The following is a 246,864-nucleotide window of genomic DNA, read 5'->3' as shown; positions in this document are numbered from 1 at the left end:
AACTTCTCTCAGTTGATCATATTAATGTACAGTTTTCTTATTAAGATGACTTGTAAAACTTTTGTTTTGTCTTTTTATTATTAGCATTTTGTGCTTTAAATTTATTAATTAAATATCATGTTCTTCGCACTTGCGCCACATAAAATTCAGTTGAAGAGCAAAATCACAAAAGATTAAAAAACAACATATCTTAAAATTCCCGTGGTACAGTCTCGCTCGCTTGAGATAACTATGTTTTAATCCGTAAAGTGTTGCCACTGCTCGCTTTCAAAGCTTTGAATTTGTTACAGATTCGTTAAAATTTTACAAAATATAAAATTTGAAATTCAAAATTCGGGCTACCGGGTGGAGGACAACGTTATTCAGAATTGGATGGATTTTGGTACCATGGTTTTTCACAATGCTAGAGACATGCATATGTTAGTGCAGGTGCATCATTATTTAATTTATTTTAAAATAATACAATGCGATAATATTTGGTGACAACAATCTAAAAAGTAACTCCCCGTTTAATAGGGGACGACGGGGTAAAATCCCGTTTTGAGACTAATAGCCCATTGAGGTGAATTCTCTTTTCGGCTAAGAATATGGTTGGGTTGTATTGGTTTTTTGTATGTGATTAAATAAATTTAAATTTTTAACAAAAATTTAAAAAAAAAAAAAAAGTAGAGTTCATCAGGATCTACTTCTTATCCCGAGCTTTTAAAGGAAAATGAGACGATCCTGGTTTAAAATATTTAAGTTCATTTTTAAAAAACATAATAACATATGAAATGATGAAACAGCCCGAAGCCATAGTTATTAAAATTGAGGCAAGCATTATCAGTTTCAATGTAACTGCGTTTATAAGTAGCTGAATTAAAGTGTAATTTCAATTGCAATTATATTTGAAATTCTCATGCTTGTAATTACAGTGGAATTGCGGCTGCATTTTTTTTTTTTTTTTTAATTGAAAATTTTAAATCCTTGTGCACCACATAGTATTTATTACACAAGGCTTAAAGAGGTAAGTAAAAAAAAAAAACAAATACAGCAACACAAAAGTAAAATAAACTTACAAATCCACAGATGATACGTAAGAGATAAATTTACAGAAGAAAGAGAAAGCCATTTTATGTTGGAAAAATACGTGAAGAGGGGGAGGAAATGTAATATTCACAGAGTTTAACCTAGAAGTGAGTTCCTTTCGTCCTTTTTTGAGCTTTGAACAATAGAACAACAAATGTTCGACATTTTGCACTCCCCCGAAACTGCATGAACACAAGTCTGTACTAGATAATCTAAATCTCTTCAGATATGAATTGAATTTACCATGTCCTGTTAGAAATTGAATAATTTCAAAATTGCAGGAAAAGTGTTTATTATTCAGTCTGTGAAGAATGGAAAGAAAATATAGTTTAGTCAAAGAGGCAGTAGTAGAATTCCTGTATAGTTCATTCCACTCGAGTATTGTATCATCCCTACTTTTGTTCTTGTAAAATGACTTGGGAAATATCATTGGAGTAATTACTTGAAGATGTGTAGCTTGTTTTGCCAACCAATCAACCCTTTCATTTCCTAGATTGCCAGTGTGGCCACGTACATGAGAAAAAATAACATCAACACCTTTATTATTAAGGTCTTTAAGAAGAGCATGGGAAGTGACAATTAATTTATTATATGAGAAGATATTCCTAAGAGAATATAAGGATGAAAGAGAATCAGTGCGAATAAGAAATTTAGCACTTAGCGAACAGTTATTAGATATCCACTTAATTGACTAATGCACAGTAATTCGGCTTGGAAAACACTGCATTCAATGGGAATTCTAAAGAGTTTGTATTCCAGTTCAGAACCACGATGGAAAACGACATAAGCTAATCCAACTCGATTATTAATTTTACTGCCATCTGTATAACACACAACAGGGAAATTATCATCAACAGAATTGTCATAAATGATAGTTTGAATTGGCAAACGATTGGCAGGATGAGGAAGATCTTCAAACAGCACCTTGGTATCGAACATAAATTTGCTGATGGTATCTTTAAACTTTTTGTCATTCAAAACATGAAGATCAATCGGAGGAAATCCTGAAATTGCGAAACAGGCTTCATAGCTAATTGTTCTGTAGCCACGCACAACTCTTAGTAAAATTCTTCTTTGAATTCTGCGAAGTATACGGGAATTAATTTTCTTTTCTAAAGCTGTTCCCCACATTCTAGAAGCATAGCAAACAAAGGGGACAATACCCTGCTTATAAATCATATCAATAACATTAGACATTGCAAGAGACACGATTAAGTCCTCTAAGTATATTTTCACACTTATTGGACAGTGTTATTTTAATAGAAATATATTTCTAACTAGAAATTCTTTAGTTGCGATGCAATTGTAAATTTTGCAATGAAATTATAATTACACCTACAATTAATTAGTGTTTTCATGATTAAAATTTCAATTTGCACAATGAGAAGCTGTTCATTTGCTTCTGTTTGAAAGCATCATATTTTCATCCTTATTAACTTAACTTAAAAAGAGAAATTACTAGAGAAAATCTACAAAAAAATCTGAAAAAGTTTCAGATTTTAAATAACGTCCAAAGAGGCGTTATTTTAACTTTTTGTGTGTTACTTTTATTTATTAAGTATCATGTTCTACGTACTAAAACCATAAAATTCAGTTCAACGGCAATATCGCAAAATAATTTTAAAATGAACATATCTTTAGAATTTTCGATACACAGTCTCGCGCGCTGGAGATAAAAAAAGTTTTTTTTTTTTTTTTTTTTTTTTTTTTTTTTTTTTTTTTTTCCCGGTACACTGATGCCATTGCTCGCTTTGAAATTGTTTAGATTTTTTAATCAAAAATTCGTTGAAGTGTTACAGAATATGAAATCGATAATAAAACAAATTTCAAATTCAAATTAGCGCTTCCACCTGCCCAATATTCTATGGAAGATTACGTTATTCAAATTTGGATGGCTGTAGGTACCGTTGTTTCATCACAATGCGAGAAACATGCATACATTTATGCAAATTCTTCCTTATTTAATTTCTTTAAATATAATTCAGGGCTCTAATATTTGGTGGCAACAATTTGAAAAGTGATTCGCCGTTTATAGTTTTCAACCCAAAATGCCAAAACGAAATTAGTAGTCCTTCAGGACAAATTGTCCCCTTTGGACTACACTGCGATAACTTAATAAAATATTTCACTTATTTTTAATTTAGAAAGTCATCTGCACCTAAGGAAAACCCCAAACAGCATAACATGATCATAAACATTCACCGCATCAAATAAACAGTAGCCCTTGTATATCAGGTCGGAAAGGGGGGTATTAAAGAGGGGTATGGAGAAATCTGTGTGTTTTTTGTGTCAGTCTTTTCACATGAGGTAATCCGAACCGAGTCCCCAAGTTTCGATTCTTTCTTCTTTCAACAAAAGTTCGAAAGCTTCCCTCCCCCTCTACTACTCTCATCTTTCTCCTGCACTGATCCTATTGAAAAGTATTCTAACTATATAGCATTTCTTCTCCCCTCCCCCCCCAAGCCAGACGATTGTGCCCCGCCTTTGACCTCCACGATGTCAGCTGTTTCTCTTATAGACATTGAGATTTTGCCTTTTATTTTTATCCTGTTCTGGCAAAATCAGAGAACTTCAAAAATTAAAAATAAAATTTGGGAGGACGGCAGTTGGCAACAGTAACGACACCTTAGCTTAGTACGAGTATGAATTCGAAAGTGATTGCAGATACATGAGTTCTTTTTTTTTTTTTTTTTTTTTTCCCTAATCTTTATTAAAAAAAAAAAATTAACAGTTTCTAAACATACATAAAAGATGTTTGCAAATTATTAATCTATGTAATAAAACCTTGCCGTCAAAAAATTTGATAAATTTTTGTATGCTTTGTTGAATATGTCAAAATATAAATGAAAGAATAATTGAAAGAATTCAAAAAATAAAACAGTGCTTATGACATCATAACGTTACAACATTACAGCTCATAACATCTCTTCGAGAGATTGGTATCTCGAGGTAATGTTACAAGACAATCAAGTTTTTTAATTGCGGCATAAAGGAAGCATTGAAGTCAAAAATTAAATTAAAAACGTCACATTATTATAATTATGCACACAAAATAGCTCTTTCTTTAGTTGTCAAATCCCTGCAGGGCTAAAATTCCCTACATAGTTAAAAATCCCTGCGAAAATCCCTACACGCCTGAAAGTCAAACACGTTAGTATCACGTTCTTGTTTTTTAATTATCTACAGATTGGGCTACATTAATGAACAATCATCTAATTTATATGTAAAATTACAGTAATTTGTCCTTTTGAATTATCAAACGCAAGTCTGAAAATAATCGCTTAAAGCTTAAAAACTGTTATTTACACCATCGTGGAAGATGGTGGAAATTTTGGCCATATAATCAAATTTTCGCTAAATTCGAAGCAAAAAAAAGAGCAGAAAAGTTACGAATCTTTTTGATTATTCAGAAATTTATGCGATTTTAAATTGCATTTATTTATTACCTATCTTAATTCTAGGTAGAATTCTATGACGAAATTCAGAATGTCAGAATTCTATGATGATGACTATTTTATCTAAATCCTAGGTAAAATTCTAATATGCCTACTTAAATTGATTGCGACAAATAACACGAAGGTTGTCTCCCTAAGAAAGGGATGCCTTCGTGGAGGTCTTTTCAAGGAATATTACCTCGTATTCAAAAAACAAAACAAAACAAAAAAAAAAAAAAAAAAAAAAAAAAAAAAATCTTCCCTTCATGTAGCACATCAGCCATGATTTGACTCAGTTAAACTACCCGTGTTCATCCACTTTACCACATGGCTATAGGGTGGGCAATATCTCACTAAACGAGAGAAACAAAAACAAAATGTCATTCACAATATAAAGTTATTGAAACAGTGGAAACAAGAAGATACATTAAAACAAAACAAACAAAAAATATTTTGTTTGAAGTTAAAACCGATGAAAAAATAGCAATGATTACATTGAAGAAGTCCAAACTTCACAATGTTTTACAAAAAAGCGATTGTGGCACTAAAGCAGCAGAAGAGCGGTAAAACCGCATAGCACTGGTAGTTCGACGCGGGTTCGAATACTGGCGATCCTGAACACATAGGAATTTTCGTGGTTTTCTCTACATTTAACGTGAATACGAGCCATTTTCCTTGGAGAGTTCTCTGCGAATGCATTCCACCTCTTAGGCAGATAACCACCTCGGGTTTTGCCACAAGCCAAATAACCGTAAATGTGCAAAGATAATTAACATGACACGTTTCCAAGAATTTCAATAGTTTTAAAAATTTATTACTACCAGTATCAAAGTCTTCAGAATTTTCTCACACTTGAAATATCTAAAAAATATTAACTACGTTCGATCATAAACCAAAAATTTTTTAACCAATTCCTGTACAGTAAATACTACGGCATTTAGCAATATTATGGGTTGTAAAGTAATTCAAGAATGTGGCGTCGAAAGCCGCTTCGTTAGTCCTAGCAGCCACTTTTAAAATTTTGATAATTCTATAGCTATTGCATGCAGATTAATTAAAGGCGTAAAAACTGTAAGTAGAAGATAATAATTCAACCACTTTTAAAGCAAAAAATGCACAATTTACCAACATATAAGAATAAAAACTGAGCTCACCGAGCCAGGTAATAACGAAAAAGGTGAGGTGCATAACTACAACGTCCTACGGCTATTCGATTTTGAATTATGTGAGATGCATACGTACATACAGACGTAATGAAAAAAGTCTCTTTTGGATTCATTTTAAATCCCTTTTACAATCCATTATTGGGGGGGGGAAGAGTCTTTTATTCTGCTCGTACGTACAAATGGCACGCAGTTTAGAGAACGGTCAAAATGGCTATATATGATATCCGAAATTTTTCGGTATTTTCTTACAATACTTCGTACAAGGAAGTTAAAAAAATGGTTGAAAACATGCACTTCAAAACAAACTGCTAGTTTCTGTAGAATGACATTAGTTTAATTCACTCATTCCCTCTAACGCTAACCATTTTCGATAATTATATTTATATTATTAACTGGATCTTTAATGGCACGGCTAGGTTCAGCAGTCATTTATAAAGGTTCATTTAAAGCAGCACTAGGGAACTTATAATAGCTGACTTTTGAATAGGGGATGGTTGTAAAAGCGTCAAAACCATTCACTTCTTTCTTTGATACCACCTACTCAGCCATTATCGAAAGAGGTTACGAAAATTATGCGGCAGACGATCTTTCTAACCTCAACATTATTCTATATTGTAACATCACACAATAGGTATTACTCACGTAAAAATAGGAAGGCTGGTGGTTCCTTTTGGGGGATCACGAGAAAAACTGTAACAGGGCCTGTTGTGAAAGATTACTTCGGCGTATTGAGCAGCTGAAGCAGAAAAGAAAAACGCTGTAAGAAAAGAACGCTCGTAAAAAATGGAAGTTCTCATGCTCTTCTTTGTCGTCAAAAAATTCACAGTGTCGCGGCTTTCCCGACAGGGATCAAAAATCGGGAACGGAAATCGGAATCGATTCTAATCGAAATCATCACAATGTCTAAAATACTGTTGAAATAATCTTATTTATTTACTTAGCTGAAATGTAATTCGATGTAATTGTCATTTTCAGATTTCTGGTTGCCAATTTTTGTTTATCAAGCAGTCAGTCTCGTTTAATATCGTTTTACAATACACTTTTCATTTTTCTTTACTTTTAGTTTTATGATAAAATGGTAGATGAGTAAAACAAAGTCCAACAGCTTTGCAAGTAAAAGTATAGTCCTATATATATGTAATTCATCATAAAATAGTAGAATGAACAATTCTTGTAAATAATTATTGAGTAAATAAAAACTTCTTTAATTTGGATTTTAATTTGGTGCTCTCTTTTCTTTTTTAAATTCCTACTATTAGTTAAGCACTCTTCCTATATCTTATTCAAATTTTCAGTCGTTAATAAAAGACTTTTTATTCATCCACTCAAGTTCAAATACATTTTTTTTAACTTGTAGTGGATGACACTTGATGTTAATACAGATTTTTCACATATTAAAGTCAATTTCTACTTATTGATTCCTGTTATCGAAACTAAAGATATGCTGCTTTTATTAAATATAAGACTCACAAATAATGGCCGTTTATTAGGAATTCTAACGGGCTGTAAAAATTAATTTTATAACAACTTTAAATAATAGTATAACGACTGTGATCAATGGGATTGTAATATTTAACAAAAATGAGTGGCAACAGTAAGACAAAGTCTAACGATTTTTAAAGTGTATGGAATTGTAATTTTACAGAGTTGGACAAAGCGGATGTAATGTCCCATTATGTAGCGAATATTCTCCCTATATTTCTGCGTTAACGTGATAATAAAATATGTTTAAAATATAATCCTTTAAAATGTCCCTTGTTTCACAAACGGAGACTGCGAAAAGAAACTACAACACAAAGCAAGCAGCAATTAGAGAAAGAAAAACGAAAGTGCCGAGAAAAGTTTGTAAATGAAACAAAAGAAGAAAAGCGCCAACGCTTAGATAAACGAAATCAAAGATTACAGGATGCATCTCAAGAGCAGCGCGAAACTGGATTATTAGCTGATCGTCTTAGACAGTGGTGGCGAAGCTTTTTGAGATTGCGTGCCCAAAATGGAATGGCCGCGTGCCATTGCGTTTAAGATATTAAATTAGAAATATTCAAAATTACCTCAAAATGCTTAGATCTGAAAACTGGAATCCATTTAGATAAGAAGGTATTAAAACTCACTCGCAGTCTGCAATAAATTTGAATTCGTAGAGCAAACGTCAGCTGCTTCAACTTTAGCGTATTCTTTGCCATGTAACAACTAATATGATTGGCACAAACAATTGAAACGCCATAAGTTGGGTCAATAAATACGTATACAGTTTCTATGGCGATATATGAAAATCGTATATCTAGGCTTAGGCCCTATGCCAGTGGCATTATTCGATAACTAAGTAAGTGAAACGTTCAAGAAGAGACTAAAACAGGCTCAAATTCCATAAGCGGGGTAAGTTGGCGCCAAACTATTTTGGCCTTCAAAATTTGGCGAATTTTTTAGGCGCACTAAATGAAAGTACTAAAATGTGACTTTTAAACGTAAACAGTATAGTAACTTTTAAGTTTTTCAGTAGTGAAACGCCGTTATTTTACGTAAACAGAAAAGTAAAATGAGATGATAAAATGGTAGATGAGTAAAACAAAGTGCAACAGCTTTGCAAGTAAAAGTATAGTCCTATATACAGTGTCTCACATAAGTGATGGTACACTTGTGCTTTACAAAAGGTGTGGTGTGTATTTAATTATGGCAAAGCACACTAGGGCTATCTGCCTAAGGGGAGGGATGCCTTCGTGAAGGACTTTCTAAGGGAAACTGGCTCGTATACACGTTACACATGGGGAAAACCACGAAAACACCCATGCAGCCAGCCCGTTCGCGGGATTCGAACCTCGGACCGAACTACCAGTGTTCAGCGACATTACCGCTCGGCCGCTGGTGGGCCCGCTTTACAAAAGGAAACTGTTGTAAAATAAATTTAAAAAACATGTAAAAATTTTTTGTGGGTGTGTTTCATATTTAAATTTAGTAACAATTATTGCATAACATACATTTTCTCAAAATATTAAAATATTAATTTAATAAAAATGCAATTGTTTAGAACGGAGCAAAAAATGGCTCACATAAGTGATGGGACACTTACTTTTCCATCAAATATTTATCCAAAAATTTTATTTTTTAAAAGATTTTAATATTTTGTTGGATTTCCTTTTACTTTTAAAACATGATTTAATCTTCTTCGGATGGATTCGACTAATTTTTTTGTTATTTCTGGAGTAATTTTACCCCTTTCTTCTGGAAGCACCGATTTTAATTGTTACTAGCGGGCAAGCCCGCCAGCCGAGCGGGCTGAAGCCCGCTATTCATTGTTCATGTGTATAAGAGTTTCTAATGTAATTTCGCCGGTATTCGAAAGTTGGAACGAACTACCAGTGTCCAGCGGTTTCGCGCTGTCTGCGCCCGCTTTATTAAAGTTTGCATCCAGAATATACTGCATACACAATACACATGCGTAAAATCACGAAAACACCCATGCAGCCAGCCCGCAAATTTTCGGGATTCGAAGGTTGGAACGAACTAACGGTGTCCAGCGGTTTTGAGCGGGCAGCGCCCGCTTTATTAAATTATGCATCCAGAATATACTGCATACACGATACACATGCGGAAAATCACGAAAACACCCATAGAGCCAGGCCGTTGGCCTTTATTCGAAAGTTGGACCGAACTACCTGTATTCAGCGATTTTACCTGGCTGCGCCCGCTTTACTCGCGTATGCATCTAAAAGATACTGCAAACACGTTACACATGCGTAAAATCATGAAAACTTCCATGGAGGCAGCCCGTTCGCCGGAATTTGAAAGTTGGACCGAACTACCAGTGTTCAGCGGATTTGCGCGGTCTTCGCCGGCTCTATTCCTGTATGTATCCAGAAGATACTGCATACACGATACACATGCGTAAAATCGCGAAAACAGCCATGCAGGACAACCCTTTCACGGGTATTCGAAACTTTGACTGAACTACCAGTATTCACCTATTTTGCACGGGCTGTGCCCACTTTAATCACATATGCATCCAGAAGATACTGAATTCATGATACACATGCGTAAAATCACGAAAGTACCCATGTAGCCAGTCCTTTCGCCGTTATTCGAAAGCTGGTCCGAACTACCAGTGTTCAGCGGGTTTGCGCAGGCTGCGCCTGCTTTATTTACGTATGCGTTCAGAAGATACTGCATACACGATACACATGTGGAAAATCACGAAAACACCCATGAAGCCAGCCCATTCGCTGGGATTCGAAGGTTGGACCGAACTACCAGTGTTCAGCGACTTTACCACTCAGCCGCTAATGAGCCGTTGTAAAAAAATATAATCACGAACATTTTCGGGTTAATTATTCCAACAGTAGATTCGTTATTAAAATTCCTTTAAACTTCAACAGAATTCGCACAAATTTACAACAAAATTGATTCACAAGAATATGGGTAAATTAAATTTAAATAATTCTCTTGCGCCATTGCTGCAAGGAATGAAATTTGAGTTTAACAAATATTCTCTGTTCGTATAAAGGTTACCGAAATAAAGCTCTAGGTTTGCCACAAGAACACATACAGCCGGAAACCACAACCAAATTAAAATCGCGCCAAATAAAAAACTCTCGCCAAGTTTGGCGCTCACCCCGATTATGGAATTTTAACCCTAAAACACTTATTTAAATTGGCGTGTGAGGTTCTGCATGCCAGCTGTGGCACGTGTGCCATAGGTCCGCCATTACTGGTCTGAGACATGCGCTATCAATAAAAAATGAAACTCAGGAACAACGAGAAGCTCGCCAAGACATCAGCAATCACAAGCACTGAGAAGAGCAAATGCACAAATCGCTACATTCGAAAGAGCCAATAAATCAGAAACGACACAGTATTAATAATGTTAATAAAATGTAACTAAAATAAAATTTTTCATTGTTGACCTAAGTAAATTGACTTTAAGTTTTTTTTTTTTTTTTTTTTTTTTAGTCCAAAGGGATTTGAATCCCGAAGGACTATTAGTTTCGTTTTGGCATTTTGCGTCGGACGGATAAATGTCGGTTCACTTTTCAAACTGTTGCCACAAAATGTTAGAGTCCTGCATTATATTTGAAGAAATTAAATAATGAAAAATCTGCATAAATGTATGTATATTTCTCGTATTGTGATAAAACAACGGTACATAGAGTCATCGAATTTTGAATAACGTAATCCTCCAACGAATACGAGCATGTGGAAGACCAAATTTGAAATTTGTTTTATGATCGATTTCCTATTTTTTCAAACTTTGACGAATTTTTGATTAACAAACTCAAGGATTTCAAAGCGAGCAATGGCAACGTTGTGCAGAAAAAACATTTTTATCTCCAGCGCGTGAGTCTCTGTATCGGAAATTCTAAAGATATGCTCGTTTTAAAACTATTTTGCGATATTGCTGTTGCACTGGATCTTATGGTTTAAGTGCGAGGAACATGATATTTAATAAAGAAAGGTAACACACAAAATGTTAAAAAACGCCTCTTTGGACGTAATTTAAAATCTGAAACATTTCAGATTTTTTTTTTTTTTTTTTTTTTTTTTTTTTTTTTTTTAAGCCAACGTGCGCTAAATATTAGCAGTTGTGCCTCTAAGCTCCATTTTTCCTCTCCAGTGGTTGAATGCTTTGATGATATTGAGTTTTCCTAACTAAGCAATGTAAAATTAGGTTATTCGAATACAGCAAAGCACATGAAGGTAGAACTCTCGCGCAGTATTCAGAGGTCTTAAACACTCTTAGCAGTATGAATATGAGCTATTTTACTTTATTTGAATACACACGATGACATGTGCTCTAAGGCGTCATACAGTCTGTCAGTTCTGTGCTATGTTAATATTATTATAAAATGCATGCTTAATTGGAATGTGGAAAAAAGGAATTGCATTATATTCAGTTCTAGCAAACTGTTGAAACGTATTCAGTTTTAAACGCGAATTATTGGTTGGTTAATTTGTATAGAACTATCAATCTGCGCCTTCATGGAGGACCTTTCAACAGAGAAAATGGCTCGTATTAATTCTATGCGGCAGAGGGATAGTCATTTTTTCATTTCTCAAAAATAAATCACCAAAACTCATCCCAGTCGCCAACTGATTACGTACGGCGGCTTATTTATTTATTTGAATGGGAGAAAGCACACAAGAGCTATCGAAGAGATGCCTTCGTGGAGGACTTTTAAGGGAAAGCTGCTGGTACTCACATTACTTATGAGTATAAACAAGAAAACACCCATGCAGGGACTGTAACGTAAATCGACCTCGCAACATTTAGATATGACGCTGCATATGTCAAATGTTTATAATTCTTTATTAAGATAAGCTAAAAGTTTATAACTTTTTATTAGGATTCTTACTAGCTAATTAAACAGGGATGTAGGCAAAGTACGTAATGCTTTTCGTGAGGAATGTTGTATTAATTACACGAATGCTTTGTATATTATTGTAAAAAAATTATCGATTCGGCGCAATGTGTAATATTATAAACCGTATTTTTAAATGTTTTATTATTGATTGTTAGTGTATTATCAAGAAACGTACTGTTTTTTACTTCCTTGTACGAAGTAAAAAGGAAGTATTGTAATCGCGAAAAGTTTCAGGCAGCATATTTCAACGAAAATATCCATTTTGACCGCTATCAAATGCAATTTAACGATGTTTTTGCGTGATATGTGTACGTAAGGACAGAATAAAATACTCTCTTTTTCTTTAAAAAAATTATAAAACTGCTTGAAAATTAATTCTGAAGCGAATTTTTCGTGGCGTCTGTACGAATTTATGGACGTACGTGCGTACGTACGTACGTATCTCGCTTAACTCCAAAACGAGTAGCCTCAGAACGTTAAAATTTTGTATATAGGACTGCTATAACATGTAGATGTGCACTTCGTATTTTGGTTGCAATCGGCCACACCAAACTTATATAAATATATTTATATATATATCCACTCTGTTACCCGGCTCAGTGATCTCAGTTTCTTTACTCTTATATGTTTGTAAATTGTACATTTTTTGCTTTAAAAAAATGATTGAATTATGTTGTTTTTATCTTCCGGTTAAGGTTTTTATGTCTTTAGTAAATCTGTGTGCAATATTTTTAGAATTATCAACAATTTTAAAGTTGTTTAAGTGCCGCTAAGCCTTTTATTTGACGGCGGCCATTGATTGTTTACATTTAAAACAGCAGACTAGTGGATTTGTTGCCAATCTAGAGAAACTTAGCTTCGCAACAACAAAGATAACGCCTTCATTTATTATTGCCAATTAAATCATGTTTAATCCTTTCTGTAATTTTTTCGAGGAAATAAGTGTTTAAGATTTACTTCGTAATTTTTAATATGGATATTTTGAGTTTTTATGTATTTTTGCCTTCTTGCGAAGTGAGAACTGAATTAATTGAATGAGAAATACTCAATCGTCTGTGAAAAACTGTTTCTTTTTGTTTTGTTTGCTTAATTTCTTTTATACATCGTTCTAGCTTTATTATAGTATTTGAATAGAACATGTGGCAACGATTAGATAATTCTATTCTTTAAATGATATAAATTTTGTGCATTATGAGTTATAATATGAACGAAATATATAAGTTAACTGCTATATAATTATTGGATTATATAACAGTTAACTTAGTTTCCGCTATATAATTATTATGTAAGTTAACTGTTATATAATTAGTAATACTGTTAAGTGAATCTAGCGTCAGAGTGTCTCTATGGTAAACAAATACTAGAGTGAATTTTAAAGAATGCATTTATTCTATTGTGGTTTATGCGCTGTCGGCGAAGTAGATTTAATTCAATCCAATAAGTTTAAATGAAATGCAAGAAAAAATGCGTATAATTTAATATTCCGTACGAGGAAGTCATGTAGTGTACACATTAGATTTTTTATTAATAAGTAAAGATTTACAGTTTTTTGTAGCACTTCTAAATACTAATAAGCTACTATAAGCTGAAAGGGAAATTAAAGCTTAGTAGCTCTCAGAATCTGCATTGACTGCTGTTAACTGTGGTGATATTAATACATATTTTATTACTGATTATTACATGATTATCAGCAAGCATATTTTTTTATTAATAGGTAACAGTAAGTAACAGACTCTTCCATAAAAAACACAATAAATCATCTGTTACAAACTAAAAGAAAACTCAAAGTCAGGTTACGTTAAGCCGCAACGACTATCTGCCTAAGAGGGGTTCCTTGATGGAGGGCTTTTTGACGAAAACTGGCTCATATTCATGTTACACATGAGTAAAATCATGAAAACCAACAATGCAGCCTGCCCACTCTTGTGGGTTCGAAACCAAACTAGGTCGAACTGTCAGTATTCAGTGGTCTTAATCACTCGGTCACTAATGGGGAAAAGGAAAGAAAATATCAAAGTATGTAAAAATAGCTGTCAGAATTGGCAATTTGCCAGACTTTGCAGTTATGTATAGCATAGCGTAATGTAACATAACTCAAATTTCTTCCATGTGGATAGCCCTCGTGTGCTTTACTTTAAACTTTATTTCTAAATAATGAAGGATCTTCATGTTTTTTCTGTTACGTACACTGTAAAAAAATGACGGTATGTAGACCCACCATAGTTTGAATAGACATAGTGCACGAACATGTACATCCCGGAATTTGAATTTCAAGTTGTTTTTTATAGATTTCGAATTTTATACCATTGTATAAAATTTGAAATACATTAAATTCGAATTTAATGCATTTTCATTAACAAACTCGATCGCTTAAAAGCGAGAAGTGGCAACACTGATCGAAATAAAACATTTTTCGGTTAATCTTTGGATTATGGTAACTTGGCGATTTTTTGGCGACCAACGCTGCTACAGCAACCTGCTAGTTTTGTTTTGGACGCCATTTTGTTTTCGCGAAGTAAAGGCATTTTTTTTTTTTTTTACTTAACATTTTTTCCAACAATCTGCTAGCCGAATTACGCTTATAGTAGAACTTTTATGGAACAAAAATGCTTAAACATGACGAAGATTAGGTGCGAAATTGGAAGAAAGTGCAGAATTGCCCACTGCTTGCCGCGTTTTTAAGAATTGCACATACACGGTATCATCCATGTACACGTCGACCTCTTTTCACTTAAAAAAACATCCCAGAATTGTACAAAAATGGCATTGCGCACACTTTATCCATGTACACTGCTACAGTCCTAGCTAGTAACCTTTATCCTAGCTAGTAAACTTACCAAAATGTCGCCAAACTACCTGTTACCATATTCCAAAGATTAGCCCATTTTTCTCTTCGTCCATCAAATCTGTTGTCATTGGCCAAAATGTAAAATATTTAGCTTACAGATTTCATTCGTGTGTTATTGATTAACAAACTAAGTTATTTAAAAGCAATAAATCCACTTCTATAAGAATACTATTAGCCCAAAAGAGGCTATAGTCACGAAATGAGATTTTGCGCCGGTTCACTACAAACGGCGTATCACTTTTCAGATTGTTGCCACCAAAGATTATTTGTTTTATATTCATAATTAAATAATGGAAATCTGCATGGATGTATGTATGTTTCTCGCATTGTGAAAAACAACGCTACTTAGAGCCCTTCCATTTTGATTGATTTAGTCATCCACCCGAACATGGGAACATGAAAAGCCCGAATTTTGAATTTCGAATTTGTTTTATTATCTATTTCATATTTTGTAAAGCTTTATTGAATTTTTCATAAACAAACTCAAATATCAGAAAGCGAACAGTTGCAACACACTCTTCGAAATAAAATATTTTTATCTCAGCGTGCAAGACTGTTGCTATTCAATATGTTGCCGCTGCCGAAAATAAAATTCCTTTATATTCCACATGCCAGCGTGTTGCCATTCAGTAAACGTTAATTCGACATTAAACTGAATCTGGTCAGTGAGTAATAAACTAAGTGACTTAAAAGCAATAAACGCACTTCTTAAGAATACTTTTTCGACTTTTTAATGTGATTGATTTCAATAAACATGTGTTAAAATAATATAATGTGAAATTAGAAATATTCAACATTTTTAAGACAGACACTGGACTTATTAAAATCATGATATACTTTTTCTTCACAATTATTAAAGGCGGCTGGCATTAAATAATTAAGCTTAGTTTTTAAGGAAATAATATAGCGGATATAAAGATACGTATGGTAATCTCTAACACGAATTCTAAAGGTATGCTGTTTTTTAATATTTTGTGATTTTGCTGAGTTAAACTTTATGGCGCGTAATTGCGAAGAACGTGATGTTAATACTCAAAATTATTAATAGTGGCCCACCAGCGGCCGAGCGGTAAAGTCGCTGAACACTGGTAGTTCGGTCCGAGGTTCGAATCCCGCGAACGGGCTGGCTGCATGGGCGTTTTCGTGGTTTTCCCCATGTGTAACGTGTATACGAGCCAGTTTCCCTTAGAAAGTCCTCCACGAAGGCATCCCTCCCCGTAGTCAGATAGCCCTCGAGGCTTTGCCATAATCACACACACAAAATTATTAATAAAAAGACAAAGTTTTCAAATATTTTTTGCTAGTCATATTTCTAAGAAAATCTGATATTAATATGATAAACGGAGAATAGATTGAAAAATTTATAAAAGTATATAGCAACATTTATCGCTGCATCGGGAATTCTGAACATACGCTGCTATGCAGGTTTTGTAATTTTGCTGTTGAGCTGTATGAGACATAAGGGCGAAGAAATGTTACTAAAAAATTCGTTAAAGTTTTACAAAATATGAAATAGGCAATAACGCAAATTTGAAATTCAAAATTGTGGCCCACGTTCGGGTGGAGGACAACGTTATTCAAATTTTAATGCCTCTAAGTACCGTTGTTTACATACGTACATTCATTGTGATTCTTCATTATTTAATTTCTTTAAATATAATACAGGTCGATAATATTTGGTGGCAACAATTTGAAAAGTGATACAGTGCATTTAAGTGTTTCGACGCAAAATGCCATTCCGAGACTAATTGGGCTAATAGCTAATAATATTAATAATAGGTAAGAAGAATTAAATTAGGAGACTAATTTTGTGTTTTTGAAGCAATCTTCATTTTGGGAAGGGTCGCGAAAAACTAAACGGAGTACCTACTTATAACTATATACATTACGTAACAATAATTTCAAATGATTTAAACATAGCTTTTATAAAAAGTACGGAGTCAGTACAAAAATGTTCAAAATTTATATGACCTTTCAATTTTATAAATAATTGTCATTATAATTAACAATTTATAAAAAATCTTATATCTTATGCGTTATACCTTTATGTAGTAGAAACTCGTATAATCTATTCTCTTCCCTTCCTGACAGAAATGTAATTAATTTTCTGGCATTGTGACAAAAGAGTGTAATGAATTTTTATGGCTTTCTATTGATACTTTGGTCGATATACTGACTGACAGTAGTTTCTTTTCAAGGGAAAATTAAAATATTTGTAATTAAATATTTGCATATTTAATTATAAAAATATTTGCAGTCAACAGATCGGACATTTTAAATTTGAGTGAGCTTATTTCATTATCAATCAATTATCTTATCAATCTTATTTCATTATGCGCGTTATGAATTTTATTTCATTATGTGCCGTTTTTCTTACTTTATTTGGCTCCCTTTCTGCCCTTTCCCATCAACGTCCAACAAAAATCCCTAAAGGGAAACTGTTTTCCCCAAGTAAGTGACACGAAATGATTGGTAGAAAGTTAGACGAAGCTCTGCCCCTCTCGATGCAGGTAGCCAATAGGGAGGGACTACTGCGGTTGACAAAGCTAAGATCAGTTGCAAGCTGTTACAAGATTCAGTTGCGCTCTTAACAAGAAACGTGTTGCACGCTTATTTCAATTAAGTTTGAAACTTGTTATTTGAAGAACACCTGATTTTTCTCTCTAAGCCTTACTTCAAATCATTTTGCTTTATTGGAAAACTACACCATGATACCATTAAGAATTAGTTTGTTATTGGACTAAATATTCACTAAAAAAGGTCATTTTTTTTGTGTGGAGACTTTCACCGACTGTTCTGCGTGGTGGGCTCAAATCTGTGTTGAGCTTTTTATCTTAATTTTAACCTCGTGTATTTTATTCTACACTATTAAAAAGATGCAGTCGACCAATATGCTTAATCTGATGGGGAATAATCTTCAGCATTCTCACAATGCAGCATTCTCCAGCAATGCAGCTTCGAACAAAAATCAATCAACGCACATCCGGAGGCCAATGAATGCATTTATGGTTTGGTCTCGTGCTCAGAGGAAAAAGATTGCTGTGGAGCATCCCAAGATGCATAATTCGGAAATTAGCAAGCGTCTCGGAGCCGAATGGAAACAGCTTACTGCAGATGAAAAAAGGCCTTTCATTGATGAAGCCAAGAGATTGAGGGAGCAGCATATGCGGGATCACCCAGACTACAAATATCGCCCTCGTCGAAAGCCGAAGCCAGCTGTGAAACCCAGTGAAACGGTGATGCCTTACAGTCTTCCTTATTTACATCCTCAACCTATGGATCCAAGATGGTCATCACAAGTTGCAGCGTACGATTCGGAAAACAGACCTGTAATTACTTCTTTGCCCCAGTATGGAATGCACTTTTCGCCGTATAATACGACAAGTACCTACACATCTGATCAATCAGATGTTCTCCATGGATCAATGGTTCAGGCCCAACAGCAAAATATGAGCAATATGCAAGCGTACAAGTTCTTCCCGTACAGCAATCAAAGTGCCTTCTCGCAGGATATGTTGAATCGAGTTGAAACAAATAGCAATGCAAGCAGTCCAAGCTTGCTAGCAGTCCAACAGAGTATACAATCCCGAGCCAGTCCGAGTATTAGTAGCCCGGAACAAAATCATTTAGCGACACCTTCGCCTGCACCATCGGAAAGGGTTCCTGTGCCTCATGCGTCAAGTATGAACTATCCGATGAACTTGAGACCTGAAATGATTTCATCGCATCCAAATGCCATGCCTCAGTTTATGTCACCTTACCAGTACCCTTCTTCCTCTTATCCAGCTGCCAATTCGACTGCTACATCCTCTGATGCATCATCACACGGTAGTGCTCAAGTGGAAGACATCAGCAACGCTTCCCTAAAATCGGAAATTACTGAAAACTCTCCTAGTACTAGTGCAGGCTATCAGCCGTCGTCCGCCGGATATGGCTTTCCGCCAGTCTACGGAATGTCAATGGACAGCATAACAGGTACCGTAAATACATATCCTTTTTTTATGCCAAACAGTGCTTTGTGTAGTCGAGGGATCTTGCCATCCCAACAACAAGGAAGACCTGTTATTAATTATTGTAGCTAATGTATTCATTTTATCATTAGCTGAGTTTCAGTGTATAGTGAACTTTAATTTCAGAGCTTTCTCAAATACGACTCATCCAATATGACTGTTAAATTATTGCATTTACGATATAAGTAATTTCCAATGGTTTAATAATCCTCCTATTTTATGCCATATTTAAGAAGTAACTTAGTGTAATTTTCATGCAAGTGTTTTCGCATTTGCTTAAATTGATTCAATAAATTGGTGAACTGCACGATTTTTGTCAAAAAACTTTAATTCATCAAAGATACCTACTTTTTATTCTGAAAATTAACTAACAGAACAATTATTTTACTAAGGACTTTTTTTAGCGTATAATTTCTTTAATGTTTTAAGTGAAAGAACTTTCATTTAGATATTCTCTCAAAATATTAAGCATTAATTTGTCACCGTTTTAGGTGTAACGATCATCTGAGTGCTCTAATATTTAAAAATTTTATTAATTTTGAACTTTATACAGAGCTTTAATACAATGTACAAAAAATGTGCATTTTTATGCACCCTGCAAATGACATTGAAAATTAATACTTTGTTTCATTCATGAATGTAAATTTTAATCAAGGTGCATTTTTATGTATTAACAAGTAGAGCTAATGTAATTTCTTTGATTTATTGTTTTAATTTTAATAAGTTTTTGACTATGATTATTTTTGTGCAAATGTCTAATAAGAGAAAATTTCCTTTTCAACCTTTAAATTGATTCGACGTCCGGAATAATTTCATGAGTTAGGAATTCATTTTAGTAATCATAAGATTCATTTTAGTCATTAAGAATGTTAAAAGAATTTTCTTGTATCAAGATATATATTCTTTCATTTTTATATGAATTAGTGGAAATATTTCTTGTATCAAGATATATATTCTTTCATTTTTATATGAATTAGTGGAAATATAATTCTATCAGGAAAGAGAAAGTATTCGGTCTGAAAAAAAATGGAAATTTTTTTTCATGAGTTAGGAATTCATTTTAGTAATCATAAGATTCATTTTAGTCATTAAGAATGTTAAAAGAATTTTAGTAATCATAAGATTCATTTTAGTCATTAAGAATGTTAAAAGAATTTTAGTAATCATAAGATTCATTTTAGTAATCATAAGATTCATTTTACTCATTAAGAATGTTAAAAGAATTTTCTTGTATCAAGATATATATTCTTTCATTTTTATATGAATTAGTGGAAATATAATTCTTTCAGGAAAGAGAAAGTATTCAGTCTGAAAAAAAATGGAAAGTGCATGAAAAATCATAAAATGATCATTTTAGTAATCATAAGATTCATTTTAGTCATTAAGAATGTTAAAAGAATTTTCTTGTATCAAGATATATATTCTTTCATTTTTATATGAATTAGTGGAAATATAATTCTATCAGGAAAGAGAAAGTATTCGGTCTGAAAAAAAATGGAAATTTTTTTTCATGAGTTAGGAATTCATTTTAGTAATCATAAGATTCATTTTAGTCATTAAAAAGAATTTTCTTGTATCAAGATATATATTCTTTCATTTTTATATGAATTAGTGGAAATATAATTCTTTCAGGAAAGAGAAAGTATTCGGTCTGAAAAAAAATGGAAAGTGCATGAAAAATCATAAAATGAGTTTTTTTCTAATTTCTTCGGCAAGTTATTTAATTAATAATTTCATGAGTTAGGAATTCATTTTAGTAATCATAAGATTCATTTTAGTCATTAAGAATGTTAAAAGAATTTTCTTGTATCAAGATATATATTCTTTCATTTTTATATGAATTAGTGGAAATATTTCATGAAGACTAGAACGAATGTCTGAGCTATGTATAAAATTTTTTAAGTTACTTTGTGAAGCTTACTATTGAAAAATGTAGAAGAAATATTTTGCAGCAAGGTTTATTATTCTTTGACCTGCATACAAATTTGTGAAAACATTTTACTGAGCATTAAAATAGTGTGATTTATAGTTAAAATGTTAAAAAACTTAACCCTCTGAGGTAAATTCCAAAGATGTAACGGTCCGTTTTTTTTATTATTGTATTTGCTACGGATTTAAAACTGGTTAATTGATGAAATATCTTCCATATAATTCTTTCAGGAAAGAGAAAGTATTCGGTCTGAAAAAAAAAAAAAAAAAAAAAAAAAAAAAAAATGCATGAAAAATCTTCTAATTTCTTCGGCAAGTTATTTAATTTACATTAAACATTTTTAATTTTACAAACATCTGTTATTTTTCCCCTCTATTTTTCTTCAATTTAACATATGGTATTTTATTTGTCCTAATTTAAATATTTTAGCAATTATTTTTATGCTTCGAATTTTTTCCCAGATCGTCAGCTTTTGGTGATATTTGAATACAGTCTCGATAACAGAACAGTATCTAAATTTGTTATGCATGAAGGCATTTTTAAATCTTATTAAGGGTAAAATATATTTTTATAGCTTATATGAGAAATAAATTCACATTCCTGTTTAAGAAGTATGTTTAACACCTAAATGCATTATGCTGAAATTTTATGTTCTTTTCTAATTTGACTACAGATTATTTTACCCTTTTTTAATAACAATTTAAAAACTAATTACTGTTAACTGTAATACCATATTAGTGAAAAAATGAAAGTAATTTAAAGAAAAAATAGCCAAATTAAAGATTCAAGGCGAAACTAGCAGCACTACTATAGTTTTTGTGAGTAGCAGTATAGTCTTTAACAACTTTCAGTAACTAGTATCCTTGTGCCTTCTGTAAGAAAGACCATATTATGTAGACATGTTTTATAATGCTGTAAATAATTTAATGTTATGAATTATTCTAGCCATTTAAAGTAAAATTGGGTTTTTGTAACTATCAGTTTTACGGAGTTACAAATTATCTGTTATAACATAATTACAAGACTAGAAGTGCATGTTAAGACTTGTATATCAGATGTGAAAAAATGAAAGCTGCGACTTTGGGCGTACTATATTTTGCATTCCAAAGTCCGATTTTGTAAATCTTGCCGATTTTGTAAATCCGATTTTGTTGTCCTTGCCGATTTTGTAAATCTTGTGATAAACATTTTGTCTCATATTGTAAATAATCTGTGCCTTCAATAAAAGTCGAGTTTTTAGAAATTTCCTTGTTATTTATTGTGCTCACATAAATGTTTTTATGTCTACATCCCTAGGATTAGTAACACTCGAAATTCTTGTACAAACAATGGTAAGTTTTGTGTATTATTTACATTGGTTATTTTGTTCATTAACAACACAGATTTATCACATGGAACTTTTATTTCAAATATTATTATATATTTATAAATGATTTGTCAGCTGTTTTTAGGCCAAAAAAGGGCATTAATACAGAATGTGATATTTGTCTCTTAGTTGCATTGAAAATCTTAAATGCGTTTTTTCACTTTTCAAATTGCTGCCACTAAATATACATTGCCTTGCAGTATATTTACAGAAGTTAAATAATGAAGAATCTGCATGTATGTATCTTTCTCGCGCCGTAAAAAAATAACGGTACCTAGAGCCATCCAATTTTGAATAACTTTGTCCTTTACCCAAACATGGGCATCTGGCAGCCCAAATTTTTATTTTGTATTATTATCCATTTCATAATTTCTAAAACTTTAAACTCTTTTTTATGAACAAACTGTGCTTTCAAAGTGAGCAGTGGATTTAAACATTTTTATCTCCAGCGCGAGACTGTCTATCGAAAATTCTAAAGATAGGCTGTTTTTAAATATTTTGTGATTTTGTCGTTGAATAAAATTTGATGTGGCGTAAGCGCCATGAACGTGATATTTAATAAATAAAATAAACACGCAAAACATTAATCATGAAAAGGCAGAAAAAAGTTTTATATATACATGTGTGTAGTTATTTTTTAAAAATGTGATTTAATTCGTCACGCATACGTATGGGTATCATTAGATAGGCACAAATAAATAGGAAAATTTCTAGTTATAAAATTCATTTATGCAATCCTGGGAGGTGTTTTTGAACCAAAGAAAGTAACATAACATGTAATTAAGGTTTGATGTGTTCATGAAATCAAAATAGAATTCGAAATTTCTTAAAAATATGTTTTCAGGTTTTATGTTAGTGCTGTATTGTCAAATGGTTTCAGTGAGATATTGCTTAGATGTTAAAAGATGAGTTTCACTTAAAAGAAATACTGGCAGAGTATTCAGAAAGGTTTGCTGAAGTATTTTAATTCCTGAACTGTTCTTATAACAATGAAGCTAGTTTGCAGGATAATGTTATATTTTGTAGGAGTGAATTTTCAGATAATTTACATGCATTGCATCTACTTAATCATTTTATTAAAAATTATACAAAACGGAAAAAGTCTCATTTCGACGAGCTTCATATGATGTTTGTGATTTGAACTCAAGTACCCATAAAGGCTAGTTTATAACGGTGTTCTTTTGTACGTCGTTGAAGCAGTACTTCTCTACGTGTAGAAATGTACGGTAGATGGAATACTTTATTTTCATATTATTTGTAATAACAGAATCATCTTTAATATCAACAATTTTCTCCATTCACATTTAAAACGACGTTGGAAAAAAAATCAAGTAAAAAAGAAATGTTTTTTAGGTACTATTCCGTTTTGAGGACCGTAAAATGTATTCGCAAAAGCGCCAAATCTACAGTATGCGCTGATTTCAGATTGCCTCTAAGTTTATATAGTTATATATTTCTTAAGACGTCATTGAAATACTAGTTTAACTTTTAAATCCTTTTTTGATATTCTATGGATTTGACAATTTGGGGCACAGCTTTAGTATTAGTCCTTTTTGGAGAGAAATTTGTTTGGCGACATTTTGGAGCGATAAATGAAAAATTATGATAACCCTAAATACTGAGCTTCAGACATGCCGCCATTTCTGTCCACATAACTTTAACGAATTTGATAGGTATCAGAGCTTTGATGGCAGGAGAGATAAATCGTGTGTTTTTCTTAAAGTTACTTTTGTGTTAGGAAAGCACAACATTTAAAATATTTTTTAAAAAGCCAAATTTTTGATAGTTGAAACTGGTGATTTTAATATTACATCACATGAGTCTTGACATTTTTTCATATGTCAACTCTGCATATTATTATAAACTCCACCACCCCCCAAGGAAAAAAAGAACACATTTTCAGTAGCATGAGGTAAACTCTTGGTGTTTCCTTTGCTAAGGAGATCAAAATTACCATGGTGTAAAAATACTTATTTACCTCATATTAGAACTAAAGGGATGTGTAATTGCATGAATTCAAAGGTTCAAATCAAGACCAAAATCAGGTTTCATTATTGCTTTTATAACATTTTCATAATTTGTCTGACTATAAAAAATATAATGTTGCTTAGATTATGGAATATATTGCTTATAATTTAGAGTTCTCAAATTTTGTCTTACAACCTAACAGCTGTATATGAATAACCTTCACTGAGTATTATTACTTTTATTAATAGTATGTTGACATAACAGTCGACTTTTTATTTAAAATTTTATGCAAATTTTCTACATTACTTAAACATTTTATCTAACAGAAATCTGAAATTTTTGTAATAAAAACTCTATAATAAAAGTAAGTACAATTTATATATAAAAATTTTTACTACATGGCAAGTACTTAGATACTGATTTCAATATCTTTAAATGTTATTATCGTAAAGTTTAGATATATTCTTACTAAGTTAAGATATACTTTTATTCTATTATAAAGTTTAGATGTACAGAACAAAAGGCACACTTTGTGCTTACGACTCAGTCAACCACTTGTGGCAAGATAACTTATGATAACAATTAAGTTCAAATGTAAAATTTAAATTCAAATAAATTTGTAGCCCAAAGGCTGCACAAATCAATTTAACGCAAAGTTGGTTAAAAACTTAACTGGCATGGAATTCAACTATCAGCAATTATAATGCAAGGCTGAAGACTACAAATCTTTTCTTATCTAGCAACCTATTAATGTGGCCTCAAAAGGCAAAACACGGTTTGTTTTACAAAATAAAAACTTCATTTGGATTCTGGTGAGAAAACGGATGGAGGAAATTGACAGTAAAGATCCAAAGCATAAAATAACTCTGGTAACAAAATAAAGGAACGTTAAAATATACTTTGTTCCCTGATTAATTATTCAGTACATGAAATAGTGTAATGCATTTTTATATTTAGTTTATTTAAATGCTTTCCAAAACTGACAGGATTTTGCAAACATATTGACCATATTTTTCGACCTATAGATGCAACACTTCTTCTCTTCAGAAGTAAGATTTAGAATTAAGAAATAAGGAAATAAGAGAGAATTATGAATAGAAAATAAATACATATGCTGACTAGCAGAAGAAGGATGCCTTCATAAAGCACTTTTTAAGAGAAACTGGCTCAGATTCACATTACATCTACGGAAAACTACTAAAACTCCCATATAGCCAGCCTGAACTACCACTGTTCAGTGGCTATCACTCCACCACTAGTGGATTTCAATGACTGTTTGAATTTTTCGCGGAAATCATCATTTACGATGATTGTTGTATTATTACCATTGGTACAAAATTTACTCATTATGATAATTTAATTTTAGCTTTTAAATTATAATCATAAATTACTTGTAATAAATTCAGGGATTAGAAAATACACACTTCTTAATATTTTTACCATTTACAATATTTAATCATAAAAAATATTTCTAACACTGGTACAAAACTTGCCCATTATAATTGAATTTGATTTCCTTCACTTTGAAATATTTTTTTTATTTTCTTTTAATAACAGAATCTAAGAAACTAAAGTTTTAATTTAAGTTAAGAAACTAAAGTACTAGTTTGAAATGCATTTATTAACCTTTTGTAAATTTCATTATTCATAAACATAAAAATTAACCTTTTGTAAATTTAAAATATTAGCTAAGTACTAATATAGTAAAATATAAATATGAACTAACTACTTAAAATATTAATGTTTAATACATTATATTTTGTAATTAAAAATATTAAGATTTTGTAAATTTCATTACTCATAACATAATAATTGTCATAAATTCATTTACAGGAGTGTTTCAAGAATTTATTATAGCAGTACTAGAAATATTGAAAATTAGAGAAAGACTGTTTATTCTGATTAAGAGCTTATTTTTTAGGATTGTTATTTAGTCTGGATCGGGTTTTGTTGACAATCCGCCATTTTTTTCCGATCTTCAAAACCGGGTCTACCTTGGCGACCGAAGTTTGTCGCCAAAAGGACCAATACTAAAGCTGTTCCCAATTTGGGAATTGCCCATGACGAAAAGTCTGCAATAGAATTTTGGGTAAAATGCAGAATCACCCACTGCTTGACGTGTTTTTAAGAATGGCACATACTCGGTATCCATGTACACATCGACTTTAAAAAAAAACTTTAAAAAAATTACCTCACTTAAAAAAAATTCCCAGAATTGCACAAAAATGGCACTGCGCACACCCTTGACTTTATCTATGGACCTATTTTCACTTAAAAAGTAAAAGAAAATTGATAAAAATCCAATCGTTTTTACCCTTGTAAAAAGCGGCAAACAAATAATGGGCGATTCTGCACTTTACCGAGAATTTTTTCAAAGAAAAAGCATCATTCATTATAGAAAATTATGTTTGAACAACCAACGAGATGAAATCATGCTTTAGCGAGGCAGGCATCCATTCAGTTATGTTTAGCAATTTTTATATACTAAATTATAATAATGATTTGAATAGCTATTTACTCTTATGCTTCCGTTCAGTCATGTTTAGCCTTTTATATATAAATTACAATAATAAAAAGTATTATAGGAACTTGACCTTTCAACTAAATTAAAACAGCAATCTTAGTTATTTACTATTATACTTCCTTTCTTGCATTAGGGTTGCAGCAATTATTTTTGGCATCAACAATAGTTTGGCGATTTTTTACGGCCCTCAAAACCAAATAGTACAGGTTTGAGAGGGATCAAATTTTTGTAAATGCAAACAGAAATGGCTTAGCAAGAGTGAGTTTAACAGAAGATTGCGAGCTCAGCAAGGACGTGAAAAACCTACACTTGCCCTTTCGGACAACAGTTAAAATCTCAAAGTCTTCATATATATATATTTTTAAATTCTATAAAGTTCTACAATATTTGATGAAAGAGGCCATTATCGTATTTTGGCAAGTATGTTATCCTTTATTACAGTACTTCCAACTTTGGTACGCTCACAGAAATTCGAAATTACATTTTATACCATGCTCAGATGCGTTAGATATGATGGCTAAATTTTAGTAACAGATAAACAGGAATATAATTGCAGCCATATTAGATAGAATGGTCTAATACAACTTTTAATGTATCTTTATAAAAAAAGAAACTCTGAGTACATGATTTTTCAGTTTCAGATGTCAGGAACTACCATCGTCATTTTTAGTGGCTATATAAAACGTTTGGTGTGGTAGAATTATTTGGTAATGTGGTTTTTAGATTGGAGCCACTAAAATTGGTCGTTGCTAAAATGATCTCTTTTTCCTACCAGTTTGTAGTGCATTCAAATATAAAACCACTGGAACGTTTTATTTTATGATGCTATTGAAATTTAAACTTCATGGAATTGCAAATTTAATAGGCTATTAAATTACTGAATGAAAATATTTTCATTTACGTATTCCTAATTATTTGAGCTCATTTTCACAATGTATATGGTTGAAAGATTCATAAAAATGGCCCTTTAAGGACCACTCTTGTATTTGTTTTGTAACTTCGGAAGGATTTTAAATTTGATAGAATTAAAAATGTAATTGCTTATTAAATTAATGGATTCATTTTCATTTGCGAATTTTTTAGTATTTGTATTTATTTTTAAATTTAAAAATAACGATTAATATTGACGTCTAAAAAAAAATAACTAACTAAAACCGATATATCGCACACTACATCATTACTAAATATTTTTCACAACAAATGATAATATTCATACAGTTGGAAATTTAGGACGTATGTCATTACTCTTTGGAGGCTAATGGCCCACCAGCGGCTGAGCTGTCATGTCGCTGAACACTGGTAGTTCGGTCCGAGGTTCGAATCCCTGCGAACGGGCTGGCTGCATGGGCGTTTTCGTGGTTTTCTCCATGTGTAACGTGTATACGAGCCAGTTCCCCTTAGACAGTCCTCCACGAAGCCATCCCTTCCCTTAGGCAGATAGCCATAGTGTGCCTTGCCATAATCTCAATAAACCAAACTTTGGAGGCTAATGTAAACTCGCCTACGGCTGAGCGGTAAAGTCGCTAAACACTGGTGGTTCGAATCCCGCCAAGGCAGTGGCTGCATGGGCATTTTCATTTTTTCACATGTGTAACGTGCATACAAGCCAGTTTCCTTAGAAAGCCCTCCACGAAGGCATCCCTCCCCTTAGGTAGGTAGCCCTCGAGTGTTTTGCCACAATCAAATACACCAAATAGTATTGAAGTAGAAACGAAATACTAACACCACAGGTGTATTTGTTTCTAAGTACTTCTTTCTCTGAGGCAAATTTGTGCCTCCATAAAAATCAAATCAATTATATCTGTATATTGTTTCTCTGTTAAATAACTGTTTTAGGAAACCGTAATTTTTATAATAATTTTAATCGCAGTTTCTTTTATCTAATAATAATAATGCAGATATATTTTTTTCAAAATTAAAGGTTGGAAAATATTTTTTTAATCAATAATTCAGCCAAAGTAAGTAACTTTAAACTAAAAAAATAAAACTAAAATGTTTCTTAAATTATCTTTGAAAGATAAGATATCTCGTAACTGCTTTAGTGTCTGGGATTATAATAGCCAAATGGTTTTTAAAATTGATTTTCTGCAGCACTTATCATTCGAATATGTAAGCTACAGGGTGAGGCAAATAAAAGTGGCCCGGGCTACTTTTTATTTGCCTCACCCTATATAAGCTTCCTCATTTTTTTATACTCGGGCGCCTTATTTAATAGCTAGTTACAAGGGCCAAAAGTGGGGGGCCATTTCACTATGGAAGCTCCTAATAGATGACCACCTTTGCCTCCAGAATATTCAGACACAATTGGAAATTTAGGACATATGTCGCTAATGGTCCACCAGCGGCCGAGCGGTAAAGTCGCTGAACACTGGTAGTTCGTTCCGAGGTTCGAATCCCCACGAACGGGCTGGCTGCATGGGCGTTTTTGTGGTTTTCTCCATGCGTAACGTGTATACGAGCGAATTTCCCTTAGAAAGTCCTCCACGAAGGCATCCCTTCCCTTAGGCAGATAGCCCTAGTGTGCTTTGCCCGGAGAAGGCATGGTTGTAACTGTCCGTCCTATGAAAGGACGGACAGTTACAACCATGCCTTCTCCGGGATTCGAACTCGAGTCCATAGATACAAGTCAGAGACATTAACTACTATGCCAGCTGGGTGGCTAATAAGTTTATTCTTGAGTATCTAAATACGATATCATTAATTTTACATTCAGAAACAGAGAATCGGTTTGGTTTTGGTTTATTGATCGAGGCAAAGCATACGATAGCTATCTGCCTAAGGGGAGGGAGGACTTTCTAAGGGTTGGCTCGTATATACGTTACACATGGGAAAATCAACGAAAATGACCATGCAGCCAGCCCGTTCGCGGGATTCGAACCTTGGACCGAAATACCAGTGTTCAGCGATTTTACTGCTCAGAACTCGGGCGAAAATAAGTAATCAGAATTTTATAATAATATATAGCTACCCTGCTAAAAATGCCCCGTAGAAACCCATAAAATTTTTTTACTGGGAATTGGCCTACGGCTACCCGCAGAGCGGGTACCCGTAGGCCAAATCCCCGTAAAAACCCACAGAATGAAACCCGTAGGCCAAATATCCATAAAATCCCATAAAAAGAAACCTGTACGTTTGTACAGGTACCCATAGGCCAAATACCCATAAAAACCCATAAAAAGAAACCCGTACGATTGTACGGATACCCATAGGCTAAATACCCGTAAAAACCCATAGAAAGAAACCTGCACGGCTGTACGGGTACCTGTAGGCCAAATACACGTAAAAAACCTGTAAACAGAAACCCGTACGACAATACGGATACGAGTAGGCCAAATCTCTGTAGAAACCTGTAGAACTAGGCACTATAAACAAAATCCCAGTAAAAACCAATAGCCAAAAATCAGAACTTTATATGCATATCCATTGGCCAAATTTCCATTAAAAAAATGGATATTCCGTAGGTCTATGCCTTGTAAAAACCAGTAAACAAAAATCCACAGACCAATAAAGGTACCTCTTGGAAAAATCACTGAACAAAACAGTAAACAAAAACCCATAAACAGAACCAATAGCATTATAACATAGTGGAGTATCCATACATAGAATCGTACATAGAACGGGTATCCATATACAGAATCCCTATAAAAAAAACAATACACAAAAATAGAACTGTAAATCAAATTTCCATAAAAACATAAACCAGCAGAAGTACATAATTAGCACTGATGAAATGTACAGAACTAAATGGTGGAGAAAGCATGTAAAGTAATTTTAAATAAAACTCAATGCGAATAAATAAAAATTTTAAAATATCTAGAAACCTACTAGCCCTTGTCCTTAATGCACGTCAATATCTATAAACATTACAAAATATTTGTATAAATTCTCTTTACAAAAATTTAAACTACCTTTATATAATTCTGAAAATAAAATGAATAGAAAGATAATAACCAAAGTCATGATTCACAACCATCAAAAATATATGTACATATATATATATGTAAGAAAAATAAGGAATATGCAAAAGATTAAATTAGCAGCTTAAAATTAGTTTTCCTTCTCTATTCTAAAAACAGTAATCTTTCTGCACTGCATCATTTCGAGATTAATTCATGTCATATGAGCCTTACGTAATTTGATGTTGTAAAGGAAACTAAAACTCAAACAGCCAATAGTAATTTTACAGCAGTATTAACTATCAAATACACGTAAAAATGCATCGAGAACCAAAATTAACTCGGTCTGAATTAAGATTTCAACCTTAACATAACGCATTTGCTTTTTACGCTTTGGCCTAGCTGGATTGCAGTCTGTCTGCTCCTTGTTTCTTACTACACATTTATAAAAAATGTTAATTTTTGGAATAGGCATAAATAATGTGCCAACTTGTTTGTGGCTGCAACATATTTGCTGAAAGAAAAGTTGAATTATATCTACCTTGACTGCCAAATTTCTTATTCATTGTGGATTGGAGTTTCAACATCTCTAAGCCATCAAAATTCTTGCTGTTCATTACGGATTCAGCTGCTTGTATTCGACTACAGAATCTATTACATATATATATAATATCATTTCATTTGATGGTTGTGAATCATTACTTTGACTGTACTATATATATTATTGATTTCATTATAAATGTATACATATAGTACTGTATCTCACTGCATATATTTGTATTTCAGTTGCTTAATTGGGAAATTAAACAATTGTATTTAATCACATCAGCTTATTTAACAATTTGATACCTAATGAGAAATGTATTGCCAAAGGATGGTACTTTCTAGCATCTGCTTAAATTTGAAGTTATCTACAATGCACTAAACCAAATTAAAAAACAAAACTAGAAGAAACCCAAATTTTTAGGAAGAGAAACATCATTAACAAGCAAGCAAAATGAATATGGGACTTGCAAATTAGAAACTTAACATAGAGTTCAAATTTAGCATACTTGCTATCCCCTTAAAGCTCTCTTACCACTGCTAGTAACACCCTGCAGCTTATTATGACACGCATACACATAGATGTTTTGCGTGGAAGAAAGGATGAATCCTAGAATATAATGTAGTGAAGAAATAATAATACACAAACACTGTGTCGACCCCTTATTACAATACTTTGAATGTTACCTGTATCTCTCAAAAGATAAATGAAACATGAAGATAACATATAATAAACTTAATAATACCCAAAATACAATAAATTATATTGTAACAAAACGAATTAAAAAAAATTACAAGTCTCAGCAAATACCAATTCTCAACGCACAGTTCGGGAATTAAGAAAATATCTCATAGCGTATAATGTTTTATTCCGTATCTCACTTTTAGTGCTAAATAAGCTTCCACAGATTTTATATAAATAAAAATCTATAACATAAGGGGTATTTATACTATATGTAGTTCTTGATGTAAAAAAGATCAACTTTCGTACTGTAAAAATTCCATCTATGTGAATAAGTATGAATATACTCATATACACAATTTAATGAAACTAAATTCCTATAGAAAAATGGGGAAAGTGTAGAATCGCCCACTGCTTGACATGTTTTTAAGAATTGCACATACTCGGTATCCACGTACACATCGACCTATTTTCACTTAAAAAAAACATCTCAGAATCGCACAAAAATGCCATTGTGCACTCCTTTGACTTTATTCATTTACACATCGACCTATTCTCACTTAAAAAGGCAAAAGAAAATTGAGAAAAATCCAATTCCTTTTACTTTTGTAAAAAGTGCCAAATAAATAAGTGGTCGATTCTGCACTTTACCCTAAAAAATATATAAAAATACCATTTACCTATATATATTAATTTATTATTACACAACGTTTTTCATATATCATCTCAAAGGAACATAAATTTAATTAAAGCTATGCATTATTGGAATAAATTTGAGTCAGTGTTTTAGGTGCAAGTTATTTAGATTTCTATTGTAGAAAGAATACTTTAGAAAATGTACAGAAATATTATTTTCAACCATAAAAATTCTAAATAGTAAAATTTAAAGTACTGAAAACGTAGCTATTGTTTTTGACAATAGATTATATAATATAAAAATACCTCATGCTGAGCATTTTCTGAAATTACAATGCCAAATGAAATTTATATAGTGCAGTATTTAGCAATAATAACTTTTAGTAAACAAATGTAGCTATATTCGCTTAATTGTAATGACAGTAATTTTAACTGCATTTGTATAAGGCTGTATATTATATTTATTTATATGGGTTTTCATCCGCAGAACAACCAGATTCTCTGTGGAAGTGCTTCCGAAAATAATGTTTAAATATTACTCTAACTATATTTGAAAGCAATGCTATAACAGTGCCCTTATAAGACTCATGATCCGAAAAGCTTTGGTTTTAATTGTCTCGTAAAAACTTTCAATTACTTCTGCAAAATTAATACCCACGTAAAAATTACTACACCGAAGTCAATTGATTATATGGCACAACGTTCCTAAAACAATCAACTGCACAATTCCAGATAATGCCAGTTTCTTGTAGCCTGACAAAACTAAGTCTATTATTTAATTATGTTCTTGACAAATGTGTTACTGTCAGAGATGGTAATTTAAGAAAATAACCACTATATGAGGTTTCACTTATTGTAATTTTTTTTTCAAGTAAATAATTCACTTTTTATACACCCAAAAAAAGACTAGTACATTTAATATAAGATAAACTATTAATTACTCACAAATCTATTTCTTTTAAAAAGCAATTTATGAAAAAAAGCATTTGAAATTTTCTTCATCAAACTAATAATAACGAAAATTAAAGTATGCATAAAAATAATTATATGTGTTTTAACAAAATAGCACAAAATATTTAATGTAAAAATGTGGTTCTAGTCTCATACTTGTAAAGAAAAATATATCAAAAAGAAAAAAAAACGGTACTGTTCCGTTTTGAGGACCGTAAAAAATTGCAGCGAAAATGTATGCGCAAAAGCGCCAAATCTAGCAAACGCGCCCGTTTAACAGCGCGCCAAATCTAGCGTACTCGCTGATTTCAGATTGCGTAAGTTTATATAGTTCTATATTTCTTAAGACGCCATTGAAATACTAGTTTAATTTTTAAATCCTTTTTTCATTTTAAATATTCTTTTAATATCCTGTTGATTTAACAATTTGAGAATTGCCCATGACGAAAAGTCGGCAATAGAATTTTGTGTAAAGTGCAGAATCACCCACTGCTTGACGCGTTTTTAAGAATTGCACATACTCGACATCCATGTGCACATCGACCTATTTTCACTTTAAAAAAAAAAATCCCAGAATTGCACAAAAATGGCACTGCGCACACCCTTGGCTTTATCTATGTACACATCGACCTATTTTCACTTAAAAAGTAAAAGAAAATTGACAAAAATCCATTTGTTTTTACCCTTGTAAAAAGCGGCAAACAAATAAGTGAGCGATTTTGCACTTTACCGAGAATATTTTCAAAGAAAATTCATTATAGAAAATTACATTTGAACAACCAACGAAATGAAATTATGCTGTAGCGATAAGTCGGTAGCGAAATAGCGATGCAGGCATCCATTCAGTTATGTTTAGCAATTTTTATATAAATTTTAATAATTATCTGAAATAGTTATTTACTCTTATGCTTCCATTCAGTCATGTTTAGTCTTTTTCATATAAATTATAATAATAAAAAAGTATTATATGAAATTAACCTTTCATCTAGATTAAAATATTCAATGTTACATAGTTATTTACTATTATACTTCGTTTCTTGCGTTAGGGTTGCCGCAATTATTTTTGGCAGCACTGGCATCAACAATAGTTTGGCGATTTTTTACGGCCCTCGAAACCGAATAGTACCGAAAAAACAATGTAAGCTACTATGATCATCTAAATTTTCACATAATTTTAGTAGTGGAAAAAAGATTCCTTAAGCTTGTATGTCTTGTCTACCCCATTTATTAAGTAATAAACACATTAAATATTTCAGTGTTTATTTCATTAATAAAACTTACCTTTTTTGCTCGCGAAATATAATTAGTACATTTTTTAAAACATAAAAAAACATTCTTTTTGCTCGCCCACATCAGATTAGTCGGAAAATTGAATCATGCAAGATCATTTTTAAGTAAGGTATGCTCAAATTTATTAGTACATAATATTCAAATGATAAAGCATCTACATAAACAAGCTTTAAAAAAGTATTTCTAAACTATAATAAAAAAAATTTTCAAAATACAGTTTCAGTAGAATGCAATAACTGTATTTCTGCATCTGATCTAAACACACTGAACCAAATTATCAAGTCTGAAATTATTACTTTTCAGTTTTTAAGCACATTGTTTTTCAGGATAAAAGTAAAGATGGAAACTCCATTTCAGAACTAGTCAATTTTCAGCAACGTTCTCTCAAACATTAGACACGATTACACGTGCATGGCTTTAGTTGTATATTCATAGTCAGTGCTGGTATTTTATTATTTATTACTAATTTCTGAACAGTAAAACATAGTAAAATTTGTAATACAGTAATTCCTAGTAAATAATATATTGCATTACTACAACCACGAAGAAAATAACACCACCATCGCACAACAATAACTAGAGCGGCGCCATATTGCTTGTTTGGGAAACTTCTGAGAGTGGGGGAGGGAGGGGAATTTTTTTCCTCACGTCAGCGTTAATAGGGAGAAAAGGTTTGCGATTGTGAATGAACTTGTTCGCGTTAAAGAGATGTTGGTTGATACCGGTGTTTATTTGTAATATCAGAAATGTAAGTGCTTATGTGTGTGTATTCAGAGAACCAACTCGTAGCAAAAACGACCTCCCAAAGACGACCGCCTCTGAAAGAGACCAGTATTTCTGAAAACATAAGTATACTTTGGTATTGAATATTCCCTCTGTAAGGCGACCATTCACAAAGAAAATTCTGCAAGTGTGTCTGGTCGCCTTAGAGAGATTCATTCCGTAGATGCAATCTCCCTAAGGCGATCACCTCTAAAAGATAAATGTATCTCTGAGAACATGAGTATATATTGGTATTGAGCATCACCTCTCTAAGGCGGCCACTTGCAAAGAAGAATTTTTATTTGCGGCTGGTCGCCTTAGAGAGACCTCGCTGTGTGTGGTGTATATGATTACTGTTATTGTTTCCGAAAAAAAAATTTAATCAAATAAATAAGCATATTTAGTAAAAACCCTCTCTAAAACGACCACCTGCGTTTCCAGGTTACTCTGATGGTCTTAAAGAGATCATATTCTCATTCTGTTAATTTTATTGTTTACAAGATGTCTATTAACGTCAGATAAAAAAATACCATAAACCCATATACACCAACAGAAGATTTATTATTATTTTGATACCAGTAAGAAAACCAGTAAAAGTCAATATAAACCTATACAAACCAGTACAAAGTTCTGCCATTGAAATGTTGGTTGTATGGGTGTCAATTGATACCAGTAAGCAAAACCCACAGAGATCAATAGAAACCAGTAAAAGTCAGTAGAGATTATCAAAAATTCTATAGGTACCAGTAGAAAGTTTTATTGGTTTCTATGGGTCATTTTGAAACCAGTAAAAAAAAAACCCACAGAGACCAACAGAAACCAGTAAAAGTCAATAGAAACCCATAAAATCTTTTGGGTACCCATAAAGAGTTTTACTGGTTTCTATGGGGCATTTTTAGCAGGGTATGCATAAGTGATCGCAACAAAAATAAATGCTTTACGGAAATATTAAACATTTTAAATTATAATACAGCAAAACAAACAAATGAAAAACAAAATCTGAAAATTTCAAATGTTAGCGATTGTCCAAAAGGTTTAAGATTTTTTTAAGCTTTTCCTGAGCCTGCAGTATACTAGTCTGCTGCTGCAGTCACACCTGCTGAATTTATCATTAAGCATCATTTACTTCGCACTTACGGCATACATGATTCAACGGCAAAATAACACAAATTTTAAAAGCAGCATAAAATTATTTAGAATTTCCGGTGGAGCGTTAAGTGTTGGCATACATTTTTGTCTTTTTTAGTCCAAAGGGGCTTTGTTCCTGAAGGACTATTGTTTTCGTTTTGCGATTTTGCGTCGATTGACTACAAATGGCGAATCACTTTTCAAACTGTTGTCACAAAGTATTATCGCTCTGTGTTATATTTAAAGAAATTAAATAATGAAAAATCTGCAAAAATGTATGTATATTTCTCGCATTGTGATAAAACAACGAATTTTGATTGACGTATTCCTCCTACGAATATGGGCATGTGGAAGACCAAATTTGGAATTTGTTTCATTATTAGTCCAAAGGGATTTGAATCCCGAAGGACTATTAGTTTCGTTTTGGCATTTTGCGTCGGACGGATAAATGTCGGTTCACTTTTCAAACTGTTGCCATAAAATGTTAGAGTCCTGCATTATATTTTAAGAAATTAAATAATGAAAATCTGCGTAAATGTATGTATATTTCTCAGATTGTCATAAAATAACGGTACATAGAGTCATCGAATTTTGAATAACGTAATCCTCCAACGAATATGAGCATGTGGAAGACCAAATTTAAAATTTGAAATTTGTTTTATGATCGATTTCCTATTTTTTCAAACTTTGACGAATTTTTGATTAACAAACTCAAGGATTTCAAAGCGAGCAATGGCAACGTTGTGCAGAAAAAACATTTTTATCTCCAGCGCGTGAGTCTCTGTATCGGAAATTCTAAAGATATGCTCGTTTTAAAACTATTTTGCGATATTGCTGTTGCACTGGATCTTATGGTTTAAGTGCGAGGAACATGATATTTAATAAAGAAAGGTAACACACAAAATGTTAAAAAACGCCCCTTTGGACGTAATTTAAAATCTGAAACATTTCAGATTTTTTTTTTTTTTTTTTGATTTCCTAATTTGTAAAACTTTAAGGAATTTTTGATTAACAAACTCAAGGATTTCAAAGCGAGCCATGGCAACGTTGTACAGAAAAAACATTTTTATCTCCAGCGCAGCATCAGAGAAAGTCTCTGTATCAGAAATTCTAAAGATATGCTCATTTTAAAACTATTTTGCAATATTTCTGTTGAACTAAATTTTACGGTTTATGTGCGAAGAACATCATAATAAATAAATAAATGTAACACACAAAATGTTAAAAGAACTCCCCTTTGGACGTAATTTAAAATCTGTTTAAATCTCTTTCAGTTTTTTTTTTTTTCTTCTTCATTTACATATTTGGGAAGCAATTCTTCCTTCCCAAATATGGGCGATATTTGTCTTTCGTAAATTTGTAATGCGAGCTGTATTCATTTGGATCCACTGGTGCGTAATTGGAATGTGAGCTGAGCTCGTTAATGATCATCAAAAAGTTAAAACTCTTCGTATAGCCGACACATTTTACTGAGACAGCTGACAAAACTTGTTCTTATCCAAGAAAGAATTTCCACTCTACGAAATTCGTTTGTAAATATTAAAAGTATACTTACTAATTTAGCCTCATTTTTAATACCACAGAAAATCACAGCGCGGTAGTGTTCTTAACTTGTGAACTCATTTCCCTTTATTTCAATATTTATTCTACGATAAATAAATTATAGTTGTTGCCACAAATTATCGTCTGCGGACATAACAGTTAAAATTTACACATCTAAGTGAATTTCTGAATCCTTAAGCTGAAACTAAGAGATAAAGATCCTATAATTTATATATTTTAAACGTAATTTTTTCTTTTAACTTTTTAAAAATTATACTTTTCAAGTAGATTGCCAATTTGATGTTTCTAGAACGCAAATTTCTTTATTGTTTGTTTGTTTAAGTTTAATATGGCTTACTTTTCGTATTAATATATTAATAAATCAATTAAAAGCTCTTAGGTACAGCTGTTCCTGCATTTTATTAACAATTTAATAACCTTCAACAATAATGCAGTCTAACTGTTCTTTCGTTTTTGTGGGTCACAGTGAAAGTTAAACCAATCTGAATACACCTGAACGTAATAGATGACATCTGTTTCGTATAGAGGGTGTACGGCAGCGTGAAATAAGTGGCAACCATCATATTTAAACGCGTTATTATACAATAGCGCATACTTTCACTCAAATAAAAAGGAAACATGTACCCTAAAAAGTATCGTGCGAACTTTTGCATTCATGAAAATAAATAAAAGAATGTATATAAAAACAGAGGAAACAGTCAACTTCCACTATAGGAAAACGCGTGCGAAAAACATGTGTATAATATCCGACAGGCTTTGCGGTTCGTTGATAAAGTGTTTCAGGATTCAAGGATTTTTTTTTTTTTAAATCGGATTTTTCTCGCGCATTGTGGACAAAAGGACTGCATAAAAACCGGAAATGCGAAACGACGTGCTTACTCAGCAGCCATCAGTTGGTGGACAGGTGGCACTCGTTAAGGTTATTAATTGCTTTTGAGCTTTTAACTTTTATAGTATTATTAGTGTGTTCGTTTCAATTACAAAATTTAATGAAGTAAAAATGTCACTTTTTAGATTCTAAAACCGATGTTCAATCGACAATAATGGCGCAACTTATCTCACAAAGTTTTAAGATAAATCTAAATTTCCATATGTATGTTTCAGCGGTATTTTTATCTAAATCAGTATTCAGTCTAGTTTAAAAGGGAATTGATTAGAATAATGAAACAAATTTATTTAATTCAAAACCTATTTAACATCTCATTAGCAGCATTCGAGCTGCATCGAGCAAAGTTCACACAGTTGCCACTTAGCGTTCTCTAAATCAATGCACTTCTACCGATTTTCGTGTTGCCATTCAGAAACGCAGAAAAGAGTGTATTTAAACCTAAACAACTGATATTTGAAATTATCTTAATAAATTGCAGCAATTTTCAACTGTCATTAAAATGGCAGACTCGCATTAAATTCGAATATCAAAAAATTAATTCTATCATTTTATATATCGTAAAAAATTTTTCCTGTATCACTCACTCAACTCCCGATTTGTTACGGGAGTGGGAGAAATTGATTTATTGCAGAACGATGGAAAAATTAATGTTAAACCTGAAACACAAGTGTACGAAAAATACAGAAAGGACTGGAAAATCAAACGGAATAACAGCAGTACTAAAGACGATATCACAATATTTGGAAGTTGTTTTCATCTGTAATAATACGTAATTTAATTGCACCGACTTTAATTATCGTCTTTTATGCGAATTGAAACTCATGACATTATTCAAGTTCCCTTGTAAACATTGCTTTTTTAATGCTAATTGCAGCTTAATTCATTTCTAATGATGCTTCTTTATAGTGTATTCATTTTTTAATTCTTTGTACCAAGTATTGTAATGGCGAAAAATTTCGGGTGTCGCATCTGAACGGAAATATCAATTTCAACCGTTCTCGAATCTATTTTGACTCTTTTTTTTTAGTGACGTCTGTTCATACTCACAGAATAAAGTACATTTTCTCCTTTAACATTGTTACCTAAGTTCCCATTCCAGGCGAATATGCTGGTTGCATGGTTGGTTTTTGTGGTTGCATATCTAATGTGAACCACGAGTCGGTTTAATTTAGAAGCCCTCTACGAGGGCTTCCGTCACCTTAGGCTCCTTGCGTGCTTTGCGATATTAAAATAACCTAATTTGTAATGACAGAAGAAAGTCACCGCATGTTTGTCTGGACACTGATAGGTTAAGGTAAGTAAAAAAGCAAGAAATGTAAGAAAAAATGTATACAAAGGAGTCACGAAAGAAAAGAAAATATTATATGATTTTATGTAGCCAAAGCTGTAAATGGAAAGAGATAAAATGTAATTTAAAAAATCTGATGTGGACACCCTATGACTTCCTTGTACGGCCTATTAAATTATACACATTTTTTGCTGCGGTTAATTTAAATTTATTCATTAAAGGCGTATTCCTCTGTCAATCAATTCAATTCAAGGTATCAAGGTAAAACACATAAAAATTCAAAACAACTTCATTAAAAATTGTAAAATACGGAAAAGCCTAAAACATAAAATACAGTTTTTTTTTTTTTTTTTTTTTTTTTTTTTTTTTTTTACAATTAAAATCAGAAATTGGTGGTGACTCTGACTGCTGTATCGAAGGGCCAGGGTTCCAATGCCGGAGAAGGCATGGATGTTTGTAAATGTATAGTGTATGTGCGGCATAGGGACACTGTAAATATGCGGCGAGCCGAAAGTTCTCTCCAGAGGCTGGTGGTAGGGAAAGAGGGGGATGGGAGACCTTCGGAGCTGTCTGAAGCATATCTGAACTTTGTCAGATAAGTGAGATCGGTAACAACAACAATTTATCAATCAAATTATTTGTTGCCTTTATTTCAGTCATTCTATCTGGAATTTTATTAACAATGTAATTACAGTAAGACCCCGCTTAACGCTGTTTCGTTTAGCGCTGTTTCGGTTTAGCGCTCTTTTATTTCAACCCGGGGATTCTCCGAAATTGTGCGCAGCGCTAGGTTTCCAAATAACATATCCGAAACAGTGTAGTTGTGTTTCTTGCTTGGTGGACGCATTTTTATCATTTGAAACATTTGTTGACATTATTGTAAGTTTAAATTTGTATAATACTATAACGATTAATACAGTGATAAATATTATGATCTTTAGTTTTTATCATGGGTAATAATAAAAAACAAGAAAAGAAAGCAACCAGAAAAAGCATTTCACTGGAAACTCAAATGCAAGTGATTAGAAGATTAGATTCTGGTGAACGTCAATCTCAAATTAGTGCTGCATTGATTTTGGCAACTTCAACAATAAGGACAATTCTTAAGAATAAAGAAAAAATACCGTCATCGGCAATTGCAACTACGTCGAGCTCTGCAACTAGAATTACCCGTTCTAGAAATAACATTATAGAGGAAATGGAAAAACGACTGTCTATATGGATTGACGACGAAATTGAACGCAATATGCCATTAAGCCAATCTATCATAATGCCTTCTTAACAAAAAGGCAGAAAATTGGAAACCCAGAATAGACTGAATGATCTGACTGAGAATTTTATTTGTTTTTAAAAGTATATGCGTTTATATTGTTTTTTTTTTTTTTTTTTTTTTTTTGTAAGAAATAAATGTTTGATTTTATTTTTATTAAAAAACATTATTAAATTTAATGCCTAACCATTTTTTATCCGTCTTCCCCTAACCCCATTATTTACATGTTAAGATAGCCTCGCTTAGCGCTGTTTCGCATTACGCTCTACTTCAATGGAACGTATCCCCCGCGTTAAGCGGGGTCTTACTGTATATGAATATTCCCTTGGGCATTTTACTAAATTTCTTGAACACTGCGAAAATATCTTTACAAGAAATTTCCTATAATAATGAGTTCTTAATTGAACTATCTTTAGTTCTTCATGTATTACGAAGTATTAGTTATGTATAACGAAGTATTAGTTAGTTTTTACGAGCATACCATTCGGAATTAGTAATCTGGCGTAGGACACAATTTTGAGGCGTTTTTGGTTCGATTTACAGGCATATGCTCAAACTGGACCAATGACCCTACAAGGTTAATGACACTAAAGGAATGTTACATTCGAAACCCGGATACTGTTTATTTAGTTTTGGCGGGTAACGTCTCTGCTCATCTGTTTTACTTTCATCATAGTTCAGATAGTGAGGACTAACCCTATGAGATGTTTAATCGATGACAAAGAGCTGTCACTCACCAGTAACACGTGATCCTTTCATTAGTTAGTTGGTCTCCAGGGTCTCAAAGGACCCTCAAGTGCTTGCCATTCATACCTTTCAACCCCTACCACTAACACCTGACAAAGAAGAAACAAAGGTACTTTTCCGTTTCGCCGGCGCAAATCTCGCCAAGCAGACTTTATTGGCGACAACATACAGTATACACATAAAAAATATTAAAAAAAATTTTAGTTCTAAGAATTCTTTTTAAAAAAGAAGGCATAAACATTTTAATATCGCTTAAAATTTTATAAAAAGCCAATAAATAAAGACAACAAATTTGTAAAAAGACATTAAGAATTTACTATGCTTTCATTGTTCAACATCCTGATGCGCCGGTTCATATCACGTGACCCCAAGCGATCTCATCTCACGTAAACTACTCTACAAAAATCTAATGCTCTTAGTAATTATCCACATTAATTTCAAGTTAAATCTTAATTTGGAACACAAGTTTAAATGCAAGAAATATTTCAATTCGTACGAATAGCTTACTCAGAAATTATGTAAAACTGCAGTGCTTTACTTCGCTAATGCATTCTCATTAGAAGTGATGAATTTAACCCTTGACTTTACCTTTTCTATATTTTTCGGCTTCGGGTAAGTGCTGTGATTGCATCCTAATTAACTTAATTACCGAAAATTGCTTTAAACATAAAACTGAACTATCTGATAAAAATTCTATGTAATGATATGCCAGTATTGAAAGAAACAATCAATCTGATAAGGAAAAGCTGCGACTTGTTTTGAAAATGAGGCGTAAAAGGTTACCAGCGAGAATATTTCATTTGGCATGGGTTGTACCATTATTGGCGACTTTATCGCTTGCGCCGGCAAAACGGAAAAGTACCGAAACAAAAGATATCTGCATTATTTCAACTAAAAGGAATAATGCAGAAATATCTGTTTCTTCTTTGTCAGGTGTTCTATGCACTTGTTTAGGCATTCTCCAACAAAAGGATTGTAGGAAAGATCGTTTCCTCACTCTCCTGCGCAAGAAGGTGGGAGAAGGAAACCCTTGGAAATGGCCAGAGAGACACCAATACACAGACAGCTGTTGGACTTCACAGCGGGAAGAGAATTGCATTCAAATGAGCGTCAACTAAAAAATTTCTCTTTGAGGATAGATTCGAACATTCCATTACCACCTGGCAAGAACATTCCTTTACCATCTGGCAAGAAACTTTATTTTTTGTTCTGGCAAGAAACTTGTTTAGGCATTCTCCAACAAAAGGATTGTAGGAAAGATCGTTTCCTCACTCATCTGGCAAGAAACTTGTTTAGGCATTCTCCAACAAAAGGATTGTAGGAAAGATCGTTTCCTCACTCTCCTGCGCAAGAAGGTGGGAGAAGGAAACCCTTGGAAATGGCCAGAGAGACACCAATACACAGACAGCTGTTGGACTTCACAGCGGGAAGAGAATTGCATTCAAATGAGCGTCAACTAAAAAATTTCTCTTTGAGGATAGATTCGAACATTCCATTACCACCTGGCAAGAACATTCCTTTACCATCTGGCAAGAAACTTTATTTTTTGTAGTTAACACTGATTTCAACTACTGGCATTTCACAAAGTGTACCACGAGTCTTACGCAAGTAAGTTATAGCACTAAAGAAATTTTAATAATACTGATCTCAGAATATAAAATTATGATTTTAAAGACATTCACAACAAAAGAAGGCCTACTTTTAATTATGTTCCAAAAAGCCATGGAATGTGGAATAGATCAGCTTATTTCTGTTCTTCGAATTTTCTCAACTATATTTACGTCACTTTTAGTATACTGTTTCATTTATCGGTTTAAATTGGCAGAACTGATATATTAGTTCTAATATCAGCTGTTTTATTTTATTTTTCTCTTCTTTTCATTGAAAAATTTGACAAGGAATACCACGATCGTTCTATAGCAATCATCATATATGTTATTTCTGCAGTAATATTCCTTTTTTTTTTTTCTTTCTGCATATACAATGAAGCCTGGCGTATCTTTCTCAGAAAACGACCAAAACAAATCAAGCAAACCCCTTAACTCTTTGGCATCGAGAGACGACCAAATCTGTTTTCAACAAACATCGAAAACGCCCGTGTTTACGAATTTGTCTTGGAATAGTTTTCCTTTCCTCCTTTTGCGGTTTCATCCATTCATCCATTGTGCGCAGTTTCACCTTAGGGCCGGATTGCACCTGCGAACGTCAATAGCTTTCCGTATTTCTCCTTTATTTGCTTCAAAAGAATGATTGACATGTCTTTTAACAACTCGCGAAACCAATGAGCCATACACTAACGTGGAGGGGAAAGAACTAGGTAGAAAATAAAGGAGGCGTTCGGGCGGTTTGCCGTTGCCTGAATGAACGGGCGCTACGGGCGATTTCGATGCGAAAGAGTTAAAAGTGATATTATCACTAGATGTAGGATTGATTGAAAGGAATAAACATAATGAATACTGAAGAATTTCTATAAGAATCATTAGAACGAGTCCAGCCAGACAAAACAATTGTGTCTAAATTACAATATACTTCTGACCAATAAGGGCCCAGATATGCATTTTTAAATTTTCGGAAAATTTTAAAAAAATTTCAAAATTTATTTTTTAACTTATATTTTAAACGTTTGTCTTCATTAAAAGTGCTAGAAAAAAATATTTTTTTACGGCTACTACAATGGATTTTGGCTAATCTTTGGAATTATGGTAACAGGTAGTTTGGCGATATTTTGGTAAGGCGATAAAGGTTACTAGCTAGGACTTTAGCAATCATCTGAGAAGTACACAGTTCGAATCACAGATTATTTTGTCTCAGAGACATGAGAGATCATGAGACATGTAATGTAACATTTTCCGAAAAATTGCAATCGTGATTTTAGCTAATAAGCACTTAGAAACAATTTCGCTGCTGAAGTGCAGAATCGCCCACTTATTTGTTTGGCGCTTTTTATAAGAGTAAGAAGAATTGGATTTGTGTCAATTTTCTTTGACTTTTTAAGTGAAAATTGGTCGATGTGTCGATAAAGTCAAGAGTGTGCGCAATGCCATTTTTGTGCTCTGCGATGTTTTTTTTAAAGTGAAAATAGGTCGAGATGTACATGGATACCGCGTATGTGCAATTCTTAAAAACGCGGGAAGCAGTGGACGATTCTGCACTTTCTCCCAATTTCGCACCTAATCTTCGTCATTAAGCACTTTTGTTCCATAAAAGTTTCTAGCATAAGCGTAATTCGGTAGCAGATTGTTGGAAGAATTGTTGGGGGGGGGAAAGGTCTTTACTTCGTGAAGACAAAATGGCGTCCCCCACAAAAAAAATAGCAGGTTGCTGTAGCAGGGTTGGTCGCCAAAAAATCGCCAAGTTACCATAATCCGAAGATTCACCTGGATTTTTACTACAATGAAAAGAACGGTTAAAAAAAAAAAAAAAAAAAAAGACCCATGAACATAAAATCTACCAAATTAGAGCTGGGCCATTCTTGCTGCAAGCCCTTCAATTATTAATTATATATAACAGATAGGTTTGATTTATTTGATTATGGCAAAGTACTCGAGGGCTGCCTGCCTAAATGTAGGGATATCTTCGTAGAGAGTTTTCTAAGGTAAGCTGGCTCGTACGCACATTACAAATGGGGAAAGCATCCATTCCATCCGCGCCCGTTCGCCGGGATTCGAGTGTGGCCTTTTTCGAAAGTCACGGTTCGAGCCTCGGACTCAACTACCAGCGTTCAAGGAATTTACTACTCAGCCACTGGTGGACCCCATGTATAACAGGAATTAAATACCTTTTATTTAAAGCGATGAGATTTAAAAATATCAAGAACTGCGTTTCTTGCTCTTAAACCGCTTAATCTGTTAATCAGTAATAGACAGACTGAATTAGAAAGTTAAATATCTTATGCTTTGCGAAATGGCAACGCACTTTGCCGAATCACTTTGAAATTATTTTCTTTACATTTCTTTCTCAAAGATCGAAATCAAATATTATTCCCATGAGGCGGAAGTCTGGTGTCTTTTGTGAAATTTTGAAATGCGAGATAATTTGGACTTGCATAAGTAATGACGCGCTTTCATTCCTCTGTACTAAAAAATGCACTTGGCGATATCTGATGTGAACAACCACATTACTTCCTTGTACGACCTTTTAAATTGTGCACATTATCTGTAGCACCTCGTTATTTCCTTAAATTTCTTTATCGCTGTACTATTTCTAACTCAATCAATTCACGGCAAGGCAAAAGTACGTAAAAACACCTTCATTAAAAATTGTCAACTACAGAAAAACTTAAAATACGAAACACAGATTAAAAACAGTTAAAAAATCATTTTTCAGAATTAAAATTTGAGTTTCTACTCGAAAACAAGCAATTCGGCCAACGGGCGGGAAGATCAAATTTTCGGTGTGCAAAACTGAAAGTTAACTTTTTTCCCACTGATGGAAAAAAATACACTGTCGCACCAAGCGACAAGGTTCTACCCCTTGTAGAACAGTTTAAGAATTGCGAATGGTATGATGAAATAACCTAAAAGATATTTACGATAATTTGCTTTTTGTGATAAAGTTTTAAAAGTGAATAATTAATAATTTAGAATTCATATTTAAGCCAGGAGTATTGGTGTGCTAATTAAAGTATTAAGCTATGTCAAATGAATACAGGCCAGAAGTCTTCGAGCCGCTGAGCGTGTGGATAACGGGAAGGCGAAACTGGTAATTTGAATCCGATAAGTAAGACATAAATATTATGAACGTAAGACTAAAAAGAATGCCGTTCGTTTTACAATCCGTTTTGGGAAAAGAGTCATTTATTCTGTCCATACGTGCAGATGTCATGCAAAAACATCGTTCAGGAGGGTTCGAGAGCGGTCAAAATGGGTATTTACGTTGAAATAGCATGCCCGACATTTTTCGCAATTACAATACTTCCTTTGCGTCGTACAAACATGAAAAATAAATCAAATTACATACATTTAAGTATGTGTTTGCAGCATAGTATTGTACGTAGTACAAGTATGGAAGTATAGTGTAAAATAAAATGTAATAAATTGAAGTAAGGTAATTCGGTACTTTTCCGTTTTGCCGGCGCAAACGATAAAGTCGCCAATAATGGTACAACTGACGCCAAACGGAATATCTTCGATGGTAACCTTTTAGGCCTCATTTTCAAAAGAAGTGGCAACCATTTCTAATCACATTTATTGTTTCTTTCAATACTGGCATACAATTACATAGAATTTTTACAAGACTAGCTACATTTTATGCCCTAAGACTATTCCGGTAATTAAGTCAATTAGAATTAAATCATACCGCCCACCCGAACGCAAAAATATACGAGTAGAAAAGGCAAAATCAAGAGTTAAATTTATCCATTCTAATGAGAATGCACTAGCGAAGTGCACTACGGTTTTACATAATTTCTGAGTAAGCTAGTCGTACGAATTGAAATAATTCTTGCATTTAAATTTGTATTCCAAATTAAAATTTAACTGGAAATTAATGTAGATAATTACTGAGAGAATTAGATTTTTCTAACGTAGTTTACGTGAGATGAGATAGATCACTTGGGGTTACGTGATACGAACCGGCGAATCAGGATGTTAAACCATGAAAGTATACTAAATTCTTAAATTAATGTCTTTTTACAAATTTATTGTCGTTATTTATTAGCATTTTACAAAATTTTTAACCATATTAAAATGTTTATGTCTTCAAAATAAAAAATTCTTAGACCTAACATTCGTTAACATTTTGTATGTGTATACTGTATGTTGTCGCCAACTAAGTCTGCTTGGCGAGATTTGCGCCGGCGAAACGGAAAAGTACCGGTAATTCTTTCTGTCATTTTTAAAGTTCTGCATAAAATTATTATATGTGTTATTACTTAGGATTTAGTGAAAATATTCTATAACTTTTCAGATTTTATGGAAAATTTTTTATTTTTGAAATAAAGTGATTAAACTATGTAATAGTTTGAACATGCTGTAGAAACTACAATTGTGCATTTGTGCAAGTAACGTTAGCTTTGCAAAGAAGCGTTATTTGTCTGCTGACTTCGAATGGTAGTATCTTCAGGTAAATTGCATATTAATATTTCAAGGCTGCAGTGTCTAAAGTAGAAATCTTGTATTATTTCAGTCTGATGTGCAAAGTAGATGAGGCAAAGGTTTTACAACATCCTTACCGTGTTCCTAGTGTTAACTTCGCAATTCTTTTCATTTAATGGTTTATTAAATTACGGCAAAGCACTCGAGGGCTATCTGCCTTAAGGGAGGGATGCCTTCGTGGAGGACTTTTTAAAAGAAACTGGCTCGTATACACGTTACACATGGGGAAAACCACGAAAACGCCCTTGCAGCCAGCCCGTTTGCGGGATTCGAACCTCGGACCGAACTACCAGTGTTCAGCGACGTTATCGCTTGGCCGCTTTTCATTTAAAAAGGTCTTTTTACGAATATTTCCTACCCTTCAATTCTGACTGGCAGAGCATTGGAAAATTTTCCTGAGTTTTTAGTTATGTTTTGAAGCATTTGTTCCTCAATCTGGGTAGTTTGTTCATTATCTGAGGCGTCATTAGTTTGATGGGATGGGTTATTAGTTTGGGATAATTTCCTATAGCAGTTGTTGGAATAATTGCGGGTACTTACGTATTATCGCAACCAGGTTGACGCGATTTGTAAGTTTGAGTAAAAAAGTATGAATAGAAAGAAAATGTAGATTTATTAATTACAGATAATTTTTAATACAGTTTTTTATATTATTTTGTTTTAAAATATAAAATAGCAATTAAACCCTTCCGGTTTCGAATTTGAATAAGTTGCAGAATTATTTCTTCGGCGGAAATCTTTTGGCTATTGCTTTTAGCACTGATTGAAAACCGTATTCGCCATAACCATGTACACGTCGACTTATTTTTACTTAAAAAAACATCCCAGAATTGCACAAAAATGGCATTGCGCACACTCTTGACTTTATCCATGTACACTGCTTTTTCTCATAAATTACAAAAATTTGCACGAAAATGCAGGAAAATTTTGTGAATCTCCACATGCTCTGTTTACAAAACTACGTATAACACGTAGGGTTGCCGTAAGTAGGGTCGCCAAATTTGGCAATTTATGCGAATTTTGGCCTGGTTGCGTTAATACGTAAGTACCTAATTGCGTTTTAATTAAAAATTTGTTTTGATCGCTTATTCCTAGTTCGGACTCAAATAGATGAAACTATTCAGTTCCCCACTAAAGGCCGCACGCGATTGTCTTTGCTGCAGATGGACGCGAGGACAGAAATTTATTAGATGAATGACTGACTATCTTCTAAAGAATTTAGAACTACTTTGACTAATAGCAGTTAACTAGTTAAGCTTCGAGTTAACTAGTTAACTTCGAGCTTCGAGTTAACTAGTTAAGTTAGCCAATAAATTTCTATCAGTACAAGGCTACAACCATGAGCAGGTGATGAAGCAGTAAGCAGTCAGAGATATATAGTACTCGCGTCTGGCTAAAGTTCGTTGGTAACGGGAAATAGCTCCGGAAATACTTGTAGTTGCTAAATAAAGCGAAATAGAGCCAAAAAATTTCTGTGGCCTTTCGTAAATTTTTTCTGTGTGTCCTTCAATGATCAAGGAAAAAAGAAGAAAAATCAGATTCAGATTCAACTACTACCTTACTTCTTTCTGTCTTTTTTTATTATTAAGCATCATTTTCTTCGCACTTACGCCATATACAATTCAACAGCAAAATTATAAAAATTTTAAAAGCATACAAAATCGTCTGCAGTAAATAAAAAACGAAATTTTATGGAATTAGTTTGGATAAAGAAACTGAGCAAAAATTTAAAAATCGTTTGATTTTATAATTCGAATTTTCTTTTTAGATGATACTCGTTATCTTAATTTTTTTCCGGCAATGCTAGGTCACGAAAAGAAACATCGTTAGAAACCCGCATATTAATTATTGATTTGCATAGAAAAACTGATGAACCACATCACTTCCTTGTACGGAATATTAAATTATACGCATTTTTTCTTGCATTTCATTTAAACTTATTGGATTGAATTAAACCTACTTCGTCGTTAGCGCATAAACCACAATAGAATAAATGCAATCTATAAAATGTACTCTATTTGTTTACCATAGCGACACTCCTGGCGCTAGGTTTACTTAACGGCGTTAGGGCCGAGCCTAGCCCTAACGGCCAGCGGCCGAGGCGTAAAGTCGCTGAACACTGGTAGTTCGGTCCGAGGTTCGAATCCCGCGAACGGACTGGCTGCATGGGTGTTTTCGTGGTGTATACAAGCCAGTTTCTCTTAGAAAATCCTCCACGAGGCATCCCTCCCCTTAGGCAGATAGCCCTAGTGTGCTTTGCCATAATTAAATACACCACACCACTTAACAGCGTTACATTTCGTTCATATTATAACTATGTCTATGTCGTAAGGTAATTAAAGAGACAATCAGCTTAGTGCGGTATTTACCAATATATTATAAACAGGGTATCTTTAATGATGAGTTGAATCCAGTAAGATGCAACGTACTTTTTGCAAACTAGTGCAGTCTCTAGAAGAGAAGTAAACGTGGCGCCATCTTTTGGCAAAATTTGTAGTGAGCGTGAGCGGGGCTGAGAATCATATTATAGCTCAGAATGCACAAACTTTATATCATTTGAAGAATTATCTAATCGTTGCTACATGTTCTATTCAAATACTATAATAAATCTAGAACGATGTATAAAAGAAATTAAGCAAACAAAACAAAAAAGAAAGTTTTTCACAGACGATTCAGTATTTCTCATTCAATTAATTCAGTTCTCACTTCGCGATAAGGCAAAATTATATAAAATATCAAAATATTTATATTAAAATTACGAAGTAAATCTTAAACACTTATTTACTCGAAAAAATTCCAGAAAGGATTAAGCATCATTTAATTCACAATAATAAATGAAGGCGTTATTTTTGTTGTTGCGAAGCTTAGTCTCTCTAGGTTGGCAATAAATCTATTATTCTGCTGTTTCAAATGTAAACAAATATGTCCGTCATGTTATTTAAAGATTAGGCTTAACCGCACTTAAACAGCTTTTAAATTGTTGATTTAATTGTACAAATATTGCTTCCAGATTTACGAAAAGTATAAAAACCTTAACCGGAAGATAAGAACAACATAATTCAATCATTTCTAAAGCAAATATGTACAATTTACAAACACATAAGAGTAAAGAAACTGAGATCACTGAGTTGGGTAACAGAGGGGATATATATATAAATATATTTATATACGTTTGGTGCGGCCGATTGCAACCAAAATACGAGGTACACGTCTACATGTTATAGCAGTCCTATACACAAAATTTCAACGTTCTGAAGCTACTCGTTTTTGAGTTATGCGAGATATGTACGTTCGTACAGACGCCACGAAAAATTCTCTTGAGAATTTATTTTAAAACAGTTTTATATATATATATATTTTGGGGGGGGGGGAGGAAAAGTCTTTTATTCTGTCCTTACGTACAGATGTCACGCAAAAACATCGTTAAATTGCATTCAATAGCGGTCAAAATGCGTATTTTCGTTGAAATATGATGTCTGGAAAATTTCGCGATTACAATAATTTCCTTTTTACTTCGTACAAGGAAGTAAAAAGAGAAACCTACTGGAAAAATGACCTATTTACTTAATTTAAGTAATTCTACAGTTTTTGATATCATTAAGCGTTATAAGAAAGAATCGTATTCAAAACAAAAGAAGACTTGAAAGACCATTTAAGTTATCTGATGGAATTAAACGCTTTATTCTATGCAATAATATTAAAAATAATTCAAGATTGAGTGGTCTTAAATTTGTTGTGAAACTTCGTTAATTATATGGAATATATGTAAATCCAGAAGTAAGAAGAGTAATGTGATGTGCAGAATATCTTGGGCGAGTAGCAAGAAGAAAATTTTATGTCAGTTGAAAAGGAAAAAAAAAAAAAAAAAAACTTCGCTTTCGCGAAGTCGATGAAGCAAAAAACAGCCGATTGCTAAAACGTGTTGCTTGCTGATGAAGAAAAATTTAACATCTTCGGCTCAGATGGATGACTGCTGATGTAGAGAAAACCCAAAGAAAAATTTCGGAAGCAAAACCTAGTACCAAGTTTTAAACACGACGGAGGAGGAGTTATTGTATGGAGATCTATGGCACATCTTGAAGCGACATTTGGTATCATCAGCACAAAAACTTAGTATACCAGGACAATGATACAAAGCATACTGCGAACAATGTTAGACTCTGGCTGTTATATGTCCTGAAGTAATTAAGGCATCACCCCAATCGCCAGATCTTAATCCTATCGAACATAATTTCGTTGGAACTAGAATCGAAAATTCGAAGCAGAGACTATCTTCGCAGTAGCAAGCAGTGATTCAAGAGGAGTGGCATAAAATAAGTCCAAAAATAACAAAAAACTTGTGGAGTCAATGCCCAAAAGATTAAACGAAGTGATCAAGTGAAAAGGTAGTCAGTCCCACAAGATATTAAGAAGCAAAAATAATGCAAGTTTTTGATATTTTTGGCTGTTACTAAAAGTGTCCTATTACTTTTGTGAGAATATTTTTCCTCATCAAACAAATAAAATTGATGTTTGAATTTAATTTTAATCTTTTCGAAAATGTATTAACTATAAAAAATTTTGAATTTATATATGATCAAAATAAAAGTCCTTCTATTTGTTTTAATTTATTTTACATTGTAAATTACATTAAATAATACAAAAATTTAAAGTGTCCCATCATTTTTGTGAACCACAATACATTATTCTAATTTTTTCCGTCTTTTCTCACTTAATCACATCAATGTTCAGTTTTTCTTAGTTAGACGGCTTGCAATTTTTTTTCTTACTATTATTAACGTTTTGTGTGTTTGTAAGGTTTCCCTTAGTTATTTAACTAATTATTCGAATTTTTGTTATCTTTCCTGAACTTTTAAACTTCCCCTCACCAGAATATAAATTTAAGTTAAGTGAAGTGAGTAATTAAACGGGCGAATCTCGGAGTTTAATTCAGAGCGTGTTTTCGCTAGCCAGCGGACGTTTCGTTTCTGACCTTGCTGTTACACTGATACACCTTTTTGGCCATGTGAATAATTATCACGCCTGTAAGGCTTGTTGAGTCAACCTAGATTAGCCATAACTTAAGGTGGTAGACCAGCACCACTATTTTTTAGATTTGGATTTATTGTATTTACATATTCTTATTTTCCACCGCAAGTTGTCGGTGTTATTGTAAAGTATTAGTACTTGTCTTTCTGTTCATAGTTGGAATGTTAACTTTATTCATTAAACTTTGTGCTATTCGTACTTAAGCCACATAAAATTTGATTCAACAATAAAATCACAAAATATTTAGAAACAGCGTACCTGTAGCTTTAGAATTTCCGATAGACAGTTTCGCGCACTGAAGACAAAAATATTTCATTCCGTAAATTGTTGCCACGGCTTTCAAATCATTGAGCTTATTAATCAAGAAATTGTTAAAATCTTACAAAATATGAGATGTGAAATTCAAAATTCGATAGCCCTAGGTACCATTTTTTTTTTTTTTTCACAATGCGAAGAACATACGTACATGCAGATTTTTCATTATTTAATTTCTTTAAAAATAATAAAAGATAACATTTGGTGGCAACAATAGTAGTTGAAGCTGGAAAATTCCGTTTCAGGAAAAGTGATGAAAGATTTCCTCTCGTAATTCTTTAGGCAACATTGGTACATTTGATCTTTTCCTTATTTGTGGGGTTAGAAGAAATAATAGCAATGTTTCTGGAAACATTCTGTAAATTGTTGCCACGGCTCGCTTTCAAATCATTGAGCTTATTAATCAAGAAATTGTTAAAATCTTACAAAATATGAGATGTGAAATTCAAAATTCGATGGCCCTAGGTACCATTTTTTTTTTTCACAATGCGAAGAACATACGTACATGCAGATTTTTCATTATTTAATTTCTTTAAAAATAATAAAAGATAACATTTGATGGCAACAATAGTAGTGGAAGCTGGAAAATTCCGTTTCAGGAAAAGTAATGAAAGATTTCCCTCTCGTAATTCTTTAGGCAACATTGGTACATTTGATCTTTTCCTTATTTGTGGGTTTAGAAGAAATAATAGCAATGTTTCTGGAAACATTCGTCGATTCATTATGCTCCCTTCCTTGTTTAAATTTTTAACTTTTCACTTTTGTTCCCAAGTTCATTTATTCTGATTACTTTAAATGTTTGTTCTTTTTTTATTATTTATCATTGTTCTTGTGTGATACTTGAGCTGTTTTATATGTTTGGTTTGATCTCCGCCAATAAAGCAATTTGTAACAACAACAACAACATTTACTACGAATAGAAAATAGTACTAAATGTTAAATTATAAAAATAGAATGAAAACACTGCTGTTGTAACTTCTCAAGAAAAGGATCACATAGACGTAAACTAAATATTTTATTTCTTACTAAGACACTTTTTACTAACAAGTTACAAAAAAATTTTTTCTAGATTATAGAACTTCTCGTTTTCATGGTTACATAAAAATAAAAACTGAATTCTAAAACCGATAACAATGAATATGACATGCAACAACCGCTTTAAACAGCTAGCACAAAAATTGTTGGAAATAATGCATTAATCCTTTTGTATAAAAAATGAAATATACATATATAAAATGATCGAAAAATATGTGCTTAATGTAAGAACCACCATTAAAAAAAATCAGAATCATAATTTAGATTTCAATGAAAACAAATTCCTAAGTCCTGTTGTAACGAAGATACAAGGAAGAGGAACTCTTAATGGCAGTAATATCACCGTCCTCAGTAGGCTTAAGAAATTGTTGTGGCTTGAACTTATACAGAAACTTTAAATACTGATTAATATCGTTTTATTTGTTTTTTGTTGTTCTTGGAATGGCAACAAAATATTACTAATGATATTGTTCTAAAGAGTTGCTTACATTTGCTAAAAACGAAATAAAGATTATTTTTGATTTAAAACGTGGATTGACGTTATTTAATGAAACGGAGTTGTAAAAATAAAGGCAAAAGTTTACAATTGGGTGCCCCTTGTTTTTTGGCGATTCTTTTTTGACGCTAAGATAAGCGCCAGGAAGGCACAATTTCAAGATGATTGCTACACAAAAACAAAGTAAAAAGTCAAAGAATCGCACAAACTTTGTGTTCATGTACACATCGATCTGTTTTCACTTAAAAAAAATCCCAGAATTGCACAAACTAGGCATTGCACACTGCCTTAAATTTGTCCATGTACGAGTCCATCTATGTACGAGTATTTTCATTAAAAAAAAAATCAGCAAGCTAAAACAAAGTTAAAACTATCATGGCAACCAAAAATGAGGTTTTATTGCCAAAATAAAAAAAAAAAAAAAAAAAAAAAAAAAAAAAAAGAAAGAAAGAAAGAAAGAAAGAAAAGAAATTATCGCTAATCGAAGAGGCACCCAATTCTACCACTAGAGCCAAAATAAAGATTAATTTGGAGTCAGAGCCAATAACTGGTGACTTAGAGTTTTGATTTTAAAGTGAATATGTTTGAAGACGATAAAACTGTCACGAATCCTGCACACGAACTGTGTAAGGTAAGTGTCAAAATTCCTCCATTTTGGTTGGATCACCCAGAAATTCCCCCCCCCCCTCCAAGTTGAGGCTCAGTTTAAGATAAATGGAATTGTTTCGGAAGAAATGGAAATTTAACTATTTAGTATCACAGACAGAACCCAAATATGTTGAGAACATCTGGGATATCGTAACAAGTAATTCCGCTACTAAATATACAGAATCCAAAACAAGGCTTCTGGATTTAAAGAAAGCGAAAGTACTAGAATTAAAAACCTGCTTACAGGAATCGATTTACGCAACTTGAAACCCAGTCAGTTATTACAAAAATTAAAATATGTTGCAACATCGGATGTATCCGAAAATGTAATTAAAACGTTATGGTTAGAGAAATTGCCGCATTCTATGTGTAATATAATACTTGTTAGTGACGAAGAATTACCCAAGTTGGCGATCATGGCTGATAAAATTTCAGATATGACACCTTCTAAAGAGATTTGTGGTGTATCAACAGCTGGTAATTACTCGAATACAGAACTGTTAATGAAAATTCAATCCCTTGAACAGCGGATTGCCGAAATGACTGTTCATCATATATCGAGGCTACGATGTAGAAACAACTCTCTATCGCGCAGTACTTCTAGGAAAAGATTTAATCCTAAAGGAAAATATTGTTTTTATCATTTCCGTTTCGGTAACAAATGTCATCAGGATAAATGTACTCAACCGTGCAGTTGGTCAAGTGATAAGTCATACAATCTGGGAAACGACAATGCGCAGTAAAGGAGACGGCAAGCTCTACTGTTTATAATGTTAAAGAATGTCACCAATTTCGCCTATTTATCAGAGATAAAAAATCGAAAGTGCGTTTCTTAGTGGACAGTTGGATCCTCGAAAACTTGCAGTAGTTAAGCAAGATTTTCAATTAATTCATGTTGGACAATAACATAATAAGACCCTCGAGTTCTCAATGGGCAAGTCCTCCGCATGTGGTGCTAAAAAAAGATGGCACTGTTCACCCATGTGGAGATTATAGACAGCTAAGATATCCTATTCCTAGGATAGGGTACTTCCATCATATTTTAAAAGGTACGAATATTTATTCCAAAATAAATTTACTTAAATCTACTATTAAGTGCCTACTGCCGAAGAAGACAGATGCCAAACTGCTATTATTACTCCTTTTGGATTATATGAATTTAATGTTATGAGTTTTGGTTTGAAGAATGCACCAGCAACGTTTCAAAGATTTATAAATACAGTTCTTTCTCGTCTAAATTTCGCTTTTCCATACTTAGATGACATTCTGATAGCATTTACTAGTGAAGAACAACACAGAATCCATTTGAAGCTAGTGTTTGAGAGACTAAATGCCTATGGACTCTGCATTAATGTTTCCAAATCCATCTTTGGCACACAAGAAATAGAATTCTTGGGTTATTTAATTACTCCTATAGGATCACGACCTTTACCTGACAAACCATTCACGAACTCAGAACATTTTTAGGTCTTATTAATTTTTATCGGCGATATTTAAAAAATACATAAAAAAAAATCTTTTACACGACTACCTTAAAAGAGCCCGGAAAATTCAGTGGACAGATGAAGTTAAGGAACAATTTCAGCGATGCAAAGATGATTTAATCAATACAAAACTCTTAGCATTCCTGAATCATGAACTACCTCTGTCATTATATACAGACACTTCAGACTCGGCGACTGTAGCGGTACTTCAACAATTTGAAGATAACGCATGAACACCTGTTGCATTTTATTCCCAAAAAAACTAAACGAAGTACAAAAGCATTACAGTACTTACGATAGAGAGTTACTAGGAATTTATCTCTCCATCAAACACTTATATTCATTTCTTTTCGTAACGAATGAATAGCTCAATAAAGCTTTTCTGCTGCTTTTTCTGAAATTTTTACTGGAAGGAAGAACTTTTAAAATATTCACAGACCATAAACCCATAAACAGCTAGCACAGAAATTGTTGGAAATAATGCATTAATCTTTTGTATAAAAAATGAAATATAGATATATAAAATGATCGAAAAATATGTACTTAATGTAAGAACCACCATTAAAAAAAATTAGAATCATAATTTAGATTTCAATGAAAACAAATTCCTAAGTCCTGTTGTAACGAAGATACAAGGAAGAGGAACTCTTAATGGCAGTAATATCACCGTCCTCAGTAGGCTTAAGAACTTGTTGTGGCTTGAACTTATACAGAAACTTTAAATACTGATTAATATTGTTTTATTTGTTTTTTGTTGTTCTTGGAATGGCAACAAAATATTACTAATGATATTGTTCTAAAGAGTTGACATTTGCTAAAAACAAAATTAAGATTATTTTTGATTTAAAACAGGATTGACGTTGTTTGATGAAACGGAGTTGTAAAAATAAAAATTAATTTGGAGTCAGAGCCAATAAAATTCCTTAAATCTGCTACCTCCATTAGTAGATTTGGGTAAAGTTCCATACTTAGTGAATTTACCATCCTTTGAGCATTAGTCTTTATTTTCAGCAGAACCCTTAGCACTTTCAATATGAGCACCTGGGAACAGGGCTTTCACATTATTATAGCACGTCCGGTTTTCCAAATAACACTGGAAATGTTCGCTACCCGTAGATGGATAATTCTCATAACCGATAATAAGATACTCATCCGTTTTTGGTACAAACATAATTTTTAATATCAAACAAAGTAAAACACCAGCATTTACTTTTAAAACTTTTTGGAGCAACCATCTTTTCCGACAATATAATGACATCAAATGCAAAATAATTCACAATCGAACATAAAGGAAAAAAAAATCTAAAAATAGCATGTTATTCTATAACGAATCAGCGAGCCAATACATAAACAGCATTATAATTACTTAAATAATGAAATCTGTTTTTCAAACAAAATTAAATGGATTTTCAATATTTAACAGCCATAAATAATATTTTAAACACAGAATATATGCATATTAAAACCATTCATGGCGTTGGAATGATACACGTATAATGAAAATATTGGTTTAAAACATTTGCAAGCTCAGTGACAACACAAGAGAGTGCAGGGAAAAATTTGTAATTAGAATCACAAGTTTTCAACATGCACAAAGTTTTAAGATAGAAATCATCTCCCGTAACTTCGTAGCCATCGTGATTCCTTGACCTAACTCCGATTCCTAGGGTGATCTGAAATTTAAGGTGTACACTTCAAATCTACCAGATTTGTCAGAAGTTTCATTCGTCATTGTTTATTATCAATCTCCCGCATACAATGCGTGATTGTCTGCGAAGGTGGGCACGTTGAAAATTTGTTATACCAATAAAAGTTTTTCCCTCTTGCATTGTCACTGGATCTTTAGAATGCTCCTTGCAAATATTTTGTCATACTTGTATCGTTCCATCACCACTTTTGGTTTTTCAATGCAACGATTAATTTGCGCAGGAAAGAAAGTGGATATTGCCCATTTGAAAGTTCCGAAATTTTTTTTTTTTTTTTTTTTTTTACATCATATATTGAAGGGTTTTTTTTTTTTTTTTTTTCTTCTTTAAATGACCCCCCCCCCCCGGGGTCGACGTAGAGTATTCTGAGCAGTACTGGCTAGGGTTTGTACCTAGGCAGTCTCGGCCATGGGGGTATAAAATTTATGAACTTGGCGGTTCCTGATGGTCCATGGGGTAAGTCTATATTTGCTCTTCATGGGCCGGGAGGTGTAAGTCCTTTCCACCAGGGTATTGGTAGCCAAATAGCAAAAATATATAATATTTTTGCTATTTGGCTACCAATACCAATAAAATATAAAATAGCAAACTGGACCATTGAGAGTCTGGTCACTGCTGTCCTTGGAATTCCATGTAAAGCCTAAGGAGAGGGGCATCCCGTGTAATGCTGGCAGGTAGCCCAAATTAATGGCCGGTCATCGACCGTAAGTTGTCATCGCCTACCCCACCATGGTCTCGGCCCAGCCGGGACGGTGGTCTTGACTGGTTCGTGTTTAGCGGTGGGCTCGCTGTTCGCTAAGCGTTCTAGCAGAGGGTCTTTCAAAATTGTTGGTGTCTCGGGGATGTGGGACTCCAGGCCTAGCAGGTGTGTTCAAAGTCATCTTCGGGTGACTCTTCTGGCTATTCTTTGCCAGACCCTGAATGTCCTTTCATTGGAATGAGAGTGGTATTAGTTTAGTTAGTTATGACCACCCTGTACTTTTCACAAAATTACTCTTATGTTTACAAGGAGCACTTCGTGAAGTAATTGTACTGAGAGTTTGAGATTTTTATGAAAGGCATACTTCTATTTTATTCATAGCAGATACTTTTTGCATATTTTTAACAATCTGGCCACAGATTTGTTTAGTATATACTGAGCCTATTGTATATACATATGCACCAACTCATGCTTAATTAGAATTAGTTTAAATGAAATAGGTTAAGAATTCTGCAATGCATTATTTGCTATTAATTGGCACATAAAAATATAATACTCAGGATCACCTCTTTTACTGCATACAAAATATCTGCTGCAGTCTTTTTTTCTCCTACTGTAGATGTGCAGTGGAAAAGATTCATGCCTGTAAAGAAAATATATGCTTCTATTTTCAACTTCCAGGGAAAACAGAGCATCTGTCATCACTGTTCCCATGCTTTCAATCACATTTGTTTTGCTTTTTTTATTACAAGGAGAATTTTTAAGTAGGAATTTGGAAGTTTTGTCTCATCTTCAGGACCTTTATCAATTAATTCCTCCTAAATATTAAGAGTTTTATTAAAAATCTATGATTTATTCTAATAATTTAAAATTTTATACTAATATGCTTTTCTTCCAGTTAGATCAAGCGTTAGTCCCCCACCCTTGCTTCATATAAAAAGATTTATAATTTATTAAACGTAACTATGAAGTGTTATAATATGCAGTTCTTAGATTATGCTCCTTTTTCATTTGTGCATTATTTCATTTAAATTCAATCTATTGAATATATATATATATATATAATTTACTAAGCAGATGACTTATTCTAACATTTCCATATGCCGTAAATAGCATTTTTGAAGATAACTGAGTTTATTATTAATAAATTAACATATTTTTGCTTCTCTATTTATTTAAAGAGGTTTAACTTAAGGGACAAGCAACTGAGAAAAAGTATGCCAGAATTACACAAACATATAATGAAAGCAATTTTTTTTTTACAAAAAATGTGTTATAAATCTGATTACAAGCTTATTTAAAAAAATGTTTTCTCTTTTTGCTAGAGCTAACAATATTTTATTAATCATGCCCTGTGAGGAAATATATATATATATATATATGGTTGAAGGAGGTGAATGCATTAAAATCACCAAAATAGCATATAAGAAGGGAATCACTGCATATTTTTGATTGTATTACAAGTAAAATTACAGTACAGAATACATGCTTCAAATGTGTGAAATGAATAATGAACTTAAAGCTAATAAAATGCTATCTGATACATTAAAACCAAAATTTTAGACAGAGAAACAATCAAAAGAAATTTCAAAAAGTATTTCACATGTTTTATAATAAATCTACTTAACGTTTGATAAAACTGAAATTTATAGACAGTCTAAATTCTTACGAAATACAAGCAACAAGTGAAGTGCAATTTGTTTGCATTTAATTCTGAATAAGTTTGTTCCAATTCATTGTCACTAACAAGAAATACAGAAATTCACTTTGAAGCATTTTTTCTCAAATAATACTCAGTTGTATCAATTAAAGATATACCAATTAAATCCTTCACTTAAATTATGGAAATTAATTTTCTATATGCAAAGCACAGTAGAAAGCAGAGAAATTAATATTGGAATGTAATTTTAAATTGATTACTCCACAAATTATATTCTAAGAATCTGTTATTCACAATATTTTATTTCATATGTATGTATCTGAAATATTTTATATAAATTTTGAACTAATCAGCAACGAATTTAGCAACAATTCATAAGTAATGGATTTGATAAAACTAAAACTTTAAATGATACACAGAAATTCACAATACAAATACCTCTAAAAAATTCAATACACTAAATCAGAAGACCAAGTTCAATTATTCAAATTCAAAAAGCTATGATAAGAACAAATGGAATTAGAGACTAATAAAAAAATGCATAAAAAATCCTTGAAAATGAACTTTAACTCCATTTGATATCATTGTTCCCATTTCAAGCTTAATTAACATACATAAATATGGGCTTACTACGACCATAAGAATTCTCAGATGTGAATTTATGTATTTGACTGCATTTTATTAAGTTATTTCTTATGTGGAATGCTCATATATTTTAAACTATTTATTTATAACAAATGAAAGACATTTTTAATTGCATTTAAACAACAAATTCATAACATACTATAAGTATATATATATCATAAAATAATAAATAATTATAAATCTCACAATATATATGTCAAACATAAAGGAAGGATATATTAAGATGAAAACCTATTGAAAAAATATTAAATACAATCTGCATAGCATAATGAAGATCTACATAGCATGACAAAAAGTAGTGTCCATTTGGTAATAAAAAAGAGAGTGAAAGAAATTATATAAACAATTTTTGTTTCAAGCTTTGAAAGTACACATTTAAAGCTTATTCTACTTAGATAACCATGGCACTGTTTCTTTTACTCTATTTAGATAACTGTGGCACTGAGGATTTCAGGTACTATGAAAGGACAAATATTTGTTATCCTGATCATAAACTTCTGCAGTCAGTCTATCACGAAAAGCAGTTACCATTTTCTGGAGATTTTTGCTGTTAACAAAGAACTTTCCACAAAGCTAGTAATCACTGGAGAACAAGTTTGGGGTTTGTTAGTTTCCCAAACCTTCTACAATAAGTTCTGAAGAAACTGCTGTGTGGATGCAGAAGCATGTGGCTGGGTATTGACCTTGGAGGATGATCATGTTTTTTTTTTTTTTATGCCATTTGCTTTCATTGAATGGAAGTCATTTGGTGGAAGTATCTGAGAAGAGTTTACTGAAATATGTCTCCCAATAAGTGTCTCAGTGCCAGTAATTATATGCAAAATAATATCCCAAAGTATTTTCAAAATAAAAAAATTTTCTTCAACCAACTGCTTTCATTATTTTTAACTACAAAATGTGTACTATTTTCTAGACATGACTTGTATGAGAAAAGAAATAATAAAAATATCTAGCCTTTGTATTGCTAATTAGAACTATGAACAAACATGCTTAATATGCCAAAACGGAATAATAGTAAAGATATTTAACTTTAATATTATTGATAATTAAAATGAAGACTACTTTCTTTCCATAATTAGATAGGTATACTACCATGTAAAGCATTTAAATAAAATTATATAAAAATATTAGAACAATTTAGGCTGAAATTTGAAAAATTAATCACATTAGCTATTTATAAAATATTATGAATAAAGATCTGCATAATACATGACAATGCATTTCAAAATAAATTTATGCTAAATAGTTAATTAAATAAAATTAACTAGTTTTATATGCAGTTTTTAAATTAAACAGACTTAAAACTTTTACAATAAATGTGCACAATAAAACAACAATATGAAATAAAAATTATGATGGGAACTTCCATCGAATTATAGAACCATCTTTGCCAACACTTATAATATATTTTCTATTTGGAGATATTCGAAGGGCGGTAATTTCATCACTGTGGCCTTCCCCAATGTGTGTTACTATTCCTTCCACATATTTCCAAACCTATAAGAAATAAATTTTCAAATGAGTAAATATTATTATTAAAATGCCATGACTATTACTGGAAACAATTTTTAGTTTTTGTTTGTAAAGAACATTAAATCTCTAGCCATGACCATGTTAATATAACATTGTGCTTAGTAATAAAAATAATAATAAGCAAGTTATTTTGAACTATATTTAAGGTGCTATCAGGCATTTATATTTATCAGCATTACTAAGTGGTGCTTATTATTAAACCAACTAGAAGAAAAAAATTATTTGGGATAGATATAAAAGGGATAAACAATGAAAAGCAATTTGTCATTATAAGGCAAATTTTGTTCTACTGTTCATTATTTATTTTCATTGTTATTATCATTAAACAAAAGAGAAATTTATAGCAAAGTCAGAACTTAATGTACTGTAAAGCGAAAAAATTTTGCAAAGATAAATAAGATATTTCTATATAAATGCATGTATAAGTCATTATGACTCAATGAAAAGTCATTATTTTCTAAATAAATAAATAACAGTAAAACATTGCAGAATAGGGAATTTATCTGCGAGTTATAGTGTATTTTTTTCCAGGTTCCTTCATTCTGTGATCTTATTATGTTTCAATTCTCGCATAGATGAAAAACCATTTTACAGTTCCACTTGAAGCAAAAAGCATACAAAACAAATGAGAGAAATAAATTATTTAGTTATTTCTATGCATAAAATGTTTAAGAATTATTTGAAAAAAATCAATAAGACTATATGTTTAAATAGAACGAAAAGAGATTTATAATTTTATAACTTAATCCATATATTTGTTTGGATAATTTAGATTATGAGGGTAACACTTATTTTTACAACATGAGGGATATCTTCATGAAAACCTTCCTATGGAAATTGGCTGCTATTCTCATTGCACATAGGAGAAAACCACAAAAAAATCCCAGCTCATTCACTTTGATTAGAATTTAGGTTGAGCTATCAGTGTTTGGAACTTTTACTATTCAGTCATGGGTCACCCTATCCATTAAATTACAGAGTTTTACACTAAAATAATTCTGAGAACTGTAGATATTCTAATGTCTGTAGGCCTGACTAAACAGCATATAACTCCTTTTATGGTGGCAATTTGAATTTTTAATATTGAGTAAAAATTAAATTGTTATAAATTAACAAAAAATTAAATTATTCAATAAAATTTAAAATAAAGATATTTTAGATAAACAGTTTTAATATATAAATATTAATGCATTTTAAATAATTAATGCAAAGTGCACAATTTTTAAATATTATTTATAAAATAAATAAATGCAAAAAAACTATGCAAATTGATGAACCTTGATAAATTTGTCAGCACCACCAGTTACAAAAATTTTGCAGTCATCTGTTATATCCAAGGCATTTATAGAACCAGATAATGAAGCTTCTAAGGCTCTGATAAGAGTACCATCAAGAACTTCGTAGTATGTGACTTTTCGATCAGTTCCACAGCTGATAATTTGTTGTTCTCTTGGACCATAGCAAACAGCTTGAAACAGAGTATTTGCAAATACAACTTGTATTCTGATAAAATTTCTGTGAAAGAGATTGAATATACATGAAAATGAAATTAAATACAAAAATATACATAGCATACTTTTTCAGAAATATCATTAAAATGGAGGAACATGTTATGGATGTTGTTATCAATCAGTTATGCCTAAAAATTCATTAAGTAGTTATTTAAAAAAGAAAATAACTTTTACAGAAATATTTTAATATTTTCTCAGTTTGAAACAAATGAAGCACAAGATTAATTCATTATGAAAGATATCTTAATTACTAAATTAGTTGAAGATCCTGTTCTTTTCATTTTATTCCTTTTTATTCTTTTCACATGTAGTCATCATTTTAATTATTGTTTTAGAAAAGATACTGTGAAACTAATAATAAGCTTTTAAAAAATATTATTACTAACACAGTATTTGCTAAGATAAATGTATATGCAAGATAAAAGGCATAAAATAAAACTATAACTATAAAATATCAGTTAAATACCTTAAGTAGAATACTTATGAGATGAAATTATAATGGAAAGGATTGAAAGCTAAGAAATTTACAACTAAATATTTGTGTTATATATTACAAAATATGGAAGAAATATTCATTCTGACATTCAGTATACTTATTTCTATTTATAATAATTTAGGAATCTACATATAATAGAAATAGTGTTTGAGTTTCTGATAGAATTTTAAGTGTGAAAAATAAAAATGCTACTAAGAAGAATGATAACTATAGATTGTTATTTCAAACAGCTCCTTTTCAAATGTTATAGCATTTGATAATATGTAGCAATAGTCAATAGTTCTTCATAAATAAAAGGAGTGGTTTACTGATTAAAGCGAAAGGTCTCAAGGAAGGAAAAATATTTATGGTTAAATAATATGTCTTTATGGAGCATTTTCCTAATTGAAAGGCATGGCCAACAGTAAGAACACTAGCATGGACTATACATTTCCAGTTTTGAGGTTTATAACTATATTCTAATAATATGTTTGATATTTCCATCTCCTTATTAAGGTAGTACTCTGAAATATAATAGTATGGTTGAAAATTCTGTCCACTAACTCCTTAACTATTTAATCTTAGATATATACTGCTAGTTAAAAAATTTCTCAAAATAAATGGTGAAGAATTTTATAAAACTTGTCATAGCACTGAGGATGGAAGGGTTCTATAAATATTAAAACTAATTTTAACATGGGCCCACGGAATAAAAATGCCATTTACTAAAACATTCATTAAAGTTTTACAAGTTAAATATAAAATCTCCCACACTTTTATATGCAAAATTTGCTTCTTTAAATTCACAATCTCAACTTTTTTCCTGACAGAAAGATTTGACTGCCAGTCTCTAATTGCACTTTTTTATTATTTTACACTTGACAGTAATTATACAATTAAATGTTCAAACTAATCATGAATTATATACTTCGGATAAGTTCTTCCAGGAATGAGACATTTCTTTAGGCTCCATATTATTTAACCATACATATTTTTTACCTTTTTAATATTATAGGGTATTAAAAACTCTTGAATAGTGAGTTACGAACTGACAAACTTTTTTTTTTGCATCATAGAAAATAATATCCAATTTCCTGCATGACTGAATGTAGCACAATACAATCTAATATACAACTATATACAGAACAACTACCTGGTGACCACTTGGCAGCATGACCATATTTTACACTAACCTATACAAGAAAAATGTTCCAGTTCTGAATAAAGTATACTAAATTTATGTTTGTTCATGTTTTCTCATGTTAGAGCATTTCAATATTATTAATAATAAACATTTAATGTTGGAGCAGTTAAATAATAGATGAACTAAATATAAAACTTCAGTATTTGCACACTGATACTTTTTACTTAACTTTACTTAGTTAGTTTGAACTTTAGTTATTTAATTTTTCTATTAACATATAGACATTTTAGTTATTTTATATGCTATTTAGACATAGGTATTTTATATGCTATTTAGACATAGGTATTTCATATACTTAATATACTAATTACATATATTCTTATACACACCAAAAAGGACTGGAAGTGTTTGTTCATTATTTTAGTATATCTTGCTGCATTAATTTACCCTTAAGCTTTAACAAAATCTATTGCTAATGGGTATTTCAACTCCCCCTCCTGTTAAAAAAAAAATCATTCTTCAAGGAGTTTTATAGTTGATTTTTATTTTATTCCTATCCATTCCATTGGCACTGCTGGAAATACTTCTTCTATTACTGCTAATGAATAAGGAATTACACTGTTTTAACTAATAATGGTAATTTGAGAAACATTTCTTCTACAGCATTTTTCATTTCAAATTTTTACTTCTAAAATTTATGAATTCTGATCTTTTCTTAGTGTTTCTAAAATCTTCAATATATATCATTCCCTCTCAAGATCAAAACAGTTATTCTTTCAAACGATTAGGAAAATCCAAAATATTTGCATTGTAATGTAAAAACAGTCTGATTTTCACCATTTCACCATTTCAGTATCAGTATCACTGAATATTTTAATACAATCACTTGGGAATATTATTAAGAAATTGGAATTATTAGTTGGAAAAATATTTCTCCCCAAATTATCTTAATACCTCTTCCAAGAACTTGATTCTCATGTAAACTCATTTTAGAACAGCTTCTACTCTTACTCCTAAATATACATTTTCTATGCTAAAAAATGGCTTTATTTTTTTAGATGATGTTACTTGCAACAAGTTAATAATTTTTAATACTTAGAGAAATATTTCATGGTAATTTTCAACAGATGAAATTAGAAGACAAAGGTAATATGCATTGCATTAGTAATTTAAATTTGAATTTTACTGCTTTTGGATAGAGGGTAAATTAAGAAGAGAAAGTTTGGCTTAAATAAGGGATTTTGTAGTGCAATTAAAATCGATTTATTGTTATGTTTATTGCTTAAAAGGAACATAACACTAGATCTAATATCAAGCTACCTTAAGAAAAAGAAAAAAATACTAGATCTAATATGAAAGTATTACTGGTGGTTTACCTGGATACGTCTACATTTTATGAATTAAAAGAAAACACACATCAACTGCATTTATAAAATATAAGACAGAAAACTGAAATAATATTTTAAATCAGTACACACTCTAAGTCCCATATAATGCAAGAACCATCTCCAGCAGATGTCACACATTCTCTATCATTGCTTTTCATTCGTATACATGTAATGGCACCTTTATGCTCCTTCATTGTTCTAACAAGAACCTGAAACAATTTATAAATATTTTATAATATAGATAAAAAATAATTTTTATTAGTCCAAAGGGGCATTAGCCCAGATGGGCTATTAGTCAGCTATTTGAAAAAACATTTTGTGTTGGTTCACTACATATGTTCGTTTCGCTTTTCAAATTGTTGCCACCAAATATATTATCATATTGCATTATATTTAAAGAAATCAAATAATGAAGAATCTGTATGAATGTATGCATGCTATTTGTGAAAAAACAATGGTACCTAGAGGCATGCAGTTCTGAATAGCATAGTCCTCTACCCAAATATGGGCATGTGAAAGCCAGAATTTGGAATTTCAAATTTGTTTTATTGTCTATTTCATAGTTTGTAAAACTTTTAATGAATTTTTGATTAACAAACTCAACAATTTCAAAGCAAGTGATGGCAACACTGTAAAAAAAAAAAAAAAAAAAAAAAAAAAAAAAAAAAAAAAAAAAACTTTCCATAAGGCTCTGGTACTTCTACTTTTAAGTATTAAATCCAGTTTCCTATCATCACAAAAAGAAAAGAATCATACACATAGTCAAGACCAAAGAAATTTGACAATTTTTTGAATCATGAGAAATAAATGATCCATCAGAATACCAGCAAAATAAAAGCATATAGTTTATCACAACTTCTTCTCTGTTTGATGACAGCAAATATATTGCAAAATTAAGTTTATCAGGTTTAAAGAAAGTTTAATAAGAGAGGTTTAATTAATTACTTTTAATATACGTTAAATGCAATTTAGACAGAATTCCATTTAATATGTACCAAAATAACAGAATAATCGTTTTTGAAATTTAGCATTTTTGACAGATATATGCAAATGTAGAATACTTAAGACCTTTTTTATAGATGTAATGAAAGGTACAGGATTTAAGATATGATAGTCCTAAATTCTTTCTGAAATATTTAAGAAATAATGATTTAATGCAAAAGAGACCATGACTGAATTATGAGAAGATATATTGAGTTTGCAGATTAATACAAAGGAATATTTATAGTAGCAATGTATAACGTATATAACTGACAAGAAGTTGTTCGTTGTTCTTAAGCTACATACAACAAAATGAAACTCTGAGATGGAGGAGTACCTATGTTTAGTGGAGCCCTGGGGGGTTCTGCAAGTCAAAATTTGAAAAGTATTCTCAATACCATGTGGACTACAAAATTAAGTACCTAATACAAACAACTAAATCATAAAATTAGCAAAGCAACAACCTTGTGTTTGGTGTAGACTTTAGTCAAGACTATTTGATTTGAGGGTAAATAGGTACAGGTCCCTCTTCATCAGGAGTAAAGTAAACTGCAACGAAGGGAAAGCCACAGTTGTACAGTACCCAATTGCAGTAAAGCGAACAAGGTGGTAGCACCATCTATCAGCAGAGATAGTAAAGAAAATTGAAAAAAAATTAAAATTATAGAATTTTAAAAGCATTCGGAAGGACTGGATTAGAATTAAAGTCGTTAACTAAACAAGATAAATCTTTGTTAATATGAAAATCTTCAAGAAAATCTAATTCACCAATGGAAGAAGCTTTTGGAATAATTTTTGCAGACGAAAAGTCAAAACTGTGATCAAATTTCATTTCCAATAATGATTAATTAGCAATGACTTATCAATTTCTCCTTTTTGAACGTAAAATTCATGTTCCTTGATGTGAAACTTTAATGCTGTTTATTCGCATTGGAACACAAATCTTATGCCCATTATCTTATGCATTTTGCATAGCACAGTTTTATGAATAGGTGTATTGTTTTTAAGCAATATTGTCACGAAAAGGCAATTATGCTGGCATAATTCAAATTAATTTTGCATATTGAAAACTATATAGCAATAATATACATTTCTATTTGTGTCACTTAAAAATATATAAATATTTTGTCTTAAATTTATATATATATTTTGGTGGGGCTAAACTATTTGTATTTTAAATTACATTGAAAATTGCATGCAATAATAAAAAAATGCATCTATTGAAATATTATCATTGATTTCTTGTGGCTGTAAATTGAAATTTTCATGCTACATAATGCAATATCAAATTACTTTATTAGAAAATGCAGTTGTTTTGTAGTTTTAAAATTATTTACTTGTATGCTAGAAGTGATGTCCCACACTCTAACATGACCTTCTCCGCCACCACTGACAACTCTTAAGCAGTTTGAGGAGGCAGTTAGAGCAGTAACTCCACGCTGGTGAGCATTTTCTATGATATATAAGGATTGCCCTGTTTCAGGAGTATGAGCCCTTATCTTTCCATCGTCCCATCCTATGTATGATATTACACATGAGTTGAAGACAAACTAAATAACAAAAATCTTAATCGCATTATACAGTACAAAGTCTTTAATCCGGAATGATCTATAATCCTGACCTTAAAGCTACAAACTTTCTGCGCATGCGTAGCATGTATGCATACGCATAATACGTTTACGCATGCGCGTTTTATGTATAATGGACAGTATAAGCTAGGCTAAAATTATCTAATTATCTATTTCAGTTAATGTTGCAGATTATGTTGTTTCTTAATCTTCTAATTGGATTCGGCTTATTATTTTTTGCAGACTGTTAGAGCAATTTTGTAGAAAGTAAGCTTGAACTTTTGATTATGTCAAAAAAAGTTTCTGATTCTGGAGCTGCAATGCGAAAGCATGTTTCGATGTCCATCAAACAAAAAGTGGAACTGCTGCAAAAAATGGATGTTATATGTTAAAAGTTGTTGCCATTTTACATGTAGAAAGTGACAGAGAGATTAGTGAAAACGAAAAAATTTCGATTGACAAATTAGTCGGTATTCTCGGCACAAGCAATACAGGACTTGAACAGTGGAACTTTGTAACTGAACAAGAAATTCTGTCTGTTTATAGAATTAAAGAGAATGTATTATCACATAAAAAACGAAACAACTTACATTGAAAGAAATGTTTAATAAAGTAAACAAATAAATATTAAGCTTTTTTTTTTGTAAATTTTGATACCCTTTAGATCATAATTGCTCTTTATTTCATAAATTATGGTTTCATATTTTTAATTTTATAGTTTCTGCATGCTATCTTACCAGATTTAAATTGATGATCTATAATACAGAAAAACAACTAATCCGGAATCGCCAAAGTCCCGATGAGTCCAGATTAAAGACTTTGTACTGTATATCAATTAAAATATTAAAAAGCTCATCATGAACCCACCATTTTAAATTTTTTCATATTTTAAAGCATATGAATTAATGGAAATTACATTTCATTGCTGTAGCTTGGGTAATTAAGGATTATAAAATAACACTGAATTTTTTTCTTGTTAATTTACAGTACAGTTTCTTTGGTTTATGTTTTAGGATACATTTGTAAACTTCATACACATATCATACTCAAATCTTAACTTCAAACATAAAAAATCCCACAAATTTAACAGATGGCAGATAAGAATGTTAGTTAATAATAATAAAAATATATTAAATGCATAAAATATAAAAAAGTAAGAATTTTAATCAATCAGTCTTCAACCCTTGTTTAAATATTTCTTAGAACATTATTTCACAGTACTTTAATGTAGCAGACTTTTGATTTTACAAACGTGTATGGAAAGCTATAAATTTCATGCAATCAAAAGTTCTTAAACAACCATTAAAAAAACAATAAGCATTCAATGGCAAGGCAATAGTTTGTAACAATACATAATTAATAAATTAGAGAAGAATCATAAAAAAGGGTCTAAAATAAAACTTAACATAGAAGAAAATACAATAACTTAAAATAAATGGATTTCTATACCATGCTAATAAAATTATATTTTAGAAATGTCCAACATTGGAAAAGGTTAAAAGTTGTTGCCATTTGATAAAACTTAAGAAATTTAATTTGTCATCCCTGTTATAAAACTGTGTTGTGTTCCCCCCCCCTATGATTATCTCATTTTTCCTCACTATGGTGAAAGGACAGGAAAATTCTGTTTTAATACATACAAAAGTAATAGCTTAATTTAGATTTTACATTACGATTATTTTTTTTTTGTATTTGATTATTTTTTGATAACTTTGATCCTTAAACTAAGCATATAACCTTAGTTTTATTGTCAGTTAGAAAATAATCTCTTTAACAATGTACTATTTTAAGAATCTACATGGAACATTAAATATCACTTAATGATTACTTTAAAATGGTCAGAGAATTATGCTGGATCTACTCAGTTTCATTTAATATTCTGAAATTAATAAAATTTGAGATTAATGAAAACTCATTTTCTGTTCTAGCTCAAAGCCTGAATCAATGTCTTAGTTTTAAAAGTTATAGTATTATTTATTACTAAATGTCCAGATATGTTGGTAATGAGAGGTAAAGAACTGTTGCCAAATTTGCTGTATGAAATGATGTCTCATATTTTTGTATCAGAATAATTATCAAGGCAAAAATTACATTAATTAATAGAAACACCAAACAGAACATTGGAATTCAAGAAAAAACTGAAAGAAGGAATTGTTTTCAACTCATCTGAGGACTGGTCACTTGAGACACATTCTTCAGGACTTAAAGGAGCTTTCACCAACTTGCAATATAAGCATGAAACTCAGTTATCTTAAATTAATGTTCTGACTTTACTGCTTTTCATTTCAGATATTGTAGTAGTGACTGCTTTACACTTCAGATATATCACATTTGATTTGGAAACAGCCCATTCTTACATTTTAAAGTTTTTGCTTGCATTTATATTTACAATTTAATTAATTTTTTTCCTTGTGTTACTTTTAATGCAAAAGAAATATATTAAATATTTATTTGCATTAACATTTTCACTTTATCATCTATAATTTTGAATTTACTGATGTAAGATATAGAGGATATCTCTACTACATATAAATGTACATATGTAATTTTACTTTTTAATTATCATTCTTCTAATAATCACATCTTCTTTGTAACTTCATTCATTCTTATTTTCCCAATTTATTATATGGACCTTGCATTCACGAGTTTTATAATTTACTGTTAGCTGAATTATTATCAAACATTATCTGAATTAAATTTTTTTTTTGCATGCATATGTGTGAAATTTATTTTTAATTTAGCTCAGTATAACACTATGATTAATCAATATCATTTCACGTATATATTAAGTTTTTCTACCTTTTCCATATTTTAGGTGCATTACCTATATTTTACATAATGCAACCAAAGTATGCTTTTAAATACATATCTTATTTTCAATATCAGAAAATATAAATGATGCATCATGATCTTTTAAATAATGCATGATAAAATTTAGTGATCAACCAATCATTAAAATTGTCTCATAAAATAAATCTTAAGCCTTTATTTCTTTGAATTATAACAGCCTCCTTTAATCTTAATTTACTGATTTTGTGTAAATTTATATATTTATTTAACTATTTACATAAAGATTCATGATAAGGTGGTGTGGCAGAAAAACAATTTAGAAAATTCTGTGGTTAGAAACATGGGTAAAAAGTAAAAAACAACAACAACAAAGAATGAATTATTTTCGCTAAATTGGATAAACTAAATTGAAATAAATAAAAACAGTCACCTACAATGAGTTATTAATGTAAAACAAGATGTATCACATTAAGTGGAAAATTTTTCATTAATTCATTAATGTTTCTGTAATTAAGATTGAAGTAAATACAACAATTTTATTTTAAAATAAGTAATAAATGTGTACAATTTACACTGCTTAAATTACAAATAATTACCACTAATAATAGATCTTCCATCTTGCATCAAGAATATTGAATTGCATGTCATATTAGGGATTTCTATTCTCAAAAGTTCCTGAGATGATGCTGCATTCCATACACGGATTGTTTCCTTAGAACATGTAGCAAATAAATCTGAACATTTACTGCAAGTAAATTTTGAAAAATAAATAAATAAACAACAAAATACTGCTATTAAATTTTAAACGTATTTGCAAGTTTACATTTCATATAGATGAAAATTCAAGGAGGAGACACAACTGAGTTTAGTAACAATTGAAATGTTTTCATGATTAAGAAGTATGTATAATATGACTCAATAACATATGCAGACTGTTGGTGGTATCAGAGATATTAAAACTGATTACAAAAGGATTGCATTAAAAATTATATAAATTATAATCCATTTTACTTGATTATAAATTGAATAAAACTCACTCTCTTTATGTCATGTATTTATAAGCAGAAGATTATCTTCTGAAATTATCTCTTATGGTTTTTGTCTTATAAAGAAACTCAAACTCAAAATTAGTTGTCATAGTGGAAAAAGTTATGCATATAATTCCAGATAGCTGAGAAAATTTGATAACAGTTCCTCAGACTAAAGGATGATTATTGTTTCATAACAAATACAGCCAATTTTGAGTCATTACCAAAGAACTGTTTAAAATGACATTTATTTTCAAAATACATTTGTCTGGCTAGCATGCTGATTATTAAATTAACAATTTCTTCTCTTTTTCTTCCCCAGTATTTTTTTAGTATGTGGCAAAACAAAGTTTTGATTTTTTTAAAATTCAACATAAAAAGTTACCTTAAATTTAGCTTAACAATCAACTTAATCACAATATTATTTAGGCAGTTTACATTAATGATAGCATTTTCACAAGGAATGCTAAATCCATTAGAGTAGCGAGCACAACTAGCTCCCGGGGCAAAATACCTTTTTGGCGCCCCCCCCCCCGAAAAAACACAGTGATATGAAAATATTGTTAGGAGACCATTTGGCGCCCCTCTGCAAGCGGCGCCCGGGGCATCATACACCCCCTTGCTACGCCACTGGCTAAATCAGATTTGATTGAAGATCAGTAGGTAGTGGTAGTAGTAGAATTAAAGGTGCATAACAAGAAAGGTTATATGCACCAGAAGATCAGTAGGAAAATGTGTATTATTTCCAGATGTTTTTATAACGTTACATAACGCTTAATTATAATCATATAACTATTCTTACATATTCTACATGCTTGTCCAAGACCTAATTAAAATAACAAAGCTTTGAGGGATAATAATTTTATTTATAAGTATAATCCATACTATTTAAATTGTATAATTAGGCTAATCATAATTCCATCAGATAGGAAGGAAGAGGTTGGGAATTATTTTTATAATGACAATTAAAAACTAATTTACTACAATAAATATGGAACACAAAAACGTTGTTTGCAAACAATAAAAAAGAGAGGGTGGGTAGAGAATCTGCTAACTAAAAGGAAAAAAAAAAAAAAACTGAAGATTTCTGTTGCTATCATTTAAACACTTGATTATAGGCTAATATAATTAACTTTTTAAACAATAGAATTTTAAAGAATAATAACAAGACATTACTCTTACAAGGGAAAAGCAATATCATTTACAGCACTGCCATGGCAAGTATAAAATCTTTCACAGTGAAATCCCACAAGAGTAACCTGATATATTTCTGATTTTGCAGAGCCTAAAAGAAACTGTGCAATGTATATAAATAAATATTTACATTTAAAAATATAACAAAGAAGGTAAACACCACAGTGACAAATTTATATAAAGTAGACTTAACACCCCTGGAAATTTTCAATAGCATTAAAAGTTTAATTAAAAATTTTACACTTTTGGGGATTCATAATCAATTATAGTCACTCAACACATTTTTACACATTTCAAGTTGCTCATGTTTCTTTAAATAAAAAACTCGAGGTCATACTTGATGCCCATCTCCACGCAATGCAATAGATGTTACACTTCCTAGTATAAGAGTCCTCCTAGAATCAGAAGGAAAAACTTAAATTAACTAATAGAATTGAAGCATATCTGTGAAAATTCATTTTCTGAAGGAAGAAAATAATTATTATAATCTAATAAACCAAGGTGGAATTATTTATAAAATACATAACAAAGGAACCTAATGCAGTTTTTATACTTAACAATACACAATTCAGATATCATTATGAAACATAATGATTCATAAGTACTCCATTATTTAATATCAGAATTAATTACTTCACAAAAATTCTTATTATTTCCTGTAGACAATTAATTAAATATTAAATTACTTGTATTAGCTAGATATGCACAAATTCTGATAAGCAATTCCTGTTTTATTTAATTAATAATGATATAAAACATTTTGAAAAAAAATTTGTATAACAACAGAAAATATTTGATGCAGATAGCACATGACTTAATTTAACTTAAGTAGCATACATAATATTTTTTTTCTGTAAAACTTCAAAATTGTTCAATTAGCCAGCTACTAATGAATTTAATTATAAACATACAGATGTTTTTAAAAACAGCTGTAATTTTCAGTGAAAAATCCAAATTTGATAATGTAACAATTATATGCATAAAGTTTAATGTAATTTCTCATGTGATTGAAACTGTATTTTAGCTTTGAGCATTATATAAAAATAATGAAACGTTTGCTGAGATTTATGGATTTTCCCCTACCACTTTCAAGCATATATACTAAATCTCTATAAATTCATAAATATCATTAATGAATTTTTTTAATTTAATAATATGGAGTCACAATGAAAATATGAAAATTTTATGCACAAATATTCCATGCAAAACCTCTAACACAGATAATACATAAATATCTTATAAAATTGCTGAATAACAATACATAAAAAGATAACAAACTAAAAAATTTTGATTGTTAAAAAAATATCTGTTTTTTTGATAGGAATGCAGCTCTTCCAAGAAAGTCAAAATAAATGTTTGTATAAACAAATGATTAATCTTCCTACATTTTATCACACATTTTATGCATTTAAATATAAATAATGCATAACAATCTTTGTGTCTTAATTAAGAAATGCTACTGCAACTTGTTTGATAAACCTCAATTGAACCAGATGTATATATAAATCCGATTTACATCAGGTTACTAGCATAAAAATATGCAAAAATATTTATAATACTTAATGAAACATTCAAATGAGATTTATTTATTTCAGCTTTAAAAAAATGGCTATTAAACTCTGTGTTAAGGTTTTCTGCCATACATATAAATAAGTATGTGTTAAATATATCTTAGGTCACATCAGAAATATTTGTTAAAAACACATTTATATGCATATAATTTCAACATAATTGCATCATAACATTTAAATATGATTAATTGAAAATAATATTTTAAGGAATATGTGTTGTATTATTGATTAAAAAGCCCAATATATATAAAATTTGAATTCCCCCCAATTAAAAAATTAAGAAAAATCAGCTTAAGATTTAAAAAAGTGAGTTTTATTCTGTTCTGGATAGAATAATGCAAAATATTTACATAACAAGAACTGGCGAAAAAGTGGATGAAAAGATAATTTGTTCATTTCTATAAATAACATTTTTTAAATGGGTTTTGCCTACATCAAAGAACTTAAAACCTAAAAGTTTTGTTTATAATAAAAGCCATTGTTTTTGATAAAAATATTCAACCATTTAAAAATATGCAAACATAAAATAAAAATCAGAAAAGGAAAAGGAAGACAAATACAACATTATATTCCCTCTTTTTGAGTGAGCAAATCTGAAATTTCTCTAAGCATGCTATTCTCTAACTGCTATATTTAGAAAAGATTTTCTCAAAATGAACATTTAATAAAATTTTAGCAGCAATCTTAAAAATGAAGTACATTAAAAACTTGTTAGGGAAAGGGGAAATCAGATTTTATTATTTCTATTAAATGCTGCAAAATATTTCTGAACATGCATAAAAAATGAAATGACAAAAAATATGTTTTTGCGAGTGATAACAAAAACATACCCAGTTTCTCGTAACCGCATCTCTACTTTGATTTTAGCATTCTTGGTTCCCAGTGATTTTTCTGCAGCTTTAGATGTTAAATTCTTAGCCCTCTGCTCTACTTGCACAGAACGGCATACAATGCCATCTCCTGTTCCAATCAAGAGCTCACCAGTTTTTAAAACAGCTAAAGCTGTAACACCTGTAATAGTTCACAACTTTATGATAGGTATCCTTATATGTAAGCAATGTTTTAGATTAGTTGACTGAATTTCATATTAATTATCGTTCATATTAATTATCAATTTATGCAATGTTTTGATTTTAAAGCAGGATAATTATGACATGAGAGAAAATTAACCCAATTTTTATTAATATTTTGTATTAACCTTTACAAAGCATTTTATACTTCCTAGTCTTTTAATAGAGTATTCAATGAATTAATTTTTTAATCATGCCTTTTTTTTTCATAAATTTAATTCTGCCATTGACTATAAATTTAAGCAACAGAAGAAAAAATAAAAATTATCACTTATGACAAGTAAATGTTAAAAATAATTAATGTATCAAACTTTCGATTTATTGCTCTATCTTTAAAATCAGCAAAGCAACAACCTTGCGTTTGCCACAGATTCAGTCAAGAACTCTATCAATTTTGAGGGTGGTAGAATTCTTGATTAAATCTATACCAAACAAATTTGTTCCTTTGCTAATTTTACGTTTTACTACTTTTTACTTTTTATTTATTACATGTTTCTCTTCTGTTTTGATTTATGTATCTTCACAAGCATAGATATATATACACTTTGCACCCCTACTGCATATTAGTATGTTGTAATAAAACATTTAACTTTTTGCTATATTTATAACTTAGATTTTTAAGAATCTAAAATATATATTATTTGCATATAGAGTTCTGCATGTCTGTTTACATATATTTTACTAAGACCTTCAGTCTATCTCATATTCCCATTTAATACTTTAATATTTTCATACATTCACACAGAATAAAAAAAATTAAGATGTAAGTACTTTCAAGTTAGCTAAAATTACAATCAGTAAATGCAAAGAATTTTAAATAATAATAGTAATAATAATAATAATAATAATAATAATAATAATGTTTAAAGGAAGCCTTTTTTTATTATGTTTTAAAAGCTTCATTTTTAATCAACAAAAACTGGCAGAAACATTTCCAATAAAAATGTTTAAGAGCTATTTAACACATTAATTAGTACTAGTTATAAATTTAGAAGAAATTATAATTTTCAACTGAGTAAATGATTGTAATATTATTAAATTTATTTGAAAATATCTATGTAAAAATGAAAAATACTGATGAATATTAATTATATAATATACATTTCGAAAGTTATTAAACGATTATTTAAGAAATATATCAATATTATATTATTACAGTTATTGTATATCACAGTTCAAACTCAAATATTTCAAAGGTAAGTAAATAACTTACCATGAATATAAATCTTAACCTATTCCAAAAATTTTACAATTTTAAACAACTTACTATTCAAAAAACCTAATAAACCTAATAAAAATATTTCAGTAATTTATTTTGAAAATAATGAATAATATCAAATATTTTTAAAACAAAACTAGTTAAAAAATTAAGTTTATCAAATAAGTAAAATTTCTGAGAATGTTTATCTCTTATATTAGAAACCATAAGCTAGTATAAGCACCTTAATAACAACCAAAAATTTAATTGAAAAAAAAAAAAAAAAAAAAAAAAAAAAAGAAAGGAAAAAAAGAAAGGAAAAAAAGAAAGAAATTCTGAAAGGATTCAGATTTCAACATTTTACCAGAGAATTTGTTAAGGTTTTTTATGCTCTCACTGAGCATCACAGGTTACCAATCTGCTTTTGGACTCTCTGCTCCTAATATAATTTTTTTTTTTTTTTTTTTGTCCTTTTAGCTTTATTACTAAGCATCACTTTCTTCTCACTTACACCACATAAAACTCAAGAGCAAAATCACAAAATATTTAAAAACGGCATATCTTTAAAATTTCCAATAGTGTGTTGTTTAATATATCTAATTAGATATTTTATTTAAAAGAACTTTTACACAAATCAATCTGATTAACATGTAGAAAATATATTTTTAAGAACTGCATTTTTTGCTTTTCAGTCACTTGGTTTGCTACTCAGTAACAGAAAGATTAAATTTGAATGTTATATATGTTAAATATCTACATTTGGTCAAATGGCAACAGTGAATAGTGCTGCAGATAAAAATGTTTTAATTCAAACAGTGTTGCCACTTCTCACTTTGAAATTGTTGAGTTTGTTTAATAAATATTCATTAAATTTGTACAAAATTTGAAATAAATAAAACACAACTTTGAAATTCAAAATTGGGCTTCAAGGTATCTTTGCTTGGATGGAGGGTTACACTTATTATTAAAACTTCAATTGTTCTAGGTACTATTATTTTTCTACAATGTCATGAACATACTCTTCATTATTTAGTTTTTTTAAGGTAATACATGGCGATAACGTTTGGTGGCAACAATTTGAAATGTGATTTGGACACAAGAATGTTATGGACAAAAAGTGAGTTTTGAGACTAAAAGCACCTCTAGTGCTAAAAAGGACTAAAAAATGCACAATTGTTTACCTAATAATGATTTAAGTTCTCAGATAATTCTCAAAAACACGAAACAATGCCTTGAATGCATTTGCCAACAACTCATTTAAATTAAAAAATGTGCTTTGTTCTATAGCTACTATCACATACATTGCCACCCACTTGCCACTTTCTTTTCTACCCATAAATACAGTTATGCAATACACAGTATTCTTTATGCATTTTGATACAGATACGGAAAATAAGATTCCCTTTATTCGTAGCAATATTTTGTTTCATAAAAACATACTAATAATTAAAACTGAAAATAATCTTATTGTTTATGTCGTTTCAATCCATGTTCTTTCAATAACATTCATACATTTTCTGTAAGAATAAATGTAAATGTTGGAAATGATGAAGCAAAAAGAATCAGGGTAAGTAGCATAAATCTGTGGAATAGTTTCAAAGATTTAAACAAAATCTTCTAAACTAGTTCTGCAAATTTATGAAACTTATGCTGATTTATTGAATGAAACCTTTCTTCTAACATATATTCTTCAACATGTTATTTTAGTTAATAAATGCAAATATTAAATACGATCTTTAAGAATTTTATTACTCTAATAGAACTGAATTAATATTTGAAATAATTTTTTAGAAAAATTTAGAGCTAGAATACAATACTCAACTGTACATGAAAGTCAGATTTTACTTACCACCACTGAACAATGGTATGTCACCAGGGATTTCTTTTTTGATTACTCTTGTCAAGCAATATAGTAATGTAGCATCCCAAGTTTTATTTTCTCCATCATTAATAATCATCTGAAGCTTTAGAATATCACCAGAAGCAGTTCCACAGTACAGATTTTGGTCCATATGATCAATCTTATAAATATATATATATATATATATATATATTTATAAGATTGATATATATATATATATACAGGGTGTTCAGAAAATTGGTTATAAACTTTCAGGAGAGATACAGTACACATAAATGATGGGAAATCACATAGCAATGCATGGTCGGAAATGCTTTCCTGGAGCAGTCGTAACAACACAAAACACAAGAAAGGAATGAAATGAACAGGGTGAGAAAACATGTTTGTTATGCTTGCTTAATGTAGCAAAAACGAAGAAATATGAGTGAAAATGGACAATGATTATTATCAAAGTAGGTGTTCGAAATTATGACCATGGACTATAATGCAGGCCTCACATCTGTGGTACATGGAAGATCTGATGTTTTGGAAAATACCAGGCATGCAGTGGTGTAAATAAGGGTATGCAAGGAATGCCATCGCATAGGGGCCCAAAGGCTTAGGGGGCCCTTAAATGTCCTGCTGAACTTCATTTACATGTTTAAACTTAAAAGACGGATTTTATTACATATATAAAGAAGCTTTAATTCATTTTCCCTTGATGAGTTCGGAATTAGAATTTCAATAAAAGAAGATTAATTATTATTTTTATATTTTTTATCTTGTACTTTTTTCCCTTTTGCTTTTCATTTTTATTTTTAGAATTTGAATTACTATAAATTCTTATTTTAATTTTGATATGTTTTGATTTTGTGTTAAATCCCTTTTACATGATTGTTAATATGAGTCGCACCAAGTGGCAAGGTAAGGGACAGAAACGTTTTGGATTTAGAAGCACGATTGACATTACAAAATGGCAAAGGCAGATTGATTTTTTTCTCTTTTTTTTACACTAATAAGCTGGAGGGTGGGGAATCATTCGTAAATATCAATTGATAACTCCAGAATACATGCTTCTCTTTCTTAAGGACACAAAATCAATAATGTAAGTTGAGCAGTTGTGGCATGAAAGAACTTTGCCCCACTCCCATGTCAAAATGCTGTTCTAAGGAAACGCTAAGAATTTATGACACCACATTTGGAAAGGAGAGATTTCCCGTTCGGCTTAGGGAACTTTGAATGAATTCAAGATCCGAAAAAAGGAGGAAATTTTACGACAGGCTACGAACACACAGATGCTCAAACATTAAGCAGCCAAATATTTCAGTTAATTTCCGGAGTAAATTTAATAAAATTTTTTTCATTAAATTTACCAAAATTCATTACTTTTTCACTCATGGAGGTAGGAAATGGAAATGGATGAATATTTTTACATGAAATAATGAGTAAATAAATATTTATCCAATTTTTCATATCAAAATTTTCAAAATATTCCCACATGGCAGATAAAATGCAGGTTAGGAATTCTTTAAAATCTCTAATCCAGAATTAAATCTGAAAGCACAGAACTCGTTTCAGGATTTACTTGATTTGCTTTAGAAAAGAGAAGAGCTGTAGTGTTTCTTAAGCTGTAGTGTTTCTTGAGCTGTAGTGTCTGTAAATTACCCATCTACCAAAAATTCACACTTATCTGTAAAAGTTAATTCTGAAGACATTAAATTTGTTTTGATAGTAATATATTAATATCTCTTCGTTTGAAAAAAATATCATAAATTACAATTTTTTTTAACAACGTGAAACATTTAAGCGTATAATTGAGTAATGCACAATAATTTGTATGTTATTTAAATGGAATTGAATTGAATTATTATATAATAATAAAGCACTCGAGGACTATTTGCCTAAGGGAAAGAACGCCTTCATGGAGTACTTTCTAATCGTTATTTGAAATGAAATTTTACAATTTACTTTACTTTTGCTTTTAATTTACTTTCCACAGCATTCAGTACGTGAAATCATCGATAATAATATAATAATGAAAATAAAAATGGCATCACACAACTAAAAGTATATACTACTTCGTAAATTTTGATAAATTAATTACTGAAAATATTAAACATATTAATGGCAGCATTGCCCTAATAGTTTTAAGTTGCATTTCAACATCTGAAAGAATGCGAATTACTCGTACATTGCTATTTTCACTACACAAATGAATGGAATATTTCAGAAAAGAATGCTACCCTGTTATTGCAATATTTCAATAATTTTTGCAAATTAAAAAATTTAATTAACACGTTTTAATAGTAAACCACCTGGGGTACAACAAACCTATTTTCATAAATGAAGTTTTGCGAATTTTTCTATGAAGTACGCAAAACTTGTTTCATACAATTTTATTTTTACTAATTATGAAGAAACTTTCTACTTGTTTCCTAAACAAATATTTATGTGTACTACTTTTAGAATACATGTGACAGAGACTCATCTTCAAGTATAAATTAGTATCAATAAGCTTAACTCTAAATTATTAAACATTTCTGGGACCTTGAAAAACTTGAAAGGGAATCGTCATATTTTGCTGCAGTGGGTATTTAAATTTTGATTAATTTTAAAATTTCCATTTCGTATTACACAATCATTTTCAAAGCTCTTGCATATCAATAAAATTTGTTTCTACCTGTTTATGATTTCATTGTAAACTTGTGAAGAATTTCCTAAAAATATTCGAATATCCATAATTTTTACTGTTAAATATTTAATAATTATACATTAACTGAAATGCATTTATAGTTCAGAGGAAATGTTGAAAGATATTACAGGTGATGTATTATGTATCATTGGAATATGACAATAATAATAGTACAATTTGACTGAAGGGAAAAAGAAAAAAACAGATGTTTCAGCGTTTTAAAAGGGAAATGGGCAATGGACATCTTTTCAGTAAAGTCTTGGATGAAAGTTTTACTGTGACTTAACTTAGGGAGACACTGGAAATTTATAGTGGAGGCAAGGTTCCTTTCTTCGTTAAACAGCTGCACTGAAGTGTGAAACACTACCCCTTAAGTATACTTGTAAATTGGCTGATGACTCAAAACGGTAAACTGAACTTAAACTTGCTCTTATTCTAATGCCATTTCTATAGTCTATGGCGAGAACAAACAGAAGTTTTTCTTTAAAATTAAATTTCAAAGTGATCTCAAATATAATTCTTCATTATAAAGGTAAGTTATTGATTTTTAGTATCTAAATTAATCATAAACTAAATTCTTATAATTTAAAACTTGCTAAAAATTCAATTCAGCTAAACTTTTAATCCATTTATCTGAAAAATCCAAAATTATTACTATTAACAATGCAAATGTCTACTAATATTAATAACATATTGTTATATCAACATGAAATATTTTTATGATAAATATGAAATATAAATATAATCTGTGTTTCTATACATTAAGAAACATCATAACAGGCCAAAATTAAAAACACAATTTTTTAAACATGTCCTGCGCTATAGTGCAGGATCAATCAACCAATCAATCGGTTCGACAATCGAAAATCAATCGACTTGAATGGAGCTCATCAACATCTAAAAAGCATTTCTATTAATATGCAAGATATGAGAAACAAGTTTGAACATTATGAAAGAAGCTGGGTTTATTGCAAAGAAATGGGGCATAGAAACTAAATTTGAAAAATATAAGAGAAATAAAGAACTTAAAACACTGTCATTGTTAACAAATATGTAAATTATTAATAATGTTTCAAAAATACACAAACCATACAAAGAAGACTTGCACTGGAAGTACAACTTTTATTATTTATAAATACTTTCAGAACAGAAATCCAAAATTTGAAATCCTTTAAGGATTTAGCTAAATTAGCATTGGTAAAATATTATGACATGACAAGCAGTTATTCGGGAGTGTGCAATTCACTTATATTGTATTTATCATTACCTGTAACCACAGCCACGAGTGAGAGGTCATTTTCACTACTGAAACTAATAAAAATATATTTAAGAAACAGCATGACACAAGATCGTTGTCAAACCTTTCACTATTGAGCGTTGAAGCCGAGATGGCTGAGAAAATGGACGTCCAAGTATTGATAAATAATTTTGCGGAAATGAAGGTTAGGAGACGCAAATTTTAAAAGAATGATTTATTTCTTTATGATGAATTTTGGCCACCAATGTTATCATTACACTTATTGAGGGAGGAAAAAATTTGAGAAGAAGAGCAGTACGGACTGAGGAAAATTAAAAGGAAATAGTGAAAAACTTTAGCATTCTTTTAGCATTTTTTTATAAAATCATGCATTCAGGTAGTTTAGTGTATCAAAAGGTTTTTTTTTTTAAAAAAAAAAAAAACTTTACCATACATATTTTCTTCAAAAATTGTACATTCAAATAGATTTCTTTATGAAGTTTATGATAAATATGTTTTATATTGAACAAATGTATCATTTACATTTTAAAAGTTCTTATTTATTACTTGTATATTATTGCATAAATCATGTTCGTATGCTGAGTAAATCACAGAGTACTATACATTAATGTAATAGCCTTTCTGTATGTTTATCAATTATCTTGTCTGTCAGTTTATAATATAACTAATTATTTATAAGTTTGCTAACTTAAGTGAAAAAACTTGGATAGGCACAGATTTTATATAAAAATTTAAAACTTCTTGGATTTTATATAAAAATCTCCGCAAATCTAGGCTTTCTACCTTTTCTTAATGCTATACGTCGACATGTTCCTTTTTTTTATATAGACTTATTCATTTATTATCAGTATGCATCGCAGTGAAAGGAGAGAAAAATCTGTCTCTCACATTCATACAAAAAGTCTTAATTAAAATCATCTGACGTCAAATACCCAGACTAAAGCAAATTTTCATTTCACCAGTTGGTCAAGGGAAATTTTCCTTTTTATTTTTTCTTCATGTTCTGTACCTTTCAACTGGTCCCTAAGAATGTACTTTTATTTTTTAACAATTAATCCAGATGTGATAAAAATCATCATGAAAACATTGGCTCCTGAAATCCTTGACTTTTTTTAAACTTTTCGCTTTTTTTAAAAAACTTTTCGCTTTTTTTTAAAAAATTTATTGGGAAATGGGCACAGGAAAATTTTTTGCATAGGGGCCCAAGAGTTCTAGTTATGCCACTGCAGGCATGTTCCGGACTTTCCCAGAAGTCGCCAAAATGCATGCAACAAGTTCCTCAGCATTGTTATCAGGGTTTCATACAGCAGTATCTTGACATACCTCAGAGGAAGTAATCAATGGAAGTGAGGTCTGGTGATCTTGCTGGCCGATGCACTGGACCACTCCTGCTGATCCAGTGTTGTTACATTCAGGTGGAGACGCACATCTAAACTGTTAATGTATGCTAAAATTTAACATCACCAACATTTTAGCTGTACTAAGCATAATAAGCATGCTTTCTTACTTTGTTCATGTCCTTTCTTTTTTGTGCTTGTGTCATCAATACTTATGCAGAAAAATGTTTCCGACCAAGGATTGCTATGGGATTTACACACTTAAAATTTATCTCATACTCAATTCAGAATAAACTATATGCAAAATCCAAAAACCAGTAGCACAGTGTCAAAGTGCAAGAAAAAGGAGGACAAAACATGGCAAAATGAAAAACGAAATTTACACCTTCTGCTGCATCCATTAGGGAATTGGTGCAACAAAATAAATAAATATATCAACTTGTTTCAGAACCAACAAAGACACAAATTAAAGTTTAAAACTTAAAATCCTTTCAGAAAGACAAAGTAATTCGTATCTTCTGTTATTAACATACACACATGCATATGTATAAAATTTTTAAAATAAGATTTTCAGATTGAGTGGGATATTTGAATTTGCTATGACTTTAATTTGAATTTTATCACACACATGCATGCACATACACATACAGTATAAATATATCTACATATGCATGTATAGATAGATACTTGAAATACAAATTTAATTTTTGTTTTAATTTGCTGTATCTGAATAAGATTGTTTAATTCACTTTAAATTCTATTTTAATTTAAAATAATTATCTCTATACTGCAGCAGTGCATGATTTAGCTACCAGTTTCTTAAAACTTGTTATTTACTACTTTTATTTCATCTTATCACACACATGCATGCATGTGGAGAGAGAAAGGTAATAAAAACATGATAAATGGTACTTTTCTGTTATCTGGACCAGATTCACAAATACATATAAATCTGCATGCACATATGTATGTAAGATATAAAATCTGAAAGAAAATTACTAGCAAAATACCACCTTAATTGGCAATATATCTTTCATCTTCAGTGATCTGCAATGTTGTGAGCTCTTATCCAATCTCCATTTAAAAATGAAACAAGATTATAAATACCCAGCTGCTCAATATACAGTCATTTTTCTCCCATGCTGTCATACACAAGCATGTAATTAACCACTCTGCAACTTGCACCTATTATTTAAAATTACTAGTCTCAGTAAATTAGTCATCAAGAAATAAAGCTGTGTTATTGTGTATTTGTGGTTTTTGAAATCCCATCTAGTTATAACACAACCTGCATGTCTGATACACGTATCATCACTCCGGGCATGACAACAGAGTTAATTGGTGCCTTTCCTCATTTACAACTAAATCATCAGATGTATGGATGTGTGCATGTATGTATGTACATATGTATGTGTGTGTTTATACATACATACATTTCTGAATCCAGTCCTATAAACAGAAAAGTACACAAAACTATAAAAAGGGTTTCTCTGAATTAAATTTTTAAACTTCAAACTGTAATTATGTAATCAAAAAACATCATGTCACAATCCAACATAAATTTTGTATTTTTCGGCAAAGAAAATTAATAGAAGAGTTCTTGCTATATGGCCCTCTGAAGGAAAGAAGGTCACAATTGACACAATGACCTACTTTACATACAAGCTAAGTATAATTTAATGTTATTATTTTTGCTTTGTGAAATGGATCTTAAGATTGTTCAAGATAGTTTTTTTCTTATGGATGGGAAATTTGACAAAATTACATATACTGTTGTAAAAAACCCAAGACAAATGCATGCTGTTCTACAGTAGGATACTGGAAATTTTGTTCCTTTTTATTGGAGGATGGAATGACACAGCAGGTATTTTATGAACAAATGTTACAATTGAAACTGGTCTGAATAATGGCAATAGAATTTATGCAGTTTTCAAGACCATTTTCAATGTTACATATGGTGATTGCTTTAAACTGAAATATTTGCATCAAGAGCTTACCACTCTCTAACTAAGCAACAAGAAAACCAGTTTGGATGTATTCACGCACACTTAATTTGACAAGCTGTCATTATAAATCATGAGGCATGTGCTGAATGACCCTCTTCTGATTCTTTGCAAAAAATATTTATTTCAATACTCTGAAAGGCATACTCAAGATTATGGATTCTTTGTTCTTTGGCCATAATGGGATTCCTTGAACATGCAATGTTTTTTAGACTACTGTAAGTGGGGCTGGTAGCAACAAGAAAACCAGTTTGGATGTATTCACACACACTTAATTTGACAAGCTGTCATTATAAATCATGAGGCATGTGCTGAATGACCCTCTTCTGATTCTTTGCAAAAAATATTTATTTCAATACTCTGAAAGGCATACTCAAGATTATGGATTCTTTGTTCTTTGGCCATAATGGGATTCCTTGAACATGCAATTTTTTTTAGACTACTGTAAGTGGGGCTGCTAGCAACAAGAAAACCAGTTTGGATGTATTCACACACACTTAATTTGACAAGCTGTCATTATAAATCATGAGGCATGTGCTGAATGACCCTCTTCTGATTCTTTGCAAAAAATATTTATTTCAATACTCTGAAAGGCATACTCAAGATTATGGATTCTTTGTTCTTTGGCCATAATGGGATTCCTTGAACATGCAATTTTTTTTAGACTACTGTAAGTGGGGCTTATTATGCTGCAAGTATTTCAAGGCAGAGTACACCCTATTTGTTTAAAACAATTTGAATTTTTGAACTGCAGCTTTATTCTTCTCCAGACTAATACCACTTCTCATTGCCATTTGACATTCAGCAGCTATTGAAAAACTAGAGTTGAGAGATCTTAAGGCATCTTTTATATTTTCTTCATGAAGAAAATATAAAATAAAGAATGTTGGGCAGTTCTATTAATTATATTATACTTAGTTTGTATGTAAAGTAGGTCATTGTGTCAATTGTGACCTTTCCTTCAGAGGGCCACATAGCAAGAACTCTTCTATTAATTTTGTTCTATGATTTGCCCTGTTGTTACTTCCTTTTTACCAAAGTTAAAAAGCCATTATGGGGATGAAGTTCTGCTGTGTTAAGGAAATCAACTCTGTCATAAAGGCTATCTAAAACTCATGGGCATGGAAGACTATCAAATTGTAATTGACTGATTAACCCTACTGGAAAAAGTCTACTGGCAAGGAAGATCATAATGTTGAATAAAGATAAAATTATCATAAATATTCTTTCAAATAATACATATATTATTTTTTCCAATGCAACTGCCTACAAGAGACTTGTGAAATAGCCTTTGTAATAATGAAACTAATTTCTTTGAGCAAAAAAATTTTCTTTTGCTCAAAGAAGGCAGGGCAGATGCTGTCTACTTACTGTTACAAATAATGAATCAATTCATAGGGTTCAAAGGCTCATTCATTTGCAATAAATTAATTCAGGGATTTTTAAGTAAAAAAAAATAGGTCATTTTTAAATAAAAACTGTACATTGACAAATTTTCATCTTAACATTTTAGATACAAACTTTAAATTTAATGGTATAACATGTTCTGTATCTGTCTATAATTCCTAGCATAGCTTTACTCAGATACTAGGTTATGATTTATGATCTAAAATAATAGGAGTGATATATATACCAACTGGCATTTGCAATATATATATATATATTTATTTTAGATATGTGTAAATATAATACAAAACATTATTTACTTTAAAATAGAACAATAAATAAAGAAAAACATTAGCTTACATCTACACATTTTATTTCTCTTTTGATGCGTCCTATTGATGCATTAGTTGGTGTCACTCTTCTGTGTTTGAAATCTATTTTCCAAACTCGTAAGCTATTGCTAAAAAAAAATGTTAAAAAATAATGAGTTGATATTTTAATTATATTGACTGCATTTTTAAAATTTTTAAAAATATTTATAAATAATATTTTTAATTAAATGCATAAAGCAATTTACAGACAATTTCATTTTCATAATTATAGCTTTTATTTAATTAGTGAAAAATGTTCTGTTCCATTCTAATTCAACTATTCAATTATTTTCAATATTTTTTCATACATTATCTTTAACTAATGGTGTTACCTTTGAATAGCTAATGAGAAATGATATATCTGCATTATTTCATGAACAATGAAACTGTCCCCAAGCAACACAATTTCTTGCCACTTATGGATACGTGTGACATAACAACACACACATAGCATCTGCACTTTCATTTGATGTAACCCTCTCTGATTCTAGATAAGCAACCTTTTATATATATATATATATATATAAGGCTATAAATTAACTGTTATTGCAGTATTTTTTCTTTTCATTTTGGGGGAGGGTAATAAAAAGATTGCTTCTATAAAACAGTAAGCATTTTCAGAATTATAGGATTCTATCATTAAAAAAGTGGGTATTAATGGACAAAATATGGTCAGCTGAATATGGACAATAAAATAATAACAAATAGGAACAATGTACTTATAGTATTCTAAGCAAAGTTTCCAGTAAAATCAGAGGGCCTCACGAAATAGTAGAAATCGATGAAAGCATTTTTATGAAGCAGGCAAATATTGATTGCGTATTAAATAAAGAGGATGCAGTTCCTGCAGAATTCTGTAGGAATGATTGGTGGAAACACCCAGGGCTGGATTTACATATAAGCTACACAAGCTTATACATAAATCCAGCCCTGGGTAGGGGCCCCCAAAATTAAAATACAGTATAAATAGTATTAAAATATATTATAACATATTTATAAAGGTTTCCATATCTCAAATAGCTTAGGGCTTTACCAAGTCTAAATCCGGTTTGATGATGATCGATTTCAGTGGTCAACGGGATAATATGTTATTACATGAGGAACTCTTGAATTTCCCTCTTTTTGGAGACAGTATGTGTTTGATTTTAAGATGTAATTGGAATGAATTCAACAATTTTATATTTGAAATCTGCATAAGTTACATATAAAAAATATTATTATAAAGTATTATAATTCTTGGTCATATTAAGTAGAAATTTTAACTATAAAAATTAAATTAAACAATTGTGATTTTTTGAGCTTTTTTAAAAGAGTAAAGATTCTTAGAAAGAGAACTGATTAACCATTATTAAAAAAAAATTTTTTTTTTTTTTTTAGATCAACATTTGAGACATTCAGTTCTTTCAAAAGCATACCTTTATGAAGCATTCTTTTATGACTTCAAAGAAAGTGAATAAAATTAATCATAAAATGTAAGCAGAATATCTCTCAATTTTTAAAATTATCATCATTAAAATTTTGTCTAACAAATGTCAAAAAATTATTTTTTTAGTATCGACACATTTTAACATTTAATTAAAATTTGATCAGCCTTTTGATACCATCAACACATTTTAACAATCAATCACTATTTCAGGTTATTTTTATTAACAGCATGCAGCAGCTTTAATACTAACTAAGCATTTTAACCCCTAACTAAGAATATTTATCACTTTCATACCCTAAAATCATATTGTATGAATATTCCTTTTATGCACATTACATAATTTGATGCATTAAACATTAATTAAATAATTTCAAAACAATACATATTTTATTTTAAAACGTTTACTAATTGTCATTGTCCTAAATAATTACAATCCTTTGGAGCACTTATTTAATTAATTTTTATATTATAACTATAGGATTGCGGCATTTTTTTATTAGTTTCAAATTTACAAAACTTAATCACCAGAAAAGAAAGTGATATCTGAAATGAAATATGATTCAAGAAGAAATATCCAAGCAGTTTGTGAGTACATAAATTCAAATGAATAATCTGATAACAAACATATAACATTTGTCTGTTGATAGATTTTAATTAATTGCATTTTGAAGGCCAGCACTAATATAAAAATCTGAGATGAGGGAAAAGAAATTAAATCTGATTCTATGATAATTATGAACAAGTAAATTCTACTCTTTTTGTACATTCCAATTAAAATGAATAAAACATCATTAGAAAAAACCTTTAATTAATTTTGCTTCAAACAGATATCTCCCTTCTTATGTCTGTTATATGATAATTCTGGAAACTTTTTTACCCTTTTTCCACTTTTTGAAGTTTATTTTATTTATTTCCAATGGCGGGAACTTGCCTATAAGGGCATTGGCCACTAATAAGCCCAGAAGTGGTGGCCATTTTATTGTGGAGGCACATAATAAGCGGCCACCGTTACCTCCTATGGAGGGACAGACAATTTACATCCATGCCTTCTCCGGGATTCGAACCTGACATCACAGTAAGGCTCCCCTAACTACTATAACGTCTAGGCGGACACATGTTTCTCAATGCTCACTTACTGCCTCTCAGATCAATAATGCTTACCTAGATCTCTTCAGTACTGAGATTAGGAAACTATGGTATACAGCGTTTGTTAATACTCTTTCCTCATGGTGACTTAAAACATACATTTTAAAATCTTTTTTTCATATAAAGAAATAATTACTTACTTTCCAGCAGAAATAAAAATGTCATTTCTTGTATTTGCACTACGGATTATGTTGGCATATCCACCAGCAAGGGGTGCTGCAGTATTTCCACATAGTGGTGCTAAGCCATCTATATCATAGATAACAACACTAGAATAAGAAAGCTTACAGTTAGTCAATAAAGAGAAGATTATGCATTTATATTTATGAAAAGAAATATAAAAGAAAAAATTAACAACAGTCACAAGAGTTATTCAAAGAACAGAAACAAACTGTGACATGCTGAATAATTAAGTTAATGGCATACAGGGAATTTTCATATAGAGAGTAAGCTATTGCATAAATCTGATAATCATTAATCTAGTTCAAATTAAGTACTAATCTAGTCCTAACAAAGTTATGTAATTAAAAGGCTCTGTAAGGGTAGCAAGCTGCATTGTTTATTCCATGTAATAAATACTATGTTTACAATGATTGACATATTTTACTTTGTATTTTGAAGGAACTAAATAAGGTAATATATCTTTATATCTATAACAAAATATGATGGCTGCTTTAAAAATAATTGGCAACCTCAAAATTAACAATTCTAGATCTGGTGCTTTTACCCTAAATTCATTCTCCCAAATTTGAGATCCTTCTATGTTACAGTCAGAGCTTAAATTGCGGTGGAGCCCACCTGAGCCCAGCTCCGGTACTTCTTAGTTTTTGGGATATATTCTAATTCTGGCAGGAGCACACCGGAGCCCTAAATAAGAAGGCTCCAGCACTTTTTTATGTAATGGAACACTTATTTTAGTAGAAATTTGATCTAGGGAATTTTATTTTTAGCAATAAAATCATATGAAAAATTGCTTATTAAATTTTAATTTATCTCTTTACATTTTATTTAATTTCAATTATTTAATTACTTTAATCTTTATTATTTTAATAAATAATAATAAATTGTGAATTAATTAAACAATGATTACAAGTTAAATAATAATTAATAAATACTAATAACCTATTTAATTTTAAAATTATTAGTCATTTAAATTTAATAGTCATTTTGTTTATTTATTTACTCTTGTTCCTCTTTCCTGATGGTCTTTCCTAGGGCTCCGGCACTTCTACTTTTAGAAATTACGCCCTGGTTACAGTACAAAGTCCGTAATCCGGATGTCCATTATTCGGAATGATCTATAATATGGACTTCAAAGCCACAAACTTTTTTTTGCACGTAATACATTTATGCATGTGCATTGGGAGGATGTGTCTCCAGATGTGTTAAAAAAATGCTTGACATAATTTATGGCTAGCTACCATATTTCATGGTGAGGATGATGAAGATGGTAGCTGTGAATTTGAAGGTTTTCAGACATCGCAAACTAAAGGTGAAATTTTTCAGTTATTGGATTTTGTAAAGAAATGTGGAGAAGCGGTAATAAATGAAGATGATATAACAGAAATTTTTCATTGCAACGACAATGCCCCAATCATCAATCAACGGATGGTGAAATCTGTAGTATGGTTCTATATCCAGAAAATACTGCTTCCAATAGTGAAGAAAATGACACAGAGGTTATTGAAAACAAAAAAATTCGCTTGACAAGTTAGTCGGTATTCTCGACACAGCAATTACAGGACTTGAACAGTGGAACCTTGTAACTCAACAAGAAATTATGTCTGTTTATAGAATTAAAGAGAAAGTATTAGCACAAAAAATGAAGCAACTTAAACTACTTACAATGAAAGAAATGTTTAATAAAGTAAATAAATAAATATTATGCTTTTTTTTGTAAATTTTGATACCCTTTAGATCATAATTGCTCTTTATTTCATAAATTGCGGTTTCATTATAATTTCTGCATGCCATCTTACCAGATTTAAATTGACGATATATATTTTGGAAAAACACCTAATCTGTAATCGCTGAAGTTCCAACACGTCCAGATTACGGACTTTGTACTGTATATAACATTTTAAGATTAACTAATCTTAGCTTAAAGTGCTTTCTGCATGTACTTAATATAAATACTCTTGCACAAAAAACTACAACATTCCTTTTCCTAGCTTCCACCCTAGAAAGACTTCTGCATTGTTTATGTTGTCCTATCCAAAATGCTTACATCGTACTTTTAAGTTCCATTCTCAGTCTCTTCCCCCTTACTATTATACAGATAGTGTTTTTGTAGGTACACTTCATATAAGAACATATAGGTAATGAATGGCCTTGTCAATGACCATGAGTGTGACTATGGGGCACAACTATTACTGGCCAAAGGAATTAGGCATCATTGGCGATAGAATAATTTCAATAGCATAAAAAATCACTTCCTGGAGTGTAATTCAGGGGTCCCATACATGTTCTCATCTACTTTTAGCTTCTCAATAGAACACTTCTTATGTTTATATATTCTTTTGAATGTTCCTAAATGAATGCTCTTGATAGAACATTCAGGTAACAGATTTTAATTGTCTCATTCTACAAAGCCAATAATAGCCACAAATATATATGCTGTCTTTGGAAATTGAACCCAAGCCCACTGACAACCAACTTTGCTAATTAACAGACAATTACACAAATACTAACCTTGCAAAAAAAAAAATATTTCATTGCTTCGTTGATGATTTATTTACAGTGATTAAGTGATTACAGCAGTTTTAGGGTTGCCATAAAATAGCAAGGAGGGCAGGGTTTCCACATTTGGCTAGAAATCAACCATTTGGCGATATATCATGGACAGTTGGAGAACCTTCTGGAACGAATCCTTACCGGTTTAGCCCAGATTGTTCTCGAACACAAGCCAAAAGCTATATAAACTCTACTGGTCCGCAGTCAGTCAGTGTGCTTCATCGAGAGGGAGAGCGTGCGTCTCGTCTAGCGAGTCAGATGCTGTGCTCTGTGTGTCGTTGAGTGCATCGCAAGTTGTAGCGTGGAGAGTCTCGAGAGTACGTGGAGTTCCGAGAATGACCAAGCAGAATCGGGTGCTTTGCAGGAAGCTGTCTCCACTGTTATTGCCTGACAGTGTGAAGGTGACTATAGAAAGACTTTGACGACTGTAAAAAGTATTATTGGAGCTGTCCTGATTAATATTGGCTAAATAAAGTGTGTTTCGATACTTCATCAACTGTCGTCATTATTCGCTCCAAATCTACGAACTGTTGTCAGAAGAAAAGAAAAATGCAACAATATTTATTAATAAAGTGCTAAAAATATAATTGGTATTTTTTTATTACCTGCACCATGCTTTCTTTCAACATTTGGTGTTACATATATGTGGCAACACACTAGTTGCTGGTCAAACTGAAGTGAAGTAATTGTCAGTTAATGTTCGTGTGGAATAAACAATGTGCTATATTCGTGTGGAATAAACAATTTCCTCTGCACCTGAAATTTTTCAGAAACGCAATCTTGAAAACTTTGGTGATATACCAGGAATACTGGTCTATTTTGATGACATCCTCATTGCTGCTAGCACTATACAAGAACATGATAAAATTTTAACAGAGGTCATCAACAGAGCTAAAAAACTCAATATTAAATTCAACAAGCAAAAACTTCAATATAGGTTAAATATTTAGTTAGTGAGGTTAAATATTTAGGTCATTTATTTAATGCATCAGGCATGCGACCTGATCCTGATCGAATTAAAGCCATTACTGAGTTACAGGAACCTCAGAATAAGCATGAATTACAGCGTGTTTTGGGAATGTGTAATTATTTGAGGAAATTTGTACCACATTTTTCAGAGAAAACAGCCATATTAAGGGAACTTTTGAAAAACAAAGTAGAATGGCAGTGGTTACAGCTACATTCTAAAGCATTCAGGGAATTAAAAAAATTAATTTCCAATGCACCTGTGTTAGGAATATTTGATAGCAGTAAACCTATAACTATACAGGCAGATAGTTCTAAAGATGGGTTAGGCTGCTGCTTATTGCAGAATGGGCAACCAATTGCGTTTTCGTCTCGGAGTTTAAATAATGCAGAAAAAAACTATGCTCAGATTGAGAAAGAATTTCTTAGTATTTTATTTACTGCTAATAAATTTCACTATTACATTTATGATAGAGAGGTAGAAGTGCTTACTGATCATAAACCATTAGTTTCAATTATGAACAAAAATATTGCTAATGTGTTGTCAAATAGATTGCAGAGGATAAAAATTAAGCTCTTAAAATATAACTTAAAACTTAAATATTTGCTTGAAAAATATATGTATATTGCAGATTTACTGTCACGTTCCTTTATTGATACAGACACGAATGAAAACATGGATATGACAGAGATTGTTCATACACTAACAAAACAACTACAAATGTCTGAGAGTAAGAAAAGGGAATTTCAGAAAGCTACATTAGAAGATGAAGGGTTAATGCTAGTGAAAGAATATTGGCAAAATGGATGGCCTTTGAGTGTTGATAAAGTTCCTAAAGCAAGATAGTTCCTAAAGCAAAGAAAGAAAAAGAAGCAAGATCTTATTTTAAATTTAAAAATGAGTTGAGTGTTAAACAAGATTTAGTTTTTTTTAATAATCGAATTGTAGTACCTGTTGCATTAAGAAAGTGTATGTTAACATTATTGCATGAAGCTCACTGTGGGATTGAAAAATCAAAAGCTAGGGCTCGACAAGTACTATTTTGGCCAGGAATCAACAGTGACATTGAGAATATGATTTCTAAATGCCTAATCTGTGATAGGTTCAGGCCTCAAACAGTAAAAGAACCTCTTGTTTCTCATGAAATTCCCAGTTTACCTTATGAAAAGGTTGGTGCTGATATCTGTGAGTATGCGGGGAAAAGTTATCTAGTAATTGGCTGTTACTTAACTAAATGGGTAGACATAATTCCTCTAAAAAATAAAAGTGCAGTGGAAGTTACTAGTAAATTGAAATCGATATTTGCAACACATGGAATACCCAAAACTTTAATTTGTATTAATGTACCATTTAATAGTTGGAAAATGAAGAGTTTCGCAAGGGATTGGGGATTTGAAATAATCACTAGCAGTCCTCGATATCCTAAATCCAATGGATTTGCAGAAAGGTTGGTAGGTATAGCTAAGAGTTTATTTAGAAAAGCAGGATTAGAGAAATTAAATGAGGCTTTACTGGAATATAGAAATACTCCAATTTCAGGTATAAATTTATCATTAAGTCAAATGCTATTAAGTAGGAATTTAAGAACATGATTACCAATTACACAAACAGAATTGAAACCAACTGTAAAAGATCAATATAGAGAAAAGGTGAGGAGTAAGCAGAAACAGGCTAAAATCTATTATGATAAGCATGCAAGGGAAAGACCTGAATTTATTCCTGGGGAAAAGGTAATGTTAAGATGGGAAAATAAATGGGAGCCTGCTATAGTTTTAAAAAAGCATTCAACTCCTAGATCATATTGGATTAGAACAAAAGATAATAGGGTAATTAGACGGAATAAATTCCATTTAAGAAAAACTAGTGACATTAGACTATTATGATCTATGTAATGAGAATGAGGAAAATATAAGTAGTGAACATCCAAAAATACATAATGATCCTCACCATCAAAATAATAGCAATAATATTAATCGTGATTGTGTATATAAAACAAGAAGTGGTCGTAATGTATATCGACCATCCAAATATGATAATTATGTAATGCATTGATTCCTATGAGTTTCCCAAAAGCAGGGAGATGTTACATATATGTGGCAACACACTAGTTGCTGGTCAAACTGAAGTGAAATAATTGTCAGTTAATGTTCGTGTGGAATAAACAATGTGCTATGTGAAAGTGTTGTAATGAACTTAGGTATAGATCAATAAATATTAATATGATTAAAACATTTGGTTGTATTGCTGTGTTTTCAACACATTTTCATATACATGCATGAAAACAGCCAACCAATGCATACATGTACCACACATATGCTAGAGTACAGATAGATTTGTATATTTTATGTTTAATCATCATTTTACTAAACACTATGTACTGGCTGTAAAAATGTAAATATTGGTCGTGTAATTTTTTGTTTTTTTTCCTAGCAAAATTTCTTATTTCTATAAAATGTTTCTTTTTATTATTATTTACGAACAGAATTGTAAAGACAACCAAACAGATGTTTTTCCTTAATTTACAAAGTTACCAATAAGCTGGCAACTTTTCCTAGGGAAGCAGATAACAGGAAGTACAATAAAATTTATTAAAAGTCAATATGAAACAAGCTTTAACTAAATATAAACATGTAAAAAATTATACAAGTAGCAGTAAAAATGGTCAAAAATAATTACACTTAAAGAAAATCAGATGCGATTTGAAGCAAAAAAAGAAAAGCTGCTTTTCAATACATCTAAATCAATTTTCAATATATCTACATGTATTGAAAATTGATTTAGATTAGAAATTTCAATACATCTACATGAAGAAAAGTTTAAGACGTGATTAAATTTAAAACTATATGAGACAAGAGAATGCCTTAAAAATGTTAATGAAAGTATTCAATAAGTTGTTGTTTCATTTATCACCAAGTTGTTTCATTTATGCTAACCTGAGTAGTTGAATGCTATGGAAACCCTATTATGACATAATTGGTTGCGTGATTGCGGTGAATTTGAATGATGGGATGGATTTTAGATAAGAAGGTTGTTGTTATTTTGTGTTTACATGGCAAAATAGTTGAATGTTGTAAGATTAATTTGAAGCTTCTGTACGATTTGGAACGAAAGGGAAAAAACATTAATTGACTGGTGTGTAAATGAAAGTTTACTTAGTTGCTATTATAAGTGTCCTGTTTGTAGGAAGGAAATGCATATAGTCGAATGATTTATATACAGATTCTAGTTCAGATAATTTCAGGAAGTTTCTGGATGCTGTCAAAGAATTTTGTTTGACTGAAGACTGGGAAATTTGTAAATAAGGTAAGTGGATATTTCCTTTGTATAGTGCTGAGATGATTTTCCTTTTTTATGCTATTTGACTGTTTGATTTAAAATGTAGTTTATTGAGATTATATATTTTTTGTTGACTGCTCCTTTGACTTTTTAAATGAATATAGATCGATGTGTTCATGGGATCAAGGGAGTGCGCAATGCCTAGTTTGTACAATTCTTATTATTTTGAATTTATATAGTGGCGATTTTTGCGAAAAATAATAACATATTCTGTCATTCTTTCTATGTAATAAAATAGCTGCAAAGACACACACACACACACACAGAGAAAGAAAAAAAAATAAAAATATATATATATAAAACTAATTCTTGCAATTTAAATAATACTAAATGTATTTCTTTAAAACAGTAGGCATAAAATGCATATTGCAATTTTTAAATAACATAGAAGTAAGATGTTTAAAAAACTTATAAAGGTTCATAAAAGAAACAAATTTTACCTGCCACAGTCTTGGCCTCCTAATGATATAACATACTTTGAATCACAGGAAAAAGCAACAGCTTCTACTTTCACACGATGCAGAGAATGAGATCCATAAATTTTTTTCTCTTGAAAATTCCATATAATTACATCAGCCTGAAAAACAAAGTATGAATACGTAATACATAAATAAACTATAAAATGATTACAAATTTGTTACAATTCTTTCTCTATCTCTTTTTTTAAAAAAAACATATGGTACTTTTCCGTATAGCTGGCACAGGCATTAAAGTTGCCAATAATGGTACAACTGATGCCAAACGTAATATCCTCACTGGTAACCTTTTACGCCTCAATTTCAAAACAATTTGCAGCCATTTCTTATCAGATTGATTGTTTCTTTCAATACTGGCATACAATTACATAGAAGTTTTACCTGATAATTCAATTTTATGCCCTAAGGTCATTCGCAGTAATTAAGTCAATTAGGATGCAATAACAGCACTCCCCTGAAGGCGAAAATATAAAAAGGCAAAGTCAAGGGTTAAATTTATCAATTCTTATGAAAATGCACTAGCGAAGTAAAGCACTGCAGATTTACATAATTTCCCAGTAAGCAATTTGTACGAATTGAAATATTTCTTGCATTTAAACTTGTATTCCAAATTAAGATTTAACTTGAAATTAATGTAGATAATTACCGAGAGAATTAGATTTTTGTAGCGTAGTTTATGAGAGATGAAATCACTTGGGTCACGTGATATGAACCAGCGAATCAGGATATTGAACCATGATAGCAAATTCTTAAATTAATGTCTTTTTATAAGTTCTTGTCTTTATTTATTGGCTTTTTACAAAATTTTAAATGATATTAAAATGTTTATGCCTTCAAAATAAAAAAAATCTTATAACTAACATTTTAAAATATTTTTTTTGTATACTATACGTTGTCGCCAATTAAGTCTGCTTGGCGAGATTTGCGCTGGCGAAACGGAAAAGTACCAAACTAATTTATTCGTACTGAGCTTTTTTTTTCTCTTTGAAACTATAAATGAATAAAGATCATTTAAAACATTAATGAAGACTTATGACATGATTTATTTGAAAATAATTTATTTGTGCTGAGCTTTTCTCTTTGAAACTAATCTTTTATTACTAGATATGTACTATATTTCATTGATAACACACAATTTTTTTTCATAAATCTGTATACAGTAAAAAAATAACATAGCTAAGTTGGGTACACTGACAAAGAATATTTTATTTTATGGAGGAGAGGAAAAATAATATTTATAACATTCAGCTGGCGGAAAAGATAAAAAATAATTTTTTTTATATATATATTGTCATAAAATGTCAAAAAAATCCCAACACCGAGAAAAAAAAATTGTAGAGTAATGAAATGTTGGCAATACATTTTAACCTTGTATTCCAAATTAAGATGTAAGTTGAAATTAATATAGATAATTACTGAGAGAGATTTTTGTAGTTTACTTGAGACTTAGGGTTACGTGGTATGAAAAGGTGAATCAGGATGTTGAACCATAAAAGCGTAGTAAATTCTTAAATTAATATCTTTTCACAAATTTATTGTCTTTATTTATTGGCTTTTTTACAATAATTTTAAACGATATTAAAATGCTTGTGCCTTCAAAATAAAAAAAATTCTTAGAACTAACATTTGTTAACATTTTTTATTTGTATACTGTATGTTGTCACCAATAAAGTCTGCTTGGTGAGATTTGCGCCAGCGAAACGGAAAAGTACCAAACATACTGCCATCTAATAGTTAAGGAGAAAATAAATTTTCTTCTGCAGGATTAAAGAAGTAAAAGATTCAAAATTGAAATGCAGCTAATAATAGCACAAAATGAGAAAAACATTTATATTACTGGAGGCTACTACTAACTTTCTCGGAAAAACTTAGTAAATACTGAAGTTTTGTGTCTGCAATATTTGTAGTGTTTCAAAGCAGCAATCTACTTGATTCAGTAAGATGGTGAGTAGGTTGTGAACAGAAATAGACCAATCACAGGCTGAAATGGAGAGACAGTTAAGTTACAGTCACAATGTCATCAACAGGCTACAAAATCTTTTCTTTGGTGAGTTTACAACTTCAAGAACAACAATCTCAATTTGCTTACTAGTAACATCCCATTTGATGACCTTTTCCTGGCTCCTTTTGGCCACTGACCATGATGTGAAATAACATATAGGAATGCCAGTTAGTTGGGAGGTAAATTCCTTTTATGGTACAGCTACATTTTCTTGAGCATTATATTCCCATTCCAAAATTCTGAAATAACAAAAATTACAGATGGTCTAGAAATACCCTGAATTTTGACTTAGTACCATATATAGAAATACCCTGAATTTTGACTTAGTACCATATATATTCTATATGCAGGGCCTTTAAAAACTGTAAAAAGTTTTATAGAACCTTTTCACAAATCTTTATAGAATATATATATACCCATCTATTTAGAATTTCTACACATAACTCAGTATTTCCTGATTATCTGCACCTTCACCAAAAACTCTTAGAAAAGCATTCACGAGGCAATGCAATATACATAAAATTAGTTATGTGGCAACTCACAATGTTATAAAAAGTATTTAAGTGACAACATAGGTATGCATGCAGCACATTACGGTAAAATCCTAGTGTACAGTACGTCCTTGGCACAATTTTGGGCTAATCTTTGAATTATGGTAACTTGGCGATTTTTGCCGAAAATTTGGCAACCAACCCTGCTACAGCAACCTCCTACCTTTTTTTTTTTTTCCCGCACTATTTTGTCTTCACGAAGTAAAGACACGTTTCTTTTTTTTATTAACTCACCATTTTTTCCAACAATCTGCTAGCCGAATTATGCTTATGCTAGAAATTTTATGGAACAAAAGTGCTTAATCATGATGAATATTAACTGCAAAATTGAAAGAAAGTGCAGAATCGCAAACTTCTTGCTGCGTTTTGAAGAATGGCACATATATGGTAACCATGTACACATCGACCTATTTTCACTTAAAAAAACATCCCAGAATTGCACAAAAATGGCATTGCGCACACTCTTGTCTTTGTCCATGTACACTGCTTTTTTCTCATAAATTAGAAAAATTTGCACGAAAATGCAGGAAAATTTTGTGAATCATTAAAGTTGGTAAAAAGGACATATATGAAATAACCTGATAGCAAAAAAGTATATACCTTTTCCCTATTTGCACATATAAAATAAATAAAATATCAAAAAACTTTTCCCTCTAAATTATCTATTATAAACGTCACCTGTGAATTTATAACGCAAACATTAAAAATGGTTGCAAATACTTAGTGTCAAATATTTAAATTATTTCCATGCACGTTTATTTCTACTCAAACATATTCCAAAATGCTGCAAACATATAATTCACAAAATTACTATCATTTAATGAAAATATAATTAAATTAAAAACACTACTTAAAATATAAATAAACATACATTAAATTAATAAAAAATAGCTTAAAATCTTAATTACTTTAAACTAATTCATTGCTAATAACAATTTTCCAATAATACCATATTTATTTATTTATTCCTTACATTTAGAACAATGCATAAAAATAATATCCTCAAATGATTAAAAATACTAACTTACCTAAGTTCAATCAGCTGCAGTACTACTGCTAATTTCTAAATCCAAAATCCAGTAGTCAACTGGCAGTCTATTCACCCAGTAGTAAGAAATTAATAACATTTCACCCATACTCAAATGACTTTCAGCAAACCACGTACCTTTTCTTACACTCCGTTTCACAAAATGTTCATTTTCACCAGATTTCTTGCACCGCCATTCAAACTTATCTGTAATATCCTTCCTTTCACACAATCTCATTTCATTCCAACATGTTAAAATTCATACTTATCCGCAATTAATCCTACACTTGTACACCATTCAAGCAATTCTTTTGGATTATCAGATAAACGCAATAAAAATTTCGAATTCACTTTAGATAGGGCTATGGGATCCAAACATTAAGCAACACTGTTTCACACATCACACAATGAAGCTAAATACAAAATGTTATAAAGTACTCCAGACATTTTTCCAAATTTCCCCCCTTTTCCGATTAAAGAACTGTGATTCGTCCATAAATGTCACATGACATATCTGATGACCTCTCATTTCTCTCACACAAAATAATGCGTAATTGGAATTGGGTACTTCTCACATTATTGCCTAAGCCCTAGGTAGTACCAAAATGTCGCCAAATTGCCTGTTACCATATTCCAAAGATTAGCTCAATTTTAAAAACTATCAGCAAACACCAAAATGATGCATTTGAACTCATTTGGTATATCAGCATTCACCAAAAGTTGCTAAATTCCATGTGTACCATCAGACCCATATTGCATACATAATTGTCACATAAATACATAGCAAACCACTCTTGTTACTGTGTAAGCAAAACTTTCTTCTTGTCCACATAATTTTAAGTATCCAATAATGGTATAATTACAAGCTGGATGAATTACATTCCATACATTCCATGAAATGATAATATGTAATTAAAACTTTATCAAAATCAACAAAAAAGGAGTTTACTCAGCTTTTTGTTATTTGAAATGTAGGCCTTTTGGTTACACTAGACTGAAGGGTATAACTTGTATTATCGCAGAGTTTTGTTTCATTTATGGTAAGCTGAGTAGCTGAATGTTCTGTAAATATACTTTTACCTACAACTGGTGTTCCTTTGACTTTTTACATGAAAATATATCGATGTGTACATGGAAAAAGTCAAGGGAGTGTGCAATGCCTAATTTGTGCAATTCTCTGATGTTTTTTTAAGTGAAAATAGGTCAACGTGTACATGGATAAAGTCAAGGGAGTGCGCAAAACTCAGTATCCACATATCACCTAAAATCGCCAAGGGGTACCCGTAAATATAATTTTACTGGCTTTTTATTTGTAAGCATTTGAATTTAGGAAAGGAGAAATAAAACTAAGCTGTCTAAAATATAGGCCTCCAAATAAGTCTTAAGTAATTATTTGCACTGAAATAAAATCAATGATTATGACCTAGGCCTTTTATATTGCAATAGATGAGCTATGTTTTAAATAGATTTTAAAGCAATTTGCAAGAAGTGTAGATTTTAAAATAGTTCACATTACTTTAAATCCCATGAAATTTTCTTGGCCAGAAGCAAGAAGAGAACCATCTTTAGAAACAGCAATGCAGGAAACTGTGTTTGAATGCCCAGAAAGTCTATATTCTTTTCCATTTCCGATATCTCTTACCATCACCGTCTGTCCAGCTGCATAAGCTATGTGTCTTTTGTCACAATGAAACACAAGACCATTTCTTATTTTTCCTTTAAAAATGTAAAATTTCTGAATTTCAGATTTTAAAAACATTCAAAATGAAAATATAAAAATTTTAATGTTGTAAAAATGTAATTTGCAAATGATTAGAAACATCAAAAACTACATAAAGAGATGCATATTATAATATTAAAGCAAGGTAAAAATTTCAAAATAAAATTTTAAAACTTCAAAATGCCTAAATGGAAAATTTAATCCACATTATGCATTCGCAATGCACTAACACATGAGGATTATGATCATTTTATATAGCAACTATAACTTTTTCTGATTTCCTTTTCCCCTGGCTCTAAAATTCTGCTGCTCAATACCTCCCTAAATTCTAATAATTTTTCCTCCCCATGCGGTCCACAAGTTGCGCTGCCTCTGGTGCCGGAGCGGATAAGAGCAACAGAAAATAATTAAGTTTTTCTAATCACAAATAAACATATTTAATTTGCTTCAAGCATTTTAATAGCACACACACCACAAATTACATTTCCTTACCATTTTAACTAAAAATCAATATAACTCAAGTTCTTAATACTTTCAATATTTTTAAAACGAAAACTCCAGCTTTAAAAAGATTAAAATGAAATACTACCTTGAAAGGCTATAGTTGACAAAAGTTCTAAGCGAGGCAATGTATTATCTCCACTCATTCTGGTCAAATAACATATATCTATACAAAAAACATAGAAAAAGCGTTTGCAAATGAAATTTTCTGAAAAAAAGCATTTTAAGAAGCGCACTGCAATGTTGCCATGACAACCATTAATGGCAAGTTCGTCTTCTTCATTCGTTTAGAATATTCAAGGAGGTTAGACCTCCTTGAATGACTTAAATTGAGACCTACTTCTGAATGACACTTTAAAGTACTTGTGTCATTTTTTTGTATTATTTCTATTATTATTTCGGGGGGGGGGGAGGTATTATTGCCAAAATAGCTTGTCTACTGAAAACCTTGTATGTGAAACAAACTTCGAAATTAAATGCTTTGAGCTTAAAATGTAAAAAATAATCATTATTTGAACGAAATTGTGCGTAGCAACATGAAATAAATCTACATTACTTTGTATTAATTTTACTATCCAATAAGCCTCTCGATTTTACTAGAAATTTAAAAGAGACTAATATTACTTTGACTTCTAATTTGTCTTCAGGATTCCGCTGCGTTGGTGGGATATTTTGGTGTTTTGCACATTTCCAACGTTTATCGTATTTGATATATTTTGCATTCTGGTAATCCACATGTACATTAATCTTCATGTTAATGGAATGTGCATATCCTTATATTGGAGAACTTTTTAATATATGAGAAATTAAATTTAATGTACGTACGTTGAAGACGTAAAAATGTTTCGCACAAAGAAAGACGTTGATAAACACGTAACTGATGTTTTAAATAAAATCTGTAGTGAAAACGAGGTGAGATAATTACTTCTTAGCATTTGTGATCTTATGCGAAATCAGTAAACATTAATGTGTAAAATGTTCTGGCACTGTAAACGTAGGCTTAATTTCCGTGTTTTGATGATTTTATTTCGATGGGAACATGTGCTAATAACAAAATGTTTGTGGTATGAATCGTGCAACTTTCTGTCAGTATAAAGAAATGATTTCCTGCTCAGGTGTCACATATTTCAAAGATTTCAGGTTATTGAATTTTCAAGTTCTTAGTCAGGTAGTTTGTAGAAAGACATTAAAGTATTTCAGTTTCATTATTTTAACTGCGCTCAGGCAAGTCTTCGCAAATTTTAGAAAAAATGTTTGAAGGGTGTGCAGAGCATTGTAAAAATGTAATGTGAGAACATTTCTGTGTGTGAATGCTTGAATGCATTAAGATATTATCAAAATTGTTCTAGAATAGAACTAGTAAAGTGCATAATTGCCCACTTACTTGTTTAGCTCTTTTTACAAGAGTAAGAATTGAATTTTCTCAATTTTCTTTGACGTTTTTAAGTGAAAATAGGTCGATGTGTACATGGATAAAGTCAAGGGAGTGCACAATGCCATTTTTGTGCAATTCTGGGATGTTTTTTCTAAGTGAAAATAGGTCGATGTGTACATGGGTACCGAGTATGTGCAATTCTTAAAAATGCATCAAGCAGTGGGTGATTCAGCACTTTCTCCACTTTTTCTTCCAAAGCTTTAGGACTTCATAAATATCAATGAACAATGTGTTTCTTTAAATCAAACTACCATTGGCGAAAGCTGAGAAAGAGGGTTGCAAGTTTGTTTTGGCTGAATGGACGTAATATATTTGATTTTCATGTTCCCCCTATATTTATTATAAATATGAGTCTGTTTTTTTATGAAGAGGCTTTTCCAAAACAATTACTATTTGTCAAAATGTTTCATTTTAATTTAGTTAAATTGGTATTGATTGGTGATGAACTAAATAAAAATTTCAGCTGTAAAAAATTAAATATGATCCCAGAACATTTCCTTTAATGACTGAGACTGTAGTGCTTCTGAATGGCCTTAAAGTACTTTTTCTTTATTATTATTATTATTTGGAGGAGGTGTATTATTGCCAAAATAGCTTGCCCATTGAAAACCTTGAATGTAAAATAAACGTAAGAAAGAACTAAACGCTTAGCTTAAAATGAAAAAAATATCATTGTTTGAAATGAAATTATGTATAATAACATGAAGTAAATCAATTTTACTGGGTTTTCATCTGCAGAGAATCCGTTGGCGCCGTTGCAATTTTTACTCGCCAAGCTCGAGCCGAGAGGAATGGTTGCAACCTTCAGACAAGCGAATAGGATGAATCCGATAGGTTACCAGGTTTGAACTATTATTGCCAAAGTTGGCGAATCTTTGGAATATGGTAACAGGTAGTTTGGCGACATTTTGGCAAGGCAATAAAGGTTACTAGCTAGGACTTAAGCAGTGTACATGGATAAAGTCAAGAGTGTGCACAATGCCATTTTTGTGCAATTCTTGGATGTTTTTTTAAGTGAAAATAGATCGATGTGTACATGAATACCATGTATGTGCAATTCTTAAAAACGCGGCAAGCAGTTTGCGATTCTGCACTTTCTCCCGATTTCGCATCTAATCTTCGTCATGATTAAGCACTTTTGTTCCATAAAAGTTCTAGCATAAGTGTAATTTGGCTAGCAGATTGTTGGAAAAAAATGTTGAAGGAAAAAAAAAAAAAAAACATGCCTTTACTTCGTGAAAACAAAATGGTGTCCAAACAAAAACTAACAGGTTGCTGTAGCAGAGTTGGTTGCCAAATTATCGCCAAGTTACCATAATCCAAAGATTAACCGCGATGTTTACATTTACTAGGTTCTCTGCGGAAGTGCTTCAATGTTACTTTGTAGCAAAGATGCAGGAAATGATGATTTTTGCCAATACAGTATAAAGTCTGAAATCCAGACGATCATTATCCGGAATAATCTGAAATCCAGACCTCAAAGCTAAAAAAAAATTTTTTCGGGGTGGGGGGGGAAAGAAGAGTTGAATTCAAGCATTTCAACTCTTGAATTTATGATCATTGGCTGGTTTTGCAGATTGCCATATATCTTTCTCCAGCATTTATCATGCTAATGAGGAGGTACAACTTTTTGTTGTCGTGATTTGAGCTGATTGTGTTGATGGGGTTGATCATTGTGATGTTGGACTGTGTTCAGCTTTGTTTCTTGGGTGTGCCTAACTGAGCCATTAAACATTTTTGTAGTGAGGCATGTTTGAGTGGCTGTATAGTGCAGGTGACGTAGTTTGTCTAAGGGTAGGTACATAATAACATGAATAATAATTAACTATCACTACTAAGGTCGTGAGGGTTGTTGTACCAATTCGTTGACTTCATGTAAGGATTAGTAACTGACTAGTTTGCAATTTGTTTAGGTTGCATATTACTTTCTACATATAGAACTAAAATGCATTTATTATAAATCTATGAGGAGCTCTTTTAACAATGCATAATGACATAAAAGGCATAGAAACAATTGTTGTAAGTAAAGTTATTGTCCTCATCATGCAAGAATCTTGCCAGCATCAAGATTTGGATCGGGGATAAGCGGCAGTGTAATACCACTTGTGATCACCTCTTACTTGTCAGAATTTCTGTTCGGTAGATAGAAGGTACAGGGAATAATCTGTTTTGATACCACTTTGAATGTGATCGCTAAACAGTACGTATTGGAAATGAAGGAACCAATTCATATTGTATTAGTGAATATCAGCAAGCAATCAAATTTTTCAGTTATTCTCTTTTTGTTAAAGTAATTTTATGTATTTTATTCAAGTTTATTTAATAGAACTCTGAATTTAGTGTATCATTTTGTGATATTTAGACTAACCAGTAATGGATACTTTCTCCAAGTTTCAACCATTTGGTTCTGGATGATTATATTAATTCATCAGTAACCAGATAGATAAAACATGGAACATTGTCAGTTTTATATCAATTGCGAATTCTGGTAGAAAAGATTACCTTGTATTTTTCAGTGTTATTGTCATGTAATGTAAATTCAGGTTGGTTTTCTTGGTAAGTCTTCTTTGAAAACAGTTCCATGATGTTCGTGTGCTTCGTTACAGTTATTAATCTACCTTCTTTGGTAATTTAGGTATTTTTAAGTTATGCTTTTCAAAAATGTAATCTTTTCAAAATATATTTTGTTTCTAATTCAAGTTTTTCATTTTTAAATAATTGTTTTCAGAAAAACTTACGAGGATATACTTTAGCAAGACTTTATTTTCAAGTGAAGGATTATGAATCAGCTAAGAAGTAAGCTATCAGAATTTAATATGTTACTGATTTTATAACAGGTGCATATAGCAACTTATCTAAATATAATGTGTTAAATAAATTTTCATTTCAGATATTTAATGGGATTTCTGAGTGTGAGAGACCATCATGCGGCATCTCATAAGTTACTCGCTCAAATATATGAAGAAACCAATAATCCTGAAAATGCTTTACAGTCTTACAAAAGGTTTCAGTTTTTTATTGATGAATTTTGCTTTTTAGATGTGTATTTAAATACATCATAAAACAAACTATAAATGCCAAATTAAAAAAAAAATATGAAAATTTATAATTACATCTGTGGATTAAGTGAGAAAATAAATCACTTAATCCATATATTGCCATTCTCTTTGGAATATTGCAAGTCTTACTTTATTACAGTGTTTCTTAACCTTTCTAGCGAGTCGCACCCCATTGAATCTGAAAATATATCTTCCGCACCCCATTGAAAATTGTGTTTTAATTTTTTTAGTCTAGAAAAATACATTTTTTGCGAAACTTATTGTTTATTGAAAAACATTGTACATTTTATATAAATACAAAACAATATTATTTTTATTAATGACTAGTCTGTTGTTGTTTTTTCATTATTATACTGACGAAGCAAGGTTCTTTTTTGAAAGACATATGCGTAAGTCACCACTTGCATTTAAGCGATTTCTCGCTTTAAGATTTTATATGCAAAAGCGATGAAAATCCCATTTCGCACAAGCAGGTGGTAGCAAAGGGTAAGAGTAACTGCAGTGCTCCGTTCACCAATTCTGGATAACATTGTAACTGTGAACACCAGAATTGTTGCAATTTTAATTGTTCGAATTCCATTTGAACATGTCCACTTGCTCGCATTTCAATAAGTTGATCTTTTTTCAGATCACCATCAAATTTAAGTCAAATAGAAATGGATCCAGTTTCCATCTCTGAGTTTTGGTAATATTTCCGGTAGAAAAATATCCATTGAATGATTCTCTCAATCGTCTCAAATGTATTACAATGTCAGGTATAATTGTATTCTTTTCATTTTTCGCAATAACAGAATCAAGCAAGGGAAAGTTTGCAAAATTCCCCTTTTCTACTCGACATATCCAAATTTCTAATTTTGCAATAAATGAAGATAATTTTTCACTAGATATTATTATATTTATACCAAATCCTTGCATCGATAGATTCAATTCATTTAAATGGCTAAATATGTCTGTTACGCAGGCCAGCCTCAGCATTGCATCATAACTCTCAAAATCTTTTACTAAATAACAATTTTGACTAGTCAGTAATTGAATAATTTCCTCACCCAAATTCAAAAACTCTGTTAAGCATGCGACCCTTAGATAACCATCGTATTTCGGTGTGATATAGGAACACGGTATGATCAGCACCGATTTCTTCGCAAAATGCGATGATTGAGATGATGTATTGGATGTATTTTACTATATTTACTGCTGTAGTTAGATGTTGTTTTAACCTTTCTGGCAATGCTTTCGACGCAAGTGCATGACGAATCAACATGCAATGCGTTATTATAACTTCCGGTAATTCTCTTTTCATGTGTGAAAAAAATCCTGAATTTTTGCCTAACATTGCTGGGGCTCCATCAGTGCATATTGAGCCAATCACATTCATAGGTAATTGATATATGGTAAAAAAATCTTTGATGCGATTGAAAATATCAATTCCTCTCATATTCACCTCCAGTGGTTCACAAAATAGAAATTCTTCTATCACCTCTTTTTCCTTCACATACCTGACAAATATCAAAAGTTGGCTACAATTATCAACATCAGTTGACTCATCCAGTTGCATGCTTATTTTTAGTGGACTGATTTTTATGTCTTCAATTACTTGCATTAAAATATCTTCACTGAGATCTTGTATTCGCGATCGTATAATATCATTCGATAATGGAATCTGTTGGATTTTTTTATGTGCTTCCGAATCTAAAACTGTTTTAGCAATAATTAAAGCAGACGGTTTAATCAACTCTTCAGCAATCGTGTGAGGTTTCTTTTTTTCTTTTCTTTTTTTTTTTTTTCACATAAATATGCCACTTGATATGGCGCTTCTAATAAAGGTTTTTGAATTGCTGGTCCGCACAATTTTAGGATAGTTCCACTGGTATCAAACCGAGCCTTCTTTGACTTCAAGCTGTTCATGCTATGCGCTTTTTCGCCACCATGCACATTGTTGAAATGCTCTAATAACTTTGATGGTTTGAGATTGCTCTTTGAAAATGCACATTGTTGAAATGCTCTAATAACTTTGATGGTTTGAGATTGCTGTTTGAAAATATCTTGGAACACAAGATGCATTGCGGTCGTTGCATGCCATCTTTTTCGGTTGCGCAAGTAAATCCATAACCGGCATACTTATTGTTCCATTGTCATTTTTTTTTTTGACATAGTGGGCTTCACTATAATCGATTAATTATTTAGAAATAATGTAATATAATAGATATAATGTTCTTACATTTGTAATATCACTGAATTCTATTCGGCTTGAACGGGCAATTAAGAATCTATTAGTCTCAAGAGGTTTCTGAACAAGTCAGAATACACAATACACATGTCGCAGACACAATAATTGACTCTACCTAGCACAGTTGCAGTAGATGCAGATACAAATCTGTGAATCCGTAGATTTCATTGGAGCAGCACATGTTGAACTCGGCTCATGCACAAGATGGGATAACGTTCTCCGCTTGTATCATCGTTTCGTGGCTATCGAGGTTTCTCTAAGGTCACGCTTGTATTCCCACAAAGTTTTTTTTTCTTTTTGCCATCACCTAGCTGCCTGTTCGTGTTCATTTGTAGCGTTCCATGCCTTTTCGTAGTGTAGTGTATACGCCCATCGGTACCGGCTCTTTCCTGTGTCTTTTGCCGATAAGTGAGCTAAGTGCTACCAATTTTTATGAGCTTCAGTATTGGGGACACTACTGCAGATTTCAAATCTTTTATTATAAGAAATTTAATGAATGATATTTAATAATTTTTATGGTTAGGTAGGGGCTTCTCCCGCACCCCCCAAAATACATTCCCGCACCCCTGGTTAAGAACCACTGTTTTATTATGACAAGCTATAAAAAATTTAAGGAAAGATTGGTGGGCAAGTTTATCTATTTTCTGTCCAGTTGTAATTTTTCCCAGTCTGGGAAGTGACTTGTTTTTTCTATCAGTATTATAAAATTATATAAAATTATACTTTTATACTCAGTATTATAAAATATTAGGAAAGAGTTTTTAAATAAAATTTTGTTAGTTTATTTTTACATTGCATTTTGTTTATTACAGCCAAATTTACTGTAGTTTTTAGCCACTAAGGTTTCTAATTAACTATTCATAATTTTAAGTAAATTGGGAGGTTTAGGCTGCATCAAATAATAATATTTGAAAGTTATATATATATATATATGTATATGTATATTGAAAAATTATGAACAGATCATGTTATATTTATATTTTTGGGTTAAAATTTGCTGTACAGTACCCCTTGGCGAATTGTCTCTTTTCTGACGCCAAGATCGGCACCAGTTTCAAGATGGTGCTGATCCTTCTTCCTGCTACACAAAACCAAAACAAGAAGTCAAAAACTTACACAAACTCGGTGTCCATGTACACATCGACCTATTTTAACTTGAAAAAAATCGGAGAATTGCACAAACTAGGCATTGCACACTATCTTTCTTTGTACACATCGATCTGTTTTCACTTAACAAAGTCAGGAAGCTAAAACAAATTTAGAATTATCATGTTAACCAGAAACGATTCTCCGCTGTCGTAACATGCAGAGACAAACATGTAATTAAAAATACACAAACAGAGTAATAAATAACCAAAAATACAGATGTCCTAGCATAAAAACATTAAATAACAAAAATTAACACACAGAGATGAATAAATAAATGAAATGCCAGTTTTTTAACGTATCTTTTTTTCCACGTGCATACATTCACGTTTCTCACCATCATCTCCTCCATCCTTCACGTAAGCAATTCAATTAAATTTTTCGTCGTTTCATTTTTATCCGCTGTTAATCATCATTCATCCTCTCACCCATGTCAGACATACTCAAATGATGGTACCCACAGCATAATAATAACAAGTTCAAGATCCAAGATCATACCACACACATGCAACCAAACACAGCAACTGAAAAGAATGGTAAGAACCAAAAACCTATGTTCATACGAAAGGGTTACTGTTCCAAAAAATAGCCAAAATCTAAATTTATCACAACACATTTGCCGATGTTTGTAGAAATAATCAACATTAGGGTTACTGAAAAACTTATTTCACGCAGTGGGCTTCCAGATTTCACGTACAACCAATACCACTTGCCGATTTTTTTCAGACAGAAACCAAGGGGTACCGTACAGTAAAGATCAGCCACATTTTTGTATTAATTATAATATGGGTAATTTCAAGAATTCTTTTTAAATATCACATAAAGACTGCCAGAAGTTTAGATTGAGTTAGAAAGTTAGAAATTCATAACAGTATTTTGAAAACAGGTGATGATGTGGCTATCACCCTTGCACTTTCAGATATAGTTAACCCTCTTTAATTCTATAAAAGATTAAAAAAAATTAGCTTTTAATTATGAAAGTTTTTTAAGGAGTAATTTTTAAAGAAGTTTTGAATGTAAGAAATGGTACTGGGAACTTGGTTGCTAAAAATGATTCAGTATTTTCTGCAATTTTAGTGTGTGATGGTGATATATAATGCAGCTATGGGAACATTCAGTCTGAAGATACTGTGCATATTAATTAACAAGTCTTCTCAATAGTAAAATATTTGGGTACTTTCGTATTTTTCCATCAACCAATTTTAGCAAACAAAAATTAGCTATTGCCTGTGATGCATAAGCATGACATCTTAAATCCTCATAAAATTTTTACTTTAGTTTTATGGTGCAGCAAATTTCGGTAAGCCAGTTTTTAATAAAGAATGATAAAAATTGTCACTATTTCTCTCTTTTGTCCCCCCTTTTTTTGAGGGGGAGATTAAAATTTTAAACCTGCCTTTCTATCTAACAGCATACAGTGGAGTATTTTAAAAATCACGAGCCTGGTTATAGTACACATATTCGCAAAATTGAAAGACTTTTGGGTCCAAAAAATTGGCTTGGTAGTTAGTATTCAGGAGAATTTATGTTGTGCTTATTGCATAAGAAAGATGATTGTTTTATTGCTTTTTAAATGCCATTAGAGAATTTCTGCCACCAGAATGATTGGTGCAAGTTTGCATCTTCTACACGTTTTGGTGGGTTTTGTAATTGTAAATAATTTTTAATTGTAAGAAAGTTTAGAGATGACTCGCACAAACAAAACAGTACTTTTTTTTTTAGCCCACTCGCTTATACTGTGCTTTTCTGTTATGCATACACATCCCAAAATGTGTGATAGGTGCATAATGGAAAAGTGCCAATTTTTTATAGGAAAATTAGCTGTTTTCTGATGTTTAGGATTGTACGTGGTGCAGTATTTTGATTTGATAACTGTGTATTTTTGAAATATATGTACATCAAGATGAAAGGTAGCTATCTTCTTTACATTTATTAAAATTATAAGTAATAACACAATTAGTTTTTTTTCTCTATTTTTTTTTTGGTACTACTTTGGTAGATGGTTGCATGGATTTTTCGCGATTTAAGTTGGCACGGTTTTTACAATTGTTGAAAACTATTTTTAAGATGGCAGGCAGATGTAAATAAGTACATTCACTATGAGTATAAAATATTAAAGTAAGGTTAAATTATTACTTTCATGTAGCAGAGAAACAGAATAAAAACACAGCTGTAAAAACATTGCTCCAATGTTTAATTGGATAAAAATATTACTTAAATTGAATATCGAATTAAAAACATCATATGAATATTTAAAAGAATTAAAATATTACTTAAATTCAAATACTTAAAGTATTTGAATTTAAAGTATTTTAATTTAAGTAATAATTTAATATTAAGTTTTATAGGATATAATTATTTAACATTGAAACATATGTTAAATTGCTGTCATTGCTGATTAGCAAGGTTTCCTACAAAAATTTAAAATAAATTTCCTCTAACCCTTGTAACAATTTATAAATGAATCTTTGATTAGGAAAGCCAAGTTGGCCAATGTAAGGTCTCGAAGGACAATTTTTTGATTCCGATACCAATAATTCTTGGTACTTACCAAAAACAACATTCATCTTTGAAAGGGACATATCTGTTCGCTATGAATGTAAGCTAAAGAATTCTGAGAAATGAATAATAAAATTTTAAAATGGCGCGGTAATGCACAAATATTCTGTAACCAATCAGGGAGCTGATTACATCACACGTAGAATTAAAACTATTTAAATAATCATACATAATAAAATCATTTTTTAAAAAAGTGCAAAATTAAATTTTATTTTAATATTTAACAGACATGAATAATGTTTAAAACATTAGATTAAATTTATAGATATTAAAACCAATTACTTTTAAAGTAAGGTGACGTCATTGATTAATCATCCACAACATAAAATTATATAAAATATAAATAATAATATTTTTATTTCAAATAAAAATGCAAAATTAAATTGATTTTTAATATTTAGGAACCATAAATAATATTTAAAACACAGATTTTATGCATAATGAAACACATTATTTTAAAAATAAAATGACAACAAAGTATCGGTTATCATAAATAACTTGTCCAGCAATGGGTTTACTGTAAGTCGTATCGCTTAGCAAAAAAAAAATCACCGAAAATCCGTGCAACCGTCTACCAAAGTAGCACTTTTTCTTTAAGGTAAATAGGATAGTAAATACGTTTTATATCAGATAATTTGTTTTGGTACTCTTCTGTTATCGGGACCAGATTCAGAAATGTATATATGTGTGCTCATGTGTGTGCTATATGTGTGTGTACACACATCTAACATGCATACGTACTTACATTTCTGAATATGGTCCCAAAACCAATTTATTTTCAACAAAATGCCTGTATTTAATGGGTCTTGAGTATTATTTAATAATATGCTAACTAATATCTTTTCTTTCTTTTCATTGAAGTGCTTCGTCAAGCAAAATGTATTGGAAGTACAAAAAATTTAGTATTGCATTTAAAATGAAGTTTTAAGAGAAGCTGCATCCTCTTAGGGCTGTTATTTATGATAAAATCTGATTTTTTCTTAAAACTGATTTTTTTAAAAATTAAATTGTAATGCACAGAAAAAGTATGTGTTTTGTTTTGGGTTTACAAAAAACATTTAAAAATATCATGAAAACACATATTTAATTTCCTTTCTTTAGTAAAAAAATTTTCAAGGGTGCCCCTTGGCGAAAATTAACAATTTTTGGCGATTGGCCAACTAGGCACAGTATCAAGGTGGCTGATGCACAAAACCAAAATAACAAATCAAAGAATTGCACAAACTCAGTTTCCACATACACATCGATCTATATTCACTTAAAAAAAATCAGAGAATTGCACAAACTTGACATTGCACACGTCCTTAACTTTGTCTATGTACACATCGAGTTATTTTCACTTAAAAAAACAGGAGAATGATGACATCATATAATGTTAAAATAAAGTTATGTATCACCAAAATTGAACAAAATTTGTAGCCAGTTGAAGCTCAATAAACTGCATTTTAAATCACACATGAAATAGCAAAAAAGGAAGTATATCTTATCACATATGCACACTACAAAAAGGAAATATTGACTTGCTAAATTTTCTGTGTTTTCAGTCTGTAGCACACAAAATTCCTTAACAGCATCCAAAAACTTAAAAAAATTATCTGAACTAGAATATGCATACTACTGTCACCACATAAATTCACAAAAAGAGTAAAAAATATCCTTCATAGTGCTGGACTGTCGGTGGCATAATTACATGAACCTTTGTTGCGACAAACCCATTCAAAGCCATCTGAACGATCTTTACATTGAACCATACACATTTCCTTCGTACAAACAGGATACTTATAATGACTACTAAGTAAATCTTCATTTACACACCGGTCAAGTAATGTTTTTTTTTTTTTTTTTTTTTTTTTTTTTTTTTTTTTTTTCATTTCAAATCATACAGAAACTTCACATTAGTCTCATCACATAAGGCCATTTTACGGTGTACAGCACAAAATAAGCAACGTACTTCCTGACATTAAATGCAAAAATAAGCCCTTATTTATTCATTTCTGTTTCCCCATCAGTCAAATTCACCACAATAATGTCATAATAGGGTTTCCATAACATTCAAATACTCAGGTTACCATAAACAAAACGACAATTTGGCGATAATCCAAGGGGCACCCTAAAATATAGACTTTACCCTCTTTCTTTTTATTCCTTTATCCCCACGAGCTTTTATACTGTCTTTCTGAATATTCAGTTTTTATTGTTCAAGTTTATATCTGGTGTATTTTTTGTATATGATTTCAGATTTATAATAAGATTCATAATTTTTTAACAATTTTTAATGTTTTGTTCCCTTAACTCTTAATTACAGCAGAAATTTTTAAAGCATATTATTTTATTTTAGATCTCTAGAAATTGATCCTCATCAAAATGACATAGTTCTTAAAAGTAAGTTGGAATGTTGGATGCATTTTTATGTTTAAAATATTGTCTGTTTAGTTTAAAACTAAGTCTTATTATTATTATTATTAATTTTATTATTATTTTTTTGCAGTTTGTGAATTGTATTGTCAACTTCCTGTTGATCATGAAACAGCCCGGGTAAAATATATTTAATTATAAGTTTATTGTTGTTTTTAAGTAATAACAGTAGTCGACTAATCTTTGGAATATGGTAACAGGTAGTTTGGCGACATTTTGGTAAGGTGATAAAGGTTACTAGCTAGGACTTAAGCAGTGTACATGGATAAAGTCAAGAGTGTGCGCAATGCTATTTTTGTGCAATTCTGGGATGTTTTTTTAAGTGAAAATAGGTCGACGTGTACATGGATGATACCGTGTATGTGCAAGTCTTAAAAACGCAGCAAGCAGTGGGCGATTCTGCACTTTCTCCCAATTTCGCACCTAATCTTCGTCATGATTAAGCACTTTTGTTCCATAAAAGTTCTAGCATAAGAGTAATTCGGCTAGCAGATTGTTGGAAAAAAATTTTGAGTAAAAAAAAAAAAAAAAAAACCTTTACTTAGTGAAAACAAAATGGCGGGGGGGGGGGGGGGAAACTAGCAGATTGCTGTAGCAGGGTTGGTCGCCAAAGTTTCACAAAAAAATCGCCAAGTTACCATAATCCAAAGATTAACCTAGTAATCTTCATAATTCAGGATATAGTTGTTGATCTTTAAAAAAAAAAGTACACGGATGTTTATTCATATTGTTGTTATGTGCTTATAGCAACAAAACTTGGGACTGAAAATAAAATTTAGATCTGCTTTAACTTTTATAAAATCCCAAATTTTGATAGAATGCTCTGTAAATAATAACAAATTTTTAGTACTACAAAAAGCATATTCCGAAGTATTAAAATAAAGTATTCAAAAATCTACACCAAACTGAACTTGCTTATTTTTTGCTTAATTTCACATGGTTGATCAAAATTAAAACCCAGGCTGTTTGGGGATTTAATCCCTGACATTTCTGTATTACTTAACAATTTTTAATCTCTTTTTTTTCGTAATTAGAGAATTTCCTTCGGTTAAAAAACATTTATTATATAATATTTTGATAATATTAACTGAATTACTTATCACAATAAGTGAAGTATTTTCAGTGTTTTCGTTACAAGTATGCAGGACTTTGTCAGTTTAAAAACGATATCCGAATGATAACATTAACTGCGATCACATTAAGTGAAGTTACAGTAATAAACTTCTCAGTTTCTGCTTAATAAGTATTTTAATATGTCCTGTTTGTGTACTTTTAGTCAAATGATGCACATTTTTTAAAAAATTGTTTGGTCTATCCCAACCAAATAAATTGTAAGGGAATTTAGAAACGTTGAAATATCTTTTAAGTTTTTAAAATTCTTTTACATAATTTCCAGTCCATTTGAGAGAAATTTTCCTATTTAAATTTTAATTTTTAAGGGAATGTTGCAATAGAATGTCTTAAAAATATGAACTTAAAAATGGAATTGAGTTAACCACTTGCCTGATTATCCCGAATTATCTCAGGTTTGTATATATTGCACTTAATTATTATCCCGTGAAAAATGGGGCGAAGCAGAATTTGTTAGTATGATTTGTTTTATCACGGTTTTACTCGGCCTGGAGGAAATGAAAGGAAATATTCAGCTTTGATTAGCAGTTTGCCAAATTTTGTTGGTTGCGTGGTTTTTTTGGAGGGACTGGTCACGTGCTATTGTATAGTATACGTCGGCTTGTAGATTAGTAATGTATAAGGAAGAATACATTATTTTGTTTACATTATTTGAATTATTTTATTTCTGGGTCTGCATATTAATCACTCTTGGAGTTAAGTTTACCATTTGTTTAACATTTTTTAGAACATTATTCTTTCTCTTTACTTATCTAAAAGTATGTATAATCAGTCTTAAAGTGCTAAATTAACAAACCTCCTTTTTCTGGCTTTCTTTAATATTTCAATTCTGCTCCTTTAATAAGACTTGCTTAAAATGCCTTTTTTTTTCAGCTGCTTATATAACAATGTTTTAATTTATAACACTTTTGATATTTTTTGTTACATTATATGCTTTGGAGTCCTTGAATGTTGGGTTAGTTTCATTCATTATAGTTTTTGCATTTTCAGTATGCTGATTATTACTGAAGTCTTGAGTAGGGGCTGATACCCGTACCAATTTCTAAAGATTTCCAAAGAATTTTATTTGTATAAAATACACTAAAAATAAAGTAACATATGTAAAAATGTAAATACTAGTTATGTAGAATTAATGTAGATACTGGGTATATAAAATTAATGTAAATACCAGTTATGTAAAATGTAAAATACTAGTTATACTTGAGGTAGTAGTAAAGTGCTTAATAAGGAATGTGAATTTAGTATAATTATCAGGGCTTAATTTCTAAAAGTAGAAGTGCCGGAGCCCTATGGGAAAACCATCAGAAGAGAGGAACAATAGTAAATAAATAAATGACTATTAAAATCATTTATAATTTAAAAATCAAATGGTTAATGAGTATCAAAGTAATTAATAATGATTTAATTGATATTAATAATTAATATTTTTATTTAATTCATAATTTATTATTTTTATTGAAATAATTACAGATTAAAGTAATTAAATAAAAAGTAAAGAGATAAATTAAAATTTAATAAGTGATTTTTTATATAATTTTATTGCTAAAAATAATATTTTCTACATCAAATTTCTACTGAAATAATTGTTCAGTTACATAAAAAAGTCTCAGAGCCTTTTTATTTAGGGCTCCATTATGCTCCAGCTAGAATAAGTCCCAAAAACTAAGAAGTACTGGAGCCGGGCTCCGGCACAATTTAAGCTCTGATAATTATTCATTTACTGGTGAATATTAGAAAAACAGTAAGTCAAGTTTGGCATATCAAAGACATTTTTATTTTGAAATAGAAAAATGAAATTTTTCTAAATCTAAATTTATTAAGGAATAAAATATCTAAAATGTTTCTATAGTGAAAAATAAAGAAATGGTATATCTATATACTTCTGAATATATATTTCCTGATGTGAATGAACAGGAACTTACTCCATGCAATGTATCTTTTGTCTGCCTCCAATCTCTTGTATCACAGAGTATGGAATTTGATGTTTTCATATTTGGCCTGATTCTTACCTTGTTTAAAGTTTTGTTGTAAGATTTAAATCTTTAGTATTATTAAAATTTTACCCCCAAACATATGCTGTATTGTAAATTCTGTGATGTTTTCCTCCTTTTAGTATTGGGCTGACAGAGCTGAACAGTTATTTCCACATAATGAAATAGTCTTCAAATTACGGGTATGTAAAGTATTTTGCAGAAAAAATTACTCAGTATACTTTTAAATATTAATATAGCAAACGGAATAATCCTTGCAACTTTAAATGCAAATTTTTTATATCCTTGTAGCTGAAATTATTGACACTGTGACCGTATTTAAAAGGAATTTACTTAGTTGTAAAATATTTATTTTAATTATAAATTAAATTTGGTTTTTTTCAATGAATTTTATTGCTTTTTAAAAATAGTCCATTCATATTTTTAAATGTATAAAATTAAGCTTTTTATCACATTAAATATAAAAAGCTTTATAATTAGTAACTAATGTACAATGGGTATGAATTCTATTTGTATATTGGTTTTTTTTTTTTTTTTTTTTTTTTTTAAAGGAATGTTTGGTGTCAGCAGAAGGAGAACCCAATCATAAAGAGTTAGAAAATTTAATTGCCACTGAATTGGTATGTAAATTTGTAGTTACTGTACATCTTATATCATTTTACATATTGCATAAAATTTGTGCATACATCACAGAATTAAGTGAGCTTTGGCAGCTTTGAATTGAAAAATAATAAATGAGTAATCAAATGTTTTGTTCAGAATTACAAAGCTTTTAAATCAAATATTTGTAAATTTAAGTCAAATTTTAATAAATTGTTTTTATCATTAAGGCTGCCATTTCTATCTCTAGTTAGATTTCTTGCCAGTGTTTATGTTTGATGACCATATAGTGCTTATTTTATTTGGTGTATTATGAAGTACTGCATTTGAGGTTATGACTAAACTCTCCAATAAACACTGTCAGTGGTGTAAGTTTTCATTTACTAACAGAGAATGAAGAGCATAGCAAATGTTTTGTATAGAAATAAGACTTCTTTTGTCTAATTGACTTGTAAAGAACACCAACCTAAGTTTTTAATCCAGATGCCTGCAGACATTTGATAATAGATTGGGCAATGATATCATGCTATTTTGTCTGGGAAGTCATGTATGAGGGTATGTGAAAGCATTTTGTGCAAACAAATCCATTTTATCCTGTAAGACTTATGGAAAGATTAAGACTTTTGGATTGATTAAGAAGAAAAGACTGCTGTTGTTACATCTCGTATTGTTCATTTGTAAGTATTTTCTAATAATGTTTCCCATCTTCTTATTATTCAACCTTCACAGTAAGGTTTAGAGTATACGTTTCCATTAAAGCCATGCCACACACTTTAATAATTGCCATTTTGGCAGAATTTTGTCTCATTTCGTTCCTCGTGGCTGTGGCTTGATACGAGATAAAATGGACTGTTCAAAACAATGACAGAGAAACACTCTGTAACTTCAGAACGGAATTTTCCGAAATCCGTTGGGGTTAAAGAGTATGGCTTAACTTACTATTAGTGAATAAGCTTTCATCAATTTTTCACAATTTTATAGCATCTATTTATTGTAATGTTAGGTTAAGGTAACAAGGAATTGGCACATATCTATCTCATGTAATTATTCAAATCAACGATTATTTTGTGATTTATGTAAAGCAAGCTTTGGTTTATGAAACTACGTAGACATTTAACTTTTAACACCATTAGTAAATAAATCATGCAAGAGTAATTCTTCCCCCTCCGAAATAAATAAATGCATGATTCAATGGGCCACATTAAATTTTTTTCTTCCTGACATGAAATAAGGTTGTGTAACCATTTTATCTTATATCACGTTTTAGTTTCACTTGGTGATTATTCGAACACAATCTTTTTAAAGTGTATCTCTTTCTTTGATAAAACAAAAATTCACTTGTTAATCTTTTAGCAAATCCCAAGTTGTGAAATCCATTGCAATAATAATAAACCTGATTAAATTAAAAGTGTGGTTATGCGAACGGTAATTTTAAAGACAGTTATTGTTCAAAAAGAAGTGAAACCAAAGTGGCAAAACCTGGTGCCAAGAGAATATGTTCAGAGGGGTTGGAAAAATGCCAAGTGATATGTTTTTAAGGAAGAAAGACCATTTGGAAAACAAAGTTTACTACACCCTCCATTTTTACTAGAACTTAAGCAAGTTTTGCAGAAAAAAAGTGGGATAACATTTCTTTATTCATCATCCAAGAGATCCAAGATTCAACATTGTGAGAAGAATTTAAGCACTTTTGAATGCATTTATTGTAAATGCATAAAAACTGTAGTAATACTCTTAATTCTCTTGACTCTCTTATATTTCTCTTGAGTGTATAAATACTGTAATAAAAAAATTAAAATATGAAAATTAAATCTGATTTTTTTTAAAATTTAAATCAGAGCTTTAAAATTTTTTTATTTTTATAAGCTTATACAATGGTTACAATGCATTGAATATTTTCGTAGTAATTAAAGAATATTAAGGAGTCTAATACACATTTTATGCATAAATTAATATAATAGTAATGGGAAATAATATAAATGTGCATAAATTTATTAATTAGTAGCAAACAATAAAATAGCTTGACAGTTTTTATTATTGATAACTTCCAATTTTGTAATTACTTAACTATAAACTTCCATGTACTTATATACTAACAAATAAAGAATGCACATCTAGTTATATTTTTGATATAAACAATAAATATGATCACAAGACCAGAACATACATCTGCAATCTACTTAACTTTTTCAATTATTGCATCTTATCTGTATTACTGCCATTTGCATTCAATGCTTTTGAACAAAAAAATGAGTTTGTTGCTACTTCAATCCCTAACTGGTACCTCAATGTATTGTATACAGCACCCAAAGTAGAAAACATTCTTTCAGTTTATGCTGATGAAATTCTTCCCTTTTCTTTTGTGTATTCTTTCACATTTCCATCGTTCAGTGTGGGCACTGCCTCGTTTTTAAAATGTTTTCCACAGAAAGGTTGAGTATGCATTCTAAATATCAATGTAAATTGGATCAAATTAGTGTTTGCATATTTTTCTGTTACTAATTTCAATGCCTGTTACCTTTCACTTGCTGCTAATTCTTCAGCTTTGTATTTAGTAATATAATTTGTACTAAAAAGTGTGTTAACTCACTGCTTGATTATATTGCATTTTAAATAAATTTGTGTATGTTTTATCAAAATTTTTTGAGTTGTTTTCAAGATGTTTCCATATGTTAACAGCTTCATCAAGGCTCCAAGTGTTATTCTAAATCTGATCCAAAGTGACTAAAATTGGATTCAAATGAAGCAAAAGATCTTCTACATTTGTTTGAGAACCACACACATATATATATATATGTAAGATAAAAATATATGAATCAGAATTATAATATAACTATAAACATTAATTCTTCCTCTCTATTCTAAAATCGTAATAACTTCTCTGCATTGCGTCATTTCTAGATCACTCTATGGCCCGCGCAACTCCGATGATGTAATAATTAAGAACTGAAACTGTCGTTGTAAACCAAAACTTTTCTCTTCGCGTGCTTCCATCTTTCATAACTACGCACTTCAGTTTTTGCTCTCTACTGTGCTAAGATGTAATTTTGCTGGCTTGCTTTCTATCTCAAAAATATCAAAAATGTAAATCTTCTGTGGAAAGGCATGACTAGAGTATCAAGTGATTGTGGCCACAAATATCAATTGGAAATAAAAATGGGATTAAAACTGGGGGGGGGGGAAAGAGGACATTTTTAACAAAATTGAGGACTTTTGTAATTATAACTTATTTATTTATCAGTATTCCATATTTATTATGTTATAGTCTTAAAATTAGTCATATATTGTATATTTATTTATAACTCATTGTTTTAATGTTCAAAATTTCATATGCTATAAAGTCAAAATTTTATATGAGAAAGTCATGAACTATGATAGGCCATAGTTAAAGCTTGTACGCTATGTTCTGGATGTTTTCATGTCTTTTCTCATACTTTTGCTTCACTCCTGTACTAATGCTTTTCTCACCCCGGCCTCTCTTTTTGAAGGGGGGGGGAGATGTAAAATAAAAAAAAAAAATACGATGGCTTTGCTCTTTGCGAACTTAGAATTCTAAGTTCATTTAAACCAATTCCATGGCACTCATAAAATTTGGTTTAGGCAGACTGGTGATTTTGAAAATATTTTATGATTTACATGCATGCTTAGTATTATCGGGTTTTAACGAAAGTCCCCCCCACCACCACAATATCATTTTTGGTGGTGTTTATATCCAGGATGCAGTATGTATATTAAATATATATTAATAAAGTGAGGGTTTTCTGCAGTAGAAAATGAATCTATTTACCTCATAAAGAAATTTACTTGTTTGATGATCTTTTTTAGATGGCAATGTTTTTACAACACTTAGATTTTGCACGATGTATTTTGAATTAGTAGATCAGATTTATGCTTGAGACTAGATAGACATGAACACACTTTCTTGCATTGTACTAAAAATATTTTAAACATACATACCTTTTTAAAAGGCATGTTTTGTATTCGTTAATATATATCTATTTATTAAAAGTGGTACAGTTTATTTTAATTGTGACTTTAACACATTTTGCATCATTGGAAAAGTTGAGAGAATACTCGATTTTAATCAGTGATTTTTTTTTTTTATTAAAATTACTCGCACTTTGGGAGAGGAGGGGGCTCCTTCTCAGTTATTTATTTAATTTTCACTAATGATTGTGCATTAAATCTTGCTTTGAAGTTTTTGTTTTGTATTTCTGTCATGGAGCTGTAAAATATTTTGAAGGAGCGATGATCATTCGCCCTTCATCAAAGTTTAGATTTTTTAAATTTCATATTTCATTCCATATTTGCGTATTTCTGCCCTTAGCTTTTTATAGTGGCGGGTTTTGAAAATTAAAAAAAGTATTCGAGTAATTTTCTCCTTCCTCAGGTGCTCAGAGAACGAGCTTCCCTAAATTTTAAAATGGATTCATCTGCAAAGTGATTGTTTTTATCACACTAACAAACTCTTGCAAATGGCCTGCGAACATTTTCCTTCTAGCTGTTGAATTTTGGCATAATACAAAACCAATCACAGTGAAGCCAACACAACCGTTGTTCAGTGCATGATTTTGCTGAGCCAGCTGCACATTCTGTTCCTTCTAATTATTTATGGATGATTTGAGACCTGAGGAGTAGCTGAGACAACAAAAGAATGGGAAGATTCAAGTTACTGGGAATTAGAAATGAAGTGATCTTATTAGATATTGTAATGTTAATATTACTATGTGTCCTTACTGGATTTCAGTTTTTTAAAGAAATTATATTGTGATAGTTACTGATAGTTTATCGATGACTACTTTTTATTTGTTATGTTCCTACCGTAATTGTGTATTTCTGTGTATAGTAATCTAACCATTCAAGCAAATCATACTGTAATAAAATGTTTTATTAACATTACAATTTGTTACTTATTGATGAATTAGTTTAAATTAAAAACGTATTTGACTACAATGTAATTCTCTTAATTGTCAATATTCCAAATAAAATAAGGTAATCATTATCTAAATAAATTTTAAGACTGTTGTTACTGGTTACAAAATAATAAGCCAGCATAGAATAAGGTGGAAAATTCAAGATATTTTCTCATATATATGAGGAAATATTGTAAATTTTTGTACTATTCAAAGTCTAATTTGTTATTGGAAGCTTAACCATACCTTATATGCATTCTAGAAGAAAAGACGGTGAAAATTTTGAGAGCAAAAATACCTCTGACAACACGACTGTAAGAAAGGCCATGAAATGAAATGCTTCAGGGCACTTAACTTAGAATGAAGGTGTAATTAGTATATCTATTTCAGTTGGTTTTTGAAGAAGTCTTGAAATGTCATGCTTCTTGAGGCTCTTAATTGCTTATTATTGTGATCATTAATTGAAGCAGTAAAGAACATTATCAATAGAGTGTATACCATTTTTTTTTTTCATTTAATGTGGCTACTAAAATACAAAACTAAATTTCTGTAGATTCTAACATTAAATATTGTATATATGATGATTTAATAGTATACAATTCTGTCAAATTTTTGCTATAGTTAATGTTTCGTTGTAAGGAAAGTAGATCCTTTCCCTCCCTATTATCAGTATTGTCAGTTTATTAACTTTATCTTTTTTTTCTGCATTTTCAGGCAGCTCAACCAAAAAATATTGATCTTAGGATAAAACTTTTAAGGCTATATCTAGATACAGAGCGAGTGAAAGAAGCATATGAACATGCAACATTGATTGAAAGCCAACAGTTATTTCCTTTTAGTGTAGATTGGTATTATTTATTAGGGGATATTTTTGAGGTAATTTTTTTAAAATTTTTCTAATTCTTGTGTCTGTAATATGATACTTATATTGTACAATTATATAAAATTTTGAATTCTGAATAATAGAATTACAAAAAAAAAATTGTATTGTTTACTTAAAAGAATGTTATAACTTTATCATTATCACAAGGCTTCGTATAAAAAAAAAAATTAAAGTTATTTTGGCTCACATTTTTTTGGTGATAGTTTTTTTCGACAAAACATACCTGTGACATATTTATAACTCTTAGATATAGCTTTTGTCACCATCTGAGGCAAATTCTGTAAGCTGTACTTGCTTGTTGTTGTTACTTAAATATTTAGCTGTTAAAGTAAAAAAGTAGTAGTGAGCAATATTGATATATCAGAAAATGAGGAGAAAAAGTGGAAGTTATTATTACGATGGTGTCCTTTTCATCAACACACACGAACAAGAAAGAATTATCAAAATACTACTGGAGGTATTTTTTCAGCAAAAAAACGTTTTGATCCCAAACATAGTATCAGCAAGAAAATATAAGCTGGAACAATTGATAAGATATAAAAAATTTAAGCCTTTGTTTTCAAAATATGATTGATATCTTAGATTGGAAACCAAGAGGAAGCGTTGAAAATTAATTTTTAATGCCGCTGTTTAGACGTTGGAAGTCATCTCTTGAGCTGACTCATAAATGAAATCCTAATTGCTCTAACACCTTTATTTTTAAGTGATAATATAGCCATAAGTAATAAGTAGTGTCTTTTGGAACTACTCTTAAACACGGCCTCAGTTGGCGACAATTTTCTCGCCAAGCATTTTTGGCAAGAATCTCCATGATGCCATATTACTATCTAAATTTTTTGTCTACATTTCAATCTTTAAGCCTAAAATGTTTGCAAAAGCCATGTTTTTAACCCTTTAATTGTCAAGTTATTTTGATGATTTGGGTACATAAATTGTCAGTTTTTTTTATTCCAAAAATCAAATGTTTAGTACAAAAACAAAATAGAGTATATTTAGAATTGATATTTTGAATTACATGCGTAAAAATTTTAAGGTTTTGTAGCCAGTGCATATCTAGTGGAGCATTATTTTCTAAAAATTAAAAGGAATTAATTATTTTTTAAAAAATAAATAGAGATAAATAAAAATAAATACCTATTAATAGTTCAATATTTAAGTTTAGTGTGGTATAACTGGAAACACTTTTCCAAGCACAAACCAACTCCACAATTAGTACACCAGAATCGTGTTTCCTTCCTTATCTTTTCCCCATTTTCATCCTTTTTTGAACAACAAACTTTGCATTGTCTTGTAGGCTCACGTTTCGCAGGAGCAGGAGGAATATGGGATATAAAGTGTCGTTCAGTAAGACGGGCAGGGTTATCTGTTGTAGGTGGTCTGCCAAGATTCTTTTGTTCAGAAGCTGCATGATCATATTTATGTAAAAGCTCTTCTACAACTTGGGTTCGAAATTCTAAAAATATAATACGTTTCTCAACTACATTTTTCTAGAGCAAAAATGAGTTCCAGAGTACCTTGTCTCTAATAAATGTAGAAATATCTTTTTACAATATTTTTTCTGAAGTTTTCAGATTGTTGGATGAAAGGATAGCTCTTGATCACAGCAATCTACACCACCCTAGTTAGATTGTAGTCAGAAACAATCTTTGGCTTGAGTATATCTTTTTTTTTTTTTTTTTTTTTTAATTTTGAGGCTGATTATGGAAGTATTATGAATACTGCTCATCAAACACACATCCTTCTCACGTTTAGCAGGAGCAGGAGGAATATGGGATATAAAGTGTCGTTCAGTAAGACGGGCAGGGTTATCTGTTGTAGGTGGTCTGCCAAGATTCATTTGTTCAGAAGCTGCATGATCATATTTATGTAAAAGCTCTTCTACAACTTGGGTTCGAAATTCTAAAAATATAATACGTTTCCCAACTACATTTTTCTAGAGCAAAAATGAGTTCCACAGTACCTTGTCTCTAATAAATGTAGAAATATCTTTTTACAATATTTTTTCTGATGTTTTCAGATTGTTGGATGAAAGGATAGTTCTTGATCACAGCAATCTACACCACCCTAGTTAGATTGTAGTCAGAAACAATCTTTGGCTTGAGTATATCTTCATTTTTAAAAAAAATTTTTTTTTTAATTTTGAGGCTGATCATGGAAGTATCATGAATACTGCTTATCAAACACACATCCTTCTTATCTTTCCACCTTTCAGCCGAAATCTTGCCTCTTTGAATAGCTATGACTTGACCTTTTTGTAACTTTCTTTTAGCGAATTCTGTAGGCAAATCTCGTCTGTTTATCTTACTGTGACATAAATATATGTTTTTTTGGGCTTTTTAAGTAAATCTGCAAGTTGGGATGACATGTAATAGTTATCTACAGTCACACAATAACCATTTCCAAGAAAGCAATTCAATAGGGGCATGCCGACTTTTGTGGAAAGGCCATAATATGAATACTATTAGTTGAAGACAGTACTATTTCCTATATAAACAATGAAGTAACAAATTACCCTGTTTCAGCCTCACAAAGCATAAAAAAATTTTATTTCAAATCGTGCACATTTGATTGGAATATATTTTTTCCAAGATAATCTTCCTTTATAAGGCATCAAGCTTTCATCTACAGATACATCTCTTTCCGGTATGTAAAAGTTACAAAACTTTTGCCGTAAATTTTTCATAACATTATGCAGCTTCCAAAGTTTTAGATTTGAAAAATCTTCTTTTTCTTCATTTTCATTATCGCAAAAATTTAAATATTGAAGTGATAATGAAAAGTTACACCTGGAGTACCTGTAAAAGGGAACCGAGGAGGCCCTAATAGTCCAGAAGTAGTTATTTCACACCAGTCTCTCGCATTTCCTATATCATCATCACTGCTACCGGCAGATTTACTTGCTACATTCAATGTCATTCTCATCAGTTTCACTTGCGTCACTAGTGTCAATGCCTTCAAAATCTTCATCTTCAGTTGAAGAATCTAAATCCATCTATATAATGTTTCAAAGAACTGGATGCCATTTTGCAACAAAAAAAATTGCTGCGAATCTTTAAACATAAGCCTCTATCCTTTGAAACCTCCAGTAAAGTGCTGCCATCTATTGAATTAAAGCTGAAATAAAATTCTCATGATATATATCGGGAGAATTCCCTTTAATTAACACAGTAATTCCCTTTAATTTCGGGCATAACAATACGATCCACTCAAAAATTCCCTTTATCCTAAAGTAAATATTATATATATATATATTAGGGAGAAATATATAGGAATATAAAGGGAATTACTGTTTGATCCACACAGTAATTCCCTTTATATTCGGGCATAACAATACGATCCACTCGAAAAAAACCCCGAGAAATACTCGGGCGTGACGTTTTGGAACATCAGTACTATCTCGGGCATGACAGTTAAAAGGTTAACACACAATTTATACCAAAAATCTGAAACAAAAACAAAAAATTTATAAAGCATGAATATAAAGTTTCTAACCAGAAGTATTTGACAAGAATCCCTGTACAGAGCAATCTGTTTTAACTTAAAAAAAATCAAAGAATTGCACAATATATGCAGCGTAGAAATCTAGGAATTGTGCAAACCTCGCTAAAATAAAATAAACTAATATAACAACAATCTGCGAATTGCACAATCTAGGCATCATCTAGGCATCAACAAAATAAACAAAAATAAATTACAAACAATTTTAAAAAAAAACAACAACGACAGAAATTCATAGCGATAAACAATGAACATAACATCCTAAAAAATAAGAACAATAATAAAATAAAATGCACTTACCATTGTGAATGCTTCTTCAAACAGCAGAAATATCAATTTCAAACATCAGCAAAACTCATCAATTTTCACCACTTTTTCCTTCCAACCTGTCTTCTGAAACACAGAGCATACAAAGTCCAGCATACATTCATGAATAAAATCTGCATAAACACACCTGTGAGCAAAAGACTCGTTAACAACTCCAACATCATGCCTTTTAATACTAAATTTCCCTTGCACGCAATTCAAAATACGCAACTGAAATTTTGCCATCACGTCTCTCATTACATAAGCCATCTCAGAAAGCCCACCAAACCAACCAACCACTGCAGCAAACTAATGTTTCTATGTCAAAAGGGTTACCATACAAACAACATCGCACCAAAAACCATCGCAGAACACATACGCCACATTTGGCGACGTTATACATCCGAGAGAAGTACCTGTCTTTTTATTTGCTGAAACTAATTATTTAAAAAATATTCAAATAAATTTTTATGTTAAATTTTTGAGGAAAAAAATTAGTTTCTTTTATTATATCATTGTTGAAATTTTACTTTTTAGAAAAGTGGCATTCTTTTAGTTAGTGTTTAATATCTTTGATATCATCATTATCCAGAAACTGGGGGGCCGGTCTTAGTGTCATCTCGGTCCACATTGATTTTTCACAAGATGCAGTGCGTTTTATCTTAAAACTCTATGGCTATCATTAAGTGAACTATTCATGAACTTGCAAGAGTTTTTCCCAACTCTCGCAAGAAAAATCTTTGCCTCGTATTTTAAGAAACATCTTAGAAATAAAGTTGTTAATGTAATTCCGTCTTTATCTTTCTTGACACTTATATTGTGACTACTCGTCTGTTTTTTTAACTGTTTGATCTTTACATAACACAGTAATTCCCTTTAATTTTGTTATTTTAGGTACAGATTTTACTGCCCAAAATCAGTTAATTGATTTCTTATTCATGGCTGTAGAGAGATTAGTTTTTGAAATAGGCAATGCACTTCATTAAAAATTATTTACTTAAAAAACTTTTTAGAGATAGATTAAGTATCTGAAATAAATTAAATAAATAAATAAACGTACAAGATAATCACAAAGTTTGAAAAGAAAAGCCTGTTGTGTGAGAGAAGGAAGCTTCTTTGCGAAATAATTTTATGTGAGCAGCTTTATGAAAGCAAAGGCATTTTGCTTCCTGCCAGATGTACAGATATGCTAGAAAAACTACGTAGGGAGGACTGAAAATTCAGTGTACAGAATAGTGCAGTGATGTACTTATAGTACCATGGAAAAGAAATGGGAGAGGGACAACTGGTTCATGTAATTTTCCATTTTTAAGCCATGTGCTTCCTCATACTTAAGTTTGCAATACCATTCTCTTCTATTCTAATTATGGTGTCGATCTCCTATTATATATTTTTAACAGGGTGAGTTTTTTATGTATTTATTTTATTTTGGTAGATTTCCAGGTCTTGCAAACTCTAGTTTTTGCAGCTTTTACTGTACATGTGCATCTATAAGACACAAGTATCACTTACAGAAAACATTTTACTGTAGTAGAACTTATTTTGCAGTAAATATTGCTTTTTATTTCTGATCCTTATGTAAACAAATTTATTATAATGTTAAGTAAAATGTTTGCATTAAAATTTTTTTTCTCTTTTGTATATGAAATAGGCATACCAAGAAGAATGTGGACAAGATCTTGATTCACAGTTTTATGTCCATTATTTGACTGCCTTAGATCATTTAATTTTGTTGACTTTGGCAGAACCTCACTCATTTGTGTGGGAGAATGGAAAGACAACATCCAGCATAAATGATGCAGCGGCTGTTCTTTTGACGTAAGTATAACTCTCTATGTACTATTTATAGATTAGGCATTTAATCTGAATATGAAAGTGTAATGTTTAAAACTTAAAGAAATTATAATCCAAGCGTTAATTTCATATTTGTCTGCAAAAGTTTCGTAAGTTCTCATTACTTAAAATCAACATTGTAAATATGATGTTTAGAAGTGAATTTTATTGCAATTATGTTTGTTTCATTAATTTTTATTTAGATTTGATCAGTTGTTAAAGATTGCTGTTGAGAAGGATATCAAGGAAGGCTCATGGTTATACTTTATTCATCATATGAAAGGTCAATTATATTATCATATGGCATCACTTTTGTTAAAGCGTGCAAAAATGGTAGTGTTTCTGTTTTTTAACTATCATAAAAATTAAATTATCTACTATATATCGTCATGTATTGATTCTTTTATCTGAAAATATTTTGAAAATCGTAAGAGATTTGAGAGTAGCCTAAAGCATGTATGTAGCAGTAAGTTACGTATTTAGCTTTAGTTTTATATTACCTACCACATAAGTCTTACAGTAAAGCATTTATTTTTGTAAATATTTAATTATTTAATTTTATTAATTTGGAGATGGTTATAGATTTTTTGGAATTTAAAAATAGGCTTTAGTGTATCTGGAGTTGTTATTTACAATAAATAATTTATATTAATGTCAATTAGCATTATTAATAAATATTTCCCTGTTGTATTTGGGAAGAAATTTTTATAATGTTTTATAATCAGAATTAACATTTTTTATAAGCAGTAAATATTATTTTTATTTTTTACAAGATTTTAATTGTGTCTAAACAATGAAGCAAGATAATGCATGTGATTAAGCAAATGGGTTTAAAACTTTTTGTAAACATGTTTGGGACATTGTTTTTCAGTATAGAAACTGTGTTGATCGTATTTTTAATTTTTAGATTCTTAATATTATTTTTTATTTTCAATGCATTTTCTTTCATAGGACCAAGGAAATCGTAAAGAAGCATTCAGGTTTAGTGCCGGTTTGGCTTTAGTTTGCTATTCCTTTAAACCAATGAATTTACTTCAGGAAATCTGGTTCACACAAATGAATGAAAACCAGAAAATATATACAAGTTTCTTTCAACAAGGGGCTTTAAGAACTAGTTTTATAGGTAAATACTAATTTTTCTTGCATTATGTGTATTGCACACAATAATAGAAAAGCAGTTATACAGAGTATTACACATTTTTAAAATTTTGATAAAAAATAAAATATATATATATATGGAATAACAATTTCTGGCAACTGCTTATTATTTGAATTGAGAAATATCGTCTGCTACTTTTAAATTCTTCTTTCAAAATGTCACATGTAAAGCTGGATTGAAAGGTATGTTTTTGCACTTTCTGCAGAGAAATATTGCTGTTCCATGTTTAAAAAATGTTCTGAAATGCATGGTATTTAAAATTTCTTGTAAGATTTTTTTAAAAATGATTTCATTCGCAAAATGTTGCTGAATATAATTTGCAGACTCTGGCATATTTTAGAAACCATTGGAAAGCTTCTGTATTGCCAACTTATAAATTACTTGCATGAAAATTCTTTTGAGCATATGAAATGCAAAAAAATTATGACTATGTTGTATACTAGCAAATTGCTAAGGAATATCACTGAATAATATTAAAAGGGAATAACGTTGAAATATTGTAATTTATTTTTAATTTGACCCTTTAAAGGTGGGTCTTTTTCAAACGGCTGTCTGACCATGAAAAATCTAAAAAATCCTAGACTTTGGTTTTGTTTTTCATCTTTATCTAAGAATAAACTTTTACTGAATGTAGCTATTGTAATTATATAGGAAATGAGAACTGTAAAAAATTACATTTCATAATTTTTGCTATATGGATTTTTATAGTTTTAAAATGCATTTGACCTGAATATTTGCTTAATTTAAAACACATTTGTAACTTTTTTGTAATTGAAATCATATTTCTAACATGAATGCTTAGGAAAATAAAGGTTGCGTTGGAGCATGCTGTACAGTGTCATTGGTTTATTTTAGGTGAAATAGAAATGATTTATATATTTAAAAATATGATTTCATTCAGTTAATGTTTTTACAATAAGTATGCTGTATATTTTTGTTTAATGAAAAAAAATTCTTTAATTACATAATGTTTATTGAAATAAAACATGATAAATTAAGTGAAGAAATAAAATTTTATCCCTAGCATCACAATAAAAATGTATTTTTTGTAAATATGTATTTGAGGGAGAAAAGGAAAACCCAATTGTTTAGATTTTCTGATTATCTGAATAGGCTGTGGTCTTAATTTAAATGTATTGATTGGGAGGTTAGTTATTATTTTTATGTTATGATATTGCAAATATAGACTTGTTTTCTGTAGGTTGTGATAAGGAGAATGTATAAACCAGTGATATTGACTTATTGATTATCTGAATTGTAGGCCATGTGATAGTGAGTATGTGTAAGGAAGATAAAAGCAAATGGTTGCAGAAGATAAAGCAAGATGTTTGCCTGACTCAAGTAAGATTTTTCATATTTGCCAAAAAGACTTTGTTACGAGGGCAATCCCCCAAAAAAGGTCTCCTATATTTTTAGATATACAAAGAACCGTTTATTTTCTATAATTGCTGCATCACTTTAAAGATTGAAGAATGCTTTATTTTTCAACATAATCGTCATTTCGGTCGATGCATTTTTGTAGACGCTGTGGCAATTTTACAATGCCCATGTCATACCAGCTTCCCGCATTGAAGAATGCTTTATTTTTCAACATAATCGCCATTTCGGTCGATGCATTTTTGTAGACGCTGTGGCAATTTTACAATGCCCATGTCATACCAGCTTCCCGCCATGCCCTTCAGGAAGCGTTGAATCATCAACAGTTCAATCTTCAGAAGAATCAACCCGTTGCTTTTTGTGGTCTTCTGTCAGCATACATGGCACCCATCTTGCACACACCTTCCGATATTGCAACTTTTCCTTTAAAATCCTGTGGATGGTGCTTCTGGAAACCTGAGGAACCAAAATGCAGAGAGCATCCAGAGTGATCCTCCGATCTTTACGCATGAGTTCCTCAACTTTCGCGATTGTCTCGTCAGCAATTGATGGCCTACCGCTCCTTTCTTCGTCATGAATTTCAGTACGACCGGCTGTAAACTCTACACCACTTGCGAACGTTTTTGACATCCATGCACGACTGTCCATACACTTCCGTCAATAGGCGGTGAATTTCAACCGGTTTAACGCCTGTTGCGTTCAAAAATCGAATAATTCGCACTTGGCGGTAACGTTTATTGAGAGCTCCATTTCGAATGGCTGCCAAGCCAAGACTGAACATCCGAGCGAAGCGCCTGTGTGCTTATGTGGTAGCGAAGAAGGCACTACTCACAACAGTGTTGCCAACAACTGTATTAAAACTTTCTCTACGTCCCCCAAAAATTGGAGACCTTTTTTTTTGGTAATGCCTTCGTATAAAGCAGCGTGTTTTTGTGTAGTTATCTTAATTTTTGTATGGCATATATTTGATGTGAATCTTGTCTGTTAACTTTTGTTCAACCCATTCGCTATGCAGCAGATCCATCCATGCAGTTATATAAGTGAAACTTTCTTTCTTGTCCATAAAGAGGTATTTGGTGTTAAATTTATGAATGTTTTATGATTTCTTTTGCAGTTAAAACAAGAATGAAAATATTTCGAGAAAATTCCTTATTTTAAATATCTGCAATTATTTTCCATTTCATTCATTTTTCTCAGTTTGTTACAACTCTGATATACGCCCTAATTTCACCAAATGTGGCGATATGTTTTCTGCGCTGGTTTTTGGCGCGATTGCATGTTGTATGGCAACCCTGTTGATGTTGAAAAATCTTTTGGTGGAGTAGTTTAATTGCTAGTTGGTTCGTGTCACGTGTATTTTTGAAATGGCCTATGTTGCTATGAAAGATGGGGTGGGAAGGTTTCAGTCGCGTATTTTAGATTGTGTGCAGAGTAAATTTAGTATGAAAAGATACGATGTTGGAGTTGTTAACAAATCTTTTGTTCACGGATGTATTTATGGGGATCGTAGTGTATTTTTGGAATTTCTGTGGGAGTCGGGACTTTTAAAACGGAGTTTGACATGTCCAAAGTGGGGAGGTGATATGAGAACTCGGACGAAGAATGGTGTTTCTGATAGACTTGTGTGGGTTTGCAGTCAAATTGTTGCTGGTAAAGTATGTGGTTGTCAGCGGAGTTTAAGGTTTGGATCTTGGTTTTCGTGTAGCAAGTTAACGTTGGAGGAATTTTTTATTGTTACTTTCAAAATTTTGAATCGTAGGAAGGCATGTGATATAGCAAAATCGTGGCAGTTTTCTTCACAGACGTTGTGTGACTGGTGAAATTTTATTAACGAATGTATTTTGGACTTTGTATGCTCTGTGTCTGAGAAGATAGGGGGGAAAGATAAAGTGGTGGAAGTTGATGAATCGAAATTCGGCAAAAGGAAATATCATCGCAGCCATCCTATTTGAGGGGCAACGGGTATTTGGAGGTGTGGAAAGAGGGTCTGGGAGATTATTTTTAGTAGCTGTGCATGATAGAAGTAAGGAAACGCTAATGCAGTGTATTAAAGAGTTGGTTGAGCCTGATATAACTATTTTTTCAGATGGCTTGAAATCCTTCAAGGATTTGAGAAAAAAAGGTTTTCAACATTTATTTGTGAAACCATAGTATAAATTTTGTGGATAGCGAGTCTGGCTGTCATATAAATAGTATAGAGAGTACATGGCGGCATGTTAAAGCTACGTTGCCTACTTATAATAGGAAATGTGATTTTCGGTTTTATTTGGCTGTGTATATGGTTTTTCATTACTGTCATGAAACTGGAGAAGATGCTTTTAACAAATTTCTAGAAATTGTAAGAACTGTTGAATGGGAGAAATTAAAAATTTCTTTGTAGTGTATTTGCAGAAAGTGTTTGTTATGTTTTTTGTTTTTGTGATGTTTGAAATTGATATTTCTGCTTTCAAAATAAGCTTTCATTATGGTAAGTGCATTTTATTTTATTGTTTTTATTTTGTAGAATGTCATGTTCATTGTTTTTTGTATGAATTTCCGTTTTTATTGTTATTTTTTGAATTGTTTGAAATTTATTTTAGTTTATTTTGTTGATTAGTGTTTAGTCTAAATTGTGGAATTCATAGATGTTTTTTAAAGTTGAAACAGAATGCTGTGTACATGGTATTCTTTGAAATTTATTGTTGTTATGTTAATTTATTAAAGCGAGGTGTGCATAGTGCGTAGATTCGTTCGTTGCATACATTGTGCCATTCGTAGATATTTTTTTAAGTTAAAACATGTAGCTGTATACATGGATTCTTGTCAAATATTTTTTGTTAGAAACTTTACGTTTTTGCTATCGAATTTTTTTGTTTTTGTTTTGGATTTTTAGCTTAAATCGTGTGTTCAAAACGTAGTTTTTGCATGTGCGAAAACCACGCTTTTGGAGACGTTTTAGGCTTAAAGTTCGAAATGTAGACAACAAATTTAGATAGTAATATCGCGGTATGGCGGCGTGAAGTTTCTCACCAAAAATGTTTGCCTTTGGCGATTGAGGACGCATATCAGAGTAGTTCCCTCAGTTTTTTTAATCAGTGATTAGCTTTTTAATTATTTTTCTATATATTTCTAAGTAAAACAAATTAAAAAAACATTGCTTATTGTTAGTAATTAATCCATCTATTAACATTAATTTAAAACTCATGTGAGTTATATTAGAGGATAAATCTACTGAAGTTGATAAAAATTCATTAAAGTTTTATTACAAAAATAAATCTTGGGTACAGACTTGCCATGCAATTTGGGATAGATGGCAATCACTTTTTCAGGATGTATGCAGAACTTTAAACTCTATTTTAAATCAGAACAGTATCCAACAGAATTACTGTAGAATTTTTAGTATAACTGAAAATTAGCTCAAATTCTTTTCATAGCTGTCTTTTTAGTGTCTGCTGTACATCTTTGTTTGAAAGCAGGTCAGAGAATCTAAGTCAGAATATTTATAATCTTCCATAACAAGAGGAATTGCATTTCACTTAATGCTTTGACCTTAGCATGAATTAAAATTATTTCAAATGAACATATCGATGTTAACATGTTGACTGCCGACACGCATAAGGATTAACTTGAGCAGAGTGGTTTGGAAGCCATGCAGAAAGGTAACGCACTGATGGATTGCAAAGTTCCCAAAACAAACCTGTTGTGATTCACTGGTTGGTTACATGACATTTAAAGTCTTAAAAAATGAGGGTCAAATTATTTGCCATTTGTTAAAATTATATCATAATAAATCTCACTAACAAAATATCTATATGTCTGAAACTAAACTGTCATTCAAAAAGAGTAGTTTTTTCAAACATTTAGATGAAAGATCCCAATTATATTGCAGTATACCTGTATCTACAGGTAATTCCTGGACATACCTGAGATAACAGAAAATGCTATGTTTAACTGATATTCACATCACATACATAAATTCATAAAACATAATTTATGAATTTGAATACAATAAGACATCTATATGAATAAATAATAAAAAACTTGTTATTTCATATATTATTATTATTAAAGTGATGCAAAATGTACTGTACATTACAGTATACTGTTTCTTTCACTTGGGTGTATTAAGTAACAAAGTATAAAAATTTAATTTGATATTTAAAAGAAGAGTCAGGAATTAAGACGTGGCTCCTGTACTGTATAATACAACGAACTGTTTAAAGGAGTAGTAGAAATAAAATCCTCCTCCTTTTTTTTTCCAACAAAGCAATTAAAAAAATTGAGGGCTGCAATTTTTACACTGAAAATTGTGTTCATAACCTGTACACAACATACAGTAAGGAAATAGCACACTTTTGAAAGTATGTTAAATTTTGTGGGATTCAGGGACATTTATAGTTATGTAATGATAACCCTGTATCTTTGACAGGGAGAGGAAGTGCAATAATGGTGCGGACATTGTGAAGAGGTGAGCGTATATTAAATTGCACAAATGACTTTTTTAAGATTGTCATTTTTAGAAGGTGAAAAGGAGCCAAAAAGTTAAGGCTGTTCTACTTTCATTCCGAAACTTTTGCAGTTTGTAATGTTAGCAGGAATATTCCTCATGTTCTTCAACACTTCACAAATTAAAGATTCATTCTTACCATAAAGCTTGGTTATTTTCACATAAAACGTTTTTACTTTTCCAACCTTTTTCTATTATATCCAAAAATTTTTTTTTTCTCGCTTATAGACAAGACATCACAATTTCTCTTAAGCTAGGAAACACTGGTAATACCACTACTCTTAAATGCTGTAAAGAAAAAAATCCTGAATATCAAAGCTGCAGTAAAATGTCACTAATGACCTTAAGGATGTTGCTAAAAGTACAGTAGAGAAAAATTAAATGGGAAATATCAATAAGTGAAGAGTAGGGAGATCAGATGCTTTGAACACTGATAGCCGAATTCCCTTGTTGACATTTTTATATCTGTCACGGAGGAAATATGAACTAAGAGAATGTGATTCAGAAGTATATCCTGTAACCTATTTCTGGTAGTAGTTCAGAATTTTATAAATTGGTTTTAACTCCTTCTGTGGCTAACATATTTTGAAAATTTTTATTTTGTCATTTTATTTAAGTTTTACCATGTTTGGATTATTTCTGGCAGATCTTAAAGGCGCTAATAGAGATACTAAGTTTATAATATATAATTATATATTGTAAGTCTGATATTTACAAAACTTTTAAGAGTTAATGTACAAGGTTGTTCAGAAAGTAAGTTCCACTGCTGTATAAAGGTGACAGATGTTGACAAAGGTACATACATATTGAAGAACAATTTCCAAACATTACACTACTTTGCGGCATAGTCGTCCAGCACATTAAAATGTTGATTGCATCGAGAAACAAGGTTTTATATGGCTTCATCATAAAAGATGGATGCCTGTAAAGTTAGCCAGGATGGTGCATTTTTCACTTCTTCATCGTTATCAAAACGCTGGCCACTCAAGAATTGCTTCAAGTGCAAGAATGGATGAAAGTCTTGAGGTGCCAGACCAGGGCTATGTGGCAGATGATGCATTTCTTCCCCAAAAAAAGGACTCGAGATCTTATTCAGTTGAGCAGAATGTGGCCTGTCATTGTCATGCAATAAAATGTCACAGTGTTGCATCATAAGCAGGGACTTTGACAGTTTTGTGTGTGGGTGCAAAATTTGCCCTAGAAAATGGTGTACATGATTTTTCATGTGGAAATGTTCTGTTTGAACTGGGTCAATAAGGCAGAGTGTTTTCATTACGTTCATTATTGTTTCGATAATGGTGTGACATGAGAAACCCAAGTTTCATTACCAGCAACAACGTGATACAACAGTTCGTTCCCCTCGTCATTATTGTATTTGCTCAGAAAAGTCAAAACAGTAGCAGAACGCTTACCTTTATGATCCTCTGTAAGCATTTCCAGTTTCCACCATGCACACATTTTCGGTTACCCAAGTGTTCAATTACAGTTTCATGCAGAACATAATATACAAAACTTCAGGAACCACCAATGAAAAATTTGAGATCATGAAATGTTAGTTTGCATGAATTTTAATATCAAGTTGACGAATCAGCTCATCAATGACTGCAGATGGCCAACTGCTTCTCATTTTATCATGCATGTTCTGCCTGAATTGAACCCATCTTCTAATCATTCCCTCACATATAGCTGTATTGCCATACTGCTCACAGATTTGAATATTCAGAAAGTATGTATATATATAATTACAAAACAGTTTTTTAAAAAATACTATAATCATGCCTACTATTTTCGCACATTAAGCTGCTGTAAATTATCAGTAAAGATAAAAAGTAAGAAATTTAGAAATGATTTTTCACAAAGACCAAAAGTTGAACTTCATAAGTAATAAATATCCTAAAATCTTATAAATGTAAAAAAGAATTTAATAAATGGTAAAACTAAAATACATCAAACCCCAATTCAATATAATACCCCAATTCAAAACATCAATGAAATTTAAAGAATATAAAAGAAGAGGAATTCAGTCAACTTCAATGCCACTATGACAGGCTTATAAGTGAAAAAAATATTAATGCTGTTTTATAGATAAGAAACTAAAGTTCATATCTGTATATTTAAAGTGTTATTTGAACTCATTGAGAACTATAATATATGTGTTAAAAATATGTTGGCTGCTGTTATTTATTTTATATATTTATTTAGGTATCATAAATATTTTTTAATTTTATATATTATGTTTGTAAAATGTAGTTTTATATTTATATATGTTTTGAGACTATAATTTTTTTGTATTCATCTGGATATATAAAGCCTTTGTAGACAAAATGTATGTTATCACTATTTGGATACAAATGGTGCTTAATAAAGTGTGTATTTGTACAAGAAATCATAACTACTTCCAAGACATACAGGTCTCATTTTTGAGTAAAATGATGAGTATAAGAAATATTGTTTACAAATTATTTAAAAATTTTTGTAGGTTAAAGAACGGATTTATAGCAGAGTGTTTAGTACTGTTGTTCAAAAAGAAAAGTTGCTGTCATCATACTTTATTTTGGATTCGACATTTGAACAGTGTAGTTTAGAATTTCCTGTCAAGACTGCATTGCAAGAATATGATAAATGTGAGTTTATGTTTTTCGTTTCTAGGATTATTTTTAACTTTTTTTTTTTTTTTTTGTTTGTTTTGTTTTGTTATAATGTGTTGACAGAAATGTCTAGAATTATAGTTAGTGTTAAAAGTACATACATATTGTGAAATAATGTTACGCTAAATGGTCTTAAACAATGATAATGTTATCTTAAAATGTGCATTCTTTTTAAAATAACTTACAAATATGAAATAGCTCTTGCTGACTTGGAAAATGCTTCAAAACACAAGAAATTAAAGTTGGTAAAAATATGAATTTTTTTTCAAAAAGTTCTGGAAAAATTAGAAAAAGGAGTTGAAAAGTACAAATCAGTTTTCTTAAATAATAAAGCATTCATATTTTCAATAATACACATTAAACAAAAATTGTCTCTTTTGAGACAAAAGAAAAAGTTAATATACTTGTCACTTCCCCCTTTTTTGGTAGAGAATATTTTACCCACTTCGTATCTGGGGTCATTATCACATCTAGTGATAGTCTCTTCTAGATGGGACTTTTCTGAGAAACAAGATTCTAGCAACACTGGTTTAAATGGGAGGATTCCTAGGAAAAAGCCCTGCGAGAAGCGATGTCCCGCCGAGCTATGGAAAGGATGTACCGGCTACGTTAGATTTTTTGAAACCTTGCTGACAGTGTTTCGACCTCTGTCCCATGTAGAGATCAACCAATCAGATGAAAGTTCTGCTTCTGAAGGATCACATGATCCCAATCTGAGCGATAATCGATTACTGTTTGGCGTTCAAGTAAGCGAAAATGGTAAACTTGCTACTTGGGTTTCCTGGAAATGTGCGGGGTCTGAGAACTGTCCCTTTTGATGTCAAGTCCCTTGTAGCAGAAACAAAATGTGATTGGGACTTTACACTTTCTTTTTCAACTTTTACTTTATGATAGGCACTTCAGGTCCATTTTCTTGTTACCAGTTTGAGTTGTAACCTTGGTAACCATAGCTGTGGCAGATGGTCAAGTACTTTTGTGGTTTCCCTCATAGTATACTGTAATGTACATGAATGAAGGCTGATTTTGAACTATAGTCTTAAAGGAGGTAAAGAAAATAAAAGCTGTTTGGTGATGACGACAAGCATTACCATCATAGTTAAGAAAGAGAAGACCTTTAAGTTACTATTTTATAGTAGACTATAGTGGACTGCTATCCATTCTTCTCTTTCGAAATTATTGTTACCCCTTTTTAATAACTATTAAACAAACATATCAAACCAGTGTAGTTTAAATTCTAATTTTTATTTTGAAAAAACGAAAGAGTAATATTTAATATGAGTGATGCACTTTAAAATTTCTTCTGAAGAAAGAGAATTTTTTACATAGTTTGATATTTTCTTTTAAAAACTTTGCTTACTTTTTTGAATGCCTTAAATGTTTGTTTTGTAAATTCTTTCATTTGTTTCAGTGTAACAAGATAAGTAAATTTTTCTGTTATTCGTAGTTATTATCATGCTGCGCGTTTTGTAGTAGCAATTAAAAAAAAAAAAAAAGAAAAAAAAAGAAAAAAAAATTCAGTTACATGTTCGTTTTGATAGTTCATTAGACTTAATTGAAAAAATTATTTCACTTGCTTATGGAAAATTAGGAGGTACTTTCTGATTATTATCCCCCCCCTACAAAAATCCATGAAAAAGCATTGAAAAATGTTTATATGGCATACCACAATGTCAAAAGTAGTTATGGTTCAACTCAGGCATGCATGTAGCATACACATCTTTGAATGAATACAGGTAGGTGTTTGCACTTTTAAATTTAAACAGTTGTCTCCCCCCTTTTTTTTAAGTAGTCTATTTTTTTGCATTGAGTGCATTTGTTTTTGTCATAACAAATCTTAATGGCGTTTGCTGTCTTTTATTTTAAAAGCATACATTAGAATGAAATTGAAATTTCAAATGCCCTTGGGTGATTATGGCTGGGGTGTGCAATGCTGAGGGTATTTGCAGAGGCCAATTTTTGCAGTTCTCCCCCATTAAATAGTAAAAATAGATTGCTGTGTACATGGGGCAAGAACAACAGCAAAATAAAATTACAGAAGGATTAATATGAGAAAAATTACGTGTCGCAAAATGCATCATTGAAACAGACATAAGTTGCCAAAATAAACATTTATATTATATTTTGAAATTGACAAAGTTCATGAATGCTTTTTACAATCATCAATGAGTTCATGGATTTTTGGTGGGGATGGGGATAATCAACGGACATAAAAGTTAAGGAAAAATGGAGAAATTAAAAATTAAATTTCCGTGGAAGCCCTATGATAAGACGTGCTAAATTTTATCTTCCTTCCCTTTCCTAAAATGGTAGCAAAATTGTCTCATCGCATTCAGGCAACTTGCTTATTACAGATTACTTTTTGAACTTACTTTTGAACTGAGAAGCAATGCTTTGTATTTGAGAAAATAAAATTCATGTTAAAGAATAAAATACTACTATTTTGAGAAGGAAGCTAGCTGAAGTTTTAATGCTACTATTAAGAAAAAGGATCAGCGTACTTAAATCAGCCAATTATCATAATGTTTATGATGTTTGTTTTTATTTAGCGCATTAATTAGATTTTTTTTTTTTTTTTTTTTAAATTTTTAAACCATTGAATTAATTCTGTGCTCTAGCGTCATGAACTTTTTAAAATTCTAGCTGCCTACAAGCTGCGTGCAGACTCTTTACATCATTTAGTGTGGTTAGAAGTGCAGAGAAAATCTGATACACCTGTGCCTGCTGATGATATTATTACTGAAGTAAGTTCTTTTGATGAAATATTCTTTAATTCATATTCAAATGTGTTGATCTTGAAATCTTTTTATCTTTAGATGTCTTTTTTTATTCTTAGATCTGTATTTCTTGAAAATTTCATTCATGATATTCTGGGGATATATATTTATGTAAATTATGAATCTTATCAAAAGATTATAATGCCCAAGTAACAAAATCTATTATCCGAATTCTGTCATCAAAATTGTAAGCCATTATCTTTATAAATATGCTTAAGGATACTTTCTAAAAATTGTAAATGAATTTTGAAGGAGAATTAATTATCTCTTGCGGCCGAGCGGTAAAGTCGCTGAACACTGGTAGTTCCGTCCGAGGTTTGAATCCCGCGAGCGGGCTGGCTGCATGGGTGTTTTCAGGGTTTTCCCCATTGTGTAACGTGTATACGAGCCAGTTATCCTTAGAAAGTCCTCCACGAAGGCATCCCTCCCCATAGGCAGATAGCTCTCGAGGCTTTGCCATAATTAAATAACCTAACCTAACCTATCTCTTGGTCCCATAAAACTATATGATAACTTATTTTTCATTACTTCATTAAATGTTTTATGACTTTTAAATAAAGGCTTATTTTATAAAACCATTTTTATTGTATTAATTTGAATTATTATTGTATAAATTTGAATAATAGTATTTATAATGTTTATTAACCCTTGCGGTATTTAAACTCAGGTTCGCCATTTTTGGTGTTGATTAAAAAATAGCATCTTTAATTTTAATTGCTGATATTTAAAAAGTGTTCTAATTAATATCTAGGAGCATTTGAAAATTTCATCTTTCATGATTTTTAAGATTCATTTATTCCTATCTAAGATTGTCAGTTATACATATCAGATAAATTTACAGATTTAAGGAGTAACACATTTGAAAAATTTTTAAATTTTCTTCTGCGATTTCAAAAGCATCGTCATAAATGGAAATGATATCTTAGCAGATTGAAAATTAAAAATTTAATATCATAATAATAGGAGACGTCAGATATAAGCAGAAGAGGTATGCTTGTTAGCCATTGCCTAAAAGGAAATGTAATAAAAGTTATTAAATCTTTAAATAATTTATATTTTTTATTAAATTCAAATATAAAAATATTTAGCAATACAATGCAAAACACATAGTTGGTATGCTATATTTTCACCTTTTTAGGAAAAATGTAGAACTACTTATATGCTATAGCTTTAGTTTTTTATAGAAAACCAGAGAATGCAACTGAAACAACAACAAAAAAAGAGAGAGAATCGATTTATGATAATTACAGTTTTTATGTGTAGAATCTGGTGATAATGTTTCATACTAAATTAACTGTCAAGTTAATATTTCTAATTTTTTAATTTATAGGTCTTCAAAAATCTTCAGTATGGCAACAAAAATTTATCACAAGGTAGTTGTGAATCTTTATGTGTCTTAGATCTTGAAGCCTATCTTCTTGCTACCATTTATCAAGCTCATTACATGATGGAGAGGAAGAGTAGTATGTTAAACTCAAAAAATCAAGATTTTCAGTTATCCTTTCCTCCAGATGTAACTGATCCTTTATGTTCTAAGCAACAAGCAGCTTGGTGGAGAACAGCTTATGGTCTTTACACATGCTCTATTAAGTAAATATTATTTATGTTCTTGAATAATTTTCATCTATTTTATTTATTATCTGTATTCATGTAAATCATAATTCCCCTTTCCTGCAATAATGATACATTAAATCCACGGTCTCAGACCAGCGGCCTCCAAAGCAATTTTGCATGGCCTGTGAATACATTTCCCGCAAATTAATTAGCATTATTGTGGCAAAAATATAAAGGGTTTAAGATGTTAATTATTTTGAGTCCAGTTTGATATTATTTTCATTGCCAATAAAAACAAATGTGAGTAATGCCTTAGAAAATGTACAAATAGAGCTAATTAATTTACACTGTGATATAAATCCTATTCAAAGATTTGATTATTTTTCTCTTGTCAAAAGATAAATACCTTCAGTTATGAGTTTTTGGAATAAGGTATAATTGCTTTGTTTTGGAGTACATAAACAGTTTTTCCCCACATCTGAAGATTAGTGTGACTAAATAAACAGACCCAAGCTGATTGATGAGCAGTATACAATTCTTGATAGTTTCTAGTAATTTTTTTTTCAGGGTCACAAACTTTATCAAAATCGAAATGCCATGAATTGTTGTAGCTGAAAGTTGTAATAAGAAATAAAGAAGTTTACAAATAAAGTATATTGTTCCATCAAAGAAATATTTAATTAATAAAAGAAAGGTCATAAGTTATCATTATTGAATCTCAAGTTATGTTCCACTTGGAGTGTTTTTGTTATTTGTTTATTTTTAGTAAGCAATTTAATGGTTGATTCAACATATTAGAATTATGTAAAATAAATATTAGTCTGAATATTTAACATTTATCAATGCATTTAAGCTACGTAGTACAACCAAAAGAAATTTCTTTTGGTTAAAGAAAAGACACCTGAATTAGAAAGGGAGATTCCAGATACCCAGACCTGAAAGCTGTCGAGAACCTATAAGACAAGCTGTATCACCGAACTAAGGGGTGCAATAACCGTCCAATACCAGTGAAGGAACTTGCATGTGTTCCTTCGCACGTCGCGGCGCGCAATGAACTGGAAGTTGATCTGTCAACACTATCGTTATCTTCAGGGCAGATGTTTTTATTTTAGTCGGCTTATAATTCCTTACTAAATGTAGTATTTAATTTCGATGTACTCCGTCTTTGATATGATTTAAATCAAATTCCTCGTCATTATAAATATCACGAATACAAATCACATAGTTTTCTGGTTGCAATTTTCTAATTTCGGCTATGAGTAAGGTATGCTTTACGCATCCGCGCGTTAAAAGAAATGTTTAATAAAGTAAACAAATAAATATTAGGCTTCTTTTTTGGTAAATTTGGATACCCTTTAGATCATAATTGCTCATTATTTTATAAATTACGGTTTCATATTTTTAATTTTATAATTTCTGCATGCCATCTTACCAGATTTAAACTGATGATCTATAATCTGGAAAAATCGATAATCCGGAATCGCCGAAGTCCCGACGAGTCCGGATTAAAGACTTTTGACTGTATAAAACAATTTTTGCTACTTTGATATCTCAAGTTTCCTCCGGTACGTCATCAAAATACTGCCCATTTCCGATTCCTGTGAACATTCCATAGTCAGAAAACCAATCTGCATTCATCTAAAAAGATGACTTTTTCGTGGGTGAAGGAGGATATGGTAATATCTTTTTATTTCATTGTTAATTTCATTTACAGCAAGTTAATATCTGCACTGCATATTGTTTTGTTTAGGAGGAGTTAATCCTTCATGTAAAGTTCTTAGGATGAAGTTTTCCCATATTGTGTTAATTCTTAGTGTGTTTTGCATCATACACTTCACTAAATTTTTTGTGGGAGCACTTTTGGGAAGGTTATAAAAGTCTAGAAGTATGTATTTCAAACTGAATTTATTGATGACTTCAGATTAGATAAACTAATATTGATGAGTGATACATGCTGTATTCCAGTATGAAGGTTTTACACTGTTTATGGTTTTGAATCAGTAGGTTTTGTATTGAAAATATGGAAATTATTATCTCAGGTATCGCAAAATAATGCCTTCTTTTTATTAAAATTTTGGAAATCAGTTAATGGTGTGATAGGTTTTGGTTGTTTTGTTTTATTTTTTTGTAAATTCTAAAATTTTAATAAAAGCAAAATTTTACTCTTCTCCTTCTTCCCGTCCTAAGTCTGGGAGTATGAATAAAATTTGATTTCATATTTTATATGTGTGATTAAGTGCATTTGTGACTAAATGCTTGTGAAATTTCAATTCTTTGGAAAAATATATTATTTGAAAGAGATATTGTACATTTTATCTTAATTTCACTTTCCCGTCCAAAACTTGAATTACAAGTCACTCAGTTTTATTTATTTATTTTTTTTTCTAGAGAGAAACATGGAGAGCATCGAAGAAATTTGCAGCATGGTTTGGAAGTTATTAGAGGTATTGGTAATCATGGAATGGAAGTGCAGCTTGTCGTACACTTAGCACGACAGTTTGCTCAGAAATCTGATTTACTAATGAAGGTATGCATTTTATTTTTGTATGTGAATTATTTACTGAATATTTTGGTGCATATATGCATATTCTGGTTTTAATGAATTTTTGGTACTATTGTCTTATAGCAGCCTTGGATGAGATAAAGAAAGTAGCTTTGCCAAGAGAAGGAAAGTTTTCACCAGAACTTTCTGGTGCCTTTGTTGTTTTATACACACAAGCAATTTGCTCAGTATTTGTACAGTTTATTTAACACATACATGCAGAAACAATTTATTTAATATATGCATTCAGAAGCAATTTATATGATGTTGCTTAAAAAAACAATGTACAGTCAAAAGTCTTTAATCTGGACTCGTCGGGACTTCGGCGATTCCGGAATATCGGTTTTTCCGGATTATAGATCATCAGTTTAAATCTTGTAAGATGGCATGCAGAAATTATAAAATTAAAAATATGAAACTATAATTTATGAAATAAAGAGCAGTTATAATCTAAAGGGTATAAAAATTTACAAAAAAAAAAGCTTAATATTTATTTAGTTACTTTATTAAACATTTCTTTTCAACGCGTGCATGCGTAAAGCATACATTACGCATAGTCAAAATTGGAAAATTGCAACCAGAAAACTAATTTATGTGTCTTCATGATATTTATAATGACGAGGAAATTGATTTAAAACATATCAGAGTATAATGAGATGAAACATTACATTTAGTGAGCAATTATAAGCTGAATAAAATAAAAACATCTACCCTGAAGATGAGGATAGTGCTGACAGATCAACTTCCAGTTCATTGCATGCCGCGACGTCCCCCCTTCCCCTCAGAGCAGCGTGAAATTGATAAACAGATTTCGGAATGATTAGAGAAACAAATCACCTCTCTGTCACTTTCTTCATGTCTTTATCCATTTTTTGCAGCAATTCCACATTTTGTTTAATGGACATCGAAACATGCTTTCGCTTTGTAGATCCTTTGGCAGCCTCCAGAATCGGAAATTCTATTTGACATAATCGAAAGTTCAAGCTTACTTTTTATAAAATTGCTCTAACAGTTTGCAAAAAATAATGAGCCAAATCCAATTAGAAGATTAAGAAACAACGCAATCTGCAACATTAACCGAAATAGATAATTTTAGCTTAGCTTATACCATCCGTTATACATTAAATGCGCATGCGTAAAGGTATGATGCGCGCACGTAAACGCATATGTGCATGCTATGCATGTACGTATGCGCAGAAAGTTTGTAGCTTTGAGGTTCGGATTATAGATCATTCCGGATTATGGACATCCGGATTAGACTTTTGACTGTATGAGCTTAAAAATTGTAAATTACTTGCAGATTAGAAATTTTATATTTGGTTACAGTTTCTTAAATTTTGTTTTTGTAGCTCTTTTTAGCATTGAGTCTGGATCAATCATTGTAAATTGTTTTTAAATTTAGTATTGCATAAATAAGAATAAAAAATAAGTGAACTATCATAAACTGGTAACTAGTGTATGGCCAGTGTCGCCACCACCATGGGCATAGCCAAAATTGAAACTAGGGGGTGCAAAGGATCTTAGACTGAGAAAACGAAACCATGATATGACACGAATTCATCAGTGGAAGAGTAGATAAAATTGCGGAGGCCAATAATTCGATTTGAAAGTGAAAGTTTTGGCATGAAAGTTTTTGTTGTTTTTTTCCCCCCCACCCTCGTGTATTAGTAATTGAATATGAGTCAGATTACCTAAGAAAATCTTCCTCTAAGACAGCTTTCCTTCAGGATAGCACTTGCATGCTTTGCTACAGTCGAATAAACGAGCAAATGATTAACGGAATTGGAATACATGAGTTTAAACAGAACGTTGAAATATGGGAGATAGGAATAAAGAGACTTCTGAACATTTTTTGCTTGGTCTTTAATTTATATGAAAATAATTTTTCTGCTATCTGAACTAAATCATTCTGAAGCTTCTTTTTCTATATCTATTTTTGTTTCTTGAACAAGCTTTCGATTCACATTTGACATCGTGTCCCATTTAAGCGAGTCTCTGTTATTGTAGAGAACAACCAAGTTTTTACTCTGCACAGAGTACTAAATCAGCGCTCAACAGTACACATAGTGCATTGTTGAGACAAATATATAAGAAGAGCATGTTTCGTTTCTGAGAAAAAATTGTTGCTTCTTTTACTAAATCTTCCTTAGTTAATTCCTTCATGTTGTCGATCTCTAGTTTCTTCGTTTTCTGTGAAACAAAATTGCAAAAGCACTCAGCTTTTTTGGTAAATTCTTCTCTTGGTATCTTTAGCATAGCCACAGGATGTGATAACAAACAAAATGATGGTAAATTATTGCTGGAAAATCTTTCTTTCAGTGATAGTATTAAAGAATCCAGGTAAGGGATAATAAGATACCTTTTCCAGAATTTATCGGTTGTAGATGCTGGAGAATTTGCGTGATTTTTTTTTTTTTTTCCGAGTCACATTAGTTTAGAGGGGTGCAAGTGCACCACCTTGCACCCTCTGGCTACGCCCTTGGCCACCACCATAGGTGCTAGTTTAAGAAGGGTGCCCAAAACAGGAAGTATATCTATATAAAATGTAATAATTTAGTAGAGACTTGATTCGAGAAACAGCTGCAGGAATATTTAAGATAAGAGAATGAAGGTGAAAAGCTTTCAGACGTGGCCACTGTTTTAAATACATGATTTAATTTTTCCAATAGAACAAGTCATGGTACACATAAACAGATTCAAACAGCATTATTTATGGGTGCATCATGCACCTCACAATTCTGTATATCTTGCATATCTTTAAACAAAGTGGGAAATGGAGTGGCAATAATGTGTAGCTAACACAAAGGAAGGTGAATGTGTAGGGGGGGAGGGTTGCTCATTAGTAGCCGTGATATTTATAGACTTGATTTCCTTTTTTCCTGTCCCAATCAAGGAGGATTACATAAGCAAGCGTGAAAATGGAAGTATTCATTCCAGAAAAATTATTATAAACAATTTAGAACTGAAAGGGGAGGATTCGTAAATTAAAATGAGAAATTACAGGCTATTGCTGATTTAAATTGTAATTTTGAGTTTGCCAATTTTGTCTCTTATATATATATATATATATATATATATATATATATATATATATGTATCTAAATAATAAAGATTAGAACAAAATATTAAATGAGTGCCATTTTATATTAATTTTGAACATTTGTTTAAATCTTTTGTACAAAAATTTTATCACAAAAAAATAAAGTACCATTAATAGTACATGCATCATAGTTCCAAAAGTCCCAGCCTGGATGAAGCTACATCATCCAGAGCTTTCTTAAACTCTACTTGTGCCAATGATATTTCCTCTATATTATTAAGATTACTGTAAAGGAAATACCAAATTTTTAAGTGCAAAAAACCTAATATAATTTTTAATGGTACTTTTTCCGTTTCGCTGGTGCAAATATCGCCAAACAGACTTTATTGGCGACAACATACAGTATACGCATAAAAAAGTTTAGTTCTAAGAATTTTTTTATTTTGAAGGTATAAACATTTTAATATTGTTTAAAATTTTGTAAAAAGCCAATAAATAAAGACATTAATTTAAAAATTTACTATGCTTTCATGGTTCAACATCCTGATTCGCCGGTTCATATAACGTGACCCTAAGTGCATATAAACTATGCTACAAAAATTTATAAATTATTTATTTATTTAAAATTCACTTAGTAATTCTCTACATTAATTTCAAGTTAAATCTTAATTTGGAATGCAAGAATTATTTCAATTCGTACGAATAGCTTACTCAGAAATTATGTAAAACCATAGTGCTTTACTTCGCTAGTGCATTCTCATTAGAACTGATTTATTTAACCCTTGACTTTGACTTATTTTGCCTTCGGGTGAGTGGTGTGATTGCATCCTAATTGACTTAATTACTGCAAATGGTCTTGGAGCATAAAATTGAACTATCTGATAAAAATTCTATGTAATTGCTTGCCGGTTTTGAAAGAAACAATCAATCTGATAAGAAATGGCTGCGATTTGTTTTGAAAATGATGCGTAAAAGTTACCAGCGAGTATATTCCGTTTGGCATCCGTTGTACCATTACTGGCGACTTTATCGCCTGCGCCGGCAAAACAGAACAGTACCCTTTTAATTCTGTTGTAATATTTGTTTTTAAATTATTAAAAATTTTGTGTGATTTATTTTATGACAGAAAATTTAGGTATTTAACAGTTCTAAGAGAATTTTGTTATTTGCATCTTTTTCTAGAACACTGAAGATTCAGGTAAAATTAAAATCAGTCCAGAAAATGTATCGTCATTACGTGTGCGTGCAATTCACTACTGGAATATTGCATTAGGCATGCTAGATAAAATTGCTTTAGGACAAACTCTAAGAACTCCAAAAGATCAGGTGTTTATAGGCTGCAATAAATCTTTATCAAGTACTGAAGTAAAACAGTTACAAGAAGATGGACGACTTTACCTAGCTGTTCGCATGATGGATGATGATCAACTTGCAGAAGCTGCAGAGATGTTGTCTAAACTGTCATCTCCATATGGTTCATATTATTTAGCTTTGGTATGTTTCTTTTTTACATGAACAAAGCTTATATTTTAAAATTTTATTACATGAACAAAACTTGTATTTTAAAATTATATCATTGTTTTATCCTGTTATTTCAATTTTATAACTTTTAATAGACAGCCTTCTCATAAATGCAGTAGTAGGATACCTTACTAGTGTCTCCAAAATGGCATCCCACGGACCACATGTGTCCCCTAAGGAGATTTTATGTACCCTTTAAATACAGTCCCTGTAAATAAATTAGAATGATTATCACAAAAGTTTGAATAAAATGTTTAAGATTTTAATGGTTTGAAATCCAGTATTACATTATTTTCATTACCAAAAATGAATGCGAGTAATTCTGCTGAAAATCTAGAAATTAATATAATTAATTTACACTGTGCAGAGTTGCCAACTATCCCGATTTAGGTGGGAGACTCCCGATTTTCGACCACTCTCTCGCCAACCCGATTTACAATATATTTCTCCCGACTTTTTCTTATTCTTAAAATTTCTCATGATTTTTATGGAACTTGGCTTAATACTTTGTTATATGAACAAAAAAAAGTGATTTTGGACGTCTGAAAAGCAATTGAATTTTCTCTTGATTATATCTAAAACAAAACCTTGCGAATTAGATTTTGAGTGTCATAGGTTGGCAAGTATGACAGTGATATTAATCTTGTATAAAAACTCAAGAATTCAAAAATTGACCACAAAAGTCATGGAATTTCATATGGCAGTCCCCCCAAAAAAATTTTCACGCTAACATTGGATAGATATAATGGTCTCCCCTAGGCAATTTATAAACAATAACTTCCATTCCAAAATTTATCTTTAATACTTTTTAAAACTTATGACATAATTTTATCTCAATTGATGGTGGAAAAAATCCAGTGATTTCTTTTCTATTTTGTTTATTACTTAGATGGAAGTGTTGTAAGTATTTAATTTCTTTTGTAAATGTATGTTTTTATGCATGACAAATTAATTAAGTTTCAATTTTAACTAATTCTATGTGTTCTGACATTTTATTATAAATGCTTCAGGGTCAGCGACTGCAAATATTTCAGATGCACTAACATTCACTTCTGGTGTTAGTACTCTTTTCATGTAATAAAAAATTGAATTTATTTGGACCTAGCTAATTAGGCTTAACTATCTGATGTGTACTGAAGAGAATGGTGGTTTCGATGCAAATATTGTATGGCTTAGAGCCTTGATCTTAATTTGAAAGTAATTGAGGAAAGTAATTCCTGTTGTAGTTGTAATAGCAATGCTTTGACCAAGGCATTTTGATTATGGAGTACCTTTGCAATTAAATGCAACATCTTTGTTAATAGAAATGAACATATAAGAGAGAACATTTGCTAAAGAAATGAAAAGTTGTTGAGGGCTGGAAAAAGGAGCTGGTTAAGAAGTCCTCTGGGGACAAGAGTACTGACAATCTGCAGTTTACCTCATATAAGGGGAGATGAAACCCTTCTGAGGTCAAAAAGTTGAGTTAACAATTGGCAAGCGTCACCCTGTGAGGTTACCATGGAGACGAGCAGAAGTAAAGAGCGAACAAAGTTGGTCTTTGAGAAAGGTCTGTAACCAAAGTGAGTTCGCTTAGAGCAGTGGTGGCAAACCCTTTTGGGGCCACATGCTCAAAGTGGAATGGCCATGTACCATTTCGTTTAAGATATTAAATTAGAATTATTCATAAGTTAGCTCAAAATGCTTAGATTTAGCAATGAAGGTATTAAAAAAACTCTCTGGCAGTCTGTAATAAATTTGAATTTGTTTTAGCAATTATTAGCTGCTTCAACTTTGGCATATTCTTTGCCATGTCACAAATAATATGATTGGCACAAGCAATTGAAATGTCATAAACTGCGTCAATAAATATGTATATAATTTCTATGGTGATATATGAAAATCTTATATCTAGGCTTAGTCCTTATGCCAGTGGCATTATGCGATAAGTAAGTAAGTGAAACGTTCAAAAACAGGCTAAAACACTTATTTAAATTACATAGTATCATTTTATTGTGATTGTTGATTAAGGAAATAATATTTTATTCGCATGCCAGCTGACGAGACTGCGTACCGACTGTCGAATGCGTGCCATAGGTTCGCCATCACTGGCTTAAAGCCTTGATCAGTGATCTGGGAAGGGGGAAGAGGTCATTGACGTAAGTTATGAGTGACAGAGAAGGGAAAGATTGCGAGAAGCTGTCAGTTTGTCATTCTGCAGATAACGCATTAATTTCAGTGAATTAAATTAAAATGATTAAGATTGCTAGGAGAATTTAGGATAAAAATTAAAGAAGGTGAAAATTTTAAGTTTAACGTATTAACTAAGGAAGCTTCTAGAAATTATAATTTTAAATTCAATTTGATTTAAAGATTAGAAAGATATATATTATAAGGTTAGAAATGAGATAATTAGATCTCATTTATAATCTTAGAAACATTATGGATTAAGATTATATTATCAAAGATTTTAATAAAAGCAATTTAACAAAGCGCAATCTCATAAACTTATAGTCATTGTGAACAGCAAGCACATTGAAAACGAAATCTCTTTGAATATTTCTAGGTTTTATAACATATATTGCATGATATCAACAAAGATTTAGATTTTTACTGCAGGTTTTTAGAGTAAAATTCCCCCCTGATGGCATTATTTGTGACTTATTTTTTTTTTTTTTTTTTGGCTGAAAAACATTCCCATCCCTTCAAAGTCCGCCGTAATGTTTATCGATTTGCTGATGACTGTTTCGCTTATAAGCAACTTAAGAAAGAAAATTAATTCTTTAGAAAATTTAGAAAATTACTTCTTTAGAATTAGAGTTCTTTAATTCCGGACATCCTCTATATATAGCATATAGCAATGAAAAAGCGAGGTGCACAACTGAATATTGTAGCAGTCCTATGTACAAAATTTCAGCATTCTGTAGTTGATCATTTTTGAGTTATGGAAGATACATACGTCACATTACATACCTACATATACAAGATACATACATGTAGGTACATATGTACAGATGTTGTGAAAAAATTCTTTTTAAATCGACTTTAAATCCATTTTACAATCTGTTTTGGAAAAAACAGTTTGTTATTCTGTGTGTGCAGACAAACATCATGCAAAAAATAACTGATGTGTATTCGGGAGTGCTCAAAATGGATATTTCTGTTGATATAATCTGAAATTTTTTTATGATTACAGTACTTTGTTTACTTTGTACAAGGAAGTAAAACAATATGTGTACTGTTCATTTCAAATTAATACAATTTTTCAAATTTTTTTCTCTTTTAATTCAAGTTTAGCTGTATTTGTGTTTTAAAGTTTTGATATTTTGAACTGGAATAATTTGTTTTGAATATTATAGACCCTCAAGAAACTGGCATCCCAGGAGGAAGCATTTTCAGTTACTAAAACTGCATTACTAAATAAGGCAAAAAGTGCCTTACACGAGACTATGGATCGTATTAAAGATGACCAAAGCCATCCTCTAAATAAAGAAATTTACATTGAATTAGAAGAGGTAGAAAATGAGCTTGCAAGTGATATGAATCATAGTAAGGAAACTTGTTTTTTATAAATTCAAAAATATTTAAATATATTTATATGTATATGTACAATAAATTTTATAACTTCCTTATATTTTATAACTTGAGTAGAGAAACATTAAGTGTTGTAATTATTATTAAATTTAATAATGTAATGTGTGTGTAATTTTTTAAAATTTGTTAATGTGATTAAAAAAGTATATGCTAATTTTTTTCGTAATTTTTTAAGGTCCATGCAATAACTATGAAGAGCTGGATGAAACAGATTCATATTATGAGACACCTTCGCAATCATCTCATTTCTTAGTTGATAATTCAAAGTCAGCCATGCAAAGTACTCCAAGACCTTCTAGTAAATTCACTACTTCAAAATCTAAATTTCAGATGTCTAATCGGGATTGTCCAAGGGTATGGATAAATTTTCTCTTTTGTATTTTTGTGACATAAATTCTATGAGTGAGATTTTAAAGTTTTATGAAAATAAAATTTATAACAGAGTTGCAATCATATTTTTTAATGTAATTTTCCGACATTTCAAAATAGTTGTTTTTTGTAAATGGATGTGGTGTCCTGCAAAATAAAAAGTGTTGCAAATTCAGGAAAATGTTTGCTGCTATCTTAATGCAGAAGCAAATTCGATATAGTAAATACACAGTCATGTTTGAATGTCTCCGTTTTTCGCATGGTGGTTAATAGTGCTAGTTGTTATATAGTGAGTCCAGGTTCAAATTTTGGGTTAAATATATAGTGTTTTTGCAATATGGAGGCATTTAAAATATTGTTAATACAAAAGTTCTTTCAATAGGTTGATGGTAAGGGATTAGAGGCAAGAGAACCCTGAATCTCTCCCCAAGATATACTCTACCAAAATTGCAATGGAGCTAGGCAGAGTTGATTGCCACTTGTAAGGTTCCCCAAACTGCTCTTTTCTTTGTGAAATTTATGGACTTGGTAAAAGATTCTCTCAGATTAAAACAATTAGTACTGTTCTCTTGCTAGTCGTAGACCTCTTATTCGAACTGTGCCAAGTTCAGTTCCCATTTCAGAGGAGGACAGGGTTCGTAGCGGTCCTTACAAGTGCTTATAAGTCCTTATATTTGAAAATAAAATATAAAGCCCTCATAGGTGCTTACTTTTTCTTTAAAACCGTTATTTTTTTGTTTTTAGTGCTTATTTTTTGCTTTTAGTGCTTTTTTTAAATCCTTTTTTTTTAATGAACACTCATTTTTCCCCCGTACCAAACCCGAAACTAAATAAACAACTTTCCTTCCTTATATGCAACGTCAGATGGTGAATCATACTCCCGGAAATTGCTTTCCCCCCTTTCTCTGCATTAGCGTAACCTATGGTGCACACGAGAGTACAGACAGGTGCACGTCGTTCCATTGGTCAAAGAATTGGGAAAGCGGTAGAAAATTCCGGTACGTTCGGTATTCTTTTCCTCCCACCCAAATAGTACACACGTTTGAATTTCTATCAAGATTTTAATAATTTGCATTCTCGTTCCGCGTGGTCAGTTCATATTCGTGTTTATTATGATCGTTATGCTTATATTATGAGCATATGCATGAATATTTATAATAATATAGTTGCAGTAACTGCTGAAGTATAGATAAACTTCCAAAAAAAGAGTGTGTTTTTACACAGATTAGCTTTCTAAGGAATAATATTCGGAATGGCTTAAATAAAAGGAAAGTAATCAAATAGTCAAAATAATTTCTTTTTTTCCTTCCTTTCTTTTTTTGGGGGGGGGGCAATATATTATACATTATGGAGATTGGGAGGTTCTCCCCTTTCTCCGCAAAATTTCTAATATTGAAGCAGCATAACTTTTTTTTTTTTTTTTTTTTTTGTCTCTGTCCAATCTGGATTGAATAGGACTAAAAGCTTTTGCGGTCTACCCAACCCAAGCGAAGATTGATTCTGTTCAGGAAATTTAATGCAGTCTGTTGAAAATTAGAATCAGAAACACCCCAGATTAGTTAAGTCTCTTTCTTTCCCAGATTAGTTAAGTCTATTTCTTTTCCTTTATTTAGTTCTTTATTCTCCGAATATCGTCAGCTGTTGATTCCGATTGTGTAATATCACGTGTGGAAGAATTACGCGGCACGTATTGCGCAATAACGTTTGCGGTATTTTGCTGAGATAATTAATTTTGATGTTCAGTCTGAGATTTGTTTATGAACACTTAAAAGAGTTTTACTGTGCTTTCTAAGCAGAATATTTCTCAGTTCCGTTGGTCTATTTTTATATGATGCACATATCGAAATGTCAAAATCATTTATTTAGCCGAGAAATCTAAAGAACGGCTACAATCTCCCCCACTCCTCTTTTTCCAGTTACTGGCCGGAATATTCGGCAATTTCCGAGTATGCGGGTTAATTAAGCTTTTACAGTTAAAGGATGACTGCATGAAGCAATTTCCCGTCTTCTGATTTCAGAAATGTGCCTCTTTTTTACTTAAATTACTTTGCTTGGAATATATATATTAAGGGAAAACTGTTATGCAATGAAAATTTAGAAAATGTTCAGAATTTTGATTAAAGTTAAATTATTTAAATACGAGTGGAAAAATAAATTGTATTTATTATTATTTGCCAAAGGAATACAATTAATATGGCTTATTATTATTATTTATTTTCTATATTTTGAACTGAAATTTCATCACTAAATCTTGTAATATAGTTTAGTTCTGCATCGCTTTTTTTTTTTTCCTCTCATTGTAAACTAATTCTGTAAATTGAACTTTCATTTAAAATTTTTAAAAAAAGTTAAATGTTTTCCATGGTTGAGGTAATGCGCATTCTCTTAATAAATATTGCATTGCTCATATTTTAAATTACAAGTCTAATGTTTGTAATAAAGGTTATGCAGTTTTGTATAATGTAATTAGACAGGTGCTTATTTTTCCCTTAAAATGTGCTTGAAAAGTGCTTATAGTTGCTTATTTTTTTAACTAAAATGTGGCTACGAACCCTGGAGGAAATAAAGTTTTTCCCTAAGATGGAATTTTCCGCCTATGTAAACACTGACATTTTCTTAATTATTTGCTGGAAATGTTTTCCCCCATTTTTTTAATCGTTGGTGTTGTTCTCTGCGTGCCACATAGTATTTAACACGTCGACTGCCACAGCACTTTTCGGATTCCAGTCCGAGAAGCCAAATCGATTTGATCATATTATATTATTAAAAATACTAATTATGTTTCGTAACAAATCATTAAAAAGTTTACAATATATATATATGTATATATAATTTTTGGGGGGGGGTAGAAAAAGGTGTCCTATGAATTTATCTTGTAGTTGGCTTTTGTTAGACAAAGCTCTTCACAGTAACCCACTGGAAGTTGATTTGTGCAGGCATGCTTTGACTTGTCGCCTTGTATAGCTAAAACATGCGCTAAGCGAGTAAGTAACTTGTAGTGGTACAAAAGTGGCCAATCAAAAAACTACAAGATAACTCGTATTGGGCATCCTGAAGAAGAGCGCTAGTACGAGTTATCTCGTATTGGGCAGTCAACGTGTTAAAAAATGAGACTGTGATAAAATCTTAATATTAAATACGCTGACACATATCTTCAAAACTGACTGGCCTTTTTTTTTTACAGTCTCTCTCTCTCTCTCTCTTTTTTTTTTTTTTTTTTTTTTTGGCTAATGTGCCAGAAGCATTGTGGAGATCAACTTAAAGTGGGTGAGCGGTAACAACACATCCTAATAATTAAGTTTTTTCTTTATTAGATAAGAGCATAAGTTTCCTTGTGATATTAGTTTATGATGAAATAATATTATAAGAAAGGTTTTTCTAACATATCTAATTCCTAAAGAACGTATATTCAACAGTTAGATTTGTTTGTGAATTTGTGTTCTGTATCATAAATTCTTGAAACATTAATTCTTTGTCTAGTTTAAATAGGCATTAAAGTGAATGTACATACAAAGTTTAAAATTAAAATTTTATAAAAACCTGTCATTAACTTTTAAAAAATGCTTAATTGAAAACAAAACATTGCTATTGATATATTTTCCTTTTCAGCATTTTGAACCAAGTCCAGAAAGATTAGATGCACAGATTAGAGCACTGGCTCTGAATCAAGATACCTTAGTGAAGACATTTATGCAACAGCAGCAGGCTGTGTTAGAAACAAACAAATCGATAGCTGAGGCACTGAAACAAAACAATAGTGTTATGGAGCAACTGAAGGTATTTAAATATATAAAATTTTTTGAGATTTATTTCTTAAAAAAAATAGTCATACTGTCCTTAAAGTATTTCTGTATTTTTAAAATAGTTTTGAATTTTAAAAGTAAGTTTTTATATATGGATGTTTATTGTGCATATTGTTAAATATAAATCTAAATGTAATGAACTGGGAGATTTTGCTCCATCTTTCCTCATTTTTAAGAAATTAAACTATTGCATTGTTATTATTTATAAGAAGTGCTGAGATGTGAACTTTCATGTATTTCAAGCATAAAAACTGAAATATGAAATGTCAGCAAATAATGCTGCAAACCTCTGTTGAGATTGTAGTGATCCCAAAGACCAGTCATATGCATTCGCCAAGAAACAATTCAGATATTTTAGGTGATTGGTCAGGGAAACATTTCCAGTGACTTTAATGATATTTGACTATGACAAAAACCCTTGTTTGACCTCCATTGTTGTTTGCTACCTTCAAGGACAGTAGAGCCTTGTGCCCACAGTACTCAAACATAGTGATAAACTTCCCATCTCTACTAATAGTTGGATGATGTGAGCAAAGAGCAACACTCAAGAAGCATGTAAGCTATCTTCAGGACCACTACATGATTGACTCAGGCATAATGCAACTCCACCTACCTGGAAACAAATGGTGACCATCACATGCACCACTCTCCAAAGTGTAACACAGGGCCCAACTAGGCACATTCAAGCACTAGTGCTGCAGCCCACAATTCAGGGATCTACAGCATACATGGCTTGCAACTCTACCCCACACAGACTCAATTGTAATGACATATTTTATCCTCCTGCATTGAAAATGCTTGCAGGTGGAGTATGTAGCAGTCCCGAGGACCAGTCAGATGCTCGTACCACGACAGCAACAATTCACAACAGTCCTAGTATTGGAGACAATCACACAGGAGCAGTTTTGCAACTATGGTAGTCATGTTTGATTGCTAAGAAACAGACTGATGTTCAATCAAAGGCCATTTGCCTACCTTCGAGGACACTGGGTCCTCGTAATGCCACTTTTTCCATCTGTGCTAATAGATGGCAATACTAACAGTAAAAATAAGTTCAAAAACAGTATTCTAAAATATATTCTAAAAATATAACTTTATTAAAATTCTGTTTTAAAGTTTTAATACTGTAGATGCTGAATAATTTCCTTATGTTTTAAATTCAGAAAGGACCATAAAATTAGAATAAAGATTCTCATATGCCATGCGCCACATATCATTAAAATAAAATGTTGTGCCATTTTATTATCTGTAATTATTATTCAAAGTAAATTTAGCTGACTAAGATATATATATATATATATAATAATATTATAGAATTAAATATTATATATTATATAAGGGATATATATTATATAATTAAACAGATTTCAAAAATCTATACTAAAAAGAAAAAGTCACAAATATTTGAAGGCCAACCTATTATTACCATGAAACATGTTAAATAAGATACAAATAAAAGAAAATTACCAAATTCAAAACAAAACTTACATTTCAAAGAAGAAAACAATAAAAAATAAGAATTGATTAAAACCAAAACAATAAAAATTTTATGAATCACCTTTGTTTTAATGCTTCAAACGGAACTTGTCAAGGGAAAAATGTTTTGAAGCCTTAAACCAAGTTCATTAATGAGAGATGATAAACATGTTTCGTTCAAACGAACTCACTCAGACTTTAAACCTCTTTAAATTAACCCAATTTCCTTTACATACTTAATTTAATGTTGTCATTAAATTCACTCCTTTTCCTATATGTTTTCGTCCTCCTATAATGCAAAGTTTACATAAATGCAAAAAAATAATACAAAAAATAAATCATCAAAAAGACCTAAAAAGGCTAAAGATAAATAAGAAATGTCATCCATACTCAAAATTTGTGCAAATTTTGACATATCTTAAAAAATTGAAAATAATTGCTTTTTATTTCTGCTATAGAGAGATAATATTATTAAAAAAATTTATTTGCAGAAACCTCCTTTTATTGTGTTGAACCGTTTCCTTAAATTTGTTGTACCTTACTAATGAACTTTGTTACAAGAAAAACATGCCTAAGATTGGTAAATTAGAAAATGAAGTGTATAATAACTTTCTTCAAACACATTGTATAGAAAATATCAACATAAATAATTTGGCATTTGTTTAGCTGAAAGTTTTTCTAGATATCTGGAAACTGGCAGAATAAAGCACGTGATATATACTTTTTCTGAAGAGACAAACACAAACATGTTAAAAAGCACATTTAAATATATGCAAATATTATTATATTAATCATTTCAAAGGACGTATTACTTTTATTAATATTTTTCTTATTTATGCGAAATACTTACCTAATTATGTGCACGTTTTTCATTACCACAAATAAAAAGTTTCTAAATCATATGCTGAAAAACCTAAGGGGATCCATGTGAGTAACTACTGTATTATTAACTTGTTCAGTGCCGAGTTTTAACTCATAAGCCCGAGTTAACTTGGGAGCGGCTTTGAACGAGCTAAAATAATATTTAGGATAATAGTCATAATGTATAGTAATTGAGCACCATGCCTTTTTGTAATGCATGTGTTGTATTTGTAATTTTTCAAGTATGTTTTCAATGTTAGTACAGATGTTATTTGTATTTTTTACATCGATTTTTCTTTCCTTCTTTATTAGAAAAAATTGGAAGAATTGACTTTATCTAAATGTCAGCATAGACGACCAAGTAAAAAGTCTGGTTTTATGAAGGATAGGGGCGATGAAGAGGATGACTATAATGATTATGATCCTAATAGCATTTTAGAATATTATGCAGATGAAGGTGGTGAAGACTATAGAGCATCTGGATACAGCTATGATCCAACTTCACGAATTGTTCATGATGCCGCTGCTCCATTAAATTATGTTGTTTCACCTGCCATCCCACCTGGACCTCCACCAGCACTTAATCATTACAATTATCAATATCCACCACATGCTGTAATGCCAGCACCGCCTCCTGCTGTTGCTGAAAGACCGCCATTTTATCATCCTCCTCCTGGTCAGGGGCTTCCTTTCAGCGAAGGGCAACAACTACCACAATTTCATTTTCATGTTGCATCACCTATAGTGAAGCCACCCCCTCCTCCTGTGATGAGCAGTGTTTCTAGTATTCCTCCAGCTACTCCTACTGTCACATTACCACCTCCGACTGTTAATCTACCTCCAACACAAACTGTGATACCACCACCACTTTCTCATCCATTGCCTGTTCCTAGTCCATGGTCAAAAGCTGTTAGCGTTCCACATGCATTTCAGATTCCTCTTCCAGCAACTGCTCCATTTGCATCAAGTGCGAACCTTGTCCCATCAACTTCATCTCAGATCAAACCTTTATCAAATGTAATGCCTATAACATCACAGTCAGAACTGAAGAATTTGCTTGGAACTCCTGCATCAGGAACTGCATCATTTGGCCATGCATTGCAGTTGAATACAACTGTCACTTCTACTTCCAGTTCAACAATTCAGGTCCCTTCAATATTTGCTGGTATTTCAAAAACACCTGAAATCTCAAAAGTAGAACGCTCTCGTTGTGATAGTGACAATGCAGGCAGTCCTGATATTGATGGCCATGATTTGGAGAAGGAGGTTATGGGTGATTTTAAACCATTAATTCCTTTGCCTGCTGAAATTGTAGTTGAAACTGGAGAAGAAAATGAAGTGGTTAGTATTTATTTGTTCATTTATGAGACATTATGTTTTGCTGTGTCAACAGTTTTTTGTAATGGAATGAAGTAATTTTTACTATTTCAGAAGTTATAAATGTTTAAATATGCAGTTTAATGCTAATTAATAAATTATGCTTACAAATTGTCTTTGATTCATTAATACAAATTTGGTGAAACCATAATTAAGGCCCGTGTTTTGGCAAGCAGAAATATCAGTGCATATTCCACAATAAATTTGAAATTAAATGTAAATTTAAGAAATAGAAATTAGAAACCTGGCATTTAATCCATTTTTGTTTAAAACAATGTTTATTATCTTTCTTTATGTCCAAGCATTTGTTGTAAACTAACATTTAAAACTAACTAATCCCCATCATTTTGTAGTAATAAGCGTATAGAAGTGTTATGTAGGAAAAGTTGGAAAGAAAATAGAGATGGCCTCATCTCTTAATCAAGTTGTATCTCTAAATAAATTTTCCTAGTCTTAAAGAGAGAGAGAGAGGAAATTAAATAAAGAAAAACCTAGTGTCTGGTTCTAATGAAAGCTGTCCACCAAAAAACGTTCTTGATAAAATTCAAGAAACTAGAAAGCGATTCCTTTACTGTGAGTAATAACGACCACCCAAATTTATCAATTTCTGCCAGCGTTTTTATAGTTTATCAAAGCATTTGGCTCAGAAACTTGGTGGCTGCGAGTACAAAAACAGATCAACCTCATTCTGAACGTCCTGTACAATAAGGAAGATATCACCAGCAAGATGTAGCTGCAGGTGTGAAAAAAGTTAAAAGTCTGAAGGAACAGTGTCGGGACTATGTGATAGGTGTGGCAAAAAATCCCATTTCATTTAAGTTCATACAAAGTCCAGCCGATGAATGTAGACACATGTGGTGTTGCATTATATTGATGGAACATTACTTTTTTGTGTTGGCACTCAGTTTGACGTTTTTTTCTTGATAGCAGTGTCAGTATGGACTAGCATCTCGCTTACACCTTACTGTCGAGGGTTTTATCTTTTTCTAGATAATCTTTGTGGATAATCCCACCAGATACAAAGTATGATCTTTTTGCTAGTCAAATTGCACTTTGTGACACTGCCGAAAACCTTACCAGATGTAGATCTACGCTTTTCATCACAAGTAATGATGCAATCCAGACTTTTGTCCTTGAATTGACATTGAAACAGATCAGGGCAATCCGAAACACATCTGTCCTTATCAGCTGGCATCAGCTCATGTAGCACTCAGAGGTTTAACTTGCATGTCAAGTTTATGCGATGCATAACACGACTAATGGACATAGCACTAACGTCTAATTCCTTATAGCAAGCTCTTGAGTGGTTGCATACTGATCTTCTTCCACAAGTTCTTGCAGGCGGGCCTCTTAAACATCAGTAGGCCGGACAGAGTGCTCTGCTTCTTGAATGTCATAGTCCTTGTGTTTGAACTTTTGGTAACAAACCTTCACAGTGTCATATGATATAACATTACTTACCTAAAGCTGTGCACATTATTTGGTGACATTCTATAGCTGACTTTTTGCTACAGAACTGGAAGTAAATGCTGGTTCTAATCTAGTAGTCTAATAGTTTCATTTCAGACACCTTGCACTTAATGATAATAATATTCTTTTACAGATTTCACAGTAAAGTGTTCTAAAGCAAGTCTTTCTTTCAAATGCCAAAGAGCGTTTGACAAAATATGATCCAACATGCCAATGTGAACTGTTTACGCAGATATTTGCGGTGGTGGAAAACTTTCATTAAAACCCATAATAAGAACTGATGCATTTATAAGGGGGGAAAAATCAGGGGTCAAATGTTTTGAAACAGGATGATAAAGAAATGAGCCTTCTGAGTTCTAGAAATCCTGACTAGGTTGCATATTAATGTTTCATGTGTATTTTTAAAATTTGCATAGTAGTACTGTTGCCATGCTGCATGTTACTGAGGAAAGTGTAAAAAGTAATAAATTTATCGCCAAAAAATTGCACATTGGCTGTCATTTGGGAGAAAATTCAGTTTTCTTTGGAATTTTGTTTAGGATTTTTAGAAGATAAGTTTGTAAAATAGTAAAATTAATGAATTTTTAGCTAACATAAAATTTATTTTTAGGTCTTATTTGAAGATAGAGCTAAATTATATAGGTTTGTGGACCAGGAATGGAAAGAACGTGGCATCGGAACAGTTAAAATTTTACATCATGAAGGGAGTGGTCGAATTAGACTTCTGATGAGAAGAGATCAAGTGAGTATTTTTTCAACTAAGCATGCTATTTAATTGTTTGCATGTATTGGATACATTTATTGCAATAATTCATTTCAGTGATTACAGTTCAGTATAACTCATTCTGACGTTGCATATGAAACATGCTAGTTGAAATCTTTAAAAATTGTTACAAAAGGATTTACGTAAAGTAGGGGTCTTCAACCCGTGTTTCATGGACCACGAGTGGCCTGCTGAAGACATTTTAGTGGCGCCACATTTGAATTATGAGAAAAAATTGAAGAATTTTAAGAAATTTTAATTTCAAGAAAAATTGAGTTTTCAGCATTTTGTCGTAAAAAAAACTTTTTTTCCTCTCATTCTTGATATTTAAAACGTATTATTCACATACCTTTATTTGAGATAACATTTACTGAAAATGACAAATTTTTCAAAAATTTCACTTTACCTTATGTAATTTTAAAAATAAAAAATTGACTATGCATAAAATCTCAATTCCATAAAAAGGGTAGATTCTTATCTCTAACAGGTTTGCTACACATGTCAATCTCTCGTCAATACTTCGTCAAAGGCCACCTTGAGAGGGCCGCTACTATAAAGGGGAGGGTGAATAAATTAACTTTGATGCACCGAATTCTGTTTCTCCTAATGTTGCAATCAGTTGTCAAAGGGAACGGTGATCAAACGCTATCCTGTTTGATTTGCTGGTAGATTTTCTACAGTTGATTTTAAGCTAGATTACTCACACGCATTCTACATTCTAAATTTCAGAAGCGTTTTTTTTTGAATGAGTATGCTATGTCATGCCGTGATAACAAAAAAAGAAAAGTTGAAGGAAAAGTATGATTGTTTTCAAAAAAAGTGGTCAGATCTTTATTTATTTTGCTGTAGATAAGGGTAAGGCAATTTGCCTTATTTGCAACGACAATGTAGTTATGTTGAAGGAATACAACTTTAAGAGGCATTGTAATACTAAGCACAGTGAGAAATATTCTACATTGGATTGGTTTGGTTTTGGTTTATTTAATTATGGCAAAGCACACTAGGGCTATCTGCTTAAGGGGAGGGATACCTTCATGGAGGACTTTCTAAGGGAAACTGGCTCGTATACACGTTACACATGGGAAAAACCACAAAAAAAACGCCCATGCAGCCAACCCGTTTGCGGGATTCGAACCTCGAACTGAACTACCAGTGTTCAGCGACTTTACTGCTCAGCCGCTGGTGGGCTTTCTACATTGGAAGGTCATTTTCAAAGTGATACAGTGTGGGAATTAAAATCAAAACTAAATTTTCAGCAGTCTTTCTTCACCACAGAGAATAGAGAATCTGAAAAAGTGTTCGTGTTAGTTACATGATAGCAGAAAAATTGCTAAACATGGAAAACCCTTTGTGATGGAGAATCTGTAAAACAATATCTTCAGAGTGCAGTTGATGTGCTTTGCCCATCACAGGCTCGAGTAATATCGAATATTGTTTGGTGTGACAGTAGTGAGACGCATAGAGAATCTCGCAACAGATATATTGAGTAAATCAAAATCCAAATGGAAAAAAAATTGAGTTTTATTCTGTAGCGATGGATGAATCAACAGATGCAACAGATACTGAACAAGTAGCCATTTTTATTTGTGCCGTTGATAGAGACCTCACAATTATAGAGAAATTAACCAGTGTTGTTGCACGTAAAGGTACAACACGAGGAACAGATTTGTATTCGAGATAAATCTGAGTTAGACTTCAGTTATATATCTGCTATAGCCATGGATGGCGCTAAATCTATCACAGGAGTAACATCATTGCTCAAATATGATCTGAAGGCTAGTGGAAATAATACTATGATGACTTTTTACTGCATCATCCACCAAGAAAATTTGTGCAAGAAGTCCTCAAATTTTAAACATGTGATGAATGTTGTTGTAAAAGTGGTTAATTTCGTTAGGTCTAAAGGACTTAATCACAGATAATTTCAACAGTTCTTGAATGATTTGGAAGCTGAATATGGTGATGTTGTGTATTATGCGGAAGTACGTTGGTTAAGCCAAGGAAAGATGTTCATCGCCTGCTTTCTTTGAAGAGCAAAAGTTCAACAATTCATGGCATCTAAAGAGAAATCTCTTCACGAGTTCAGTGATGAGAAATGGTTGAGAGACTTTGCATTTCTTGTCGATATTACAGGTCATCTCAGTGGTTTGAACTACCGCTTACTGAGAAAAGATCTACTTGTTCATAATCTTTATTACTTTATGAAAGCTTTTGAGGCAGGATTAATCCTGTGAGATAGTCAGTTGCTAAATAAAAATCCACTCACTTTCTAAAACTGATGAAGTGTGTGAAGAACTCTACAACATAGAATTCAAATTATTATGTGCAGTGCATTTCAAATTTGAAAGAGGAAATCAAGAGCAGATTTTCCGAATTTCTTGAGCAATTTTTTAGTAAAATGAAAATCCTAAAATTAAACACAAGAGCATGGTTGACAGACAGAGATTTGGAGAAAACTTTACTACGAATTGCAACAACAGAGATTAAACCCTGTATTGAAGCTTTAATGAAGCAAAAACAATGTCAAATTTCACATTAAACCTAAAGTAACTACCATTTCCCACCAGTAATGTAAATGTTTTTTTTTTTTTTTTTTTTTTTTTTTTTTTTTTTTTTTTTTTTTATGTAAATGCATTTTGTAACATCATTCTGTACAATCATTTTTATGCTTTTTTTCCCCCCATAGTTAAAAGAAGTTGCAAAACATTTTAATTCGATTTCCATTTGACTTTTTCGAACCAATGTATATATATATACACAAATCTGTAACACTGTCTCTTCACTTAGAATGAATTGCAGTCTTGCAAAACAAACCTCCCATTTTTATATCAATTTTCTGACTACACTATTTTTTGACAGACATGTGGCCCACGGAACTTTGTGAATTTATTGATGTGGCCCTCGGGCATGGAAGATTGAAGACCTCTACCTTAAAGCAACTGGTTTTCAGCATTGTGATAGCTCTTGACAGTTTCTCCAAGTTTCATCTAACATGCTTTATTAAATTCTAAAATGGCAAGATATTTCAAATTTGGTTTTCAGCATTGTGATAGCTCTGACAGTTTCTCCAAATTTCATCTAACATGTTTTATTAAATTCTAAAATGGCAAGATATTTCGAATTTTGTAATGAATGCTGACCAGTAATTGATGTTTTGATAGCAGTTTTGCCAGGACCTATTAAGGGTAATGCTTTTTACACACAGAATGATTTACCTGTGGTGCATGGTTCATATTTTCAAAACTCAGGTTTTTAGTTATCATGTATAATTTATTGTTGTTAACTACTTGATTAACATGTGGTACTACTAATCCATAGAACAAACTTTGTGTTATTTTTTGGGCTTTGATTTTTTGTAAAATGTGTGTTTTTGTTTGCGTATTGTAGAGTTCATGAAAGTTTTTAGGTAAGCTTTGAAGAAAATTATTGTACTTTAATGAATTATGAAAAATTAACAACTGAGCTTTCAAGTTTTACTTTATGTAGTTAACATTCTTAAATTTCTTTGTGAACTGAAAATGGATGATTCTGGCTGTAGTACCAGTGACTGTGGAAAAAAGCAAGGCATTATTGCCAGGACTGTAATGTAGAACTTTGTACTGTACCCTATTTAAAGTTATACTGAGTTGCAATACTAACTTGTATATAGAAATTTCAAGATCTGTAAGGCAAAGATGCATGCAGAATGTCAAGTTATGGAAAATAAGTTTCCTATTCATGCCAGTCCACGTGAAATAAGGCTGCCTTAAAGGGGTATGATAACTTTTATAATTCTGTAGATAATTTTAGGCCATTAAATGATCATTTACAGATATTTTATGCATAAATGCAGTTTTCTTACACTTTTGGCCAAAAAGAAAATTTAGGGGATCTGTTTTTGAAATTTTTTGAATTAACTAGTGGTTAATCAAATTTTACTTTACTATTGTAAAATGTTAACCGTCTGCTTGGAAAGCTTTTTGGTCTGCTCGCAAAGAGCTGCATTTATTGGCTCTATTTGTATAATTAATATATAGTTTATTTTTTGTTTTCAGAACCTTCATCCATTAGGATGATATTTAGGTAAAGAAAATAAAAATGCAAAATGTTTTAAATAACAAAGTAATATTCATTTTAACTTGGTTAATACAAGAACTTCAAAGTTTGATGTTTTGCTGATATGAACTGTTAGGTAATTTGTAACATCTACGAAAGAATAACAAATACCCATCTCCCTCAAAAATTAATAAATTACTACTGTAAAGCAAGCTTATAAGGTGTTTATCAAAATTTTTAGAATAATTTTGATGAAGAATTCCCCCCCCCCAGAGTGTATGTTTTGGAATAAAAATTTCTGGCAGCAGCTTATTATATGAAATCAGATATTTTGTCTGCTTCTTTAAAATTTATCCTTCTTTCAAGATGTCACATGTAAACAAATTGTAGGTTGAAGGATATGTTTTTGTGCTTTCCAAAGAAAAATATTCCTATTCCATAATTTAAAAAGGAAGTCCGAAATAAGCAATATTTATTTTCTCATTGATGGCCATTACTAAGGCCAGAATTGGTGGCCACTTTATTGTGGAAACACCCAATGGATAAGCCGCTGTTAAGGGAATGGTGGCCACTGTTAAATGAAGAGACAGGCAATTACAGTCATGCCTTTTCCGTGATTCGAATCTGATCTCCTCGTTAACGCAGTAGGCTTCCCAATCCACTATTCTACCTGAGCAGCAAATAAGCCATATTATTAACTGGAAAGAGAAAAAGTCTCAATCATTGCTTCTGTTGTTGTTGCTTATTCCCGAAAGATCAGCTCCAGAAGGTTGTTGATCATTAAAAAATGAATAACAGTTAAGGGATCAAAATGTTAAGTCCTCCTAAGAAAGTCTGATGCAACCCAGTATGTGATGTGGTGAAGCAGGATGGTCACAGCATTTTTTTAAAAGCGTGATGGATTTTTCTGCCACTATCAAAGGAAAGATATTTAAGGTGGCCACTTGTTACTCCAGCCAGAGCAGTCTGGGGGCCACGGTCACACTTGAGATCCAGTAGAGAACCAGGGGATGTTTCTATGTACCATTGGGGGGGGTTGCGTAGGTGGAATATGCCATATTTAGATCTTTTATTTGAGTAAAGTTCTTGGTAAGTAAGTGAGAAGTCAGTGACCGTTTCATTTTCACTACCCTCTTTTGCCAGTTTATCAGCGACCTCATTACCACTAATATTAACATGTGATGGGATCCACTGGAGGTCTATGTAATGGGTCTGAGAGATCTTCCTCGGTTCGGGCAGAACAGATATGCTGGTTTCATCACATACGCATGACCAGCCACTAAAATGTTGTAGTGCACTGCGGCTGTCCAATAAAATCCATAGTTCTTCAGAATCACAATCATAAGTCAAGATGGCTTCAAGCCTCATATTAATCGCAATTAACTCACTTCTGAAGACAGAGCAAGTGTCAGGGTTGCGTTGCTTTATTTAATTTCAAAGTATTTTTTAATAAAGATACCGCTGCCAGTACGATCTTCTGTACGACTACCATCAGTATAGACCCTCACTGCATCTTTAGGAATGCAATTAATAATTTCTAGAGCCAATTGCCTAAGAAGGTCTTCATGGTGAGTTTGCTTGTTTGCAATGGATTTCAGATTAAAGTAGAAGAAAACTCTTAATAAACTTATCATTACTCATGGAATCTACATGGAAAGACTCCAAATAAATATCTAAAAAAAGTATGTAATGTTCCTAATGTTAAACACTTATGCCAATAATACTGGTACTTTTATCGAGTACTCAGTCATAGAAGAATAAAGCTTGAGAATTTCGGTTGACTGAATGGATAGGCAGCTAGGGTTTCATACGTCAACTAAGTTTTTAATGACCACTCCCTATATAATGAGTGTAGCATGATACCAAGCATAACAATAAAAAGCATATTATAGATTTTTGTATTTCTTCAGTTCAGCAATTCATGCAAGTATCATGATACTTAATATGAGAATCTTTGCCATAGATGCACAATCCTCATGTAATTTACGTAGTGGAAACAAGGTGGAAAAAAATTCTAAAAAATCTTGATGGTATAAAACTAAAGGTTAGTGCTCTGATTGGGATTACGGAATTCTTTTTTTGGGGTCATTTGCATTTTTATGGGGTCGCACTGCCATTTGAATAGCACTGATCTTAGGAGTTAATTATTGCAGAGTGTTTGATGATTATTTACCTAGGTGAATTGTTGGTTTTGTATTTTGCAAAAATCAATATAAAAGACATTTAAATTTTGCACAAAATAAGGAAAATCTGATTTATTCTAACAAAGGAAGTTAATGAAGTTCTGAAAATGATCTTGCCTTTTAAAAGTATTTTTTATGTAATTATTTTTACAGAATTTCATAGCATTTATCTTATTGGAGTATTATTTGGTTGAAAATATATAATACATTACTCATAACAGTTTTTTTATTAATTTTATTTATTTTTCTCTTTTGCAGGTATTGAAAGTTTGTGCCAACCATTATATTACCCCTAATATGGAAATTCATGCTTTAAAAAATTCTGATAAAGCTTGGACTTGGGTTGCTCAAGACTTTGCAGATGAAGAGCTTAGGCCCGAACATTTTTGTATACGTTTCAAAACTGCTGATATTGCAGCTGCATTCAAAGCTGCTTTTGAGAAAGCATTAAACATAGCAAAAGAAAATGAGGCTAAAAAAGTAGCTAGTCCAAGTATCAAGTCTACAACAAATGCATCTCCTGTTACACAGAAGCCATTTGGAATTAAATTTTTGCCTAAAGCTGGTTCTTGGACTTGTCCAACTTGTTATGTTAGTAATGCTGCTGAGAAACTTTTATGTGTTGCATGTGAGACCAAAAAACCTGGTTCTCAAGTTACTTCAGATTCTCATAGTATATCTGTCACAACTAGTACTAATAACTCAACTGCAAATCAATTTACTTTTGGCACAAATTCTTTAACTATTACTTCAATCAGTACTCCAAAGAATACGTTTGGTGGTTTTACATTTTCTACCAACCCAATGATACAAGACACAAAAACTGATATCAAAGACAGAGAAATACTAGTTGTTTCAACAAAATCCAAAAATAGCCCTCAAGTAACAAAAGTTACTGCTCCAAAACCTAGTCCATTTTCTGGATTTTCATTTAAAAGTCCACCAACTATAGCTGTATCTTCGTCTTCTACTGTGCAGTCTGTTGAGAGTACAGAAAGTTCAACAGCAAGTGCTGAAAATAACATTTCAAAAATACACTCTATGTTACAGACAATCACTCCTGATAATGTGTTTGGTTCAAAAAGTACTGAAAGTGTTGCTACTTTTCCAAGTTTGAGCGTTAGTGTTTCAAAGAGTTCCGAAGAATCGACTGTTCCTACTTCTAGTGTGCCATTATATGTTAATGTTTCAGCTGAGGGATGCAGGGTTTCTACTGATGCTGCTGATAGTGCTCCTGAAGAATTCATTCCAACTGCTGAGTTCAAGCCTATTGTTCCACTTCCTGCTTTGATTGATGTGAAGACTGGTGAAGAAGGAGAAGAAAAACTGTTTGGTGAACGAGCTAAGTTATTCCGATTTGACCCTGAAGGAAAAGAATGGAAAGAACGTGGTATTGGAGAATTAAAAATATTGTTTTTAAAAGATAGCAAAAAATACAGGGTTTTGATGCGAAGAGAGCAAGTTTTGAAAATATGTGCTAATCATTATATCTTACCTGACATGAAACTTACACCACTAGCAACTAATGATAAAGCTTGGGTTTGGTTTGCTCAAGACTTTTCTGATGGAGACTTAAAAAAAGAACAGTTTGCTGCAAAATTTAAAACCAAAGAAATAGCCCAAGAGTTCTTTGAGGTTTTCCAGAAATGCCAAAATGATTTAAAAGAAATAGCTGACAAAAATGAAAAGCCTCAAATTGCCAAATCTCAGTCAGACACATGTACTGGGAATAAGACAGCTTTTGATGAACTATTTAAGCCTGTTGCAAGCTCGTGGAAATGCTCAAAATGCCAAAAATCAAATATGAATGAATCCTCCTGTGTATATTGCAGTACTCCGAAATCAGGAATTTCTGTTGTCACAGGCAAAAGTAGCTTAGTATCTGAACAAAAACCACTTTCAGAACTTTTTAAACCGGATAAAAACTCATGGGAATGTCAAGCTTGCTATGTCAGGAATAAATCTTGTGATGTAAAATGTGTGTCTTGCGAGTCCCCTCAGCCATCATCGTCAGATACATTTAATAAAAATGCAATCAGTAATAATCAGAATACGGAACCCATTTCTTATGTTAAAAATGGTAAATCGGAACCTTTAACAAATTCATTTAAACCTCCAGCAGGATCATGGCAGTGCCAGTCATGTCTTATTCAGTACAATTCAGATGTGGATAAATGTGCTGCCTGTGAAACTAAAAAACCTGGGACATCATTTACTTCCTCAGCATTTCCATCTTCGAGTGATTTTGGAAAATTTCAGTTTGGTTCATCGGTTCAAAGTACCTCTAGTACTGAAAAGACATCACCGTTTTCATTTGGCTCAAACAAACCTTCATCAGGAGATTTTCTTTTTGGAATGAAACCAATCACTCAGTCCACCACATTTTCATTTGGTTTGTCGTCTGTTATTGGCAAAGGAAGTGAGACTGTAGGTTTCAAACCTACTCTTCCTACAAGTAACACTCCTGCTGTTTTTGGAGGGACTACTCAAAAATCTGATTTATTAGAAAAGAAGTCTATCACAATACCACAGACAACTAGTGCTCCAACCGATGCATTTGGAAATACCTCGTCAACATCTATATTTAGCTTTGGCTCACCAGCAGGAAAAGAGGCTGATTCAAGTTCTGTTGAATTTCGCTTTGGTAGCCCACAAAAATATGAATTTAATTTTAGTGGTGTTAGACCTCGTAGTCCTACAAAAACTCCCAAATCTCCAAAATCCCCAGCTACGCCATCGGATGTTGATGAAGATGATGAAGGAGATTCGTTTGATGCTGATAATATTTATTTTCAGCCTGCTATTCCTTTACCACCAAAGGTAATACTAATGTGATCGTGGGTGTGCCTAAGCACACACACCAAATTAAAAATTTTGTCAGTTATACATATTTTATAGCAAATAATTTTAATGTTGTTTGTATTCGCTTGATGTATTAATTATGAAGCATGTTGTTAAACCAATTTACATTAAAATTTATGTAACAGTGTAAAATTAGATTAGAAGTATTATATGCTGTGGTAGTTTTGCACAATTTATAAGTAATATTTATGGTATAAATATTATTATATTTTCATATTTTGTTGTTGCAGAGTTACAACAGAATTTTTATAGGAGTATAGAGCAACTATTTAAAGTTGTATGAAAGAAACATTTTAGCATGTTGGTCTGAATTTGTTATCTGAATTAATTTTGTAAAGTAACTTTTCACAATCAGAGATAATTTACTTATTTTTAAATGTGCTAATTTTTTGATTGAAAATTATGCAATATATTAAATATGGAGCTGTTTAAATTCGCATTGCTTATTATATACAGCTTACATGATTCATAAATTTAGTTTTTACAATTACTTAGTTGTGATCATTATTTTCATTCACATGTTAGAAAAATGAAGGTATAAAAATTTGACTTCACAGTTTAAAAAAAATATTTTCTTTTCTTTGAGTGTTCAGGGGTAAATGCTGCCATAATCTGTTAGCCTGAGTAAGAGCGTGCAAAAAGAGAGATATTGCATGCTTTAAACAGTGTTTGGACAATCAAACTGAAACACTTGCCTTTAGAGTGTAATGCTTTATCAATACAATGTAGGCTAGGCATTCTTCTGGAGTCCATAGTGCAATTGGTTTGGGGGGGGGATAACTTACGTGAGTCTTGTTTGATCAAAAGATTTTGTTTTCAGCCATTCTTCTGAGTAACAATGGTTTTGCATCATATAATGCTGGGGAAGGAAATGTTTTCCAATCCTTTCTTCTAGGATATAATAGATAGGCTTAGTAGTATCAATATTATACGGCTGTATAGGACTGAAAGATGTTTTCCAAACCATGTTTTTATCAGTTTATGGTGTGAAATAGAGCATTTTCATCCTAATGCATGGCAAGTTCTTCAGGATATTGTAAGAAACATTAGGTGGATTGGTGCATCAGTAATCCTTGATAGTGAAGAATAAACAATTTCCCCAAAGACTTCCATGATGCTGCAAGTAAATCTTAACCATTCCACCACCATGCTGTCCATGCTGCTTCATGCACTGGGCATGAAGCAGACCTGAACAAAGTGCCCTTGAAGAAGCTGTCTGTGCATAACCTCTACCAGAAGAATGAAAGTTACTAAAGGTGAATTCATCATTGAGCAATGCAGATTTTTCATTGTGTACCGTCCACATATATTTTCCTTCTTGACTCTTCTGAAATTAGTATTTAGTATAGACACTGGTTATCAAAGCCTTTGTTATGTGTGCCCGACCTTGAACGTGAATCTCGTAAAGTTCCCTTCAAGCAGTTTTTATAGAAATGAGTGACTTCAGGAAGATGTTAAATCCTGCCATAATTTGAGAAATTATTGTTTTGTGTTTTTAGTTGTAATTCTTTTAAACTGTACTTGGTTACGATTCTTTTTCAGATATAAGTTTGTTGAATAAAATCTATAGTAGTATTAGTATACAAAACTTGGGTATTGGAAACAACTTTATTTTTAATCATGACAATGATCCTAAGCATATGGCTCTCAACCTTCGCTTGTGGTGTCTATAATTGTCTACAGGTTTTGAAAACACCACCTCAGTCACCAGATTTAAACCCCATAGAAGACATTTGGAAAGAATTGAAGTGCGAAAACATGACATAAAAACGAAAAGCGAACTCAACACAGTCATAATGGAAGAATGGATGAACATTGATACAGAAATTACAAAAAAACTAATAAAATCTATTCCCAGACGTTTAAAAGCTGTTGTGGATGCTAAAGGATATCCTACTAAATATTAATTTAACGAAAAATGAAAATATTTACTAATATGTCAAGATTTTTTTTAAGTGTACAAAGACTTTTGTGAGATAAAATATTTGTCATTTTTTGATCATTAATTTCTTAAAAATAAAGTTTCGCTGTATTTCAAAAATATTTTATGTAATTTTGTTATGAATAGATTATATATCTTATTATTAAAATTTCATTCAGCAAGTTTACTTTTAATTAATGGATATTTCAATGAAAATCATAAGTGTACGAACACTTTTGGGAGCCACTGTATATATATATATATATACATACACACACACACACCAAACAGTGCTAAGTCCAGCGTCAGGACTCGTCAGGATCTTGGCAATATACACATACAAACAGTGTGAAGTCGAATGTCAGGATTCATCAGGATCTTCGCAATTATGAATTTTGGAATTTTCCAGATTTTAGATCATTATTTTAAATCAAATAAGATGTCATGTAGAAATGAAGAGATTAGAAATATGAAATTATGAAGCATTTGTGACATAAAGGGAATCCGAGAGAAAGTTTTTGTTGCATTAAACATTTTTTTTCAACCTAAGTTGTTTGAGTTTCTTCGCTTTTTGTGTTAATACTGATCAAATGAATTGCAATACAAATGTTTATCAGAGTAATTGCTCAAGAGAGGTATCTGCCAATTGCTTCTATTGCCCTAACACTAAAACTCACAGATGCATCAAAATTGTGTAACTTCTTGAAAACTTGATCACAAAATAAATAAATAAATAACGTAAGCCATGTTCTTTACCTGCAGTGCTTTTTTGGGAGGGGGTTTTGTCATAAAATTAGAAAATTGTCTGTGTTGTTCCCATGCATTACTCTTCGTCTAATTTTGAGCCAAAGGTGTGGGGAAAGAAATAAGCCAAAATGTACCAAATGTGTGATATGACTTTAACAGAAAGGTATCCATTTCCTTATCATTACCAAACCTTTTCCTTAACAATATTTTTATTTTGTATTAATCATGTGTCAGTTTGAAACGTAGTTTTTAGTATTAATATAATTTCACTACTAATATGTTAATAATGATAGTGATTAAAATGAGAAGTAAAAGATTCCTAATATATTTGGTATTCTTTTTGTGTCTTTTTTGTTTAGAATTTTTTTTTTCCCTGGAATTATGATTGTTTTTATAGGTTGATGTTAAAACTGGAGAAGAAAATGAAGATGTTATGTTTTGCAAACGAGCAAAGTTATTCCGCTTTTCTGCTGGAGAGTGGAAGGAGCGAGGTGTAGGGGATGTAAAAATCCTTTTTGATAAAAACTTAAAGAAAGCCCGTTTATTAATGCGAAGAGATCAGGTATGCAATATTTTTCTTACTGAAAATATGTTTAAATTGTATATTTGTATATGTATAGTACAGAGAAATTTTGGTAAGTTTTAGTGGATATTAGAGTGTAGGATATGAAATTGTAATATTTACAGCAAATCAAATTTTTATTAATTGACCCCTTCAGTTACAGTCAGTGCTGTCTTTCTTATAGCAGCAGAAAATGTTTGTTTTGTCATTAGCTGAAAATTATGTTAATTAATGATACTTTTTAGTTTTATTAAATTATTTTAATTCGCTAGTAGGTTTAACCCCTTAACTGCCGCTGGCGTATATATACGCCTTGCTCAGCCGATGCGTTAACTGCCCCCCAGATGCGCAGCCGATGCGTTAACTTTGCGAATAATTTTAGGTGTAGCAGCGCAAAGCAAATGATAGCAGTTTGGAAGGACGTATATACGAGGGCTATCCAGAAAGTAGATTACGTTTTGGAATAAAAAAATAAACAAAGTATAGGAAACAAATTTTATTATATACAGATGAAAGCCACACTCAAATACTACTTTTCTACATAGTCACCATACAAATTAAGACATTTATCGTAGCGATGTACGAGCTTGGAAATTCCTTCGTCGAAAAATTCGGCCGCCTGCGCCTTCAACCACTTCGTTACCTCTTCTTGCAGCTGTGCGTCGTCATCAAAACGCTGCATAGCCAGCCACTTCTTCATTGCTGGGAATAGGTGGAAGTCGCTCGGTGCCAGGTCGGGACTGTACGGCGGATGAGGAAACAACTCCCACTTAAAAGATTCAAGAACTTTACGAGTGACATTTGCCGTGTGGGGCCGGGCGTTGTCGTGAATCAACAAGATCTTAGAGCTCAACATTCCTCTGCGCTTGTTTTGAATTGCTCTTCTGAGTTTTTGGAGAGTTTGGCAATACCTTTGAGAGTTTATTGTAGTGCCTCTTTCCAGGAAGTCCACCAAAATTACACCTTTTCTGTCCCAAAAAACAGTCGCCATCATCTTCCTTGCCGACATTGTTTGCATGCATTTCTTGGGTTTTTGGGGAGAACTTGTGTGCCCCCACTGCATTGATTGCAATGTCGTTTCACAGTTCACATGTTTCACCCACGTTTCGTCACCAGTAACGATGCGATCGAGTAAAGAGTCACCATCCTTATGGTAAGCGTCCAAAAAGTTCAACGCTGCAGCCATTCGCTGATTTTTGTGGTCCTCTGTCAAGATTTTTGGAATCCATCTTGCACAAAACTTGTGGTAACCAAGCTTTTCGCTGATGATTTCGTGCAACAAACTTCGCGAAATTTGTGGAAAACTCAAAGAAAGTTCCGTTATTGTGAAATTTCGATTTTCACGGACTTTAGCATCGACTTTTTCGAGAAGTTCGGCGGTCACTATGCTGGGTCTCCCACTTCGATCTTCGTCGTGAACATTGGTTCGGCCATTTTGAAATCTTATGACCCACTGACGCACTCCACCTTCAGTGATAATGTTGTCCCCATACACTTCACGAAGCTGCCGATAGATTTCTATCGGTTTACAGTTTTTTGCAGTCAGAAACCTTATTACTGAGCGCACCTCGCAGCTCGCGGGATTTTCAATTAACGCAGACATTTCAAACCGTCACAGTATCTGAACGGAGCACAGCACGAACCTCTCGCTAGCACGGCTAGATGCAGACTGAGCTGCGCAACGCTCTGACCCCAAGATGGCCGCGCTAGCCCCGCCCCTAGCGGACACAGACGGAAACGTAATCTACTTCCTGGATGGCCCTCGTATACGCCTGGGGCAGTTAACGCATCGGCTGAGCAAGGCATATATATATACGCCCGCGGCAGTTAAGGGGTTAATGTTTAGTGGGGGGAAAAAGAACTTTAATTCATTGTTGTGTGTTATTATTGCTATGCCAACTTCTAGAAGTTAGCATACAGAATTGGGATTTTTTTTATTGGGGTGGGGGAGTTAATAGCAAAGTTAGAATATGTTGATTGCAGAAATGTTGTAAGGGCTAAATCCGAGAGAATGAAGAATCACCAAAAAAGTAAAGTAATGTCATCTTAGTAAAAATAAACAGCATGTAGGTTTACTTTTTAGCCTTCAACAGATCAGGTTAATACGAGAATATGTTTGTCATGAAAACAATTACTAACTGCAAAGAGATCTTTGAAGTGGCACTAGTAAAGTTATTTTATAATTGTAACATTCAATTCTGTACTCATACGACAGGTTTTATCAGTTTAATAATTTTTTTCATGATCAATACCTAGAGTATACTGTGAGTAGTGCCCATTGAAATGCTAGTTTTTTCTTAATAAAATCATTATTAAATTTCAAAGATTTTGCATAGTAATTCATAAACTTTATAGAGCTTTAACATTTTAGTATTGTTTATATTGTAGAAGAATGAAGTTTATTATTTTGATAATAAAAGCAAACTGAAGCTTCCATTAAAATAAGTAAGAAAATGCATTCTTGAAAAAGTAGCATTGAGTATTTGTACAATGTTAATTTTTTTTGAGTGTTTTATTTAGTGTCACTAAACACCAAATTCATGTTTTTTGAAATTGTTCAAGAACATAACTGTTTTTTGTATTCTTAAAAGCACTTAAAACTTGACAGCTTTGAAAAATACTATGTTTTGTTATGAAAGTGTATATTTTCTGACTCATTCGAATAACTATCTTGCAGAGAATCGTACAGAGAATGAAAATTGTACAGACCATTAGCAGTGATCTTGTATTAGGCTCATACTCTTTTATTTTCCTTATCATGAGTAACTGAAGGAAGGGAAAAAATACTTCTTGATATTTATGTATACATAAAGCTAAAAATGTACTAATATTTAATTTTCCATTGTATTTAGTGTATATTTTTGTACATCAGTGCAAGTTCCCCTGCATTATGAAATTAGATCATTTATGTTATTTTTTTTCATAAATTGAAATAGTAGAAAATAAAGAAGCAATTACAATTAACCCTTTAACTGTCAAGTTATTTTGATGATTTGGGTACACAAATTGTCAAATTTTTTTATTGCAAAAACCAAATGTTTAGTACAAAATAAAATATACTTAAGTAGTTAAAAATTGATATTTTGACGTACATGGGTAAAATTTTTAAAGTTTTGTAGCCACTGCATATTTTCTTTCAAGGCGGCTGTCACTCAACATGGCAGTCGCAAAGTTCGCTTCTAGTGGAGCATTATTTTCTAAAAATGAAAAAAAAATTAACTAAATTCTAAAACATAAATAAATACAAGTGAATACCTATTAATAGTCCAGTAATTCAGCCTTGTGTGGTATAACTGGAAACACTTTTCCAAGCACAAACCAACTCCACAATCACTACACCAGAATCGTGATTCCTTCCTTATCTTTTCCCCATTTTTATCCTTTTTCGAACAACACACTTTGCACTGTCTTGTAGGCTCACGTTTCGCAGGAGCAGGAGGAATATGGGATATAAAGTGTCGTTCAGTAAGACGGGCAGGGTTATCTATTGTAGGTGGTCTGCCAACATTCTTTTGTCCAGAAGCTGCATCATCATATTTATGTAAAAGCTCTTCTACAACTTGGATTCGAAATTCTAAAAATGTAATACGTTTCCCAACTACATTTTTATAGAGCAAATATGAGTTCCAGAGTACCTTGTCTAGTAAATGTAAAAATATCTTTTTATAATATTTTTTCTGACGTTTTTGGATTGTTGGATGAAAGGATATTTCCTGATCACAGCGATCTACACCACCCATAGTTAGACCGTAATTAGAAACAATCTTCGGCTTGAGTATATCGCCATTTTTTATTTTTGAGGCTGACCATGGAAGTATCATGAATACTGCTCATCAAACACACATCCTTCATCTTCGGTTGAAGAATCTAAATCATCTATATAACGTTTCAAAGAACTAGACGCTATTTTACAACAAAAAGATCCCATGCACCTTGAACCAAATAACCTCTAACGTTTGAAATCTTCAGTAAAGTGCTGTCATCTATTGAACTGAGCGCACATTAACTTTTCCCGAAATACAGTCGGGTTTGACAAAGAGATGAAGCCGAAATAAACGTCTCCCGATATATATTCGGGTATAACACTCGGGCATGACAGTTAAAAGGTTAATTAAAGTAGGGATATTCTTGGAGCAATCCCCAGGCCTGCAAAGTAATGTTGATGAATAGATGCAGACTGTAGGGAAAAAACCATTTTCAGTGTAAAATTTTAAAGTTGGTAATTTTTGCTGAAATTCAAATAAATAAAATTGTATTAATGTAATATTTTTTAAATTATTCATTCATTTATAATTCCATATATTTTATCTTTTCCTTTTTATCCCAAGGTCCTGAAAGTGTGCTTGAATCATCATCTAACCAAAGAAATAGTATTTGAATGGCGAGGTGAGAAATCTTTGACTTGGGCCGCTACAGACTTTTCTGAAAATGAAGCATCACCTGAATTGTTTGCTATTCGGTTTAAAAGTAGTGAATTGGCACAAGAGTTTAAGGACGCTTTAGATGATGCATTGAAATTGAATGCATTGGCAAGTGAATCGGAAGTGTCTAGTGAACAGACTTCTACAGCTACTAAAGTTATAACAAACTTTTCATTTAAAAGTGACTCTTCAGTTAAAACAGAATCTCCATTTAGTGCTGGATCTCTGTCAGCATGTTTTGGAACAACTTTACAGGGTAAATCATTATTTGGAAATTCGGCAAATGTTTTAGGTACAACCGAAACTAAGCCCTCTTCATCGGTGTCTCCATTTTTCCAGACTGATAAACTTGGCACAAATTCAGTGTTTGGCCAGAATGTGAATTTTAGTACTAACAGCTCGAAATCAATTTTTGGAGGTCATGGTCTTAAATTTGGACTTGGTAAGTTTTGTGTTTTGTAAAACTTGATTAATATTAAACTAGAATCCATTTTTCAAATAATGGTTGATTGAAATTTTATAGTGTCAGTGGTTTAAATTTTTTTTAAAGTTAAAATTATTTTAATTATCTGTTTAAAAATCTTTCTTTATTCAAAAATTAAATGTTATAAGGTTCTGCTTGTATCTATCTAAATATGATAATCATACTTAGCCTTTCATTGCTTTAATTGAGCCTGTGTTCTCTGTGTATTTTGTTAAATTGCTTTGAGGGGTCAAAATTAAGGAAAGCATCTAACTGCGTATGATTTCATATCTCTGTATCAGTGTGCTCATGGTTCTTTGCAAGGTTTTGCTTTTGTCAGTTCTTATTTTTGTTCTCTGTGTAACTGAAAACAACATTTTGTGACTAAAAGTAATTTTCGACTTTCAGAAGTATGCTATGGCTGTTATAAATTGAAAGTTTGTGCCGTTAGGTGGTGCTCCGAACATTTTGTCTCTGTTGCTATTCTGTAACTTGCATTTAGTTTTGATGGAAGATCAAAGGTGTTAAGCCTAATAACGATAAAGGCGTTTGCCTAACAATAATGCTTGTAGCAATTGTATTATATTGTAAATAAAATGTGTAAGGAGACGGAATGATCACTTACCTCTGGAATTAATGCTCTCCGATAGTAACCGAAATTAGTTACTGCAATGGCTGTAGATAATGCTAATATAAGGTGCTGGCATAGCTGTCAACGGAAGACCTTCCAGTTTTTTAACGTTTTCCTTGTAAAACACAAAATCTCCCAGTTTTTAAATTTTAGCCTTTACTAATGGAAATGTTTTTCACCAATAAAAATAAATTCTCACATAAATTAAATTAAAATGTTGGCTGTAAACTTATTATAATTTATTTGCTACATTTATAGAATATGAAATGTCCGTGTATGATTTCTTTTCATAGGAATTAAAAAAAAAAAAAAAAAAAAAAAAAAAAACAGCTTTTTGCTGTTGATAGAGATTATGTTTTTTTGTTTCAATCAAGGATTGCCTGAAAATCTGTATTTTGAATATTAATTGAATATCTTTGGCTTTCTAGTGTTATCCATAACAGTTGTTAAGGCATTGTTCATGAGTCATTTTGTATTTAGAAAATGCTGTGTGAATATTTGATGTTTTAAGAGGAGTGAGGATCAGGCGTCGGAAATCTTTTTTTAGCTGTTGGTTCAAAATCAACCAAAATGTGTATATTAACAAGAAGTTTTGGGTCAGTAGATGATAGAATAGTCTTACTTGTTTAGCAATATGGTAAATTTTATTGAGAAAATAATTATATTATGCTTTAAATTTCAAATATGAAAATTATAATAATTATTCTAATTATTATAAAAACAAACATAACTGAATGACTATACTTCTCTTTGATATCAATGGCTCCCCTGATGCTGAACGTGTGATATTGATTTAGACAACTCTGGCTTATAGTTAGTCATCTTAAGGCTAGTATATATAAGCATCTGAATTTTTAGTAATGAAGTTGCTCTTCTCTTACTTAAAATAAGTTTCATGTGTGAAAATATTTGATCATATTTATAACTTGAACTGAATGCAGACAAAATGGCAAAGCCATCTTTTCTTTGGAATCATAGATTGGCATTTATTAAGTTATTGATTTTTTCTTAAAGCTAAGTTAGAATTTTTATTTAAAAAAGCACATTCATTACTGCGACACATAATAAAATAAAAATGTTGTTGTTATTTGTTTCAATTTATTTTTTATATATTCTTCACATGTTCATTTCATATTTATGCGTTGGATTTAACTTTTTTTAAAGGGGAGAAGAAAGCTTTTCAGTGTGTTACAGTGCACAACAGTTAAGTTTGCATTGTGTACATTAAAAAATTTACGATATTTGAAAAAAGAAATGCTTTCATTTGTTTGTTTTATTAAACAAACAAATTAATTAATTGTTAGTTTTATTAAAAGATTAATTGAAACTGACTAAAAAAATTATCTCGAAGCCTGTGTTGTAATTTAGTTGTGTTGTAATTTTTTTTTTTTATTGTCAAATGAAATCTTTCATAATCAATCTCTCATGTTAAGAGTGTACTTCTTATAGAAAGGGATTATGTAAGAATATCAAGAGAGTATGAATTGATAAGAATGGTGAAAGTGTTGTTAGTTGTTTCAGGTAGCTTTTTATATACTATAAAATCTGTGCTGCTGGCCTTTTCAAACTGTAATACGAGTATATAGTAAGAATCATAAAAATATTTTGCAGTTTCGAGCATTATCATTTTAAATTAGGGGTCATAAAAATTTTCATTTGATCAAAAGGAATCTGGAATTAACTGTTTTGCAAACTATTGTAAAAACTAAAAACTATTGTTACATATTTTAAATTGAACAAAATGAGGTTTTTTTAAAACATATTTATTGAGAGTAGCAAACCTTTTATTAAAGATGTTATTTTGTGTAAATGTGTAATTAAATTTTTGTATTCTTTTGCTTGTATATTTCTTTTATACTATTTATGATAAGAATGTTTTCTTTGTTAGAAATTATTTAAAGATTTTTACTTTTCTGTTGCAGGATCTGATGCTTTGGATAAAAAGAAAATTGATAAAGACTGTGGTAGGTATTTCATTCTCTTTGAAATTTATTTAGATTTACACAAACAAAGATAAATTTTTCCTATTGGTTTAGTGAGGTGTATAAAATGCCAGTTTTGTTTAACATTGCTGAAAACATTTGTGTTTTCTCATACAGTTGATGCTACATGAATTCAGTTGAGCAAGAATCTTAAGCTAATGGCAGACAGTTTGCAAAAGGGAAAATTATTATATCTGTGTTCATTCTTCTCATTTATTCGCAATTCACTGCATAGTTACTTGTGCCACAAAATAAACAGATCACTGACTATATTTGGCACTTTGCTACAAAATCTATCAACCAAAAAATAGATTAGTGTTCAAAATTAAGAGAATTTATTTTTGGATTTTCTTTAGAATTCCATTAGAGGTTCCTATGAAACTACAGTGAAAATGTATTCACAAAAGCAGTCTAGCAAACGAACCCATTTGACCGCGTCTGAAATCCAGCAAACATGCGCATTTAACCATGTGTCAATTTAGATAATTCTAAATTTTTAAGTCACCATTGAAATTCTGGTTTAATATTTGAATTCTTTTTTGATAATGTGAATGTGTAATTCTTTTTTGAATTGGTCCATGACAAAAAGTCTCCAACAGAATTTTTTCAAAGAAAAGCCATCATTCATGATAAAAAAATATGCTCGAATAACCACCACGAGAAATTGTGTTTTATCGATAACTCAACAGTGAAATGGCACTGAAGAAAATAATCCTGTTATGAAAAGAAAGGTTTAAGAACTGAAAACTGAAAAAATTGAAAATCCCCTTCCTTACAGCTGTGAGGTTCATTTGGTCAAAAGCACATAAAATGCAGTGTAATTCTTAGCTCTTTAGTTTCATTTTGCACCATCATAAGAATAATGTTGTTTTTGCATACATATTTATTGGAAGAATGTTTGCCAGAACCTCAAGGAAATTGGACTTTCCACCCTAGTTTTGAGGGAGAGCATTGCAGGCAGTGGTTCGAGGCCTTCTCCCCGACCACTGGAAAACATGACTTTGCAAACCATATCACACGAGGACTTTCGGTTTGCCATATATTTAGTGTCCCCATGCCCCAAAGAACTGTACATTTACAAACATCCACTCACCTCTCCGGGATTCAAACCTGGGCCGTTCAGTCCAGCAGTCATGTTGTGTTTTGTTTGTAAATTCATAAAAGCATTCAGTTATTTTTAACTTAATTTGATAACTAGTTGATTTATTATGCTTGAGGTGAGGGAGCTGAATTTTATTAGAAACAATGTTGCATATTGATAATAAAATTTTTATTCATAAAAAATTATAAAGCATTATTTATGAAATATGTAACATTACATTATTATCATCTTTAGTATTTACCTTACTTAATTCTGTTTATACATGAAATAGCTGTATTATGTTTTTGAGAATGTACATATGTTGCAGATTTTTCTGTGTAAAGACACAATTATATGAAGGTATTTATTACTATGATGATAAATAATGATGCTGCAACTGTCTTCAGATTCAAAGAGTGAACATTACAAATAAATATAGTTAAATTGTCAAATTCCTTTTATTATAAAGAACTGAAATTTGATTCCTGTTAATATTCTAGTCTGTATGCTTATAATATTAATATTCTAGTCTACTTGATATTAATATTCTAGTCACTTGCAAAGAAAAATATTTAATTATTTCAAATCACATAAATATATATCAAATTACATACATTGTTTACAGTAATATATGCAGCGAAATTCGACAGATAACTGAATGAAGTATTGGTTATGAAAATATTTAACAGATGTTACATCCCATGTTGTTATAAGTTTTTTCATAAATGCAAATGCTTATAATGATAAGTTATTTTAAGGCTACATCATTTTATCCTCGAGATTATGTATGATTTTTCTAACTTTTATCCTCTTTATAAGCAAAAAGCAATTTTTATTACTTAACTTATTGACTTTTAATAATTTTTTATGACAGTTATTTTTGTTTTATTATAATTTTTTATATTTTATAGCAACAGTTGTTTCAAAATTAATGTATATAAATTTTATTTTTTATTTTGTTAACTTGCATTTCATTATTATTATTATTATTAATTTCAGAAATTGAAATTGTGTATGAAGCTACTGCTAGTCCTGATAAAATAACTGAAGCAGAAAAATTGAAGCTTCCTCGAAATTTTTATTTATATGAAAGTAAGCCTCCTTGCAAAGGTTGTAGAGGTTGTACAGATACTATCAGTTACAAAGGTAAGAAGTCATTACGTATTCATTCATTTTTTCCCCATATCCTTTTTCTGTCCATCTTTCTTTTCTCTCTCTCTCCTCTCTTTTACAACACATTTATTAACACATTACTAGTCTCGAAAGGCTACAAATTCTATAATACTGCAAGGCTCATTTATAAAGGTAAGTGCTTATTCATTTTTTCCCCTTTTCTTTTCCTATACATTTATTTAAAAAATTTCCGGTCCTCAAAGGCCAATAACCTTAAAAATAAATGTTCAGTTAAAAAAAATGTCATAATATGTTTGAAGTCAAATATTACTTGAAAATATTTATAGAATCCAAATTTAATTTCTGATTTACAGTTAAGGATCTTTTTAACCCCTTAACTGCCAACAAATTTTCTGCAATTCGCTCCTCAGCATGACCATTTTTCTCATAGATTCTCAATGTTTGGAAAAAAGCAGAGGTACAGTTTACAGTCGAAAAATTGTTACATCAGAAATATAGAAAATACAAAGTATAATATTAGCTATTATATGATATATACTGAAACATGGTTGTAAGACCTAATCCAGCGTCACATTCACTATTTCACTATGTTGAGAGCGAGATCCATGGTGAATTTTTACCTTGAAACAAACTAATTTCCTTGCTGCACTTTGGTTTGAAGAAGTTGATGGTATTAAGTCTGTTAAGTATTTACAAGTAAATTGCAAAGGACTGTCACATTGCAACTTTTATCTTTTTGGTAGGAACAGTAACCTGGAATTTCTAAAGAATGCATTCAACTAAATTCATGCAGAAATCATAAGTGCTGATGTTTGAAAGTTGTTTCTTTTGTAAAATAAAAGCATATCAAGCGGCCATGTCTAGAAGATGCCAGAAAATGGTTATATAATACTTCTGTCTTTTTCAGGTTGTTGGATGACAGACTAGAGCCTCATGAGCCGTGTGAATTCCACCTATTGATAAGTTAAAATCGATAACCACAGCTGGCGATGGGATTTTCATATCAGTTTCTCAGCAGTTTACTATATGGATATCTCAGGAATATATTTTTTATCGCACCGTTTCAATATAGTAACTTTGTCACGTTTAAAGGGGCATATTCTGTTTCTTCAAAATATGTTTGTTAAAGTTTACTAGTGTTCTGATTAGAGCAAAGCGTTCCATGTATGTCAGCCCTATTTTGTATAAGTATATCTGCTAATTCCAGTGACAAATAAAAATTATTACCCATTATACATTTGCGTTTCCCTGAAAAGGTTCTGAAGGCATCATTACCGATTTTGCAGCAAGTTTATGATTGTCAAATTTCTGTTATCAAATATTGTACTTTTTTCTTCATACGCAATCATATTATAAACATACCCTGACTCTGCTTCAGCAAGTACAAATACTTTTATTCCAAAGTGAGCTGTTTTCAAAAGTATATATTGTATAGATTATAGTCTACCTTTAAATTACGTAAGTGCTTAGATCCCTTTCCAGTATATAAAACATTTGAAAAAAAATTAGGTTATATTTTTTAAGTTTTGTTTTTGAATGAAAACTTTCTTATAATTATCAGAAAAGTGTAGGAGTTTCAGGATCAACTAGAAACAATTTAGAAAAACAATTTGCCCCAAAATTGAGCTTTCAATCAATTTATTCTTTGACCATTAGAGCATAATATCAGGTTTTACAGTTATTCTCTGCAAAATTAAGGGGCTCTGAGAAAGCATACATTTCTTCTGAATTTCTTGGATAACACAACTTAGTTCTTGATTTCTCTATCCCAGAATGTTTGCTAATACATTGTTTGGCAAAATGGTTAGTTTCTGTTACAATATGGTCTGTTTGTTACAACATCGCTCACCAAAATTTTATTGAAAAATAATCCAAAAATAGAAGTGGGTCAGAAATATCTGCTGTATTTTCTTTTATTCCTGGTTGTGGCAAAAATAGAAAGGGAAAAGTTTTTCATATAGAGATGTGTACAATGTTTTGGACGGAAAGTAGTCATTTATTAACTCATTGTCGGACTCATTCATTCTAAATAATCAAAAATACTCTTAGTACACAGAGTAACAGTAACAAGAAAACGGAACAAAAGAAACTACTGAGATTCCTACTCTAAACTACGTATTTGAAGCTGACAACCAAAATTTTGATCTTTTATCCTCTCAGAAACATCTCTCCCCTTTTCTATAAAATGTGCACAGCCTTGTACAAAGTGTTCTGAGCCATGTTGTTATTGCATTCCAGACTCTGCATAATTGTATGGCTAGCATCATATTACAGAATTTGTGGTATAGGCATATATTTATGTTTGAGCAGTGAATGCATCGGCTGGTCAAAGCCTATACATATATGGCTGGCAGTTAAGAGGTTAAGCACGTTGCGTGCATGATTTAACATAACTATTATGACTTATTTCTTTATTCTTCCTGCTGTTCCCTTTCTTCTTCAAATTTCTTTCTTTAAACTATACTCTTTGCAGTATATGTGTGTGTTTGTGTTTACTTGTATCTAATATCTCATTATTTTTTTTTTCTCCTCGAATAATAGATGTTTCTGCTGATGTTGAAAAGAATTCAGCTCCTAAATTTACAGAACTTACTCAGAGTACCCCACAAAGTGAAAATTCAGGAGAATTGTTTGCGACATCTGCGAAAAGTGTTACATTTGCAGATTTAGCTACTGATTCCAGTTTTGAATCCCTAGCGAAACCATCATCAACAAAAAATGCTTTTGCTGGTGCTGGAACTCCACTTTTTTCTAACCCGAATAATTCTACTGAAGATGCTGGGGGTAAGTTTTTTAATACTTCTAATTTGTTTTACACCTTTTAATATAAAGATAAAATACAAATAATATAATTATGTCAACTAAAATATATGAAAACATGACAGCTCTTAATGCAGTGGTGTTATAAGTTAAACTGAATATTAGAATCTAAACAAGTTCCCCACTCACCTAGGAAATTCTGGAAAGTTGAAATATCAGAGAAGTGAAAAATTGTCCGGGGAAATCAGTAAAAACAAGCTTTTTTCAAAAATCATTGGAAATATAGAACTTCTCCTACTAAGTGTGAAAATTTAAATATACTGATAAGTCTTTCAAATAACAAGGTTCATGCTTTAAATAGTAACATACAATAAATTTTTCTATCTAAAAGTAAATAAATAGTCTGTATTTTTCTTGTGAAACCGCAGATCATATCCGAAACCATTTTATCAACATTATTTAACATTTTAGCTTTTTTTCATGTGCTAGTATAGTTCAAAAGCTTTAAAAATGTATTTATTTTGTTGTCACTCATTGTAGAAATTGTCTTTCTGAAATAAATAAATATTACAGTTTAGATGTTGTTGTCATTTCTCAAAATAAAGCATTTTTATCTTCCATGCCAATTTGTTTCTATTCAGCAAAGTGTAAAATTTTGGTCTTCCAAATTCAATTAAAAAGTCAATCTGTTTAAAAGCAGTGAGTTGCCATTTGGCAAAGCATAAGTTACAATTCACATTTTATTAATGCATAAAGTATTAATAAAATATTGTTGAAAATTATTTTATTAATGCATAATTTAATTTCCAAATTTCATATGTTTGTTCCTGATTAATGCATAAAGCAATTCAAAAGGGAAAGACATTTCTTAAGTTTTTTTACTTTTTAATCTGATTGATTTAAATAAAAATACATTTAACTGTTCTGCCTAACTGGGCTCATGCTAATAATATGTATGGAAATAGTTGAGTATTCATTATATGTAAATTATCCTGCTCCTTTCTTGACTTTTTTGTTGTTCTGGAGAAATATTTGTTAGGCTTCATTGCATAGATAGAAAAATTTTGCTATAAAAGTAATACAGTCAAAAGTCGTTGATCCGGACTCGTCGGGACTTCGGCGATTCCGGATTATTGATTTTTCCGGATTATAGATCATCAGTTTAAATCTCGTAAGATGGCATGCAGAAATTCTAAAATTCAAAATATGAAACCGTAATTTATGAAATAAAGAGCATTTATGATCTAAAGGGTATCAAAATTTACAAAAAGAAAAAGCTTAATATTTATTTGTTTACTTTATTAAACATTTCTTTCAATGTAAGTTGTTTCGTTTTATGTGATAATACTTTCTCTTTAATTCTATGAACAGACATAATTTATTGTTCAGTCACAAAGTTCCGCTGTTCAAGTCCCGTAATTGCTGTGCCGAGAATACCGACTAACTTGTCAATCAAAATTTTTTCCGTTTTCACTAACCTCTCTGTCACCTTCTTCATGTCTTTATCCATTTTTTGCAGCAATTCCACTTTTTGTTTGATGGACATCGAAACATACTTTCATTTTGTAGATCCTTTGGGAGCTCCAGCATCGGAAATTCTATTTGACATAATCGAAAGTTCCAGTTTACTTTTATAAAATTGTTCTTACAGTCTGCAAAAAATAATAAGCCGGATTCAATTCGAAGATTAAGGAACAACGCAATCATCAACATTAACTGAAATAGATAATTGGATAATTTTAGCTTATACCGTTCGTTATACATAAAACGCGCACTCGAAAACGTATTCTGCGCTTGCGCGCACGCATATGCGCAGTCGTAACGGTCTTACGTGCACGCGTAAACGACTATGCGCATGTGTCTACGCGGCACATGCGCAGAAAGTTTTTAGCTGAGGTCCGGATTATGGGTGTCCGAATTAACGACTTTTGACTGTATACAGGATTATGCAAATTAAACTTCCCCAACTCAGAGGCCTGTGCAGAGTGTTGTATGGATTATAATGTGATGAAATTTTAAAAACAGACATTTCAGATCACGCGCTCGAGATTTATTAAACAAAATAAAATTAGTACAAGAAGTTGCCGATAGGTGGTGCTGTAAATCAACGACATTCTACAGATGTTCTATATGTGTGCCGTGGTTCTCCACAACTCTTTCCATTCTCAAAGCAGTGAGTTCCATAGCGGAACGCAGTAAGTCCACATTAATTCCACTAACATGTCGAATAATTGCATCTTTAAGATGTGCCAAGGTTGCTGGGTGTTCTCGGTAGACCCGATCCTTTAAGAATCCCCGTAACCAAAAGTCGCATGAAGTGAGATCAGGCGAGCGGGGAGGCCAAAGCTGTAGGGAAACAGTGGCTGATCACACGTGCATCGGTAAAAGTTGCCCGTAACACCTGTTGAATGCCATGAAAAATATAGGGAGGTGCACCATACTGCATAAATTTCGTGTTCTGGAGGCGGCCACGTTGTTGCAGTTCAGGGATCACAAACGTTGTCAATATGTCCTGATACCATTTTCCCATGACAGAGCAGGTTTTGAAACCTGTTGGAGTCACCTCTTCAAAAAAATAAGGCCCAATGACAATTGTTGCAGTGAAACCGCACCATACAGTAGCCTTTGGAGGGTTCAAGGGCACTTGATGGATTGCGCACGGATTTTCACTTGCCCAAATGCAGCAGTTGTGCGTATTCACTTGACCATTCAGGTAAAAATGGGCCTCATCCGTCCAAAGGATGTTCCACGGCCAAGCAGCATCGACTTCCATTCTGGCAAGGAACTGCAACGCAAATGTTTTCTGAACTACAGGATCCCCGTCGGGCAGCTGATGATGACTACGAATTTTGTAAGGAAAATAACCGAGGATTCGACGCATCACACACCAGATGGTCGTATAGAGCATATTAACAGTTGGCACACTGACAACACCATGTGGCGATTGGCTAGTGGGGTCCACGGCCGCCAAAGCAACATCTTCTACATTTGCAGATTCTGCAACCTGTCGTCCTCTACCTGGTAAAATTCCCAGCTGTCCCGTTCTTTTGAACTTCTTCATCACGTCTCGTAGAGCGCGTGGTGTCATTGGTCCTCGGCGTAAGATCTTCAGCCGACGGAATGCTCTTATCGCAGCACAGGAGTTCTTGTCATAAAGAATAAAAGTTTCACTAACAGAGCTTTCTCTTTCAAAGTCGCCATTGTGCATCACTGCCTGTGCAAGGCCTGTCTTCCACTTAAGTAGGGCTCGTCGTTTGGATACGTTGCACAGAAGCTTTATTTCTGCAAATCACGTTGCTGCAATATGCACATTGCTAGTGTTACAACGTCACCTATCGGCAACTTCTTGTACTAATTTTTTTTGTGTAATAGATCTCGAGCACATGATCTGAAGTGTCTGTTTTTAAAATTTCGTCACATTATGACCCATACAACACTCTGCACATGCCTCTGAGTTGGGGAAGTTTAATTTGGATAACCCTGTATATGGTGATAGCTACAAAAGAAGCATTGTGTTTTCTATCATTAAATACTTCAACTAAAGTAAGAGCAAAATAAAATTAAACTGGTATTTTAGCTATTGTCAGAACTGTGAATATATACTGAAAAATAAAATAGTAGACTGAAAATAATATAAATATCTTGTAAGGAAAGTTTTCCAGCAAGAAACTTTCTTAATAAATTAGGAGGGGGTGGACCATGAAAGCAGCATCTTTAAGTAATAATCACCACCAAAATCTATGATTTTTTTGCTAATGTTAAGGTAGTTTTTCAAAGCTCAGAAACTTTGTCGCTGTGAGTACAAAAAACAGATCAACAATAATTTTGGGCATCCTTTTGCAGGATGGAAGGTGGCACCAGCAAGTGAGGTGGAAGAGTAAAGTCGATGTTATATTGTGTGTATGGCAAAAGATCTCATTTGAGTCCATACAGAGTCCAGCCAGTGAATGCAGACACATGTGATCTTGCATTTATCTTTATTGAATATTACCTTTTTGCATCAGAACTCAGTTTGAAGTTTTTTCTTGATAGCTAGCATCTTGTACAGCTTGCTGTCGAGGATTCTACCTTTCTTCCAGATACTCTTTATGCATAATACCAGAGCAGTTCCACCAGATACAAAGTATGATCTTTTTGTTAGTTAAATTGCACTTAGCAATGCTGAAGACGAGCACACTGGGCGCTTATTAACCTATTTAGGCCTGTTGTTGTTGGAAGTAAATCCACTTTTCATCACAAGTGAGAAATTTGTCCTTGCATTTCTATTCAAGCAAAATAGTTCATGCGGCACCTAGTGATTGAACTTGTACGTCAAGTTTATGCGATGCATAACATGACTAATGGACATGCCACTAATGTCTAAGTTGACTGTAATTTAATTAGATAGGGTAGATGTGCATGACTTGTCTTACGCCTTTGTGCTTATAGTCAATGCAGAATTCAAGGTGCATCGATCCTAATAGATATATTTCAAACGGTGTATAAAAAAGAACTTATATCTTTTACTTATATACTATATAATTTTGTATATGTAATTTATTTAATATTTGTATATAAATAGTCTATATTGTTATATAATATAATGTGTCATGCTTACAAGGTGAAGAGTAGAATCAATTAAGTTTCAATGAAATAAATTAACAGGTATACAGTACAAAGTCCGTAATCCAGACGTCCATATTCCGGAATGATCTATAATCCGGACCTCAAAGCACAAACTTTACACATGCATGTAATGCATTTACGCATGCGTGTTTGATGTATAACGGACGGTAGAAGCTAGGCTAAAATTATCTTTACTGATTCTAAGGCATTTCAGTTAATGTTGCAGATTGCGTTGTTCCTTAATCTTCTAATTGGATCTGGCTTATTATTTTTTGCAGACTGTTAGAGCAATTTTATTAAAATTAAGCTTGAACTTTCGATTATGTCAAAAAATGTTTCCAACTCTGGAGCTGCCAAAGGATCTACAAAGTGAAAGCATGTTTTGATGTCCATAAAACAAAAAGTGGAATTGCTGCAAAAAATGGATAAAGGCATATCCGTCTCAAAATTATGCTAGGAGTATGACATTGGAAAGGCAACTGTATATGACATAAGGAAAAAGAAAAAGGAACTTTTTGAATTTTTTGTGGATTCCGACACCCCACTTGCAATGAATAACAGAAAAAGGGTTTGTCATGCTAAAATGACGATCATAACAAAGTGATAATTGAATGGGCCAGACAGCATCACAGCAGGGCGTGCCATTAACGGGTCCAATGCTAATGACTCAAGCCAAAATATTTCATGAAGAAATGAACCTAAACACCGAGTGCACATATTCGACAGGTTGGTTAACCAAATTTAAAAATTGCCATGGTATAAGGCAACTAAAAATTTCAGGTGAAAAAGCTTCAGCTGATACTGAAGCTCCTGAACAATTTGCAGATGAATTCATTACTAGTGAACAATTATCTCCAGAACAAATTTACAATGCTGATGAAACTGGTCTTTTCTGGCAATATATACAGCGAAATACCTTGGCAACCTCTACAGAAAAGTCTCCAACTGGTGTTTCGAAAGCGACACTAACAATTTTAGTGTGTGCAAATGCTGCAGGAACGCACAAGTGCAAACTTTTCGTAATTAGAAAACATGCACGATCTCAAGCATTTAAAGGAGTAACGATTTTCCCCGTTATATATCGCGCAAATAAAAGAGCATGGATGACACAAGCATTGATGAATGATTGGTTTGAAAATCATTGTATACTTGAGGCTCGGCGACATTTGAAGTCGGTTGGTTTACCTGATGACTCAAAAATAGTCCTGTTGACAACTGTTCGGTGCATACTTCACTTAAAGTTTTAGTGAAAGGATAATGTGTCTGTATTATTCTTCTCTCCAAATTGTGTGTCTATCATTCAACCTATGGATATGGGAATAGTGCACATGCTGAAATGCAAATATAAAGTAGCATTTTTAAAATCTGTGTTAAATTTCTTGAACAATGGCAAGACTCTTCAAAACGTTTTGAAATTTTTTAGCATAAAATCTGCTGTATGGAGCATCACAAGATTGTGACAGGATGTGTTTGCAGATACGTTAAAAAATGCTTGGCATAATTTATGGCCAGCTACCATATTTCATGATTTAGGAGGATGAAGATGATAGCCGCGAATTTGAAGGTTTTTGGACATCGCAAACTAAAGGTGAAAATTTTCAGTTATTGTATTTTTTAAAGAAATGTGTAGAAGCATTAATAAATAAAGATGATATAACAGAAAATTTTCATTGTGACGAGAATGCTCCAATCATCAGTCAAGTAACTGACGGCGAAATCTGTAGTATGGTTCTAGATCCAGAAAATATTGCTTCCAATAATGAGAAAGTGACAGAGGTTATTGAAAACAAAAAAATTTCGATTGACAAGTTAGTCGGTATTCTCGGCAGGACTTGAACAGTGGAACTTTGTAACTGAACAAGAAATTATGTCTGTTTATAGAATTAAAGAGAAAGTATTAGCGCAAGACACGAAGCAACTTAAACAAGTTACATTGAAAGAAATGTTTAATAAAGTAAACAAATAAATATTAAGCTGCTGCCTTTTTTGATATCCTTTAGATCATAATTGCATTTTATTTCATAAATTACAGTTTCATATTTTTAATTGTATAATTTCTGCATGCATCTTACCAGATTTAAATTGATGATCTATAATCCGGAATCGCCGACGAGTCCAGATTACGAACTTTGTACTGTATAATCATGTTTCGGATTTTGTATTGTATAATCATTATGTGTCAAATGTATATTTTAAAAAAGTACCACAAAGAGAAGATAGTCTAGAACTATATATTGTCAGTGAATAGTTATCTAGTGGTTTATTGTATTCAAGTTATATAGTGACTTAATGTACTGATTTTTGCTTCACTCAATATACTCATTTTTATTTTCAGATGATGAAACTGTTAGTCAAGGACCTGATATACATTTTGAACCTGTAATTCCTTTACCAGAGCTTGTAGATGTGAAAACTGGTGAGGAAGACGAAACTCCTGTTTTTATCAAACGTGCCAAATTATTCCGCTTTGATTCTGCCACTAAACAATGGAAAGAAAGAGGTGTTGGAGATCTTAAGATTCTAAAACATAAGGAAAAACGTAAGTTAAATAAATATTTATATGATGGTAAGAATGTATGATGAATGATGGTAAGTTTTTTATGTGTGATAATTAGGTATCAGGTTGTCTTAAATTATTATAATTCTTTATTGTTAATTTCTTTCAGATATTTTAATTATGTGATAAGATGTTATAGAAATATTTTTCTGCTTTGTTATATGTTCTGAAATGCACTCTTTTTCTTAAAAAAGAAAAGAAGTACCATGAAGAATATGCAAAAAGCTCGTACACAGGTAATGAAATGATTAAAAATACAAGGCCATAGGACCCATCAGTGGGTAGGAGTTTCACATTGAATGTTCAGATCAGTAATTGGTGAAACAATTGGCAGTTTTATGAATATTTGCTTATCATATCCTTATTTGTTCAGTTGGCGAAAAGTCTGGTGACCTGGCAGCCCAAGGAAGAATATCTGTAGCTCAGAGGCAGTCCAGGAATATGAGAGTCATATGGGGTCTAGCATTGTTGGAAAATGGCTGCAGGATGGCGTGCAATGAATGCTAACACAAACTGCTGTGGGATGTCATCACATATCATTGAGCTGTTAAAATTGTATGCAGAGTGACTAGGGTGGACCTGCTGATGTTACATCAGAGGTAATTGCTTTGTTCCTCTGTAAAACAAAGCCTGATTGGGGCCACTTTTAACCTAGTCGTTCCTCAGGTCTTAGACACGGTAGTCTTCTGCTTCAAGTCTGAAGCAAGATTCATCGCTGAACACTAGGCAGTGCCAGTCAGCTAGCAGCCATGATGACTGACTATGGCACTACTCCAGTCGACTCTGTCAATGTTGTGGGGCTAAAGGCAAACATCTTGACCTGAAGTCCACTCTGAGCACATTGCTGCCTCAGCCAAGTGCTTTGAGATAGTGGAAGGTGTCATGGATGGTGTGGAGGAGGCTGTAGCTCATTGGCTTGCGGACAATGATGCCATTGTGACAGTAGGGGCCTGTTCGAAAATTTTGTGATCTTGCCTTGCATTTGTGTACCTTCACCTTCCAAAGCGTTGATTCTGCCAAGTACCTTGCAGCGACCACTATTGCAAGCATTTTCGTACAGTCATGCCCATACAGTGTATTGCAGCCTATTTATTGCCTCTGTATGATCAACCTGTTTCATGCATCCCTACTATGCGACCACAAGGGAAGTCTATCAATTGTCTAAAAGTCTTCGACAGCATCCTAATAACATAATAATAACATTATTCTGTGTTTCCAGGAAACTGGAACATTGACAAGGAGAAAAGATAAGCCATCTGCACTGTTACTTGATGTACACGATGCTAGCTATGCAGTAGAGATGTGTGATGACCAAATTTTTTATTTAATCTTCACTTTTAGAATTCCTGTACAATGTTCATTAAAATGTTTTCTTTTTCATTTACTGGATCTAGGTTGTAGCAAAAAAGTTTAATGACAGCTTTTTACCCAGACTAACAACTCATGTACTTCATTGGAAGCATTTCAAATTATATCAGTAATATTATGATTATTATTTATGAGACATTTCTGTGTCGTGTCTTCCTGGGGTTCATTATTTTGCTGTATTTATTTCTTTTCTTTCATTCCATTGCTAAAGTTTTAATTCTGTTTGTTATGAAATTAAGTAAATGTCTGGCTCGTAAGCAATGGACATAGTGTGTCTGAATAAAATAAATGCCTGACTCCTAAGCAGCGGACATAGCATGTGTAATTCAATGCTCTATTTTCAGAAAAATTCCGTATTATCTTGAGACGAGACCAAGTTCACAAAATTGCTTGCAATCATTTTATATCCGAGGATATGTCTTTAGTTCCAATGGCCACAAGTGAGACTGCATTATGTTGGAATGCTATTGATTATGCAGATGGTAGTCCAGTTGCATCTAAATTTGCTGTGCGGTTTAAGGTACGTTGCATCTTTGAATATTTGTGATAATTTTTTACTTTGTTTTCCTACTTGATTTTCATGTATATTTCATTATCACACACACTGATACTAATTACAAAATTGTTAACTTTATGTTAGCAATAGTCCTTTTAATTCCTGATTTTAATTTGACTTCACCCATTCTTGAAATCAAAACTATGTGACTTGAAAACCATTCCGCATTATGTCATCTGCAGAACAGTAAGCTGTTGTCCATTCACAATCCAAAATTTAAACAAAGGAATCAGCTCTGCGTAAACACCAGCTGCTGAATATGCACTTTAATTTCCTGTCTACCTCTTTTTCTACCTGTCCTCTTTTCCTGTGCTAACACTTTTGCATCGTCTACAAGTCTACATACAGTCTCAAAATGTGATAAGTTGCATGTAGAATTGTGGGACATTTGTTGTAGCCGTAGTGATGTGTAAAAGAGAATATGTGTTTTAAATATTATTTAGGATTTGCAGTACAGTAAGCTGTTGTTCATTCACAATCCAAAATTCAAACAAAGAACACCCAGCTGTGAAATATGACTAATGGGATAATCTTTGGTTCTATCAAAAATTGGACATGTGAATTTATGTTTGTTCATAGAGGCAATGTCACAAACATTTCTAGATTGAGACATTTGGATTGATAAGAATGAATGTTAATTTCACATTTATTGAAATCAAAGCAGTTGGAAACAATTTGAAAGCACAGCCAAGCACTGCTTAATGGAAAAAACCACCATAAATTTCAATATTTGAAGACCAAAGCACATAGTTACACTTTTGAGGACGTCTTTCACTTTTTGAATTAGATGATTTGTAACTTGTAGAACGAAACACACGTGCTAGACAATTTTCTACTTGTAGGCCGAGAAGCACAACTTTAGATGCCCATTCAAAGAACAGAAAATTTCTCACACAGCACTTGAGAGACATAATAACATTGACCTACTTTAAAGTCACTCGATTATTGAAAGTAAATGCACGTGAAATAAACACATCTTGGATGATGAATTTTCAGTATATCTTTCACTCATTTACTTGTGAATTTGCAGATACTTTCCCACTGGGGTCAGCCGTATAAGTTTTAAATATCCTACCGTCTGTGATGTAGTTTTTGCAGAAGTTTGTAGGCTCTGTGGAAAATACCATCTCACTGTTTAGTCAAGACCGAGAAGGCTGTTGCTTAGATGAGAACAGTAGCGAAAATCACAGTGGACTTGATGGTTAAATATTCTTATTTTGCACATGTAATATTTATTCAGAAATACACTGATTATCATAAATTAAGGAAAAATCACAAAAATCACGATTACTGAAAAAGTTACATGTAGAATTTCATGAAACTTACCCACAATGTACAACACATAGTAAGGTATCAAATAACATAAAAAGAAATTACCAGACAATTATGGTAGTATAGAAATTAGCACATGTATAAAATGAACAAATTGAAGGTGTCAGTTTGCTATAGTAAAAGTACCTTCAATATGGAATATAATCGCCTCTAGAAGCAATGCAGCACATTCAGCGATGTGAGATGCTTTCAATTATGCGGTCTATCAGTTCCATAGGAAGCGAGAGCCATTACTCTTGCAAAGCAGTTGCAAGCGTGGCAAGGGTCTAAGGGGGCAGATTGAGAGCAGCTAGACGTCTCTCTAAAGCATCCCAAGCGGGCTCGATAGGATTAAAGTCCGGGGATTGAGCTGGCCACTCCATGTGCATAATTGTTTCCTGTTGAAGATAATCATATACGATGCGAGGCCTGTGTGATCTTGCATTGTCGTCCTGTAACAGGAAAGCATCACCTACTGCCCCGGCATATGGGCGCACATAAGCATCAAGGATGTCATCTCTATAAACATGAGCATTCACAGTTCCCCTTGGAAAAACATGTAAATCTGTGCGTCGACCCAAAGAGATGCCACCTCAAACACAGACACTGCCTCTTTTGTACGTATCTCTTTCACAGATGATAACGGGTTCCAGGTTCTCTCCATATCAAGTAATACCTACTATTTCATTCTAGACTAAACCTGGACTCATCCGTAAAGAGAATAGCCCTCCATTGCTCAGGCATCCAGTGGACATGTTGTCGTGCCCACTGCAAACGGTCCCTCCTATAGCGTGACTTGAGCAGCATGCTAATGGTTGTTCGTCTCGCATACAGACCACCTTCGTGAAGCCTTCTACACACAGTTGACGTTGACACCAACCTTCCGGTGTCTGCAGGAAGGGAGGATCTAAGAAGAGTCGGAGTAGCGGTTCTATTCCTGAGTGGACATAATGTCAAATATTGGTCATCAGCACTCGTCGTAGCAGTTGGCCGTCCTTGGCTGAACCTCCTAGGTTCCAAAGCTGTGGTTTGAAATTGCCTCCAAACTCTATGAACTACAGAAGGACTCACATTTAGCCATCTGGCCACTTCTGTTTGACTTTGTCCTGCCCCTAGTCTCCCAGTCCTTTTAGGTTAAATAAGAAAATTAAAATTTTTGATTACTTTACTATTACTACAGCTTTATGTACATTAATTTTCTTGAACTCATGTTCATTTCCACTGCTTGGAATTCCACAATATTTTTTAAATTCTTATATTGATTTTTATGTACTTAAATTATTAGCAGCATGTTTGTGCTTATGTAAAATTTTATTTTATTCTTCTTTCTAGAACAAAGATTTCTTAGAAGAATTCCGGGAAAAGTTTAATGAATGCATTGAATTGATAAAGCATACTCATAAATCAACTGAAGGTTAGTTGCTAATTTTATTGTGAATGTAAAATATAAATAATATATTATCAATAATGTTAAAAGAACTTTTTAAAATGTCTCCCCCCCTCCTTGAGGGAGCGGTACTCGTATTTAAATTGAGAATCACTTTTGATTTGAAAAATATAAGTGCACTTCAAGTGATTCAGTGTATGTAGTTTTAAAAAGTAATTTAGATACATGATTAATACTCCTTTTTAGGAGCTTAAATTATTCAAAACTTTCGAAGACAATCCATACATATTTCTGTAGATTATAAATCTATTTAAATGATCCGCCTTTTGAAGAAATGCAGTGACAATGAACGCAGTTATATTAAAAAATGTGGCATGACAAATTTCAAGGAAAAAATAAATTTAGCCTGTTATCGAAATTATATCTATGAAATTAAATGGGCTTCTGGATCAGATTTGGATTAATTAGATTATGATAAAATATCTGCCTAAAAGAAGGGCTGCCTTCATGAAGAAATTTCTGTGGAATTAACTTGTATTCACATTATACGTAACAAAAATAATGAAAATGGCTATGCAATGAGCCTGGTTGCTAGGATTTAAATGTGGGCCAAACTAGAATTTATTTTCTTGTCTGTTGCTGTGATTGAGTTTTTGGATCTGCCCATAGATATAATGGAGAGTGAATTACTAACTTTATCTTATGCTTTATTTCATGTTTTATTAGAACATCTTACATCAGGTACTTTAAATTCAGCAGAAGCTGTATATAAAATACAGTTTTTATGTTACTGTAAATTCTAAAAATAATAATTCACAAATTTTTAAAGCAGTGTGTATGTAGATACGGTTTTAAAGTATTTCTTTCTTAAAATTTGACCATAGAAAAAAATTGTTTTAAACTCTATTACTTCTTTCAAATTGTTTTAAACTCTTTATGAAGTTTTAGGTACAAAATCCTTTTGAAATGAATTTTAGGTTATCTCTATATATCTATTGAATGGATTGGAATATTGCTTTAAACCCAAAAGTAGGAACACTATTTTCTGTGTAGATATGTGAAAAATTATAATTTTAATTTCTTAAAATAGTATTTATTCATAATTTATTCATATTGTTAGTTAAATCACAACATTCTGAAACATAGCATTGGAAGATTGATATAGAACACCTTTTTCTTTTTTTATTTTATTGATTTTGGTCTCAACATCAATTATTTAGTGTCAGTAGTAAACACCACTTAAGTCTATGATTTTCTGCCAATGTTTTGGTAGTTTTTCATAGCCTTCAGCTCAAAAACTTGGTGGCAGTGAGTCCAAAAAGAGATCAACTTCATTTCAGACGTCCTGTGCAGAATGAAAGATAGCACCAGCAAGATGTAGCTGCAGGTGTTAAATAATAATAATAAAATAAGGTAGAAGTCCGAAGGAGTGATGTTGGAGCCATATGGTGAATGTGGCAAAAAATCTCATTCGAGTCTACGGAGTCCGGCTGATGAATTCAGACACATGAGGTCTTGTATTATCTTGATGTAACATTACTTCTTTGCACTGGAACTCAGTTATACGTTTTTCTTTGATAGCAGCGTCAACACGAACTAACATCTTGCTGTACACCTTACTGTCGAGGGTTGTACCATTTTTTCCAGAATCTGTTTGTGGATAACACCACGGCAATCCCACCAGATACAAAGTATGAACTTTTTGTTAGTCTAATTGCATTTCGCAACGCTACTGATGGGATCACCGGGCCAGACCAACCCTCTTTCGGTCCTGTGTTGTTGAAGTAAATCTACTTTTCATCACAAGTGATAATCAAGTTCAGAATTTTGTTTTTGCATTGATATTCAAGCAAATTAGTGTAGTTCTGAATATGTCTGCTCAAGTCAACTCGTGTGGTACCCAGCCATTGAACTAATACGTCAAGTTTTTGTGATGCATAGTTCGACTAATCGACATGGCACTATTATTTTATATCTTCTATCTGAAATTTTAAAAATAATACTGGATTCTAACATTAGATTTTGTGTTAGTAAATGTTTTACATGTAAAGGAATTTTTAAATTATGTAATAAGTTAATTGCAGGTATTTTACTATAGTTATTAGTTAGGTTTCTTTTTCTATTGTATACGGTTTTCAAAATATTCCTTCACTTTTATAACTCGAAAATTTAAAGTTCCTCTAAAATTAAAGTATATCAATATTATGTGAAGATTGGGCATTTTGGTTCCATGGTATTTTATAATGAAATTTATGGTTATTGAAACAGTATAACTGAAAGAAAATATATTGTATTTTGAATATTGTGTATTTTCATACAATTCTGAATTTTATTTTTTAATCCAATTTCTGTGTATGTTTTTTAATGTAATTGCTATGCTGATCTGTTTGTTTTTCTTATTGTTTCCATTTTGAAAAGTTTTATTTTAATATCTAAATTTGGAAAATATGTTTCGCTATAAGAACAGTATGTATATTTTTATATAGCTTCTACTGAACAGAAATCTGAAGGAAAAGATGTCACAGAAAGTCAAGTTTCAAACTGCACAAAGCAGAATGCAGAAAAAACTGAAATTTCTCAGAAAACTTCAAATCAATTAGAAACCCAAAGTAATCATGTGGCTCCTGAATCTGAAAATAATGAGCATAATTCAGATGAAGAAAGTGAGGAAGATGACTTTATATTTGAAAAAAGAGTATCATTTGAAATATTTGATGAAAGCTCTAATCAATTTAAGGTAACGTATATAGCTTTCTCACCTGTATTTCACATTATATGCAATTGAAAAAAGGTTGCATAGCTTCCTTCAAATCTGTAAAAAAGTAAAATGTTTAAGATTCGTAAATAAAAAAAGTAATTTAATTCTGTTATATGTAGCAGAATACAGTATTATTTTAAAAGATGACCAAAATTTTACTTAAATGTGTGTGTATTTTTTACATAATTCTATTTATTGCTACAACATTGTGTTGGGCTGTTTAAAATACAATTTTAATATTGTATACCAATCTGTTTGGTATCTGAATTTTATTTTCATTCTAGTTTTATGATATTTAAAAAAGGAGGTTGCATTTGTTGTTCAAAAGTATGTTACATTGCTGTTTTCACTGTTAATAAACATTGCTCATGTTCTTGTGCAGCTTCTATTCTACACTCATAAATCTTTAATATTAATATCTTTTATAAATTACTTTAGCTAAAATTTGTAAAATTGTATTTAACACATTTTTGTTTTGTAGTTTTTGTTATTTATATAATGTGTGACAAAAATACGTACTTATCAGTGTTGTATTTAGCATCTTATGAGATGGTTATAATTTGAAAATTATCATTTTCAGCCTGCTGGAATGGGTACTTTGCAGATGTTGTATGATGATACTGTGTATGGTTACCGTATTTTAATGATGGATGACAAAGATAATTGTTTATGTGAAAACGTCATTGCAATACAGACTTGTCTTAGAGTCGAGGGAAAGAAAGCTTCTTGGACAGCTATAGATCTGAGTGTTGAACCTCCGAAGCGCAGACAATTTCGGGCTACTTTCAGCTCTCTTGAAGCTGTGGATGAGTTCAATAAACAGTTTGCAGAAGTAATTACTTTCCCCTTTATTTAGAATTATTATTAACCATATTTTTAAAAATGATTTAAGTTTCTGGAACTGGGCATGTGGTCTCTGTTGAACTGAGAAAAAAAAAGGGGCGTTACAGATGCCGAAGAACATTGACTTCTATGAGAAATCCATTCTAGCTAAAAGTCTAAGAATCATGAAATTATTAGCTTGCTATGGAGAAGTTTAACATGATTAAAATAATCTTTGAGTGTGTTAAATTTTATGGAAACCATAGGTATTGACATAACTCCATTTTATGTGGTACATTTATTTGAATGCCATTTTATATTGATATGTATGAAAACTTTAGTCTTTATTACATATTTTTCTTCTAAACAAATGTATTTTCACTCTTATTGTTATTTAACTAAAATTTATACATATTGTATATGTAAAGTGAGATTTATATATATTGTATATGTAAGTGGGGTATGGCTGTATGTATATGTTAGTGTATGTGTACACACATATACACTTATAACTATATCTTATTATATCATCAGTAAATTTATTTTACAATGACTGTTATCACAGATAAATAATCCTAAATATATAATAAGGTTGATAAAACTTAATTTTAACATAATACTAATTTTACTTTTAACTTGGGAGTTTTAAAATACAGCCACATGGGTCCACTTTTATGAAGAATTTTTTCGATAAATATATTAGAAAGTGCTTTAGCAGTTTTTTCAGAAGTAATTTTTTTCCCAGAATTGAAATTCCACCATTTTCTTTCATGTCAGATTTCATGCAATTTATGCTTGTCACAGAAACATGATTGAAATCAGCAGCAAAAGTAATTTCATTACCAGATTTATCAGGAAAGTGCTCCCATAATTTGAAAAAAGTATTCATAATGATAATCTTAGCAGAATTGTGTAGTGGTTTTCCAGCCTTATAAGGTTTTGAAGTTATATAAATATGTCAGAGATAAAGCAGATGCCATAACAACTGCTTTCTTCTATCCCCTTCATTGAATGGTTTAATAGCTTTTCTCATCGAGTGTGGGTTGATGTCAGAGTTGTTTGCCAGTAATGCTAAAAAAGGGGATGTCTTCCTTTTGGTCATCAAATGATTGACATGATATTAGCAACTTTTAAAATAAAAAGCTGGATGCAGCATACTGTGTTTTTCATTCTGTTCTCTTGCTCTACATTATTTATAGTTCAAAGCATAATTTTTGCAATATGACATCTCGAAGTGGTAGAACTGTATTCTATGGCGGATGCATACACTTTCCATTATGTTCAGTGTTCTCAACTTAGGTTGCCTGTTAATATAGGTGTGTAGACCCTTCGCAACAGATTATTTGAACTGTCTTCTGGAAGATCTTGTGAAAAGCATACAAGCAAGCATTGGTGGCTAGATTTAGTCAGTCGGTTTATAATCTAATTCTGGTAAAATTAAACTCAGCTTTTCACGTAAATAAACAATGATATAAATTAGTTCATTTAATATAGTTAGCATTACAGTCAAAAGTCGTTAATTCAGACACCCATAATCCGGACCTCGAAGCTACGCATGCGCGTAAGACTTTTACGACTGCGAATATGTGTGTGCACATGCGCAAAATACGTTTACGAATGAGCGTTTAATGTATAACGGACGGTATAAGCTAAGCTAAAATTTATCTAATTCAGTTAATGTTGCAGATTGTGTTGTTCCTAAATCTTTGAATTGGATCCGGCTTATTATTTTTTGCAGACTGTTAGAGCAATTTTATAAAAGTAAGCTTGAACTTTCAATTATGTCAAATAGAATTTCTGATATATATTTACTAATATGTAAAGGATCTACAAAGCAAAAGTATGTTTCGAAGTCCATTAAACAAAAGGTGGAATTGCTGCAAAAAATGGTTAAAGGCATATCCTTTGTTTATCTAACCATTCCGAAATCAGTTTATCAATTTCACGCGGCTCTGCGGCACGCAATGAACTGGAAGCTGATCTGTCAGCACTATCCTTATCTTCAGGGCAGATGTTTTTATTTTATTTGGCTTATAATTCCTTACTTAATGTAATATTTCATCTCGATGTACTCCGTCTTTGATATGATCTAAATCAAATTCCTCGTCATTATAATTCGCTTCCAATAGGGAAGAAAGTGACTCAGAGGTTATTGAAAACGAAAAAGTTTCGATTGACAAATTAGTCGGTATTCTTGACACAACTATTATAGGACTTGAACAGTGGAACTTTGTAACTAAACAAGAAATTATGTCTGTTTAATAGAATTAAAGAGAAAGTATTATCATATAAAAAACGAAGCAACCTAAACAATCAAAATCGTAAAAAACAACCTTATATTTAGCGTAGGTATAATGAAACACTCAATCGATTTCGAGGGCAGCTAAAGGTCCCTCCTCATCAGGAGAAAGAAATACATAGAAAGAAGAAAATAGGAATCACAGAAACACGTGGTGCTTATCAGCACTGCACGTGGATATAACTAGATTTTTAATCAGAGTTGCACTGGCCGCCTACTTTTACTGAGCCAGGCTGTCTGATCAAGCATAAAGAAATATTAGCGAAGTTAAAATAGGGAGCGAGGGGCAAATGCACATTACGCTCAAAATCTGAACTTCAAATAATGGAAAGCAAATACTGAACGGATTTTTATACCCTCTGGTAGTACCAAGTGCAAGGAGGTAACTCCATCTATCGGCAAAAATAATTGAATTAAGACAGTAGAATTTTAAAGGCATTAGGAAGGACTGGATTGGACTTCAAATCATTAACTAAACTTTCTAAATCTTTGTGAATGTGAAAAGCCTCAAGAAAATCCAATTCGCCTATGGAAGAAGCCTTTTGGATGATTTTTGCAGACCCAAAATCAAAATTATGGTTAAAAGTCCAGCTATGATACGCTATTGAAGACTTGTTAATTTCCCCTTTTTTGACATAAGATTCATGTTCCTTGATACGAAACTTCAACGCTCTTTTTGTTTGGCCAATATATCTTAAACCACACTGACATGATATACTGTAAATTCCCCAAGAATTCAAGACAGAAACACAATCTTTTAGAATAATCGAAGGGTGAATTTTATTAATAGGGGAGAAACCGACTTGAAAATTGAATTTCTGGAGAATCCGTGCAATTTTATAGCTAACAGAAGGATAAAATGGAAGCACGACAAGGTCATTGATATTATTTCTAATAGTGGAATGTCTTCTTTGATGGGAATCTGAAAATTTTTTGACGGCTTTATCAATAATCACGAGAGAAAATCCACGGTCAATCGCAACTGCTCTCAAATAATTAAGTTCATTGGTAAGCAAAGATTCAGAGGAACAAACTTTTAGCGCGCGGAAAACATAATAGTAAAAAGAAGCCATTTTTTGCTTAACAGGGTGGCATGACTTGGCATGGGGTGGTAAACAAACTGCAAAGGGTTTACGGTACACAGTAATTAAGTTCATTGGTAAGCAAAGATTCAGAGGAACAAACTTTTAGCGCGTGGAAAACATAATAGTAAAAAGAAGCTATTTTTTGCTTAACAGGGTGGCATGACTTGGCATGGGGTGGTAAACAAACTGCAAAGGGTTTACGGCCAAATATTTAGTTTCCAGATTTTCTCCTGTACTGATAACAATATTCACACTGTAAAAAATTCTGTTGAAGTCATTGATAAACTTAAAAATATTTCCCCACTTCGTTCCATTATGGTTTCATTTGATGTCAAATCATTGTTTACTAATGTTCCGGTCGAAGGAGCACTAAATTGTCTTGAAACTAGGCTTCGGGAATTTCACTTCACACATACTGAAATTAATGAGTTGGTTTCGCTTACTAAAGTTTCTCTAAGTCAAACCCACTTTGTTTTCCAAAATGCATATTTTTGTCAAGTTGAAGGATTGGCTATGGGTAATCCTCTCAGTCCGGTACTTGCTGACATTTATATGCACTATTTTGAGATGAAATTATTTGATAAATTATCTTTTCGTCTTTGGATTCGGTATGTTGACGACACTTTCGCACTTTTTGACGGTTATAAAGAGGATTTATCCGAGATTCTATCTATTATGAATTCAATTGATCCAGCCATCCAATTCACTCTTGAAATTGAATCCAACAATTCCCTCCCCTTCCTCGATATTCTTATAATCCGCAATGAAACCGATTTTAGCACCACTGTGTGTACCGTAAACCCTTTGCAGTTTGTTTACCACCCCATGCCAAGTCATGCCACCCTGTTAAGCAAAAAATGGCTTTTTTTTACTATTATGTTTTCCGCGCGCTAAAAGTTTGTTCCTCTGAATCTTTGCTTACCAATGAACTTAATTATTTGAGAGCAGTTGCGATTGACCGTGGATTTTCTCTCGTGATTATTGATAAAGCCGTCAAAAAATTTTCAGATTCCCATCAAAGAAGACATTCCACTGTTAGAAATAATATCAATGACCTTGTCGTGCTTCCATTTTATCCTTCTGTTAGCTATAAAATTGCACGGATTCTCCAGAAATTCAATTTTCAAGTCGGTTTCTCCCCTATTAATAAAATTCACCCTTCGATTCTAAAAGATTGCGTTTCTGTCTTGAATTCTTGGGGAATTTATAGTATATCATGTCAGTGTGGTTTAAGATATATTGGCCAAATAAAAAGAGCGTTGAAGTTTCGTATCAAGGAACATGAATCTTATGTCAAAAAAGGGGAAATTAACAAGTTTTCAATAGCGTATCATAGCTGGACTTTTAACCATAATTTTGATTTTGGGTCTGCAAAAATCATCCAAAAGGCTTCTTCCATAGGCGAATTGGATTTTCTTGAGGCTTTTCACATTCACAAAGATTTAGAAAGTTTAGTTAATGATTTGAAGTCCAATCCAGTCCTTCCTAATGCCTTTAAAATTCTACTGTCTTAATTCAATTATTTTTGCCGATAGATGGCGTTACCTCCTCGCACTTAGTACTACCAGAGGGTATAAAAATCCGTTCAGTGGTTGCTTTCCATTATTTGAAGTTCAGATTTTGAGCGTAATGTACATTTGCCCCTCGCTCCCTATTTTAACTTCGCTAATATTTCTTTATGCTTGATCAGACAGCCTGGCTCACGTGTTTCTGTGATTCCTATTTTCTTCTTTCTATGTATTTCTTTCTCCTGATGAGGAGGGACCTTTAGCTGCCCTCGAAATCGATTGAGTGTTTCATTATACCTACGCTAAATATAAGGTTTTTTTTTTTTTTTTTTTTTACGATTTTGATTGTCACATTAGCGTGTTTCTCTTCTAGTCAACCTAAACAACTTGCATTGAAATAAATGTTTAATAAAGTAAACAAATTTTTTTTTTTTTTTTTTTTTTTTTTTAAATAAGTTTTGATACCCTTTAAATAGTAATTTTTCTTTATTTCATAAATTACGTTTTCGTATTTTTAATTTTATAATTTCTGCATGCAAACTTACCATATTTAAACTGATGATCTATAATCCGGAATCGCCGAAGTCCCGACGAGTCCGGATTAACCACTTTTGACTGTATATAACTTCTTGTTCATTGTTTTTGAAAAATGTCTTGTGTTCTTTTTCCTGTTGTATCTTTGATGATGGACTGATTTTGAAACAGTAATAAATGTAATTGTGCAGATAAAGAAAGTGTGTTTTCAATCAATGGCACAACTGCAAACAAATGAAAATATTGTAAATATGATAATGGTTATTTAGAGTTTGGCTTTATGTCAACAGAAATGAAGAGACCACAATATGTATTTTGTGTTTTTAAACTGCTTGAATGCATCATTACCAAACAACACTTCGGTAGTATCTTATAAGGTGGCTTACTGAAATGGGAAATGTAAGAAGCCTCATATCATTGAAGAACTTGTTCTAGCGGCTGGTGTCGATATAGTGAACACCTTGATTGGTGAGTCTGCCGAGAAGCCACTTTTAAAAGTGGCCATTGTCCAATAGCATAGTTGTAGAATACAGCATATGGCAGTGGATATTAAAAATCAATTTTAAAAATTAGAGAGGAGTTTGAATTACAGCTAGATGAAACTATGGATGCTCATTTGATAAGTTATGTATGGGTTATAGATGGTAATAATATTAAAGACCTTCTGTTTAAGCATATTACTACAGCGGCGAAGGCTCAGGACCTGTTCAAGATTCTTGATACATTCATATCTGAAAATTTGAATTGGCCTAAGTGTTTTTGGTATCAGTACTCATAGAGCTCGCTCCATGTTTGGCTGCTGTGAAGGATTATAGGCACTTATTCAAAGCAAATCCACTAAATGTACTCTGGGCCCATTGTATTATTCACAGAGAAATGCTTTCATCAAAGCATCTGAGACCTGCACCGAATCAAGTGTTAGAATATGTAGTAAGTGTTGTAAATTTTATAAAATATAATATATATATATAAGTATAATTTAATAATATAATATTTATAATATAGAATATAATATATTTATATATAAAATATAATTTAATAATATAATATTTATAAAATATAATTTATAAATATTAATGTCAGTTGAAAGCAAGGATTTTTTTAAAAACTATGAGAATATGGGAGCCAAACACTCGTCTTTTGTTGTAATATAGCAGTGCGCAATGTCTTTCATGTGGTAATATCTTATCATGTACCTTTGAATTGCCTGAAGAATTTTTATTTTTCTTAATGAGAAAGGATACAAAGACTCAGAAGATTCTGCTAATACTGATGTTTTAATAAAACTGACATTTGCAACATTTCTGAAAAGCCGAATTCTCTTAATCCTTCTCTGCAAAAAAAAAAAAAAAAAAAAAAAATCTTTTGAAGTCAACAGAAAGCAAATATGAGCTTTTATAAAAAAAATTCAATCTATGGAAAATAAAATTGAACGAAAATGCAGGCAAAGATTATTTTTTAATATTGCAGCAAATCTTGACGTCAGATGAACTTGATCTTCCTTGAGATATAAAACTATTGTTTGAAAGTCACTTATCACAGCTAATTATCTGGTTTGAGAAATACTGTCAAAATGGAAATTTTTATATATTTGCATGGACTCAAGATCAGTTTAACACTAGTGCTCCATCTGAATTGCGAAAGAGAATCTTACCCAGTTATCTTGTGACAGCAGCTTGAATGCAAAAGTTGACAGCATTGAATTGACAGAATTCTGGATTTCGATAAAAGATGAATATCTCTTTCTAGATGATAAGGTTGAGCAGATTTTAATTCCTTTTTCAATGTTGTATTTGTGCAAAGCTTTTCAACAGTTGCTGTAGTATAAAGCAAAAATTAATGTGGAAGAGGAAATGAGAGTGGATATATCTAGTTTATCTCCACAGTTTGAGGAAATGTGCAGTGATTTTCCAGCTCATCTATCACACTGATTATTAATTTAATGGTAGTAATCAGCAATTATAGTAGTATGATTGGTTAAGTTGTAGTCATGAATTGTATTTCAACAGCTATGTATTAAAGCCTTTCCTGGAAAGCTGAAATATTTTTTCACTTTTGTAACTCAAGTATTTTTCATGTTCTTTAAAACAGCAACCTGCATTGAGTGGCCTGACTTTTTAATGTTTGGAAATTATGTGTATGCTTATATATGGTGCATTATATGTTTTTTTTTTTTTTTTTTTGTTTTGTTTTGTTAGGGTAAGGAATTAGCTGTGAATTCTGAAATTGTTGAAAAGTCTGATGACTACCTCACAGCAACATCTGGTAATTATTATTTTTTAGTCCAAAATAAATTTTGCTTCTAAAATTTTAAATTTGCTTTCAGCTGTTTCGCACTGAAGTGTTGGAATTGTTTACTTTTTTGTATTTTGTATTGCTTTAGTATCATTTACTGATAACAAACATTAATATTGTTATAATTTTACGTAATCATCTTATTTGCTTTAATGACTTCGACTCTTAGAATAGTTGGAAGTGAAGGCATATCATGATTTTTATTTCAGTTTTGTAAATTCTGAATAGTATGATGTTAAATATGAGTAATGTCAGTTAGCATCCGTTTTTACATTGTTATGCAACATTAGATGTGCCTATCTGAGGCCAGTGTAAGACGTCCTCTTGTAAGATTTCTGATTGCCTTGATAATCCTGGAAAGGCAGGGGAAGGAATGATCTGGGGAGAGTTAGTAAAAATATAAACTTTTTTAAAAAGATGTCCAAGATCAAGAATCATGAGAAGAATTTATTATGTTTACATAAAACCAAGGTGAAGTTCTTTTATGTTGTGACTTAGTGCAGATCCATCACAGGCACTGGATCACACTATTTGGAAACAGTGTATAACTGCTTATGTTCCTATGATTTCTAACATTTCTTAATTTTTATGTCATTGATTAAGCGTTCTGTTTGTGTTTTTTACTTATGTTACTTTTTAAACAAAGAATGAATGTTTTGGGGAAATAAAGGAAAATAAAATTAAACTAATAATAATATATTACTTAATGCTTTACATTATTCCTGAATAAAACACAAAGTAGCTAAAACTTTACATAAAATGATTGATCGTATGAAAAACGTAATTAATACTTCAGCACTAATGTTTCTCTTAAGAATAAGATCTGTATGAAGATTTTCTAAAAAAGGAAATATGTATTTATTTATTCATCAGAATCATATTCTATTGGAGGCTCTTCTTCAGAGCATTTTTTACACATCATAACGGCATGTTCCAAGCTAAAATACTCGTTATATTTTGTGCAAGAATATTGTGTCATTTTGCTTTTCTTGAATCCGTAGCATGTAGAACACTGTTTTTGCTTATTTGGACATTTTACGGCATTTTTATGTTCTAGAGACGGTTTGTTATTTTCCAACTTCCTTTGCAAATCTCTTGATAAATTAGCTTTTGTGAGGCGTCTAGTGATTTCTTCATTTGTCAGTTCTTTTACTAATCCTCTTAAACCCTTATCACATACGATATTTGTTGCTTGGTAAACAGGCTGAAAGCCAAACAAGAATCAGTTATCGCTCAGATTGGCGAAAGTGACGTTCGCTTCTTCGTGTTATTTTGTATCGCTTACACACTTTTCGTTTTAAACTTTTGTTAGTAATGGAAGATAATAGAAAGGTGATTGCTATCAAGTTAATGACTTTGATCTCCACTCTGGCACTTCAAGTAACAGATAAACACACTTCTGTTTATAGTAATCGATGACATCAGTAATAGCCAAATTCTGTATACACTAAAAATAATTTAAAACATGTGCTGGATAACTCTATTTATCCGATATTATTTATGTGTATTTTCTGTTGTCTGGATTGGAATGAAAATTTCATGGCTCAATGGAAAATTTGTGACCTGGTGACCACCTTCTGACCTTGACTAACTTTATGGCTCATAATTACTGTTCTGTCCATTCAAACAAACAAACAGGAAGAAAAAAAAAAAAAAAAGACCATTTATGACAAAAGTCTATATGGCTGATATTTACATCCTCACAGCCAGCAGATACTATTTAGCAAAATGAAGATCAAACAAAGCATATGAACACATGAGCAATCAAACATGCACGAGTTGTTTACTGTCCCATAGAACACTCGGCAATACACCTAAAACACATTAATTATACCAACTCTAGAAATTAGGTGGTGCACATCATGAGTTTGTTTTATGTGATTACGGCAAAGCCTTGAGGGATATCTGCCTAACAGGAGGGATCCCTTTGTAGAAGATTTTTTAAAACTGGCTAAAATTTTAAAAACTGGCTAAAATACCAGTTACAAATGGGGCAAACCAAGGAAACGTCATGTAGGCATCCCGTTTGCAGCATTCTAACCTGAGACAGAACTACCAGTGTTCAAAGACACTTCGGCCACTAGTAGGCCCGTGCACTTAATTGGAAAGTGCAAGTCATTATGTAAACAGACATGAAGGTGATAATCAATTGTGCACTGTTTTATGTAATCAAATGTTATAAATGCACAGCTGTTACATTTCTTATTATTTATTAGTCATGTTTTTATTACGTAGATCATACATATGATATAATTATGAATTAACCCAATAAAAAAATGTGTACACTCTTTAGTACTCAAATACACATAAATTATTTTTTAACTGATTATTACATACACATAATAATTTGCAAAAAACTGATAACTATAGTTGCTGCCAATTACATAATCATTATCTGAGTTAAAAGTAACTTGATAAACTTCTTGGCAATGTTCATTTTTGTATTCATACATACAGATAGAGAGATGCGATGGTTTAGAAGTTGTTAATATATATTTATTAGTATTAATGTAATGAATAAGATGTATATCAATGAATGTATATGCAAATGTTTTTCATCATGCATAATAATAAATCTATAAATTTCCAATGTTTCAATATGTAGCATTTACAATAAAAGTATAGTTTCTAACGTATTTATAATCCAAAAAGTATTTCACTAATAACATGAAAATAATAGACAAATTTAATGAGTATTCTCATTATTACATAAGCGATGCTTTTCTTTTTTTATGCATCTTTTATGCTGTTTAAAATGTGTCACTGATTATGCAATTAACAATTTAAAAGATTAGGAGAAATTAGGAGAAAAGCCGCGCATATACAAACGGATTTAAAAAAATTATTCAACTTAAATTTAAGAAATAAAATTCTATTATATAACAGTGATAATACACGATCAGCATGAAATACGACAAATTTGGCGAACTTTTGGTGACGAAAAATTTGTAAACAAATCCAAACTGCAAGAATGTCATAAAATACTGTCAACTCTGAAATTTCCACGATTATATATTTAATGAATATATAAACATTTAAAAAATGACTCAGGCAGTTGTATTACAACAAAACAGCAATAATTAAATTGGCCTCTATTTCCACTGTCCATGACTTCACTTTGAGAGCCATCGCCATATTGAAAGTTACCCGTGATCCTTCAGAAGCAGAACTTTCATCTGATTGGTTGAACATTCGAGGAACACGTCTCCAGCCGGAACATTTTTGGACAAGTTTTAAAATGTTGCTCGTAGCCGGGACATGCTCCTCCTAGCAAGACGAAATATTTCTCGGAAGCCTTGCCGCTTAAAGCCGTGCTACCAGAATCTCGTTTGTCGGAATTATCCCGGGTAAGCGTGCACGTTCATAAAAGTGATAGGGCCTTTAGATACTCTGTTCTATTTTTTACCAAATTTTGATTGCCTAGATAAACCACTAGTCCATTTATTGCTGAAATGTTCAGCATAGAATAAAATACAACCATTGGCCATCTTCTGGTGTTACGGTCACAATTACATGTTCCACATATTTTATCAAGAGCATCCAATCCAAAATTTGTGTCGCTATAAAAAATAATTATTTTGGGTTTTCTTTCCTCTCCCGTTTCCCAATCAATGGAGTCATCCATACGCATACTCGATGCAAGGTGGTTTCATCCCCCCACACACACACACACCATATACGACACCAAAGTGCAAGTTTCATGAAAGCCAAAGAGACTTGAATAAACTTCATGCCCCTTTGTTTTTAGAAAGCAAGGAGGTATTTCTTTTTTATTTTTTCCTCAATGTACCTGCATATGAAAGTTTTTTCTCTTTCAATTTTTTTTTATTAGGCCAATTTATCTCCTGTTATGTTTCTTCCGCTGTTGAAAATTGGTTTTGCTAATCGAAGAACGACATCTGAAAATGCATTGCTCACATTATATGGTCCTTCTGGTTGTCTCTTGGCATATATTTCTAAATTTGATGTATGTGTCTTTGCATCAACCATGGCAAATAATTTTATTTCATATTTGTTGGGCTTTGTCGGTAAACCTTTCAACTTTTCTTCAGTAGTTACATTTTGCCCCATGCAATAATTTCTCTTGCAGTTTTCTACAAATAATTCAAAAGTCTCTCTTACCAGTGCTAGTTTGTCTAATATCTTCCGCATGTCTCTTTGTCGTTGAATCTACAGCATCTAAGGAAAAATTTAAAACGTTTTTTATAAACATTACTATTCGAAACATTTCTACTCCCATTCCTTCTGTAGACCACAGTTCTTCTAAAATTTGCCTGTTGCTTCGTAACATACTCTGTTGCAAAGCAACAGTAGTTGCCTGTTGCTTCATAACGACTCATTTTTATTGCATTGAGCACAGATAGCACGGAGCCTCGAGTAATCAAAATTCTAATCGAAGCTCTACTGAACATTTATTTAGCTCTAGATAAAATTACTAAGTATGCGTCTCTTTCTCGACTGAAGTTACTTCTAATTGGAGAAATAAATTTATTTGTATTAGTGACAATTATGTCTAGTACTTCATCGGTAGAAAAACAGTTTCAAGAATGGTATATACTTCTTGCATTTTTTGCAGTACCTATTAGGCCAGGTAATTTAGTTATAATATTATGTTACCTTCGTTTAACATTTTTACATCCCATTGATATTGCCCATCTTGTTAATCCAGCTTTACCGATAAAATTATGACCTTCAGAATTAAAATCATCATCTTTAGTTTCTGAATCACTAAAATCATTTTCAGTGTCCGAAGGAAGCTCACCATATTTCTAAAATATTTTCTTCATCCGCAGTTTCATTCAGAAATCTGCTGGGTTTTTCAAATCTAAGTATCTTTTGGAACTCCTCGTAAGCGACAACCATTGTCAGGCACGTGCATCTGATGAATGCACAGCTTCGAAGAAACTCCAAAAGTGTACTCCTTCCCCCTTCTCCCTCAAGGACAACTACATTCCTGAGTAGTCCAGAAGGGCACATATTGTGAAGATCAATGCTGTGAATTCTTGTTTTCGGTAGAAAAACAAAGATTGTAAAAGGCTTGCATCTGAGAGGTCATGCGTGCCCAACAGAGTGTTAAAGGAATTAACTAATGAAGAATCTGCATAAATGCATGTAAGTTTCTTGCATTGTGATAAAACGACATTACCTAAAGCCATCAAATTTTGAACAACATACGTTTCCACCCAAATATAGACATCTGAAAACCCAAATTTTAAAATTGTGTTATCTATTTCATATTTTTAAAACTTTAATGAATTTTTATTAACAATTTCAATGGTTTCAAAGCAAGCAATAGTAACACAGTACGAGGGGGGGGAATCTCCAGCGCTCAAGACTGTGTATCGGAAATTCTAAAGATATGCCCCCCCCCCAATTTTAAAATAATTTTGCAATATTGCTGTTGAACTGAATTTTATGGTTTAAGTGGAAAGAACATGATATTTAACAAGTAAAGGTAATCCACAAAACGTTAAAAAAGAAGCCCCTTTGAACGTAATGTAAAATCTGAATTCCTTCAGATCTCTTTCCCCCCCCTCATTTTGTAATGGTCTGCTTAGATTATAGAATAAGCCATAAATGAAAGCTAGCTTTTGGGGTTACCGAGATATAAGCTACTAACATGTGTTTTGCGCCTTAAATTTTTTTTGTACCTGAGACCATTAGTGAGGATTGTAGTCCTGTATTGAAAGCTTTGTAATGGCATTACAAATCTAGGATTTTAATGTACTTTTAAAAAAAAATTGTAATTTCAGTTTAATTTAAAATTTCTTGGCATTATTTTTGGAAAATCGAATGCTTAATTACTTCTAAGAGATAATATGCTTACAACATTAAACACAAATTAACAGTTTTATTTAGTATGAGTGATGTAATGCTGTTGTAAATATCTTTATAGTACTCTGTCCGAATTTAATAAATCTTTTTTAAAAAACCTACTTAAATCAACTTTTTGAATGTTTATGTTCTCCCTATGCATATTTTTATTTGCTTCATAGTAATGAGTAAGCCAAATTAAATGGCATGTGAAATTTTAATAATCTTTATTAATTGTTTCATAATGTTCAGTTAATATGTAAAAGTAACAATTTTTACCATGCAGTGTTTTCCTCCTTTTTAGAAGCAATTAAAAATCTTAATCTAATAATAAAATATTATTAATGTATTTCGTAAAATCCACATACAAATTTTTACTCATTATTAAAATGTAAAATTCAAAGGAAATGAGTTTTTTGCTTTGTAGTATTTTTTTGTGTCTCACACAATTGGACTATAGCAGCAAAGATAATAGACTAAAGAAGGGGTCTAGAGAAAAATATATAACCCTAAAAAATATCCAATTTAAAACCTTTTTATTTATTGCCTTATGGAAAAAAAAAAAAAAAAATAGGCAATTAGTATACCAAATAATGTGTAATAATGTATAAAAACATGAAATACCATATGTTTCAATAAATTATTAATTTTGCTCATTTTATGTTAATTTTCAGTTTTAAACAATATATCCTTTTCTGAAGGATGTAAATATTAATAATTTCAAATGGCTTTAATTTTTTATAAAATCTGAAATGTATCTGATACTGAAAATGAGTGTTCGCAAGATGACTAAAAGGACATTAATTACTTGTAAAATAATTTTAAACGGACGGGAGGGGGGGGAATTGAACGGTGTTGTGTAACAGGGATACAAAAAGGTGGATTTTCTTTCCAGTATGCAGAAAGACTTGGCGGAAATGTATCCACTGTGCATGATTGTCGGTAGCATTGGTCAAGGGAAAGTACTGGCGCAAGAAGACGGTTTGGGCAATCACAGCACTACTGAGAGAAAAGTCCGGCATATGGCTGTGGCATGTACTGTGTTTGCAGCAGAAATTTGAGCTACAGTTGACACTACAGCGGCACAACAAACTGTTACAAAACGGTTACTAAAAGAACAGCTCCAAGCCAGACGTCCTATTGCATGCATTCAACTGCACAAACCACTGCTGTTGGCAACATCGGTGGTGTCGAGCTAGAGCTTATTGGAGGACGGAGTGGAGATCTGATGTGTTTTCTGGTGAAAACCGGTCGTGCTTTCTGCCAGTAATGGTCGTGCATTGGTTAGAAGGTGGCCAGGTGAGCGCCTGCAACCAACCTATTTGTGGCCTAGACACATTGTATCTACACCAGGAGTTATGGTCTGGGGAGTAATTTTGTATGACAGCAGGAGCACTTGGTTATCCCTTGCACCCTAACTCTGTATGTATGTCAGTCTGTTGATTTGTTCTATTGATATTCATGAGCAGCATTTAAGGGAGTGTTTTCCAACAAAATAACACTTGCCCTCATACTGCTGTTGTAACCCAACATGCTCTACAAAGTATCAATATGTTGCCTTGGCGTACTAGATCACCAGATTATTCTCCAATTGAGCACGTATAGGACATCATTGGCCGACAATTCCAGTGTCATCCACAACCAGCATTAACTGTCCCTGTATTGACCGACCTAGTGCAACAGGCATGGAACTCCATCTCGTAAACTGACACCTGTGTGGCACAATGCATACATGTTTGCATGCGTGCATTCAAAATTTTGTCAGTTACACCAGTTATTAATGTACCAGTATTTCACATCTGAAATGGCACTTCTGGTACTTGCATATTAACCTATGATTTTGAAAAATTAATTGATTAAACATTTGACCTAAAAAATGTATTGCCAACATTTCATTACTCTACAAATTTTTTTCTTGGTGTTGGGATTTTTTTTTTAACATTTTATGACAATATATATATAAAAAAATTATTTTGAAGTTTTTTATCTCTTACCCCAGCTGGATGTTATAAATATTATTTTTCCTCTCCTCCATAAAATAAAATATTCTTTGTCAGTGTACCCAACTTAGCTATGTTATTTTTTTACTGTATACAGATTTATGAAAAAAAATTGTGTTATTAATGAAATATAGTACATATCCAATAATAAAAGATTAGTTTCAAAGAGAAAAAGCTCAGCACGAATAAATTATTTTCAAATAAATCATGTCGTAAGTCTTCATTAAAGTTTTAAATGATCTTTATTCATTTGTAGTTTCAAAGAGAAAAAGCTCAGTACGAATAAATTATTTTGGTACTTTTCCGTTTCGCCAGTGCATATCTCGCCAAGTAGACTTAATTAGCGACACAAAAAATATTTTAAAATGTTATATATGAGATTTTTTTATTTTGAAGGCATAAACATTTTAATATCATTTAAAATTTTCTAAAAAGCCAATAAATAAAGACAAGAAATTTATAAAAAGACATTAATTTAAGAATTTGCTATCATGGTTCAATATCCTGATTCGCTGGTTAATATCATGTGACCCAAATGATTTCATCTCACGTAAACTACGCTACAAAAATCTAATTCTCTCGGTAATTATCTACATTAATTTCAAGTTAAATCTTAATCTGGAATACAAGTTTAAATGCAATAATTATTTCAATTCGTTTGAATACCAGAATTCATCAGAAATTATGTAAAACTACAGTGCTTTACTTCACTAGTGCATTCTCATTAGAAATGATGAATTTAACCCTTGACTTTGCCTTTCTATATTTTCGCCTTCGGGTGAATGATGTGATTGCATCCTAATCGACTTAGTTACCGCGAATGGCCTTAGGTCATAAAATTGAACTGTCTAGTAAAAATTCTATGTAATTGTATGCCAGCATTCAAAGAAACAATCAATCTGGTAAGAAATGGCTGCGACTTGTTTTGAAAATGAGGCATAAAAGGTTACTATCAAGGATATTTCGTTTGGTATCAGTTGTAGCATTATTGGCGACTTTATCGCCTGCGCCGGCAAAACAGAAAAGTACCATTATTTTCTAATAAATCGTGTTGTAAGTCTTCATTAAAGTTTTAAATGATCTTCATTCATTTAAAATTTCTCTTACATGTTATAAACTTTCTATGATAACTAATGAATCATGTGCCGGAAAACTGTAAATTATCTTCAGCAGAGTTGAATAAACTCGTAATATGAGCAGAAACTTTGGGAAGGGTCTGTTATTAAACATTCAAACACTTTTAACTTGAACAAAAAGACTAACATGTGTCTGAAAGTAAAACTAGAAAAAAGTATGTTATTCAGTGGGCTGAAAAGAGTGTCCTTAAGATTCATTTCTGCGAACTTGTATTTTAAGTTAAAACTATTTCAGAAAATTTGATAATAGAAACACTATTTTTCTTATAAATTCTGGGAGCATATTCTGAAAAGAAAATATGTTTCCAGAATTAAATTCAGCTAGGAAGTTTTAATCATGTTAAATAAAAATATACACTTTAAATTGAGAAATAAAAGATTATTTTGTACAAAGTGTTTGAAAGTTATGCAAAAGTAACTATCTGTAAACAAAATTAGTTTTAGCCTATAATTCTTCAGATAAACACTATGAAATTTTGTGAACATTACTATTATATAAACGGTTAAAATCAGTATAAATAGAATTATTAACTAAATACTGACTATTAAATCTAAATTTATTTATCTAAATTCTTTTGTGCATAAATTATGTTCTAAGTATCAATGTGATTATTATCAAGAAATTTTAATTTGCTTTTTTATTTGTTTGTTGCTGGCAGAATAAACATTAAAACAATACTTCTTCCATGTCTGCATACACAGGAATCCTCAGCTTAAATTCTAGTGAAATGCTATGTTAAATTAAATAGTGGTAATTGAATATACAAATTCATATCTACTGTAATTCATCCAAACTTTTTTCAACTTTTTTATATAGCTCGTTTTAACTGTTTTCACAGTCAGTTTGTTTATTTAGATTATGGCAAAGCATACTGGGAATAATGCCTAAGGAAGGGATTTCTAGGAGAACCTGGCTCAAGTTTATGTTACACATGGGAAAAAAGCATGAAAATGCCCATGCAACTAGCCCATTCATTAGAATTATCCATGTGGTCTTACCACACAACCATTTGTGGACAACTACCTATACACGTCAGACTAAAGTGAATAAAAAATGGTCGTAATTTATGTTATTTTTTGTACAGTAGACATACGAACTATACTAATTTAGGTGGAATATCCTGATTTTTGACCACATTTCCACTGACCTGAATTACAAGATATTTCTTTTGACTTGATCTCATTCATTATATGTCTCAAGATGTTTATTAGTTCAGCTTAGTATTCTGTTACTGTTACTCTGCAACACAATGAAATTTTCGCTTTTTCTTTGGATTACCCATTTATTTAAAAAAGGGGGGAAAATATTATTCAACTGCTACCACCATGTGTGTAGGAAAAATGTCATGGTCTAAATCTCTAATAGGCATCAAGTGCACTGTAAGTCATTTGTTACACGTTAGCCTATGAATGCAAAGCAAGATTGAAACATTTCACTGTATTTCTGGTGTAGCTAAATGGTATGATTTCACATGCTTGGTGAAGTTGTTTAAAGGATTTGGGATCTTTTGTCTTAATTATGTCTGTGAAAAAAGTACTGTTAAAAAAATATACACAGATGACTTTTCTTACATTATTTCATCCACAAATGTACAATGTGTACCGCTTGTCATTGCAATTTTTCAATTTTGTGTGGTGGTAGGGCTGATGTACAGAAAATGCAGACAACCTAGAATTGAATTTTTCCCATGGAAGCAAAGGGATCATAAAGTTATTTATGCTTTTATGCCTACTTTCTGCCTTCAGTCGTTGATTGCATTAAAATAGCTCTTTCCTGCCTTTCTATATATCATTGTAAAATTGGATCCAACTACATATACATGTCAAGTTAAAATGAATAAAAAACTGCTTATAATTTGTGTTATTTACGTGTTCCTGATATTCTGATTTTTGACCACATTTTCACCGACTTGTATCACAAAATATTTCTTTTGACCTGTTCTCATTCTTAAAATTTCTCAGGATGTTCATTTTTTTACTGCTTTAAAAAAAAAAAAAAAAAAAAAAAAGAATTCAGTACTTTTTGTTTTGACTTTAAAAGGAGATTCAACAAGCCTTAATATAGTGCAGTTAATTATAAAAATTTTGAAAGAAAATGGAGTTGATGTAGATAATTGTTTAGCGTTTAGTGTGGGCAGTGCACTGGTAATGGTTGGCATGTAGACTGGTGTTGCAGATATATTGAAAAAAGAAAACTCACATTTACAGATTATGTACCTTTTAAATTTAGCAGCTGAAAAGGGTATAGCTCCTTTAACAAACAAATATACAGGAGTTTTTTTTAATTCTATTGAAAAGAGTTCTAAAAGAAAAGGGGGAAAATGAAACAATTCCAACACCTGCATAATATTGAAATTTAAAAAAAAAAATTTGAAATGTACATGCTGGCTATTATCCTTAGAGAAATGTTTATCTGGAATCCTTGATAAGTGGAAAATAATATTTTTTAAGGAAGAAGTAAATGATTCTAGAATTTTCTTTGGTTAAAGTTATCAAATATCTAAAATAAAGGAAAATGTGGCTATTGCTTTCATTGCTAATAAACATAAGAAAAGGAAGTAGCTTCCTCAGTAGTGAGCGTTTGATAATTCTCAGAAAAATACATAAAAAAATAAGCAGAAAGTTGATAAAAGTGTCTGTCAATGCCCCCCCCCCATCAACAAGGGAAACATTAGCTACTTACTGCCAATTTACCTAATGAAGAAGAAGAATTTATGTATTTGTGTTTGAACTTCAAAAAAGCTTTTAGCTTTCTTTTGTAATCTTCATTTTATAGTTATGTAATATTTTAACATAGTTCTGCAGCAAAGTATTAATTTTATTAAAAAGAATTTTCAGATAAGAGCAAGAAATTTTACTTGCATGTAACAAGTTCTGCCAAGTATAAGACTACGTATTATGCAAAATTCTAATTAACAGTAAATGTCAATTTGCATGCTATAGTTGCAGATGTTTCTATTCCAGTAACTGCATCATTTTCTGATGCAAAATAGTTTTTTAATTTCCAGTTTACATTGCATAGTTTTCAAAGACATTATGTTATCCCTGATAAAATGCAGTCATAGTTTTGCAATTTACTATTACAAAACTGGCATAGTTATAGAACCAGTGAGAATTGAAACTAAGTGGTATCTAATCAGATGACTGAAAAGTATTAATGGAATTTAAAAGTATAGTTAAGTCTCTAGAATAATGTTGGCTGTCATGAAGTTGACCATAGCAATGCAGAATGTAAAAGATTTTCAATATGGTTATTAAAACAAGGACTGAATTTATATCCTATGTGAATGATGATACATTGGAAAAACTTTTATTAGCAAAAACAAGCCTTCATGCCAATTTCTGTGAGCTGAGCTATGATGCTTCTTTCCTAAAGAAGATAAAATCTGCTATTATAATTTATAATTGCATAAAGATAGGCTTAATTATTATTTTTTATGAAATGTTTGAAAGAATAAAATTTTTATATATATGAATATTCTTATGCTAATTGCATTTAAAATTAAGTAATTGCACTGTCAGATATTAAGTGCAATGAACTTCAATGTTTTTTTTCCAGATTTGGATCCAAATCCATATTTTGTGTTTTCAACTTTTCATCAGTAAGAGTTCAGCTAAACTTCAGTCATTTTCTGCTACTGCTCCAACCTCATTTTGCTTCCGTAAGGATTTTCTTCATCAGTAAACTCATCATTGTCAAATACATATGCTAGTTCTTCCCTGGATCATTTCTATGGAAATGCATTTGGATCTCTGTGATAGTAACTCTTTCTACATGCTGTGTATACTTTGTTTGATGAAGATATGAAAGCAGTTCTTTCAGACAGAGTTCACGTCAGAAAATACATGTAGTTCAGTTGTAAATGTACCTTAATAAAAAAGTGTTTACATCTTTAACTGAGATTCATCCTGTATTAAGTAAAAACAGATTGTAATTCAAATTGACCAAAAAAATAGCTTTATATTTGTGTAGATTTTGAATAAAAATATTGACTGTGAGTGCAGGCTGATTTAGGAATGTTTCAACAAATTTGCTTTGCTTCTGAAGGAGCAGATCATATGTTGGTTTGCCATTGAAATCCCTAGAGTTTTATTAAAAATCTATTTAAATCTATATCTGTTTTTTTTTCGGGGGGGGAGGAGAGGGACAAAATGTTAGTTTTTTTCATTGCTATGTCTCCCTTTCAATTGGTGGTAGCAGTTGTGTTAAATAAAGAATGTGCTAATTGAAATCATGGTGAAATTAATCATAATTAGAGAAAAAATCTTTATGCTGCACAATTTTAGCAAAAAGCATTGAGAGTAAAAATTAACTAAAGCTATCACAACATTCCTGATCATGTCACACTAAAAACAAAATCACAGAGCAAAATAAATATAAATATTTTAAATATTCCAAGATAAAGAAATTTTCAACGTAATTTTTAAGTACTATGTATAATTGTAATACATATAATTATGTATTTAATTCTGATTTCCCCTCAAGGCAGACTGGTCAAAACTGTAATTCAACACATTGTTGAATTACAGTTTTGACCAGTCTAATTCCCCTTGTGAAAATGTGAAAAAATTATTTTCCCCTTGTGTAACAAGAATACAAGCCAATTTCCCTAAAATGTTCCATAAAGGCTTTCTCTACTCTTAAGCAGGTAACCCTTGCATGTTTTGCCACACCCAAATCTAGTCAAACAAACAACCGTAGAGATGAAGTTCTTGCTATTTCATGAATATTTGAATGTCAGACTAATGTACTCTAATTTTTACTTTGTATCTTTCAAATATTGGAGAGTCATTCTCCCCCCCTCCATATTCTTTTATTCAGCATTAGAAGGAAAAATTGAAACAAACATCTACGGTTATACCATCAAATGCATAGTGTACAAAAGAGCCTTATGAATATAGAGTTTCATTATTCTAATGTATTTAAATTTATTTAAAATTTCATCAAACACCAATTAGAAAAATTGTACTTTTAGAAACTTATTGCTTTTACAGCAAGAATAATTCAGATATTTTAACCATTTTAACTGTAGAAGATTACATACATATATAAAAATTAATATTTAAAAGTACATGTACTATACATACAAGTATTTAAAACATTAAATCATGAGGCTTTACATTTCTAAAATCTGTATTTATTTATGTACTATTTTTAAATCGTTTATGCTTTCAACTGCCTTTGAATATGGATTCATTTTTCTTGGACATGCATGCAGGACAATGCTGTAGCTAGGTTGGGGCGAGGGAGGACATCTGTCCCCAGGCATAGCATCCAGGGGTGCCACATTGATATTAAGAAATTTTAGAATGAAATATCTTCCGTTCTTGGTGTACAGAAGGGGACGCAAAATCTTTAGTTGTCCCTGGGTACTGTAAAGCCTAGCGATGCAGGAGGATGTCTCTTTAGAGCAAAAGTCTTTAAAATATGTTATTATTATAAAATTTTTGATATTCCATCGCAAATCGTTATATAGTGATTTAAGAATTTTGGGGGGGAGGAGGTCTAAATTTGATTTAAATTGTACATGAGATTTGCATCTTCTGAAACACACACTTCTAACAGTAGAAATCAGAATTGTTCTTTATATGTACCTTAGAAAGTTTCTTAAAAGGATAAAAGTTGCAAATATTGCAATTGAACTCAGAGGAAGCAGCAGCTTATTCAGGGTTCGTAGCGGGGCATACAAGTGCTTAGAAGTCCTTATATTTAAAAATAAAATATAAAGGCCCTTATAGGTGCTTTTTCTTTAAAGGCCTTGTTTTTAGTGCTTATTCTTTGCTTTTAGTGCTTTATTTTTTTAATGAACGCACATTTTTTCCCCGTACCAAAGCCGAAACTAAACGAACAATTTTTCTTCCTTATATGTATCGTCGGATGATGAATCATACACCCGGAAATAGCTTTTCCCTCTTTCTCTGCATTACCGTAACCTTTGGTGCGCGCAGACAGGTGCACGTCGTTCTATTGGTCAAAGAATTGCGAAAGCGGTTGAAAATTCCGTGCAGTAATATACACTGGTGTGCCAAAATTAAGGACGAGACGGTTTTTTCAATATAACTTTGTACAAAAGCTTTCCAAATCAACACATTTAATACCGTAAGATCCCCAATATGTAAGGACATGAGTAATGTAAGCAACGCTTACTAAAAGAGAAATGAGAGGGATAAAAAGAAGCTTTATTGAAAAAGTAGCATGGAGCATAATGCGACTGAAGGCCGAAACATCCCTGTGATGGGTGTCGAGCAAGAAACATCCGGTCTTTAATAGGGGATATGATCTCCCCTGACTGCTAGGCAGGTTTCACAGCATCTGCCCGTGCTGAGAATGAGGGTGTCAATGAGTTGTTGAGGCATTGCTGCCCATTCGTCTTGCAGCGCCAATCGAAGCTCCGGAATCGTTAGTGGTGGTAAGGTACGAGCTGCCAAGCATCTGCCTAGAAAATCCCATACATGCTCGATGGGATTGAGATCCGGAGATCGTGGCGGCCAATCCATACGTTCAATATCCTCACTCTCTAAGAGCTGTTCGGCAGCTACTGTGCGATGACATGGTGCATTGTCGTCCATGAAAAGGAACTGCGGACCCATAGCACCTCTAAAAAGACACACATATGGAAGAAGAATCTCGTTACAATAACGGGTCCCGTTGACTGAACCTGCGTCGAAGATGTGAAGGTCTGTACGACTACCAAGCATGATGCCTCCCCAAACGAGAACGCCACCTCCATACCTGTCCCTTTCAATGATGTTCGAGGGATAATTGCGGCTTCCCCACTTTCTCCAGATGAGTGTGCGATGAGAATCGCTACTCAGACTGAATCTGCTCTCACCTGTAAAGAGTACTCGTCCCCATTCATTGTCTCTCCAATTCCGGTGTTCCCGACACCACAGAGAACGGCTTCTCTGATGGGCAGGCATTAGAGATACACACCGTACAGGGCGTCGTGCAAACAGACCACCACCGTGCAGTCTTCTGGCCACGGTAAAATGCGATATCGGTAGTCCAGTCGCCTGTGTCGTGTGTCTAGCGATTTCTCCCACTGTCTGCCGCCTGTTTCTTCTGGCCTGTAAGGCAATATACCGGTCATCTGCGGGTGTGGTTCCTCGTGGACGACCACTACTAAACCCCCCGGATAGCTGTTCCTGTAATTTGAAATTGTCTCCAAAGTCGTGAAACGATGCTGTGAGCAATTCCAAACTCTGCAGCCACACTTGTCACACTGCGGCCTTTCTCCAACTTCCCAATGATTCGACCTCGGGTAAAAGCATCCAGATGTCGTCTAACAGATTGATTATTCACCATTTCTCGCTGAGGCAGCAACTCGGTGTGATTTTAACTGCTATACAGCGTGCAATCTCTTTGCCAGAAATACTGATCTTACACCGACAACATGCTTGATACTACTCATACACTCCCCCATTATGTCTACCTGCATATCTGCGCATGTGCTACCGTACATCACCTTACTTAATCTCCTGATTGGTCTTTCTGTCCGCTCTGCCTCTTCGTTCAGCTGATATGCTAATTTTTCGACTTCGTCCTTAATTTTTGCACACCAGTGTATATCAGTTGAAAAATGTTATAAAAAAATCATTAATTCATACAAATTTTCAAATTTTAATGTTTACAGATTAATTGGATTTCCAGTTATTAAAAAAAATCGAAATAAATTTTGTGGAAAATTTAGAAAAATTGTTTCATTGATGTGTGTAATGATTTAACTAATACTTAAAAAATGAAATAATGCAGTTAAACTCCAGTAGTTATTTATTTTAATGTCTTGTATAAAGTTTTCAGTTTAAATTTAGGCTGTGATGACTATGATGATTAAAAATATAAAATCATTGGAAGAGGGGACGAAGTTTAATTTTGCGATCTGAAGTCCAATATGTGGATGGTTTTGAAGATAAATTCAACCTCATTTTTGATAAGACATGTAAATGATAAAACATAAAATATTGGATGATTAATTTTGGCTAAGCACTCTTAAAAAAGGCCACTCAAAACGAAGCAATTCTATGAAAAAAAAGTATTATTAGAAATATATTTTTAAAGGTTAAAATTGATTTTTTAAAAATTTATGGTAGTTATGTGTGTTACTTTGTTATATTCATTATTTGGAAGAATCCCAAATATTGGTAATTGTGTTATACCTCTTCAATGTCAGATTTATTACGTATATATTTTTAAAAGAACATTTAATTATACTTTAATGGAACTTAGAAACTAAACACAAGACAAGAACTTTTCAGTGTCCAGGGATTTAAAAATGTGGCTGATGGCAATTCTGTAGTGGAGAATGCTCTATCACAACTGCTTTTCATTCTTCAAGTTGGAGATAATTTATTATTTTATTGCTTTCCTTAGTAAGAAGGAGTATTGTTGGATTACTGGCAATTTGCAGTCACTAAATATGCCTAAAATCGGATTTTTCAAATGATGTATGGTATTTCATTTTTAACCTTCCAGCCCCCGCGCACGCGCAAAATTTACAACAAATTCTGTTTTCAAAGCACATTTTTCGCACATCGAAGCTGAGACATCTGAAAGTCATTTCTATTCCTCCTTTCTACCCTTCCCCACATCATGGAATGTGCCAACAGGAAGTCATGTGACTTTTTTTTTTTTTAACTGGGCTCTTGTGCTACGTGGCAGCTTTTTCGTAAAATTTACGACACATGCATTGTCATGTTTTAAAATTCTGGAAATATTTTGTCATTTTGTGTTATTAATTGCAGTATATTATTTAAATTTAGTAATTTTATAGCGGTTTTCGTGGGGAAAAAATATGTGCAACCAGCTGATTTTGCTCGGATTCTTTAAGAATTATCTGATGAAGAAAAGGAAGACAAGGAAACCTCTGGATGGGAGGAGAACAATAGCAATTTCCATTCCTTATTTTCTTTTATTTCTGTTTTTTAGAAATAAATAAAAACATTAAAGTTAGTGTAAAGTGCGTTTTTGTAACAAGTAAGAAGTAAATTTCTTTGCAAAAATAAGTAATGCTAAACTTACTTTTTTCCTACCAAGGTGTTTTCCTTTTTTATTGTCTATACTTGTCTTTGGTGAATATTAAAATTAACTTCGATTTTAAAATATAGTTATTAAATAATGAAATGTATCATTGCATTTCCATCTCACTAACATAAGAACTTAGAAAAATTTACTTAGATTTGAATGTGATATTATTTGTATTTTGCAATAATAAGATTAATATTTTATTTCTTAACAAATTTATTATCAATATTCACTCATTTCTGTCGTTTTTCGGGCCAAAAACGTCAAAGTAACGAATGCCGTAAAAATACGGCGTGTGCGTGTGCTCATGTAAAATTGCCTAGCTGGAAGGTTAAATAAAAATTTAGGAGTGAAATGTTCTTTTCATAAGCTCCCTTTTTATTAGTGTTTTTTTATCTCAGTAAGATACATATTTTATTATTTAATTTCAAATACTTTTATCATTTCTAGCATTGTAACTTAGATTCCTTTCTAGTTTGTCTAGTGGTCTCAGGTTAACTGCTAATTTAGTTTGGTTTAAGAAATCAGTTCTCTTGGTCATAGAAAGTCGGAGAAGTTAAAAGTTGAATTTCAGTAGAAATTTTGAATTATTTAAGTCAGGTCTGAGAGGGTTGGTCAAGCAAGTCTTTTGCCAAAGCTAGTCAGGCAATCACTTGAAATGAAATAATTATCATACTGAATTCTGAATACATCCAGAATGTCACCAATTAAATGTGGAGGAGTACTTCCTGCTGAAATAATGCATCTTGTTCATAGTTCATCAAGAATGAACCTCATTTTCAAGAATTCAGTTTAACATTTAAAGGTCATTTCCTGAAGGTTTTGGCTGCTCTGGTCACAAAAGTAAAGAGTTTTGACTGAAAAGATGTCTTTGATTAAACGTCTGTCTTTTTTAATGCAAAATAATAATAATAATAATTTGTTAAAAAGTAACTAGACGTCATAAAGAAGTTTCTATTGGCATCCTGTACAAGTGTACAAAATTTGATGATACTTGCTCCACTCACTCACATGTTTATTCAAATAACAAATAAGCAAGACCCATTGAAACATCTTGTAATTATGTAATTAATATTGAGTTTTAACTAGAAACGTGACCTTTTTAATCTGTTGGTTATAATGTTTTTCCCCCTTAATTTTAGGTAATAAAATGTAATTTCCTGCCTTAAACTATTAGTTTTTTTTTTTTTTTTTTTTTTTTTTTTAGGTAAGTATTATGCTGGTATCCCATAGATTTTTTTTAATATATCGCAGTGAATATTTTTATAAAAATATTGTGTCCCATTCAGCACCTTCAAAGAGTGCTTTTTAGATCCACTTCACTGAGCATTAAGGTTTATTTTGTTTTGTTTTATATTTTTCTTTGGTACCAGTTTTAGTAATTTCAGATTATTAAAAAAAGGGGAAAAAATCATATTATGCAATAAAATTGGTAATAAATAATTGGAAATAGAAATGACAAATTGCCTAAGCTACTAAAACAATTTAGGTGTTATTTTCTACCAGTTGGTTTAATTATAATTTAAAATTAGAAAGTAATTTAATATTTTGTTCAGAAAAATGAACATTATGTTTTTCTGTATAAATCTTCTTTACTTCTCAACTGTCACACTAAATGTGAGTATAGGTTTAAACATCATGTCAAAGCAACACTCATTATCATAATCAAACATCTAAGTATTTTCTTCAATTATTTCATAAGCCTCTTATTAACTAACTATCCTTATGCTGATGAAATGAAAGCACGTTATATTGAAATTGTAATACTGAGAAATGTATTTAAAAGTTACAAATTGCTGTGATAAATGCAGAACCAAAATTTATAGATTAAAATGTTTGTGAATAGGAGGAAGACATATGAAGTAATTTTCTATTACTTTTTTCTAATATTTTACTTATTATTTGCATTACTGGGAATTACGTGTTTTGCAAAAGTCATTGCTACTATGCTAATTGAAATTTCCAGGAGGGATTATTTGTAGTACTAGTTATTTATTGGAAAATTCTGAATAACTGTTATGAAATAGCATTTAGGTAATTAGTCGTCCAAATTGAATCAGAGCATGGTAATGAATGTGTGTTAGCTATTTTGCAGTACCCTGCACTAAAAAATAATTGAAATAAAAAAAAAATCTTCCTTTTTCTTGTGTGTACAGTTATATATTTGCATATTCCTGTAATCATAGTTTCAGTAATAGTGAGAAAAAGTTTCATAGCTTTTTAACCAAATATATTCAAACAATATTTTCTTATTATCTATGCAAATAATTTTTTTTTTTTGGTTGCTGTTTTTGTTGTGGAAATTGGCGCATTCCAATCAGAAAGAGAAGGTTTAAATAGCTTGTCAAAACTTCTTGTCCTAGAAAGTCATATAATATGAAAGATGAGATTTTCTAAAAAAAAAATATGTCAAATATTACTAGCATTTTTATAGTGAAGATCTTTATTATAGATAATTTCAGGCTTTTAGTGACAGTGACTGTTTATTAAATGGCTTTAAGTAGATTTTTACAAAACCAAAATAAAGCAAACATTAACAAAAATTAGCCATTTTTAATTAATTTAGAATATTGAATATTTTGTAGATATTTGTATGTAAGTGTGTATATATATGTATGTGTGTGTGCGTGTAGCATTTTAATTGCACAGAAGGAATCCGGTACTTTTAGCAGCTTTTGATATTCGTCAGGGCTGAGAAGACAGCAGTGGCTGAGGGTAAAGGTATTATGACGCATTTAACACAACTGAGTTTGAAATATCACAGTCTTTATTTTCACACATATCAAACCATCTTGGTAGACATTTATCCACCTGTAGTTAAATACTATACTTTTTATTTTCGCTAGTTTTCAAAGTAAGACGTAGGTATCTTAGACTGAGAAACAAAGCAGCGTGAATGTTGGCATGGCGGAAGCTAGGAAAAGGAATGATGTAGTTGCTTGCAAAGATTATTTATACTAAGTATGATGCATAAGTACAGCTAATCTGTCAGTGGTTAATTTTAGGTTGCTATGTAACATGGAAAGATCTCAAATTAGGGAGAACAGATGAACTTAGAGTGAGAACACCAAATTTACAATAATTAATTTTGAGGTCGCTAATCGTTTCTTAGCACAGCCATCATATTTTGTTATATCTTACATATATATATAGAGAGAGAATCATAAAAATTTTATTTAAAAACATAATTCATTATTCAAAGTATTTTCTTGCAATATGCTGCTGAAAATTGATCAGTATAGACAAAAAGTAAGAAATATAGGACCTATTTTACACAAAGCCCAACCCCCAAAAGTGAAATTCAATGCTAATAAATTTCAAAGCATCCTATAAATGTACAAAATAAGAATTAAAGAATTGTGCAATTACCTCCTCCCCCCCCAAAAAAAAATTCAGTCGTGATAAGGCCAGGACATCAAGACTTTTTACTTTTCTAACATTTTTATCTTTTCTTACTTTCCTGTACACAATTTAGTCGTCGTGATAAGCCCATGACATCAAGACTTTTTACTTTTCTAACATTTTTACCTTTTCTTACTTTCCTGTACACTTTCTTTTTACATAAAATTAAAATAATAATTTACAAGCATTAAATTCACCTTTAATTCAATTTAAGAATTCTAAATCTCCTTCGCCAGTGTACCCAAGCTAACAACCCTTGGCATCATTTTGAATCTAATGTTTCTGTTCATTGCTTCAAAATTTATACTTTGATTACCATGTTCTCAATTTATTTCTAGTAGATTCTATTTCAATTTTCTAAAATTTTTATCTTACATAGTGTAAAAATTGCTTAACTATTTACTTTATTGAAATTTGGGATTTTCTTCAATTGGATGCATTTACTATTTTTCACTACCGAATTGCTACTTCATTCTCTAAGTTAGTTTTAAATTCATGGTCTCTGTTTATTTTTGTTATTTTTTATTTCAATTTTAAATTCAGGGAAAAATAATTTTATTTTTTTTACTTGATTTGACACTGAATTTTTCTTATGTTGAGAAGGACTTATAAAATTGTGGAAAGGGGATTGTAATTAAGTGTGATTACATAAGATTTCCATCCCACCTTTTTTTAAATATATTTTCAGATTTTAATTCTTAACTTGTATATTTATAGGATACTTTAAAATTTATTGGTATTGAATTTTTTTTTAAATAGGTTCTAAATTCTTACTTTTTTCTGTATATGTATATATATATATACGCAGACAAAAGGTAAAGTGTGTGTTTGTATTTATAGAGATATATACACACACACTATATATATATCTTAGAATATTTTGTAAGAGGTAACACTTAATTCATAATAATTTACTGGAGAAAAATAATTAATATTGAAGGAAAGGTAGTGAACTCGTATAGCTCTTATTGCCAATTCTAAGGCAACAAGAATTAACAAAATGTTGATATGTTTGCAGGACTAGTTTTGAAGGTTTAAATGTAGAACCTTCTTCAGTTACAGAAGTGCAAATGACCTCCTGATAATTACTAGAATTAGTACATTATACTAGAATTATAATACTGAGGTTGCCATTTCAAAAGAGCAGCTGTTTAGCTGTTATGTGCTATAAACGTTAGGCACCTGAGCCACTTCTGTTGTCATTTGCACTTTTGCAGCTGAAGAAGTAGGTTCTCTATTTACCTTCGGAACTAGTCTTGCAAATGTATGAGCATCTCCAGTGATCGTTATTCAGCATGTTATTTTAACTTCTTATCAGCTTTGTTATTTTGTACGTGTAGTATTGTGTTTGTTCACTTTGAATTTTCCTCCCTCTCTTCTAGGTGTTTGAAGATATCTTCCAGATAATGTGATATGATAAGTTCTAACTTATGTTTTAAATCCTGTTGCATTTTTTAAAATATTTTGTAGGTTGTGTAAAAATTTTTCACTTCATAGACTTGAAAAATTAAATTATTTCAATTCATCTATTGTCTGTAAAGTTTGATCTCATTGTGTAGGTGAAAAAGTTATGTAGAGAAAAGTCTGATTCAAAATATGTATGGCATGTTTTCCTTTGATTCCCAGCTCGTGAATATTGTACAGTGTCCAATTAATAAAAAATTTCATTTTCAGTTTCCTGTATTATTATTATCTATTTGCGTATGTGAATTTCTTTACAATGTAATTGTTAAATTTTTTAAACAATTTTTTAATTCAGGTAAATATTTTGTTTTGAAAATACTTGATGTGTGTCAGAGCACTACTTAAGAAAACACATTAAACATTTATGCACTAAATCAAGTAATATAGCATATTTTGTTAAAAATATTTATTTTTTAAAATTTCTGTAAAATAGTTTTGTTGTTCACCAATAAATAATAAGCTGTAAAATCCATATCGTATCATACATTAAAATCATTTCAAAAGAGCAACTGTTTAATGCAGTTTTTGTGCTTTGTCGTATGCAATAAAATTCAGTCACCTGAACAACTTTTTGGTTTACTGTACGAAGGGAAAACTGGTACTCCATACAGACATGGATATTATCAATGAAGAACTGCCATTCAGGTTCTGTGGTTTATTAATAATAACTAATTGGTTGAAAAACAGACTCTGAAATATTTGCAGAAAGGAGTAGAAATTGTTACATCTTATTTTTAATGATAAATCCAGTAGAAAAATTGTTTGAAACATCTGTTTGTTTGAAACAGGCGAATATGTGATAATGCGAATATGTTACAGCAAACTAGTAGATGTTCAAACTTTAAATAGGGAACACAAAATTAAACCATATTCACAAACAAATGTATGACAAGATATATTAATAGAAATATTTCAAACTATTTTCAATAATATATCTTAAAATCATGAGTGCATATTAAAAGTTCTGCATTTTTTTCTGCTGATATTGCTTTTGATGTTTCTTTTGCTGCTAGAAATTTTCACAAATAAGTAAAATTAAATAAGAATTCTAAATCTTTATTCTGTTCAAAAAATTCTAATATTTCTTTGTTAAGTTTTCCTGAAAATTATGAAAAAGGCTGAGCATTTTGATAAATAATTTCAAGAATATTTGTTCCTTAGGTGAGGAGTCATCAGGTGAGGTTTTAGGTCTGGAGGCTTAAAAATAAGAATTTCCACAACCAAAAATATATCTTTAAGTGCTTAAAATGAAAATTGCAATTTTACTTAAAAAAAGAAAATGAAAGAACTATAAAATCCATTGCACATAAGAGAATTTAAACCAATGATGGAAATATGTTCGTATAATTTTAGAAATGTTAAAATGGTTTCAGTATAATAACAATACTCGGGTTTCATTAATATTGCGATGTACAGAGGATTAGTCATTTAAATTAAAAATTGTAATGGATTTTGATGCATTAACAACTGCTGTGGTAAAACAACACTAAACTTTATATAACAAAACCATAGCTCGCATTAAAGTATGTGATATTTTTCGTTTCATAACAACCTGAACTTCACAAGCTAGCGTTGCTTAGTAAGCACAGTTAAATTTTTATCTCTTATGACTATATTGTTGATTTCAAATTAAGTATTGTGAATAATTTATGGCAATCTGATGTTCTCCATTTACTGAGACCATTAACCCTAAAGACAAAATTTACTGCGGTTGAAATGAACTGATTATGAAAGTATGTTTTTCTCACTAAAAATATCAAGTTGGCAAATATAACTTTCTGGAGAAAATTGTTTGGCGCATCTTCTTTTATAACGGAAAAGACCCAAAATCTTTGAGGTAGGAAAATGGAATGCTATACTTAGCTAAATAAAGCACTTATAAATGCGTTTCAAAACATAAGCTTATTCGTAGTCAAACAGAAATATCAAATGCTATGTCGAAAGAAGTTTATGGCACAATAATATTTTTAAAATATTTTCTTAATACTTTTTGTTTTATTTTTTCATTTTAGCATTATGCAAATTTCATTCAGCAATAAATTTTTAAATCAAATTCAACAATAAACTTTCTTATGACCAAAAAGTAAAATTCAGATAATTTCTTAATCAAAATCATTTAAAAGTCAAAATTTTCACAGATGGCATCGAAAAAACCCAGTGGTGCTGAATACAAAAGAAGGGAAAAAATTAAGAAATTACTTTCATTAAAGCTGCATTTTACAGTTACAAGGTGGGCTGGTGAAATGCAGAAATTCAAATGAAATAAGTAATTCATCAAAAAAAAAGTAGCAGATAGCTCAGAAGAAAATGTGGTTGAAGTTAGAGAATATAGCAACTTTGATTCATATAAAAGCAAACAAGTACTTGAAATTTCTGGAAACGAGGAGGATAAAGTAACCATTAAACTGATTAACTTCAATGATTCTCCATCACAACCAACAGTTTCAGGCAAAATAAAATTTTTCTTAATAGAACATGGCTCAGATCAAGGACAAGATGCTGATTTCAGGAAATCTACTTCAAACAGGGTTCGTAGCGGTCCTTACAAGTGCTTATAAGTCCTTATATTTGAAAATGAAATATAAAGGCCCTTATAGGTGCTTACTTTTTCTTTAAAGTCCTAATTTTTTTGTTTTTAGTGCTTAATTTTTGCTTTTAGTGCTTTTTTTTTTTTTAATCCTTTGTTTTTAATGAACGCGCATTTTTTCCCCGTACCAAAGCCGAAACTAAATAAACAACTTTTCTTTCTTATATGCAACGTCAGATGGTGAATCATACTCCTGAAAATTGCTTCCCCCCCCCCTTCCTCTGCATTAACGTAACCTATGATGCGCGCGAGAGTACAGACAGGTGCACGTCGTTCTATTGGCCAAAGAATTGCGAAAACGTAGAAAATTCCGGTACATTCGGTACTCTTTTCTTCCCACCCAAATACTACACACGTTTGAATTTCTATCAAGATTTTAATAATTTGCATTCTCGTTCCGCGTGGTCAGTTCATATTCGTGTTTATTATGATCGTTATGCTTATATTATGAGCCTATGTATGAATATTTATAATAATATAGTTGCAGTAACTGCTGAAGTATAGATAAACTTCCAAAAATGGGTGTGTTTTTACACAGATTAGCTTTCTAAGGAATAATATGCGGAATGGCTTAAATAAAAGGAAAGTAATCGAATAGTCAAAATAATTTCATTTTCTTTGCCAATACATTATACAGTACGGAGTTTCTCCGCAAAATCTCTAATATTGAAGCAGCGGACTTTTTTTTTTTTTTTTTTTTTTGTCACTGTCCAATCTGGATTGTACAGGACTAAAAGTTTTTGCGATCTACCCAACCCAAGTGAAAATTGATTCTATTCCGGAAATTTAACGCAGTCTGTTGAAAATTAGAATCAGAAACACCCCAGATTAGTAAGTCTCTTTCTTTTCCTTTATTTAGTTCTTTTTTCTCCGAATAACAGCAGGTGTTGATTCCGATTGCGTAATATCACATATGGAAGAATTACGCCGCACGTATTGCGCAATAACGTTTGCGGTATTTTGCATTGATAATTAATTTTGATGTTCAGTCTGAGATTTAATTATGCACACTTAAAAGAGTTTTACTGTGCTTTCTAAGCAGAATATTTCTCAGTTCCGTTGGTTTTTATATGATGCACATATCGAAATGTCAAAATCATTTATTTAGCCTAAATTTAAAGAACAGCTACAATCTCCCCCACTCCTCTTTTTCCAGTTACTGTCCGGAATATTCGGGAATTTCCGAGTATGCGGGTTAGTTAAGCTTTTACTGTTAAAGGATGACTGAATGAAGCAATTTCCCTTCTTCTGATTTCAGAAATGTGCCTCTTTTTTACTTAAATTACTTTGCTTGGGATATATGTTAAGGGAAAACTGTTATGCAATGAAAATTTAGAAAATGTTCAGAATTTTGATTTAAGTTAAATTATTTAAATATTAATATGAGTGGGAAAATAAATTGTATTTATTATTAGGTGCCAAATGAATACAATTAATATGGCTTATTATTATTTATTTTCTATATTTTCAACTGAAATATCATCATTAAATTTTGTAATATAGTTTAGTTCTGCATAGTTTTTTTTCTCTCATTGCAAACTAATTCTGTAAATTGAACTGTCATTTAAAATTTTAAAAAAAGTTAATTGTTTTCCATTGTTGAGGTAATGCTTATTCTCTTAATAAATATTGCATTGCTCATATTTTAAATTACAAGTCTAATTTTTCTTTTAAGGTTATGCAGTTGTGTGTAATGTAATTAGACAGGTGCTTATTTTTTCCTTAAAATGTGCTTATAGGTGCTTATTTTTTCCTTAAAATGTGCTTATAGGTGCTTATTTTTTTAACTAAAATGTGGCTATGAACTCTGTCAAAGGATGGTAGAAGATTGTTTTTTTAAGAAGTGTTCTAATGGGGAGGAAATACATCGCAACTGGCTTATTTATTCAAAAAGATCTTTCGTTATCCTGTTTTCCATGTATTCTTTTTACTAAAAGTAAGACAGATTCTACTATTTCAAGTCCAAAAAGAGGTTTTAAAGATTGGAAAAACTTAAACGATTACGAAAATTCTATGTTTCATCGTGACGCTTATCTTGAATTCATTACTCTCCCCCCATTGTCCGGAATGGAGAAGGTTCAGGGCTCCAAAAGTTGTGAAAATTTCGAGGTGATATTTTCACAACATATTTTCACAACTTTTGGAGGTGATGTGTTACTTCATCAGCTCTTTCACTGTGCAGACACCGGAGTAGGGCGAATTTTATGAGATGATCTTGATGCACTAAAATGAATATTATATCACGATCAGGACTGAACATCATATCTATTAGGTCGACTTGGCATCGAGAATACATTTCGCTATGCACATCTGGTTTGACTGTTTGATTACAATCTCCTTTTTCACAGCCTTTTTTGACATGGTTCACATAGTCTCAGATATGTGACAATAGATTCTACTATTACATTCTTATATTTGCGATTCAGTTCCTTAATCATAGGGGTTTTTCCACCATGGCCCACTGCGATATGAATGTTGAGTATGACATTGAAGATTTCATTATTTGTAACATAATAGAGGATTTCTACTTTTTCTGCAGATAGCGGTGCTGTAAGTTTGCTCTCTCCTTCAATATTTAGAATATCATAGCATTTCAACTAAAACCGATAACTGAATGACTAATGAACTAATGAACTGATTGTTTTTGCTTCACACATTTTGCTTCTTTCATTTCGTTTATTAAAGAAATGCATTTCTCATTTGTTAAATAAAAGCTGTTATTGTGCTTAATTTTTACAGATTCAAACAAATGTGATAAAACTTTTTCTGCATAATAACACTCATTTCTTTCAGCAAAATAAAAAATGCAAAATACGTATGTTGAAAACAAACTGCTTCTATTTTAGATCGTAGCCACTTGTTTGAATTTGCTTGAAGCTAGATTGCAAATGGTGCAAATACTTATTTGAAGGAACAGAAAAGTGTCACGATGGAATTTGAGTGTGCAGGTTTATTCAGAGTGGATTTACATCATTCATTTTGAACTTTTACCTGTAGGCATTGGTAATTCCTAGGTTTTACCGTAAAGGCTTGGTAAAAGTCTGAAATGGAATCGTATTGAAGCATACTTTGGGCTTTTACCAAGCCACTCTGGTAAAAAAGTCAGGTTTTACCGGTAAAACCTAGGATTTATCACACCGCAAGCTTTTACAGTAACATATATACTATACGTTTTACTTATAACATACATAGCCAGATGTTCACAAAGATTTATGTTTTCTAATTCTGTTAAACCCAATCTCCCTGTAAAACTGAGGTTTTGAGATTTTCACATGCATAAAATTATATATCCAGTGCAATTTTCTCAAATTTCATCACCTGCTAGTAACATTTAAAAATAATTATTTTTATCATAATATATGTTATATAAAATCTATGAACTAATGATGTTATTTATATCAAGTAAGCTTTTCAATATATATATATATACTAACTTGTTTGTTGTTTACTACAAACTCCTCTCTTCACTAGCAGTGTTATAGTATCAGACGTCTTCAATAAATCACGTATCTGGCGATTCGTCAGACTTTTTACATTTTTTCCATTTACTAATAGTAGTTCATCTCCAACCTATAAGAATGAAAATTCAAAAAATGATTAAATATTTGATTGAAAAGTATTTTGCATCCACAACATATTGGTCATAATATGCTGATAGTAACAGGGGGAAAAAAATACCAGCAAAGTGCCAATGAAAGAATATTGACAAGTTTAGGTACTGTATATAAAAACAATTTTACCGGCTGCTGGCAAAACCAACAAGCAGCAAAATAAAGTGTGAACAATTTTATTAAATTCATTAAAAAGTAATTTTTCATAACCTTCTCAACTTAATATCTAAAGGAAATGCACGCAATGAGACTAAAAGGCAACATAAAATGGATTTCATGCAATATTACAACAGTTTATTTCAAATCATAAAATGAAAACACAGGAAGGAGAAAGCAGGTTACCAGTAAAAATAAATAACCAAAATGTCAAATATTATCAAGGTAAAAAATTGCATTTACAAATTTTGCTTTCTTTTTAACTTCTTTGAATTAGTCTTCACAAAACTAAAAAATCTTAAATATTTTAAACAGCAGTTAGCTTCCCATTAAAAAATCTAGTTCAAAAATACAAATTAATTGTCAAATAGAGAAGAAAAACCACATTTCAGTGGCCCACAAGAAAATTTGGTTTCATCTAGCCCTGTCAATTCATTCAGAATTAAAATAAACTCTTCAAACTATTTCAATATTGATTCCTGTTGATTATTCTTTCCACACCTATTTCATTTTTAGCTTTAAGTCTTCCTCCTATGATTTGCACTAGCTACACTATGACCTACCATAAGTTATATGACAAGAGTTCTGATAGCCAGTTAATATTTTGGTGATAACTTGAGCCCAAAAGATAATCTTATGCATCAGTTTCTTATCCTAAAGAAGGCAAAC

General features: G+C 31.6%; 3 protein-coding genes across 4 annotated transcripts; 2 read left to right on the top strand and 1 right to left on the bottom strand.

Moving 5' to 3' along the window:
- The first annotated feature begins 17,459 nt into the window (after nt 1-17,459).
- LOC146997849 (uncharacterized) lies at nt 17,460-62,817 on the top strand. The gene is made up of 2 exons (XM_085816173.1): nt 17,460-18,844; nt 62,554-62,817. Exons 1-2 carry the CDS (start codon nt 17,746-17,748, stop codon nt 62,676-62,678), a joined length of 1,224 nt encoding a protein of 407 aa, XP_085672299.1. The 5' UTR covers nt 17,460-17,745; the 3' UTR covers nt 62,679-62,817.
- LOC118193118 (cilia- and flagella-associated protein 52) lies at nt 54,749-106,693 on the bottom strand. Its single transcript, XM_035364157.2, has 14 exons — nt 106,436-106,693; nt 105,643-105,842; nt 100,511-100,647; nt 93,175-93,303; nt 90,452-90,551; nt 81,425-81,596; nt 78,138-78,318; nt 76,074-76,131; nt 75,725-75,837; nt 74,111-74,259; nt 70,494-70,672; nt 68,266-68,384; nt 64,935-65,172; nt 54,749-63,621 (listed from the first exon to the last, which is right to left on the bottom strand). Exons 1-14 carry the CDS (start codon nt 106,491-106,493, stop codon nt 63,475-63,477), a joined length of 1,980 nt encoding a protein of 659 aa, XP_035220048.2. The 5' UTR covers nt 106,494-106,693; the 3' UTR covers nt 54,749-63,474.
- A 294-nt stretch (nt 106,694-106,987) lies between these two features.
- Nucleotides 106,988-240,050, top strand: LOC118193117 (E3 SUMO-protein ligase RanBP2-like). Of its 2 annotated transcripts, none has more exons than XM_035364156.2 (35): nt 106,988-107,259; nt 110,511-110,578; nt 110,673-110,786; nt 119,112-119,155; nt 119,262-119,308; nt 122,433-122,492; nt 122,862-122,930; nt 128,538-128,699; nt 134,162-134,328; nt 134,547-134,676; nt 135,295-135,466; nt 136,764-136,843; nt 143,845-143,989; nt 146,654-146,754; nt 148,118-148,377; nt 150,730-150,868; nt 155,106-155,417; nt 158,783-158,972; nt 159,193-159,371; nt 162,996-163,163; nt 165,839-166,867; nt 168,984-169,115; nt 175,613-178,174; nt 181,282-181,446; nt 185,775-186,309; nt 188,884-188,925; nt 191,024-191,170; nt 193,700-193,942; nt 200,859-201,062; nt 202,793-202,968; nt 205,648-205,729; nt 208,189-208,439; nt 209,041-209,292; nt 216,907-216,973; nt 239,760-240,050. In XM_035364156.2, exons 1-35 carry the CDS (start codon nt 107,188-107,190, stop codon nt 239,765-239,767), a joined length of 8,574 nt encoding a protein of 2,857 aa, XP_035220047.2. In that variant the 5' UTR covers nt 106,988-107,187; the 3' UTR covers nt 239,768-240,050. The 2 variants fall into 2 exon arrangements, with proteins under 2 accessions (XP_035220047.2, XP_035220046.2); XM_035364155.2 differs by lacking the exon at nt 239,760-240,050 and adding an exon at nt 229,513-229,952.
- Nucleotides 240,051-246,864: the final 6,814 nt, after the last annotated feature.

This window comes from Stegodyphus dumicola, chromosome 4, assembly GCF_044657685.1.
Source record: "Stegodyphus dumicola isolate Sdum_Otavi_A_Nest chromosome 4, ASM4465768v1".
NCBI lineage: Eukaryota > Metazoa > Arthropoda > Arachnida > Araneae > Eresidae > Stegodyphus > Stegodyphus dumicola.
Note: the sequence above shows the minus strand (reverse complement) of the source record. Positions and strands in the feature narration are given on the sequence as shown.

Excerpts from the sequence above, each read along its gene's own strand:
- LOC146997849 (XM_085816173.1), top strand. The coding sequence starts at position 17,746 with ATGCAGTCGACCAATATGCTTAATCTGATGGGGAATAATCTTCAGCAT. Across the intron at positions 18,845-62,553 it reads GTCAATGGACAGCATAACAG|ATAACTGTGGCACTGAGGAT; the intron begins GTACCGTAAATA and ends TACTCTATTTAG.
- LOC118193118 (XM_035364157.2), bottom strand. The coding sequence starts at position 106,493 with ATGAGTGGAGATAATACATTGCCTCGCTTAGAACTTTTGTCAACTATA. Across the intron at positions 90,552-93,174 it reads ATTTTTATTTCTGCTGGAAA|CAATAGCTTACGAGTTTGGA; the intron begins GTAAGTAATTAT and ends ATTTTTTTTTAG. Across the intron at positions 63,622-64,934 it reads GTGCTGACAAATTTATCAAG|GTTTGGAAATATGTGGAAGG; the intron begins GTTCATCAATTT and ends TATTTCTTATAG.
- LOC118193117 (XM_035364155.2), top strand. The coding sequence starts at position 107,188 with ATGTTTCGCACAAAGAAAGACGTTGATAAACACGTAACTGATGTTTTA. Across the intron at positions 150,869-155,105 it reads AATCTGATTTACTAATGAAG|AACACTGAAGATTCAGGTAA; the intron begins GTATGCATTTTA and ends ATCTTTTTCTAG. Across the intron at positions 186,310-188,883 it reads TGGTCTTAAATTTGGACTTG|GATCTGATGCTTTGGATAAA; the intron begins GTAAGTTTTGTG and ends TTTCTGTTGCAG.